At 49.8% G+C, this 281153-nt stretch overlaps 11 protein-coding genes across 17 annotated transcripts; 4 read left to right on the plus strand and 7 right to left on the minus strand.

The window, feature by feature from the left end:
* Positions 1-11241: 11241 nt before the first annotated feature.
* On the minus strand, positions 11242-13127 carry FOXA2 (forkhead box A2; the record flags this gene model as incomplete). The annotated part of the gene is made up of 2 exons (XM_084284139.1): positions 11242-12504; positions 13041-13127. 2 exons carry the CDS (start codon positions 13125-13127, stop codon positions 11242-11244), a joined length of 1350 nt encoding a protein of 449 aa, XP_084140265.1.
* Positions 13128-46857: 33730 nt separating this feature from the next.
* On the plus strand, positions 46858-49204 carry SSTR4 (somatostatin receptor 4). The gene is made up of 2 exons (XM_084284342.1): positions 46858-46982; positions 47341-49204. The coding sequence occupies exon 2, from the start codon at positions 47389-47391 to the stop codon at positions 48586-48588; it is 1200 nt and encodes a 399-aa protein (XP_084140468.1). The 5' UTR covers positions 46858-46982; positions 47341-47388; the 3' UTR covers positions 48589-49204.
* Positions 49205-50103: 899 nt separating this feature from the next.
* Positions 50104-53369, minus strand: THBD (thrombomodulin). The gene has a single exon (XM_084283904.1). The coding sequence runs from the start codon at positions 53234-53236 to the stop codon at positions 51575-51577; it is 1662 nt and encodes a 553-aa protein (XP_084140030.1). The 5' UTR covers positions 53237-53369; the 3' UTR covers positions 50104-51574.
* A 7730-nt stretch (positions 53370-61099) lies between these two features.
* On the minus strand, positions 61100-62672 carry CD93 (CD93 molecule; the record flags this gene model as incomplete). Its single annotated transcript, XM_084283796.1, has 1 exon — positions 61100-62672. The coding sequence occupies one exon, from the start codon at positions 62670-62672 to the stop codon at positions 61152-61154; it is 1521 nt and encodes a 506-aa protein (XP_084139922.1). The 3' UTR covers positions 61100-61151.
* Positions 62673-100388: 37716 nt separating this feature from the next.
* Positions 100389-107928, plus strand: LOC311207382 (uncharacterized protein; the record flags this gene model as incomplete). The annotated part of the gene is made up of 6 exons (XM_084283386.1): positions 100389-101692; positions 103236-104150; positions 105676-105770; positions 106266-106433; positions 106913-107070; positions 107821-107928. The coding sequence occupies 6 exons, from the start codon at positions 100389-100391 to the stop codon at positions 107926-107928; spliced, it is 2748 nt and encodes a 915-aa protein (XP_084139512.1).
* GZF1 (GDNF inducible zinc finger protein 1) lies at positions 107920-128802 on the plus strand. 2 transcript variants are annotated; one of them, XM_084285061.1, is made up of 7 exons: positions 107920-108117; positions 110015-111381; positions 112833-112927; positions 113811-113978; positions 115015-115172; positions 115696-115924; positions 128777-128802. In XM_084285061.1, coding segments are annotated over exons 2-7 (1998 nt in total). In that variant the 5' UTR covers positions 107920-108117; positions 110015-110035; the 3' UTR covers positions 128779-128802. The 2 variants fall into 2 exon arrangements, with proteins under 2 accessions (XP_084141187.1, XP_084141186.1); XM_084285060.1 differs by lacking the exon at positions 128777-128802 and having other exon boundaries at positions 115696-116304.
* NAPB (NSF attachment protein beta) lies at positions 126001-135739 on the minus strand. Its single transcript, XM_084285066.1, has 11 exons — positions 135626-135739; positions 132913-132992; positions 132103-132219; positions 130708-130754; positions 130478-130555; positions 129603-129658; positions 129018-129102; positions 127961-128065; positions 127278-127346; positions 126841-126891; positions 126001-126315 (listed from the first exon to the last, which is right to left on the minus strand). The coding sequence occupies exons 1-11, from the start codon at positions 135721-135723 to the stop codon at positions 126211-126213; spliced, it is 891 nt and encodes a 296-aa protein (XP_084141192.1). The 5' UTR covers positions 135724-135739; the 3' UTR covers positions 126001-126210.
* Positions 135740-149656: 13917 nt separating this feature from the next.
* On the minus strand, positions 149657-180908 carry ZC3H6 (zinc finger CCCH-type containing 6). Of its 2 annotated transcripts, XM_084283718.1 has the most exons (12): positions 180150-180908; positions 166940-167120; positions 165391-165516; positions 163553-163808; positions 161523-161641; positions 158536-158652; positions 156890-157003; positions 156184-156291; positions 155236-155489; positions 154072-154592; positions 153563-153802; positions 149657-152450 (listed from the first exon to the last, which is right to left on the minus strand). In XM_084283718.1, the coding sequence occupies exons 1-12, from the start codon at positions 180239-180241 to the stop codon at positions 150946-150948; spliced, it is 3633 nt and encodes a 1210-aa protein (XP_084139844.1). In that variant the 5' UTR covers positions 180242-180908; the 3' UTR covers positions 149657-150945. The 2 variants fall into 2 exon arrangements, with proteins under 2 accessions (XP_084139844.1, XP_084139845.1); XM_084283719.1 differs by lacking the exons at positions 163553-163808; positions 166940-167120; positions 180150-180908 and having other exon boundaries at positions 165391-165470.
* A 9328-nt stretch (positions 180909-190236) lies between these two features.
* On the minus strand, positions 190237-194906 carry FBLN7 (fibulin 7; the record flags this gene model as incomplete). Its single annotated transcript, XM_084283775.1, has 8 exons — positions 190237-190609; positions 190758-190896; positions 191322-191459; positions 191542-191679; positions 191811-191936; positions 192761-192931; positions 193143-193302; positions 194820-194906. 8 exons carry the CDS (start codon positions 194904-194906, stop codon positions 190237-190239), a joined length of 1332 nt encoding a protein of 443 aa, XP_084139901.1.
* A 1448-nt stretch (positions 194907-196354) lies between these two features.
* On the minus strand, positions 196355-219996 carry MERTK (MER proto-oncogene, tyrosine kinase). 2 transcript variants are annotated; one of them, XM_084283896.1, is made up of 19 exons: positions 219827-219996; positions 215833-216199; positions 215279-215379; positions 214898-215071; positions 212541-212627; positions 211550-211665; positions 208022-208205; positions 207560-207711; positions 204051-204201; positions 203679-203832; positions 202198-202283; positions 201762-201857; positions 201355-201435; positions 200640-200732; positions 200392-200510; positions 199523-199632; positions 199018-199177; positions 198489-198625; positions 196355-196913 (listed from the first exon to the last, which is right to left on the minus strand). In XM_084283896.1, the coding sequence occupies exons 1-19, from the start codon at positions 219885-219887 to the stop codon at positions 196430-196432; spliced, it is 2913 nt and encodes a 970-aa protein (XP_084140022.1). In that variant the 5' UTR covers positions 219888-219996; the 3' UTR covers positions 196355-196429. The 2 variants fall into 2 exon arrangements, with proteins under 2 accessions (XP_084140022.1, XP_084140021.1); XM_084283895.1 differs by having other exon boundaries at positions 204051-204204.
* Positions 219997-226662: 6666 nt separating this feature from the next.
* On the plus strand, positions 226663-262514 carry ANAPC1 (anaphase promoting complex subunit 1). Of its 4 annotated transcripts, none has more exons than XM_084284198.1 (47): positions 226663-227032; positions 227358-227519; positions 227699-227750; positions 227930-228039; positions 228433-228515; positions 230005-230078; positions 230345-230493; positions 230979-231199; positions 231822-232031; positions 232686-232781; positions 233249-233339; positions 233457-233522; positions 234439-234576; positions 235652-235792; positions 236151-236211; positions 236721-236908; positions 237638-237712; positions 238724-238989; positions 239343-239434; positions 240195-240343; positions 241986-242064; positions 242173-242209; positions 242311-242381; positions 242510-242688; positions 245524-245750; positions 246966-247084; positions 247635-247906; positions 248725-248959; positions 250155-250246; positions 250421-250555; positions 250729-250811; positions 250964-251042; positions 251649-251723; positions 252802-252878; positions 253174-253264; positions 253353-253406; positions 253712-253905; positions 254295-254381; positions 254899-255016; positions 255881-255958; positions 256400-256467; positions 258102-258240; positions 258778-258864; positions 259423-259518; positions 259915-260113; positions 261018-261152; positions 262186-262514. In XM_084284198.1, the coding sequence occupies exons 1-47, from the start codon at positions 226820-226822 to the stop codon at positions 262299-262301; spliced, it is 5859 nt and encodes a 1952-aa protein (XP_084140324.1). In that variant the 5' UTR covers positions 226663-226819; the 3' UTR covers positions 262302-262514. The 4 variants fall into 4 exon arrangements, with proteins under 4 accessions (XP_084140324.1, XP_084140326.1, XP_084140325.1 ...); XM_084284200.1 differs by having other exon boundaries at positions 240204-240343; XM_084284199.1 differs by having other exon boundaries at positions 230348-230493.
* Positions 262515-281153: the final 18639 nt, after the last annotated feature.

A 281153-nucleotide genomic window follows, 5' to 3' on the forward strand; every position in this document is an offset into this window, starting at 1 on the left:
CCATCTCCTGCAGCTGAAACAAGTGGGTCTGGCGCAGCCCCTGGCCCGCAGCTGTGTCTCCCATTGGGATGACTCCTAGGGCCACCACAGAGGCTCTGGAGGGTGGCAGAAGAGCAAGGGCTCGGCAGAGCCTGGACTGCAGGCTGCAAGCGGCAGAAAACATTTTTGTCCGACACCCCTTCACCCAGCTCATGGGTGTTATCCAATTTAAATGGCAAGGATTTAAAATGCCACCTGAGTTAAAAGGACCTGATTAAAACCGTAGCCTCATCATATTTCTTAAACATGCAGTTGCATTGCTGTATTTACATTAGTGTCAACTTTAATTTAAATCCTGCATAACTATATTTGCTCCCCTAAATTCATTCGCCAGGAGCACAGCACAAATTACTTTGCACTAACTGCACTTTCTCTTTGTCTATGGCCGAGTGTTTTGGAAATTAGCGCTGTAAGTGAGCGGTGGTGAGCATCGCTCAGCCTCTTTAGAGTCTCATTAACCAACCTGTCGGCACGGCGGGTGCCCAGCATCGGCATCAGTGTGTTCTTCCCTGCTGGTGGGCAGTGTTGCTGGCCATGCCCAGGTGAGAGCTGCTGGCACCACACTGCCCCTGCCCCTGGTGCCAGCTCCAGCCCAGCTGCCGGGGTAATTTCTCACCCTCTTGGTGGCAGGGGCCCAGCACTGGGCACCTCTCCAGTGGGGATGGATCTGGGGGCTCGATTTTGGATAGGTTTGGGCCTTTTGGGGTGAGCAGCCCCAGCCACAGTGTGGGCTTGCCAGGTGCAGGGCACCCTGGCACTGCAGGGACACGTGGGGTCAGCTCTGCAGGCAGTGCAGACAATAGGAGCCCTCCTGCCTTTCAACCCTTCCTCCTGACCACCCAGTAGGGAAGAAGGGGGAAAAGACACACACACACACACACACACACACACACAAAAAAAAAAAAAAAAAAAGTAGCCAGAGGTTGCTCAGATTCTTGTGACAGAAGCAGTGTTTAAACTTGGTGTTTCCTGCAGGTGTGCTCTTTGACTACAAATGTTTCATGTGATCTCAGCAAGGCAGGCATTTTCTTTAGTCCTCAGTGTTTTGCCTTTTCACCTCGTAAAACCCTTTCAAGCTAAACAGACCTTATTACAACAGCACTGTGCGCTGCCACCGGGCTCCCAGAGCCGGCAGCCTGGGCTGGGACAAAGAGCCAGCACCGCGAAGCCCCCAATGGGGATCAGCACCGGCTGGGGGAGGCTCCTGCCTGCCCTGCACCACTCTTTGGAGAGGCTTTGCCCCCCAGACACGCCAAGGGCCACCTGGCTGGGCAGCCCCGCACCCCCGTCCCCTCGCGGGAAGTCTGTCTGCCTCCTGCAGCCAGGACCGCTGGCCCCAGGCGCGTGCATGGCCAGCAGCCCCACGCCATGCTGCGGGTGGCAGGGCACCCGGCTGCCCCTTGGGGCTGCCCAGCAGGGAGATACTGTAAACGTGACAGCAGATTTGCGTGGATAAGTGGATGGCCTGGACTTAGCCGCAGCTCTGCAGCTGTGCTCTTATCTGGCAGGAGGAAGAGGATGAACAACAAAAGGGCCTAAGAAGCCCGGTTGATGCATGGGAAAGCCATTGGTTGAGCATTGTGGCTGCCCTTCTGCTGAGCAAATAGTTCAAACTGTTCATTCCCATCTTCTATTCTCTCTCCGGTACATTGTTTGTGTCCTTGCATTTCATTCTGCAAGGAAGATTGCTCTCTGGGCCTATAAGCAAACAGTCCAGAAAAGAGCCAACTATCCTCTCCTTTTCCCTTGAGAACTAGCATTTTTATTTCAGCTCCAAGCTGTCAAAGAGCTGGAGAGTTTATGTCAGTATCCTGAATTAATTGCTTTAAGCTGGAGCAGCCTATACGAGCCACCAAATGTCCAGAAGATGTTTATTAATAATGTTTCCTCCCGGTTTTGTTCCAAGCTGTGCTCTGCCATACAGTGCCCTCTATTCACCGCCTGAGCAGCACGCCAGGCTCCGGGTTAGGGTGGCTAAATGAAAGCTGCTTATAGGGAATTAATGTCCGCTTGTGAGGCATCGTCAGCCCCTCCACCGGGGCGGGCACGGCCGCTGTGGCGGAAATTTCGCATCGGCAAGTTTTGGCGACGGGAGCGGGAGGAGGAAGATGAATTGCTGGCGGGACTGAGAAGGAGCAAGCCCTTGTTTAAACACAAATATCTTTGGTAATTAGCAAAAGTGGCAAGGAAATTACTGATGGAAAAAAGCACGTGAAAGGTAAATGGTTTTGTGTTTAAACATGATATATTTTAAAGTGTTCCCCAGTGTGAAAGTCCCTGTTTAAGGGAATGAAGTAATAAACCAATTTATATACCAATAGAAAGTCAAGATCCTGAGTGCCTTTGTGTAAATTTTCCACTTGACTTTTCATTATCTACCTGAACAAAATCAATCTATATGTATGGGATCAACATGCAATATGAGAGATAAAAGACGAAATAAATGTGCTTTGCATATCCCGCAGATAAAAGCCACAGGGCTCCAGCCTCTGCCTCCCTTCCAGGCAGATGCATTTTATAAAATAAATCATTTCGCACAGGAAAAGAGAGCAAAGCAGAGTGTTGGTTCTTAAGTGTTTACTCCCTGGCTTGAAATATTGATCCTGTCAAACGAACAGTGGTTAATAAGTAACTCGGGAAAAATACGCGGCTGCTCTTCTCACCCCATGCCACCGCAGGGACCCGGCCCTGGGCCCTGGCCGCTGCTGGGCACAGGGCAGAGTCTGGCTGCACACCCCAGCTGCTCAGCCCCTGCCCTGGGTCGTGCTGCAGAGGGTGGGCTGCATGCAGGGGTCCTGCTCCCATCCCAGAACGGCACCCCAGGGAGATAAGACAAAAACACTTTGCTCGGGCAGCCCCGGGGCAAACAACAGTTGCTATGATAGCAGCAGCTAACTGCAGCCAGGGGCAAGCACATTGCCCTGCCATCGCTGTCTGGGCACCTTCTCCCTCTGCCTGCTCTTCTCCCTCCCCAGGGGAGGATTTGCTAGGGATGCAGCAACATTGCTTTTGGCCTCAGGGAGCCCAGCGACATGGGCAGCTGGGCAGGAGCTTCCTCTCTTCCTGAGGCAGGAACCCTCCTGTGCTTTCTCCTTCAGCAACAGGATATAGAAAAGGTTAAGAGGCACTTCAGCAGGTACGGCCCCCTCCTGGGCAGGGGAGATTCTTATTTCTGATGAAACACCAGCCCGGTGTCTGCAGCAGCAGAGCCTGTCACCCTGCTTGATGCATTTCTCCTCCCAGCAGCGTCCTGGTGTGCGAGGAGAGAGCTGCACAGTCCAGATCCAGACTTTCTCCTTCCCTTCCCCCCAAAAATCCAGGCAGGAGGGAAGTGATGAGGGGGGAGTGTGGCCAAGGACACAAGACAAAGAGAAAAACCAGGGTGCGCTGACAGCTTTCCCAGCCCAAGACTTTGTCAGGATGCTCCACACTGCTCCTGAGAAACACGCCCTGCCATCGGCTCAACATCTGCAGCCGGTTTATTAGTTTGCTAATGATGTCTCGGATTGGACCCAGGGGTGACAGAAAGTCCTGGCAACTCCTCTGATGTGAGCCTCGCCTTCTGCCCCCACCCTGCTGCCTGCCTGCCCTCAGGCCGCTGGCTTTGTCCCCCCCAGGCCGTTCATGCAGCAGCGAGGCATGTGCCACTCAGGGCAGCAGCGGAGGGAGGGATGCAGGGGGATGGAGCATGGCACCAGGGCTTGGTGCTGGGCATGAGGTGAGGGCAGGGGATGAATGCAGCAAAGGTGGGGCAATGCTCACGGGCCCTATAACTGCCTCCTGCTTTGTGTACCCCTCAAGGAGCTGCAGGACAACAGCTGTGCTGGGGCAAACCTCTTGCACTGAAAATGGGTTTGCATGTCCATCCCTTCCCGTGGGACACCCGTTACCTTTGTGGGGGGATAGAGATATCCGTGCCGTGGACAATCCATTACGTGGTGCAGAGGCAGCCTGGGGAACTCATGTTCACTCTTAGGACAGCACCAATGATCATCCCTCAAAAAGCTCCACAAATTAATTCATTCTTCAACTTTCTCAAGGTACAGTTACATTTTTTTTTTTTTCACTTCCTTGATTCCTAAAAGGATCCATGCTGGAAAAGCATCTTCCTAACTGTCCTCAAGGCAAAGATAGCTTCTCCCCATTCCCATTGGGAGCTGTTGAACCATAACACAGGTATCACGCACAAGGACAGACACAAAGAGGCAATCAGAGATGGGAATCTGTGGGTTTAATAGGAGATGCATACACAGTAGCAACACACTGTGAAGCCCAGAAGTTTGCCCCATCTACCCCCAAAACTGACTCCCTGTGCCATTATTAAAATAAACAAAGGAGAGGGAAGTTGAGGGTAAGTGCACGCACATAATGGAGCGCACCGAGTGGCTGCTTCGTCTGTCTGCAGAAGACAGCCCGGTGACATGCAGAGCATCTCGAGGTCCCCAACTCCTCCAGCATTGCCGCCATCAGTACCGGGATGGAAATGAAATCCCCGCGCTTGCACTCCTCGGTGCTGCGGAGCACTTGGCTAGCTGCTGTCCAGCCGCGGAGGGAGGAGGCTCGTTCTTTGTACTGCTTGTGTGACTGTGGGGTCGGAGACCTGCAGGGAGCCGGCCCGTCCCCAGCCGGGGGTGCGCACCTTGCTCCGGCCACGGAGTGTCGGCGCTGGCAGCGATCTGGCAGCAGCAAGGCTCTGGCTGCAGAAATCTGCGCTGCCTGCAGCAAATAAAAAGTACATCGAAGGCTTTCCTGCCACCCTGGTCTATAAGGAGCAGGGGCCACCTGGGGAAAAGCAGGAGGACTTAAGGCCCGGCCCCTGGCAGGAGGGGGCAGCGTGAGGGTCCCGGTCCGGCGCCCATCCCCGCGGCGGCGCGGCTCGGCCAGCTGCCCCGCGCCTGTCCCCTGCCTGCCCTCGAGGAAAGGAAAAAGAGAGGGAAAGGGGAAAAATGGGGTAAAAGGGGAAAAAATGAAAAAGGAGAAAAAGGGAAAAAAGGGGCGGGGGGGGGGGGGAAGAGAAAAGGCGGTAACGAAGGCAAAGAAGAGAGGAAAAAGAAAATGAGTGAGAGGGAAAAAAAGGAAAGTAAGGAAAGGAAATGGAAAAAAGGAGAGATAAAAGAAAATAAAATGAAAGAGAGGGAAAGAAACAAAAAGAAACGGGAAAATGGGAAAGAAAGAGAAAGAACGGAAAAGAAAATGAAAGGAGAGAAAGAGAAGGAAATTAAAGTAAAGCGCGAATAAGAAAGGGAAAGAAAGGAGCCGCCGGCGGACCGCAGGGCAGAGGCGCTGCCCCTCGGCTCGCAGCGAGCGCTGGCACCGGTCGGTCCCACGAGGGTGGCAGCCGAGGATGGCAGCTCCCTGCCCGCTCCCCCGCCCCGTGACACAGCCCCACGATCACGCGTGGGCAAACGACGAGCCGGGCTCGGGCGCTGCGGGACCTGTCTGCCCGGCCGTCCCCGACTCATTTGCGTTTTTAAAAACTTCTTTTTTTTATTGTTATTATTTTTCCTTTTCTTTTTTTTTACATTCAATTTCACGCTCGGCTGCACCTGCAAACATAGCGGCCCGGCGGGCTGCCCCCCCGGTCCCTCCGGCCGCTCCGGGAGCCACTTTCGTTTGCCCCGCCAGGGCCGCTGAACGAGCCTCTGTCCATCCGTCCGTCTGTCCGTCCTGCCAGCCTTCTCCACACCCCTCCCTCCCTTCGCCCCTCCACCTCTCCCCATCCCTTCGCCCAGAGCTCCCAAACCCGCGCCCCACGCTCGGTGCGGTGCCTCCCCTCCCCACGGGCGGAGCGGACCCGATGCGCACTCTTCTGCCCCGGCACTTCGGGGCGCCTTTTGTGCTCCGCTGGACTCTGTCTCCCCCCCCCTCCACTCCCCCAAACGCCCCGGCCTTTCCTCCCGGTCCCCTAGAGCAGGGGTTCCGCAGCGCCGTGCCCCTGAAGCCCCGGGGCCGGAAGGGCAGGACGCGGGGGTCTCTCCCCCACGGCGGGCAGAAACCTCCCCTCCGTGTTAGGGGCTGAGCCCCGGCTCCCCGGGGGGCCTGCGGCTTGCCACCCTCTGTCCCTCGCCCTCCCCGCGGCACAGCCGCCGCTGAGCCCACTGCCAGGCGCTCCAGCAGCAAATTAGGGCTGAGGTCGTGCGGCCCCCGGGGCAAGGAGCCCCCCGAATTGCAGCTGGGACAAAAATTACCGCTGCAGCACCCGGCCGTGTCTGCGCTCGGACTCGGCAAAACCACGGGCTGTTCCCTTGTCGTCGTCGTTGTTTTCGTCCCCCAGTAAAAATAAATAACTAACAAATTCATCGCGCCCTCCCCGGATCCCCTCCTCCCCCCGGCTCCGTTGGGAGAAGAGAGGAAAAATATTTCACTCGCCGCCGAGGGAGCCCGACCTGAAAAACGACCACAGCGAGAGAGCAAAAAATAAAACCAAAATGCTCTCCTCCTGACAGCCGCCAGCCCCAAAGCCCCGTTTTTAGCTCTATTGGCGGCGAAGCTGTCCCGTAAATAAGGAGCCGGTAGACTCTGCATCATCCTTTAACATTTACTCTTTTGAAGGTTAGTCAGGGCAGAGGTAACAAACTTTGAATGATTTTTCTCCTCCCCTTTTCCATCCTCTTCCCTACCTGGTTTTATGTGGTTTCTGGATTAATCTAGTGCGGAGCAGAAGCGGACTTTACCCGGCCGAAATATAGGATTAGGACTATTTCTAGAAGAAAGAGGGTAGTGTGAACTGCCTTTAGCCTGCAATAGTCTAAAGCAGAATTACAGCTTGTAAAATAGGTCTCCATCAGTTTCCCAGGAGACGAGTTAAGCCCTACTTGGGTGTTCCAGCTCTTTTTAGAACCAGCAATAATTAGACTCATCTCACCCCCGAGTTGTCCGTTTTTTTTAGGACGGTCAATAAACGCGTTTTGCATACAATCCTGCCGGCGGCTTTGGGACCACAGCCCGGTGTGCCCGCGCCGCTTCCCCGGCGGGAGGAGAAGTGCTGGAAGTTTGGGCAGCCGCCGTCGTCCTTCCCCGGGTGGAAGCGTGGCTGCCCTGCCCTAGCCTGGATGTGCCATCATCTTCTTTGTGCTTTGATGTCCGCTGTCTTTTGAGCCATCTCTGCATGTCATTAGGGGCCCGAACAATTAAAGAAGTGCCTTCCCCCGCCACCGCAGGGGAAGTCAGGAAAAATAAATGCCTTAGCCAGCGCGGCCGGCCGGCTGGGGGCTGCTTTTTGGCCTGGGGTCGCGGCTCTGGGCGGCCAAACTCGCCCGGCTTTCCCCGCCCGCGGGCACGGGGCGAGCCCAGCGCTCCGCCCGCTCGCCGCTCGGTTCGGCCCCGGTTCGGGCGGCGGCGGGATCCGCAGCCCCCCCGGAGCTCCCTCCCCGGCGCAGACTGTGCCCGGGGAAGTTCACCTCCGCTATTCCTCCTCCTACCGGGGCTCTCCGTCCCCCCGCCAACCGTGGCCGGCCGCCGCCCGGTCTCCCCGGGTAATGAGGATGATGATGGTGATAATAATAAAATCGGTGCGAGGGGAATGAAGCACGGGAGCGGGCTCTAACGCTGTGCCCCTGCCGAGGGGCTGTCAGCCGGGGAAACGCCAGACGGGGATGCTGGGGATGCTCGGGGGCAGCAACAGGCAAAAAAATAAAAATAAAAAAAATAATGAAATAATCAAATCAAAGCTACAAAAATAAAAAGTAGCCGAAGGCAGCGGCCGGAGAGTCAGTAGGCACCAGGGCGGGGGCGAGCCCCAGAGCCTGTATCGGGGCGCCGGGAGCTGCCGCGGGCCGGGTGTGCGGGGCTGTGCCGGGGCCCAGCCGGGCCCTTCCCACGCGCGGCGCCCTCACCGCGTGGGGACACGGTTAATGACAAGTAATTGGCAAGCGCGCGGTGCGGCATTACTAGCCTGCCGCGCTGCTATGAATTATTGAGAGCCTATTAGCCGCCGTGCAGCTGCGGGACACGGGAGCGCACACGCCGCGTACACACCGCTCCCGGCCCGGCACAAGGTCCCCTCCCCGAACCCCCGCGTGGGCAATGCCACCCGTGTCCGTGTCCGTGCCAGCGGGGCAGGCAGGGCAGGGCCGCCGGCCCCGCTTGAACGCCCGTTCCCCTTTCCCCCTGCGTCCACACCGAGGGACTGTGGGTGGGCAGGGAAGGGGGAGTCCCCCCGTGTTGGCCCACGCGGCTGAGGGCAGCCGGGCCGGGGTCGCTGCGGCACCGGCAGCGGTGCTTCCCCGTGCCACGGCCACGGGCGAAATGTCCGGCTGCGGGGAACAAAGGAGTGCCACGGGGCCGGGGAGGACAACGGAAAAACGAGCAAAAAAAAAAAAAAAAAAAAAAAAAAGAGGGGGGGCAAGAAAAAAAAAGAGAGAGAAAATACGAAGGCGCGCGGCCCGCGGGAGAGCGGCGAGGCGCTGGGAGCCTCGTCCGGAGCATCCCCGGCCCCCTCCATCCTCCCCCGACGGAGCCCCAGCGCCCCGGGCCCCCCGGCCCCGCCGAGCCCCCCCTCCCCGCCCCGGCCTTGCCCCGCTCCTGAGCTCAGGGCCGGGACCCCGCGAACCGACAGCGGCCCCGGCCCGGGCCCCGCTCGCCCGGCGGCCTCGGGCGGCGCAGGGAGGTACGGAAACGGAGCGGAGCCGGGGCGCAGGGGAAGGAGGAGAAGGAGAAAGAGCGGCGGCTGTCACCTACCTGCGCCCCGGCCGCAGGACGAGCCGCTGCGCCGCGCCCGGCTCTGCGGGAGCTGGAAGCATCCCTGCATTTATTTGAGCTGAAACTGTGCTACTGTTGACTTTAGCACAAAGCAAAGATTTCGCTGCCCGCTAGTTTAAAAATGAATATTTTACCAAGATATCGATCAGCTTTATAAAATTCAGTTAAGCACAATGGCTCAAAAGGAGAGGGGGGGAAGGAAAGGGACGCAATATAATATCTGTGTAAATTTGCTGAAGTATGACGTGGTGTTGAAAGTTTACCCTCATGGAATTTGGATCTAGATTTCCCCCCCCCCCCTTTTTTTTTTTTTTTTTTTTTTTTTGTTTACTGACTTTGTTTATTCACAGATCACGGTTGCTTAAACCGGCAGGAGCAGAATGCACTTGCAGGAAGACTGGGGGCGGGCGAGTCGTGCGGACTCGTGGGGGCGGGAAAGGGGGGAGAAAAAGAGCAAGGGTGTGTGAAGAAAAAGAAATAATGTATAGCCGGGCCCGTTTTTTTCCTTTTGCCTCCTCTCCCTCGAGCCTCCCATCCTTGCGTTTCAGCGTGCACCAGGCCGGAGGAAGGGAAATTTAAAAAGGAAAACCAAAAAAAAATAAAAAAGGATGAGAGTTTGAAAAACACCACCAAAAAAAAAAACCACCAAAACAAAACAAAAAAAAAAAGACACGACACCAAACCAAAGCAACCCAAAGCAAACCCAACGAAAGGGTGTGCTTCTGGGGCGGGCTGCGGGTGCCCGGTTCGGTGCCCGCTTTTGGGCCGGGCGGCAGCGGCAGCGCCGCGTCCCCAAAGCGGCGTCACCCCCGCGCCCGTGCTCCTTCCCCGCGGGAGCCTTTTATGTGCTAATGAAACACATTGCATGCCTGCTTCACAACGTGTGTGTCCTTCCCGTATAGAGACGGACAGATTTCTGGCTGGATCCCTGTTTTGTTTTGGGGAGGCTTTTTTTTTTTTTTTTTTTTTTTTTTTTACCCTTCCCCCCCCCCCCTTCATCCCCCCGACTCCTCGTCCCCTTTTCTCTTCCCGCGGACAATGCGGAATTTTAAGAAGGATTTGAATGTTATTTCGGAAAGCAACATCTATGAGCGCCGTAAACGCGTGGGAAAAACAACAAGTGGTTGGGAAAACGGGCAGGGAGCGGGGAAATAAAGGAAAACGGCCCCCGACGGGTGCCACCGGCCGAGGGTCCGGGCAGGCTCCGGGCGGCCGGGGGCGCTGGGGGATAACGGGGGGAGCTCCCCGCTGCACGGCCGCGCTCCCCGAAGCCGAGCCACCCCCTCCACGGCGGCGCTCCGCTCGTTCCGCCGCTTCCCCGCTTTCCGCCCCTGCAACCCCTTTCTCGCCCCGTCGCCCCGGTTACCATTACTTTGCCATTTCCCCCCCACACACCCCGCTGTCGGTTTTGCCCCCTGAGGGCGCACCGAGCGCCGGCCGGGTGCCCCCGGTGTCCCGTGCCATTAGTGTCCCGTGCCGTCCCGTGCCGTCCCGTGCCGTGCCGTGCCGTGACCCGCTGCTTTCCCCGCTTACCCCCTCGCCCCCCCCGGGCTGTCCCCGCGTCGGCCGAGCCCCTCCGAGCGCGCCGGGGAAGAGAGGAAGCGGGCGGCAGCGCCGCGCCGTCGGGGTCGCTCGGCCGGGCAGAGGGGGCCCTGTCGGGCCGCGGCTCCGTGGCGGCTTGGGGAGACCGGCGAGTCCCAGTGGAACAGAGATGCACGGGAAAAAAACCGCCAATAACACTTTAATATAGTTCTGTGAAAATCTGGCTAGTCGCTACCAGAATACACATTTATAAGCCATAAATAAAGCATACAGAAACGATAAATTAATCAGATCCAAGTAGTTTACTCTCCCGGTAACATCAAGCATTTGTTTCAATTACAATGATCTATCCTGACTTTTTTTTTAATGTTTTTCTTTTTTTTTTTTTTTCATTTTTTTTCCCTCCCCTTTTTCCCCCTTTTTACAACGTTACAAGACTTTTGGTCCTTGAATTCAAAACTAGCATGGGTTTCACACTGAAGGAGGGTTTCGTTTTGTTGTTTGTCTGTTTGATATTTTTTTTCCGTCACTTCCACACAAAAAAAAAAATAGATATATTTATACCTCCTTGCAACGACAACAACGAAAAAAAAAATAGCCCCAACAGAAACCCCCCTCTCCCCTCCCCGCACCCCCAACCCGCCCCTCCCCACTGAAACAAACCACCCCACAAGGCAAAACACGGGAATCGCAGCCCCCCAAGCACGGGTGGTTTTCGGCTGGGGGGGGAGGACCAGCGTGCCTGCCCTCAGCGCAGGCTGAGGTGCTTGCAAGACATGCCTGCTGTTTCCCGAATGGATGCAAACATCTGGAGCCAATGAAACAAAATAAAAATAGATAGATAGATATATGTATATGTACCGTGCTCAACAGCGTTCATAGTCCATCGCTCTGCTAGGGGACTGCGCGGGGGTGTGGGGTCTTTTCCCCCCTCGCCAGGGGAGCTTTCCCCTTGGCCCTTTAGGAGGAGTTCATGATGGGCCGGGAATACACACCTTGGTAGTAAGAAGTCTCTCCGGCTAAAGGGGAGGACTCTAAGCCATTTTTGTTCGTTACGGGCCCCATGGCCAGGCTGCCGGGCATGGGCGAGGCGTAGCCTGAGTAGTGCATCACCTGCTCATAGGCCTTGAGGTCCATTTTGTGGTGGTGGTGGTGGTGGTGGTGCGGGTGGTGGTGCTGCTGCTCGGAGGAGGACATCAGGTTGTTGATGGAGAAGGGGTGGTTGAAGGCGTAGTGGTGCTCGGGCTTGAGGTGGGCGTCGTGGGGCAGGCCGGCGTGCGGGGGGGCCAGGAGGTGCTGCGCTGGCGATGCCGCCGGCTCTCCAGGGCTCAGCCCCGCCGTGCCCTTCAGGTCAGCCAGGGCACGCTTGTGGTCCTGGCACGGTGAGGCGCTGGCAGGGGATTCAGCGCCAGCTGAGCCCTCGGAGCCACCTGAGGAGCTGCCTTCCCCCAGGGTCTGGCTCGGTGGCTGCCCGGGCCCCTTCTTGCCCCCGCCACCTGCCCCGCCACCTGCCCCACCGCTGTCCTTGGCAGCCAGCTGTTTCTCGCACTTGAAGCGCTTCTGGCGGCGCAGGTAGCAGCCGTTCTCAAACATGTTGCCCGAATCAGGGTGCAGAGTCCAGAAGGAGCCTTTGCCCGGCTTGTCCGGGGAGCGGGGCACCTTGAGGAAGCAGTCGTTGAAGGAGAGCGAGTGGCGGATGCTGTTCTGCCAGCGCTGCTGGTTCTGGCGGTAGAAGGGGAAGAGGTCCATGATCCACTGGTAGATCTCGCTCAGCGTCAGCATCTTGTTGGGCGATTGCTGGATGGCCATGGTGATGAGGGAGATGTAGGAGTAGGGTGGCTTGGCGTGAGTGTAGCTCCGCCGGTAGGTCTTGGGGTCCCGTGAGCGGTTGAGGTTGGACTGCCCATAGATGGGGCTCATGGAGTTCATGTTGGTGTAGGGGGCCAGAGCGTTCATGGAGCCTGCTTGGCCCCCCATTGGGCTCATGCTGGGGCTCAGGTGGGCACCCATCCCTGCCACGCCGGCTGAACCCATGCCAGGCATGGCCCCCGCACCTGGGGACATGCCGGTGAGTGAAGGGCTCATGCCCGTGTTGGCATAGGACATGTTCATGGAGGTGGCAGCCGTCATGTTGGCTGTGGTGCTCATGGCCGACATGGTCATGTACGTGTTCATGCTGTTCATGCCCAGCCCTGCGTTCATGTTGCTCACTGAGGAGTAGCTCTGTGGAGGCAAGCAAGAGAGAGGAGGGAGGTTTGGGGGGGGAACAGGAGGGGGTGGGTGCGCAGCCCCACCAGGGACGAGGGCAGCCCCCCAAACGGGGAGCAGTGCGGGGGCACCCCCACCCCAGCCCGGGTTGCTGCCTGCCAGGGAGCCTCTGCAGCCCTGGAGAGGGCTGGAAAGGGTTAAATCTTGGGAGGGTGGGCGTGAGGGGGGGCTGTTGAAATGAAAAACAAAAATACAGATATTAAAAAAGACGTGGCCACAGCGAGCCCGCCCGGTCCATGCTGGGGAGCTGGAGGGAGGGGAAGGGACATCCCTGCACGAAGTGAGAAAAATACCTGGGGGGGTAGGGGAGGGGGAGGAGGAAAAATCGCGAAACGCCACCCGGGCAGCCCCGCGCCCCACTCGGCCCCGGGGGGGCCGGCCCCGCCGCCCCCCGCCCTGCCCCAAATTTAGTGACAAAATTGGGGTGCCCCCGGGGGAGGGGGGCAGCCGGGCCGGGTCGGGGGGTGGCGGACCCTCGGCTCCTTCCTTACCTCGGGCTCCCCGTAGTAGTTGCTCCAGTCCGTGTGCTCATGGCCTTCCATTTTCACCGCTCCCAGCATACTGGAAGTGGAGTGCATGGCAGTTTAAAATTTAACAGCCACAACAAACGACGACAGAGAGCAACCCCCCCCCCCAAAAAAAAAAAAAAAAAAAAAAAAAAAGTCGCCAGCCCTCCCTGCCGCGCTCCCTCCGTCGGAGCCTCCGGAGGAGGAGGAAGAGGAGGGAGGGAGGAAGGGAGGGGGCACGGAGCGGCGCTGGGGCCGGGGGTATTTTCGCGGCTGCTCCTTGGGTGGGTTTTCGCAGCGCTTCTCGGCGAAGAGTCGCCCGGAGGCGACGGAGGAGCCGGAGGAGGAGGAGGAGGGAGGAGGGAGGAAGAAGAGGAGGAGGAGGAAGAGGAGGACAAGTGCTGCAGTGACGTGGGTGCTCGAGTGATATAGCACGGAGCGGCCGGGCGAGCCTCCAATCCCCAGGTCCTCGGCTGCCCATTTGAATAATCAGCTCACACCTAGGCGGGAGCGGCTCCTCCGCGGCCCCCCGCGCACCTTCCGCACCCCGGCGGCACCCCGGCACCGCTCCCAGCGCCCCCCGCCTCCCTTCCCCGGGGGGTGCGGGCCCTGCCGGAGCCGACCCCCCCTTCCCCAGGGGACCCGACGCCCCCCGCCCCTCGTCCCCGACGGGCGCCGCTCCCCCCACGCCCCGCAGCCCCGACCGGCGCGGGTTCCCCGGCCCCCCCCGGTGGGGGCAGCCGCCCCCCGGCCGCACGCACCTTCTCTCCCCGCGGCTGCTCGGCGGAGCGCGGGCTCAGGCCGCCACCCGCCCGGCCGCGCCCCGGCGCTGCCCCATCGGTCCGGGCTCCGGGAGCCGCCGCTCGGCTCCGGCTCCGGCTCGGCCGCGCGGCCCCTCCCGCGGCTCTGCCCGAGTTCCTACAGCAATTTCGTAACTAAAACAAACAGCGAGGGCGGCCGAGGGGGCGCGGCGGGCGGCGGAGTGCGATCGGAGCCGTCGGGGCCGCCGGGGACCTCGCCGCCGTCCCCGCGGCGCCGGTTGCAGGGTCCCGGTGGGCGCCGTCGGGGCGGCGCCGAAGCGCCCCGCAGCCCGGACGGACAGACGGACGGACCCCCGGACGCACGGGCGGAATCAGACCCCTCGGAAGCCCCCCGGCCCCTCCATCGCCGCGCTGCCGGGCGCGCTCGCTCCCGCCGGCGGAGGCTGCCTGAATGCGGCCGTCGGGGAGCGGCGGAGCGACTCCCTCCCTCCGTCCTGCCCTCCCTCCCTCTTTCTCTCCTGCCCTCCCTCCCAGCCAGAGGAAGCGGAGCGCTCCCCTCCACCGTCTGCTGGCCAAACGCCTCCCAGCCGCGGGGCGCTGCCTCCCCCGGCGGCATCCTGCGGCTGCCCCGCCGAGCGCGGCTCTGCCCGCCCCGAGGGCAGGGGGCTGCCGCCGCCTCCTTCCTGCCCCCGGGGATGTGGGCCCGCCGTGGGCTCGCTCTCACGTCCCCCAGCCATACCTACCTGCCTGCAAAGCAAAAAGGGCAGCGCCGACCTTTCCCTTTATTTATTTGTTTAGTTTTGCTCCCGGGATTAAAACCAAGCATCGACCGGTGGAAGCCGGCGCTAGTTTTTAAACATTAACACAGACCCAACAGGCACCGGGGGCACCTAAAGAGGGGCCCGGGGGACTTTTCCCCGTGCCCCGGCACCCTCCGGAGCCAGCTCCAAACGAAAACGGCCCCGGGAGGGCACCTTCCTATCGCGATAGCCGGGGCGATAGGGGCAGCCCGCCTCCTCCCGCCGCCTGCCCGCGTTCGGGGATCTGGGGGGCGGCTGAAAACGAAAGGTGCGACCCGATGGGGCTGCCCCCAGGGCGGGGACATGCGGGGACGCGCCAGGAAAAGGGGGCTTTGCCCCCAAAAGGGGGGCGAGCGGCGGGGCCCCCGCCGGGAAGGGCCCGTTCCGCTGTCCCGCGAGCTAAAAGCGGTGGCGGGGCGCCCCCTGTCGCCTTCTGTCCCCCATTCCGGAGGGCCGGGGGTGGGGGAACACCCCGCCTGCCCCCGGGGGTCCCCCCGACGGCAGCGGCTGCGAGGGGCCGGCGGTCCCGGCGCGACTCCGTGGTGGCATCCTCCCGCCTGCAACCTGCGGGCCGGCTCCGTGCTGTGCCTCAGCTCCCTCGACGTGTGGCCAGTGGGGCCCAAAAGCAGCCGCGTATCCCCTGGGTGTTGTTTGAAACAGCCGGATGATGCCACAGAGCTTTTTGTTCCTCTGGGGTCACGGGAGAAATCAGGAAATTTGGCCAGGTGGGTACTGGCCACGGCCAACTGCGTTGCTCCTGAGACCCTGTGCGCTGAGCTCCCCCCTTGCTGCTAATTTGGGGTGGTTCGGGGCATTCTGTGCTCAGCCTCGGCATCACTTTTTCCTGCTGGCCACCAAGCACAGGACGCATGGATGTGTTTTCCACAGTGAACACCATGGGAGGAGGAGCGCAGCTGTAAGGAGGGTGTCCCCGTGCCAACAAATGCAGCCCCCACTGGGCCTCAACCCCACACGGCAGCACGGATGTTAGCACTCTCTGAGCGAGTCTGGCACCTTGGAACTGAGGGTGGCAGGAGGCAGATGCACAGCCAGGGCTCTCGCTGCTGCTCATTACAAGGGGCAAGTTCCCCTTCTGGTCAGCAGGACTTGGAATGCTGCTTCCACGGTGGAGGAGGGTTTCTACCTCTGGTCACGCTCCTGTGCACGGGCTGGGAGCTGCGAGATGGACCTTCCACGGCCATTGGGGCCACATGGAACAGCTCCGAGGCAGCAGGGCGAGGCTGACCCCAGCAGTGGCCCCACGGGGCCCTGCAGCCTCCATCTCCCTTTGCCTCCTTTCACAAGGGCAGCCTCCCATGCCACTGTCCTGTGGCTGCCCATTAAAATTAATCTCTCTTAACAGAATAGGAAAAGAGGCAGTAAGGTGTATACTATTCCCTTATAAGAGACGTTTTTTAAAATACCTAAGAAGATAAAAATTGAAAAATTTAAGCAGTGTCTTATTTAAACATGTCTGCTTGGGTTCCCGAGAAACACATCGACCATTTAAAAAATGACTTATTCTCTTTAATATTTAAGTAATATTTATTTTACATTTAATTTTTAAATTAAATTTTTATTTGCATTAGAAGCCATGGCTGGAGGAGCCATTGCTCCCTATCTGGAGGCAGGAGGCCAGCCAAGCCTGGCCAGCAGCTGCCACATCCTCAGCCACCTCCATCTCGTGCTGGTCGCGGCGAGGCCAGCGGTGCCGAGCACATCTCCACTGCTTCTCCCGGCACAGCCATGTGGGCACTGGGTGGAGGCATTTTGCCAGCGGCATCACCTTGCCAGTCTGATCTGTGTGTTGGAAAATAAAAAATAAAAAAAAAATCAAAAAATAACCCCCCTTACCTTACTCTTGACAACAAACAGGGTAATTATCTCCCTTCTACTGATAATTATCATAATTAATCCAATATAATGAACTCTCCCAATTGCACCGCTGTTTCCCAATAAATGTGGTGGCTTTTTTTTTCTCTTTAATTGAGGAACTTGCTCTCCTGTGAGACAGAAACTGTCGCTGCCCTACAGAAGAGAGGCATTTTAATAATAATAAGAAGAAGGAGAGCACACCGCAGATTGCGGCGGAGACAAAAGCTGAGCAGGCGGCCACAATTATCGCCAGGATTTAACAAGGCCTGCCCTTGACAAGGCGGGTGGATGTGCTGAGGTGCACAAGGAAGCTGTGGGAGGCAGTGGGTAAGAGGGAAGGGGACAGGGGAGCTGCGGACGAGGAGTTGCATCTGCAGCTCCCACCCTCACTGGTTTATTCCCAGTTTTTCCCTAGGGGATCCCTGGGAGTTGCCTTCTGTAAGGCCAAGGGGGCCCTGCTGGGCTGGGAGCACCCCAGGCAGCTCTTGCCCCAGCAGGCAGACCAGACAACTGCTCCTCGTTGTCATCCACGTTTCCGCAGGGAGGAAACATGCTGGGGAGAGGCTGAGCCCCCTCGCCAAAGCCCTCTGGGCACTCCTGTGGCCAGGCTGGAAAGCAGGCAGAGCTCAGACAGCCCGCTCACAAGGTCAGCATTGTTTCTGTGCCGCGTGTCGGGATGCCACTGCTGGGGATGCTTGCAGGGTCCCTGAGATGTGCTGTAATTTCTGCTGGTCCTGCCAGGAACCAATATTCTTTGATCATTCAAGGACTCAGATGGGAACCATTTAAATAAGTGACATTCTGCGGTGGGGGAGATTTTCCTCTCTCCGCGGAGTTACCTACACAATAACACAGGCCGTCAGCTGCGGCACCGCTGGGGAATTACTACAATTACACTGTGCAATATTGACTTAACTATTTGAAGAACTCCACCGCCAAGTCTCTCCTAATTAGATTCAAGATTTAATGGGGCTTCTTAATTCATGAAAATATTTTCCAAGGCTTTAACAAGTCCAACAAAGGATGAGCCAGGAGTATGCAAAACTTTAGCAATGGTAATACCTTATCAAGAGCCCAAGGATAGACACCCAACATCTGTAATCCTGGGATGACATCCCCTGCTGCCAGGCTGTACAGGCACCGCAGAGTGCTGGCCATGTGCCTTCTCCCAAATTCCCCGTGGTCCTGACACGGCCCTGAAAGCAGTGGGAAAAATTTCTGGAAAAGCTTTTCCGTACAGCTCCTGTGGGAGGGTCTCTGTGCTCCTAGTGGGGCACCATCAGAACTAAAATCAGCCAAGCCAAGCCCACCTGCTCCCCACCTGAAGCCTTTGAGGGGTGCTTCACATGCACAGACTCCTGCACTCTTTTTTTCTGGGTTCCAAACAAAAAGCCATTTACAGGGAGCCTCCTCTTGAGTGCAGCTCTGCCATGCCTCATCACGTACCTGCAGCAGCCACTCCATACATGGCTGGCGTGGCTATTTTTGCCATGCTCAGTACCCCAGGTGCTATTTTAATGTTTCTCCCCACACCGTAATTATTCAACGTGCCACAGAAGGTACTGAATTGCTGCAATCAGTGGCCAGCACCGCAAGGTAAAATAAAACACTGGAAATGCCCAAAGAGTGTACCTGGGGGAAACAAAGCCACCTGGGTCCCTGGGGGATGGGGCACAGGAGAGCAGGATGGGCTCACTGGCATCACCGGGGTGCTCAGTGCCGAATGGCACCCGAGGATTCTTCTTGGGCAGGACGGGCAGGGGGATGTGGTGCCCATGCGCAGCCCGTCAGCAGGACGGTGCCTTCTGGAAAGGCTCTGGAACAAAATCAACATAATGCATCTGCTGGCTGTTTACCATGGCCCACGTGACAGTGCCCCCGTTGATTTTCTACACCGGCACATTTTGCTGGGTAAACAAGATGCGCAGGCATCTGGAGTGATGGCGGGGAGAAAGGGGTGGTGGTAAAAAGCCAAAGTTAACACGTTCAGCCCAGCATCTGGGGCCTCCCAGGGACAACCAGGGTGCCAGCAGCCCTTGTTTCAGAGAGCAGAGGAAGAAGAGGGTGCTGGGGAGGATGCTCGGTGATGCTGATTTTCATGCTCTGCAGAGCTGGGCAGAAATGAAGAGAAAAAGGGTGTCTTCACCCACGGGAAACCCCCACCAGGGCTGGTTTCATGAGCTGAGCCCCAGCCGGCGTGGGCAGCCCTGGGGAGGTTTTACCTGGCTGACCAAAGTGGTCAGGCCATGGCTTCTGGTAAGGGAAATATTTTTTTATGTTTAATTATCAGTTTCTGAAAACTGAAATGTCTTTGGTTTTACAAGAAGAAAACAGACAAATTGCATGTGGATACTCCTCCCAAAAGCCCCTGCTTCAAAACCTCCCTCTTATTTTTCAACAAAACCCCTTTCTGCTGGAGGCCAGCCAGCCCAGAGGCATCTGAAGGCACAGGAGGAGAAGACAGCAGCTTCCATCACTCAATGGGGACAACGCAGCCCCAGCCATGTCCCTACAGCCTTGGGGGTTACCTCCATCCATCAGATGGGGCTGGTTTGCTCCCCCCAGCAGCATTGCACCACAAGCCCAGAGGAGGCAGTGGTAGAGCAAGAGGATGCTTCCCAGCAGGACCAGGGTGGGAAATGGGGCAGCCAAGCCCATGTCCCCACAGAGCCTCAGAAGCACAAGCTCCTGCAGAGGCACAGATGTATCTGCACTTTCAGCAAAGCCCCAGATATTTCAAGGAACAGCGCAATCAACCTTACAGCTGTGGGTGCCCACCTGTGGGGCCAGGCGCATTGCAGTGGAGATGCGCTGTTCCAAAGCTGCTCAATGGTGCAGCCATCTCCAGACCTGAGCCAGGTCCCCTCCCCTGGCTGCAGATGTCCCTGCTGGTGGCACCAGAGACAGGCAGTGCCAGGATGGGTGATGCCAGACGCTCAGGCGCACACACTGCCTGATCCCTATGGGATTCCTTATCATGACGAGAGTCTGTTTGCCGAGGCGATCAAACCCCTCAGCAGGCTGAGAGCTTTGTGGAGGACTCTGATGGACATTTATAGCCCTCTGAGTCATTACCAGCCTTGTTTAAACCAGTTATACCTGGCCAAGACCTTTAAAATAGCTTCATTTATACTGAAAGACTGCGGGTATAAATAGCAGGGCGAACCGCTCGCTGAGCGCGATGGCTCCGCCGAGCACAGGGAGTGAGGTGGCACACATTGCCCAAGGCCCAGCTGCCCTTCCCCCCCGGCACTTCCCTGTCCCCCCCAGTGCTGGGGGAGCCCCCAGTGGGGGTGGCTGCTCCCAGGGCCCCATCCCCACGGGAACAGGAGCCGGCGGCTCGCGGGAACGAGGTGTCCCTGGCAGGGCCACCGGCAAAACAGCCAGAGCGGAGATTTCTGCTCCGAAAAACACAAACTGCCTGGGGCTGGAAGCCTGTCTGCGAGCCTGCGGTTTCATGACCACTAATAGCAGCCCTGTGCCCTGCAGGATCACCCCATAAATCTGGTTTGGGTCAGGCACGGTCACACAAGCGCGTTTCTGTTTAATTAGCAAGCATAGCACAAAGCTTGTCCTGGCATGAGGGGCTAGTGCCAGCCCAGGTCAGACCCTGCCCGATGTGGCACTGGTGCTGTGAGAGCCCTCAGCCAGCACAGTGGGGTTACAGGGGCTTGGTGGTCTCAGAGGGGCACCCTGCATGGGACAAGGAGTGACAGGAGGACCGGTCACGGGCATCCCTGCAGCTGCTGCCCCATGGATCCTGCCCCTGGCACTGCCAGGTGGAAAACTTTATCCCAGCCTGCCCTGTTGGAAGCTGGAAGAGCTCTGGCTGTAAGATTGGCTTAACTTTGGCCAAACAAATCTTTATCTGACTCAGTAATCCCTTCTTTTTTATTTTTTTCCTCTCCTCAAAAGAGAGAAAGAGCTGGAGAGCAGCGCTGGGCACCTGCTCGGGGTGGTGCTCTGCCTGGAAGCACCCGCCCTCCCCTGGGGACCTCTCCCCCTAAAAATAACGCCGCCTTTCCCTCCAGCACCATCGGCATCCCTGGGTGTCTGGGGGGAGCAAACCAGCAGCATCCCCACATGGGGCCAGTGCACGCCTCTTGCCCCCTGCGACGGCAGCACGTACGAGGTGGCGGGCTGCTAAATAAAGCCCGGCTCCAGCCGATGGAAAAGCTCCCCTCCGGCGGGCTGGAGGAGGCGGCTCTGGCTTTCTCCAAACATTTCTCCCACCTTGCTATGATCTTTTTTTTTCTTTTTTTTTTTTCTTTTTTTTTTTTCTCTCAGATGAAGCATTGCCCAGATCAACACATGCCCGAGGAGTGATTTTACACGGGTAGGACAGCACTTTCTGCTGGAAAAACTTCCAATCAGCTGCATTCACAAGCTGGGTTTATTTTTCACAGTTTTCTGAGTAGGTTTTGTTTCAGTGCCAGAGTAAAGAGCTGGAGGTACATATTTCAGCCCAACCTGCAACACCCTCGTCGTCACCGGATTTGAGCGAGGAGAGGGCTTTGACCTACATTTGTAGCCCAGCCTGTGGAGGGGCCAGGTGTCCCCCGAGCCCCTGGTATTTTCCCACTTTTTTTGCACAGGGTTTAATCCCCTGCATTATACAGGCTCTGCCTGAAAAAGCCAGCCTGGCCACAGGCTCTAGCCCAAGCATCCTCTGAGCGCTTTGCAGCCCCTGAAGCCCTCCAGCCAGGCGTGGGGCTGCTCCAGGCTGGAACAAAATTAACCAGAGCTTTTTAAAGCTCTCCCACCTTCGTCTCCGCTCTTCCTCTGGGTAGGTGTCCCGGCAGCGGCAGAACAAGACAGCTACAGAGGGCTGCTGGAAGCCGTCAGCGTGGAATACAGTGGGAGGCCTTTTTGCCTGGAAACTATTTCCTACCCACAGGCTGCGGCGGCAGAGAGCATTCCTGCGCGGGCTGCCTGGGGAGGCAGCGTGGCCGCGGCGGGGGCACCCGCTTTGACATCCCCAGGGCGTGCAGTGCCGAACAGAGATGCCGACAAAGCCCTTTTATGCTCCCAGGATTTGGGTTTGTTTTCTCTATGGGGAGACAAGGGCAGCTGGCGCGTGCCGGCAGCAGGCAGGGCAAAGCGTCGCCTCCCTGCGTGCCCTTGTTTCAAGGCGTGAGTGGGCTGAGCGCAGGGAAACAGAGAGGCTTGTTAAAAAAAGAAGACCCAATCCGTAGCTGTCGGGGAGCAAAAACAACCCATTAAAGTCAGGGCCGTGGCTGTAAATCAACAGAGCTGCTGCTATTTCCATCTGTCGAGTGCGGTGGGGAGAGGCACAGTGGAGTGGTGGCGGCGGTGCTGTCCCAGCCCCGGGACACCCCCATGCCTCCTGCCCGGGGACATGGCAGCATGTGGCAGGGCTGGGCAGGCCCCCAGGGAGCTGTGATGCCGCCTTGATCCTTGCGGGACCCATAATGCCAGGGCTGCTCCCAGCAAATGGCATCAGGTGGCCAGGTCCCCAAGGCTGTGCCTGAGCACCCCCAGGACCCCCCTGGGACAGATCTCAGAGCCTCTGCAGAGGGCACCATGCAGAGGTGCCAGGTTGGGTTTTTTCGCCAAAACCCAACTAAACATCCTGCAACTTTCCCACGTGAGAGAGATGTGATTGAAGACAGTTTGTTACCCTACCCCCTTTTTTTTTTTCCTTCCCATTAATAATCAAATGAGTCATTAGGCTGGAAAAAGGGCTTTCATGAAAAAAAGATGATTTTTCCTGATTTGGGCAAAATCAGGGGATTTTGCCAAAATATGGGGGGGATTTGGCGTTATTTCCCTCTGATACTTGCTGCACACCCAAGGCTGCAGGCCTGAGTGCAGGCTACCACATCATCCCTCTCATTGGGGTCAGCTTTGCTCAGGGGCTGTGCATGGCACGGCTGCTGCCTTCCCTGCCCTCGCTGGTCAAGGAGAGCCATTCGCCAGGCATCTGGGACCACCGGTCCTTGTCCCACCAGGACATCACCCCTGTGATTCAGTCAGAGCTCCCCATGGACCCCTCACAGCTCCATCCACTCTGTCAAGGAGGCAGGACCACCTCGCACCTCATCAGCCCCGGCTCTGTAAGCAGCGGTGCTGCTCACCCTTATCTCCCTGCAGATACGGATCTACAGGCGTGTTGGGTGCACATCCGTGTCCATCAGCACTTACTAAATGAAGTACATGGGTTACGGTTTCTATATCCAGCTTCATACTTTGTGTATGTTTGCATATGGTGAAGCAGTAGGAACATGTCTCCCAACATCACACGTTTATTTTAATACCCGAAGATGCCCCAGAGAGCAGCTCTTTAATCAGGGAAGAAAGGTCAGGCGGCACAGTGACGAGCAAGCGACAACAACCTAGGAAAAGACCAAAAAAAAAATAAAACAGACAAAAAGCAAAGAGAGAGGCTGGGATTTTCCCTGGCTCTTGCACCTGGCACCTCTCCTGCTGGGGTGCCCATACCGGGGGGGGGGAAAAAGGGAGCAAGCCCTTGCCCCCTACTGCCCATTTCCCCTCCAGCAGCGTCCAGCCCTGTCGCAAGCATTGCTGTCCGTCCCGATCGCCTCACTGCCACCCGGCACTCCGGCAGCCCCTCGCCACTAGGCTTTTTGAGACTTTCCCACAAAACTCTGCCTTCTCCCCTCGCTCTGCCCCCCACCAGCTGGAGGCAGCTTTTCTACCACCGCTGTGATCTGCGCTGGTTGCAAGTAAGCCACAGGAGCCAGGAGCAGAGCAGCAGTGGGCATAAGCCCCTCGCTGCCTCCCATCCGTGTTTGCTGGTGGCTTCCAGGCTGAAAAGCTGCTGGCAGCGCTCGCATTAGCACCTCATTAGCTTCCCGGGGGCTCCGGCAAGCACAGCCTGCCCGCCGAGGAAATGCCCCGGGCCTTGTGATGCAGGCCCCTGGGGCGGCAGTGGGAGGAGGACGCTTCCTGCCCCCGGCCGCAGCTGCCTCCTCTTCCTCCCGCGCCAGCATCTCGGGTGGGCAAACAGCACCTGGGCGGGCGAGGAGGCACGGATGTGTATTCAGGAAGCACCCGCGCACCCTGCTGCTCCCCGAGCCCCCCGGCATACACATGCTAATGGCACCCCTCGGCCAACGGGCGATTCATTATTCCTGTGAGCAGCACGCTCTTCTCCCCACGCTGAAGGCTTTCCCACTTGGGCTCAGAGCACCTGGTGGCCTTGGGAGGAAGGCTCCCCACCGCCGGTGGTAGGGGGCCAGGATTTATTCTCCGGTGGCAGCTCGCAGCCATGAACGACACTGTGAAAAACGGCGGCCACCAGTGTGTCCTTTGTTCGGGATGCTGCCAAAAGCACCCCCGCCACTGCGGAGGAGATAAAGCAGCGTGTCAGTGCCGCAGAGGTCAGGGCTGGAAATTTAGCATGCTGCTACCTTCTCTGCCCGCTCCTTGGGGCCAGCAAAGGCAAACAGATGCTGCCGGGAAGGTTCGGGAGCTGCACGCTTTCTGCGCAGGCAGAAGCATCAGCCAGGGCCCAGAGAGCAGAGGAAGGAGCCCGCAGCCCTCCCTGTGCACTGCTGCTGCCTGTTCCTCTCCTCCCTGCTGGGATTAAAGCCCTCTGTCCCCTCAAAACCCCATGACTCCCAGATATGTCACGGTCCCGAGCGAGCCGCAGTGGCCTTCGGACTTTGTAGAGGTCATACTGGTGACAAGATGCAGTTTACTTTGGTAAAGCCTAGGGAAAGGCAATGATTTTGGTCCAGGCTTCTGGTAGACACATGCATAAGGACAACCACATGCCAGAGAATGGGCCTGGACTCCTCTGCTTGCTTGCTTCCCCTCACTTCTACCAGCAGTGACCTCTGTGCTCTGGTGCCAGCCCCCTGAGCCTGGCATGTTTGGGAAGCCAGTCCTGCACGCTGGCAGAGACGGCGGTCAGTCTGCAGGGATTGCCTTCAAAGCACACCACAGGGCAGGTGAATCAGAGTGCTTGGGGAGCCCTCAGCACAGGGACGGACCTGCTGCCCTGGGCTGCAGGAGGGTCCCAGGAAACCAATGGATGTGTGCCCCAACAGGTATCAGGGCATGTGCCTCCCACACCAGGAAATGAGGCTTGTACATTTCACAGACACTATGGACCAGGCTTTGCCTTTGAGCCCCTGTTGACAGAAAAACATCTTGCATTTAGCACCCTGGCTTCAGAAGGGCCGGCTGGGGTCTGAGCATCCGTCTACACAGGGTGTCCTCAGTCCTTCTGGCCCGGTGCTCTCAATCCTCCCAGCCCAGGTCAGCACAGTCAGGCAGGAATCAGTGGGGTTGTGAAGAACTTACCTTAAAACTCCCACTAAATCCACCTGAGGTGAAATCCTACCCGTGGGCACTATGTGGTTATTCTATGGAGCTGAACAAGGCCCTGCCATGGGATGCACCCGTTGCTGGCCTCCAGCAGCAGCTCATCCCCTGCCCTCCTCTGTGCCGGCACCCCAGGGCTGAGCACATGCAAAGCGTTCCCGTGGGCATTTTCCCTCGCAGGGATGTGATTATTCTTACAGTTGCTCCACTGCAAAGGTGAAAAGGAGTGCTGTCTTTAAAAATAAATAGAGGTTGGCTCATAATCTGAACTTATCAAGAAGGAGAGATGGTAGTCTCAAAAAGGGGAAAATAAACAAATTTGGAAGCAAACTAACTGAGCAATCTTCTACTTATCTCCGAGTCACAAGTCCTGCTTTGCTGGTGCCAGATGATAACATCGCAGAGGCAATATAAGGCACCCAGCTCTCCGCACTGCTTTAGCTGAGTGATGCAATCAGGAACAATCCTGAACCCAGCTCCCAGCAGATAAAAAAGCTTTTCTTGTCCCTCAGACAGCTGAAATCAGCTACCACAGCCGTGTCTGCCTGATACTCCTCTGCGCTGGTGTTGCGACAGAGCCAGTTCCCCAAAGCCCAGTGCCCACCTGAAACAGCTCACGTCAAAAAGCTGGTGTGGGGCTGACCCCAGGGATGTGGGGACAGTGGGGACAGCGGGGACAGCAGGCAGAGCCAGGAGGCTGCAGAAATCAGTGCCTGCTCACACTGCACTGCTGCTCATGCCATGCCCGGCTGCTGCATGTGAAATGCGGGCATGTGAAATACACCTTACAGCCTCCCCAAAGGCCTTTTCACTTCCAAACTGGCCCCAAACACCACCTTGAGTTAGGCACCCAGGACAAGCAGTTACTTCAAAGAACATCACTTCTAGGCAGCTGTCCCCCAAGCAGATGGATCTCAGCATTAAGCGTGATGTGCTGTGAAGTGTACCCCGGCTCAGATGCGGACACTCGACCTGGTGTCTCTGGGGACAGACCACGTTTTCTCCAAGCTGCAATGAGAGGTCCTGATTGCCCATCAGTCACACCCTAGCGTCACCACCCAGGGGTTTATCAGAGACAGCCCTTCCTCATCATCATCATGGTCCCAAAATGCAACCAAGGCACTGCGATAGGGATGCTGCCATCAGCTCCGGCACGGGCGTGATCTGAGAGGCAGAAGGTATCCATGGCCTTGTTTGACTGAAATAATTTTATTTGAATACAATATGCTATTTCAACAATTTTAAGTTGCATGTGGTTACTTAAGATGGATTCAGTTTTAATTTAATCAGTTTAATGGGATTTTATGTTTTTAGATATAGCAGCTCCAAATTGTCTGATTAACTTTTCAGAATCAATACGCTTAACAGCAAAGCATACAATTACACAGGCAAATGATCTCTTCCATAGCTGGTGCGTGAGCGATCGCACAGCTTCATCTTGGACCATGGGGTTGGAGATCAGGCCCCTCAAAACTGCCTGTCCCAGCTCAGGCACCCAAGGAAGAGAGGCTGCAGTCAGCAGGGAAGCTGGAGCAAGGCTACCAGCTGCTCCACTTTGCTTCTCGCAGCATTTTTGAATTACAACAGCAATTAATGTCCAAAGAATCTTAGAAAAGCCAGGCTAGGCTTACATCCATGGTGGTGTCTCCCAAGGAGGTGACAGTGGCAAACAGACCCACTTTGCCCACCACCAGCACAGGAAACATCCCCAGGCCATCCCCAGTCCCGGGTGCAGGAGCTGGCCCCATCCAGCCCAGCTCCCCTCCGGTCATGTACTGCCACTGCCTCCGAATTTATTCCTCCAGCCTGACACATCCCCCTTCCTTTTGTCAAGTTGCATAATTTTTGAACTTACATACTTGAAAAATTCTTTTAGAAATGTCAAGGTGACTGGCGTATTAAAAATGAGCCAGAGCAAACAGGAATGACATTATTTTAATTCTTTCAGTGCCAGGTCATTTTCTCTGTAATAACATAGCTTAGATACCAGCCTCCTGCCCCTTGCATCATCCTCCCCCTTACTTGCTTGGTTGTTTTTATTTGTTCACCTCCTAGATAAAAGAGAGGGGGCAGAAGAAAAGCCACTGCTGTTGTGGAAACCCCTTTTGCTAGGATTTTCAAGAGATTTATTATCCAAATCCCACTAAAATTTTACAGGATTTGGCCAAATTCAAGCTCACTTGAATTCCCCAACCTAACACAGTAAAATCCTGTGTTTTCTTTTAGGATCTGAGTGTTTTTCTCCAGCAGGAGAGGAAATGGGAGAGGATTTGTGTCCTGAGCAAGGCAGCCGTGGTGGCAGGGCAGCTCCTGCAGCGCTCAGGGGCTGCCTGTGGATGTGCTGCACTGTTACTGCAGCTTGGTTGTTCCTACAGGCGGCCAGCAAACAGCCTGCCTGCTTTAGAAAAAGGCAGAGGCCCAGAGGACAAGTGATTGATGTGTGAAAAAAGACAGAATTTTGAAATGCCCTTCCCCAAAAATGAAGTTTCCAGGCTGGGCCGAATGTAATGACTATAAAATGGAGGTGAAGGCAGGTCCCGGCATCCCTGCTGGGCATGGGGATGCCGAGAAGCAAAGAGAAAAAGGGAGCAGCACTGGTAACATCCCCAGCAGGCAGTTGTTTGCTCAGGCCAACAGCAGCCCAGCCTTAAAGCCTCTTTTTGCTCTCCCAGCTGCCAGACCGCGCTCCGGCCTGCAGTCAGGAAAAAACATTTCCTCGGGTAGTTCAATCACATGGCTAATGCCCCAGGTAGTTATTTTCCGCCAGCTGTGCATACAAGCAGAAAAGTCCATGAGGTGGTGAGTGCTGAGCTCAATAAGCCGAGGCCAGGGTGGGTTTCAGAGTGTCCCCAGCACACAACCTGGGCAGGGAGCACTCAGGACTTGCCCTGTATCTCTCAGGTAAAGCCAGGGGATGCCAGCTGCAGCCAGGGTTAAAGCCAGCATTTGTAGCACTTTGTAAAAATCACCAATCAAACACTGCTGAGAATGTGGCCACGTTGAAAGCAGACCATGAGAAAGGGTGCTCACCAGCACTTGAGGGCTAAATCTGTGCTAACGCACAGAGGGCAATAAACACACTGCCGCCAAGAAAAAAATATTTATTTTTTTTTTCCAGTATTTGTCTGAGCAAACAGAAGCTATTTGCAAATGGTTTTGAGGTGGTAGCGGCCTTCCTCTGTGAGTGCCAGAGACTTGAGAAAGTAGAGGGGTGTTTCCTTGCCTGGCGGCTCCACACAGTGCAAACAGCGAGATGTGCCGCCACAGCATGCAGCAGGTGACGGGCTGCACCGGCTGTCAGCAGGGCTGGGAAAGGGGAGATTCACTAGGAAAGGGGAGATTCACTCATTCTGACACCGCATAAACAGCTAAACAGAAGCCCGGAGTAACGGGAGGGCAGCAGAGCAGTACCCTGTGCTCCTGGCAGCACCGTGCATGGCTGCGGGACCAGCTGGACCACAGCACCCCGCACCTCCAGCGAAGGCATAACACTGAAGCCTAGCTAGTGCTGCAGACCATCTGGGGATGCTTCTGGGTGCTGGAACTCATCCCTGTAGCTAGCAGCCACCATCCCTTGAGGGTTCAGGTGCTCCCTGGTGTCCCAGCTGTCTCCAGCCAGCGTGTGCGTGCTTGGGCAGAGACGCTCTGCGAAGGGAGCTGCTCCAGCTTTTCTATTTACGGGCTCTATTCATCCACCATTCGGTTTTGGCGGTGCCCTGCCATGAAGGTTGCCTGCTTCTCTGTCTTTGCAGCCAGGAAACCTCAGCCGGCTTTAGTAGACCATAGGAAATGGCAAAGCCTCAGGCTCTAGCTCTCCAAAATAAGGTGCAGCTAAATTAATATGGTGTGAGTGACTGGAGAAATGATGTCACATTAGCCTTATAGCAAGCAGCATCAGGGGATAAATGCATCTCTGTACTGGCTGTGTTCCTCTCTGCCCAGAATTGGCCAGATTGGAGGTAAATGCTTTAGTTTTCAGGCCTGGAGCCCACAGGTTGTTCCCTGCTGCCAGCATCCCCCTGCTGTTGCTGCATGGCACCACAGCGGCTCAGGGGCTGACCCCACAAGCGCAAAGGGGCACTGATGTACCTGTCTTGGCCTTGCTGAGAGCTGCAAATAATGCCTAGAAGACATGAAAGAGCTGGAATCTGAGCTCAAGTTGGCTCTTGACAGAGGTGATCAGCATGACCCTATCCAGGGTGCTCACTGAACCAGCACATAGCAGGTCCCAGAGCCCAGCCCTGGCCACAGCAGCAAGACAGGTAGCAGCATCAACACTGACAGCTGCTGAGTGGGAAGCAATTGCCCAGAGATGCTTGACCGTGTCCAGGATAGCTGATAAACAGCAAGGCTCAAGCTTTCCAAATACACAAGTAACAGTCATAATAACTAAGAATATCAGTAGCCTCAAAAGAGTGGTTCAAAAATTGTTTGTGTTTGGTCTTATTTACTTTCTGCTGGTGAAAGGTTTCACTAGTCAATCTTTAGAGTTGTTTTCTTTTTCCCCTGCAACCACAGAGAACCAAGCTCCCCCCCCCCTCCCCCCCCCAAGATAAATCCTCACACTAGCCATGGGCTTCAGGAAATGGCCCAAACATCTCCAGTGAGGAACTTAAGAAAAACATAAGATTTAGTGATTGCAAGCTCTCTTTGAGTTTAACCTGTTCTTAGTGCTTTCCTCCTTGCTATTTTTTCTCTCTATAAATAAAAGAATAAACTCCAATTCCCATAAAGAAGAAAAGCACCGTGGCTGTTGCATAATGGCATATGGACCAGATACTAAAGCCTCCGAACACTAATTTGGCCCTTGTATTTGTGTACAGCATGACTTGCTGCAATTTCCATCAGCAATTCAAGCTCATCTATTATCATGCTCGCATTTAATCTAGCGGGATTTAGACAAATTCCACTGTGCTATTTAAATATTAATTAAGATTTCTCAGCTAGTGCATTCTGCATACCCTCTCAAACAGCTTTCATCCCTCCAAATTTGGGAGACATTTTTTGAGCAGGTTCATGGTAAACAGGCAGTGGTGCCAGGCAGGCACAGGGCTAAGGCACAGCCTTGTTGCCTTTCTATCGCCCAGGCTCATCGAGAGCCAAACAGGGCTCTTGAAGATGAACTGAAGAGCCTGGCAAACCTAGCTGCCTGCCAGTTTCTCTTGATTTCAGGTTGTTAAATATACCTGTTGGCATGTGCTCTGCAAATCCACAGGATTCAAGGGGAATAACCATCCCCGCCTGCTCAATGCCAGCTTGTGCCCCCTCCCCGCTTCATCAGCTTAGTTTTTCTGTGCGCTTTATTCAGCAATTCATGACAAAATCAGAATATTTATGGCAATAAAGGCAAGGTTTGAGAATGCAGAAGGAATCAGATTGGAACTGAGCTGGAGAGGAGAGAAACTTGCCCTATCTCACCCCAAAGCAGCCAGCATTTCTCAGCAATGGAGACCAGTGCCACAAATCTAGGCCATTGCCCAGGTACACAAAAACTGTACTTTGCTCTGCTCAAACAAAAATAACTTATTAACAAGAAAGCGCAAGGGCCAAACCCTTCATGAAGCAGGCTTCAGGAAGGCAGAAATCAGAGGCAGACAGGACACCCCATGGGTGTTCATACCTGGGAGCCCCCCTGCAGCCCCACAGTGCCACATCTGGCCAGCCTGCTGGGGACATGGCAGTGTGGATGGGTCAGACAGGGCACCACAGGCCGACCCTGGCTCCTGAGATGTGTCCTGTGTACATTGGCCAGCACCCCAGAGCAACTCAGTGGCTGGATGTGTGCTGCATCCCCCCCACTGCAGTGCAGACCCCTCTGCAATAGCTGGCTGGGGTGGTCAGGGATGGACACAAGGAGTTTTGGGGACCCTCCCATGGCCCCGTGGCTGCTCCCAAGCCCCACGCACCCTGTGCTGGCAGCTGCCCCATCCCCAGGCGTGAGCGTTCGGAGGAGCACAAACAGCGGCATTGAGCAGGGCTCTGAAACGCAGCAGTGTCTGCCCAGCACCGAGGGGCTGCCAGCGCCCAGGCGCTCCTGGGACACCAGCCAGGGCAGGAATAAGTAACACCACTGTGATGCCCCAGACCGAGTAAATAAATACCTGCTCACTCCAGCTTGCCGCTCAAAATGCATCCAGCACCAGCCTGAGCTTTCCCAGATACAGGCCAAGGGATGCTCACATCACAGCCTCATTGCTTTCTGCAAATAGAGGTGATGCTGCACAGAAACAAAACCAGGTTTGGAGGACCCAGATGTTTTAGTGAAAAATCATCAGCTAAAAGTCCTGGGGAGCATCAGCAGAGCAGGGCAGGCAGCTCAATTCATCCCTCACCCTGTGCAGGACCCCAGGGGGAGGCACAGCATGTTGGAAGAAGTGGGATTCTCAGCATGGGTAGGAGCATGGCTGGCCTTCCACACCACCCACCCCCCTACTACCTCCCTTTCAAAACAACAAAAAAAAATAAATTAAAAAGTATTTTAAATTCTTTCATTTGCCAAAAATGGTTGCTTTCCTGAAAACAATTTTTCTTCCCACGAAGCACTTGAAAATGAAAACTTAAAAGAGGTGTGATAGTTCAAACAAGAGTTCTCTGGAAAACACAGCAGCCATAGCTACACTGGAAGAGACCCTCCCAAAGTACTGGGCCTTACCCAAGCTGGCCCAACATCACCAGTTGATAATATTCTGGACAGACAGAGCTTCCTAACGAGCAGCCCAGTTTTACCAAGTCCCTTGAGACAAGCCAACAGTCTCAAGATCTTGCGAGCTTCAGCCCTGCAGAACACCACAAGAAGGGAACGATGATGCTCTAAGTGCAGCCCCACATAGCTGAGATTAAAGATACAGAGGAAATCCTTTAAAAATATAAATAGGATTCCATCTAGTTGTCTTTCCCTGTTTTGCTTGCAAGGCAGAGTGGAGGAAGTTTGGGATTTAAAGCAGAACTAACAGGAGAGGGCAGCAAAGATTTATATATGTTACAAGCATGCAGGAAACAGAGAAGAACAAGCCCCAAGAGCCCCAACACCACAATTCCAAAACCAACACAGTGCAACAGGCTTAAAAATTCCTAACAATGACCAGGAAAAAGGGTCTGTCCTAGTACCAGACAACTGCATTTAGTGATTGAAAGTTGCCTGGGGCTTGCCAAAGCTGAACCTCCTGCCTTCTAGCAAAGATCAGGAGCCTGAGGTTTGATGAAGCAAAAACAGATTCAAATGGGGTTTTACAAATCCAAATCCCCTGCCTTTTGGCAAAGAAAATGATCCCGGTGTTTGCCAAAACTGGGGATGAGCCAGCTGGTGGTTGCCAAAGATGCAGCTCTTGCCTTTTGGCAAAGAAAATGAACCTGGGTTTCACTGAGGCTGAGGTAAAGACCTCTAGGTTTCACCAGAAGTTAACTGAAGCCTGGGTTTAACTGAAGATGAAACTCTTGCCTTTTGGCAAAGATTATGATCCTGGCCTTTGCTGAGTCCTGGGCCAAGCACCCCTTTGGCTTTGCCCAAGATGCTTTCTGGAAAAGAAAAAGATCCTGTGTTTTAATGAAACCAGGGCCAAGCCACCTGGGAATTACCATAACCAGGACCAAGCTGCCCAGGAATTGCCATTGATGCATCATCTACATTTTGGCAAAGAAACTGATATTGGGGTTTAACATAAGTCAAATTACAGAAACATGGGTTTTACCAAAGATAAATGTACTGCCTTCTGGGAAAAAAAAAAAAAAAAAAAAAAAAAAAAAAGACCAAACAGAGAAGCCCAGGTGTGGGCAGAGCCTCTTGGGCATTTGCTAAAGATGCATCCTGTAGCCAAGGAGAGGAGGTCCAGGTTTTACCATAGATTACTCTTTTGCCTTTCTTCAAAGAAAATGACACCACTGTGTTTCATCAAATTTAGGGCAGAGGCCAAAATTTTTGTTACATATCTTTCTTGTGCTTTTCAACAAAAAAAAATAGCACTGGGTTTTGTCAAAGCTGTGGCAGATGAGCATGGGGTTTGCCAAAGTTTTGCCATAGCTAAGACCAAGAGGCCTGCATTTTGCCCGAACTCATTCTTCTCCCATTCAACAAATAAAATGAGGCTGGGGTATGTCAAAGCCAGGGCTGTGACACATAGGGTTTGCAAAGTTTTGCTATAGACAAGGCCAAGAGGCTTCCATCTTGCCATGTATTATTTTTTTTCTGCTTTTCAGCAAAAAAAAACACACTGGTGTTGCCCAAAGCCAGGGCAGCAACACCCAGGGTTTGCAAAGTTTTGCTGTGCATGAGGACAAGAGGCCCACATCTTGCCGTAGATCTTTCTTTTTTTCGTCAAAGAAAAGGACGTCAGGGTTTGCCAAATCCAGGGCAAAGTCACCTAAGGTTTGCCAAAGCTTTGCAGTAATAGAGGCAAAGTGCCCTGCATTTTGATGTAGATCTTTCTTCTTCCGTTTAGAAAAGAAAAGGACAAGGTGGGTTGGCAAAGCCAGGACAGATGTACCCAGGGTTTGCCAAAGCACAGCTGTAGCTGAAGCCAAGAGGCCTGCATGTTGCTGTAGATTGTTCTTTTCATTTAAAAAAAAAAAAAAAAAAAAAAAAAAAGCACACTGGTGTTTGCCAAAGCCAGAGCAGAGTAGCACAGGGTTTGCGAAGTTTTGTCGTGGCCAAGGTCAAGAGGCCCGCGTCTTGCTGTAGATTGTTCTTCTTTTGTTCAAGAAGGAAAAGCACACTGGGGTTTGGCAAAGCCAGGGCAGAGATGCCCAGGGTTTTCCAAAGCTCTGCCATAGCTGAGGCCAAGAGGCCTGAATCTTGTGTAGATGGTTCTTTTTCTTTTCATCAAAGAAAAAAGGATGTCAGTGTTTGCCAAAGCCGCGGCAGAGACGCTCAGGGTTTGACAACACTTTGCAGTAGAGGCCAATTGGCACATGTTTTGCTGTAGCAAATGCCAAGAGCCTTGCATTTTGACATAGATATTTCTTCTTTTTAGCAAAGAAAAAGATGTTGGGGTTTGCTAAAGCCAGGGCAGAGGCACCCAGGTTTTGCCAAAGTTTTGCTGCAGCCAAAGCCAAGAGGCCTGCATCATGCTGCAGATAGTTCTTCTGTTTATCAAAGAAAATGACACTGGGGTTTGGCAAAGCCAGGGCAGAGTCACCCAGTGTTTGCCAAAGCTATTCCATAGTTTAGGCCAAGAGGCCTGAATCTTGCCATAGCCAAGGCCGAGAGGCCCGCATCTTCCCTAGATCATTCTTTTCCTGTTCAACTATGAAAATGAAGCCATTTTGGCCAAAGCCAGGGCAGATGTGCCCAGGGTTTGCCAAAACTCTGCTGTAGACAAGGCCAAGAGGCCCACGTTTTACCGCACATCTTTTTATCAAAGAAAAGCACACCAGGCTTTGGTAAAGCTGGGGTAGAGGCACCCAGGATTTGCCAAAGCTTTGCCGTTGCTGAGGCCAAGAGGCCCACATCTTGCCATAGCCAAGGGCCAAGAGGCCTACATCTTGCTGTAGATCATTCTTTTTGTCAAAGATAGGGACATAGCTATTTGCCAAATCTGGGGCAGAGTTGCCCAAGGTTTCCCAAAGCTTTGCCAAGTGGCCCGCGTTTTGCTGTAGCCAAGGCCAAGAGGCCCGCATTGTGACATAGATTGTTCTTCTTCTGTTTAGCAAGGAAAAGGAAAATGGGGTTTGCCAAAGGTGGGACAAAGGCACCCTGGGTTCACCAAGGCTCTGCCGTTTCCGAGGGCAAGGAGCCCACATTTTGACATAGCCAAAGCCAAGGGGCACGTGTTACCATGTAGATGGTTCTTCTTTTCACCAAAGAAAAGGCTGCCCAGGGGTTTGCCAAAGCCGGGGCACTCTACATGTGCCCCATGCAAGTGACAAGTCTCCACTGTCATCCCTTTTCTGAGACCAGCTGTGGTAGGATTCCAGGCAGTGATGTGCTAACCCTCATTTGTCGGGGGTACTCCTGCGGTGCATGTAGATCCCAGCCAGATTTGATTTAGAGCTGCACAAAGCACATGCAGCCCTCTGCTTTGCTCACCCTGCAGAGCACCCAGCAGGGAGCAGCACCCCACTGCCCAACCTCCCACAAGAGGACTAGCCCCTTCTGCAGCATTTATATGGGAATGCAGCAATCGGCCCAGATGCCTACCTGATGAGCCCCCATTTATCCATTAATTTAACTACTCAGCTGCTAATACAGAGACCTGCCTGCTCCCTATCTCTTAACCTTTCCCTCAGCATCCATAGGCTCTTCTGCTTCTCCTGCTACCTGGGGCCAATCCCTTGGCTGTGATTTTGGGGCAGAAGATAATTAGTTTGGGGGTACTGCCAGGATAAGGAATGAAAGCACATGTCCAGCATGCTGTCAGCACAATGGGAACAGCTCTTGCACAAGCTGAGCAGCCTCCTTCCTGCAGGAACCCATTCCCTGGACTGGGTGAGGAGGAGGAGGAGAGGACACGCTGGAGTTTGGGTAGCAGCGTTGTGAGTCCTGCTGCCAGCAGAGCTGGGAGGACGTGGCCGCACCAGGATGTTTCACTTATGAGCAATGTCTTACTAACTGCCAGGAACTGTTCTGATTCAGCTGAAATTGTTCAGGCTTTTTGATAACTCAAAATATTTGGGAGGGAGAGAGGGCTGCCTGGGTCCCAGCCAGTTCCTCTCCCTTTCCCCTGAGTGAGAGGAAGGTACTTCGATGTGTTTAGCAAAGCAAGCAATTTCTGAGTCATTGAACCCTGGCTTTGTTTTTTTTTTTTTTTTTTTTTTTTTCCCCAGTTTGGCTGGGGCTGAGTACATGCTGTCAGATGCCCTCAGTTCAAGCAGGGTTTTTTCTTCTTTTTTTTTGACACACAGTAACTCATGCTGCTTCCTGAGGTTCAAACCCTCTTCCTGCAAACATGTCTGTGGGGCTGGCTGGGAAGACGGCTGTTCTGGGGGACAGGATGGGACTCGTGTGGGGGGCACCCTGCATGGGCTGGGATTTTGCTGATAGAGGTGGGCAGGCATTACAAAGAAAGACACATTCGGTTCATTCTTGTGAGTTGAAGGGACGCTAACGTGCATTGAAACTGTCCATCTGAATTAGCAGTTCAGAATCAGGTCATGGAAATCTCTGCAGCATATTTATTTCCTTTTAATTCAGAACAAACTGAGTATGAAAAGAAAGAAACTTGATCTGCTGCTAAGGAAGATGTGGGAAGGACGAGGCGGATGTGTCTGACACTGGCAGAACTGGGGAAGCTCTAAGAAATACTTCTGCAAACAGTTTGCTCACTTAGAAATGTGTGTGTTGGCCAGCAGTAAGCGATGAGTGAAACTCAACTGTGCCTCTTGGATCTGTGCTGCAGTGCAAGCCAGGCTTGCACCTCAGCACTGTGCTGCAAGCGCAGAGCAGAGCTGCAGCCTGTGGCCAGGGGGAGGACGCAGCTCCTGGCCCCTTGCTGGGCATGAGGGGCATTGTGGACCTCAGCTGGGATGCTGAGCTGCTCAGATGCTGGGGTGCTGGGATGCTCCCTGGTGAAGCATTCTCCAGCAGGGTTCTGGAATAGTGAGGCACAAGGGGGAGATAATTGCAGAACATGCATTTAATAAGAGGTCTCAGTTGTCCCTGTGGCTCCTCATGAGCTCCTGCAAGTCTGGGATTAAGGATTTATTGCTTGAAATAAGAATTCCAGCACGTGACACTGACCTTGGCTGACTTGAGTGAGGAAATGCTCTCCTCATTTGCACTGGTTTTCATCCATCCCCATTGCACAGGGTCCAAAGCACAGGCACACATAGTTTGTGCACAGTGCATCACTTGTGCACAATGCATTGCTTGAGCACAACCGCATTGCTTGTGCGAAGCCCGCACATCCCCAGGCACAGTCTTTGCTGCCATTAGGGCTGCAGGCAAACCACAGTTATGTATTTCTGACACAATGTGCCCGATCTGCTGTTATTTTGTGTCACCAGATGGCACTGCTGCTGTCAGCTGAAAGAAATTCCCTGTGCCACAGTGCTGCTGGCACTCACTCAATGCTGGTAATTGCAATAGTTCGGACTACTGGGGTACAAGCTGGGGCCAACGTGCTGCAGCTCTGAGGAGTAAACCAGCCTCTTCAAATGCTGAAGACAGAGCATAGCTGAAAAATGTTGAAGCATATTTAGCTCACGTTGGATTTTCCCATGTTCTCATGCACATTTACCCTGCCAGTCCACCAGCAAGCCCTTGCCCCTTCACAAATCCGCAAAGTTAGGGGCAGGGGCGGTGGTGGGCAATGGGCACAGCAGCCCCTCACCATGCCACGTGGCCACAGACCAGCACCAATGGCAGGCCCAAACCCCATTTTCCACCGAAACGGCACTCACATCTCAGTGCCATTTCCTAAAGAGTTTGCGGGGCCATCTCCTTTGTGCAGGCCTGGCACCAGTGCAGGAAGATGCCAAAGGAGAAGGAGTGAGCCAGCATGCTGACACTTAGCCAGCTGAAATGTTCAGCGCTAATTAATAGCAGACCAACTGCAGGGAGACACAATTTTGTCCTATTTTTTTTTTTTTTTTTAGGGCCTAATAACTTCCAGCTGGAGATTTGTAAATGAACAGGCTCCTCACAAAACTCTGAAATGAATCACTTGACACCGGACCCCTTCGCTCAGCTGGGCTTTCAGCACTTGCTTCACAGCACATCTGTTGGATGCCTGCTGCAGAGGGAGCACATTGGGTATCACTGAGGTGCCAACGGACCCGACCCCACTGGCAGCTCCCACCCAACCCCACTGTGGTGGAGAAGGTGTTTGCACCATGCCGTACAGCTCGCCGGCCCCTCACCGAGCTATTGCAATTGCTGCAGCCTGAGTGTTCAGACTTCTGCCAACTGCGATGGCCCATGCGGCAGGGTGCTGACCCAGCAGGGTGTCCAAAGGGGCACTGCTGCTTCTCCCCTGTGTTTCTCATGTGAGCCGTGTGGGTGAGCCTGGCCAGCCCTGTCCCTGGACCCCCCCAGCCCTCTCCTTTCTGAAATGGCATTCAGGCGGGAGCACAGGGACCTGCCCTGTCAGCCCTCACCGCTCCCTGGCTTGCTTCATTGTTCCACTGAAGGCTCCTGGTCCTGGAATTTCCTTTAAAGGTGCAGAACAATATCAGGAAAATCAGGTTTTCTTTTTCTTTCTTTTTTTTTTTTTTTTTTTTTCCTAAAAAGCTAATGGAGGCCCACTCTGGTCCCTGGAATAAAATAACATCCTCTGCCAGCGGCTCCCTGCCCCTGCTCTGCGGCACAACACTGCCACTTGCTCTCTGCTCCCAGCACTGAGCACTGACCCGATCTCACCATGGCACCAGCAGCGCTGTGGGGCTTGCTCCATGGCACCCTGGCCATGCTGGGCAAGTTTTCAAGCCTTTTCCTCCTATTCCCCAATATTTGACATAAGGATGGACCCCAGCCAAGACAACTCTCGACTGCCAAACAGCGTGATCGGATGATCAGAGCCGAGCTGTCCCCACCACTAATGGTGATGCTCAGAGTTTTTGCTGCTTCTCCCATCACCTCCTGATCTCCAGCTGATTTGCAGCTGTTAAATTTTTGGTCACCTACATGACCAAGCATAACCCCTCAAAACCATTAGAGACTTTCAGCACCTGCTGTTGGCCCACATTTTAGTGTTTGTGGTTTAAATGACATGTTCCTGACTGCCACCCAGCTGTCCCTCTATCCCACACTTCTGCATGCCAGCGGTTTTGCTTGGCACCTCCAAGTAAAGGTGCTCAGCACCTCTGGCATCACCAGCAGTGGCTTTGCCTCCCCTCTGCAGCCTGAGGAGAAAACTAGTCTGGAGGCTGATGTCTCTGAAAGGACAGGGGCTGCAAGGGCTCTGCAAAACACTCCCAGCAGCACTACCTTGCTCCGCTTGAGCTAAAGTAAATATATATAAAGGGATGTCATAAATGCTGATGAGGATGCAAAGGAATGAGGATTTGTAGATATGGCAGGAAAGCTGTAATATAATGATGTTTTGAAGAACAAAAAAAGTCCAGAGTGATTTTCATGCTATTTAATACACCCACCCTTCGCTGAAACCAGAGATAATCTATGATAAAGATAAGTTTTCATAGCTTTTAACTATGACCCCTGGGGAATATCCATGAAAAATATACAATATGTGAAATTTGAAAACCTAATGAACTGCATTTTGGCTTGATGGCTTTGCAGTTGGAAGGAAGAGCACTGACATTTCAGAAAGAGCATCACTGCAACAGCCACAGCCACTGCCACTGGGGTGGGAGAAGGAAAACCAGAGAGCAGCCCAGGTTTGGTGCTCCGAGCAAACCTGGCCATGCAGCCAGCAGAACACCCAAGTGACTCTACCCCGAGCCCCTCCAAAATAAAAATTGCAATTTGTAAATGGGGAACATTGGGAGCAATGTCCCCTGGCAAAGGGGGCAGGCTGGGCTCCGAGGCAGGGACGTCTGCCAGAGTAAAGCCTTCTCTTCTGTGCTCAAGATAAACCTCCGACATGTGTCCACAGGCTGATTTCCGGAGATAACCCAGGAAAAAAAAAAAAAAAAGACATTATTTTCTTGCTGCAGAGAGTCAGGCCCTTCCAGCAGCAAGCTCAGCACGATGCTATCAGCGCCTCCCCAGCCCTCCGCCCACCACAAACAAAGGCAGGATGTGCCATCTGTCATCCCACAGCCCTGGGCTGGGGGACCCTCCTGGGTACTCCCCGCTCCTCACCACCCCGAGAGCAGTTCCGATAGCATCTCCCGGCCCCACAATCTGCCAGGGAGTTGCCAGCCCAGGGAGAGGCTCCTTGCGCTCGGAGGATGAAAGCGCCCTTTGATGCTGCCCAAACAATTCATCGAGGGCTGGGCTGGCTTCCCCACAAGTGTGTCCTGGTGGCAGTGGAACTCCAAGGGACATCCTAGCGCTGGGCGCTGCTGGCTCCTGCTCCCTTCCCTCCCCTTGCCCTTGTTTTCGGAGCCAGCCTGCAGCCAGACAGGGCTGCTGCATCCATGAACCCTGAGCTGAGGCTGCCAGCCAGTACTGGCAGGTGGTGCAGGTGGATGTAAAAACAAGTTATATACCATTATATATATTATATTTAATAGGTGTGTGAAGTGGCACAGTGCTGGTGCAGCAGCTGCAGGGGCAATAGCTCAGCTTTTGTTTCTGCTGTGCCCAAGCCAAGGTCACCAGCATATTACTGAGTGCTTTGCTTTGCAGTCTGTGCCCCGCTGCTGGTCACGGGAGTGGGTGCGTGTTTGCCCCAAAACAGTGAAAAATGCAAAACATTGGCTTTGGTCTGAATTGCAAAGGAGGGGGCAGGATAGAGGCCCAGCCAGAGGCACCGTGCACGGAGCGGAGCAGGAGCCACAGCCTTGCACACACAGCTCTCGCTGCTGGTAAAGTTCATTGCACCGCCCAAAGGTGTGGTGCTCTCTGCTGATCCTTGTTTTCAGAAACAAAGGATATGTGCACTCTGCCAGGAAATCCTAAACCCTGGAGAAATGGTTTACATCTCCATGAACTCTATTGTCACTTTTATGTTAAATGCATTTTTTTTTTTTACAAAGGTGATTTGTAGAAATAGCTGTGTGCCGTAGGAGAATGGAATAATGAGTGATAACGTCCTATCCTCTGGCAACAGAGCTTGGCAGAGGTTTTCAATGAGCATTTTTGGAGTGTGACAACCAAACAGCTTTCAGTACAGAGCCTGATGCAAACTTAATTTTTTCATTGCTTTTACTTCGTTAGAGGGAAGAGTGGGCAAAATAAAATAAATTAAAATCAAGGAAATGCATCACTGCAAGATTTCCCTAATAAACCACTCTGGTTTTCCCATTTCTGACAGCATCTGGTTCAGAAGTGCCAAAGCTGGAACCTCAGTCCTTGCTGTTTGCTTTTCTCCCTGAAAATGAGGCAATGGGAGACATCCAAATGCTGTACAGTGCTGCACGTGCCGAGCACCACTCCTGGTGGCTGCTTCCCCTTTCTGAGGTGGGAGGCAGCACTTGGCCACAGAGGATCCAGGTTCCGGGAGCAGCAAAATCCACATTCCTGCTTCTGCCACCCCAAAAGCCAACTCTAAATCCCAAAGGCCTTGGTAGGAGTTTAAAGAGAGAGAGTAATAAAGACGTACCTGGCTTTATGGAGTGCTCCTATCCAGGATTAACAACGTGCTTTTCGTTTAGCAAATTGCAAGGGGGAGCTTTCAGGGGAAAATGTGAAAATGATACTGCTTGCAATGCCAGGTTTCGAGTGCCTCAGCGGGGATGGGGCCTTCCCCCTGCCTTCAAAGGGAAGCAGATGGAGCTCCCAGCACAGCCGCCTTGAGACTGGGGAAAAAATGGGAGTTTTCTGCTGCTGCCCATTGCTTCATGCTCTGAGCCTCTCAACACGGCCATGCACACTCCTACATCTTTGAGCGGTCACCAGTGGAGGGCTTTAGGAGCCTCCACCTCTGAGCAGTCAGGAGGCTAGAGCTTATGTCTGAATGTCATAGTTTTCCGCTGGCTTTCTGCCAGCTCTTTTGGAAAACAATAATTGAATAAAACACAGATTTGCCCGGGGGAAAGGGTGGGATATGCAGTGCAATGGCTGCTCCCACAAGAAACTGGAAGCAGCAAAAAACAACCTCCCTATAATATGATTTAATATATTTTAAATCTCTTTTCCTTCTGTGCTTGACTATTCTGCTCCAGTAGTAATGACATTACCCGATTTTGTGATGTATTTATTTTTTATAATTGAAATTGTGGCTCTGTGCACGGATTGGTTTGCAAGAACACGGTTGGTGATGGCTCGTGCCTCCACAGGCATCATGTTAGAGCAATTCAGACAAAATCCTGTCTGGCCCACGCTGTAGCAAAACTATGTGCAGAAACCTGCCTTTGTGCTCCTTTGGGCACACTGGGCAGCCTTGGCCATCCCTCTCCCAAGGGATACTGCCCCACATTCCTGCTAACTTGTGAATTATTGTTATTATATTAATATAACTTTATGATACATGTGCAATATGGTGATCATTATATTATTATTACTTATGAAGCCAGCTGTTGCAGGCAGGGACAAAGCGACTCCCAGCCAAACCTCAGCAGCACCTCCCACCCATATTTACCCTTCAGCGAGTTTCCTCCTTCCCTGCAGCCCCACATGCCCCTGGCTCAGGGCGAGCTGTCCTTAGCTACTGCTTTGTCAGGGCAAGCCACCTGTGATGCCTCTTCCCTAGAACCAGCCCCGCCAAAGCCCCGTAGCCGTCTGCTCCACTCCAGCCCAGCTTCATCTGTCCCGTCTAGAGCCACACGGCTCAGTATGTTAAGGTTTTTGACTTCTGCCTAAATGAAACCAGAAAGAAATGTGTTTAAAGGCTTCAAAGTAAAGGAGCTTGGGTTTTATGCTCAAGCTAGAAAGGCTAAGAATTGAGAAAATGTGTGTTTGGCAATGTCACATATATTAATTCAGATCTTATTGCAGGGATTAGCCTATTTTTAGCAAAGAAAGCAGCTACTGGATGCTGACAAAGCAGCTGCAGTTTGCTGTTGGGATGCAGAGCCCTGGAGCTCGCAGCCCGCGGGCCAGAAGCCGCCTGCTGAGCTGCAGCAGGGCGCTGCACCCCCAGGGGGATTTGGGCAATGCAGGGCGCAGGCTGGACATGGGCAGAGGCTCCCCCAAGGCCCAGGCACCCAACAAGCACCCCTGGCTGCCCGTTAGCCACAGGAGAGTGGTCCAGAAACAAAACCAAGGGGCCTGGGGTTAAATGAGAAGCAAATGAATCTGCTGCTGGCAGGCCAGCTCCAGGCCCTGCTAGACAACATGAGTGCCATCTGGATGGCTCTGCTTCTGCAGAAGGAAAAGGCTCTGCATGCTCCACTCTCACCTCTGTGCTACAGTGAGAAGAGACGGAAGCATTGCTTCTAGTCTGTGGGGGAGCCCTGCATTCCCCCCAGGCTCGCAGTGCTGGGTGCTGCTGCAGACACCCTCCTGCTGCCAGCTGCCAACAGTTCCTGGCCTCAGCTCAAGCACCGTGCCGAGGGCTCTGCCGCGGAGGCAGAGGCACATGGAGAGTGGCAGTGAGGAGAGGGACCATAAGCCCAACCCAGGCGTACTTATGTGCTAAACAGGGATGTCCCTACATGCTGAAGGGATGACCCTACATGCTAAAAGGGATGCTCAACCCTAGGGCACCCAGAACCCTTCCACCTCCAGCCATTACCCAGCGGCTGGAAATGAAGCTGGAAAGAAAATCTGATTAGAAACCAGTCATAGGCTGGTAATAATGAGGTAATCAGCCACAGGGGCTGTTAACTGAAGGAAATGATACATGCCTTATCATGAGGAGCGTCTGCATTAACAGTGAGGCATGGAAATTGGCCTAATTTGAGGCAAGCACGTCAGCCGTGTGGATGTTCCTGCTGGGTGCAGCCGTGTGCTGTCACAGCGAGAGGCAGCACCTCCAGGCCTGCTGCAAGCTCTGCCAGCCGCGTGGCTGGGAACCCTCCCTGCAGCACAGGCAGCTACTCTAAAACACACGTGTCAGGCATTTTCAATTTGGAATATTTCACCTGTTCCACTTTGAAACCACATTTCCCTTTTTGTAGGAAAGATTACCAATAAATAAATAAATAAAACACAAAAACTTCCTAAAAGGAAAGGAAACAAGGCCTGTTCTAGCTAGCACTGCATTTCACTGGGTTCTCCCGTGGGCCAGAGAAGAACAAGACTTGTTCTCTTCAGGCCAGCCCGAAAGGATTACTTTGTTTTGCTTTATTTGTTTGCCTTGGCTGCTCCTCCGATGGATGGGTCTGGCCGAGCTCGCAGAGGTAGCCAGGCCCTGCAACAACAAGCTGCTGTTCTGTGGTGGTTTGAGATGCAGAGGGGTGCTGGGGCTGCAGGGCATCACAGGAGACCTGACCCTGGTTCTTCTGCACACCACAGGTGGCAAAGCGTCCCAGTGCCACTGCCAGTGGGGACAACAATGTACTGCTTGCTCCCTCCTCACCTGTGACAGCGGGCCAGGCGTTCAGGCCAGGCTTGGCTGTTTTTACCTCTTTTGGCTGTATTTCAAGGTGGATTTTTCATTGCAGCCACTAAAAAGAAGGCATAGACTGCCTTTTGTTGGGAGACCTGGCAGGGCACAAGGGAGGCTGGGCTTTACAAATGTTTAGCTAGCGGTGATTGTACACTGCCTTTGGAAGGGAAAACATGTGCAGCCAGCGCTTGCCCCCAGCATCAGGCATGCCCAGAAAAGTGCACGGCGTTGCTTTTACAGGGCTTTAAGTCAGTGGGTTGCAAACTCAGCTGGGTGAATGCTCAGCATCCAAAAAATCATCTCCATGTGCCAATTGGGGGTGTCTGCCTTTCCCACGCACTGTCAGCAATCTCCCCTTCATTTCCACGCTCCCTGGGCAGAGCTGCGTGCAGCCCAGCTGGGATCTGGCTTGGAGCTGGTGTCCCTACCACAGCTAGACATCGGATCTGTGTGCCCTGCTGGGACCCGGTGCCTCAGGGGATGTCACCACTGCCCCCATGGTGCTGATGGCTGCAGTGAAGCTCCTGGGGAGAGCACAGGCATTTGACAGCTTTTATTACTGCAGGCCACGGGTTTCAAGTTGGGGTTGGTTTTCTTTCCCTATCAAAATATCTCTTCATGCTACCTTGGGGGAAATGGGGTCCACTTTATTTTAAGAATTAACCATCCCTGCAGCAGTTTTGCTCTTCCCCACCCAAACCTTTTCCACAGAAGGACTGGTACCAGCAGCCTAATACGAGCAAAAGTCCCACTCGCCGCTAAGGAGCTTCCTCCGTTACAGTAAAGAGCATTTACAAGTTTCCTGTTCCTCCTGGGAGGTGGAGGGGCTCGATGCAACCCGCAGGCAGTTTCATTGTTTTATTACACACTTTCCGGTTGCCGTCTGCAACAGGAACCCCTGGAGCACCGTGTCCCCCCCAGGTCTCTGCGCGCAGCCAGGCAGACCCTGTGGGCACAGGGGACCCGCCACCACGCTCCCCCCTCTGGCACCCCTTGCTGCACAGTTTGCAGCTGTGGGCACCAGTCCCTGCTGTGCTTCTCCACCTCCGTGAAATTTAAGCCAGTATGTCCTCGCCAATTTTTTTGCCAGCTGCACAATTAAGTATGGTCGTATATTTAAGCACCAAGAAGAAACACACACCTGCGTTCCCATGCACGTAGAGCCTGTTCTCAGTAATATAATATAAGCATTTGTCAATATCCCTGTCCCTGTGGCCAAAATCCCTTCCACACACAAATGTGCTCGCTCACTCAGCTGACAGCTTTCTGCTCCATCCTGACTTCCCAGAATTTCCCACAGGAGGTTGCCCAATGCAGGGACCTGGGAGCACGAAATGCAGGCAAGTGAGAAAAAATTCTCTTGCTCCGGTGATGTCCCAGTGCAGGATGGAGTGACAGCGTGTGCGTGAGCTTTGTTCAGATAAGTTAGAAAGTCACAGGGACGCACATGTGTGCAGCAGGGCTCTATGCTGCTTTTGGGGGCTGCCTCCCTCCCCATCCTGCAGCTCAGCCCCCTGGGAGGACAGTCCCTGCGGGTGGTGGCCACAAGCAGCACTGATGCTTTGCCAGGTCCCAGTGGGAGCACTTTTATTAAAAAAAATAAATTGATTTTTGAAACATGGGATTAGAAATTAGGGAGCAATTGATTAAGAATGAATATGTAGGCAACACTCATTGCTTAATATGTGCTACATTTGCGATGTGTCTGTGCTGCGCTTAGGCCTCCAGATAACAGGAGCCCCTGGGACCCCAAGAACCAGATCGAACCAACCATATGGTTCAGACTGTGACCAAGGGCTCAGAGATAAGGAGGACCGTTCTTAAAAAAGGATGTCAAACATGCAAGGCCTCGAGATAACAGGGGCTCCTCAGATCTGGAGAACCAGACCAAAGCAACCTTATGGCCTAGATTGTGACCAGGGGCTCAGAGAGCATGCGCAAGGAGATGATGTGAAAAGTTCAGCCCTGATGAAGACATCTTACTTCATCCCCACAACCCTCAGCGCCCACCACCAGAAGGCACTGCGCAAGTGCAGAAGGGAGGAGTTTATGGAAATGACTTCTTGGAACTAATTTTAATACTAAGCAGGAACAGGTCATGAATATGTATAGGCACACTGGGAAACGTCATGCATATGTAAGTCTTTACTGCATATAACCAAAGCAAGTCGCCGTGTTAGGGGCACACGACTTTGGTGGGACTACCCCCCGTGCCGCCCAGCACTGCATAAACATACCTACTTTACAATCTTACTGATTGTGGGGTCAGCTTTCCGTGAGTCAATTTTTACCCAAAGCTGGGGAGAAAACATCTTGTGTGTTACATTGAGAGCTCAGCCTGGCTGGGACAGGCTTTGCAGCCCTCTGAGCCCCTTTTATACACGGCCCCCTTTCACCCTTTGCCCCATGAATTCCATCTAGGCTCTGATTTCAGACAAGGCTTTGGGTGCGTCACTGCTCTCTGCACCCTCCTCCACCAGCTCTTTGCCCGAGGCCGGGCTCTGGGGCAGGGACCTGCGCAGGAGCTGTGGCAGCCACCACCCAGGGATGCATGGCAAGATGCGGGATGTGCACCAGGATGAGGGATGCGTGGCAGGATGCGGGAGCGAGCGCGGGGGGCGCGCTGCCTCTCTCCCGTCGCCAGGGCAACCGGTCTCCATCGCCTCCCACCCGTGGGGGACCCCCGCAGCCCCCGCTCAGAGCTGGGGGCTCAAGGCCCTCCCTGCCGCGGTGCTGGACTGCAGCATCCCCGCCTCCGCAGCAGGCTTGGGACGGCGGCGGGTGGGAGCGCACTTCCCTCGGCCACGGTCAGAGCAAGAGGAACGCCGCGAACCTGAAAGGGAAGGGAGAAGGGTATGTCGGGTGCTTTGTTTTGGATTGGCAAGTGGAGAGCATCGATCAGAGATCGGCTTTTGTACAGATACGTATTTATTTATTCATATGGGAAAGCTTATTTACATGGCACAGGTGAGGCGGGCGAGTGAGACTCGCCTGCATTCAAAACTGGAGAGCGTGGTCTGTCTTTCACTTTAAAAGGTTTGGATCCTGCCGGTCATCTGATCCAGGTCAAGCAGGACTTTACCTTGCCAGCAGCCCCTGGAGCTCCTCACCAGCGTGGCTTGCAGCACCCGCCGCTGCCCCTCAGCAGCGGGCTGGGGGGGGGTCTTTCAATCCCTGGAGGATTGAGAGGTAAAATATCTCCAGATTGCTTTCACATTCTGCTTGCTTTCCCTTGGGGGGGGGGGGGGGGGGGGGTGAGCATAATGAAACCATTAGGATCCGTACAGGTTCCTTAAGGCAGAGGGTGGCATTGATTCCCAGGCGATGTTGCCAGGGTGCCCCATGCTGCACCCGTTCCCTCCCCACAGCCCCTGAGTGCACCAGGGGGCCCCTGACCCGGGATACAACACTGCTGGGAGGGGACAGACAGGCTGGGGGGGCACGGGGGCCCTCGGCCACAATCTGAGGGGTTGGCAGGGGAGTGAGCCCCACGTCCACCACACGCCACAGCTCCTGTTCCCTTCTCTGCCCTGCACCCTGCCTGCAGGCTGGCACCCATCCCGCCGGTGTCCCCCCCCCATGGGCAACCCCCAGCATGAATGTCGACGCTGAGCAGCTGCCCCTCTGGGCCACCTCCGAGATGCCCCCCAACACCAGCGCAGCCTCAACAGAGGCTGGCCAGCTGCAGGGGCCATCGGCATGGGGCGGCAGGGCGGGTGAGATTGCTGGCATGGTGGTGATCCAGTGCATCTACGCCCTGGTGTGCCTGCTGGGGCTGCTGGGCAACTCGCTGGTGATCTTCGTCATCCTGCGCTACGCCAAGATGAAGACAGCCACCAACATCTACCTGCTCAACCTGGCCATTGCTGATGAGCTCTTCATGCTCAGCATCCCCTTCGTGGCCACCTCAGCTGCCCTGCACCACTGGCCCTTCGGCCGGGCGCTGTGCCGCACTGTGCTGGGTGTAGACGGGCTCAACATGTTCACCAGCGTCTTCTGCCTGACGGTGCTCAGCCTGGACCGCTACATTGCCGTGGTGCACCCATTGCGGGCGGCCACCTACCGCCGCCCACGTGTGGCCAAGATCGTCAACGGGGGCGTGTGGCTCCTCTCCTTGCTGGTGGCCTCGCCCATCCCCATCTTTGCCGGCACGGCGACCACCCGTGACGGCCAGGCGGTGGCCTGCAACCTCCTGTGGCCAAGCCCGGCCTGGTCAGCCGCTTTCGTGGTCTACACCACCCTGCTGGGCTTCCTGCTGCCGGTGCTGGCCATGGGGCTGTGCTATCTGCTGATCGTGGGCAAGATGCGGGCTGTAGCACAGCGGGTGGGCTGGCAGCAGCGGCGGCGCTCTGAGGGCAAGCTGACACGCCTGGTGCTGATGGTGGTGGCCATGTTCGTGGTCTGCTGGATGCCCTTCTATGTGGTGCAGCTGGTGAACCTGCTGCTGCCTGGCCGCCTGGATGCCACGGTCAACAACGCCTCCCTCATCCTCAGCTACTCCAACAGCTGCGCCAACCCCATCCTCTATGGCTTCCTCTCCGAAAACTTCCGGCACTCCTTCCATGGCGTGCTGCGCCGCTGCCTCGACGCCAGCCTCTGCTGCTGCCACGCTGAGGCGGGGGCCGCCGAGGAGGAGGAGGAGGAGGAAGAGCCCCTTGACTACTGCGCCGTGCCCCGGGGTGACGACAAGGGCAAGGGCTGCATGTGCCCGTCGCTGCCCTGCCAGCAGGAGCCCGCACACCCTGAGCCCTGCTGCAAGCCTGGCACCCTCCTGGCCAAGACCACCACCTTCTAGGGTGCCCTGCACCCAGCCTCCATCATCCTGGCAAAGGGGATCCCAGATAGAGAGGGGGCAAACCCCTGCAGTGCTGCCCCCATGGCTGCGCACCTGGGTGGGAGGACACCGGAGGGCAGCTGGTGCTTGGCTTTGCTCCGCAGGGTTTGTGCCAGCAGTGGCACCGGTTCTGCAGCCCAGATGCCGTAACCTCCCCTGGAACACGTGTGGCTTCTCCATCCCTGCTGCACTGTGGCTCCCTGCCCCTGTGGGGATGCAGTGAGCAGGGGCCACTGGAAACGCTGCATCTGAACTCTGCAATGGGGGACAACACTTTGAGTTCTCCCACTGGTCTGGGGAGAAGATGTGGTCCTCTGTGAAACAGAGGAGAGATCCTGAGCTCCTCCCGTCCCCTGGCAGGCAGTGGGGAGAGCCATGGGGTGAGGATGTGCACAGCCAGGCCGCCTCTCCCTGGGGAAAAGCGGGGGCTGCTCTGCAGAACGACTTTGCTGATGACTTTGCTCCCACCCCTGCTTTTCAAGGCGCTGGACTGGGGCATCCCCCCAGTGCTCTGTGCTCTCCAGTCGTGCTGTGCAGCCCAACAAAATAAAAAGCCATAACGCTGGCCCGTCACACAGCTAACAGCCTCGGCTGAGTCATCATTGCCATCGCCCTTGCCACCAAGGAGCCTCCGCTGTGGCCCCTTGACACCAGGCGAGTAATTGGGCTAATTGCCAGGTCCTGCCTCGGGGCGGGGGGGGCCTGCGGGAGGGCAGAGTTAGGCATGAGCCCCTTGCCCAGGCTGCGGGGACACTTGCTGCCCATGGGGGACACAAGGCTGCTGTCACGGCAAGGATGCGCCCTGTCCCACAAGCCTGGGCTCACCACTGCCACACGGGACTAAGCTGGTGAACTGCTGCAGGGCTGCAATTCCTCATGGGGCAGAAAGTGGGCTCAAGGAGTGGAGGTCATGGCAAAAAAAGTCACCTGCCAAATTTAACAGCAGCTTCAGCAGAAGCTTTAGCAGGTGCCAAGGAGCCCTGAGCTTCCCTTCATCTATAAGGATAAACTTCAGGTCCCCTCCCTAAAAATTCCCCAGGAAAAGCACTTTGGCATTTTCCACAAGAAAGCCTGGGAGACCCAAGCCCTGCTTACTCCGTTTGCTGCAGACAAGCATCGCCCTCAAGGGCATCTTGAGCACATAGCCATAGGAACTAAAGACCAGTGCTGGAGCTGCACTTACCAGGCTGCACTGAGGTAGCATTAAATTAGCCATTTCCAGCTTGTTTGGTTTTAACTTTGTCCTTTTAACATTATTCTTGTTCTCCACTATTTATGGCTCATTCCTTCTATTTTAATCCTGCTGGTGAAACAACCAGGAGGGTGTGCTTTCAGCCCGAGTCTCTGCTAAGAGCCCACAGCTCCTTTTTTGCTTTGTTGGAGCCTGTGGCCCCTGGAAAGGCTACAAGACGTTGGCTGCCAGGCAGGGAAGGCTGGGGAAGGGGAGGAAGAACAGCTCGTTCCCAGGTTTCTATAAACCAGACGGTAAAAGCTTTATTGGTCTACACACAAAATCACAACGTGATTGTGCATTGCGTAGGGTACATTTCCAATAAATAAATATTTACACACGTGCTGGGTCTATAAAACAGCAGGGTCAACCATTTACATGAGGAAAGTGACAGTTCACGCAGCATGCAGCCGGTGTTTGTCTCAGTGGTGGAGCTCCATCCCCGGGGGGCACAGCCCCTCCAGCCCTGACCCCAAACTCCCAGCCCCAAAATGGGGCCCAAAGCCTTCAGCACCGGCTCCACTGCTCATCCCAGCATGACTCCCGGACCCGCACTGCCAGCCCCGGTGGCCCAGCCCCTGATCTCACCCCCCAGGAAAACCCCACAGAGCACTTTCCCTGGATCTTCCCCCAGCTCCATGCTGGATCCTGCTCCTGCGAATGCCAGTGGGAAGTTTTGCCACTGAACTTCGACATGAATTAGATTCATCCCTGGACTAAAGCTAAGGGAAAAAAAAAACAAAAAAAAAACAAAACAACAAAAAAAAAAAAACAGGAAAAAAGCTTGCGGATGGGAGGGGTGGGTTAAATTGCTCTGTAACAAGCAGTTTAATCCAGCAGCGGCAGAAAACGACGGAAGACATGGGGAGAACACAAGGCACGGTCTCAAAGGTGCTGAAAACAACCCTCCTTAGCACGGAAAAAATTACCCTGGCATTCTCAGTATCCCCTTTTAACCTCCGCACCCCCCAAAAGTCCCAAAATGGTCAAAAGGAAGAGAAACTAGCGTTCCTTCCCCTCCCCACGATGACACCCAGTAGGGTGGCTGCTGCCCCTTTTAACAGAAAAGTGCTCAGCTGCGCAGAGATACGTACGCAAAAAATGGGGAAGAGAAAAAGTGATAAAATTTCTGCCAATGATGGTGATGGGGGCACAGAGGGCAGGCAAAGTACTGACCAAAAGACCCGTGCTCCTTCTCCCATCGTTTATCTGTTTTAAAACACTAAACCAAATCCAGACAAAAGCTGGAGCATCCCAGCTCCTCTTCGCCCTGGGCAAGCCTTCATCCCCAGCCTGTGGCGCTCTCCGGCTGAGAAGAGGGAAAATTCAGGCGAGACGAACTCCCACAGCCCACGGTCCTCAAGGCAGCTGCTGGGCGCGTGCTCCCACACCGGGGCGAGGCAGATCGAGCTCAAATCAGGTCCATGCGGGGCTGGTCCTACCACAGAGCTCCCCTCTGGGGCCTCCCCGCCCGCGGGCTCGGAGAAGGGAGCAGAAATAGGAACTGCGCAGCGGTGTGCCCCAAGCCCTCCCCGCTCACTGAGGCACACGTTCACGAGAGCCAGCTGAAAAGCAGCATGTACTTTTTGGTGGTGGGGGTGATCACAGCTTCTCCTGAATTCTTCTTTATCATTACAAAACCGGGGAGGGAAGGGGAGCTGAAAATAAACTTTACCCAGTTCCAGTTCACCTCTCGCTCTGTCCCACCCGGTCTCCCTACAGTTTCTGGCCAGAGGCGGCACAGCCTGCAGTCACCTGCTGAAGTCCCATCTCCTTCTCGTGGGGGCTGCCACACTTGTAATCCATGGAGGCGGGCGGCCGGCAGCGCTTCTTGGCCAGGTGATACCCAACGGCCAGCAGGACCAGGGCCGCGCACAGGACGCCCACGGCGATGCCCACCAGGGCACCGGGGTGCAGGTGCTCCATTTTTGGTGGGCTGCGGCTGGGGCCGGGTGTCCAGAGCTCGAAGTCTCCTGAGGAGCCGTCTTCCAGTGGGGTTTTCTGGCAGTGGTTCCTGTCAACGAGCACATAGCCATCGAGGCAGTGGCAGGTGTAGCTGCCGGGCTGGTTGGTGCAGTTGTGGTCACAGAAGTCCATCTCGCACTCATCGATGTCTACACACATGACCGTGTCGTTGTCGGAGGCCTCCTCGAGCAGGAAGCCCTCGGGGCAGTAGCAGGAGTTCGAGCTGCACTCAGCCGGGCACTGGCTGTGGTCACAGTGCAGCACGCAGCGGGAGGGCTCCTGCGCGTGCACAGCGTAGCCAGGCATGCAGCTGCAGCGGTAGCCGCCGGGCACGTCCTCGCAGCGGTGCTCGCAGGGTGCCGCGTAGCAGCTGGAGACGGGCTGGCAGTGCTCCCCCACCATCTCATAGCCGTTGTGGCAGCGGCACTCGAAGCCACCCTCGGTGTTCAGGCAGGCCTGCTCGCATAGCCCCGGCGACTCGGTGCAGTCGTCCACATCCTCGCAGCTGCTGCCGTCGGGGGCCAGCCGATAGCCGGCCTCGCACATGCAGAGGAAGGTGTCGTCGTTGGGCACGCAGTGGTGCTGGCAGGGCGCCCCGGCGCAGGGCGAGGCGCAGCTGCGGCCGTCGGGGCCCAGCGCCTTGCCGGCGGGGCAGGAGCAGCTCGGCCGCCCCCCGGGCTCGGCGCAGCTCCCCTCGCAGCCGCCGCCGGCCAGGCGGCAGGACCAGGCGCCGTGCTCGGAGCGGCCCCAGCGCAGCCCCCCGCCGCCGGCCGCGGCCGCGCAGCGCAGCTCCAGCCCCAGCGCCGGGACCAGCGCCGTGCTGCCGGGGGGCAGCGCCAGGAATTCCCCGCCGCGGGCGCCGAAGGGCGTGCGGTAGGCGGCGGACAAGCCGTCGGCGGGCGGCAGGCGCGGGCAGCTGTCGGGGTAGTTGTACTCGCAGAGGAAGCCGTCGGCCGGCTCCTCGCAGCCGCGCTCCTCCCAGCGCAGCTCCCGGGACACGGTGGCGCAGCGGCGGCCGCAGCGGCGCCCCGACGGCCCCCAGTTGGCGTAGTCGGTGCGGCTGTCGCCCGTCACCCACTGGAAGCCGCGCAGCCGCTGCTCCGGCTGGGTGCAGGCGGTGGGCAGCCGAAGCCCCAGCCACAGCCGCCCGCTGCGGTTCTGCAGCAGCAGAGCGATGGCCTCCTCGGCCACGGTGGAGCGCACGGTCATCAGGTGCCCGCCGTGCCGCTCGCAGGCGGTGCTGGCGGCGGCGAAGGGCAGCGGCGCCCAGAAGACGGCGAAGCAGTCGTGCTCCAGGCACTGCGCCCCCGACGGGGCGGCCGCCGCCTCCGCCGGCTCCGGCTCCGCCGGCTCCGGCTCGCCCGGCGCCGGCTGCAGCCCGGCCAGCAGCAACAGCAGCGGGAGCCGCCGCATGGCGGCCGGCCGGCACGGCAAATCTCTGGCATGGCCCCGCCGCCGCCCGCCGCTTTATAGGCGCCCCGGCCCGCCCGGCCGCCCGCCGCAGGAAGGAAGCGCCTCCGGGGACGGGCCCCGCCGCCGCCGCCGCCGCCGCTGTTGCGCCCAGGGATTGCGGCGGGGGCGGCCCCGGCACTGAGTAAATCCCCGCCGCCCCCCGGCCCCGCCCGGCCCCCCCGCGCCGCAAGGCTCCGGGCAGGACCCGCCCGGGCGTTCCCGCGGGGTGGGGATGGGGATGGGGATGGGGATGGGGAGGGGGGGGGAAGGGGCGGTGTGCGCCCCCTCGGGGGGAGGGCGGCAGGGCTGGGTGCCGCAGGGATGGGCGGGGGAGGGAAGGAAAAGTGAAAAAAAAAAAAAAAAAAAAAAAAGAAGAAAAGAGAAGAAAAGAAACTACAAGAGAATAAAAAGAAAAAAAATAATAAGAAAAAGAAAAAAAAATAAGAAAAAAATAGGAAAAAAAAAGAAAAATAGAAAAAATATATACGTAAAGAGGAATGGAAAGGAAAGGGAAGAAAAGGGAAGGAGAACGGGAAGAGAAGGGAAGGGAAGGGAAGGGAAGGGAAGGGAAGGGAAGGGAAGGGAAGGGAAGGGAAGGGAAGGGAAGGGAAGGGAAGGGAAGGGAAGGGAAGGGAAGGGAAGGGAAGGGAAGGGAAGGGAAGGGAAGGGAAGGAAACAGAAAAGACGTCAAATAGTTTTTAAAAAGAAGAGAGCATAAGGAAAAGAGATCCAAGACGAAGAGAAGGAGAAGAAGGAGCACCACAGGGCAGCAGGAGCTGCCAAGGAGCCCCTGGCACAGCAAGGCCAAGCTGGGAGAGGGGCAGTGGGGGCTCAGCAGCGCCCAGGGAACAGAGTGAGGCCCTGTGACCCCCGCTCGCCTTCTAGCCCTGTGGGGATGGACATATAATCAGCATGGGGACAGAGAGCCAGACAGGTGGCAGGGAGTCAGCCAGGACCACGTCCGAGCAGTACAAGGAGAGCCACGGCTCCAGGCTCTGCAACGGCTTGTCCCCTTCCAGGTTCCTATCCTTGCAGGATCCACCTGTATGATCGGAACATATCCAAGAGCAAAATAAAACTGAAAAGCAAACATCTAAAGCTTCACCACTCAAGGAAAAGGGCATCCAGCCTTTTTTTTTTTTTTTTTTCTCCAGTTTAAATAGCGGTGTTTTTCCTGGAAGGCTCAGCCACAGCAGTCAGCTCTGGGGACCCATGCAGAGCCCCAGGGCCATGCTGCCTCACCCTGCTTCCCGCAGGGAGGTTACTTCATTTATTTCATTTATCATCACAGCTCGGCTCCCCAGACATCCTCTTTGCCCCCCAGGGGGCTGGTGGCAGCAACTCCAAGTGGGGAAAAAGGGATAGATGGGGGAAAGTTGTAATAGCTGTCATTAATAACTCTAATAACTGTAATGGGCTCTCTCCCTGTCCCAGGGCGACTCTCTTGCCCTGACTTTATGGGACAGTCCATTGCTTTGGAGCAGGACAAATCTATCTGTGGGACCTCAAAAAGGAGTTCTGTCCAGCACCTGCCACTCCCTGGGTGAAAATAAATCACTCCTCCGACAGCAGCTCTGCTGCTCCTCACCTCTGCAGAAGGAGCAAACCCCCCTTTCCCAGAGCTGTCCTGGAGGGAAATTGTCACTGACACTTGGTAATGCTGACTTTCCTTCACTTTAATAAGAGCTTTTCCCCTGTTTTCATTTTGTGTGTCCTTTTTTTTTTTTTTTTTTTTTTTTTTTCCACTTCTTGTGCCTAAACTCTCTTCTCCTTTCTTGTTCTGTTTGTTTTGTTTTCAGAAGCAACACAGCAAAATAATGGGGAAGGGTCAGAGAAAACAACGGAAAAAGCAAAAAGATAAAATGTAATCAGTGAAAAAAAAAAAATCTGTGTTGTTGTTTTTTAAGATATTATACGAACATAAGTGTCAATTCAAGCCCGCGTGATGAAGAGTGCTTTGAAGCGTTCCAGCAGGAGCTACAGCAGCGCCCAGGCAGTGCTCCCCCAAGCCATGGGCTGTGTGCCCGCGTCCCTTCCCACAGCCAGCCACAGGCCTGCTGGGAGCGGAGACACGTCCCCGGGGCAGGAGACTTGAGGGCAACCACGCTTTGATAACGCTTTTCTGTTCCAATGGTCGTTTCCCTCCAGTGCCTCCAACCACCACAGGCGTTTGCTCATGTGGCCCCGACAGGCTGAGTCACAGACAGAGAAATGCCTTTCCTGCTGACATCCCGCTTTTCCTTTATAAAAGTGGATTAATCATGAGGCTCTGCCATTTAAAGTTATTGCAAGACTATTGCTGGCTGCCCATTGTGATAACCTTTTGCATTACTGCAGCCTGAGTCATCTGAAATGTCACCGTCACCCCTCTGCCAGGGGGCTGCTGGCAGCGGGTATGTCCAGGGGGGCTGACCTGTGGTTACGGGGTATGTGATGTGGATCTTGTTGGCTTGCATGTTGGATTTGGGAAACACAGCTCCTTCTCCAGCTTTGCCAAGCAGATTTTGCGTGTCTTGCAGAGAGAGGTGCAGCACGGCGTCAGAGGTGCAAAGCCATAAATCTGACTGCAGAAATGAGAGGATATTATGACAATATTTTTACTTTTTACCCTGCTAGCCTGCCTCAACCGGGGGCTCAGCCTCAGAAACAAGGATTTCAAATTTTGGAAGAAAAAAAAAAAAAAAAAAAAAAAGTCTGAAATATTTTTTGCCCTGACAGGGCATGTGGCTGGCCCTGATTGCACCCAGCCTAGCCATCCCACAGCCGGCAGGGCACAGAGCCCTGTAATGGTGTTGGAGAAGGCAGTACAGGGGAGGTCACATCACGGGATGAGTGAAGGTGTTTGTTTGTTTTTAATAGGGAAAATAATAACTTTGCTTGTGTCTCTATTGCCTCTTGAAGCCATATTTTCAGTGCAGGTGCAGGGGGCACACTTGGGAATGCTGGATTTTTATCCTCCAGCAAGGCTTTAGGAAATCCTACCTCCTGGTTGCAGGGAGAGCCCTGAAGCTTGCCCTGTGCCTGCTTTCCAGGGGGACAGGGGCTGTGAAGAGCTGGGAAGCGCTCAGAGGGGTCAGATGAGGTCAGAAGCAGTGCCCCTTGCCTCCATGTGAGCTGTGTGTGCCCAGCTCCTGCTCCCCTGGGAGAGGATCAGCACTTCTTTCCTCTAGGCTAAGACCTGAGACTCCTGATTTTCTTTTATTTTAATGTCTCCCTGCCCTAAGCCAGTATTGGGGAATTAATTGGTGTATCTTCCTCAAATGATGGCTCCCAGGCAGCTCAATGTACAGAGGACAGAAGCTTTTAAGCTCCTCTCTGCTCAGCTGGACAAAGTTTGGGTCCCAGGACTGGGGAAATACTGAGAGTTTTGTTTATGTGACTACATGACACTCTGAACCTCTGCTGCGAGCTTTCTGTTGAACCTTGCTTCATCCCAAGTGCTTGCACAGCAGCTGGAGCCACCCAAGGAGCATGCTGGGTCTTTCTTCAGGAAACCCCCCTTGTTCCTCCCCCACATTGTCACCAGCAGCACTCAGATCTCCTTGGCAAGGAACCAGCCTTGCTTAGCGGCCTCAGAAGGACTTCAAGGAGCCAAATGCCAAGAAGTATTTACAAATATATATATATATAAATAATAAAATGAGGAAATGGGCAGACATTTAAAACATCTGTTTTTGCATAGTGTGACTCTGTGGGACTTGAAGCAAGGCACATAGTATTGTTGTAGATTATATTAACATTACTCAATACCTTTTCTCTGAATTCTTCTGGTGGAGGCTGTTTTCTTGCAGCACATTTCCTCATCAAATAGCAAAAAAAAAAAAGTACTGGGGGTGGCTGAATTACCACACTGTGCTCCTTTCCTTTGGCTTAGGTGCGAAGCCCTTGCAGGAGGAACCCTGTGTCCTCTGCTCCCATGCAACATGCACTGACCTCAGCTGCTCCTCAGCCATGCAAAATGAATCGCATTACTAGGACCATGCCTTATCCTCACGGGGCAATACCAGGGCAGCCAGAGCAAGGCTGGACATGCTTCTTTACGGAGTGTGGAGGCACTGAATATTCACCGCAACATGTAGTGTCCATTTCTTGTTTATTTTTAAATGCTATTTAAGGAAAATGCCAGTGACTGGTCAAGGGCCACATGAATGTCGCTGCAAGCATGGGTGATATTAGTGGTTTCCTGTGCTGTTGAGGCTTTTCCCTTGTCTTTTGAGTATTAACCTTTAGACTTCCAAGGCTGGCCTTTCCTTGGCAATGAAGAAGAGCAGACTGAAAGCAGCAGTCTTGCATGGGGGCAGAGATCATCCTGGGGCCTTGTTGGATGTGATGCAGATGGGCCCCGTTCAGGGCAGCAGTGCTGCTTGGGGCCCAGCCACCCCAAAGTGGAGGAGATACCCACAAAAGGCTGAGATCCCACTGGCGTGGCTGTGTGCCCGATGAGCGCCGACAGTGAGATGATTTGTTAGTGCTGCCCTGTGCTGTGAGAAATTAATTACATGTACCAAGTGATTAGGTTTTGATGATATATGTATCAAAAATTACTGAAGACACATTCTGTTCAGATTTTATTTGGTGTTTCATCAGCAAAGTAGCAGTGTTATTCAATATGTGAGATAACCTTTTTCTTTTAGTTGAAGGCAACTGTGTGGCTTTAGTGCTGTACCATTGCTGTACGGATGACAAAGTCAATACTGATAGGCAATTTTCATGAAAGACGAGGCACATCTTAATTCTGGACCATAAAAATATAACAATTAACACTTACAAACAATTTGATGCATTCAAAGCATTTTGGACATGTTGGCTGGCCAGTCCTGCCATCTTGACGGCAAGACAGGTCTTGCTGACCATTAAACGTCATCTATACAGATGGAATGATGATGCTGAACATCCCCTGTCTCCTGACTCTATGCTGGGGATACCAAACTGTCTGATCCCATTTCTATTTGCTTTAGCCCATGGTTTTCACCAGGCCCTGGATAACTCCCTGATGAGGACCAAAACATTTCTGCTGCTTTCACAGAGGAAAGCAGGTAGATGGGAGGTGTAATGGCACCTGGGGGAGGAAGCTACATCAGGAAATAATCTCACCTGAGAGAACCTGACCTAAACCTAGGCACAAATTAGTGTTTTCCCTCTGCTGGACCCACTACAACACTCCATTGGTAGCACAGTACACACATCAGAATACAAAAGTCTGTAGAAGGAATCAGGATTATAGGTTTTACTGAGGGGGTTTTGGAATAATTAACTCAGGTTTTTACCAGCTCTGAGTCTCTACTCATGCTTCCTCTTCCATTTTTCAGGGTGGAATCAGTGTGCTACCTACAACAATTAATGGATACTGTAATTGAAAAACATGGCAGGAAAAACTCCCAAGGCTATTAAGGTTTTGCAAACACCTCAGCTTTTGATCAAGCAAGCCAAGCAGTCCCTGAACTGTGGGGTGCATCGCTGTGACTGCCTCTTCCCCATGCAGACCCTGAGTCAGCATCACCCACCCGTGCAGGCTTAATTTTATGTATGTAGGTTGTCCCACTGATTTCAGTAGGATTATTCATTCATTTAATTTATTAATGTATTCCAAATGCTCTGCTGGCTTGTTGTCACAAGACATGGTATGAACTTTCTGCAGGACTTCCAAGAATGCTACCACTGCATTCACTACTTCTCCGAACCACTGTGCAGAGAAAAGGAAGCATGAACAGAACATTAAAAAACATTTCTATCAGCTAGGAGCTACATTTTCCTGTTTTTTATTTTACAATGGAGAAATGAAGAATTAAAAACAGCAGGAAAGGGGTTTCTTCCACACACAGAAGAACAGGATGCAGGTCGCTGCCCACAGCAAAATCCTTTGTATTCAGTTCCCATTTCTGTTGCAATTAAGCCTCAAGTACACAATAAAAACAGCAGAATCTTCAGGAAACTTGTGTACCCTTCAAATCACATGCTTATTCTTTAGCACTTTTTTGCCTTGTAGAGCTCTGGGTTGCTGCGGTACATAATGAAGCTAGCTAGCCCTGCTTGCCCTGGAAGATGTACTCCTGTTGAACTAAGGCAGCATTTTGCAGTGATGCCAGTGCTCACTTGAGACTGTTTTCAAACCCACAGGATTCCCTCTCCTCCAAGGGAGCAAGCCTACAGATTGATCTCTAGTAAAGCATGGAGCAAGCCAGGAAAAATCTTCCTGTCCTGTTTGGAGGCTGTACCATCGGTGTGCAGGCTGTGTGATGCCTTCCTCCTGCTCAGGTGAAAGGTGCTTGCTCGCATCAAGTCCCACCAAAACAAAGAGGACTGCTCCCCAAAGCACAGTGGTCAGGTCTTCGTGGTGCTGCAGCAGGTGCCTGCATATCCCTGTGAGCTGGTAGCGAGCCCAGCAGCTCCTTCTGCCCTTTCTGCTTCACAGGGAATGCAAACCCAAAGGGAGATGCACCTTCCCTCTGCTTTGCAGCACTGAAACAGACTGGGGAGCAGCTTTACCCTGAGAGAGCATTTGCTTTGAATGGAAGTTAGAAGCTTTATACAGTAGTTAGCAAACATACAATATCCAGTGCATTGTTTACGGGGAAAAGGATGGAAAAAACATTCAGGCTGGGCCCCACACAAGCTTAGCCCAAGCAATCAGGAAGGGATCCTGCCCAAAAAATATGATACAACAGGAAAAGTCTGGTCTTTTGTCTGGCTGAGTTTGAAGGAGAGCATTGTTTTGTGTACTTTGCAAGTGTGTTTGCTCAGAATAAACTGCAAATGGGAGAATGGTTCTTCCTAAATGTAGTTTCTCCTACCTTTTTTATCATATGCTCTCTGTCTTGGCCCCTTGTTCAAAAGGTCTGGTTCTGCAGCTTTCCTGCAAGCTCACACCTCCCAAGCTCAGCAAGGTGGTTAAGTTCCTAGCTTTAGGGGGGAGCTTTGGGAGGGAGCATCGCTATCTCACTCCTCCAAAAGCGGTGCACCCACACAGGCATGAGTATGGCTCTGGGAAGCAGTGTGGGGCTGAAGAGCTCCACTGCCCTTACAGTCCCTGCTCTGCTGGAGGAGGTTTCTGCTGCTGGAGTTCTAAAAAGGTTTATTCAATTACTTGATTACTTCTGTAATTACATTTTAGAAGGAAAAAAAAAAGAAAGGAAAAAAAAAAAACCATCAACAACAAAAACTAGCTGCTCGTGGCTGCAGTTACCGATTCTTGCTTTAGTAAAATGATTAAGAATTTGAAACCCATTTCAACGAGAACAAGGGGAAGATGGGGGTTGAACAGCAGATTCCTGCTGCAGTGTAAAGAAGGTAGTGGGGGGGGGGTACAGTAGCATTTTTTTTGGAATGACAAAAGATTGGAAGGGCAGCAGGGAAACTGCTGCTTTTGCACCCCTGCATTTTAAATATAAGCAGGGGAGACCAAATTACACGGGAAATTAATTGCTTTTCCTTTGGAAGCCAAATCAATATTTCACATTTGATATTTTTAAGCCCAGTTAGGTTTTGCAGAGCTAAAGAGCAACCTGGGCAGGTAATTGCAACCCCATCCCATCTAAACCTGTCTGTTCCCTATTAACCCTTTATGTCAAGGAGCAGAGGTTTATACATCAGCTAACATTCCAGACCTTTTGCCATAAGGAATGATTTTGGATGCCTTCATATCTGTGCATCTGCCTCTCAGACCTGCCTTTTCTGAGAGAGAATCAGGTCCTGCCTTACCTGAAGCCCCAAGACTAGCTTTCAGATGTGAAGGCATGCAAAATCATCTTGGACAGATAGCATCACCCCTCTCCTTCCCCACCCCTGCCCCTCCCCCCCAATTTTTTTCCCCTTTACAAAACACACTCCTTGCCACTTGTAGCTCCACATCCCTGCTCCCCCGGAGGCGCGGGTGCTGTTACCTGCGCTCGCCGCCTGCCCCACCGCGGCTCTCCGGCTGCTCGGGTACCCAGCAGTAGTTGTCCGCTGCATTTTTGGCTGGCCGCTTCTCCCGCTTGGCTGCCCTCTTCCTGCAGGCCAGCACGACCAGGGCAAAGGCCAGCAGCACCAGAATGGCCACCAGGCTGCCCAGGATGTAGTAGAGGAGCAGCTGGGGGCCGTCGGCGCCATGCTTGGGGCTGTGATCTGACCCCAGCGCCGTGGGGGCTGGCAGCATCATCCTGCTAGGAGTGGCAGAAGGGCTGCGAGTGCTTGTGGTCCACGGGGTGCCTGCTGTTTGGAGGATGCTGGTGGTCTCTGGGGTGCCCGCAGGCTCCTCTCTGGCAGTGGGGGTGGTGGGGCAGCCATGGCCATTCTCCTGTGGGAGGAAGCCGGGCAGGCAGAGGCACTCAAAGCTCCCAGGCAGGTTGCGGCAGAGCCCAAGGCAGGGGTTCTGCAGGCACTCGTCCACATCCAGGCAGGCATTGCCAGCACGCTGGTAGCCAGGTTGGCAGGCACAGATGAAGCTGCCGGCCGTGTTGTGGCACTCATGCTGGCAGGGCCCCTCCAGGCACTCATCCACATCCAGGCAGCGGCGGCCATCGGGTGCCAGGACGTAGCCGGTCTCACAGACGCACTCAAAGCCTCCAGGCCGGAGCTGGCAGGACCCCTGGCAGGGGTTGGAGTGGCAGGCATGCTCCAGCAGGCAGGAGGTCATGTCAGGGCCCAAGATGTAGCCGGGCCGGCAAGCGCATCGCAGGGGCTGCCCTAGCTCTTCCAGGCACAGCTGCTGGCAGCCCCCATTGTTGTGGGTGCAGCCGGCAGGGCAGAGGGGCCCGGGGGGGTGCCAGGCGAAGCCGCCCCCCTCCAGCGGCTCCTTGCAGATGGTGAAGGCGGGGCTGTTGTCCCCCTCGCACACCACCTCCGCTAGCGAGCCAAAGGGAGCTGCCGTCAGCCGGGGGCTGCGCACCGCGAAGGGCGTCACGTAGCTGATCTGGCCGGGGCCCCCTACCCACGGGGGCCCGCACATCCCCTGGAAGCTGAACTTGCAGAGGAAGGCAGGCACCGTGGTACGGCAGGAGCGGTCAACCCAGCCCAGGCGCCCGTCGGGGCCCGCAGGCCGCAGGATGACACAGCGGCTGCTGAGGCAGGTGATCTGGGGCTCGGCCAGCCAGGCTGAGTAGTTGCCGGGCTCCCCGCCGGCCACCCAGGTGAAGCCCCGCAGCAGCTCCTGGGACTGCATGCAGCGGCCGCGCTCCAGCCGCAGCCCAATCCAGGCCATGCTGGCCGCGCCGGCTGCCATCAGCTGCCCCAGCTGCTCGGCCTCAGCCGCGCTGCCCACTGAAGCCAGGTTACCCCCGTTGTTCCGGCAGTGCTCCTGGGCGCCATTCCAGCCCAGATTGTCCCGGTGCAGCGTGTAGCAGGCAGTGCCGGCGCAGAGCACCTCGACGTCCTCGCTCCTCACCACTGACAGCAGCAGCAGCAGCAGGGCTGCAGCCATCCTGCTGGTTGGACGGACAGGCAGACACTGCCTCACATCCCCTCAGCTCCCCGCGCTCACCCTGCTCGTATCCTGTGCTGCCGGGGCTCCTATTTATCACCGGAGGCCACTGCTTCCTGTAGTGTGGCTGCGCCACTCGCTGCTTGTTGGACACAGCTGGGATGTTTGCCTCCGTTTCTTCTCCTCCAGCGAGGCAGGCTGCTCGTTCCCATTTCAGATGTTTCGCTGCAAAGGGACTTTCTTTATTTTGGCCAGTGCTGCTTTTCTGTATGAGAAAGTAGCCTACATCATGCTTTTTTTGGTTTTGGAGGGCTTACTCTCCTCACTCACCCAGTAGATAATTTTTCTAATCCCTAATAGGGCCTTGTAGTTTTCAACCATGCATTTGCTGAAAGCGGGGAAAAAAAAAAAAAAAACAAGCCGTGGGATCCCTCGCTGTCTGCCTATGAAAGAGACTGAATATTTGGCGCAATGTCTCATGAGCAGACTAAATTTCCAACGTGCTTTTCCCCTCTTGGTGTGCTTTAAATAGCTGGACAAGCCCTGGATTAGGAGCTGGGTCATGAGAACATCCAGGCTGCCAGGAGGGAGCCAAGACGCTCGCTTGTGCTGAACCCACTCCCAAGCCGAGGAAGCACTGCAGTGGCCTCAGGCCCTGGGCGAGCATCTCTGCTGCCGCGCTCCACCTTAATAACTCCTCACTTGACCTCGAACCCAGTGCAGGGCAGAAAATCAGCTGTGTTTTGTTGGTGTCAGCAGCTCTGCAGAAGGCTGTCAATTACAGAACAAAGATGTTAGTGTAGTGTGCTGTAACATTTAAACAGACACATCACTTTATTATTTTTTTTATTTTTACTGCAAACTGTCCTTTTAAAGCTGATTCCTGCCTGCTGCATTTCAGCTAGAGCAGTGTCTGTGCCGAGGTCAAGATGGTGACAGCTTTAGAGGCAGTGGAGATGAGTAATGGCCCGTCCCGAAGACGAGATGCAGAATTGCCTCTCCAGACACAGGGCTCCTTTCATTTTCCCTTCAGTGTTTGGAGATCCCTGGATGAAGATGAACAGGCTGAGGAGGCTTGATGACAGCTGATAGAGGGTTCGTATGCATCAAGCAACATGGGACAGTTTATTTGCACAATCATCAAACGTATGGTACACGAGAGGGTGGAATAACAAAGGAGCAAAGCTCTAATGAGGAGCAGAGTGTCTTGGCACATGAAGAAGCTGCCACCAGAGGCAGGGAAAAGCAGCGTGTTAAGCAGAGGTGGAATAAGAAACACCTGCAATCAGGGAGTCCTCATGCCTGCCACCCCTCATGGGGCATTGGGGACACCCTCACAGGCCTTGGTCAGGGCTGAAGAGCAGTTGTCTCCAGGATGGCTGGTCTCCTTGACAGCCACCCACCTGTCTGCATACCCACACTCCTCTCTGAGAGCTTTCTTCTGTCAGCTGCTGATGCAGATCTTAACGTCTAGGCTTGCAACTCTGTCTCTTCCTTTTTTGCTTAGTGGGCATCTGTAATTACCATTATTTCTATGTTCTTTCCAGCACTGTTGTTATTTGTTAATTTTTTAATGTGCTGAGTTAGCAAAGTTACCCAGTAGTGAGATACAGCAATCAAACTGAGGAAAACCAAGAAAGCTCATTTTTCACTTCCCCCTTTCATACCTTAAATATGAAAATTTCCAAAAACCTAAAGACTACAGATTTCTGTTCTTGTTGCCCATGAACAACATTCCTGAAGGACACCTGGGTGCTGGAGTACTTGTGCTGGCTTTCAGGCCTTGAAGGTTGCCAAGACTTTCAGTCCAAAGGAGAGGTCTGCAGCTGGAGTCACCAAGATCTCATGACACCTACAGTTGGGCCAGCACTGGGGACGTTAACTGACTTCACCAAGCAAAGGGAAAAGTGTCATGTAGGTAAAGGAGGTGTCCCTCCCAACTCTTCTGGCCAAGTAAGATGCAGAGGAGAGGGGAAAGAGGAGCACACAGAGAAAAATTAGTTTGAATCTGGTGTTAATGTGGTTAGTGGCTTCCTGTTGGAGAAGAAGCAGCGTGCGGCAGGCCCTTATCTGCCCATTTTTCTCCTCACTTTGGCCAAGCCAGGTCCTGGAGTGCACGAGGAGGGAGATGTGAAAGAAGAGCCGCTCGGTGCTCTGAGCTAGGCTTCTCTGCCTCAAGCAGGTTGTTAGATAAAGTGTTAAAAACAGCGGGAATGAGGTGAGGAAGTGCAGGACAGACAGGACAGGACAGACTGACAGGAAAGGGTGGCAGGCCAAGAGGGAAGGAAATTCAACCCAGGCCCTTTGCCGCTTCCCAGCGATCCGATCTGCAGCACTTGCGAGCTATGGAGCCTTTTGGTTCAGCAGCCAAACCCCAGCACTGGCTTGGGTAGAGGGGGAGAAAATACTTTGATGCCATCTAGAATTGTTTTTATTCAGAATTTCCTACTGGAAGAAATGGGAGAAATTATTTTTCAAATTATACAAAATAACAGTGCTCAACACAAAAGCATTTCCTTTCTGTTGCATCAGAACATATCTTCACTTTCATGAAAACACGCCTAGTGTTTTCTCTCCCCAGCTGACACAGTCAGACTAACTGAGTGCTCAATCTACTATTTATTTTAGTCAACCCATACAACCCAGCAATTTTTGTCAAGATCCATGGCCAAAAAATGTCCAGTTGCCACTCCAGCTCCTCTGAACCCTTTCCAGCTGGGGTTATAGACCAAACCAGAAGTCCTTCGACATCCCATGAGGGCTGATGTTTCAGGGGTTATCCCAGCAGACTGATCAATTGCTGATGATGTTTTTGTTATGCTGGGCATGTGGTGCAATCAGGGATAAGATGTGGAAGTCAGGGTCCCTGTGTGATGGATGAGATCAAGTCTGTGGCGTCGGATCCTTTCCTTCAATTTGCAAGAATACAGGTAATAACTTTTTTTTTTTTTTTTTTCCCACTGGCTTTTTGTTTTTCAATAAATGTTTGACTGCTCCTGATAGAGCTGTTTACAGGCTGGTTGCAATTACATGAACAGGAAGCTCCCCCCTTCCACTCCCCAGCACTTTTAAGTGAGATCTTCATCTGCAAAGCTTATGTTAATATTTTTACCCACAGATTTGGCAGGAGAGTGGAACTGGTAACTTAAAAACACATTGTGCTTCTATTGAGTTTATTAAATGTGCCATATTTATTAAATTTTCTTCTCAGTTGGGCTGATGTTCCCATCTGAAAAGCAAGAAAAGACCTGGTTCTAAATTAAAAAGGGTTTGGTTTCTCAACCCCCTCAGCTGAACAAGTCTATAAACCCCCGTCTGGGCTACTAATCAAAACCAAATTATCTTTTTAAGAGCAGAAATCCTGCCCGACAGCATGCTGCACATAAAAATACATCAGCTCACTGGAGGATCTGCTTAAAAGATGTTTCTCAGAGGCCAAAGAAGGAAATGTATACCATCTGATTGACATCAGCACCAAGTGTTTATGCAAGCAACTCAAGGCTAGGACAAGGGACAATGGCCCTGGGGGCAGGGGGACACCTGCACCACTAGCAGCCTGAGAAGAATAGGAGGAACTGGGCTTCCTCTGGGGACACCCTCAAGGACATTGCTGCAGAGCAGTGCGCAGCAAACAGTGCCGGCCCCTGGGGAAGTGCATGCAGGTTTCGGGGGCTTGCAGCAATGCCTTATTGGATTAACGTGAAATGAGGATGTGAATATCCAAGTCAGATCTGTATCATCTACTTTTAAAGTAAGAAAATCTTACTGCCTGAAACACTTTCCAGCTGAACATTTTCCGGGGATGATGTTTAGTGACTGGTGATGGAGTCCCTTGCCAATAAGCAGGAATTAGCAATGCTGCAGCAAAAACAAAAACTACCAGGACAAAGAGATTGCTGTATTTGGTTTCTAGCTATCATCTGCATTACGTTAATAGTAACAATAGGTATGTTGGCTTGTGTGCCTGGCAGTCAGGTAAAAAAGCTTTTTGGTAAGTTTCTTGTGTAAGTGATGGGCTCCAAAAATAGTGTCTTCTGATTGTTCCTATGGCTGACTGGCTGGCTTGGTCTGTCCAGATGTACGTCATCTTTCTGCTGAAATTTTAGCATCTCTCAGGGGGAAAAAATAGCAGCAGCTCCCTCCCGTCCTGCCTCGCAAAAGGCTGGGCTGTTTGTTACAGATAGATGATTTCCCTGGTTTCCTTCCCTTCCTATTTTTGAATGTGAGATAGAGGGTCAGCTTTGCACTTGATTTGGAAGGTCACTTCTCAGTTACGTGGGGGGAACCCAGACTCTCAAAACGTGACTTCTTACAGCTGCGCATTAGGAAGCCACGAGGTGTTCCTCTGTTGCTTGTTCAGCAACCCAAACCCAAACCCAGCTGTTTCTGAACCAAGACCACCCAGTTGCAGGAGGCAGGTGAGCACTACGAGGCATGGGGGGGTTCCCAGCTCCGTACCACTCTGCCCTGTGTGCCAGGCACCTCGCCCCCAGGCTGCCCTCCCCATGCCAGCTCCTGCTGGGACACCAGCACCGGGAGCCAGCATGCATGGCACGATGCTTTGGCCAAACCCACAGAGACCCTGGAGTTATTTAAAAATGCCTGGAAGGAAGTAGTGAAGCAAACAACGTTGAATACAAGGGGGGAACAACAATATGAAGAAAAAACACTTCCAAAACCTGGAGCATAATGGGATGACAGATCAGTGACTCCCTCCAGAAAGGCTTTGCAAACAGCCGCGAGCACCAGTGCTGCTAGCAGGAAACATCCACACCGCCAGGCCAGGAGCAAACAAGGCATCACCCTGGCAGAAGGCTGCCTCGTCCTCACACCCCTCATCACAAGCCCTAGAGGAAGTCACCCAGCACTGGTTTGGGGGAGGAGAGTGTGGTCGCAGTGGGGGTTGGTGCCAGCATGTACCCGCCGTTGCAGTACTTGTTTTCACAGGAAACCTGTACCCTCTGAAGTTATCAACTATTTACACACCCGTTATGGTATTGCACACACAAGCACATGCCTATTTATATACACATTTATAAACATTATTTTACATATTTTTATCAGCAAGTGTATTAGGATTCCCTTCGTGGTGCGGGAGGTTACCCTAATCACACTGGGAATATCCCTTCGTGCTCTGCAGAGCCTCCCAGGATTTATGCGTGGGCCTTCGCACAGAGGAAGAAAAGTGCTCCCTGTGAATAAGCCTAACAAAGTTTATAAGAAAAAACAATGCAAAGATCTCGCATTCTTTGGTGGTAATCATTCAGAATTATGTTTCTAAGCCCTTCTTTTAGTGTTGTTAGCTTGTTTAGTGACTGTAGCAAAGAAATGGCTTCAGCATGAGAGGAAAGGATGCGCTTCCACCTTGCTTTCAGTCATCAAGCCAGCCAGGAAGGCTTGGGAAGTGGTAACACTGTGGGTGTTCCCCGTTGTGCCAGCAGAGATGCTGCAAACAGTGGATGCTGATGGCAAGAGGAGCAGGCTGAGCAGGCAGCTGGCACCAGGCACGAGCTGCAGCCCCTTTGTCCTGAAGTGCAGCTGCTGCCCACACCCAGGGACATCGAAGGGACCATATCTGGCTGTGCAAACACAATGGTTGCAGGGATCAGCACGCTTCTGGGCTGCGAGGGTTGCAGAAAAGTTGCTATCAGCAGCCCACATGAAAGACAGCCCCACGAGGCGAGCACTTCTGGATCCCACAAATCTCTCAGTGCCTCCACCTGCCCCCCTGGCTGGAAAGAAACAGTGTGTGGTGCGAAGCTGGGCATTGTGCTGTGCACTCCTATTTATTTGTCCTCCGTTTGCCTTTGTGCTACAGACAATGCCTTCCATCAGAGCTCCAACACTGAGACAGAGAGTATTCATGTCACTGTATGGACACTTGAAACCTAACCAGGGGGTTCAGCAGAAAAGCAGTTTGGCAGCATTTCAGCCAATGGAGAGCGTGGGGCCAGCTCCTGCGTCCTGCAAGTGCAGTGGGTTTTTCAGTCTCTGCTAGCTTGGGAACAGAGTTGTTCATGGCCAAAGGCAGGAGGTAGCCATGGAGTAAGGGACAAGGTGGCCACCTTCCACCTGTGCCACCCTTGTGGAAAGGAAGAGCTGCAGCACATGCTGCCTTCACGGGTGGGTTTTTGTGTCCAGGAACATGTTCTTCCCCTTTTCCAGAGGAAAGCATTTGCAAAGTTCACTGTAGAAAGTGGCCGCTTTTGCCAGAGCAAATTGAAATCATGTTGAAGGTGACACTGACTTTGAAATGTTGCTGCAATTATGCAAGCTGGCTCAGACACACTGCTATGTCATAATAATGAAGATCTGTTGTTTATGCACAAGAGCAAGGCATCAGGGAGCCTCTTCCCTGGCTGAGCATTGCCGTGCCAAAGAGCAAACGGCTCCTCTGCCTGTGGCACCTCCAGGACCCTGTCCTCATGCCACAGTCTTCCCAAAAAGTACCTCACAATGCCAAGGACAATGAAAGTCCCAGCACCTCTCTTTGTTGTTTTTTTCTGCTTTTTTGGGTCAAGCAACAATGAAAACCTCCTAAGTGGTGATCTGTCCAAAGGTGCCAGGCCTCACAACACTCTCCTCTCTCCTATATTTTAATGACATGGGTTACAGATCTAAATTCTGCCTTCTGCAAAACTGCCCAAAACATGAATCCCACACCCAGATAACACCCACACCACGTAAGCACTTGTACAAATAGTCTTACTTCATTCAGCTGCAGCTCTAACAAACCTTTGGAGATTCAGACAAAAAAAAAAAAAAAAAAAAAAAAAAAGTGCTGTGCTGTTGATTTATGAGACAGAGGGTGTTTGGGTTACAGCTATGAGCATGTTGGTGGTCTTAGGGAAAAGAGAGGGGGGGTTGATTTGGAGAGAGGGTGGGAGGATGCTCAGACCTCGTAGTTCCCTGCTGCAGCACGGTGGCCAACGTGCTGCTGCACCTTCCTCTCTGGCTTTCTTCTCTCTGAACCCCGCTGCCATCACCATTTAGGTACTGTGCTTGTTCAGGTAAGGTGTGCGCTGTGTGAGCTGCAGATGAGTCTGCTGATTTTATCATTTGCCTTCCGAAGTGGTGAGTTTTGTGGGTTTTGCCTCTTGTGGCTGACTTGTGGCTTACCACCAGCTGGTGATACCTGCACGGAGTGACTGGGCATGCCCTTCTCTTCTGAGAACAGGGGAAATCACATCCCTTTTGCTAACAGCTCAAGAAACCCCCAGCCTTTTCAAGCAGAAAATCACTGAGCTCTCTGCATTGCTGCTTTGAGTGCTGTGTACTTGGGACTACCATCAGACAGTGGTGACCTCATATGACAATGTCCCATGCGTGTGCTCCGCGCCCAGAAAGGCAGAGGATCACAAAGTGCCATCAGGTCCTTCAACACCCCGCTGCCGATCTCTGCTTTGCCCTGCTGAAGTTTGTTCGCAAGGGCTTTGTGCCCGTGTAGCACATTGGGGTGGCAGAGAGGGGGGCACGGCGGGGGAACACGGCCGAAGCAGGGTCAGGGTGCGTGCATTTGTACTCCTCCCGCTGGCAGCTGGAGCCAGGAGAGCTGTGTGCTGCCTCCCTGTGAGTAAGAGTGCAAGGAAGATGGGAGTGGGAGGAAAATTAAAACACATGTGGAGAGGACACGATGGGAGGAAGAGGCAGTGTGGATCCAAACTCATAAACTGTCCCCTTTTCACTTGTTTTTATTGCGTTCATTTGTTTTTCTGGGTATGTTTCCTATGTAAACTGTGTATCTGTCTTTATTTGGGGCTGGGGAATTGCTCTGAAATGTCATTCTCGTGGAGTTTGTTCCCCAGTTGAGCAGGCCATTCAGGGGGCAAATTGCTCCTATGGGTTTCTTAAGCTCCATCCCCTCTGCCGCGTGTCGGAGTGACCCCAGTGGCCATGGAAAACCTATACATATATTCTTGGCAGCAAGCAAGGATGTTTTGCTGTGGGATGAACAAGGAAAAAAATCCCTCAGAAATATATGTAATCTACACAGTGTTTTTCTGAAGAAAAGGGTTAAATTCAGTAGAAGGCTCCCTGTTTACAGCCAGGGGGTGAATGTCCTCGCCCCACACCACCAGCAGGAGGGTTGAGCTAAATGCTTGGAGAGCTTTTGAACTAAAAGTTCCCATCACGGAACCATTGCAGCATGCTGCCGAGCCTCCGCAGGAGCACAGCTGGTGTGTGGTGGGGGGAAAAGGATGCTTGCAGCCCCTACAAAGCTGCAGCCACCAAAAAAAAAAAAAAAAAAAAAAGAAAAAGGGGCTTTTGGATGTAAAATATCTGTGGAATCATGTTCATGGCACCCCAGTAGCTCTGGTGTAGCACCTCAGGGGTCTGGAAACAGATGAAAAATGTGATAGCTTGACCGACGGATGCCAGATGAAATCTAAGAGCACAGGGTCCAAAAGTGCTGTTGACCTGACCTGGCAGCAAAGCAGTGTGAGCCAAGCCTCTTACTGCTCCGTGTTTAAAAAGGCACCGAGATGCTGGGGGGATGCCTTGGCGCTAGCTCATCAAGCAGAGGTTAGCTCTCCACATCTGCTCGCAATGCGCGCTTAGTGCTCGCACGCTCCCCTCCATGTGTTTGTGATTAACAGAGGAGAACGAAAACATCTCCCTGCTCCAAGGCAGCGCTGGGGAGGAAGACCTGGCACGGCAGGATGCGTGCTGGGAGGAGGGCAGCACACACCGGTCCTACTGCGGCACCCTTTGGGTTCAGCGTCACATCTATCCCCTCATTTCAATGCCTGCTGTAATGCAGTGGGCTGGAATCACTCCTCGCCATCATTTTATTGGCAGAACATCAGGATGTTTGTGCGCAAACACAGACGGCATGCTGTAACCCGTGGGGGGACCGCGGGACTGTGCCAGCGCTGCTGGGTGCCGAGCCCTGGGCACTCCAAACAGCGAAGGCCAGACTGCCCTCAGCTGCCCTGCAGCCAGCCCAAAGCACTGATGGGCCCATGGCAAGTTCCTTTTTAGGCCCACAGTGTAAAATGCAGATAGCTGGGGGGCAAAGTCATGGTGCAGCACGTGGCCATACCTGCAGCAGGTTTAGGTATCCCATCCACATCCTCTGCGGGCCAGAGCTCGCTATACCTGCTGACCCCAGGGTGTTTCACCGCCCCACGATACATCACAGCAAGTCCCACTGATCCAGAGCCTACAGCCTGGGTAATGTTGGGGAATGGATGTGGGCAACGGGCCAGAACCGGCTGCATCCATCAGTCTGCAGGCATCATCCATCTGATGCCTGTGACTGCAGCGGTGTCCTCGGGGAGATGGCTCCCTGAGAAAATACATGGGCTTCCTCAGTGGAGCAGGGCAGGGCGTAGACACAGAGGCCCATAGTGCTAATCCTGACCTCTTTGCCCAGAAAAAAATAAAATAAAATAAAATAAAATAAAATAAAATAAAATAAAATAATTAAAAAATCAATTAACTCTTTGGCAGTGGGGGGTCCACTGGGAAAGAGAAAAACAAAACAAAACAAAACAAAATAAAACAAAAAAACACACATACAATGAATGCAGAAATGTTTCTATCCTGTTTTTACGCAGCATCATGCAGCTGTTTTTTGGAAAGTTTAATCTGCACGGTGTTCAGAAGTCGTCCCACCAGCGAGACCACCCGTGAGCCCCGTGGCTGCGCTGCTGCTGGAAAGCACGGACATCATTAGAGGAGATGGGTGTAATTGTTCTCTCTGGACGGACATTCACCATCTGAAGGCTTCTGCTGGTACTCCATTTAATTTAGCATCAGTGGGGCAATTGAAGAAGGGTGTAAAGTTCCGGCCGCTCTGTTGGTACCGTGCTCTGCAGCGCAATGGAGCTGCACATCTGCATCTCCCCACGCCCCATACTCTGCAGATAAATGTTTTCTCCTAATTCCCATTTAGTGCGTTGATCTATCACAGCCCGCCATCTCCCTCTCACCCTTCTCCTTGCCCCAGTATGCTACCTCTCTGCAGCACGCATCCCCTGAGGGGCTGCGAGCAGTTGCTGTCATTGAGCATCTTCCTCCTCTTCATCATCATCATCCCCCTGCACCACAGACCTGATCCGTGCCCTTGGGATGCCTTGTGGTGCAGCAAGCCAGGCAGCAGAGGTGAGAAGCAGTGGGGCCACAGCAGGCAGAGCATGGGGCCCCCAGCCCCACCCCAGTGCTGCTCGGAGAGCTTTTGGTGGGGCTGCTTCCTCCCCTCTGGCCTGACAGACCTTCTTTTGCTGCTCTCCCTTCGGCTGCAGCTGCTGGTGTCGTGCCGGAGGAGAGTTTTTTCCTCTCACAGCATGTGTGGCCTGGTGACACCTAGCTGCTTGCTCTCTGCCTGCACTCCCCAAGCCCTCAGCCCACTGAGCAGCTCCAAAGCTGAGCTCATCAGGGCTTGATGAGCTTCAGGCTCCCTCAGCTGAGGCTATTTTACCCAGTTGCTCCTGGCACACATTTCTCCAGGGAAAATGTAGGAAAAAGGCCATGAGGACATTTTCTGTGTCATGCTTTGCTCTGTACCCTGCACATAGTCAGTGCTGCTCCCTGAGGGGTGACTTCATGTCCAGGAACATATTAATCACCCTGTGGGGTCACTGCTGACATCTCTTATGTGAGTTTGTTTCTTGTAGCCTTGGAACCAACCTTTCCTGCCCAGGATGTCCTGTGGGCTTTAAGTGGAGGTGCAATTTTAAAAAATATTCTTATTTGGGGTCACTCTCCCAAAGAGTGTGCTGTGTGGGGAAAAGCCCAGGGGAAATGGGGCTCTAGATGTGCATCTTGATGGGGTCCTAGCTGTACAGAGATGCCAGCGTCACGTTTGCATCACACTTCAGCATGTTTGTGCAGCCTGTTGGCGAGGCTCCGGTCAGAGCACTTACATAATGCTTGCCTGCAATTTAACTGTGAAAAGATGTGACAATTACCTCTTCCTAGACACAGCTTTGATATCACTATAGCTGCAGCAGCGTGACATTTACTTTTTTTTTTTTTTTTCAAAAACCTCGTGGTTTAAAAATCAGGCAGCCCGGGGGCGAGCTGGGGGAGGCTGGTGGGTGGCAGCCGCTCACCCGGTGTGCTGCGCTGAGCCCCGGCCCTTCCCTCTCCTCCCGGCAGATACGCCACTTCCTCGGCTCTCCGTCAGCACTGGGGGAGGAAAAAGGAGGAGGGGAAAAAAAAAAAAAAAAAAAAAAAAAACCAGAAGGAAAAAAACGTAATTTGGAGTGACAAGAGCAGGAGCTTGGGGACAGGGAGGTGCTGGGGTGGCTTCTTGGAACAGGCTGTGTCCATTCCCTGCCTTGCTGTCCCTTTGTCACACCATCCGAAGCGGCCCGTACGGGGAGCTCTGTCGTTTGGCACTTTCACCCTTTTATTGGGAAACCCTTGTGAAATCCCAGTGTAACTGTACGGCAGAGGCAGCTTATGTTTTTTTGGTAAAGTGAATACTTATCTGGATGAAAGGAAATGAGTGGTGCGTTCCCACCCGAGTATCACATCACTTCGGAGCATTGGCACTGTGTGCCTCCCTTCCTCCCTTTTATTGCTTTTGGAGGAGAAGGAGGAGGAGGAGGGGGATGGGGATCTGCCTTCGCCTGGCAGCCCAGGTCTCTGGGCTGTTCTTCCCTCAGTCTCACAAACAAGCAGCCACAGGACCCCTTAGGGTCCCTGGTAACCTCAGGCCAACCAATAAATCCTGTCATGCAACAACAGTGACAATAGGTGGAAAGAAAAAAGGAAAAAAAAAAAAGTAATGGGGTGTGGGAGGTGCTTTGAGGAGAGCAGGAGGATGAAGTCAGGTGCTGTCCCTTGGGGCTTGTGAGCAGACGATGCTGCAGGGCAAAGGCTGTATCGTGGAGGACAGACCAAAACCTTCCTTTTAATGTCAAGGGGAGGTTAGCACTGCTATTTCCAAGTCTCATAATAACCCTGCTGTTCACCTGCCTCGCTGGATGGGCTGGTGCTGCTGCGGGGACCTGCCTCTGCTCCTGCCCCCAGTAGCGGTGTGGCTGAGGTGGCTGTGGCAAGGATGTGCCAAACAACGGCCAGGCACTGGGCAGCTGTGACGATATGGCCAGAGGGAACTGCAACCTGCCTTTCCAGGTAGGCATTGCCTACACGAAGGAAAATCATGTCCTTTCATCTGCTCCAGTCACTACTGGCCTTGCCACACAAAATGGTAAAAGATAATTGCACGTTCCAAGGGCACGGGAAATTTTTGCTCAGTTTTTCCCAGAGTGGTGTGCTTGTTCTTTGTGGGAAACTGGCTGTGAGGGCGAAAAATGTGTGAGAAAACATCTTTAGTATGCTTTAATGCCTTTTTTCTTTAGTTGGTGTAGCTTGAGATTGTCCCCCATCAATAGTAGGTGCCAGAAGGCTCACCTCGGGGTGCTTGGTGAGGGCCTGCAGCCGTGCAGTGGCACCAAGTGATGCTGTGTGACTGCGGTGATGTTGCAGCATTTCATGTTGTGCTTTGAAATCAGGTGAACCTTTGCTTACAAAATATTGAATGCCCATGTGCTTGCTCTCATCTTGGATCCAGGCGGAGGGAGAAATGGTTTCACGGATGTTTTTCTCTGAATTTTTTGCTCCTTTGAAACTTGAAAACTTAACCAAAACTCACAGCCACAAAGCTGAGGTTTTCCTGAGTAAACCAACCCTCCTTCCAAGGAACTTATCCTCAGTTCTGTGAGAAAAAGTCCTGTACAAGCACGGGAGGAGGAAAACAAAGCAGGGCACACCTGGGCAGCTCAGTGCTGCAGCCTCACAAGCGCTGTACGTGAGCTCACCGAACTTCCCCACATAGCAGGCACAGCGTGGGGCCTTCACTTTTCTCCAGTCCAGTGCAGGTTTTAGCACTCCTACTGTGCTGGGGAAGGACATCACCAACCGCCCAGGACAATGCATCCTGCAAACATTCACCCAGTTCTTCATCGACTTGTTCTTCACCAGCAGGTGAAGGTGCTCAGCCCAGCTCCAAAACCTTGGAGACCTTTTCAGCTGCTGACCTGCCTTCTGCAATGGACTGGGAGGAAAAACGTCCCCCATGAGCACTGCAGGGCGCTGGTGCACATCCATCCCACAGGTCTGCACGCGGGGAGTGAATGGCTCAGCTGGGCCCCGGTGCCACAGCCAGCAAACACCCCATTTCTTCCCTTCTTTCCCTTTTTTTGGTGGGCTGCAGGCAGCCAGACAGCGCTCAGTCTGTTACCAGCGCCCCGTGCAGCACCGGGACACCGAAGTGCCACGGGAAGGGCTGGGCTTTGGAAGCCAAAAGCAGGCTGCAGAAGGGCTGCCGGAGGGCAGCTGCAGAGGAGCAAAGCCCTGTTCCTGCCGGGGACAGGAGCGGCTCCTCCAGGTGCAGCGCAGATGAGGCAATGCAGCTTTTGTTACCTTTAATTGCTCGAGTTGCTGCCTGCAGCGTGAGAATGGCCAGAGGCAATTGCACCATTTCAGGCGATAGGTGAGGGCTTGTTCCCCTCGGTGCTCATGGTTCAGAAGGTCTCTTTCCCACGGGTAACCGGTCCTCATTAGGTGGGAACGTCAGGATGTTGGGAGCTCTGAGCTAGGGCTGTGCTTGGGCTCCTCCTGGCTGCAGGGGGGCACCCACACGGTGCCCTCTCCTTTTGGTGCCAGCAGAGCAATCCTAAAGGAAGTGCCATCGTCTCTTGCACCTGCAGGTCCAGCCTCCATCACTCATGTCCCAGCCCTGGGGACAGCACAAGTCAGAAAAGTCAGCAGGACCTTGGGGGTGAGGCCTTCGGGGTCAACTTTACTTTAGGAATCCCTCGTTTACACCCAGGACATCCATACACTGCACAAGTGAAGGTGTCTCTGAATTTCTGTGGCTTCCTTTCTGGAGCAGAGCCACAGGAGTGGTGGGGTTTGTATTAAATACGAATTTCCTCCTCTTATGGAATGTTTACTCTCAGCGCACAATTTCCTGCCTGCTTTTGCTCAGCCTCCTGTGCGGGTTTGTATGTCTGTGGTCTTTCCCCAAATTTCCTGGCTAAGGTTTGCTGCCTGGGAGCGCTGAGCAGGCAGTGGATCAGGGGAGAGAGGGGGGATGAAGGTGGCCAAAACCAGCTTAAATTGGGCTTGGGGTGACACCCTGTGTGTCCCTCCAGCTGCCAGCTCTGAGCATGTGTTGGAGACGGGCTGGGGGCCCCGAGGAACAGGCAGGGTCGGGAGCGGAGCTGAGGGCTGGGTGGTGGCTGCCCGGCAGGAAGCGGAGGTGGAAATCCTCCAAGGGGACACGTCCCTCCCGCCCGGCCCCACGCCTGGGTGCCCCCGATGGGTTGTGCTCATCCTCCTGCCCTGCACAACAGCAAGGTATCGCCCTGCAGCCTTCCCCGAGCACTCTAACAGAGAGGCCTCAAGCTGCGGCTCTGTCTGAAAACGCACGTGGACCTGAAATATTTGCAAGGCAGCTCGACCCCAGGTTTGGCCAGATGCTGACCCAGCCAGCGGATCTGCTTGCAGAGGAAAGGGGTTTTGTGCTTCTTTGCAAAGCCAGGAAGAGCTCCTGGGGTTGTGCTTCGCTGCTGAGAGTCCCTGTGCAAGCTTCTGCGCCCACTCCTTGTGTGGCTCTCAAGAGAAGGAGCTGGCAGGAGCCAGCTGCTGGGCACTGCTGAAGCTTCATTTCTGGTATCATCAAAGCTGGCTGTGCCCAGCATAAACAAGCGGGTTATCTTTAGCTAACATTATTCCATGGAAGCCTCATAACCTAACCTTATATAAACAGAAAGTCAAGGCAGCCAAATGTTGAGCACTGTCCATGCGACATGGCCCCTTCTTTTGGCCGGGTTTCCTTGCACGTAGCTCAGCGGGGTGGTAGCAAGAAGTGGCCAGCGCTTCATCCCCATGAGCCTGGATGCCGGGCTCAAGTTTTGATCCCATGTCCGGCAAATGCACCAGAATAACTGTTCGTACCCCCCAGTAATGAGCCCTTCACCTGCTGTGTGAAGCATTTTGCTTGCTCAGAGCCTGGGGCAGTGCCACAGGAGCTATGGGCAGAGAGCAAACTGCAAAGGATTTGCGAAGTGGGAAATATCCACTCGCGCCCATGCCAAAATACACGTGTGTGTATGTGTGGAGATATACCCATGTGTATATATATATACATACATACACATATATAGGTGTATTTTTTCATGTCTCAGTCCCTGGAGTTACGTGATGCTTCAGATTTTATTTTGTGAAAAAGCTTCTAGTCCCGTTGCACAGAAATCCCTGGAGATCTGCCCAACCCTTGCACTTAAACTAAAGCAAATAAAACAGTGCTGTTGTTGTTTTGTTTGTTGTTTTTAAATAAAAAGCTACCTGCAGGCACAGGTGGGGGCTGGGCCCACTTGAGATGCAGCAGCCCTTTGGCTGGGGTCCCTGTGCCCCTGGTGGCAGAGCCTTGAGGCTGGCAGAGGGACAACACATGCAGTCCCACCGAGACCCTTGCAGGCTCCTGGAGCCTCTGGGGGACACTTTGGGAGCCCCTGTGGCTGTTCCGTGCCCTTCCAGAGCATGCGGGGCAATCACTGCTTGTCCCTCACTTGGTGTACGTGTGCATATTCAAGTGCATGCATGGATGTGCATATAAATGTATGCGGAACTGCACTCAGATAGGTACATGTGCGGACACAGATAATGCATGCGCACAGGGTCGGCGAAGGAGTTTGCCCAGCACCTCCCTGCCAAGACAATAACGTGGCTTTGTCCAGAACGTGTCTCCACCTCGATCTGAAGAACCCAAGAGAACAGGAGGAAGCGGCTTAACGACCCAGAAAAAGGAAACCAAGATTTCAAACAAAGGGAAAAGTTTATTAAGGCGTTACCAAAGCCAGACTGTCCTGGAAATGATGTTCAGCATTGTTCGGCAGCCGCCCATGGCTGAATTCAAAGGCGTGCCGTGTTGTGCCTTAAAAAAAGCACACGTGCAGGCAACGCTCACGTTTGCAGGGCACTTTCTCTGCTCCAGCATCAGTTTTGGCCCTGCAGGACTTGTCCTGGGAAATATGCTCAGAGGAGAGCATGGTGGTCCCTGGCAGGACGTGGCACAGAAAAACCTCAACGCAGACATTCATGGAGAGGAACAGATCCCACCTGAAGGTCGCTGTGGCAGCAGGGTCCCTCCCCCCTCCCAGCTGCATCATTCTGGTTCCCAAAGCCCCCTTCCTCCTCCCCAGCTCCGCAGCCTTGTGTTTGTGGCATTAATTACCGAATAGTAAAGCAATTAGTAATTAGCCATGCCTCTGCTGCTGTAGCATGTAATGGTTCAATCTCAGAGCAGAATGACATGTGAATTGACAGCATTTGGGGATCGTGTCCTTAAACTCGTCTTTGTTTAGGGGGGCTGTCTGTTGAAACCCTGCAGAGCTTTTGGGGATGTTACGCTGTCTTTCCCATTCGGTGGGGGCACAAAACCCATTTTCCCAGCAAAGCGGTGCCTGCTGGGGCCATGCAGGAAACTGAAGCGCCCCACGCCACAATGCATTATTTCCTGCAGGGAGGCACCCCGCAATACAGGAAAGCATCAGCAGTTTTCTGCAGCCATCGCGCCCTTGGGGCAGCCTCAGACAGCTCTGCTGCCACATCCAGTGCGTGCCTCCACATCACCCCACAGTGCTGGGGCCAGGGGCTGCCTGAGCCCAAGCATGGCCTGTGTATGAACATAGAATAAATAAAAATAAAGAGCAAACACAAATGCCCTCTCTGGAAAGCAACCAGGACTCGGAGGAGGAGGATGCTGGCATGGAAAACCCGTCTCGCTCCTCTCATCACCGTGGGAAAGGTGCCCAGTGCACCAGCTCTCCTCCTAGCCATCACCACAGCTCCAAAACCTCCCTGCTGAGCATCAGTCTGAGACCAAGAACAATCAAAACACAGGCATTCTTCCAGCAAAATCTGCCATAAATCTATTTATGTAGTGATGCAACCTTATGCTAAGAGCAGTGACTCAGAAGGCGGCACAGCACGGAACCTGTGGAGCCCATCTCCACCACATCTGGCTTTCCGTGCCTCGTCACCGTATTATGTGAGCTGGGTTTGTCCCCACGCGCTGCTCTGGGGCTGTGCTGTTCTGAAAATCTGGTTCCAAAAATTGGTTTGGTTCCTTTGGCAGAGATCCTCAGGGCTGTTGTGGCTGCCAGTTAAATATGGGGATTTTTATTGTGTGGTTTCTGGTTATCTTGGGGGGAAATAGACTGTCCTCGGTGCGTGCGTTCTCACAGTATGTGGCTGTTGGAAATGCCAGTCCTCAGGGCCTGGGTTATGGGGAAAGGAAACGCAGAAAAAAAAGTTTCAGCTCCATCAGTTTGGGTTTGATTTTCTTCTTGCAGGCACCCACTGCTGGGCTTGCTGGCACTGGGGAGCAGCCCCGGGGCTGCAAGGGGCGCACGCTACCCTGGTGATGAAGGTGCCTGCTCTGGAGTTGTGCCGAGGGATGCCGCCACCCCTTGGCAGCGTTTAATTTTTTCCTGCACTTTGGTGATTTGCCAACAGGTGAGAAACACAAGTGCGCGCCTCACCAGGGCGGCGGCTGGTGTGGGATTGCATCGCCACCATTCACACACAAAGTCCTTGCACCATTTTGCTGCACGGCCTCCCATGAAATAATCTCTGCAGATAAGCATCTGGATCCTGCCATTGTTATCCGAAAAGGAGCAGCGGGAGGAGAAAGGTGGGGAGTGAAAGATGGTCCCCCCCCCAGCAGCCAGGGCAGCGAGGGGCCACGGGACAGCCCAGGCGCAGATTTTGCAGATTTGTTTGTCTTTCGGGGGGAGAAAAATTCCAGCTCCGCTCTCAGCAATCGCACAAGTTTTCTCGCTGCTGGATAATATTGCTTTTCCCTTCCATTGTACTTGCACAAAGCAAAACCTCCAGCTGCAAGTTATCTTTTTTCAGTGAGCAGGCAGCCCTGCTCAGTCATGAAACCACAGCCTCTATGTGCTCGAGAGCTTGAGGGGAGCAGAAAGGGGAACAGGGCTTGTGCAGGATGCGAGGATTTGCCATTAGCTTCATGAGGAGTGCCAGCCAGGAGACCCAACCACACCAAACGGTTGCTGGTGTTGATAACAATCCTGGTGTAAATCATTGGGTTACTGCAAAATAAAATGATCATGCTAGAAGTTGTTTGAGAAGAAAACCTCCCCTGCACCCTGCTTCGCTCCTCCATGGTGCTTCTTGTGCTCCTGCTCCTCCGAAGCCAATAGTGGCAGGAGCTTTACTGCTGAGTGAGCTACAATCAGCACAGCCAGATAGACATTCTTCTACAAAACAAGGAAAAAATTTTGCAGACTTTTTTTCCAAGCCTGTAGTGATTTTTCCCTGAGCATGACCAGTGATTTTGCCGCTTGAAGCACAGGAGTGGTGATTCTCACAGCCCGCTTTCACCATGACTGCAAGCCCCCAGCCCTGGCTGGGCTGCTCACCAGCGGGTGTGAAGGGAAAGCTCGCGGCACATCCCACAGCCCGTCCCCACAGCCACCTGCGTGCCCTGGCCTCATCCAAGCCCAGCTGGAGGCAAGTGCAGCCTTTCCACTGACCTCACTCCCCAAATATTCCCTCCCCCTGTTTTTGCAGGAAGGAAAGGAGTGCAGAATTAAGGACTGGATACACAGAAGGACTGAAGGAAAAATTCATGCCCTGGGCTGTCACAAAATGCACGGAGCCTGCACCCAAAGGTTTGGCGGTGGCTGTGGGATGCCCTATGACCACCTGCCCCATGCTTCACATCCTCTTTGCCCCCTGAGGCTGCCCTTTGCACTGAGGGAAAGGGCTTCCAAGACTGGAGTTCCCCTTCACCCATCCCAACCCAGCTGTTTCATCTCCGGTAAACATCTCCTGGGTGGTTTGTTGTCATTTTCAGCAAATTACTGTGAAATGCTGGAAAAGCTCATTGGGAGGCTCCGCTCTCATGTGTGGGGGAGCAGCAGGGCTGCATCACGGCAGCCAGCACAAACCTGAACCCTCAGCTTGCTCCTGCAGAGCTGTGCCCGTGCAGGTGGGAAGCAGCTCGTGCCACACGCAGCATGAGCCCTGCATGGGGCAGCGCAGAGAATAAAGAGAACAGGATTCCGATCATGCAACCAAAGAGCTGCTTATTGCAGTTCTGCATTGGTGGGACATAAAACATCAGACTATAAGTGGCACGGGTGGCAATGCACCCCCCCATGGTGCAGCTGCTTTTTGCAGGAGTGCACGGTGCTGGCACCAACCTCCTCTTCCTGCACGAGCAGTCTGCATGCATCATCCCGGCATCTGCTCCAGTGGCAGTACTTCGCTGCCAGCACCAGCACGCATCCTCCAGGGATGTCCAGCACCACATGGCAGCCCAAGCCCTGCCCGAGCCTTTCTCTGCTGGCACAAAGCTCCTCGGCGGCTGCTCAAATGCAGCGGAGAAGGGAGGAAGAGAAATGCCGGTGGGTTTGCTGTGGCGAGCACACCGTGGCCTCAGCCAAGCCAAGAGGCTGCAACTTGTTGTGTGTAGAGCTCATCTAGAGGGGAACTGGGGAGATCTGGAGAAACTCTTTCCAAAAAAAAAAAAAAAAAATTCAAGCTAGACTCGGCACTGCAATGAGGCCATAAAAAAGCTATGTGTGGGCACAGGGCCATGGTATTTCTCAGTGTTTCCCTGCTTTCCTCTAAACATCCATGGTGCTTTTGCCCTCTCAGCCTGTTTGTCAGCTCCTGCCATGTGTGCTGTCACTTCTAACTACTGGCTTAAGTTTTACTCGTGCACAGTACCCGGGGCTGAAAGCAGACACTGGTTTGTGTTACCAGGAGGTAATGGTGAGGTGATGTTTGGGGAGGAACCTGCGAACGGGACTGCAATGTTACCAAGAGGAGAACTAAAATGTTTCTCCTGTGATGTTCCTTCCAGATCGCTCTGAGGTTTACAACAGGCAGGTTTTCTGGCAGCAAACCCATTTCTCAGGGCCTAAACCTTCCCCGCAGTCTGTGCCAGCTACAGGCACTCCCTGGCGAGGTGGGAGAAGAGGAGCTGCACACGGGTCCTGCTGCTCACGGGCAAGAACGGTGCCGAACCCAACAGGGCTGGCGCCGGGGCTGGCTGGGAGTGCTGGATGTAGTGCGAGACGGGTGAGCTGCCTGTGGCTCAGCCTCCCGAAAGAACGCCCTGCTGATCGATCGCACGTGTGCTCGCTTAAACCTCTGGCTCTTCTCCCGGCTCATGAGGCTTGGCCAAAGGCTGATGGACTATGCGGCTTCCTACTCAGTATAAATCATCCTACACATTTATTGCGGCCGTAAACCCATCAGAGAGGAACACTAGCGCTGTTTCCAGTGCCAGTTGCAATCAACTGTGCCATTGTTTCCTGCGTGCAGTACATACGACCGCAGAGGTGCGAGCAGCCCGTGAGCCCTCGGGGGAGGTGGAAATGGCTGTGCTGGCACAGACCCCCTTATGCCGCTGCTCCTCTGCCCCCAGCCCCACACGAGGGCAGAGTGGGTGCTGACCCAGCTGCCTGGGAATTTCTCCGTCGGCGCAGAGCCTTTGCAGCAGGGTGCTGGCTGAGCGTGCCGCCAGCGAGCAGCCTCCGCGGAGACGGCAAGGCCTCCGCTCCCGTGAGAACATGCTCCCCGGGAGCCACTGACATCACGCCAGAAAATGCATGTTGTGGTCCCTGCTCCATTGCTATGGAAACCAAGTGCAGGGCCCGGGTCTGACATCAGCAGCGGGGTCAGCATGTGCAGCCCGCCTGCCTTCACGGCACCTCGCCTGCCTTCCCCGGCACCTTGCCTCGTCCCTCACGGTGCTGCTCATCCGCAGGGCGGCCAACGGAGCCGTGCTGCATGGGGCCTTGTGCTGGGAGCTGCCCGCACAATGGGGCTCAGAGATAAAGGCGGGCGGGGACCCAAATCCCGGGCTGGAGGAAGGGACACCCTGTCCCGGCCCTCCCGGTCCAGGTGGGAAACCCATCGGGGTGACTCAGTGGGGTGGTTCTCGGGCACCTCTGGGCCTTGGGGAGGGGTTGCCTCGCAGGATGCAGCAGGTGAGGGGATGGCACAGGGCTTATTCTGGGATGCCTGAGCCACGCCACCGGCATTCCCAAGGCTGCTGAGCTGCTTTGGCTGTCCCTGCATGTCCCCTGCCCCCTGGACAGAGGCACCCGCTGCATCTCGAGCCGATCCCACGGGTGCTTAATGTTCCCACTGCTCCAGTCCTTTTGCCAGCACAAGTCCCAGCTTCCAAAGCTCATGTGAGAAAAATGAAGTTATTTTTGGCTATGCGTGAAAATGGCTTTAAGCTGGCAAACCAGACGGAAAAAAAAAACATGAAATTAGGATGCACTCCAGGACTCCTTAAAGGCTATCGCGGTGGCAAATATCTCTCGGGGGAGTGCTGGGGGAGTGCATCAGCCCCTGGCGCTGGGTGGAGGAGCTGGGTCAGGTCCCCAGCACCCCTCTGCCCGGTAGCTGTGCAGAGTGCTGCCCTGGGAAGTGCTGGGAACATTTCATAAGCAAGTGCAAGGAAATGTCGTGAGCTGGTTGGTATTTTCTTACTGCAGGGCTTGGCTCTTTCCAAGGGTGCGAGGCCATCTGGGAGGCTTCTGGCAAGGAAACCTCCGTGACACATGATGGCCGGCATTTAGGGACCTCTAGATGTGCGTGCAGGTGCTATTTGTGGAGCTGTGCTCACACAGACCTGGACAACAGCTTCGCCCTAACCCCTGCCCTCGAGTGTCCGATTCCTCCGGGATGATTTAAATGTCAAGGTTCGCGTCCGTGGCATCTTGGGGCTGGAGGAGGGAAGATGAGACTTGCTGCTCATGTGGTCATGGACAGCAACCCCTCAGCATGTTCCCCTGGGGAGGCAGGGAAGAATTTGGGCCAGAAGAGGGAAAATGAAAACTCAGGGGAAGACAAAGCCAAAAATCACCCATCTATGCACCCAGCCAGGATGGGCTTCCCAGAAACAAAAGGCTGAGGTGCAGGGAGATGAAATGATTCTACCAAGGCTACGAAGCCTTTAACAGAGCAGGGCCAACACCTGGCACGCTCCCAGGGCAGCTCCTCTGCTCCCAAAGGTCTCTGCCCGTGGCACTGCGGTGACATTTTGGGGCAGGAGAGCTGCAGGGGGAGCGTTATGGCCAGGCAGGGGGATTGCTGCTGGCAGCAAGCAGCTAAAGCCCTCAGCCAGCCAGCCCTGTGGGGCAACAAGCAAATGCATAAAGCATCCATGGGGAAGGTCTGCTCAGAACCACCAGGAGGGGTTGAACCACCAGGATGGATTGAAGACAAGGAAATTGAGCCCTGGATTGTGTTTCACGTTGCTGAAGAGGTGAGGGGCAGCAGTGGGCACCAACCATTGTTCAGTCCCCGTGCTACAGGACTGGTGCCAGGGGAACTCTTTGCCCTCAGCTGGAAACCCACTTTTGCCCAATTTCCCAGGAATGAAAGGCATTCTTTACTGCCATCTGCAGACATAACGCCTGCATAAATTAAAGGCTCCGACAGCGACAATGCCTGAGATTTCCGGGTGGTTTTCCATCACCATGGATTCTCCTTCACGTTAGCAGGCTGCAGTGCACTTCTCCAATTGCCTACAAAGCCTGCCGCTCTGCTCTCCAAGATTTTTCTCTAAAACCACAGCACTTGGAAGTAAATCAAACCCAGGAGAGATGATGCCGAGGGCCGGGATGTTTGCATGTGTTTGCTGAGCCGAAGCCAAGGGGTGCAGTCGTGCTGGGGAAGCACGGGGGGGCTGCAGCTTGTTGTCATCACTGGCACCATCATTGTTTTCTTACAAAAGCAATAACAGGGAAATGAAGCAATGTTGGTGCTAGAGGGCAATGCGCATTGACAAAAAGGAACAAAATACCCCCAAAAGAAAACCGAACCAGAAGCCTCAGCAGGATATAAGCCAGTTTAGCCCCACCAGCACTGTGACTTACCGGTGTTTTTCTTGAACCAGTGGAAAAGGCAGGCATTCCTGAGCAGTGGCTGCAGCAGGGCCAGGGTGCACGTAAAGCCCTTTGTGGACTTGGAGGTACTGCTGCTCTGTGCTGTGTGAAATACCAGGCCGCAGACAGATGGACATGGGTGATGTACCAAAGGGTCCTCGTCACGAGGGAATTCTGGCTCTCTGTGCATTTTGAGTTTTTGCCTGAAAACCTGCACCGTCCGTGCTGTCTCCTGTGCGTTGCAGCACTGCTCACCCCCCTCGTGGGATGTGGTGTCCGTGGGCTTGTGACATGGGCTTGTTACCCAGCCAGCATGATCTACGTCAAATTTACTTCTCTGTGCATTGCTCTGCAGGGTCAAGAAAGGAACACACACACTTACAACGTTATATAAAATAATAAAGTACCAATGAAAAAGCCCTTCGGTGGGTGATGTGCTGGGATTCTCATTAAAGTGAAGTAAAACTCTGTAAACTCAAATGCCCCTTAGGGAATGTTTTACTTTCTCCACACTGGCACTTCTACAGCTCTTGAATTTGCACATTTCTGGTGTTCTGCAATCCTCTGATATCCCAAAGTAAGAGCAGATGCTTTTAACAAGCTCATGGCCCGAGCAGAAGTCACCACTGCTGTACCCAGAGGTGTGTGGCTTCTCGGTTGCCCTCCCACTGTTTAGGAACACTTTGTTATCCTCTTATAATGGTTGCTGGGGAAACACATTCTTAAAAAAATAAAGGGAAAAAACACAAATCAGGCTGTCTGGTGACACTTCTACCTGTATCGCTTGCCCATATGATGAGCAGCAAGAACTGAATAGCTGGCTCTGAGACAGCACCACACAGTTACTGGAAACGAGCACAGACCTGGCAAGTTGTGACCTCGGAAACACCCTCACAGCCCTTCTCCTGTTCCCTTAGCAGGAGCTAATGAAACGTGAATTAATTTTGACTTAATTTTGAATGGACATGGATTAATTTTGACTTTCACTATCTACAAAGCAAGCCATGAGAAGCAAGCAAAAACAGATGCAAAAAGCAGGCTTCAGTTCAGGCTGTCGTTCTGCCTGCTCAGCCCATCAGCTGCTGCGCAGACTACGCTTCATTTCACTGACCCCTTGTTAATCTTCTTATACAGATCAGCCCTCCCTTTTCCTAATTATGCATGCACGCAGGCCGTAACAATATGTCCCTGTCTCACCATGCTGCCCCCACGTGCACACAAGCGTTTTTCCTTCCCCACGTTATCGCTGTCCGCTTTCCCTATTCCAGATGCCCCATCCCATGTCTCCTTTTTTCTCCCCCATGCATGAAAGCCCCTGGGCAACGCTTCTGAGCCCCGTGGGTCCCTGAATGCACCTTTGCACCCAGGCCTGGAGCCTCCCAAGGCATCAGTGGTGCTGGGCACAGGGCAGGGCACCACAGCCCCAGCCCCAGAACAGAGCGATGCTCCCGGCCGTTTCCTTTGCTCCTCTTTGCTGTGATTCTCTCAGCTAAATAAGTCCTTGTTTCCCAGAGCCTTCAGGACTGGGAGAGGGCAAGGGGGGGACTCAATGGAAAAGAAGAACTCCTTGGTGGGATTCCAAAAATAACGAGTTAGTTAGCTGCCAGTGCAAAACCTCCCTCCTCCGTTTCTGTGTTTAATGACCATGCTGGGAACAAATACAGATGGATGAAAAGGGATTAATTGTGCTTTTAACGAGCTCAGACATTCCCTTTGCAGAGACTGCTGCAGACCGTGCAGAGATCACGATGTCCCCTCGGTGGCTACCAGCCCCCTTCTCAGGTGGTGTGGCCATCCTCTGGGATCCAGCAGCAGGGAGCTCCGGACGATGGGATGGCAGGTAAAGGCGGATGAGAAAACTGCCTCATGCTCCTTCTGCACCCTGGAAACCCGACTCAGGTGTCCGCGTCAGTGAGCTATTGCAGCCAGACCAGCCGTGTCTGACGCCTCCCTTTATGTTGGTCTGCTATCTCATAACCCAAAGGGAAGCATAAAGCCGGTGTTATTTAAGTAGTCTAAAGATGTTCTCATGTCTCTTGTTCTTTTTTTTTTTTTTTTTTTTTTCTGATAGCTGGTAGATAATTTGGAGAGTTCTTGATAGTATCAGAGGAGATCTTGCAAAATGCAGAACTTCTGTTAGACTTGGAAGATAACTTGATAAATTGTAGGAAACAGAAAGAGAGGCTAGGAAGGTGCTGCTGTTTGGTAGCTGCTGCCAAGTGTTCCTGCATCCTTCCCTGTGCTGCCGCTGTAATTTGCTGGAAAATCATCTCTCTAAAGTGCGAAACAAGGTGAGAGCCTGTTTATATGGAACTTTGCACCTGGGAAGAGCATTCCCCAAGCCTGACAGCAAATGCTGCTGATCTGCAGTTGCCACTGCCATATGAGAGATAGTTTATCTGATCCAGCCATGTCTCACATCACTAAAAACTGAGGGGCAAGCGCATGTGGAGGTGATGCTGGGTTACAAATACATGTATGGAGCTGATCCCTTAAGCCAAAGCTGCAGGGGCTCTCATCACCCTCTGTGGCTGCTGTCACCTATTCCCACTGGCCCAGCAGCTGAAAAGCCCTGCCTGCAGCTTTCCTTCTCTGCCCTAGCACCTCTTTCTCCCATTGTGCCCCCCCAGCGTTCCCTCTTCCTTTCCTTCCCGCAGTGTTTTTGCTTGTTTATCCGTATTTCAAAGTATGCGTATCAACTTTCTTGGATGAAATCCCAGAGCTCCACATGCGGCTCCTTGTGCTGACGTTAACCCAGATTTCTGGCCAGAGGAAAGATCCCGCTGCAGGAAGAAGCTGGTGCTGCGGGACCCCGGCGGCTACAAGCAGGGATTGTCCGGCCGTCCGGCAGACACCCTCCACGGGAGACTGGCCACTGGCTTCAGGGGAGCTGCTGGAAACCTGGAGCAGCCCTCGGGTGACAGAGATCACACCTGGCGCGCACTGGCACGTCCTCAAGCCGGTGCTTTGTTCTCAGGCTGCAAGACGCCCTGCAGATGTGTTTTCAGGTATCTGCACCTTTCGGAGCCCATCCTCACCTCATTACGGGATTCAGTGTTCAGTCGAACATAAAGTCACACATATGTGCTCTGACCAACAATCCCCCAGCTCTATCAAGGTGTTTCTCATGATGGTTTGTCCCCCAGAGCTACGGCAGTGATAGGAGACAGGCAGCACCCGTACTGGAAAACCAGCCGGTGGTGCAGGCAGGAGCGCACCCGCTGGGCTAGGGCCGGGAAGGCTCCCCAGGTGTGCAGCTGGGGCACGGCCTTCGCAGAGCATGCAGGCAGTGACTAATCGCCGCGTCTCCAAAAATATTTTGCCAGGTGTTTGTTTCTCCAGGCAGCTGCATTTGCATGTTTACTCATCGCACAAAGCCTCCGCACCCGATCTGGTGATCGAAAGGGTATTTTCTCAGCCCGGGCAGGGAGCAAACGATTGCTGCTGGAGGTATGAGCAACATGATAAAAAACAACAGGATATCACCATGAAGCTAGGAAATGTTTATATCAAAAAAAAAAAAAAAAAAAGTAGCACAGGCTACCTCAGACGTTTACAAGTCAAGGGGCTCAGCTATGATGATGCAGTGGGGGCAGCCCCTTCCCCTGGTCTGCTCTTCTGGTCGTGTTTTCCCACCTGAATTACAGTCAGTAGCACAATTTCTGGCGAACTGCATCAGTGCAGAATGGGAATTTCGATGCCAGATGCAGCCTGCAGGCACTGGGGGTGCCTTGCTGCTTGCCTGGCCTTCACAGCAGCATTTTTGCACTGATTTCAGTGATTCAGGTTTTTTGTTGTTGCTGTTTTTTTCTTTAAAATTCCCATCAGTCGACAGCTGGGATCAGGTGGAGTTTGTCTGGCACCAACTTCTTCAAATCGGCAGCTATTTTAACAGATGTCTTGGTCAAAATAAAGGATAACATGAGCAGCGCAAGGCTGGGACTGTAAATCTGGTGAGAAATTGCAGTTTTGCTGGCGTTAAGAATAACTTTGATTTTCTGCTTTATTTCTTTTGGCTGGGGGCAAGGTGCTAATATTAATTTACTCTAAAATCTGTTTGACTTTATGTAGGAGAGAAAAGGGAGAAAAAAAATATATTTTTTCCCCTCTGCTGATTACATTTTTTTTGTTAATATTTAAGAGCCTGTAACTAAACAGGAGGCAGCTTGTTTCCAAGAGGGGAAAACACTAGCATCCTGCAGCTATCAGCAGTGTCTGTTGGCCAGAGACTAAACATCATCCACCTGCTTTCTAGACTCTTGACAGAGACACAGGATCTTTATATCCTTTCACCAAGCCCCAGACTCAGCAAACTATTTAAATATAGGCTTGACTGGAAACAGGAAGAGTTATGGAGTTAAAAAAAAAAAGGCTTGCACACAGAGGGAGAACTTGGCTGAGGTCTCCAGAGCTACATCAGACCTTCAGTGTTTGCTCAAGCAGGATAGGAAATCACAGGCTCGCAAAGGCAATTGCTGGTGTCGCTGCCTGTAGTTTATTATGGGTTAAAATATTTTGCTTCTCTCAAAGGTACAGGGAGAAGCAGAAGGTTACAATGTGCCAGCGGCTTAAATATGTGTAATAAACAAGGGCACCTAACAGATGAGCTGTGCGGGGGATTTATTTGGTAACACAGCGAACCATCCAGGGACTCACCTCCTACATCTTGTTTTCCATCCGCCTAGCACGCCACTTGTCAGGAGCGTGGTGTCAGCTTTGTAGTGAATTAACCCAAAAGCAGCCCCTCCAGCGCCGTGGGAATATATCGTGTCACAAGCGCCTGAGCACAGGGGTGAGCCAGAAAGAAAAAGTAGATGGAAAAAGCGCCGCTCTCCATAATTCAGACTTCTTGAGCCAGGAGGGGCTGTCAGGCCATCTCGTCTGCTCTCCCATCTATCACCGCCCATGCAGCAGTACCCCAGCCCTGAATGCAGCTCCCGTGGCTTCCTCGAGCCGCCCTGGTGGAAGGGCGCTAGGGATCGGCTGGAGGTGCAGGAGCCCCTGTCTCCTTTGCCGTGCTCCAGCCTCCCTGGCAAAACTAACCACGGCTCGCCGAGAACCACAGCTTGCTTCTCTTTAGGACTGCAGTATCTCCTTGAGGAAAAAAAATAATGCAGATGAATTTTTATCAATTCGTGTGCTTATCAAGTGGCACCAATCTTGGATTTTTTTTTTTTTTTTTTTTGCTAGAATGTACATAACTCCAGCTCCTCGCAATTTAACATATAAGCAGTGTGAGGGAGAATATATGGTATCTTTGATTTGTAGCAAAATCACATGCCAGAACGTATTATGCAGAACTGTGTTCGAGGTTAACCAGTATCTACCACTAACATACAGACCCAGAGTCTGCTGTTTGTTTCTCATTAAGATTTTGTCTGGAATTTGCATTTTTAGACTGTGCTGAAAGCTCTGTCTCTGTTTTGGGGACAGCACTAAGGTTTGCAGAGTGGTGGCTTGGCTCCCATTCAGGAGAGCTTCAGTTTCATCAGCTCCAAACTTGGGAAAAATTCATTTTGAAGCCCTCTTCTCCTCAAAGGCTCTAGCAGACACGTGGTTGGATTCCTCCTGATGTCACAGTCAGTTGAATAGACGGGGGATCAATCTGTCCCCCAAGCAAGCTACTCAAATTGACCTTTTTTTGTTCTTCCCAGTATATTCTCACCCTTGACTCCTTCACCATTGAATTCGTTTTTTTCCTCTCCCCATGGCAAAGGGGCAGCCCAGGACTGACTGTGCTCCTGCACAGACCTCGCCCCTTCAGGACACCCTTCAGGGACGTGCTCCAGCCCCACTCCCTGCCTGCAAATCCAGCAGCACTATCAGTGCACCCGAGAGTGTGCACTGATCGTGCACCTGAGCCCCAGCAGAGACGCAGGGCTAGCTTCAAAGGGCCTGTGCACAGCGGTCATTTCATCTTCTGTGCCAGGAGGCTGGGATTATGTCAGTGAGCGACCGGTTGTGGACTTCTGGACCCTGGGAACGATGAGCAGGGCTGCAGGGCTGTTTCTGAAGGCTGCAGCATCCTCTGGCGGAGCTGCAAGGAAAGGATTGTTGCCCAGGGGAGAGGCGCGATGAGGTTTTGTCTCGCATTGCCGGGACAGTTTAGGGCCTCTTGAAATGTGCCCCAGTGTCACTGATCTGCAACGTGACCTTTGGAAGAGTTTTAAGAACAAGTCTTCTGTGGGGGCCTTCATTCACGCCCCAGATTTTAGGAATGGCTTCTCGTGGCCAGTCGCTGTGTCTGACTTCGCGCTGTGTCAGCGTCCGGAGCCCGGCTCCCTCCACGTGCTTGCCCTTTGGTGCAGGAGGCTCCCTGTGGGCTTTGGAGAGGAAGAGGCAGCCCAGCAATTAGCCTGGCACTGGGGGGACTGCACTGCCACTCCTTCCTTCGCTTGGAGATGACCTCGGGCAAGTGTCTGCAAACCTCCTGGTGCCCGAGGGTCAGGACCGGTGTTCACAGGGGAGTAACCTGGCTCCAAACATCTCCCTTCTTCCTGCTCTTAGTCACCACAGTCAAAGCCCACGTCATTCACTCCCAGGCAAAGGAGGTAGATAAAATCTGGGTTCCCAGGCTGTGATTCTTTCCTGGACATTGCAGTGTTTAGGCTTAAAAGGACAAAATGGATGTCTGTGTCCTGCTTTATTGCAGCAGCCCTGTGTCGAGATCTCTCATCCCACACAGGGCACTTGAGTTCAGTGTTTTCCTCAGGCCGAGAGGATCCAGAAGCCTCTCTCCCACCTCCCAGCTGCTTCATCCCTCCTGTTGAAACACTGCATAGAATGGTTTGTGATTCAGAGAGGGTGAGTAAGTCACCTGTCCTCTCTCTCTCTCCCCAGCAATTAGGATGCTCAACAGGAATGAGGGAGATGGGGCTTGATCTTCTGCTCTAAGAAGCCATGGGGAAACATGCATGAGCAACCCCAAAGTGCAGCAGAGCACCCAGGACATGTGAAGGGTCAAGGCCCTCTCCTCCGACCTCAGAAACAAACCACTGGCAGCATGAAATCCAGCCTGCCCTGCTCCCCGGGGGTCTCCAGCGTGTGAAAGCAGCCTTCAGAGAATTCCTCCAAAGTGGGCCCACAAAGATTGACACACAGTACAACCCTGTGCAACGGCGCTGCCAACTTTTTGTAGTAATTCACTCAATCCTTGCGAAAGCAAGGCTAAATTGGACAGGAGTCTGTACTTCATCTTCTCTCCCAACTCCTCTGGGTGAGAACTGTTGAGCAGACCAGGTTTCAGATAAAGTAAAAGCAAACACCATTCCCTTGTGCTAAGATACAGGAATATTATCCTGACATTTTAGCATGGATCACTCATATTGCTGCTCATTCTTTCCGCTCCGAGAGCTGTATCTTGACAATAGAAACATTCTCCCAGTACAAACAAAATAATCAGTGCTGAAAACCAAATTCGTGGTGGAAGCACGCACTCCTCAGTGGGAAATATCTGTCAGGCGAGATTTACCTCTTGGCCTATATGAGCCTGAGCAAGTTGAATTTCCGTTAGTTATTTTTATTCTAAATATTTTTATTCTTTCTTTCCTACGGTAGTCTTGTTTCCACATAACTGTGTGAATATTTTCTAATATCTGGCCAGTAGCCTGATAATTATAGGATCCAGGTTCAAATTTGTGTGATAGAAGTACAGAAAAGAAAGGTAAACAGCATGATAAGTTCCAGTGATGTTGGCATCTTGGTGAGATTTTTAATTGAGGAATTTATTTTATGTTACCTCGAGGAATTACAATCAGCATCCAACATTCTTAAAAGACATTAAAATGTAAAGATTAAAATAAATAAATAAATAAATAAATAAATAAATAAATAAGGTTTCCAGGAGGACTTTATCTGTGATTTGTCTTGGAGAAAAGATTTGTGTGTTTTAGTACTTGGCAGCCCACTGAGTGACTTGTCATGTCCATCAGCTGTTTAAAATCACTTCACGTGATAAAGGACAGCTTGCTGTGCTAGCGCCTGTCTAGATGACCATAACACTGAGTTATGGATGAAAAACAGTGGCTTGCCCTGCAGGAGCAGTGGTTGTGTGAGATGCAAGCCTCTCTTTGTACTTCTGCTAAGCCCAGATTTACTCCACCAAAGCTTAAGCACTTAAGTTAGATCCACAGCCGTTATAAACTCTAATCACTGGAAATAATCAGCAGCTATCCATACTGGGAGGTGTGGAAGGGCTGGATCTCATTGGCAGAGCAAGCTGGGCTGTGAGATGAGTGAAGGCATTTACTGATTCCAAGGAACAGCATGAGGAACCATTGGCAATGCGAGCACTTTAACCAGATCCTACTTGAGTTCTGGGTGAAAACAGAGACCCTTAGGGCCCAGAGCCACTTGACAAAGATACCTTTTTCTGGCCTTCTCCAGAGGTAACTCATGACAGGGCTGTGTCTTCTGCAACGGAGCAAGAGATGCATTGACAGGGCCTCCAGGCAGGACTACCTGCCTGTCAGTGGCCGGACAGCTCCAGATAGGTCAGTGCCCTTTGGACGGTCATGGGCAATTTCAAATCCAGTCACAAAACACATTCGCTGAGGTGCTGCTTTTCAGTTTCGGGTGGTTTCTCTGTTTAATGGTTTTAGCACTAATAGCCTTCAATGGCAGATGCAGTCTTTGGGATGTGTTTGGACAAGAACAGTGAAACAGTTCATTTTGAAAACGTGAAAACAAATTGTTTTTGATTCAATTGCATTTTTTTTCCGTGTTGTGGAAAGAATTGAACAAAAGCTATGTAAATTAATGTATTTTTTTCAACCAGCCCTTGGTAGTGAAGATATATATGAATCACTGGAAAAACAAAGTCCCCACAGAAACTGTTCGTTTCACTGTTGTCCAGCCTGGCGATGTAGACGGACAGTAAAGTACCAAACGCAAGCAAACGAAGTCCTGGCAGCCAGCTTGAAACCATTTTCAGAACTGGGGCCCTGAAACCTGATCTTCTGGAAGATTTCAACAAAGCTGGCTTGCTTTCTCACGGGAACAAAATGCTTTCACACAACTTGCATGAACGCGCTGCCCTGAGATTTTAGATTTTCTTTTTGAGTGTCAGAAAACATTTTAAAGCCACTTAATTCCTCATTTCCCTGTTGTCTACCCATATTAGGAGAAATCTCCCATCTCTTGTCTTCCCTGAGCAAGATGGTACCAGGGCCACCTGTGAATCTCTCTTATATGAGGAAAACCAGAACAGAAGTAAAGGAGACATTGGTGGGTTTAGGAGTTAGGAGAATACAATAACTCAGTAACCTTTTAGAAAAGAATTTACTAACTTTTAGAAAAGGGGGAACTGAGAGAGGGAGTTAGGGGCAAGTAGAGAGAGAGTGCTGACAGCATGAAATTAGGATGGTGCAAATTAATTAAAGCAAGAAGCTTTGGGCCCCTTTACCAAGGTCAGTCTCCTAATAAGAGTGTGAGCCCATCTTAAGAAACTGGTAGAAATTGGTCCTGCAGATGGACAAGAGCCAGGGAGCAACTGAGTGCGCAAAGACAAGAGGTCAAGGAGCGGTGACGAGGAAGAGTCATCAATCTTCATCCCCACGACCCCTGACGACTGCCATCAGAATACACTGCGCAAGTGCAGATGGGAGAAATTGGAACTAATTTTAATACGAAGCGGGGACAGGTTATGATTATGTATAGGCATAGTGTGAAACTTCATGCATATGTAACTCTTTACTGCATAAAACCAAGGCAAGTTGCCGCGTCAGGTGAGCATGACTTTGGCAGGACTACCCCCCATGCTGCCCAGCACTGCATAAACATACCTACTTTACAATCTTACTGATTGTGGAGTCCGTTTTCCACAAGTCAGTTTCCTGAAAAAACAGCCCAGAAATAAGTAAGCTCTGGTCCTCAAAATCCTACTTTTGCCTGAGGTACTTTCTGCAGAATAAATCTGTAGGCTGGTCTGTATAAATATGTACAAGCAGGGGGTGCCTCTTACTCTGATAGCCCTGATTGTGGGGCTGCTTGTGGGGTGAGACTCGGCACATTCTTGTGCAGAAATACTTTAACAGCAGAAGCAGTCCAATGAATGGCTAAAACTGACCCTGCCTGCCATTCTGAGGAATCTGGCGCATCATGCTCGGGAGGCACACAGAGCATGTAACACTCAGTGTTGAACTGAGCGGTGAGAGGCCTCCCTGATGACCCTGGCTAAAGACCAATAAAGCCCCTCTCTAATTAGTGCGGCTGGGGTGCTGCTGCAGGCAGGCACCTCTGGGGATGGGACGTGCAGCAGGGCAGGTCTCAGCAGGCAGGTGAGCCTGGGGCACGTTGTCCCTGTTCCCTGCCCATCAGGTGGTTTGTTGCTGCCTGGTTGTGTTGGGTTGTGTTTTTGCTTGTTTGTTATTCAGCGGCTGGCTGCGGACACGCTGTCCTTGCCCAGCACGGCTCTTCCTCCCAGACACGACAGGGAAAGCGCAAAAGACCCTCGCCCAAGATGGCGGCCGGCTCCTCACATGCTGCTCCCTCACTCAACATGGCGGCAAAGCCGGCAGGCCGAGATGACGAAGCCAACCACGGCCATGTTGATTTCGGGCAGGCGGGCCGTACCATCACGCCGAGGCGGCGGGGGGGGCAAGGTGGTTCCTCCCGGGGGCGGTGCGCGGCCGGCTGCAGCGCGGCTGCCGCTACCCAGGCGGGGGGCCAAGGAGCGGGGCCCCGGCGGCAGGGTAAGGGCGGCGGGGAGCCCCGCCGGGGCCTGGGGGGGGGGGGGCGGCGGGGGCGCGGCCCCCCCCCCCCGGGGCCCGCCGTGAGGGTGTCCGGGGGCCCCGGGAGCCGCCGCCCCTGCGGGGGGGGCTGGGCCGCGGTGCCTCGTGAGGCGTCATGGCGGCGGGGCCTGCCGCGGGGGCGGCGGGGGGGTTCGGACGTTGTGAGGAGATTCTGAGGAGAATCGGGGCCGGGACGGATCCTGTTCTGTGGGATTCTGTTCTGTGACCTGTCATGTTGTTGTTTTTTCCCCCAGATACATGGGCATCCTTCGCTGCCTTCCTTTCGGCAGGGCTGTGCCATGTCACAGCAGTTAAGGCTCTGTCCCACTGAATGTTTCTACTTAAGCGTGAACGGTGAAAGTCAAGAAACAGCCCTGTCATAGAAGTACTTACTGTCCCTCTTACAAACACACGTTTCCTGTTTCATTTACTGTGTTAATTACCTTTAGTTAGAGCAGTGCTATTGAGTGTGTCATTGTGTCATACAAAAGTGGTGTGGCACAGAACAAATGTAAATCCTTCCTTGGGATTGGAGGCTGCTCTTGGGCTTTATTTTTGAGCACAGCTGGATTTATTCCAGTGGTTTTGAATAGAATACCGGACTTGAATAGCCATGGCTTTTGCAGTGGTTCATTCAGGCTAATTATGTTTTCTGGAAATGTTGCATACTTACAAACTCTTTAAAGTGTTTCTTTTTTTATTATTATTATTATCAGGCAAAAAGTTGAAAGAAGTTACAAACAAACTCTGAAGTTTCAATCTGTGGGGAAAAAAAAAAAAAAAAAAAGTTGTTGCCATTTAAAATCTTCTCTCTGAAGTCAGCGCCTCAGGCCAGCAGTGTGCTGCCTTGTTGCAGAAGTAGCTTCAGGGTGCAGCAGGATGGTATTTTGTAGGGCTGTCAGCCTCCTGCCAGCTCTTTCCTGCCTCGGTGATTGGGGTGCCTCTGACAGTGGGGTGTGAGCCCTGCGCCCCTCAAGCGGAGCTCGGAGAGGGTTTTTTGGGGTGTGAGAAAACAGGAGGCAGCTGTAGGGTAACAGAGAGCGCTCCCCGTGCAGCGCTGCTGCTTCTGCCCTGCTGACGATCCCACGTCACCACCTGGGGTCTTGTTCTGCTGCGCCGTGGGACTGGGGTGGTGCATTTCCAGTCCAGCAGGGAGAAGTGCTGGTTGTTTCCAGTTTGGGGCCGGCTCAAGCAGGAGACGGTGAAGCTCCAGGAACGCTTGCTTGATAGATGCAGTCAGGAGACAGGATTGTGCAGACCAGGGTGTCTTGTTCACGTAAATGGAGCGACAGAATGAAGCCTGATACTAATAATGGTGCTGGTGTCATCTCTTCTGTTCAGTTACTGGTTGTAATTTCAAGCTGATGTTAACTCGTAATCCTTAGAGTAAAATGTGTGCTTCTCTGTGATTCAGTAAGGGAATGATTTATTACATCTGTTATCCTTGTTTTTGCTGCCCTTGTTTTGGCGGGAGGGGGAATTGCTCACAAATCTTCTCTTGTCATTAAGTTTTAATGAAGTGTAAAAAGTAAGGAGGAAACTGCTTTCCTAATCCACTGGAAAAGCAGCTGCTCCCATACGCCTCAAAGGAACGCAAAATACTTAGAAACCTTCTACTGACTGAACTTTTGAGGAAGAACAAACAAACAAAAAAAAACCAACCCTTAGATGCTGTTCTGATACCGCTGGAACCTTGTGTGCCAATCTTAACCTCATGAAACGAAAACAGGAAAACCAGCTAGTCAGCAGGACGTCGGAAATGTCAAGTTAAATGTTCTCTCCGAGCAGTAACAAAAAGTAGTCACATCTTTTTCTGGGAGGAAAAAAAAAAAAAAAAAAAAAAAAAAAAAAAAAAAAAAACCTGGTGAGAACTGATCGATCTGTAGTGGTTTTCATTAGAAAGCCGTTTCGGCGTTGATTTAATCTAGAACCAGCTGAGCTAAAGAGATCGTGCTGGAACATACCTCTGCTTGGCTCAGTGTCAGATATCAGTGTTAGCTGGGTTCACATCAGTGTGTACTGAGAACTTATCACAGACAGGGATCTGAAAAAGGAGTAGGAGAAAATGCTCATTGATTGCCTTAAGCGCTACTGATCAGTGAGCTGCTCAGCTCTGGGGTCAGCTCTCAGACGGGAGGAAGGATATCGCGTTGGAAAACATGAAGAAGGGCAAGCCAGGCACAGATGGAGTGGCAGCTTTGGTGAATTTGTGGTCTGGGTGTAGGTATTAGCCTGTGGTCTGTGTTTGTTCCCCCAGCCTGCAAGTGTGCCATGGGAGCCACTGATACACGGAACGCCAGCACAGAGCTGGTGAATGCGGGTATGGGAGAGCTGGTGGGTTTGGAAGGAGCCTGCTTGGTCTGCAGGGACTGGGTGGTCACCTAGAGGCTGGGATCTGCTGGCCCCTGCTGTTGCTACGGGGTAGATGCAAAGTAGTAGGTAGGGCTTACAGCAGGTTGCAAAATTTCAGCCAAAATGAGGTGCAAAACAACAGCGCTGCGCATTTACTGACAAGGTTCTTTGCTGCCCAGAAATCCTAAGGCAGAGACTGTGATAATTATTGGACACTTGCAGGATCTGGATCTGAGCAGACCCTTTCTGACAGAATGTAGTTGGTGTTGTTTTGCACATCTCCCCATTTTCAGCTCCTGTGGTCTATTTCAGCACCTGCTTTATTTGTCTTCACTCTTTCTTTTAGCTACTTTTCCGAAGTCTTTTTCCTTTAATAACATTTTTGTTTTCTTTTTTTCTGAGTAAACATCTTTGAGGAGCAGGGGAGACAGAAGGTTGCACACTAGTGAGATGAGAAAGCTGGGATCCCGAGCAGACCCCTGCTTTGAGTGAGGCTTTTCACAGGAGCTCACAGAGGAGAGCGCTCAGGATCAAACCCCAGCTGAGTACAAATGTTGAGGTTTTGCATAACTCAGGTGTGCAGGCACTTAAGGTTGAGTAGAAATCACGCCCGTTTCCCCATGAACGTGGCAGTGCACGTTCCTGTGACACTTAGAGGGGTCTTTAGAAAAACAGTTTAAACCTTTAAATGCAGTTCTTAAAGCGTTATTTGGGATGTCACTAGCTATGAATTACTTACTCCTGGCAGATTAGAAGATGATTATCCTCCGTGGTGCTTGCTGCAGCAGCTTGTAATAGGAAGAGCTTCTCAAGGCTCCCTCTTAAGCCTGCTATTCAAACCTATTCACTCTAGGCTACGTATTGTGTTCAGCTTCCTGGTGCTGTGCGTTGAAGATGCATTTGTCTTCTTAATCAGGCACTTTATATCTGCCAGGAATGTATTTAATATAATGTCAAACATAATTCAGATGAGAAGTGAAAGCAAGCACAGCGAGCCAAGCCCAAGCAGAGCCTTTAAGCAATAGCAGGCTACTTGGTCTATTTATTTTGGCCTAGTGTTCCTCCCTGGGTTGCGGATCTGTTGCAAACATGTGCTAAATAACAGGCATTCAGAAATTGCTGCGTCAGGAATATCAGCTTGCAGTATCAGATCGGAACAGCCTGTGTTAGGGGAGCATCTAAAGACCACGGGAAGGGTGTGCTGGCATCATTGTCCATTGTGAGATTTATTGCTCCAGAGTTATCGGTGTCACACGTGTGGGAGTTGAGACAGGAAAGCCATGGAGCTCTCAGACGTGCATTTTTGTAAGGACATGCAGCCTCTGCCCCTGAGCTGCTGGGAAAGTGCCAATTGTTCTTTGACAAATTGTCAGAATGTGAAAAAAAAAACAAAAAACCTTCTGACCCTTCTGTTTGGCGACTGAGAAGGGGCAAGCAGTTTTGAAATATTTTTCAAATAAAGTGATACTACCTTGTCCCAAAAATATTTATATAAATTGTTTCTAGATATGTAACTTGTCCCTGTCAATTACCTGCATTTTTGAAGTGTGTTTGCTGATGACATTTACATTAACAGAACTAATCTTGAGGTCTTGCTACGTCTTTTATATGGGGAATTGGGACACAGCTCCACACAGAGCTTTGTATATAAGTGACTGTTTTATAGGAGTGAAAAGAAAACTCATGGAAGAAGGAGAGCAAATATTCAAACATTTATCTGTTTTTCTGGCAGGATGGAGAAGAAGAAAATTCTGATGAAATCCAAGGTTGCTGCTCCTAACCTCCTGAGGGCCCTGCATTCCCTGTACCGGTCGGGTCACCTCTGCGATGTGACAATTCACACGCAGCATCTGGGAACTCAGGAGGAGTTTCTGGTTCACAAAGCTGTCTTGGCAGCTTCCAGCAATTATTTCAAAGGACTTTTCCTGCGTGATGAGATGCTGGACACCAAGAATTGCACGGTGACTCTACAAGACATTTGCATGGAAGAGTTCACCTCTTTTCTGGAGTTTGTGTACACCGCAGAAGTAGAGATTGAAGTGGAAAAACTGCATCGAATGAAGGTAATAGCCGAAAGACTTGAGTGCAAGGATTTGCTTGACGTTTGTGAAGAAGTGAGAGCAGAGGGCAAGAAGGGCTTAGATTTGAGCCTCCATCTGCAAGGTTGGCCATGCGAAAATGGTGGAGCACAGTGGCCTCACATCCAGCAGGAAGAGGACCGCGGAGGGAGCAGCTCTTCGCAAGTGATGGCAGTACCCATACAGGGGAAACTCTGGGACAGGCCAAAACATAAAAAGCTGCTGGCTGGTTACGAGCTCGTTGAAGGCCAACCAGCAAGTCTGGAGCAGCAGGGCACTGCCTTTCCAGAACCAAAATCCAGGGCAGCAAAGCCACCAAAATGTAACAAGACAGACGCCAGAAGCAGCCTCAGCACGGGTGTCACTAGTCCCGAACACAACAGTCATTCTCCTGCAACTCAAACCAAGTCAAAGGAAGCCTGCGTAGTGATTAGCAGTACGCTGCCCGAGCAGTGGGAAGATGAGAACGGTTTAACTTCCAAATCTAGCAGTAAAACAGAACGTAGGAAATCACCGCGGCGCGTGGCGAAAGTCTTGCCACAGATGGCATGTGAGAAGTGCAACGCATCGTTCTGCGTTACCGAGCAGTACCGGTCACACATGGAGCTCCAGCACGGCGTGCATCTGGCTGTCAAGCACAGCTGCAGCGTGTGCCAGCAGCTCTTCTCCAGCCACCAAAACCTCAGGCAGCATCACCTCACCATTCACGGTGAGGAGCGGGGCTTTTCCTGCCTCTTATGTGCCGAGAGGTTTAAGCGCCAGAAGGACATCAGCGACCATGTCCGGAGGGTACACAAGAAGAAGCAGGAGCCGCAGGCGTGCCCGTACTGCGACAAGGTCATCAGCTCCAAGTGTGGCCTGACGGTCCACATACGAACACACACAGGGGAGAAGCCGTACAAATGCGAGCGCTGCCCTGCCAGCTTTGCTCAGAGGTCTGCTTACAACACCCACGTCAGGTACAGTGTTCAGGGAGCGTGTGCATGTGCCTGTGTGTGCAGAGGAAAACGCATGCTGTTTCTGGGCAGCAGGATGAAAGCATTGCTGCTGAATGCTTCACTTCCAGAATTCCTTGGAGCTGATCAGAAGGGTGTTGAAATCGGCATAGATTTTTGGGGGGTTACTTCACCGGGCTCTCAGTCTGCGTTACGGGATTGAGGTTTCCGAACTGGGAATTCAGGCAAGCGCTTCCTGTTGAATCAAAGACATCTTGTGCAACTGGATCTCCCAAGTGATTTTGGAAGCCTCAAAGTTCAGTTTTTAAATAGGAATCTGGAAAGGACCAGCACCCGTTTAAAATGCACAAAAAATGTCTTTCCTCTTTCTCTAATGCCAGTGCTTTCTTGATTCTTAATATCTAATTCTCCAGCAATAGATTTCTTAATATCTAATTCTTATCTAAAAAATGGTAATACTAGTAATTCACTCCAGGATGGATTCCAAAATAAAGATTAAGGAAGCTAAATTATTTGAAAATACCATCGGATCAATCAAAAATCTGGTGAAATGGAGAAAGTGGGGATAAAAGAAGTTACAAGACCGGGTAACTCCTGGTGTCATAAAGTGTTAGAAGTTGTTCCATATTGTTCTTCTGCACTTCTGCTCTGTGCTTCCCAGAGTAAATCCAAGTTGGGACTGTGCTTTACATTTTGGATTATCTGTAGTGCTGAAGGTAACACAGGTTGTGTGCCATAGGCCCTGAGTCAAATGATTTTAAACCTGTACCTGTTAGCCTTTCAAGCGTAGGCTCGGCCTTCCATTGAGGGCACGCTTTAACTCATGCCAAATCCTGGTTTCAGGTAAGCGAGCCATAAGGACTGCTCTTCTCCGAGGCAAGAGAGCTGCTAGTATCTGGTCTTGTTATTTAATAATCAAAGGTCCACCAAGAGTACCTCAAACTGTATTTGATTTTTTTAAAAAAGCACGTGTTTATTCCATGTTTGGAGACTAAATTCATAGGGGGTGTAAGAGGCTCTCCAGCACATCCATGTACTGTAAGGCTCTGTCTGCTGTCCTGACGTGATTTCTGGCAGATTCATGCCTGACCTGCTTTGAGAACCTTGGCAGTTCATGGTCCATGTCCTGACTAGTGGTGAGTAGAGTTAATTGCCTTGACTGGTGGCTTATGAGGGGCTCTGTTCTGGTTTTCCATGTGGGTGGTTACTCTAGATTTCCCTTGTTTTCAGTCGTCAATGTCTTATGCTGCCCACCATGGTCTTGGAGGAAAATTTACAGTCCATCCTTGGTTGCTGGTCAGATGACAACTAAGTGTACGTGAGAGACTCCAACTTTGATGAACTCTGAGACATTTTGGTTTTGTTTAATTGCAAGATCCAACTCCTTGCAAAACTTCCCTGTGCGGCTCTCCCGCCGTGCTGTTAATTCTCAGAATGATGTGAGGAGAGGTTAAAAGGAAACAACCCTTCCTTCAAGACAAACATGCCTGAATTGAAACTATTAAACCTATTGAAGTTGTGCCCTGTTGTTTGTTTGTTTCAACAGAAAAATCCATGAATCTGGGCAAGAGAGGAAACTTTTGCCGGTCTGCTGGATGGTAGCTCCACCTGCATGCAGACCAAGTGCAGCGGGCGGCAGCGAAGACCCTGAGAGGGGGACGTGGAATGGGGCCTCAGAGGCTGAACTACAGAAGTGTGCTGAGCTCAGAGGGGCTGCAAGCCATGAGGAGGAACCTGCTCCTAAGGCAGACGGTAGCAATGAGCAAGAACAGAAGCAGAAGTATAAGGAAGCTGGAGCCAGAAGGGAAAAACTGAATGAAGAAGGGGATGAAGCTGCAGGTGAAATGAGTGTGAAGGGAGAGGAGGGGGTAGGTTATGAAGCAGGGTATTCAGAAGCTGAAGATGGTAATGAGGATGCCTGTACTGAGGGCGATGGGGGTGAAGAATGCTCTAATGAGAAGGATGCTGAAGAATGTGAATCAGACAAAGACTTCAAAATGAAGAAGGTAAATAAAAATGGGGTGAATAAGAAATCTGCCTATGTAATAACATGTGATAAGTGTAATGAGCAGTTCGTTTCCCGGAAAAAATATGTGGATCACTGCAGAGATGTCCATCAGTGCTTGCCCGGCAAAGTCTATCAGTGTGATGTCTGCAGCAAGTCGTTTGCTAGCTACAACAGCTGGAAGGAGCATCGAGCTTGTGTGCACAGTGAAGAAAGGCAGTTTGCCTGCACCCTTTGCAATGCCGCTTTTAAAAGGAAGAGAGATGTGAGGACGCATCATGTGCGGAAGCATGAGGGCAGAGTCAAACGCCCTCTCTGCTCCGTCTGTGGGAAGATCCTCAGCTCCCGGACAGCGCTTGTGTTTCATATGCGGACACACACAGGAGAAAAGCCCTACGAATGTGGCGTTTGTCATGCAAAGTTTGCTCAGCCATCACAGCTTAAGATCCATACCAGGTCAGCCTCCAGTCCTGCTTCTCCCATTACTGCATGCCCAGCGCACTTCTTTTTCCTCCTCTGTCTCCCAGTTCTGAGTCATTCTCCCTCCGTGTCCTTATGACAGGAGTGCAGGGATAGGATGTGATCTGTAATCTGTGATTAATTGTTTTATGTTAAGGCTTTGTCTGCATCTGGTCATTGCATCAGTTTTGGCAGGGATTTTGAAACAGATGCTCTATCCGAACTTGTCAGCAAAAGCCAGTCACTTGAAACAGGTTTCAAAATCAGACGATGGCCCTCACTGATGAGAAGTGAGCTGAAAAATGAGCCAAGGACTTGGAGACCCGAAAGGAGAGCCCTGCTTTTTCTGTGTCAGTGAGCCTTTTGGTATGGGATTTAATTTCTTCTGTGTGATACAAGAGCTGGACTTCTCATCTGGGCTCCCTCTGTAGTCAGCGTAACTAGATCGGGTGAATTGCTCCCTGGTGGGGTCCGTGCTAGATGTTTTCTCTCCCGGGAGGGCATGAATCATCCCATGGAATTTCCCATCTTTTTCCAGAGAGCCTAGCGGGTAGCTCGGAACAGGAGGTGAACTGTGGGAGGGCTAAACTGGGTGAGAGAAATCCCATCCTTTGAGACTGGGCCCGTGTGGTGGGGATGGTAACGTTTTTCTGTCTCCTAAGCATTCTTACAACGATCTAAAAATTGTGAAGTGTGCTGATTGCAGAGTGATAAACTGCGGGGCTGTGTCAGCTGAAAGGCAGCGGGGCTGTGCTGTCACAGGGTAAGACGAGGCCTAAAATTGGGACAAATTGCAACAAAACAGTGACTCACGGGATTTGTGTTGGGTAACTGCCTGTCTCATATCTGCAGCATTCTGCCCAACAACTCAAAATCAGGCGTGATTTTGCAAATCGTGCTGCGTGGGCTGCAGTAAGGAAGGTCAGCACAACGTTAAGATGATAAGTCAGGACCTCTGGCTCAGACGTTCTTTGGTATGAGCTGGTTTAAAATCAGGCATCAAGCAAGGAAAAACTTGCTTGACTTTTGCGCCTTTTGACTTGAACTGGGCAGGATATTCCATTTGGAAGCTTGCAAGCCAGAGGCACAGGGCTGTGAGGGATTACGGAGGGCGAGAACGCCACCCGCAGAGTCTGGAGAGAGCTGCTGCTGGCAGCGTGCTGGGGACGCTTGGGATGCGTTCAGATGGTAGCATGGCAGCAGCCTGTTGTCTTCCCCGTTGTCTCCTTTCCAGTACTTACACTGCAAACTGCAACCTGTGAGAGGAAGGTGGATTTTTCAAGGGCCTTAGAGTGAGGACAAAGGTAAATCCTTAAACGAGAGAGCTTTACATAGCACCAGTACTGGTAAATGTTCTCTCTCCTGACTGAGCAGAATGTGTTTTTTCCCAGTGACCTTCATCTGACGAAACGAAGCGTGCATCCTGTACTGTGTAGAGCATAACTTCAAGCAGCAAGGGTGTCTTAAAAACACCCTGTGGGAGCCATTTTATTAACAGGCGTTTGTGTTTCGCTTCATTTAGGTCCCATACAGGGGAAAAGCCATACATTTGTGAAGACTGCGGGGCTTGCTTTGCTGATAAAGGGAAACTCACTGGCCACAAAAGGACACATACAGGTGAGCATTAAAGACTTGTGTTCCTTCCATTGCCTCCTGCTGCTGCCTGAAAAGAGAGAGTAGGGATTTGAAGGTGCATGATTTTTTGTTCACTAGCTCAGAGAAGAAACTTCCAAGTACTGGGAAGTACAGGGGTTGAAAGGCATATGAAAACTAACTTTGAGGTAGAGAATTGGAAGTGGCGGGGTGGGGCTGGAGCCTTGTGCGCTGAAAGCGTAGTTAAGGGTAGAGTGAGGGAGGGAGCATGGTCCCAAGGGACTTCCTACGCAGAGGGCCAAGGACAGCATCAAAGGATAAACAAAGCCACGAGGAACTCAAATAAACAAAAGCTTAAAATTGTGAAATAAGTAATTCTGGGGAGAAAAATATTTGAATGAGTAAAAAGCATCAGGAAGTTAAACATGCAGAAGGGAACCTTCTGCAGCTCTGAGCCAGGAGGGAGTTTTGGGTGCAGACTGCTGCGAGAATTCAGAGTGCCTTTTCCCTTGTTCTCAGGAGAGCGCCTCTTCAAATGCGACGTGTGCGGAAAGCACTTTGCCACCAATGAATACCTAAAATGCCATAAACGATGCCACATGGGTGTGAAGCCATACAAGTGTGAGGTCTGTGGGAAGACGTTCGGCTTGCGAGCCTCGCTGGCTCAGCACAGCAACGTCCATGCAGGTAACGAAACTGTCGGGGCTGGGAAAATGAATGGCACAGAATTTCGAGTCTGAAGTACTTCACAGTTGGGATGGTGACTTTTTTATTCCAGAAACACTGTTACAAGCTCCTTGAGTTAGGCAGTGAGGAGAAGCAGGACTCCTCACGATCCTGACTTGTTAAAAAGTGCAAGGTGCTGCCATATTGAATGGTGCTTGCACAGCAGACAGACAACTTGGTGCTGCTGGAGAATGTGACTGTAGTTGCTGCATTCCCCTTGCAAGAGCTGTGCTTAGGCTTTGCATCGCAGCCAGGGAAGGCTTAGAAACATTTATCACGTGGCCTTAGAAGCCAGGAGAAACATAGCTGGGGCCCTAGGTGCGCAGCTTTATCCCAGCATTCATCTTTTCAGCCTTCTGTATGCTTTTTTTTTTGTGCTGAAATCCAGACCAGAAGAGCCAGCCTTCCAGGTCTCTGACTGCAGTTCCCTTGTTTTTCAGAGACCCGCCCGTACTTCTGTGAGCAGTGTGGGAAAACCTTCACCCAGCAGGGCGCCCTGCGGCGCCACCAGCGCATCCACACTGGGGAGAAGCCGTACAAGTGCCGGGCATGCGAGAGAGCCTTCACGGACATGTCCACGCTGCGCAGACACGTGGCGGTATGTGCGCCCTGCCTGCCTGCGCTCAGGCTGTGCTGGTGCTGATCGGAAATGTTAGAAATGATATCAGAGGCTTGCATAGTATCCCATAACAGTCAGTAGTTGTTATCAGTTCTGAAACCCCCAGACATCAAAGACTTCATACAAACACAAACAGCTTTCTTACTGACACCTCATGAGTAATTAAAACATTCCTCACCAGCCATTCACAGGGACAGTCACACCTGTAGCAGTGTTAAGTTAATCTCGAAGAAGCCAAAAAAAAAAAAAGGGCTGTAACTGTTAGAAATAGAAGTCCGGAATAACAAAGGCAAACAGGTTCATAAATTTGAGGAGTATTTTCTGAAGACTTGATAAATTGACTAGAATGAGGGGGAGACTGGGACACACTGCATCTGTGGTTCACGAATTAAATTGCCAGTGCAGGGCCCAGAGGCAGACAGGACTGTTCTTTATGGACACGAATTGTTAAAACATTCCTCACAGAAAGAAAAAGAAATCGGGGGACGAGGGCTGGGGGCTGGATCGCGGGGGGTTCTGGGGAGCTGCTTTGTTCGGGATGGCGACGGGCGGCCTGCAAGCAGGAGCAGATCACAGCCGCGGCCATAACCGTGACCATAACCGTGACCATACCCATAGCCATAGCCATAGCCATAGCCATAGCCATAGCCATAGCCATAGCCATAGCCACGGCCGTGGCCACAGCCCGGCCCGCTGAGCCGCCTCCTTTCTCCCCCCCTCCCCCCGCAGGTGCACGGCGGCGCGGCCCCGTGGCGCAGTTTCCTGGCGGGCCCGCCGGCGCGCCGCGCGCACAACTGGGCGCGCATCCGCCCGCTGCACGAGCCCGCCCGCGCCTGACGACGGAGCGCGAGCGAGCGCGCGCCGGGCGCCGCCCGCGTTGCCTAGCGACGCCCGGCCCCGCCGCCTCCGACGCGACTTCCGCCGCCGCCGCCGCCGCGCTTCCGGCCGCCGCCCGCGCCTGAGGAGCGGCCCGGGACCGACTGGGACGGAGCGGAGCGGAGCGGAGCGGCACCGCCCCGCACACAGGTGAGGTGGGGCCCGGGGGGCTGGGGCTGGGGCTGGGGCTGGGGCTGGGGGGGCGGCCCCCGGGGGTGGCGGTAACGGGCACACGGCGGCGTGAGGCGCCGGCTAACGGCTCCCCGGACCAACGGCCCCCCAGCGCGGCCAGGAGCTGGCTCCTCGCAGAGGGAGAAGTTTGGGCCTTGATTTCGCCCTCCCTGCAGGGCAGCGCTGTGTCTGCACGTGATGGTAGGTGGGAAGACGATAGACGCTTCGTGAATAGTTAAAATAATCGTGTTAGGGGGGGAAAAAAAAAAAAAAGAAAAAAAAAAAGGTGAAGTTCCACCACCGCTGGTTATTTCAGGTAAGGCATGCAATGCATGCTGATGTGTCACATAACCAGGAGAAGGAAAGGCATGGATAGGTACAGAGAGGGGAAATTAACTTTAAAAACGTTCTTTTCTGATTGTTAACACGTCATCCTTTCAGCCAGGAGGCACATTACATCATTCATTTAAAAAAAAGTCAGTCAAAACTGAAGCATAGCGTTGGGTTGTAAAAGTGGGCGACATTCTGAGATGTTCACCGTGCTCTGAGCTGGTGGAGCAGAAGAGTGCCTTCTCTGTCATCATCGTCTCCTGTTGAGGTCTAGTAAGCCTAATGCGGTAACAGATTTTTTTAGGTATTTGTTATAATAGTGTCAGCGTAACTATTTCAAAACTTTAATATTAAACTTACAGAGCTAAAGACTCACAGGTTAGGAAATAAGGAGGCTGTGGTTCTCAGGATTATCTTTTCCTGTAGAATCCAGGATGGAGGTTTGGGCACCTGAGGTGGATTGTGTGTGCTCTTCTCCGAATACTGCTCTCCTGTCTCTTTATCACATAGTAGAGCTTCATTACAGTTAATATAAATTGTGCTCCACTTGAAAACTTGGTTCTGTTGTTCTGAGCAAGATTTCTAGTGTCTCATGTATAAAACACGGCAAATCTACTGTACCTGAGATTGGACAGGGAAAAGAAACTTTCCTGTTGGGAAGTGGAAAGAATTTTTTCAGATACAAAATGCGGGCATCCATAGTTAGACAGTGAAAGGCAGTGTATTGCCCGGCCAGGCTTTGCTGGCTTTGCAAACACTGTTTGTTTCTGTGAAACAGAAAAAAACACTTCAGTTCCCTTGAGAACTTTGGAGCAACTTAAAACGTTGGCTGGAAAAAAAGTACCAACCAAGTGGTTTTGGAAATGGTGAAGCCCTGGTAGGACTGCAAATGGGCATTCAGAAAGTGGGGGCTGTAAGTCTGAGTGAGGGATTGCTTCACAAAAGACACCACTTTGGGAAGGTTTGGGGTTCCTTGGGTTTACAGTCTGACAATATATTTATGCGGTTTCCTTTGCCTGAGTCAGGCAGGATTTCAGGAGTTTATCCAAATCTTGTTTAAAAGTCTTACCGGAAAAGGCTGTTTAAGGAAGTATTTAATTAGGATTGCAGGTCACTTAAACTCACCTTTCTCCTACTGCCTGATTAGGAGGGACAACAGTTTCTTAGTTATGCATGTCTTAATGAAAACATTCCTTTTGATTTTTCTCTGTTTGCTTTGTCCCTGTTGTGCTTTCTAATACTATCTGGTGTTTCAGGTAAAGTTACAGTTGAGATTTAAAATCAAATTAACTTCCGAGAAATCTGTGTGTGACTGGCAGAGTGTTCTTAGGCATTACCGCTCAGGGGGGTGCTTTGGGAGTCCTGCCAGTGCTTCCAGACAGACTTCTGACCATGCTCCTTTGACAGCCCGGTTGCTTATGCTCGGGCACCTGAGGTGCTTGAATCTGTCATGAAACGCGCTCAGAAGTCTGGACGGGACTTGTGGCTGCTCAGGTCTCTGGGTTTGGTCAGCTTCCTGCTAATTAACATGCAGTGTTGTTAACAGCCTTTTGCAGGGAGCAGCAAGATGGAAAGCAACGCGGTTCTCCTGGAGTCCAAGTCGTCGCCCATCAACCTGCTGAATGAGATGCATCAGCTGCGCCTCCTGGGCCACCTCTGTGACGTGACAGTCAGCGTGGAGTACCAGGGCGTCAGGGCAGAGTTTGTGGCTCACAAGGCTGTGCTGGCAGCAACCAGTAAGTTCTTCAAGGAAGTGTTCCTTAACGAGAAGAGCGTGGACGGCCCGAGAACCAATGTCTTCTTGAATGAGGTGCAGGTTGCTGACTTTGCCTCGTTTCTGGAGTTTGTCTACACTGCTAAGGTAGAGGTGGAAGAGGACAGAGTGCAGCGGATGCTCGAGATAGCCGAAAAGCTGAAGTGTTTGGACCTCTCAGAAACCTGCTTCCAACTGAAGAAGCAGATGCTTGAGTCAGTGCTTTTGGAGCTGCAAAACTTCTCTGAATCACAGAACTCGGAGGAAGAGAGTACAGCCCAGCTGAGTGTTTCACAGGAGTCCAAAGCAGCTGCTGTGGCAGAAGCTGGCCGGGCCGACCATCCTCTGGATCCTCCAGATTCCCCAACAGACAGGCCCAGAAATGGAGTGCTCCCTGAGGTGCCGGCTGCCAAATCCAAAGAGAAAATGGACAAAAAGAAGGAAATGATGAAGCCCCCATACGCCAAAATCAGGAGGGCGAGCGGGAGGCTGGCTGGGAGGAAAGTATTTGTGGAAATTCCAAAGAAGAAGTACACGAGGAGGCTGAGGGAGCAGCAGAAGAATGCCGAGGGTGCTGCAGAAGAGGACAGCTACCCACAGGACCCGGAGGTGTGTGACAGGGAGAGGGAAGAGGAGCAGGCGCAGAACGCCATCAAACCCGAAAGTGAAGAATGCGATGGCAACTTCGAATCGGAGGAAAGCCTGAACAAATCCGAAGAGGATAAGAAGAAACGAGGCAGTAACTTCAAGTGCAGCACGTGTGAGAAGGAATTCCTGTACGAGAAGAGCTTCCTCAAGCACATCAAACACAGCCACGGCATCGCAGCCGAAATTATTTATCGGTGTGACACCTGCAGTCAGACCTTTGCCAACCGGTGCAACCTAAAAAGCCATCAGCGCCATGTCCACAGCAGCGAGCGCCACTTCCCTTGTGAGCTCTGCGGTAAGAAGTTCAAGAGGAAGAAGGACGTCAAGAGGCACATTCTCCAGGTTCATGAGGGTGGTGGGGAGCGTCATCAGTGCCAGCAGTGTGGAAAGGGGTTGAGCTCCAAAACTGCCTTGAGGCTCCATGAAAGGACGCATACAGGCGACAAGCCTTATGGGTGCACAGAGTGTGAGGCTAAATTTTCTCAGCCTTCAGCACTTAAAACACACATGAGGTATGAACAGACTTACCTGGCCTTGCTAGATTCTGGGGGGAGAAGCAGAATCCCCTGGATCACACCTTGAACCTTCCAGTGAAGTGGGAATGTGAAACGTGACTGACTGGAAAGCTTCAGTTTTTCCTTTTTCATGGCTTTTCTCCTGCTTTTCAGGTTAAGGGAGTTGCTGTCATTCTCTTTCAGCCAAGTAGACGTGCACGGGCTGAGGCCTGCTGTTGTGCAGCTAAGTTTTCTTGTGGGAGTGCACCTATCGAGGGACGCTTCCCATGAGGAAAGCAACACTGTGCTGAATCATTTGTGTGCTCAGGGCTATAATTATTTCAGCTATGTTGATGCCTCTTTATACTCAGTAGCAAAATGTTATGCAGTAAGTACCAAAATACTGTATTACGTGGAAGAACACCAGAGTTGGGTGCTAAGCCTAGAAAACAACTGAAATTGGACTGGGAAGAGGCCAGTGTGGCGCTGCGTGCAGGCACCCAGAGCAGAACCGGCGGGGTCAGGTGTAGCACAAACACGCGGTCTCAGGAGCTCCTGGGAGAGGCTTTTTAGCGAGGCGTTGCTTCTGTGTTTCTAAGGGCTGTGCCCTGCTTTTAGCAGTGTCCCAAGGCTGGCGCAGCTGGGTGGGATTTCGTGCTCATCACGTGTCCTTCTCCAGCCACTGGTCATGGTTTTGTGCTGCTTGCAGCCAGGTGGTTGGCACAGCTGAGCTCCTCCTCCAGCGAGTGCTGCTGTGAGCATTCAGTAAGCCTGCTGAGCGCAGGAAGCTGCGGGCTGCCCTAATGCGCGTGTTGTGACAGTCCGTAGGGAGAGTTCTTCATCTTCTCATAGAAACGTTTACATCTAGGGCTGAGGTCCTGCAGCAGTATTCAAAGGATCCCTGATTTTCACCAGGGGGTGAAAATCTAAGCTAGAGGGACCTGGAGACTGGCACAGGCGACAGTTCTGTGCACTGCTCCTCCTGTACTCAGCTTCCCGGGGGTCAGGAAGGAGGCATGCCGTGCTGCTCCTTCCAGCTGTGGCCATTCACTCACCTCCTGATGACGGCCCTGCGGGAGCAGCAATCCCATGCTGCATGGAGCAGTGTACCCGTACTGCCAGTGGCACAGATCTGCTCTTCAGGTCACAAGATGATGACATCTTTCTTGCGGTCTCTCAGTTTGAATGTAGGCTTTTCTAAACCTTACTTAATTTCTAACCTTAACAATTTGCTTTTACTTAAAATAAATAAATAAATAAATCTGGATCTGGGCCTTGCTTACGCAGCCCAGTGCCATCAAAGCAGCCCTGCAGGAAGCACAGAACTGGGCCTGGCCAGAGGTATTTCCAAGGGACAGTAAAGCCTTGTGCAGGCACACAGCAATTCTTCACAAAGTAAAGACAGCTTGTGCTGTGCTGCAAAGGAGAGAAATAGACATTGGTCTTTTAACGTGGCTTTCTCGTTTCAGAATCCATACTGGTGAAAAACCTTTTGTCTGTGATGAGTGTGGTGCCAGGTTCACTCAGAATCACATGCTAATATATCACAAACGATGCCACACAGGTAAGGCTTTCTTCGACAGTGTGCTGTGTATTGGAGGCAGCCTGCTGTGAAACCAGGAGGTCTGATTTTTATTCCAGAGTCGCATGCCCTTCTGGTTTTGATGCAAAACTAGACTTCCTCGTCCCTAGACACAGTTTTTCTGAGAAACGTTCTTACAAGTAGATGAGCAGACAGTGGAAAGAGTAAAAGCAGCTTATTAAAGAGAAAGGAAACTCCCTGCTGCCTGGGATCTGGCACCTAAGTGTGGACTGGGACCGCTTTGGGTGTTCATCAATATCCAAAGATCTAGCATCCATGACAGGTCTGGTTGGATTCTTAAGAAAAAAAGGATTTCCCTGTAAGCCTTGGAAGAGTTGCCCAAGGGATGTAAAACTTGTCTTGGCACTTGCTGGTCTGCTAAGCAATCTTGTTAAAAGCGTGTGTCCTTCTCTTGGGTAGCTTTTGAAGCCTAAATTGGTGTTTGGAATTGATGCTGTGTCCCGCTGGTGAGCTGTATGTGACATGTGTGCATCTCTAATTGAATCCTCTTAAAACTAGTCTGCTTTCTGCTGGTTAACTAGTAACTGAACACGGCTGGCAGAAAACACTACATGACAAAGAAATGTATTTACAAGAATGCTTTTCCAGAAGTGAATAGCTGCTTACAGGTGGGGGCCTTTGATCTAGAGAGGCGTGGTTCCCCTTGCACTTGGCATGCTTTGTGCAGGCTTCTTGGAAGAAATCTCTGAGCTTTGTGTGAAGATCACTGCTGTCGCAGTGGGTGCAGATGCTTTGTGAGGTTGGCACGTGGTTTATTTGTGTCCAGGAGCTTTCAGTTCTTGCATGCGATGTACCATTCGCAAATGCTACCTTGGTTTAACTCTCCTCCTCGCCCTTGGTGCAGGAGAAAGGCCTTTTATGTGCGAAACGTGTGGGAAGAGCTTTGCCTCCAAGGAGTACTTGAAGCACCATAACAGAATCCATACTGGATCCAAACCGTTTAAATGTGAAGTCTGCTTCAGAACATTTGCACAGAGGAACTCGCTTTACCAGCATATCAAGGTTCACACAGGTAGGAGGTGCTCTTTATTTTTGTTTGAAACAAACCACCACGGTGTAAAGACTTAGATCTCCCAGCTGCACAACTCACATGAGGGATTTCTCAGTTAGGATTTCCCACTACTTGAATTCCTACCCAGCAAGGACTCGAGTAAGGGCAAGGTTTGATTCTTGATGTAGAATCAAGAATCTTGATGTTTCTTTCACTCACTTTGCTTCTGCTAGTACCTCCTTGTGCTTTTTCCTGACTCTTAGGGCCAATCTCTAAAATATTCATCCCTGCTTGGGGAATCAGAAATGCTTTTTTCTTGTCTGCCTTCTCAAACTCCCCATCACTGAGCAATAACACAGGTTGCAACTGTTTGTGTTATTTTGATTGTGTAGTAAGTCCTGTGCTTTCTTACCCAGCCCCACCCTATAGGCAGCATCCCTGCCCGTGTTCTCCATGCTAACAAAATTCTTGTTTGGCTGCTGTGCCTTGCTCTTTCCTTATTTTGTGGCGTAACTGTAGGGGGAGCAGGGGGCATTACCGGTAAATAATTAATGCTGACAGGAACATCATCTTGTTCTGGAACGGCATCCCTTTTTTCTGTGACACCACTTGCCTCTGTTTCAAAGGTTTTTGGAATCGTTTTTCCCTTAGCCAGGAAAGTAGGAAACAGGAGCCTCTGTAACCCTGTGGTTGTTTCAAAAAGCATTTAATACAGCAAGTGTAATGAGACAGTTCAAGACATATTTGGAGTAAACCTGCTGGTTATGAGAAGCTCTAATATTGATGCTCGCACAAATTGCCTTGTAAATGGGCAGAATTTCATTCTGGGACAGGATGTTTAGTTGCTAGTGGAATAGATAGGTCAGAAGTTGTGGTGGTTTCTGTGGCTGCACAGATCTGTGTGTCAAAGCCAAACCTCCTGTGAGAATCCTGGAGGCACCTCGGTGTTTCCCAAAGGTGCTCTCGGTAGCGCTGATGGAGGCAGGGGCTACATGAGGTTACCGGGGAGCAGCACCACCATCCCTGTGTCACTCCCACTGCTGTGCTCCGCTTCCAGGCGAGCGGCCCTACTGCTGTGACCAGTGCGGGAAGCAGTTCACCCAGCTCAACGCGCTGCAGCGGCACCACCGCATACACACCGGGGAGAAGCCCTTCATGTGCAACGCGTGCGGGCGAACCTTCACGGACAAGTCCACCCTCCGGCGGCACACATCGGTAAGGCTCTGCCCTTCCCCTGCCTTCTGCCCTCGAGCCTTCTTTCACAAGCACTCTGATGGGTCTGTATTTTGCCAGACCTCTGCTCTGCCAGGCCTGGAGGGGATTCCTGAAAGTTTTTGTTGGTTTTAGCACATCATCCTCTCTGACAGGGCATTAAAAATAACCCAGTAGTTGCAGTCTGCAGGGAAGCCATTCTCGATCCACTAGGGCATGGCCCATGTAGGTCACACCCATAGCCTGTTCGGTGGCAGATTTGGTCTGTGTCCTCTGAGCGTGTTCCCCATGCAGCTGGGAAGTGACAGGAGAACTCATTTTCTGGGCCAGGCTTTTTGTTGGGCCAGTTCAATGCTTTACAAAATCAGACGAACTCACCAGGGACAGGGATTAGAACCTTGATGTACACTGCCCTAGCCTGGGGACAGTTCTGGGGTATGGAAAGGGAGACCTTTTCTACCAGAGCTGGGTTCAGGCTTTTGCCTGCCTCTCATCATGTGTTCAACCTTCTGCTGTTTGTTTTCAGATACACGATAAAAACACACCGTGGAAGTCCTTCCTCGTCATTGTTGAAGGAGCATCTAAGAACGATGAAGGTCACAAAACAGAGCTCCCAGATGAAGACTACAACATGTCACCTAAAATGCCAGAGAAGCTGCTGTCTTTCTCAGAAAATGGCCACTATCAGAGCTTGGCTGCTGTCCCAGGGAGCGTGACTGCACTGCATGACAGTGGCTCTGCACCAGGTACAGACTGTAAGTCAGACGGGACTCCCGGCCCCCAGGAAGCCCTTGTAGCTACCACCCTAAGTGAGCTGACAGTAATGCATACGCAGACAGACTCTATTCAGCCACAGCTTCATGCTCTGGTGAATATAGAATAAGTTGGTGTGTTGGGTCTGTCTGAGCTGGAGTCACCTTTTCCCTGCAGCAGCCCACACAGTGCTGTACTCTGCACTCGTAGCTGGAACAGCACTGATATCACTCCAGTGTTGTGTCTATTGCTGCATAGTGCTGGCACAGCATCAGGACTCCTTCCAAGCCCCCAAGCGCCAGCAGACTGGGGGTGGGCAAGTGATGGGGAGGGGACATTGCTGGGGCAGCTGACCTAAAGCAGCCAAAGGGATATTCCGTAACACCTGATGTCACACTCAGCAATAAAAGGGGGGGCTCTCGTGGGGGAGGGGGCTGTTCCTCCTGAACAACCACTACACGTTTGAGGCCCTGCTTCCCAGGACGTGGCCGAACACCGCTCGTTGATGGGAAGTAGAGAATAATTTTTTTTCCTCTCTCTCTGTGCTTCCGTGCGGACTGATTGCTTCTTTTGTTTCTGTTTTTCCTCCCCATTCCCTTTCCCTTTAATTAAACCTTTCTCATCTCAAACCTTGAGTTCTCTGTGTTGTATTTTCTCCCCCTTCCTCTTTGAGGAGAGGGGGAGTGAGAGCGGTTGTGGTGGAGCTTGGCTGCCCACCTGAGTAAAACCACCACAGTCCTCGAATCCCCTCATATGCTGTTAATATTTCCTTTTCAGTTGGGGTGTAATTGGCTTCTGATCCTTGATAGCCCCGGCTCCAGAACCCCAGAGGTCGACCTCGAGTTTCTCCTGGGGTCTTCTGCCAGAGGCTCCAGGTGAGCCCATGCTCCCCAGCTGCAGTGTACGGTATGTTTTGCACAGCTGGTCCAGTACAGACAGGCCCAAGGGCTACTGCACGAGCTATTTCTTGTTTGAGTTGTTCAAAGGCCTGTTGTTGCTTGGGGCCCCACTCGAAAGAGTTCCTTGATATAGAGGACTCGATATAGAGGAAAGAGTCACTCGATATAGAGGACTCACAAGCTGACTATAGCCTGGCACATGCATTCTCCAAAATCCCACAAGACCTAGGAAAGCTTGTGTTTGTTTTTTGCTAGTTGGCGGAGACAGAACTGTTATTTTGTTGATCACATCCGTCGGAATATGGCGACGTCCATCCTGCCATTTTACTCCCAAGAACTAGATTTCCTGTGCAGGCCCCTTGACCTTATTCTGTTTAATGGCAAAGCCAGCTTTCAGGAGAATTTGAATTATTTTCTTCCCTTTCCCAAAAACTTCTTCTGCTGTGTTACCCCATACAATGATATCATCGATGTACTGCAGGTGTTCAGGAGCGTTCCCCTGTTCCAGTGTCATCTGGATCAGTCCATGGCAAATGGTAGGGCTGTGTTTCCACCCCTGGGGCAGTCGATTCCAAGTATACTGAATGCCCCTCCAAGTGAAAGCAAATTGTGGCCTGCATGCTGCTGCTAGAGGGATAGAGAAAAATGCATTAGCAATATTGATTGTAGCATACCACTTGGCTGCCTTTAACTCTAGTTCGTACTGGAGTTCCAGCATGTCTGGCACTGCTGCACTTAGTGGTGGTGTGACTTCATTCAGGCCCCGATAGTCCACTGTTAGCCTCCACTCACCATTGGACTTTCACACTGGCCATATAGGACAGTTAAAAGGTGAATGAGTCTTGCTGATCACTCCTTGGCTCTCCAGTCGGTGAACCAACTCATGGATAGGAATCAGGGAGTCTCGGTTGGTGCGATATTGCCGCCGGTGCACAGTTGTAGTCGCAATTGGCACTTGCTGTTCTTCAATCCTCAGCAATCCTACAGCAGAAGGGTCTTGTGAGAGACCAGGCAGGGTAGACAGCTGCTTCATCTTCTCTGTGCTCAAGGCAGCTATGCCAAAAGCCCACCAGTACCCTTTTGGATCCTTGAAGTACCCTTTCCTGAGGTAGTCTATGCCAAGGATGCACGGAGCCTCTGGGCCAGTCACGATGGGGTGCTTTTGCCACTCATTCCCAGTTAGACTCACTTCAGCTTCCAATATGGTTAGCTCTTGGGATCCCCCTGTCACTCTGGAGATAGAGATGGGTTCTGCCCCTTGGTGGCCTGACAACATTAGGGTACACTGTGCGCCTGTGTCCACTAAAGCTTTATATTTTTGCGGTTCCGGTGTGCCAGGCCATCAAATCCACACAGTCCAGTAGATCTGGTTGTCCCTCTCCTCTACCTGGCCAGAGGCAGGGCCCCACTAGTCCTGGTCGGAGTATCTATCAATTAATTCTTCCAAATGTGAAGCAGAAGTCTCTTCGTCAGGGTCAGGAGTAATACTATCCCTTCTACTGCCTCTGGGGGACTGTCCAACAGAAACTGGGGCAGCAATCCTCCTAGGGGCCCTCTTTGTTGCTGCTGTATCTTTCCGTAGCTCACGTACCCGAGCAGCTAGGGCCGAGGTCAGTTCACCGTCCAACTTCCTCATATCTTCCCTGTGGTCACGTAAATAAAACCACAAGGTACCTCGCGGTGTGCATCCCGGATTCTCCCTTGTTTGAGCCGGGGACTGCTGGCGCTTGATGGCCGAAAGACTTTTCCGTCTAGGTGAGGATGAAGCTATGTGTTCATCTAACCGTTGGGACAGTCTCTCCACAGCTGAAATGCAGCCCCGTACCGGGGCAGAGAGATTCTCTTTATATTTATGAAGTTGACGGGACACGTTGTCCACAGTTGGCCCCATCCCCTCCTCCCAACCCATGACTGCCAGTGTGCTGGCATGTGTTTGGGGTGCAGCCTGTACAAATTTCCGCCACATGGACGCTGTGCATTGGACTTCATCAGGGTCTTTAGGTGCCTGGGCGTTGTGTAAATCACTATAAAGCATCTCCAGCACAGCTAATTCCCGCAGCTGCTGGAGGCCCTTATCCATAGTGGTCCATTTGTTTACTTGGTAGACAATATCCTCTTTGTGGGGATACCTTTCTTTCACAGCTGTTAGGATTCGCCTCCAGAGGCTGGTAACTTGTGCCTCTCTTCCAATTACTCTATCAATGAGCCTTTCTCTAGAAAGGGATCCCAGCTGCTTGGCTTCATTGCCTTCTAGCTGTTGGGTATTGGCCCCACTACCCCAGCATCGAAGCAGCCAAGTGAGGATGTGCTCACCTGGATGACGACTGAAGTCTTTTCGTATTTCTCGCAGTTCACTCAAGGATAGAGACCGAGTAGTTTCTGATTCATCTATGATGTTGCCGTGATGACGCTGCTTTAGAGCTGCCTGCATTTTCCTCTTCTCCCTCATCCGTAGGAGGAGCTTCTTCCCTTACTAAACGACCTGATCTCCGTTTCCACTATTTTGTCTTTACTACAGGGGCGACTGATACCATAGATGGTCGGTCCTCTGGGGTGGTCACAGTGTGTGCTGTCTCATCATCAAATTCAGGAACCTCCCTATCCCCTTGAGGGTGCTGGGCAATGTTAATTGACATCTGATAGGCGTAAGCCAGACCCCAGCAGAGTGCAGCCAGCTGGTGGAGTTCTCTAGTATTGCCAGGGTCAGGGCATACGTCTTTCAAACATTCTACCAGTTTTCTTGGATTTTGTACTTGTTCAGGGGTGAAATTTAGAACCATTGGAGGAGAAAACCGTGATAGGTACCTGCCCAAATCCCCCCACACACATTGCCACCCACAACTTTGTCTGGGGACAGGTCCTTGGATAATATTCTTAATAAATTGCTTTACCTTGGGGAAGAAGACGAACACTAGACCTAGTAATAGGAGGATAATATCTGACCAAGGGTATCCAAGATACTGAAGGGCTGCTGTAATTAGCCCACAGGGAGAAAAGTAGAAGGCACCACACCCGATATTATTCACTGATTGACTGCTAGAGGCAAAAAAGAAGGCGCTGTAATTCTTAATATTTTCAATAAGATAATCTCCATGAGACCAGGAGGATAACAATGCCGGGCCTGAATACCAAACAAAACTGAAGGCCAGTATGTTACAGCACAACATGATAAAAAAAACAAGCACAGACTTCAACACTCTCCGATCGGATGTAAAGGAAAAAAGAAAACAGAGAGTGGGCTACATACATATCCACACAGAAAAGTAGTACCAGAAAACCGAGCATTATGACTACCAATATGTTAGTTGTAAATACGTCAATCCATGCTATTGTTATCTCAACCCTCGAGCCCCACGTTGGGCGCCAAAAAGGACTGTGGTGGTTTTACTCAGGTGGGCAGCCGAGCTCCACCACAACCGCTCTCTCACTCCCCCTCTCCTCAAAGAGGAAGGGGGAGAAAATACAACACAGAGAACTCAAGGTTTGAGATGAGAAAGGTTTAATTAAAGGGAAAGGGAATGGGGAGGAAAAACAGAAACAAAAGAAACAATCAGTCCGCGCGGAAGCACAGAGAGAGAGGAAAAAAAATTATTCTCTACTTCCCATCAACGAGCGGTGTTCGGCCACGTCCTGGGAAGCAGGGCCTCAAACGCGTAGTGGTTGTACTGCCAGCACTACACAGCAATAGACACAACACTGGAGTGATATCAGTGCTGTTCCAGCTACGAGTGCAGAGTACAGCACTGTGCGGGCTGCTGCAGGGAAAAGGTGACTCCAGCTCAGACAGACCCAACGCAGTTGGTGTTACGGATCCAGTTCAAGCTGCACGCTTTGTACAGTCCTTTGACTTTGCCAATAACCTGCTGAGGAAGCTAGGAGAAGCTACAAAAAGGAAGCAGGACTAAACATGAACGGCATATGCTGGAATACCAGAATTTCCTTTAAAAAAATTATTCACTTCAATGCGTACGGCTCCATCCCCTGAAGGTAGGGTAGAGTAACACCAAATCCAGTTTGGTTTCAACTGGATTAGGTTTGTTGGTGAAGGTACCTATGTTCAGATAGGCTGTAAGGAAGGTGGAAGTTTGAGTTGCAGCTGGTTTGATCACACCTGTACAATCAAGAGAAATGATGTGGTGTTTCTCAGCCTGGTAGCTAAGCGATGCAAACTGCCTTTTCCCTAGTGGAAATAATGATATAAATTAAGTTTTGCTAAATTGCATTTCAGGAAATGTTGGTTTCTCTTTGCTTTCTCCAAAGAGCTAAGCAGTAAGCCAGCTCACTCCTTGGGACTCTGAGTGGGAGCAAGCTTTGGAAAGATGTGGAGTTCCAGAAGTCACGATTCTCTAGTTGCAAAATAGGCAAGTGGAAGCCCAGTGCTTTGTCATACAGGTGGTGGTATTATTTTTACTTTACAGTGAGACTCAGTGAAGTTTGACACTTGTATTCAGCCAGTCTTCATCTTCCAGCTGCTCCAGCTTACATAAAACTTGGCTATTAAGAGAACAAATTCTCTGTTGTAAAAGCATTTATAAAAATGGTACTTGATCTCTACTGGAAAAGCGAGCGTAACAAAACCCCTTGTAGAAAGGCAGCTTACTGGCTTCTTCCTGTTGAGCTGTACCTAAGCTCTTTGCTGCTGGTCCAGTTACGTCAGCAATGCTCTTTTCTCCACCATCACTTAAGCATCGCTGTTGTGCAGAACTGCAGACCTCCTTGTAAATTAAGTGAAATTCTGGTGGGAAAAGTTAATTACTGTTTGCTGACAAGTTGCTACAGCTAATTCCACTAGTACAAGTCTCCTGAGGTAAATTCAGTTGCAAATGGGAGGGAGCTAGTGTTCCTATGACAAATGGCATTAACACATGCAAATAAGTGAACTATGTTCAAGGCAGTTAGGCCTTGATTTTCCAGGTTCCAAATACCGTGTTTGTAAGATTATGTGGGAATCTGAAGGGCAGTTTTAGGCTGATATTTGTTTAACTTGTCCAAAGATAGCTATTAAGGGGCAGACATTAAAAACATAGATGATAAATGAAGTTGCAGCTCAAAGGGCTTTTCCTAATCACTAAAATTCAGCAGCAATTTCTAGAGCCGTGACAAGGTGCCTAATAAGGAACATGACACAGTGAGCACAGGGGCTGAGGGTTACAAATATGCTTTCTGTTCAACCCACATGCTTAAAACCTCTGCTTCCCCTAGTCTGCTCCGACATCTGCTGTGTTTGTATTCCTCCACCACCACCAGTCACTATGAGAATCGTGCTTCAGTTTGGGCATGTCTTACCAAGACAGCGAGATCTTTCCTTCAGTATCTCCTCCCCTTCCCCAGGGAGTTCAGCCCTGGGCTCGCTCCCATCATGTCCAATAGCTGGGAAAAACAGAGAGTTTCTGTCCAGGGTAAGCATGTTCTGTGTTTCCAGATGCATGGATGTCTGTGCTAACACAGAAGCTGAACGGAAATTAAAGTTAATTTGTCTGAGCTCAGATTAACCTCACTGGAGTACTCTAGAAGGGGGGGCTATTTTCCAGGTGCAGGGATGGAAATTTGGAAAAAGGTGGCACTGACAAAGAAGCATTTCACTGGGATGATTCTGGTTTTTGGAAGAAGCTGTGAATCAAAGGCAATTTGCTGGTTTGGTTAACTCTTCCAACTCAGAACCAGATTCCCAGTGCCCCCCATGTTAAAAATCTGGAGCTCTCCTAATTCATTTTTCTGGTTTGCTATCCTGTTTCTCTTTATTTTAATATCAGTATAGTATTTCCACAGATGCTTTCTCATCTGAAGCTGTGAGAAAAACTTTCTGAAAGATTACATTAGTGTAAAGGTAAGCACAATCAAGCCTTATTAGGGCTCATTTTAAGGCTTAGGGGTTGGCAAAGCAATAAAGATATCCAAACTGTGGCAGAGAGCTATTTTTGAACCCTAAAGGGATGTCTGATGTGTTTCCATAGAATCCTAACTTAATCTATAGAAAGGGATTTCTTTTTTAAGATAATGTTTCCAAGAGGTTATATTTGAAATATTTATTCAAGCACGACGTCCTATTGAAGCTCAGTATTCCCAGTGACCAATGTAAAAGTTTGTAGATATATTTAAAGTCTGAACATTAGTCTCTGTAGCCAGGGAAGCTTTTGTACTCCATGAATGTACGGAAGTGAGTTACTCGTATGAATTGTTCTTATTAAAATGTTGAAATCTTAACACTGACCTTCCGCTGACTTGGTTGCTATATAAAATGTTTCTGCACCTCGCGTGCAATGCGTAGATCTCTGTCGCTGGAAGCATCGTGCGGCCACCTGCACTGCCACCGCTGGGGTCAGCCAGAACCTGGCTCTGCTGCAGGCACTGGGTGCTGCTCTTCTTCCTCCAGCACGAGATGCCCCATGCTTCCGAGCAGCACCTGAGGGGCTCCACCTTACCTCACCGTGCCCCGGGCTGCGTGTCCTGGACCTTAACTTGAGCTAAGCCTTAGGATAGGATCCTGAAAAAATAGTGTGACACTTTGGGACATTGCCTATTTGCTGCAAGTGATGTACAACAAGTGACTAAGGGGTGTGACAAGCTCACACACTTGCCTGTGAGCATCCACCTTTATCATCAAACAAAACAAAGAGCAGCACTGCACACGTTGGCTTTCATCATCACACCCTACCGTGTTACCGCAGGCTGTAGCTTTGTAGCTTGCCTTCTGCATTTTCCAGTAAAGGACATTTGTTGCTATTTCTGTTCATGATTTTCACTTTATTAATGTACAGATTCACACAAAACATTATATTCTTGCTAAGGCCATTTCATTAATAAGTGTTCTTAGTAGAGAGTTGTGTACCGGGGGGGAATACAGCAGGTTGGCAGATCGTCATTTTAAAACTGTCACAATTTACCACTGCTATGCTGGAGGACATGCTGTAGCCTACTTATACAGAAGTAACAATTGTGTTCTAATATTTACTCCAGAGCACAGTAACAGACCACATAACCCCATGGGTACAGTCTTCTGGTCCACCAGCAACATAAGCATCTTACCACAGCTGTGCACAACACTGACAATTGGAAAAATGAACAAAAAAAAAGGCATAAAATGCTTGCCTTGGTTCAGCGTGACATTAACAAAAGTGAAACCTCACAACCACAGCGTGCCCTCACTGGGGCTCCCACAGTGTTGGATCCAAGTCAAGACAAATCTCGCTATACAAGGGGTTTTTGCTTACCAAGGAAAGAAGCAAATTGAACAAGAAGGGTTCCAATCCTGTCCTACTACATGTAAGTTCAGCAGCAGTTACAGCTTTGGGTCCTCTTGTACAAAATGAGACCATATATGCAAATAATCCAACTTCTGCTATAAGATTATCTACCTACCACGCTAGCTGTGTCCTAAGCCAAGTGTTTTGTGGCACAAACATGTGAAGAACTGGTAAAGCCATGGGACATGCTGGGAAAATAACACTTAGTTCTTCCTTCTGATGAGCTAAGCATCTCAGGTGAAGACAGACCAGGACCACAAGCTAAATGGAATTCAAAATATTTCTCTGCCAAGTCTGTGGAATAGATGTACACAGACCAACTTGTTTCAAATTGTAGAGAGAGTTTTGGTGCAAGCAGAGGTTAGTTGTGTAAAAATGCATCTGAGAAATGAGCAAACTGAAGCTGCGTGGAAGACTGAGCATCTTCCCAACTCTTCAATGCACTCACCTTGCCAGTTTTGCAGAGTTCATGGGTCTTGTCTTCACTTTCTGATGCACAGAACAGTCTATGAAAAAATTAGTGACTGGTGAGATCAGTCAGGGAAAAAAAAAGAAGGCATTACCAGGAGAATTTTTGGTTTTCTTTTGCATAAGCAAGCAGTAGATAACAGTACCACTTCAATCACACTAAAAGTCTTTTAGGTCAACAGGTCAGTCAAAGGTTGTACTCCAATAAGTTTCCAGATACAAAACAAATTGAAGAGAAGTGTGAAAGCCAGCATGCTGGCTGCCGCAGTGCAAGCAGCCAACTGTTTTATTGGGACAAAAAAGGAGCAGAGTCCCAGCAGTGCCCACCAAAGCTGTGCATGGGGCTACCACATCGGTCCTGTGCTGGCCGTGGAGGAGGGCCCACTTAAACAGCATTTGTGCCAAACTAAGCAGCCCTTTTTTACTCTTAGCGCAGCAGCAGTGCAACTGAAACACACTTCATCACAGAGAAATACTAAGTGACAACTCCCACTGACAAATTGCATAGGATCACAAGTCCCTCAACATACACGCCTGAAGTAGGTAGCTTCACCACCACTAGTTAAACAAAGCATTGCACAGAAGAGCCTTGGTTGCAGACATTTTAAAACATGTTTCTAAAATTACTACAAGAATTTTTAGTGTCTCCATCTTTTCAAAGCACACTCAATTCCTTGGTCACCCACACAACGAAGACAAGATTCCTGTTTAATACCAAGTCTCCTTCAACACCTTTGCACGTCACAGCAACAACGCAGCACAGCCAACACCAAAAGGGTCAGAAACTAAGGGGTACTGCCTGGCACACACAGAAGACTGGTAGCAGCGACAGCAGGAGGAGTTCATGTAGATGAGAAATTAGAAAAATATATTATTACTTGGGTCTAGTCATCTTGGGGTAGGAGGGATGGGGTGCACCACAAAATAAATAAGTGGAAAAATAGATCCAAGAAAATATAGAAGAGCCTTACATTTCATATTTAGATCTTAGATACAAAATACACAATTAACTAGCTCTACTCCTGACAACTCTTCAGAGGGCTGACACCAATCTAAGCAGTCCTGTCCTCGACGTGTAATGCATTTAGCACTAGGTTGTTACGTATGCTGTATTTATACATGCACACATGTATCTGTATAGGATGTATACACACACATGCATATCGTACCTAAGAGTCACAAAGCCTTTCACTAGCACCATTAAAAAAGCTCAATCATTGAAAAAAAACAAGATCCAAAGGTATCTGGCAGAGGTCCATTTAAAAATAGGAAACAGTAACAACACAGCAACAGAACTGAAGCTATTATTTGTACTGTACGGGCATGGATGAAATATTTACATGCTCAACTCAGTGGTACTGAACCTTAAGACAGAACAGCAGGGGGAAAAACTAGTTCAAGTGCAAACTTTGGGCTCATCAGCTAACCAAAACCAAAGATTTCTGCCAGCAGTGTTTCTTTCACCCTAGAAAGATCTGCCAGCGATACCCAGAGCAACCTCTCTCATCTACCCATGTTATCACAACAAAGAGCAGGATACTAAAGAAACATATAACTCATTTGTCATATAAGCAACAAAATTAAGCTAGATTGTTTTATCACGTATCCCATAGTGGTCCTTGGCTGTAACACAAGAACAGATTACTTAGGCTGCATGCCACAAATACCACGAACAATTCACTTCAGGTCCCCATCCCCTTCTCCTTGAATTGACTTTTTGATGCGAAGCAACATGGTTGTAAGCCACTGATCCAACCGCGATATTGAATCAAATTCTTTCACCTATTAAAGAAAAAAGGAACAGCTGAAGGTAACATGTTAGAAAGCGCATATGCTATACTGCTGCAACAGGCGCATTCTGCATTTCTCAAAGCATGTTCTTTTAAACCTTTTACTCTTCCCAAGGTAAAAAAAATAAATATAATACACAAAGAACTATAAGCCATTGTCGGGCACAGGAAGGGGTTGGCACAAACCCCATGAATAAGTGGCGGTATCTTTATTAAAATGATTTGTTTCTCGCTCCGAGTTAAAGTACTACGTTTGGGACTTGCTAGAGCACATGCTGGAAGCAGCTCTGCTAATTTCTACCTCCTCCTCCTGGACATTTCGTGGCAGGACAGGGAAGCCTGCCTGCTGTTTTGCCCCCCTGGACTCTCAGCTTCAAGCAAGGTCACTGTGCTCAGAGCTCAGGCCTCCAGTTACCAAACACGTAACACAGCACACCAAAACCAAGACAAAAGGGAAGGCCACATCACAAAGCCTCAGAAACAGCCAGCCACACAACACCCAAACACGAGTACTTACAGCCTCGGTGTATGCCTCACAGTTTTGCTCCTCATGGGCTTCCAGCAGTTTCTAGGAAAACACCATAGGAAACTTAGAAAATGCTACTGCATGCTCCGTGCAGCTGGTGCATGAGCTGCTCCTTGAACCCAGGAAAGGGGACTGCAGGACACTGCCTCCCCAGCCCCATATGTCCAGCAGCAGCACCTTTGTAACCTGTTAAAATGCCAACCCAGATTTTTTTTTTTTTTTTTTTTTTTTTTAAGTTAACTAGTATATCATATTTCTACTGTTGCTACTCCCACAAGTTTGGTATAAATCCCATGCAAAGCGAGCCTGATGTCCTCTAAAATGTTTCAGTAAAAGACCAAAGACACGGCAAGGTGAAAAAGCACAAAGTAAAGGGCAGTATGCATTTCCAAACACGAGAGTGTTATTTTAACGTTGGCTTTACTTACTTTCAGTAGCTTGCATTCCCGTGAATCTGTGAACGCTGGGAACATTTCTTCATATTTCTCAAGAGCAAGCTGAAAGAGAGAAGCACACCCGTAAGCTCTTTTCACACACAGTTCCTTGCTTTTTATTTCCATTTTCACCTTCTAGTCCTAAAACCACAGAGAGAGCTCGAGAAAGTATTCACAGCACATCCAAGCATGCAGGGAAATGAAGAGGCAAGCTCAGAATCTGGCCTCAATCTGACCAGAGGCGGCTTTGGTTTGAGATATCACTCAGGTATGAACAAAGCAGGGACACAGACAGACTGAAAGCAGAGCAGAAATAAGGAAAACTCCCTGCATGCAACACAGCAGCTTTCTGAGCCGGGTGCTTACAAGGAGAATCTGCAACATGTGCCCCTATTTACCTCTGCACCTCCCAATCCAGAAGCGCTGGGGCTCACCCTTAATTCTGCCCACACTGGTGTTTTTTGGTGTTTTGGCCATTTGACCCCAGCAAACACCAGGTGAGAGCATCAGCTACATGCTGGCCATCGCCCTCACCCTGCTCTGTGCAGTTGTTCCCTGCTGCTCTTCCAGAACAGAACAAGTGCACGGGAATTGATGCTGCAGCCTGGGCAAGAGGCACGCAGACCCCTGCACCTGCAAAACCACGGCCTGAGAGGCAACGGCCCGAGCCCACTGACCTTGGCGTTCAGCTCGTCCACAATGAAGTGGCACAGAGCGGCCTTGAAGAAATACTCCTTCGCGCTGTACTTGAGCAAAGGGTTATCCATCGTGTTTGTTCCGACCTATGTGTAAAAAGACATTATTAGAGTCAGGAAAGAAAACTGCATCGTTAAGAACTGAATTAAAAACATGACAGCTGATTAAAATTAGACAGCACCCCACAGCTGTCTGCAAAACGTCAGTGGCTGCAGAAAGCTTTTGGGCAGCCAGCCAGAGTTCAAGTGCCCCAAAGAGCAGTTTGAGACCCACAGGCAGCCCAGGGCTGACTGCCTGCGCTTCCCTGGCTCGGGGTTCCACCCTGGGACCTCGGGGCTGCCCGTCTGAGGCAGAACGGGGAAAGCAAAGTCTGCTCCGTGAAAGCCTGCTCCACTGTTAGCCCCCCAGAAACACAAAAGCACCACTGCCGGTATTCCCAGGTCAATATTGGACACAAAAGTGCAGCAACCAAGTTGGTGGATTTGGGGGGGAAATTCTGTGACAAAACATATTTCTGAATGCCATCAGAAGTGTACTTATAGACTTCCTCCCCCCTGGCCTTTCTCTAGAAAAAGATGGATTCAGGAGGTGAAAAAAGAAAAGAAAAAAAAAAAAAAAGCTAGATCAACTCATAAAAGCCAAGGAGCAATCTGTGTCAACACAGCACAATCAGCTCCGAAATAAGCAAGAGCAGAAGCTTCCAGGTCACAGTAATATTGTAAGACTGATGCACTGATCGGCTTTTCATTTTCAAGTAACTTTTTGCTCTGCGCTTTCTCCAATTTCTCTCTCACCAGGATCTGTGGCATCATTTAAACAAGAAAGCCTTCCAGCCCTTGAGCAAACCTGAAGTGCCCCAGGTGTGGAAGAGTCCCTAACAATTTAGCTGTGAGCAACAGGCACAGTTCTGTTTTATAGTGCAGAGCTCTGAGATTTCTGTGACTGGAGCAAGGCAGGACCCCTCCAGCCCCAGCCTGGGGGCCAGGAGCCGCAGACACGGAGAGCCATGAGGCCGCCCCTCGGACAACGCGCGCTCACCTGCTCGTAGATTTCTATCGCCTTCTGGTACTGCTCCAGCTGCGCGGCATAGGCTGCGACCTTCAGCAGACACTTGTTGGCAGAACTGCAATCAATACCATCACCTGCTAAGTGCTCTCCTGTGGGAGAGCGTCCGTGCCCTGCTATCTCCCAGCACTCTGTTACTTAGCATATAGAACAGCGGGACCCAGAAGCTGCAAATTAGGAGATTTTTTTTTTTATGGCTGAAATTAATGCAGGAAAAGGATGAACACCTTCTGTTCAGCATGGGCCACATTTCAGACACTGTTCAACCCCTCCATGCTTTCTGTGCACCCAAAATGGGCATCCCAAGCCAGACAAGTCTTATCCTGGGGTTGAGAACACAGAAATTCTTTAGAAACAGCTGGCATGAAGCAGGCATGGGCACCCCAAGGTATCAAAGCTGCAAAGCTTCAAATATTTACGTAGAATTTGGGCATCTTATCAAAGGACATTTTAGAAGGGCCTGTTGGGTGAGGCATGTAAGCAAGTGTGCAATCTAGGACAAATCCCCATTTCTGACCCCTCCCGGCTCCAAGTGACCATTTCACAAAGACCACTTACCTGTTGGACTCCTCTCCTTTGTAATAGTCCGCAGCCTGCTCGTAGTGTGCGATCGCCTGGGGACAGAAATGTTACGCTTGAATACCACTTCTAAATTAAAGTTTGGGGTTAGATCAGTGTACAGTGACCACATTCATAAAAGCTTTTCCACTCTGCAGATGAAAGGAGCAAGATGACAGCACGCTGCAGCACTTCTGGTGAAGCGAGGCACCCACCAAACTCAAAACATGAGGCTGCCCTTGAAAATTGGACTGCATACTTCTTAATGGCTCCAAGCCCCGCAGCACGTTTAATAAAGGTGACACAGCTGTTGAGGTATTGACTACAGGCTGTTGAGGTATTGACTCCAGGCATTTAAAACCACAGTGCAGCAAGGCTGCTGCCGGTTTTGCCACGATATGGTAAATATTTTAGCAGAACTGTCCTCACGCAGCAGTGCTCACTTGAAGTGGTGCTGCACATGGACAGTGAATGCTGGAATCATTAAGATAGGTGGATAGGACCCAGTGAAGTGGAGCTGAAGAGGCAAATGATTTTCTAGAACACAGAACCTAGAGACTGTAAATTTTTGTCCTGCAAACTTCAAGCAGAGAAAGATTTGCAGCTGGTCAAGCTGCCGGATGCTTGATGTGATCCTGATCACATCACATCCTGATCCAGGTGCGGGCTTCCTGCTGTAGGATCTCCGTTACGGGAACTAACTTCAGCTAACTTCAAACTGTGGGTGACCTGCACGCACCCAGAGAAGCCTCTTGTCTGACAGGAGATGAGTTTTGGCAGCCGTGCTGGCCCCGGCGCTGCTCTGGCCGGGCAGGGAAATGCAGCCTCGCCTGCAGCACCTGCACAGCAGTGCCGGCACGCCTTGCCATCCTCACCTTCTCAATGTCTACCAGCTCGGCCTCGTAGATCTCCGCGATGGTGATGTGATGCTTGGCAGCAATGGTGAACCGCCCCTGGGGAAGAGAAAAGGTGCGCGTGAGAGGGGGGCTCCCTCGGTGCCCCGCACACACGCCATCACAGAACGACCGTGCCACGGCGAGCTGCGCCTCTTTCAACCACACACACAGCACCCACCCACCCGCAAGCAGCCAGCGCAGCTTCTTACCATGTCGGTGTAGATATCAATAGCTGCATTTAAGCAGTTGATGGCCTCTGCAGCATGAGTGTTCAGGAAAAACAACACAAAGTCAGCCAACCTGTCAGAGCCCCCACTTCAACACCTCCCCCCTCCAAAGCCAGCTCTCAGGAACATTTCTCTTCACGGGATCACAGCACAGCTTCTTAAATCAATACCTGCTTACACGTGTACGTGTGTGCATGTGGAATGACTGACATAGCATTCACCAGGGATTGAGCACGTTATGCTCCTCACCTTTCTGCAAACCCCATCCCAATTCACCCACCCCAAACACCCAGCAGAAGCCCTGACAGCGAGTGCTAACTGGTGATTAGGATGGGCAAAATACAAACAACTTGCAGCCCTCAATCACCAGGCTGCATCCCTAAACACAGCAAAACTCACGACACCAGGCTTTTAAACACACAGGGGCTGCTATTTTCTAGGATTTTTTTTTCTGTTTTTTGTTTTGGTTTGTTTTTTTTTTCCTCCCACACTTACAGAACAGTGACATCAGCCCTGAGTGGTTTCTTCAGAGCTCTGCAACAGCTCTCTGGCATGGGAAAGCACCGGTAACGCTCCTGGGCTGCTTTGTCTGCGCACACTCAGCCACGATACCAGGCTCCCAGAAAACCACAACCCTGCTCTTCACAGCCAGACTGAAGCAAGACAGACCATTTATCCTTTTATCCCAACCCCAGCAGAGGTCCATCTGTTTCCCTCCTGCCTCCCCTCTGCCACGTGGTGGCACCCAAAGTGGTGCTGGGACCTCCAGCACCTCCCACTGCCACCCAGAACCGAGACCCTCCTTGGACAGGTGAATGTTTCTCCAAAACCAAGCTAAAGCAGGAAGCAAACTGCACCAGCGCGTCCCTCATCACGCTTCTGCCTGGGGTCTCTCCAAAGCTTATCAAGGACAGCATCAGAGACAGCGAGAGAGCAGCTGGAGGAGAGGACAGCTCAGCACGTGCTGGTCCAGGCAGCAGATCGAGGGGATGCTGACTAGGTCCCATCATCCAAAATAGTCCCCAAACTCCTGCTTCATTATGCAGTGCCATCTCCTTGCATCGGAGAGGCGCAGAGCATCCCTTCCCCAGGCTCTCATATCCCTTTTTCCCCTGAGGATGTCTCCTGACTTCTCTCCTTACCACGACTGCCATCCCAGCTGCAGAGCCAAGTTCTGCAAGTAACATTAAATTTTAGTAATTATCTTTCCTGACTGCTTTTAAGAAGGAGAGGCCCAGGCGATATTAAGGCTTGACAGCAGCCTGCACTGAGGATCTGCAGGCACACAGACCAGCTGACTACGAAAGCCTCGGCGCACTAGATCCTACGCAACTAAGAAGATTTGCACACAACAATCCCGGATTTTGTCCCTCTTACCTTGTGGGTCTGCTTTTTTGTAGGCGTTCCCAGCGTCCACAAAACTGGTGGCCGAATCGTGCTTGCTCTGCAGCTGCATGTGCAGTTTGGCCGCCTGACAGAAGGCATTTCCTGCAGCTGGGACAGATCACACAACAACCCGCTGCACCCCTGTGCTCCTGCGGAGCGAGCAGAACTGCAGCAAAATGACAAAACCTGTCGCTCCCCAAGGACCCGGCAAGTTTTGGAGGTGCAACCACCCAAAAGGTATTTTCAGCCTGCTTCGGCACAGCAATGCTCTGGTTCACGCCAGCCTCCTCCCATGAAATCAGCATCCAGTCCCACAACGAGAGGAGCGAGCCCAGGAGTGAGCCTTTAGCAGGCTTCCCTGCAGGCTACCAGCTTTGGTTTGGCAATGATAAACTACACCCAGATGGGTAATTGAACATAAACTTCCAGGTCACCCCTCTTTGCCCACCCTCCCAGTATTTTAAATCACTGGGCAGAGCTCAGAAATCACATTGCCACAGCGATAATCCCCACAAAGACAGCCTGGGACGCACAGCTGCGCCACGAGAATTTGCAGGAAAACGCTCGGGCAGGCGTGGGTCACCTCGCCATGAACCCAACCCCCCCCAACATCTCCACATTTCAGCCGGGGCCGAAATGTTTCCCCTGCATCCCTTTCGCAGCCAGGACAGACACCCCGAGCAGGCCCTCCCGGCCGCAACGAGCAGGGTGAGGTGTTACACCACGGAGTTTCTGGCTCCCTCTGCCAGGGGCAGCTGGGCCCGCAGGCAGGCTGCGATGAGCGGCGTGGGCTGTACTCACCGCTCCAGTTTTTGGCAATCTTGAACATGTTTGCAGCCCTGGTGTACATCTCGCAGGCTTCTTCGACACGGGTGTTGCCCCTGGAAGAGAGTAGAGCCCATCACTGCGTGCTGGAGTGAAACACGGCCCTGAAACAGGGCCGTGAGCTCAAACAGGGCTCGCTGGGGTGACCCGGCCCGCCGGGCATTACGCTGCTGCTGGCTGCCCAGCTGTGCCACGCTCGGGGCTTGCCTCCACCTTCTCCTGCAACACTGAGAGGTGTTTTGGGGCAGGGAGAGGCAACGCTTCACGCCAGCACCCGGGCACAGGAGCAGTTCCAGCCCTCCCTGCTCCTGCTGCAGCACGGGTGCCACAAGGGGAGGCAGATCATCTTCACGGTGTTAAGCAGGGACAGAAAAGCCAACAGGAGCCCAGTCCTGAAACAGCACCTTATGGTTTTTGCAGGCTCCTGAAGGATTTGGAGCCTTGAATTCAATCTGCTCTTTGACTCATCTGTGAGTGGAGCCAGCTCCAAGTGGAGCCGGCTCATACGAGCCTCATGAGACACAGCAGGTGAGAACACTTGCAGAAACACAGCCTTGCACGTGACAAACCAGGCGTTATTTAGGTAACCTACAGCAAACCAACAATTAAAAACTTCCTGTCTGCCCGACTGCCTGCGGAACAAGCGGGCGTTCGTCGGAGCTGAGCACGAGAAGCTGAGGGGGCTCACACCAGCACAGCCGCCCGCTTCCAACCTCGCTCTGCCCAGGAGCACTCGGAACAACCGATGGGTTTTAGCACCGTAACCAAGCCTCCTGACCAGGACAATTAACGAGAATTCAGTTCATCCCCAGAGGGAGCTTTTGTTAATTAAAGGCAGGTTTCTTCATAGGCTTACTGTCGCACGCTTGCTGCCGCCTTCTTTTCACACGGAGTCCTCCTGACACCCTGGCCGAGCCAGCCTAGCTGGCGGGAAGCCAGGGAGAAAAGCCCTGGTTTTGCCTCTTTTTCCTCCTCCTCCTCCTGACAGACAACCACATTTCATTCCTAAGCACGGCCAGCTTCTTAGGCCCACTTTTCCTGCCCTTGCAAGAGGCATTTTGCACAAATTGAAGCCAAAAGAGGCACAAGGTAAAGGGAAACCCCCACAAAACATCCAAAATGGGCCGCTTTCTGGTCTCAGAACAAAGGAAAAAGGAATTAAACCCAAACTGAAATGCAGGCAGTGGCCAACATGCAGAACAACCCCAAGCAACCATGACTGCTGGGACAGAAGAGCCCAAGCAGAACCTCTCACATTTTAAATGCAAAGCCTAAAGGAGAAACCCAGGTGAATCCAGCTGCACCATGAGACAACACCGCGCTGCCCTGCCAACAAGCTCCAAGGGCAGCGACTCCCTCCCTGCAGCACAGACACAAGGGGGCAACGCCAGGAGAGTGTTTGCCCATTTTTCTTCCGTCCAAAGCATGTTTAGGAATCACTCGAGTCTATTTTTAGCCAAAGAAAATTAGAAATTTGTCTCTCGAATCTGCTGGCTCACGCCGAGGGTTTTAGGGCAGCCAGGATTACGCCAGGAGCCTGCCCCGCCTGCTGCATCTGCCTCAGGGCAGCGAGGAATTTATTTGCACAACTTCTGCTTTTGGGCTGGGGGCACTCCATTTTTCCAGGCTGTGGTTTAAAAACATCAAAGCCTCCATGGTAGCATCACCAGAAATGCTCCTTTCTTTAAGTAACTATTTTTAAAATGGCACGCGGAATAAAGCTGGAGGGAGACAGAGCTACTAGCTTTTCAAAGCCCTTCCAGACACAGCACTCTCGCCCCCACAAATACCTGCTCTAAAAGAAAAGCAAGGCTGGGTGCAGCAAAAAAGGAAGCTTTGCAATTTTCCCCCGTCTTTTTGTGCCGGTATCATCCCTGAGCAAAGTTCAAGCCAAGTCCTGCTTTCAAGACAAAGTCTCCAAATTGCGATTTCAGCACTCATTTCCTTGAAAACATGAAATCCTCGGGCGATTCCCCACACCGGAGCTCCTCTAGACTGAGGGATGCCTTTGGCACCCCTCAAACCCCCCTGCACCGTGCCCTTTGGGGGTCCCTCGAGCTGCAGCCCCTCTCTCGGTTGGATTGCTGCAGTAACACCGCTCCTAAAAGCCCCCGGTGAGCGCTGCAGCTTCTAGGGCCGAGGGCTCTGCCCCTCACTGTCGCACAGGGACGGGGAATTATTCAGCAAAATATGGCTCTGGGCTGCGGAACAGCCAAGCTGCCGGCGCAGGGGGCTCCAGCTCGTTGGAGTTGGGCACAAGGCCGGGGATGTCAACCCCAGCAGGGGATGTGCTGCCAGCCCCGCTCACGCCTGCTCGGCAGCAGCGCTGCAGCAGCGATGCTGCAAAGGAGCTCGCCTCTCTTTCCGGGGGGCACCCCTCGGGCTGCCCATGGCGCGGGGATGGTTTCTGGGGAGAAGCGGTCCTTTTCCTGGGCAAATCCTGGGGAGGGCCTGGGCCCTTAGGGCCAACCTTAGGGCCGCCAGCTCGCCCCCCCCGCTATGGGGGGTATTCGCGTCCCTGCTTTGCACCCCTGGCTTTGCACGCATATCCTCCCCCCCCCTTTTTTTTTTTCATCCCACCCGTTTGCACGCCGTGCACCCCCCTCGCTCTTTGCACGCACCCCGCCATCCTTTTTGCACAAGCTCGGCCTGCGAGCCCCCCGGATAACGCCGCCCCCCCCCCGCTCACCCGAAGAGCCCCCGCAGGAAGGAGTGCGAGCCCTTCACCCGCTTCTCGGCCTCGGCCATCAGCTGCACGGCCTCCCGCTCCTTGCCCGTGCTGTCCATCGCGGCGCAGCTCACGGCCAGGCCAGGCCCGGCACCGTCTCCTCCTCCTCCTCCTCCTCCTCCTCTTCCTCCTCCTCCGGAGGCGCGGCCCCGGCGGGCGCGTGCACGGGGCAGCGCAGGGTGCGCGCTGCACGCCGCAGGGTGCTGCAGGGCATGCACGCTGCACAGGGGGTGCGCGGCACCGTGCAGGATGCACGCTGCGTGGGGCACCTGCTGCAGCGTGCAGGGTGCGCGTTGCACCGTGCACAATGCCCCTGATGCACGTTGCACCTTGCACAATGCACACGGTGCACGTTGCACCTTGCACAATGCACACGGTGCACGTTGCACCTTGCACAATGCCCCTGATGCACGTTGCACGGGACGCCTGTTGCAGGACGCGCGCGCTGCACCCCGTGCACACCGCATGTTGCATGCTGCATGCCCCCACCCCACAGCAGCTCTTGCAGCAGGGACACGATGCCCACCCCACACACAAGGAAACGGGCAGGTTGCAGGGATTTTGCCTCCTGCATTTCATTGCAACGTGCGCTTGGTGCGTTACAGTGGCACAGTGGGGACATGCGGAAACTCTTAAAACTGCTTCTAAAAAAGCATCCCGACACCTGTCTTAGCAGCTGCAATCCATCACCTTTTGCACTTCTGCAACAAGGGGGAACTGTGCAGGGAGTTAAAAACAATCAGAATAGTTAAAAGAGTTAATACAAGACAACCAGAATAGTTAAAAGTTAATACAATCAGAATAGTTAAAAGGGTATTTGAAAGGGATTTCACTCTTGCATATAGCTCTGGGAAAGAACTAAGGAAAACAACGTTCTGGAAAAAGGCAGTGCTCTGCTATAGAGCAGGTAAAGCTGCACAACAAGAGGGTGGTGATGGGCTGCTCAGGGCAGCTGGACCCTGCCGGAGCACCCTGCACCCCAGCACTTCTGGGCCAGACCCAAACAGGCCCTCCTGTGCCCCACTGTGGCCAAGGGGTTGGTGAGCTCGCAGAGGGGGCAGCAGGCATCACCCCACAGGCACCATTTATAAGGGTGGTTTAATTCACAGCCTGCTTAAAGCATGCCTACGTGTTAGGAAAACTCAGCCACCGCTGGGATGAAGTGCTCACAAGACAGAGAAACCCAGGCCCATCACTATCTTAGCTGGATGTTCGTTAACAGCGCACACTGCTGATGGCTGCATCTTCACCAGGATCAGCCCTTATCACTCCGCAGTCAGAGCACTTACCCCCTCCCACGTTTGCTGCACACTCGGAGTGTGCCAGAAAGAAGCTGATTCATCCCAACCTGAACCTCAGTTTTTTGTTTGTTTGTTTTTGTTTTGTTTGTTTGTTTTTTAGATTTGACTCTGCTTTTTTACGTTCCTCTCTTAGTTTCCACAGGATCACTGAAGCTTTAACACAGGAGGTAAAGCTGAAGGTTAGGCTCTGGGCAGAAAGGTCTTTTCCTGGGGCCACTCTTCATCAAGCGAAGGGATACAGAAAAACCCAGAAGCATAGGCAGGAAGCGTGCCCATTTTCTGTCTCACACACATTTGTGTCCCACCCCCAAACTACAGCTGAGTCCCTCCTGATTCGGTTCAGCACCAGTGCCCTCACCACATGGCTGCCCGTGGCAGGACTGGGCGGCTCTGTCAGTCCACACGGCAGCTGCTCCACCACGGCCCCCAGGCTGATTTGGGAGGGAGAATTCTCTCCCGGGGTCCATCTGCTCCAGGTGTTTTAGTGGGCTGAGACAGCACTAATTCGTGACACGAAGCTACTGAAACCTAACTCAGGCCCATCCACTCATTCTGCAAAGGCGACCAAACAGCTGCCGAGTGGCAAATTCATCCAGGCTCAGTCTGGGAGCAAGAACCAACACCGTCCTTCCAGCTCCCAGCCTCACCGAGGTCCCCTGTTAATCCCACTCCCTCTTCCCCATGACAGAAAGCGGCTGGTGCTGCCATGGGTCAGCAACTCACCTCAGGTCCCGGCAGGGTTCATGATTTGGGCTCGACTTTGCTACCCCAAGGCACGGCGTGCTGCTCTTCTGCCGCCGAGCCGCGCTGCTGCTCTGAGCCCTGGCACAGGGCTCGTGCTGGGAACACGCTGCACTGGCACCCACGTCACTGTGTGCTGGATCCCAGGGCTGCTGCTGAAACGCGCCCTGTGAAGTTGTGCCAGGCTGTGTGCACACACAGACACATGGTTACAGCACTTAAAAAGGTGAAATCTGAACAATACCTGCCTCGGGGCAGACCCACTCCATCCACAGCGGCCCTGCAGCCAGCTGCTTGGTGCAGCGCTGGCTCCTGCCATCCTCACCCCACCTTCCCTTGCCCAGTGCCAGGAACAGCGCAGGGCTGGGAGCACCGCCTGCCACTCCACAGCGGGAATCCCCACGGGGAGCCTGGCTCTGTGCCTCCGGACTACAGCTCCCGGCGAGCCCCACGCCAGCCTCCCCACCAGGCGCTGTGCCGTCACTGCTTCTCCATGGAAACACTCGGATCATGTTGCCTCCTCGCCTTGTCCCCTCCTTGCCCAAAATACAGCCCCGTGTGCTGTTAAAGGTGACATCACGGTGCTTCTGCAAAGCCAGAAGATCATGGTGTTGACTCCCCGGTTAAAAATACACCCCGTTTTGATTGGCAGCTCCAAAACAGGGCTGCAACCCCCCAAACCTGCCATCTGGAGGAGGCTTTCGCTGTACTGACAGCATGTGTTTCTTCTCCACCTGTTTTTCAAAGCGCCTGCAGCAGGAATTAATTAATATATAATTAATTCGCTTATGTGGGTCTGTATCCCTGCCCCTAGAGCTATTTGCATGTGCACAATGCAACGCTGATGGCATCCTTCAGAGCTGGCTGGGAAGGGGCCAGCGCGGACGCACGCTCCTGGTGCCCCCCAGCCCCGGGAGAACGTCACCGCCACCCGCAGGGTCTCCGCGTGGCCTCTCCGGCAGGTTTGTGCTGTGCTCCACTCCCCACAGCCCCTGAGGTGCTTCCTCCAGCGGGGGCACCCGAATTTCTGCGCCTTGCCAGGATCCTGGTGCGGGGGAGCGAGCTGGGCAGGCCTCCCCCAGCACGAAGGGGTCCGCCTCATGGCACGTTCTAAGGTTTGCTGCGGGATGCTCACCGTGCTGGCTGACGGTGTGATTGCACAGCGAATACAGGAGGTGCCGTTAATTATTTCTATTGAAAGAGAAATACTGAATAATTAATAGATCCGTATTGAACAATTAACAGAATGGGGGGGGGCCATGCTGGGAAAGCTGGGGCAGAAGTTCCCAGCTGGGGTAAATGCAGGCTGCTGACCTCATTGCAAGACTGGGAGAAATTAGATCCAGTAGCGTTTCCAATATCCCCTTGGGATCCAAAGCCAGAACTGCCAGACAAAACCGAGGTCGTTATTAAAAGTGATCACTGTTACACACCACAAAGAATCTGAACAATCCCAGGTGTTGTTTCCCTTCTCTGGGCAGGACACAATGGAGCCTTTTTGTCTCTATGACCTTGGGATACTAACAGAAAACAAAGCTATTCAAAAGATCCTTTGCCCCATGGCTGCACAGCTCTGTCATCTAATCCTCACCCTGGAATGGGAAGATGGGATGCATCAGGCCTTTCCCAATTTAGAGGAGAATGCAGAAAAATTAGCCAAAGCCACTGAAGAACTCGCTTCTGTTGCAAAAAGGTAATTTTGCTGGGTGTCTCCCAGGCAGATTTGGGGGCTGGGAATGGGGAGAAAGGGACAGCAAAGAAACTGTGAGTTGGGGGCATGCACAGGGCACAGCGCCTGGCTCTCCTGCGCTCTCTGCCTGCATCCTGCTGGAGAGAGGGGAGGTGGGAGGAAGGGATGAGGAGGAAGGGATGGTGGGCAGAGGAAACACGGTGCGGGCACTACTCACGGGACAGACGAGCTGAGCCCCGTGGCTTCTCCTCCAGGTTGGCTGAGGAGGCCAGCGATGAGATGTACAAGGAGGAGATGCGTCCTGCAGCCGAGTCCCTCGTCCTGGCGGGGAGACACGTGCTGCTGGCGGCCCGCGAGCTCTGCGCACACCCGGACATCCCTAGCCACAGGGAGGGGCTGGCTGCGTCTGCAAAGAGGGTCCTCACACAGGCCGGGAAGGTAGCACGTGATGGGGACGGTGCTGAGGCGAGCAGTGGGGGAGGCTGGGCTAGGAGATAGCAGTGGGAAGGCTGCAGGAGGAATGCGATCTCCCCTGCACAGGGCAGGGGCTGGGGAAGCTCTAGTTGGAGCCGTGGGTGTTTCCTCACCTTTTGCTCTCACTAGGGGAGGTCTGCTGCACAAAACACCTCTGCTCTTCCCACTCTGACCATGTTTTCTGCTGTGCTGGTTAGATCCTTCAGATTGAAGACGCTGCCGGGGTGAGGAGGATAGTTCAGGCTGCCAACCGGCTTTTGGAGTGCCTGAGCATGCTGCGGGATGCAGGGAACGTGCCAGCACTGCTGGCTGCTTTCCAGAACTTTTCTGAGGCCTTCCTTCTGCTGAACAGTCTGACAGCAAAGCACCTCGAGGAACTCAGAGATTCTCCTCGAAGGACCAGCTTGGTCCAAGCTTTGCAGCTCCTTCACAAATGCATTCCTTTGCTCCACGCAGCCAAGCACAGCCAGCTTAAATGCTCCTGGGATCAGCAAGTCAGCCTCTCCAAGGACTACTCCTTCCAGCTGATGGAGAGGACCATCAAAGAGCTTGTTTCCCTGCTTGTCGACAACCCAGGCAGCAAGGAGCTACAGGACAGAAATGGGATCTTCTCCCAGCATGTGTGCAGGCTGCTGGCTCTCCTCTCTCACCCAGACCCAGCGTACCTGTCTGACAGTGCTCACGTGGAGGCAGTTATTTTCTATTGCATGCTTCTAGCAGACATGTCCAGGCCAGATCTCAAGCAGGATCTGATAAAACACTGCTGGGTTCTCCTGCAGCTGAGGAAAAGTATCTGCTGTCACGTAAGCAAACCAGATGGACAGACAAGGCCAAGCTGGGGAAAAAGCAGCCTGGAGGAGAAATGTCACACCATGAGAGAGGAGGTGGAGACTCTTGACCAGGCAGTGCTTACAGCTACCCTGCACCAAATCCTCGACACCTTCTTTGAGGCTAAAGAGCCCCTGAGGCAGTTAGTCGAAGAAGCCTGTAGCCTTGCAGGTGCAGGGTGTTTTCCAGCAGTGCAAGGACTTTTTAAAAAGCTTCAGCCCCTCACCGCCACCTTCTTCACACACGCCCAGCAGATGCTCAGAGTGGCAGATTTTGTTCTGGCCAGGTGCACCAAAACACAAACTGCTAGAGAAATCCAAGACGGGGTAGAGTATTTAAAGAGACTCCTTGCCAGTCTCCCTCCACTGCTCACAGAAATGAGCAGAAATGCAGCCCCGAGGAGCGGTGCTGAGCAGCTACAGTCCCTGTACCATGCATGGGCTGGAGCGACAGAAAGCCTCTTGCGGTGTTTTGAGGAGACAGTCGGCATGTATGAATTTCTTAAGCTATCCATCCAGGAGATGGCCAAGCTCAGGGAATGGTGTGAAGAGGCCCTAGATAGTCAGGACCCCGACAGGCTCTCCTGGCATGCAGCTAACCTCACCCGCTGGGCTCGCTGGGTCGCTGAAGCTGCTGGCAGGTACGTGGATAGTGCCACAGACCCCATTTTCAGGAACGGCTTGCTGGTTCGGGTTGAACAGCTGGCCAGCTCCATTCTTGAGCTGAAAGCAGCTGCAGCCTTTTGTCCAGAGAGCCTCTCCTGCCTCCAAACTAGGGATGTCTTTTCAAAGGCACTGAGCTGTCTGATGGATACTGCTTGCCGCGTCCAAGACGGGCTGGATGGCTCCAACCACCCAGACATCCTCAGCCCTCTCCGGGAACGAGTACGGAGCACTGGTGTTATGAGGGAGCTGGAGCTCAGCCCATCGTGTGCTGGGCTAAAAACCACCGCTGCTGAAGCTACATTTCAGGAAGATGCCCGAAGGCGCCCACCTTCACAAGCAGGTAACTTACACCCTGATGTTGCTCCAAGGAAAGGAGATACGCTCCCTGTCATTGCAGCACTCCTAGCAGCAACGACAGCATGCGATACGGCAGCTGTGGATGCAGCTTGCTCTGCCTTGCGTGAGCTCTCCACCTGCTGCATCGAGGCAGCAAAGGAGGCGCTGCCTGTGGCTGAGTCTCCCCTGGCGGAGACGCTGGGGCAGTACCCGAAGATTGTCTCACTGACGCCGTGTGTTATTAGCTTGGCCAGGGAAACAGCCCCAGGGCAGCTCCGTCATCCAGGCAAACTTCTCCAAATGGCACTCTCACTCTCCGAAAGGATCCGTGAGACCCAAGAGTGCCTAGCAGCTGTGGCAGGCTCTTGGTACAGCCTGTCCCAACAAGTACTCGGCTTTATCTTGTCTGCTGACTTCATGAGCGGCAAACAGGCTTTGGACGAGACCATGATGGGCTTAGCAGGGGCAGTTCAGTTAGCAGGGGACATTGCCAGCAGGTGTGGTAGTAAGCAAAATCCCGTTTTCCCTGCAGTCTGGGAGAACTTTCTACAGGTCCAGGCCAAATTTTCACATGCTCAGATGAGCACCAAAGCGTTACTTGGGAAAGCAATGTCCTTTGAGGGCTCCGGCAGGTTGGGAGAGGCCAGCCTGGAGCTGCACTGCGTCCAGTGGGCTGTCAGCACGCGTGTTCTCCTGGGTGCTATGGATCAGTTCATAGGCAGGGACGTTCTGTTCCTGAGGGAGCTGAGAAGTGCCATGAAGAACAAGATTTGTTCTCAGAGCCTCTTGGCTGCTGTGTCTGAGAACTCCCTCAGGCTGCAGGAGGCTGCCTGGCTCTCTTACTTGTCCTGCCCTGAAGACTGTGGTCGCAGTGAAATCCTAGCCCTCAAGGAGGAGATAAAGGTGCTAGTGGAAGCACTGCTGGATGCCTCCAACACCCTCTTGGTCTCCCCGCTGTCTACTGCCAGCTTGTACACTCGCTTTGAGCTCCTGCAGACAGACTTGGCCCTCAGGGTCAAGGCGCTGCTGCTCCACCTGGAGGAGGCCAACACCGAACACCTACGGATCATCCGAGATGTCCTTAGCCCAGCCCTGTCTCCCCTCTCCGAGGAAGAAAGGGAGAAGAGCAAACAGGCTTTTGAACAGAAGGCAAATCAGCTAATGGCCAACATTCAGTGGGTCAGAACTACCCTCCACGATGTCCTGGAGACCACCGCTCAACTGCAGTCGCAGGCAGACCTGCTCTCCGTCGCAGACCACCTCCTGATCCTGACGTCTGATGCGGTGAGCAGCGCCAGCCAGCTCTTCCAAAGCCACCGGGACCGAGGGCATCTCCACCTCGACAGCATTGTCTGGTACTGGTCAGCACAAGCACACTACCTTGTCACGCGGCTTCAGGCTGTCCAGGGCATTGGTGGGCACGTCCTGGAGCTCATGAGACAATGCTTGCAGAGGGCAGGGAACTGCTGCTCTCCGAGACAGCACAGCAGCGTAGCCAAGCTCTCTGCAGCCCAAGAGCTGGGTGCTGTGAGCCACACAACATCAGCAGAAACTCACCTGACTGGGGGTGCACGCGCAAACAGAATGGCCAGAGAGGCACATGAAACGGTACAGGAATTTTTCCCCTATCGAGTCTTAGTGCAGCATAATTGTCAGGGCTGTCAGTCAGCCCAGTTACCCTCACTGGGGAGTACTGGGGTAATTGAGGTGGGCAGGGACCTCCTGGGAGTCAGCAGTCCAGCCCCCTGCACTGAGCAAGGCCAACGTCCGAGTTAATCAAGCTGCTGGGTACCCCATACCGCTGAGCCCTGGGTATCCGGCCCGACAGAGAGCCTGGCATGAATAAACCCATCTCCAACACCCTGTTTCCGAGGAACTGGTGGCTGTACTGTCCTTCCTTTCCCTAAAATACTGCCCGTCTCTGCTCAGCTTCTCACCTCCCCACAGGCTTTCCTTGGGAGTACTAGCCACTCTGTTCCCACCACAACTGCTGCCAGTTGCAAGAAGCTGGCAAAAGCCTCAGCAGCATGACCCAAATCACTCTGCAAAGCAGGTTAGAGTGCTCATTTCTCTACCACAAACACTGTCAGCTTGCAGGACAGCTCTCGCTTGTTTGGAAATAGCTCCAGGAGATGATGGCATGGGGCATTTGGACTTAATAGTCCCACTGTGGGTGAAGGCAGGGGAGAAAGGGGCTGGGTGGGAGGGCGCAGCAGGCTCAGTGAGGTGGCAGGCAGCTGTGCTGCCTCCTTTACTCACCCAAAACTGCGTCGGAAACATGCAGGCAGAGACTTCTCAGCATCGATGCATCTGCACGCTCCAGACTTGAAATCTGTTCAGTTCTTGTCTCGACAGCAGCAGAGCGGTGCTCTCAGCATCTCCCTTGCCAGCAGCCCTAGGAGGCATGAGGGAGAAGACAGTGACACGCTGCGGAGTGGCCCCAGAAGGATGTCCCAGGTCACCAAGGACATGGCAACAAGGATGCTTCACATGACTCAGTTTCTGAGGAAGCAGGGCCCCATCACGGTATGAAGTGTTTCACCCCCCCTGCCCCAGCACTTTAATAGGCATAAAGAAAAGATTTTTTCCTCAAGAGTGTGGTCAAACCCCGTGACAAAGCTGCCCAGTGCCTGCTGAAACACCAGCATTATCCCACCCTTCTAAGAGTGGCACTGGGTGCCTCCAAGAATTACACTGGGAAGTGAACAAAGTACTGGGAATTACTTTCCTGAAAGGAGATGCAAGTCCTGTGTCGAGTCCTTTCCTCATTTCAGAGCACACCTGGCCTTTCCACGTGCTCCTGTCTTACAAGAAAGGGGTCTGTTTTCTCCTTCTCTCCCGCACCACATTTCTGTTTTGTTTTAGAGCAAGGAGCAGCTCGTCGCCTGTGCCAGGCACATGGCCTCTGACGGGCAGGTGTTTGTCAGATTTGGCCGCCTCGTTGCGAAGAACTGCCCAGACAAGAGCTGCTCCTCGGAGCTGCTGTGCGCTGCAGAGCAGACCCACACCATCAGCAGCCAGCTCGGCATTGTGGCCAGGTGGGTTGCTGCAGACAGGGACAGCCACCCCCAAGGCTGGTAGCCCCTCCTCAAAGGGATGTGCATGGCGGTCTCCAGAGGTCCTCGTCGGACCCAGGGGTAGCCCTTAAAGCTCAGCTACAACCGACAGCGCTCCCTCTCCTCCTTTGGTTGCCGTAAGCAGCCCTTTGCTCCCCCATCTTGTCTGCCTCTCTTTCCCCTGCACTCCAAAGCTGGAAACCTGCCACAAATAGTGCAGGGGACACCTCTCTGGGCTTTGGAGTACCTGGCCACGCAGGAGAAGCCCGCTGTCTGATTCTTCTCCAGTAGTAAAATACTTTAAAATTTCTTTCAGGGTAAAAGCAGTCACTGCAGAGAGCAGGTCTGCTTCGGAGCTGCTCGTGAGCAACGCGCAGAACCTCCTTCAGGCCATTTTGCACGTTCTGAGGGCAGCCGAGGCAGCATGCATCAAAGTAAGTTAATGCTGATGACACCAAATAGGTTTCACAAGGTAAGCCCATGACACGGGGAGCTCCTACAGCCACGTCAGGTTACAGGGAGGTGGCAACTGGCTGCTGTGGGACCTCTGTCAACTCCAGCTAGGGGCAAAGATTGTTACTGTGATGTTTCTGTTTCACGCCTTTGTGCCTTGTTTCCAAAGCCTCCCATGCCTCTTTCCAGGCATCGAATCTGCGCTGTCACTGCTACCAAGCTGGTCCACTTCCCATTTCATTTTTGGACAGGAGAGCAGCAGCATCTCACTGGAGGCCTTTATCTGGAAATATTCCGTGTCAGCCTTAGCCTTTCTGTTGTCTCAAGATGAGCTTTGATCAGAAGTCCCAAGAGCTCGCCTTGCAGCTGCCAACAGCGGCTGACTGATCCAATTGTAAATAGTTTGTGAGAGCAGACTTTATCTGAAAGCACTTAGAAAACAAGTACAAATACAACAACACTCTGCACTGATGCAGTTTTTCTTTGTGGCTTAACCTCCTGTATAATCCTACAACTTTTGCTGAGCCCCAGCATGTCATTTTGAGAGGCAGTTTTGATTGGAATTTTATTGGATGGAGAATCAGCAGGCACTGAAAAGCTCCTCCTGTGCTCACCTGCCCATACTGGTAGAAGCATACTAGGTACATCCATTTTTCACTCTGCTGATGCCAGCCTGAGCTAAGCAGCCATTCTTTTATCTTGATTGTCTAGATTACAAAGTCCTTCATGACCCAGCTTTTTCTCTTTAGAAATGCATGGATCTACTTACCAATACGCTAACTAGATGGCATTTTTTCCCACTGTCTGTAAGCAGGTTTTTAAGCATTTTAAGTACTTTTTCAAGCATTAACTGTTAGAAATGCCACATTGATTGCACGCACATCATTACATTCAGACTTGTATATCGTACAAGACATTTTAAACCAGTTCATGCACAACAAGATGTTAAAGCATTCAAACATTTTGTCTCCTACTAGGGCTTGCACCAGCCCCCACCTGACTCTGAAGAAGGGGAAGTAGCTGCTTTTTGCATTCAGTGGAGAAAAAACCTGTTGCGGCATAGAGCCGAGGAGTGTTTAAACTCAGAGAGGGACGAACTAGGCCTCCGCAAGACTCAGGCAAGGGCTGAGCCTACCCTCACAGCTACGGTACAAGAACAACCACCCCTGACCAAGAACAACCCCAAGAGCCTGAAACCTGTTCAAGGCCATGCACTTACGGGCAGTCACCCCTAAAAGCAGGAAGGGACGTGTGCTGCGGATGAGCTGTATCGCCGGCTGGCCTTGGCAGAAAGAGCACAGCCAGTGCTGGACTCGCCCAGCTCCCGGCTCTTCTGCTAGCGCTGTGCTCATAGGACTGAAAGCACAAGGCCTGACGAGGCTTTTGTGTGCTGGCTGCTCTGCCTACGGCAAACCCCACCCTGCAGACACTGCATCCTTTTGGCAACTGTATGGCAAGAGGAATAAAACGATGCCACACGCTGCTGTTATTTCCTAAGAGGCCTCTCCTCCAGCTGGTGTTTGAAGCTGGGTAACACAATGTGCTACTGAGCCACAGAGGACAAGGGAGCTGGGGAAGAGCCATCAGAGGAGCTTTATGCAGGGACAGGGAAACCAGAGGGTTTCCTGTTGAGGAGAACGTCAGCATTCACAGATCTTTGTTATGTGGCATGTGAGCCATTCTAAAACCGTAAACCAGTGGCCACCAACAGGCCACCCGGGAATCCCATTCTTTATATTCACATACTGCTTACTCCCTGCGGGCGTGAGATGGCTGGGGCTCTTACCTAGTCAGTCAGGCTTTTGGGGCCAGGGCCAGGGGGAACGTTATGGAAGGAAAACATCATTGGATGAGGTACCTTTATTACATTTCGTTCAGTAACTGCCAGTCTGCTGTGTTTTCCAGCACCTGAGATGAACAGAAGGATGTAGGAACATACCTGTAGCAGCACCGGCAAATCTGGCTGGTAGGAAGGATCGAGGGGTTCTCTAAATGCCTGTTTTGCTCATCCCCTGCACAAGAAAGCTTCACAGCTGGGAGGCCTTTTGCAGCACCCTGATCTTTAGCACACTATCGAATTCCTCTTCAACTAGCACTGTTGTGTAATTCTACCAGACACCATCCTATCAAGGGCAGCTGAAAGGGATTTTCAACAACCATCACCTTTTCTTCTAGGGGTAACAATCCTAAGTGCTGCACAGAAGTGCAGCCTGAGATACACGATCCTGCAAAAGAGTCACTGCACAGTGGGGAACTCACAGGCAAAACACAGATTCAGAAGGTAACGAGAACAAAGGTACTACAAAACCTGGAGGAAAGAAGAACTGAACGAGAAGGAAGACTAAGGGATAGGGTCACTGACTTCTGAAATTCAAAACAAGCGTGTAATTAAATATTCTACACTTTGCAAGAATAAAATGACTTGATTATTGTTATGAAGGATTCATATCAAAGTCTTTTCATCATAGTAGAAAAACAGCCTACCAAGGGAGGGTAAAAATCTCCTTACGGGTCCTGTTATCATGGGGCAGCAAACACCAGCTGCCAATCTAAGAACACGCAGCCAATCTGAAATGCAGAGAACAGACAAGATGAAAGAATCATTTCACTCCTTCACATCCGCAGGGCCAGCAGGAGCATTTTGTCACTCCTGCTGCCCCTGACTCAGCACATCCTACAGCCTGCGGAGAAATTAGACTTTTCTCCAAGATCCCTTTCAGCCCTAGAACTCTAGGGCACGCTGCTGCAGCCAAAACATTCAGTGCTGATGATCACCGACCTTGCAACTAGGAGCTTCTGGAGGATCCAGGATCAACGATACCGGCTGCTCCCGCTGCTGCTCTCCACTTCACAGCCTCAGACAGCAGTTGCAAGTGTCCAAGGGAGATGCCACTCTGGCAGCATGCTGTGTTTGTGGAAGCGATGGAAGCAAGCCTCCCCTGCGAAAGACACAGTCAGTTCACACAGCAGACCAGACTCGACTTGCTTAGTGGCTGCCGCTCATTCCAGCCAACCTCAGTGGGGCAGGACTGTCCCCACACACTTTCCTGCCCCTTCTGCTGGGCTCAGTCACCCCCCAGCACCTTCCCTTTCACTTGTCAGGTAGGGCAGCACTGGCATCGCAGCAATGAATCTCCTCCGCATCTCACGAGAGTAGCAGCAGGCACACCAGATCAGCCTTGGATTCAGGGAAGAAACCTGCAAGGAATAAACCAGTGAGCACGGGTGGGCAGGAGAGCTGAGCAGCAGCCCACGGACGCTTGTGCTGCCCAGTGGGAACTGCTGGCCAGGCATGGCTGGAGCAAGGAAGGAAGGGGTTACACAGGGAGACGACAGGCTGCAGGGACAAGCTAGCTCCTTTCAGATCACATTTCCTTCTTACCTTGTACCCCTTCTTGCCCAAAATAAAGATCTGCATTGTATTAAAGGCACTGAGATGGCAGTGGATCTCTAAGGTTAGAAACTAGCACACCACAGCCCCCTGTCAGAACACATTCCGTTTTCATCTGCAGCTCCAAAATGGATCCGCCACCCAAGGTCCTTCAATTATTTCAACTGGTATCATTTTGTCTTTGGTCTTAGGCTTTCCTTTACCCCTTCTTTTCCCAATACATTCAAAAGGAAAGAGAAACAGACAAACAAACAACAAGCAAACAAAACAACAATAACAAAAGTGAGTTCAGTTTAGTGACGATATCCCCACTGCCCTGCGGAAGCTGTAACTTGAGGTTACAGCCACCCATCCTGCAAGCATGGACTAATTACCTTCCACATCTGAACGTGAAACCACACATTTGGCTTCAACATGGACTTACTCCTTTTTCTCTTTATTCCCCTAATCAATCCATGTGCTCTTTCCAAACTATTCCTACTTTTCCCTGCTGTTCAATGCTGGCTCATTTTTTTACTGAAATTCTTCAACAACCAAACTTGTCATCAGATGAAGAAGCAATAAGTAATTAAGTAGGACTAGTGGATTACTCCAAAATAACGTTGACATTTTGTGTCTAGTTCTCCATTATCCAGTTCTCAATTAGTGCAAGTGCTATTTAAAATACCATTTAATTAATACCGTTTATACTCTGAAAAATTGGGAAGGCAAATTGAAACCATGATTGCCTGCAGCAACGTCTCCCCTGCCACGTTTTGCACACAGAAACCAACAGCTTCCCTGAGCTCATCCAAGCTCTGCTCAGCAATGCAGGAGACAGCTCCCGTTCCTGCCTGCATCGCTGTGTGTCTCAAAGGCTCAAAAAAACAAAACCACAGAAGTTGTGATAACCATCACGCTGTCCCGGTCACAAGTGTTCCCTGGGCCAACAAAGAAGAAGAAAGAGGAAAAGGTCCACCGAGGAAGAGACTTAACACAAAGAACCATTCCACGTGGGCGGGAACTAGGTGGCAATTGAGCAGAACGCAAATTTTTATTTTCAGTGTAGCTAGCTAGGTATAACTACATTTCCGCTAGATAAAAAACAAACCAAAAGGTAAAACAAGAGAGGCTTTGAGGACAGTTGTGCTCTGGGCATGCAACATCTTCAGAAATTAAAGAACATGCTCGACATTTCCCATAGCGACGATGATCTTTGTAGTAAGGGAACAATGACGACACGAGTGTGATCCTGGCACCACACAGCAAGCTAACTCACTGCGACTCAGCGCAAGGTCTGCTTCAAACCCCACTGCCATCTGACTGGCAAGTGGCCAAGCGGCTGAGCTACAGGCAACTTTAATCACCTTCATCCTTCAGACACCCCCTCTGCTGTTACTCCAGCCATCAGCTAGCTGCCATCACATCAACATCACAGTCATTACCAGACTTTAGCTGTACCCTTTTTAATTTTTTGTTAAAAATGTCATAAAGACACAATGAATACAAGTACTGCAGTTACATCAATACAAAAAAAGCAATACAAATTAAGCAGCTGAATACAAAAATACATTGAAATACATGAACACCACAATGTAACTTATATCACTAATCAGAATTGTGTATGCGTGAAAAAATTAAATAAAAACCTTTTTTGTATTAGACAACTTAGGTATTCTCCACTTTTAACAGTAACTTTCTTCTAGTTATGTACTTCACAATTTCTTCTATATACAGCATAGAATAAAATACTTTTAAAAGATATGACATTTTTACTCCTCAATATGTGATATAGGTCTCTTTTACACTAAGAATATTGACTGCATGAATAAAAACCAATGTCTTACATCAACTGATCTGAAAAGGAGGATCAACATTTTCCTTTTAAATCATTTATGCATACTTCCGTTAGTAAGTTTGGCTTGATGCGTCAGACAATCCTTGTCAAACAGTGTCTCTCACAGTAATGTACATAATATTGCTTGTATCTATACAATCATACAAATGTGGCAATCATATCTAAATGTTGTTTAGGAAAGAGACAGCTCACACATATACAGGTCTTCAGACTTTCTTAATGACTTATTTACAATGAAAGTGCTTTTATCAGCTCTAACACGATACAGGTTTGTTTTTTTCTACATGTCAATTATTAGTCTCCCTGAAATTGGAAAAAGTATTATATAGAAAATACCACAGCTTTGCAAACACTATAGCATACTGTATAACTGCATGTGGTTCTGAGATTAGCAGCTGAAAAGTGTTGATAATTATAATTTAAAAATAAATAAAGCAAAGAGGTAAACCAGTTACAAAACAGCAGAAAACTGCAATATTCACAACAGTAAAAAGACTTAAAATCAATTGCTAACAAAATGGTGAAGCAGTTGGATCGAAAGTCTTGAAAACATCTTTTAGCGACTTATCATCTGATTCCCCATTCGGATCGTTATCCTGTGTCTGAGTTACCTGTCCAGGCTGTCTAACCTGCCTTGGATCGTTGTACTGCGGTCTGATTAATCCTGATAAAGCTTGGATAGGAAGATTATGCACCGCAGGTGCAGCGCTGGAGTGTTTAGCCTGAGATTTACTGGTGCTATTTGCTTTATCTGAAGTGGCTTCTCCTGATCCTTCCGTATTTTTTTCCACGTTCAAGGCAGGCTTCGGCAGTGACGCATCTTCCGAGAGACTGGGTTCGTTTTTGCCAGAATTTTTCAAAATACTTTTTTTCTGGTTCTCCCCGTTCTCTCCTGAAGTAGCTGGAGCTGTGTCCAACGATGATGAGCTGTGGTCTCTCGGATCATACAAGCTAATACCGCTCAGTATCGAGCCCGGAGTTCCCAGCCTGACACCACTTGACGACAACTTGGGCGCGTAGGGAGGCAGAGCATCGGGGTCAGGCTTAGCAGTCGCAGCTTCCGAGGTCTGCGAGGAACTGGCAGCAGATCTGGCAAGGCGGGGGTCAAATTTGGAAGGGTGCGAATCTTTTGCAACTCCATGATGTGAATCTGCACTAGACAGTCTGTGGAGCCTGGGATCAACGTTTTTTTGTAAGCGTGGGTCTCCTAATTTGCTTGAGCTACTGGTGTGCGAATCCGCAGACTGATCCAGATAGCTGCTCCTGCCCGCTAAGTTGTTCTTTGCTTTCGCAGCTAGTCTTGGGTCAGCTGGCATTGCATTTGGATGGGGATCGTTTTTCAGATTCCGCAGTTTATTAAGTCTCTGGTCAGCAATGAGTGGAGGAAGAGGTAAATTAATTGAGGAGACAGGGTCGGGCTTAGGCAAAGGTACTGGGAGCAAGTCTTCGGGTGCCCATACAATATGCTTAGCAAAGTTTGGTTTCATCAGGGTAACGTCCATTTTAATGTGGCTGAACTGCCTAAGCTGCGATCGGGGATCCCTCAGTGTTACACCAGGCAAAGGTTCCAATGGTATGAGAAAAGCTCGTTCTCTCAGTTCTCTTTCTGAGTCCTCTTCATCATCATCCATCCCTTTTTGCTTGACTTTTACACCGGTGTGAGGGTGGTGTAAGTCTAGCTTTGCTCCCCCAAGAGATGAGCTGGCATGCCCGCCCTCATTAACCTTGTGCATCCTGGGGTCTCGTGCAAGCCGGGGGTCCAAGGCTGCAGATTCTGAAGGCTTTCTGGGGGTCGACCTTGGTGAGGCCCTAAGTCTTGGGTCTGCAGCCTGAGGCCCTGCACCTTTGTCTTTTGCCAGCCTCGGATCAGTAGGAATACCAAGCATGTGCTGCTCTGTGGAATGCTGTTGCCGATTCCTGAAGTTTTCACTTTGCTTCTTCAAGGTTTTTAGTATCGATTTAACACTGCTCCCCTCTTCTTCTTCACTACTGGAGTACCAGTTGACATTGTCATCTGAGAAAAGAGGATTCAAGTAAATGATCACTGGGGAATAAAACAGTGGATTTACTCATATAAAGGGGTAACTTCTCAGTAAAATAATGGAACTGAGTAATAATACTAAGGCCTGACATCAAGTCCTCACTCACTGTATTACGACCACCATATGACACACACAAAAAAAAAAAACAACAACAAATTAAATAAGGAACTGAAACAAAAATAAATGTAGTTAGCTGAGGTACTCCCAAACTCTGCTGCATTCTCTCCACATCTCTCTCTCTTGATATTAATTTGGGAAAATAACCTACTTCCAAACAATTATTTCTACTAGTACTGGTAAAAGACAACATTTTAAAACTGAGTCTGGATGAAAGTGACCTTGCGTTGAAGAATATGTGAAGTATAACAACACCTTTCAGTTGTCTTAAAAACAGATATGTTACAAACGTGGAATTTGCTGCTTCATTACACAGGTAACAGAAGTACTTCCAGAAGCCACAGAAAAGGGAGCAGCAGCAAGCAGGCCAAGGGACAAACACACTCTGTGCTGCTCAAGCTGATCTGCAGGTTTACTGTTCTCTACTGGCTATAGCTTACAGAAACACTCAAATTAAACACTGCAAATTTCAGATATTGCAGAGGGGAAAAAAACTGCTCTAGAGAAATAGAATATGCAAAAAAGATCAAGAGACACAACTGAATAAACAGAATCTAAGAGGCTCTTGCAGTATTGGAGTTAGAAATAATAACCCTGTTTCAATCAGGGGTTTTAAGAAGCAATTGAGTTATCAGCAAGAGAACCTTTTAAAAGTGCAGACTACATCAAAAATTATCCACAGATCTACGGTTGGACTAGATGATCTCAGACATCTTTTCCAACCTAAATGATTCTATGATTCTATCTTTCTACTTCGAACTGAAATGCAGAAACTAAACCTATACTAAAATCCTAGAATAAGCTGGAAAGAAAAGCAAGTACCTTGAGCTGAAAATACCGAGCTGGTACTTGTGCACTCACAGTAATTATGAATGGCAATATGATGAAAAATTCAAATCAACGGATTTGTTCCAGGATAATATATGGTCAGTAAGTAAATTCTGGACATTAACAAAATTAACTTTACCTTCATCTTTGCTCATTGCCCTCTGACCCTGGCTGCTGACAGAGTCTCCATCTCTTTGATGCTTTTGACTAAGTCTTACATAAAGGGCTTTCTGCATTGCTGGAAGAAAATCTGGTACATTAATGGATGGTTTATGGCCCATATGACTACTCATGCAGTCTGACTCGCTTCCACCTTGATGAGACTCTTGAGCCATAAGGTGAGCTTGGTGGTCTGTAAATTCTCCATGCCACGTTCCATCTGCAGTAAAAAAAAAATAAACAGTCAGCAGCTATCCCATACAAGCTTTTAGAGCAAAGGCAGTAAGACACAAAACACAATCTAGCAAAACTAGCACAACATATTACACAAACGGAAATCATCATCTGAAAATGTGCATATGGTGAAGGCATCACAACAGGTGTGGTTTTCTCTCCAATATTCTTTCAGCTGCTCAGTTTCCAAGCCATGTTTTAACACTGTACAACTACAAACCACGATATGAAACAACAATTATTAAATGTCCTTACCACCAGAGTTATTAGCTGGCTGGAAGTTATGTACAGCTTGATGAGAATAATAATTGTCGTAGAAATCAGCTGGGTTCTGAATAGGCTCGTAATTCATATTCGGCTGCCGCTCACCAGGCATCTGCTGGTACTGTGGCCCTGGAGGACAATGATTATCTCTCGGCATATTCACCATATGTCCTTGAACTCCTGGGCCACTGTAAGATCCACCAAGACCTGGTGGTGTCAGAGGTGGACCACCTTGCTGTCCTTGCATAGGCATGCCAGACTGGTTCTGTGGTCCTAGAAAGCCTGGTGGAACACCCTGCATAGGAGGACTTTGCGGCATTCCTGGGCCTTGAGGCCCTCCACATGGATGATGTCCAGGAGAACCTGGGTGCATTGGCGGTCCATTATGTCCTTGCGACATGCCAGGTCCTGGCCCTGGACTTGAACCTGGATTATACATATGCTGAGAATGGGGGTCATTTCCCTGAAACGGTGGTCTTGGTGGCGATGAGCTGTTATAAAAGGTTGGTGGCCTATAGGCAAAAGAAAATTAATAAATCACTTGCAAAAATTTTTCACTTACAAACAGCCTACTAGCTATCTCTTCCCCATCTTCACTCCTACAGATTCCTGTTTCATATATATTTGTTTTCAAGTTGGATAAAAATCTGAAAGAAAAATAATTTTCAAAACAAATAACTGCGTATGTTACAAATAGCTCATAACACATTACTGAGCTTGTCTACAAGTAGAACTTTTTTTTTTTTTTTTTTTAATGAACACATCCAAAACTGAACATTTGATGCAACTACGAGTTTTAGACATGTCACAGCCAACAATCTCCATCGGGAGGTTCCATTGTCTTTGGTATGGAAAGATCCAACCATAAAAAGACTTTAGAAGGAAAATGAACTTTGCTCAGCCTGCAAATGGAGATAGACAAGACAGGCACAGAGCCAAAACAAGAGCCAAAGGAGTGGCTTTCTGGAAGGTCAAGGCTCAGTAAGTAATCCTTTTAAGGAAAGCATTAAATGAATAAATAATTGATAGCCACTATTTGACGGATCATTAATTTAACAGTACACTCAGAGGCATATACTGACATAAACTAAGAGAGTATTTTATGCATTTATGTAGCCATGTTCTAGGAATTCTACAGAAAAATCTAAAACCTACTTTTTTCCAATTTTGTGTGCTAAATCCACAGTAGGCTTCACAACAATTTCAAAGAGAGATGGTATTTTCTTATATTCTCCTGAAGGATCTTGATAATTCTCTATATCAGACTCAGAAAACGGATATTGCTCTGGTGGGGTTGGCAGAAGCCCAACACCTGGTGGTGGCTTAGGGAGAGGAACTATGCCACGCTTTCTGAGTTCCTCCAGTTCTTTCTCATCTTCATTTTGTGGTTCCTCTTCATTATTCAAAACCTAGAATGAAGCAATATAGCAAAGAGTCCATTATTTTTACAGTATATGCAATTCAATTTAGTCTTGCATTTTCCATTTAAATGTAATTACCTGCTGCAGTACTAGTATATATTGGCATCAAACTCAGGAAAATTAGAAAGCTATTATTATTTGTTCCATAGGACACCAATTTACATCCAGAAAGAAAATGACAGAAATGGAATTCTAAATTCTAAAATTCATAATGCTTTTAGTGTTAAACCTACATCACCTTTCTTTTAAGACCTGTTGTATAGTAACTGGGGGGAGATGTGAATATACTACTTAACACAAAGGTCAGAATTTCATGAATCATTCAGAGGAGGCAACTCATTCCTTTCTCCACCCTGAGTTCAGAAGTCAGATGATATCTAACATCAAGACAACCAAAGCTACACTTCTTGTTATGGAGTGCACGGAGACTTGCACGGAAAGGGAGTCTAAAAGTCCATGGGCAGAATTACTAGCTGTGAAAATAAGTGAGTCAGATATGACTGAAAAATAATGGGTGGCAAAGGGAATTTGATGTATGGAACCAAGTCACAGACCTGCAGTGCTAAAGAGCAACAGGAAATAATAGCATTGTTAGAGTTTAGCACCCAAGCGCCGTGGAAATTTCGAGCAGCACCCTCCATTCTTTTTGGGGAAACTCACTTTCAGACTACAAATTGCTCACCTTATCCAACAACTCTTTTGTTTCCGCAGTCAAAGGAGCATGAGAAAATTTGCACTTATCTCCTTGATAGCATTTTGCTCCTGTATGGTAAAACTTGCAAGGGAATTCATGTAAGCAAAATGTTAAGGATTCCTAACAAAGGCTGATTGTTAGTCTGCACTGTTTGGCAAGTTTATTAAATTCAGTTATCAGCTATCCTTCAATTTTTCCCAAATCCTTTTATCTTTTCACAGCAGTATCTTAACAGTTTTGAAAGCTAATAACCAACTTACCTCTTAGTTTCACTTACCATTCTACTAATAATTACGTTACTGTAGCTTGAACATTATTTCTGACTAGATACTAAAACTGTGATTAAAAAGATCAGTGTCTCATTTCCAAATACAAAAAAAAAAAAAAAAAAAAGAACAAATCAGGGTTTAAAAAGTACATGGATATCAGGATTTTAAAAGTGTAAGGACAAAAGCATGTAACTTCATGCTTTTTATCTTCTAAGACATTAAACATCTTCCTAAGCTAAACAAAACCAGTAATTTCATACATATTTTCTCCTCCTACTGGAGTAGAATAATTATCTTCCTCTAGTAAATCCATATATACTTTTGTATAGTCTCTTAAGAAAAGACATAGACACCCTCTGAACTCATTTACATGAATTAGGAGTAAATATCAACAGTCAGTTTGATTCAAGTATTTTTTTAAGGATATTGTGCAAGTAAATGCAGTTCTCTCCTTTGGTGCAGTAACCCTGTATGTAAAACTTGCAGATTTCCTTTTTCTTTTCTATCTCTGCATCATGATCAAATTTACACTGCTCTCCCTATAAATAAGAAAAGAGGAGAAATACATTATCAATCTGAAATGCTGATTAATTCCATTTTACATTTAAAGAAAAGCATCCTCCTTAGCTGAATTTAAACTTTTTATCATTACTAACACAGCATTATAATGTAAGTACGTTCCTATTAATGGGGAGGGGAGGGGGGGGGGGGGGTTAGACATGGAAAAAGAATTCCTGAATCTAAGTTCAAAAGAATATATGCAATGGTTAAAGAAAACAAGCTGGTCTTATGGCACCAGTTCTCTTCTCTGTTTCTGTTTATCAATTAACATTAAAAAGACATTTAAACAAATATTTAAATAGTTTACTGTTTGTTTTTTTTTTCCCATACAAACTATTGTGCACTTAATCAGAAAATCTGATTCTCTTTTAACATCATGTGGTAGAACCAAAATAAGTCCAACGAAGTATTAAACTATTCCATGTAGGAAAAATGGAGTCCAATCAACATCAAGTTGTCAACCACATCATGTTATACATCAGGATTTGGTTGCTGGAGAAGTTATTTTTTTACTTCTTTGTGATTATTCTCAGGAAAAATACACTAAATGCTCTTTCAACTACTGGTTTTAAAACTGAAGGTGGCAGCAAATCCTCATCTTACTGGAGCATAACATACTAAAATACATAAAGCCAGCAAAAAATGCATTCCTTTCAATTTGCCCCCTTGGTTTAGGCAGAAAAGCACACTAATTTTCACCCTCACTTTCACCATCTGAAAAAGAAACAGAGAATGTTCTATCATGAAACACACAGAAGAACTGAATATAAATGGCGCACTCACTTATTTGAGAAGGATGGAGTTTTTCTTAAATGTATTTTCTAACTGACTGAACTATTCTGACATCAGAGGATTCAACTTCACAGCAGCATTAGCTTCAAAATGAAGCAACAGCAATTTTTTAATGCAATAACAGACTGTCTTGCTAGGGTTTTTGCTTGCCAGCTGACTGCTCTGAATAGTATTCTCTTCTTTCTGTTGCCTTCCACTTGCTGGCTGAAGGAAGATGACTTCAGTTCTTTGGTAGGGGAACTATTACTACAACCCCACTTTTTACTTTAGAGAGAGAAATAATTCAGCATAATTAAGCAATTCCTTCAATGTTTCAAAATTCTAGTACCATAAAACAGATAAATGATCTAATACTTTCAGGAATCATTGCCTATCTACAGATTCCACACCTAAGATTCGTTACAGATTTGCACGGCACATTGTCAGTCTAAGTTTATAATACTATCACAGAGGTTTTTACTGTAAACACGCTAGTTAGCAAACACAACCATTTTTAATAGAATTGGTTATAATCGTAGAAGTGTAACAGAGGGAATATTTTCCCACAAAATTTTCTGTTGGCATTTATCTATAAATATGTCAAACATAAGAAGTAAAAACTCTGAGTTTCAACCCATTAAGTTTTTCTTATACCAGCTAAGTAAAACAAAACAAAACAAAAATCTTCTCCCTTTCCTCACACCAAAGAAGTATACCGACAGACACCACGCATATTTACCTTGATACATCTCCCTTCAAGGAAATATTTACAAATTTGTTTGCCTTTGTGTTCCACTGTATGCTGATTTATGAATTCCTGACTCATGTTAACCCATTTCTTCACTGGTTTGCCATCCTGTAAGGAAAATGAACATCCTGTTGATGCTTACTTATTAAGTCCAGCTGCAACAGTGTTAGAGCATATTTAGTGCAGTAGTTACCCCTAAATGTGATTAACTACACCATGATTAAGTTCTTAATATTATACTCATAGATCAAAATAAAGGTAAACACACACACTTGTACATAAGAAAACTTGCACATTAGAAAACCTAGCTGCTTTAATGCTACATTTGCTATAGATGCAATCAAATCAGAAACTTCTCACACTACAACAGATGTTCTGTCCATTCAGTGAACTTATTTACCTCTTACACTTCATTTGGAAATGCTCAAAGGCAGGGCTGGCTCACAGGCACGCAGCAAGCCAGCTCCCACCTCCCTAACTGAGGGCACCTCTGAACATGGGCTTTGGTAACTACCCCTGCGACGTGCCACCCCTGCAAGCCTTAACGTAAAATAACATTCAGTTACAGAAGAGCCCAAACACAGCATTTCCTAGTTTTTCCTTGAACTATGCAGTGCTAGCAGCTTGTTGGCCACCAGGAGTCAGCCTTTAATCCTCATCAGTCAGCTCGGTAAGCACATTGATTAATGCCTGGCATTTTCAAAGACAACACCCTGTTCCAGCACCAGGTACCCCGGCCAGAATGCCTCCCCCAGGGTCCACCTTTTTCTGCTGTTCTCTACCCAAACTGCACTGCCCTTTGTGACAGAGCTGCTGCTTCCCCATGTGATGAGAGGGGAGAGTTGAGGCACGTGGCTGGGAATGGCGATTCACCAGTGCTTCTGGGAAGAGAGCAGCAGAGGGCACTGAGCAGCAGCACTGGTGGTGCAGGAGCTCTTGCTGCTGAGAAAATCCTGAACCATCAACCACCTCATCTTTGCATTTCCTTCATAAATATACTGTAATCAAACCTTATCACCCCATGTTACCACCACGCGTGGTGTTCAGTTCAAACAAATTCCTGTTTTTACTATTTTAATAAATTTGTACATGAATATAGGAGTAATGCCTGTAGCAGAGTCGGAAGCTGAACAATCATCCAGATATCTAGGCTACCACCTCAGCTATAAAGCTATATTTAATCTAACCTCCCCCTCTACCTGCTTCTCACATGATTTTTATGCCTTATTTGCAATGGTAGGTGGTCGCCTACTGATCTGCCAATAGAGGGAAATTAAGCTTTTCCAATTTCTGATTTCCACAGGAATGAGCAGGGCTCTGACTGCTGAGTAGGAACTTCTGAAATGGAATGGATGTGGTTCCTCACAGCAATCAAACTGAAAACATGAGCATCAGCACATCTTGTGTCTGCACTCAGTTTGCTTGGCAAATTAAGCAATGTCACAAAACATTAAAACGAAGAACAATTAGCGGATTTTGTTGACATTGAGAAGCAACGTCTTGAACATTGCTTCGGGCTAGGAACACCACTCCTGGGTCAGTGGAGATCCCATCTCTACTTGGAACACATTAAATCCAGAGAAATCTCAGCTGCCCATAACAAAGACGTTCTGAAACCAGTACTTGATCCTATTCAAGATTAATTCAAATACCAAACAAAAACAATGCCCTGAGCCTTTCTGAGAGCACTGAAAGTCAGTTACCATCCCACACCTCAAAGCACTTGAAACAACAGCTCAAGGAAGGTTGAAATGCTCCAGTTGTGTCACTGAGAGTCCCGGGGGTGCAGCTGCATGGCAGAAGAATCTCATCAGTCACCCCACCACACAACTCGGCATCTGCGTGGCAGAACTCATAACTTCGCTGCAGCCAGGAGCCCAGCTTTTTGTTTTCTGTCTCCTAGCCCTGCTGGGGCCTGCCTGCAGCTGCCTCCTCGTCTCCACCCTTCCCCACAGCTTGGAGACAGAGCTGGATGACAGGGCATGTTCGGCAGCACCAGTAAGGAGGAGTCCTATGAACAAGCATCATCCTCACAGATCCAACAGCTGCCCTTCTCCCTACCACATACAGGGCAGGGAAAGGAAAATCTGATCTGGACCACCCAGGAGCCCACGAGAGCTGGGCCATCTGCAGAGCACAAAGATAAATTACCATGGCTGAACCACGCATTACTGCGTCAGCAAGAAGCCAGCCACGTGTATTCTTCAGTGCAGGAGGGAGGAGAGCCGCAGATATTTTAGGGAGAAAGATAAACTACCACTGCCTCAGAATCTGATCTCAATGCGCTGTATACATTTAAATGTGAGTTTGCTTAAACGATGTTTTTCAGCCATGGATGGGTTTGATCTTTTAATCAGCAATTCTGTTTCGTTTTGGTTTGGTTTGTTTGTTTGTTTGTTTGTTTTTTCATTTAGATAGTTGAAGAGTGGTGTGACAAATTTATTAATACCATGGCAATATCAAACACCAAGTTTTCTCTAATTCCTATAACAATAATTGGTAATTCCTGTAATAAATAATTACTAAGCCAAAACCAAGGTCATATACATTTCCATTTCCACCACCATAGCTCTGGAAAGAAGCAGAATCCTTCATGATTCAGAAGAAAATTAGCAAAACATGTGAAGCCATCCAGTTTCTCCACTGAAAAAACTGAGGTGGATTGGTAGTAGCAAAATGTCATCTTTTAGAAACAGTTAACATGGAAGCTCATAAGCTATTCAAAATCAAAGCTCATAAACCACTTCTGTTATTTTTTTTTTATTTCCAAGAAAAACAAGAAAATGATCTATTAGTTTAAGTTATCAACTGTACTTTGTACATCAAGTGCAGTAAAATTCTTTTAAGGGGAAACTGACTTTTCTAGAGACAAGAACAAAAAGCAAAAAACCATGTACTTTTAAATAGTCTTCCGTTAAAACAAGATGTCCAGTCATTTGAAACAACTGCATTAGAAAGTCAACTTTAATTCCACATACCTCATGGAAGCCATCAGATCCTTTATTGCCTCTACCCCTTCCACGATCTTTACGCTTCAATTTCTTCTGCATTCCACGCCCTCGACCAACATTGTAATTATTACCTCTTTGAGAAATACCTGAAAAACAGCAATGACCTTTTTAAATGACCTCAGAAAGTACAGACAGTTACCTAGTGACAACAAATGCAGACAAATATAAAGCTAAATATCTTTTTGCAGTCTGAATTCCCAAATACTGTCTTGAATCATGACTTGGCAAGTAGAACTACACCAACCAGTTATAGTTCTATGCAACTGCCTCCTCTTTGAAAAGCTCTTCAAAATCAGTAGCAGACTGATAAACTGAATATAAAATTAATCTCATTCAAAGCAGCTTCTCACAATTAGAAGTGCAGACATGTGACTAACTAGCCCAAACACTTAAAATATGTGTGTGCTATGTGGACACTTTCTGAACACAGAACTAACCGGTACAATTGGCACCCAGGCGCACACACATGCATCACAACATCCCAGAAACTAGAGATCATAACCTAAGGAATATAACAGAACAACTCTGAATGCAATAATATTTAATGGCAACTGTTTAGAAGCCTCAAGGCCGTACTTTTATAGCTATCAGCATGCCAGTAGGCATGGCCTCAACTAAAAGCATGGAGACGGGGTATCCATCTGCTTTCTCATTAACTTAAAACCAAATAAAAACAAAGCTCTGCAGACATCATCACATCTGCTTCAGGTGGTAGCCACCCCACAACAGCAAGGCTGATTCCAGATGACTTGCAGACAGCTCTTGAAGCAGCATTACCAAGCAGCACATGAAGGAACACTTTTGTCTCAGCTAAGTAGATTCTAACAATCTTTTGCCAATTTATTTTGTTCTGAACCAAAACAGAACACAAAAGATCACCCCAGTAGTAAATGAAAGAAAGCTTACTAGCTTTGTGTAACACCGCATTTTCTTGAGAACTATTCCGATGGTTATGTCATACAATATCCTACTCAAATTTTGTTTGTCAGACAAACCTTTAGCCACAGTTAAAGGGAGACAATTTTGCAAACTGACTGAATCAACAGTTTCTGAAATATGAACTTTGATGCCAACCTTGTATCTCAATAGAAAAAGCAAAGAGAATAAGTGAAGTATTTCTAGATGGCAGATCAGGATACCTCTGAAACCAGTATGCACCGTCTCCTGTGTCTAACCTTCCACACCCTAACAGGTAGCAATATAAGAAGATGGGGGAAGTCAGAAGTCCCTTCATAATACAGAAACCAGAGATGTAAGCTAGCTTAACGAGTTGCACTGCCATGTTAAGGAAATGATCAGACACCAAATGAAAGGTGCAAACAAGACTGCTTACGTAACTAAGTTTATGTAACTAGGGCATGAACAAAGGCCAGCAGGACTCTTTCAGAATACTTTTTCATCAAAATTTGTATCAGTCCAGCTTTGAATGAAATAAAAGTTGTGAAAAGAAAAATAAAAGGATCTTAGCATACTTACAGGGCAAGCTGATCAATGTATTCAGGCACCTATCAAAACTTCTAGGTACTTTATATAATTTTATATACATATATACACACACATACACACAAACAGGGCCTAAACTGGATATTGGAATTCACCTAATACATACTCCTTCCCCTCCCCTGCATCAAGTTCCATTTCAGACTTTCATGAAATGCCCCAGAAAAACACTTTATGACACAGCCCTATGATTCCTTAGTCAGTTACATAATCAAGAGCTTTTTTTTTTTTTTTTGGTAAGGTTTTATTTATTTTTTTACTACACAGACAATACCCAATATTCGATCTTTTCCTCGATAAATGCAACAGTGCAACCCTATGATGTTCTTCCTTCCCAATAAACAGCATACCATTGCTGATGAGAAGCTGCTACCTCACAGGAAAGCCACTGCTTGCAGCTCTCCTCATTCAGCTCTCAACACAAACATCCTGAAATGGTGCATGATATAACTGCTACTGCCATCCATTACTACAGCTAACAATTCAAATTATCTTACCTTTCTGGATCCCTTTCATCCCCTGTTTTTTCACTGGTTCTTTCGGAAATGGAGGTCCTAAATCACTACTGGAGGTCTCTTTAGCTTGCCTGTATTGTTTAAGCTGATCGGCAAAATCTTCATCTTTTTCTTCCTCGTTATAATTACCAAAGTTTTCATCACTGTAATGACTATAGTCATCATACTCCTTACTTTTTACACTTTTTTTATGTTGCATTTTCTGTGAACTCATGTAATTTCCTGATACGTGTCCATGCTGTATGAAAGGGATTGTATTGTTTAGAAGCAACTCAATATTTCAAACACCACCCCTCCAAACTGCTCTACAAAACCAATTGTTTTTACTCTTATTGTCATGCTGTCTACAGATCTGCATAAACAAGCATTAATAATAAACAACAGAAATCAGTTATTCAGTAGAAATTAATACATTTGACTCTGAGTGCATCAAAATAGGGAAAAAAAAGCTTTTTTGTTTTTGTTTTAAACAAAAGAACAGCATCAGGATTTATTCTCCAGAAAGCTTCTCAGAGAGGCTGACAAAGAATTTTAATGTATGCAGTCCTAAGCATTTCTAAGTACTACTTCTAATCTGTAAAGACGTTCTTCTAAAAACAAACAGCGTGAGTAAAAAATAAAATACTGATTAGAACATGTTCGAATCACATACAAATATATTCAGATCCTTCACAGTTGAGCTTAGATCACATATATAAGAATGCATAGTGGCATTCCTATGTTTAGATATTTACTTTATATTACAATAGGCAATATAATATGCAAACAATTTTAAATACAAGACTTTCACACTTAGTTGGGAGACTTTGTGCTGATACTGCGTGTCAACAAGATTCTTTAATGCTTGTTTTGCTGGAATTTGAGAAGTTACTGGACATTTGTCAAGAAGCAAAGCTGATTAACTTGTGGAGTCTGCAACTGAGCTGCTTCTTGGAACTCAGGCTACTTTGGTGTACAGTGTTCAACAGTTTGAAGAGTATCCATTCAGGGAAAGTCAGCAGGACTGAAACAAGAATCCTATGTTTACATTAATAACAGAGTTCTCTCTTAGTAACAGCAGGCAGAATTAAAATTTAACTTGTTATATCCAATATCTGAAAGGTTAATTAGAACTATGATTAAAATAAAATCTTTCCCTCATGATCTCCATATCCTGATAATCTTGGACACAGATGATGCAATCTGCCCTGTCTCTGACAGTCAGGATGAAATATTTCTTTTGACCCCTCCTAAGCCAGCACTGTCCCTTCTCCAGTTTCTGCAGACAAGATCTTCAGTTCGCTAATAAATCAGGCTGGCTTAGAGCTTTCTGGAATGGTTTCAGGCTAAAAGGAAAGTCTCCTCTCCTCCAAAGTAATACGGTTCCAACAAGCCTCTAACTACTCTATCTCACCTTTAGAGAATAGCATTCTATTTCACCCAGTGGTCTCAGAAGGGCTATTGAGCTGCACAGACTGAGAAAAGCCAGGACAAATTGAGCTATCAGAAAGCAGCAGCAATTCTAGATATTTAAAGGTGACTTTTCAAGAGCTGTTTCCTTAGTACCGTCTAAATCCGAGGTAGGCAACAGTAAAGATATCTTAATAATCACCTGATAGAAGAAAAATAGCATAAACCTTGTTTACAACACCTACACTCATGCTACAGATAACACTTTACATTTGGAAATCTACCCACAGGAGATGAGAACTATACGTACTTCCTGAAATCTGTGAGAACAGGCTCTTTGATCAAGTCAGCCTTCGAAAAACAAAACATTTACATTTTTAAAATTGCACCCAAATAAATACACGGGAAATCAAGTTTAAAAAAAATACTACCTGACTGAATGAAGAATCATAATCTCTGTATGAAGAACTGCTACTCTTTTTATGTGATCTTTCTGTACGTTCAATATCAGAGTCATGGCTGTAGTCTGAACTGTCATCACTGGAAGGGGAGTTATGCTGGAGAAAAAAAAAAAAAGGAAACAGAAGAAAATAATTCTCTAAAATGCTGTTACATAATTTACTATGTAACTGGTTTGCTGCATGTGAACTTAAACGGACCCCTAGCCCAAAATATGGCAGTTATTTTCTTAACTCTAACAAACATCCGCCTCTAGGTGAGACCAAAGAAAGCACAGTGTGACGACCCACTCTCTTTATCAGAGAAAGAGATTTGATCCAATAAGGCTTTCGAATGAAAACCTTGAGGGTTATGTGGTTACTCTAGGTTCTATCAGTTTCCCTTGGGTTTCTCTCTCTGAGACCTTCTTCTTTGCAACATAGCAGAGATGCTGCTGGAAGGCTACAAAATCTGGGAGACATCTAGAAACTTGCCTATGACTACAGAATAGATTGGCATCCCGTCAGTTTCTGCTGGGAGAAAACTCAACATTATTCCATTACAAGAGCATTTAGAAGTATTGGTTTGTAGAAGATTTAGAGGGGAAACTAGCTGCAAACAAATCAATTGTAATTCTTCTGCTCCCCTTCTCAAAACCATACCAGAACACTATAGTTCTGTGATTTGTAGAAAATGGCAATCAAGTTTAATTTTTTAGGAGAAAGTTTTGTGAATCTCTTGCATCTACTTAAGAGTCAACTAAAATAGGTTCTATGCATTATCTTAAGGTTAAGTGTACTGAAGAATTCACTCAACTGGCACGAAATCTTTTCTTTCCATAAGTATGCTAAGAAAACGAACAAATGAAATTGAGAAATTTACAGTATGCTTGTTATTGTAAAGAAGTTCTCACTCCCTGTGCTGCCACGACCTTTGTTAGTGGCCAGTGCTTATGTTATATTGCTGCTTAAGATATAAACAATTTCAGAAGTGGTTTAACACTTTGGTCTTTTATGTCAGAACTGCCACAACCACTGACAATGTCAAAGTGCAAAAGGCTCCCAAATGTGTTTTGTAAACTGCAATTAAGAGAAATGTTGAAATAAATAAACATCCAATGAAAATGTGTATCACAAATAATATAGTTAAACCCCCAATCTGATTATGCATTTCTTTTAAAGACAAGCTGACGAAAACCAAGTTTATGAAATGCACTTAGTCAAAGCTAACAAGTAAGTTTCTACGCTATCATTTGAAATGTGCTACGGCTGGATTACTTAATGATTTATGACCTCTTACTCCACACAAACTATCACTGAAATACATGAATATGCACTGCCACATGTCAAGGTCTACTTAAATTCTTTAATACTGAAATGCATTGATAAGATAGGAAACTCAAAAAATGCACTTAAGTCCAAAAACTGCCTAAATAGTAATAATACCGTTTTTAGACTTCTCTCGTTTCCTGGATTCTCGTCTAAATCCGGAAACCTGGAACTAAAACAAGCACTTTCAATACTCTGGTTTGCATTTTCTAACCTTATGCTTATCCCGTCTTCTCCTTTTTGACTTTTTCTTTTCTTTTTCTTTTTTGCGTTTCTTCCGTGATTTTCTATGTCCTTTCTCATTTTTCTGTTTATCATCACCTTTTGAACCATGTTCTTTCACATCTTCATAAGCTGCATCATCTATTTCACCATCTTCAAGCTCCCCATCTTCTCTGTAGGAGGAAAAAATATCAATACAATAAAATTACATAATATTATCTCCCTTGTCTGTCCAACAGCACAATAAAAACAAAGCCACACAATATTTCTTTCCACCAGTTACATTTTCATACACAAGCATATACATATTATAGTACACTTAACACCCCAAAAACTACTAGGATTTTCTTGTGAAGAAAAATTGAATAAAAGTCATTATACGCACTTGAATTGCACTGCAAAATAATAATAATAATAATAATAATAATAATAATAATAATAATAATAATAATAATAATAATAATAATAATAATAATAATAAAACTATGGTGTGTTTTTTGCTTTGACTTCTCAGAACAAACGCCTTCCCTTCTTCCATAATTTCCTCCAACACAGCTAAAACACAGCTTCAATACCCACAACACCAAAACCCACTGCCGCACTTAAACCCATTTCAAACTGAAAACATAGTTTGACCATTTCTAGAAATACTTAACTACAATGCTATTACTTCTCTTTCTGTTGCTGTACTTGCAGAACAGATTTAGTCAAATTTAAAGGCAATTAAAACTCTGTGAAAACCATACAGGTAGGAGTAGTAGGAAGAAAATCAAGCAGTTGGGCACTGCAGGATAAACAATGCACCATCCTGTGCACACCTTTCCTTCAACACACTGTTTCCTGGAACTTCAGATGCGTCTGTGCTAACTAGTGTGCAATGGCCAATGGCCTGAGCAGTTCCAAAAAGGAAATTACTTTGGTGGTTAAACTGAATCTTTAAAATAAATTAATGGTAGTGGATGAAAAGAAGGGAGCAGTTAACATTTGAAGTCCATTTGCTGGAATCTAAACACAGATTACGCTATTTTTCTAAGACGCCTTTGGTTTTGTTTGCTTGTTTTTCCAAATTTCTAGCACTGACTTTTGCAGGGGTTCTTTTCACACAACACAGCAATAACTGATACAATAAGCATTGTAGATGGAACCGTTAACTTGCGCAGATGAACATGACAGTGTCAAAAGTCTTTAAATTGGAATTAACACCAAAGGATGATTCAAAACCCAACAAACATATAAGTATTAACACAAAACGCGTCACTTCAAGTGCTTGCTGACTAGAAAGGTTAGTGCTCATCTTTACCTGTACAGGGGGAAAAGAGTCTATCTATAGATATATAAAAGAAATACATCCAACAAAACACCAGCTAACCTCTGCCCAATCCCTGTTTCTAGCCTATTTTGTGAGACGGCTGAAGCAATCCCAATCCCCTTTCTGTTATTTGCTGGGTTTTGGTTGTGGAAGAACACACTACTTTCAAACTTACTGGCTCTATAGAACTCTTTCTACATTACTTTCCACTGCGTCAGGAATTCAGACTCTGTAGACATCACAGAACCTGACACAAACACAACGCTGTATTTTTGCATGGAGACTACCTGAAAATGGTGTGAAGCCCTGTGGTGCCTGCAACCACCACCCTGCGAACGTACCAGATTCAGCAGGTACTTAACAGAAAAGCTGCTGGGGGGGGCAACAAGGGGAGAAGCCCACAGATACTACGGAACCATATACAAGTTCAAAATAGGAAATTGAGGTTTTCGTCACAAATCTCTACCCTGTAACAGTCAGAATGCTCATTTACTAGTGAACAGACATCATAAATCTTGAAGTGGGCACTGCCAACAACAGCTGGCAAAACCAGCTGTGAAATCAACACTGTGAAAAAGGTAGTTAAATAAATCTATGTATTGTTTTTGCTTTTTTCTAACTTGTATTTCTTACTATGGAGGATCACTTGGTGGTCCTAGAACTACTCTTGCATATACTGTTCTTTGCTACCGGTGGGCAACTTCTGCTCCTCTCTGCCAACAGACAATCACTGCCGTATGCTTTGATTCGAGACTACTGTTCTCTCATCTTTATACAAAACAGTAAAAAAAAAAAACAAAAAAAACCCTTAGTATGACATTTAATGACATTTAGACAAACAATGTAGTATATTTAATATCAACCAAATTACTTACAAAATGATGAAATACTAAGAAAACCCTAAGATTAATGGAAATTGTCTGGGAAGGAATTTGTTATTTGGAATGCAAATATCTGCTGATCTAGACACTATTTGAGGAAAATAGTACAGAGTAAAATACAGTTTTTAATGAAGACAGAAAAAAATAAGACAAAACAATCTTCCACTTGATGGGGAGAGTGTTAAAACGGTAATATTCCTTGCGTACTGCTAGTCTGGAAGAGTCAAAGGCTTTATCCCGTATGAAACAGGAATGCAACAATGTCTGTTAATAAAGCTTTGAAGTTTTTGCCTAGTCAATGACGCTGAGTTCCTTGCAGAATATTTTCTGATGTCCCTGGAAATGCAGGAGTAGTGGGAGGCAGGGAAGACAAGTGAACCCAGAGTCATATTACACTGGTTGTGATCTACGCCTCTCTACATTTCAAACAACTAAGAAACTGGGCATCAGAGGCTTTCAAAGCCTTCTGTACCTAAGGAACAACGTAGCCAGCCCTCCCCATCTCTGATCTGCTCACATCTCTGTTATGCAGCAGCTCAGAGCACTTACATTAGAATCACATACACACTTTTTTTTTTTTCCTAAAGCACAGAGTTGAAGTAGAAAACTGTTCTACATATGTGTCCACATTCTGGACTGAGGCACTGCTGCACGTTTAAAAGGAGCAACTGCAAAATCAGCTCTTTATTGTGATGCATTCTGACTGACTTGCTACCATAAACACATACTGAAAATGCATTACAGGATTTAAAAAAAAAATAAAAAAATCATTCATCACGATTGCACTGGGATGTCTCTCAGTACAACAGCCAACAAAAACTACTAGAATTATTAGCTTAACAGCTTCGTAAACTGAAGATTGAAGATTTCATACCAAGGCTTAATCTTTGTTAAGGACAAGGTTGTCTATAAGCAGTAACAAAAGACCCTAAAGTGCAGAGAGAGGCACAGTGCTCCAACCTTTCGGTGTGCACCTGCTGAGGATAACTTCTGGTCTCCGAATGGAAACTGGACTTGACAACAAAAAAATTAAAGCTGTTGAAATTTGGTCTCTCAGAGTAGCAAGAAGTGACAAAGCATTAAAAAGACCTCAGACACAGCAGACCGGTAAGCCTGGCAAAGCTGTAACTTGTCAGGCCCTGTGGCATTCGCATAAAGATCTGCCTTCCTGAAACAGAAGGAACTTAAAGTCAAGATGTGAACACAGCTATCATTGGAAAAAGATGACATTGACTTTACGTGCCGTGCCTTGCTGCTGTGAAAGGGAAGATGGGCACAGGCCTCGTTGCTCTCACTTGCAAACAGAGCTAGACGAAAGAGGCAAATGATTTGACATACAAACCAAAAGACGCCTAAATTAAACCCATTTTGCTTGCAGTCTGCCTGGGGTAGCTACCTAACAGGATTTATGGTCCACCACGTCTGATGCTCCGTGCTCTAGAATGATCTTGAGGGACCGTGACTGAAACAACGTGCTTCTGCTCGACAGTTGTTCCTGGTGTAAAAGAAAGCAGCAGCAGAAATTAAATGAAAGCAGGGCCCAGAGATATTTCTGGTAACCTCAGGCCAATAGTGCTTTAAAATCACTTTGTATCTATTAAGAAAAAATAAATTAGCAGTGGTAGTTATACGTATAAACATGTATGTACCAGTCACTGCTGACCTAGAAACATGCAGGCCTGGCCACTCTGAAACCAGAGTGGCAGTACTCCAGCACACTGATCCTGAAGGCAACAGAAAGTCTTCCAGCAAGGCCCAGGAAGGAAATTATGACTTGTTGTTGGTCCAGTAGTATGACTTGTAGTTGGTTCAGCTCTTTTGAGCTGAAGTCTCAGGTTCAGATTCCTCTCTTTTAGGAATGAAATCGGCATCTGGTCTTTCCATCTGCCTCATTCCATTCACCCCCTTGCATAAATGGGTGGATCAATAAATAAATAGATTAAAAAAATGAAAATAGACAGTGGTTACAAACCTAGAAGCAAGCCATAGTACTGATTTTGTAAGCTGAGTAAATGGATGCGCTAGGGAAAAGAAATAGGAAAAGGAACAAAGAAAACACATGCAGGTACTGGCTCACACAACCCCATAAAGGCCCTGGAAAAAAGGAAGGCAATCTACTGGGGGTGGCTCTCTGCCCACCCCTACCTCCCAGCTCCCGGGGTCCTGCAGCCAACGCTGTGCTCTCCCAGCACCTGGGGCCAGCCCACTGCACCGCACCAAGGCCAGGGAGGATACAATACAGCAGAATATCTATCCCAAGCACAAAACAAATCCTGGTTTCAAACACCACAGGCTCCGTTATCTCAGGCATTCCCTGACAAGTTCCCAAGTACATCGTTTAATAACCCATGAAAGCATTTATTAGTCAGGTATCTCCTGGAGAGATGTGACAAAGCATGCATAACTGAAATGCAAATATTTATGAAACACCTGCCACTATTAGGAAAAACAAACAAAAACCAGTCTTTCCTATTTTGACGAAGCGAGCTAAACCCGCTTGTTCAAGGACATCTACTCAATTAAAACATCCTCTTCGGTGAAACAGCCACTGAAAATGCTCTCTGGGAAATAAGGCACTTGCCAGTTACCAGTTCCTCTGGGAACTGCCATCATACATTTACACTTCAGGGATGCGTGCACGACTCATCTTTCTAGGAAAAACAACTGTGCAGAATCTCAGGAATACCATCCTTTGGATTGGATTTCAGAGGTATGGTTTACAGAAGTTGCTCTCTACTCCCCAAATGCCTGAATTATCTCCACAAAATCCTAGAATTTTCCAAGGACTGAACTGCAAGAATGTTAAAAAAATAAAATAAAATCACTGGATAAATATAATTTGAAAAGATACTGGCCTAAAACATATTTCCAGGAAATGATTTAATTCTTCTTCAGAGAAAGCTTGAAGGAAGCTATAGGGCAGAAACTACCTTCAGCTCAGGCTTCCTTTTTCACTGAAAATCCAAACTGAAACTGGACGCTAGGAAGTGAGTGCAGAACCTCCCCCTTCCAGAAGTTCCCTTCCTACATTTGTTCCACGGCCTTGGCTGTAGCAAATAGCTTATGAAGGGCTTTCAGTGATGTGAAGCAAGACTACCTCCTTTTCCACTATTGAGTAATAAAAGTCAACAAACAGATGTCATCTGGAAAATACATAGCCAGTAGATGATTTTCTAGGAAATGGGTCCTAGCTTTATGCGGTTTTCCCTTTGGCAGATAACTACAGTCACACCACTGATGTAACAAGAGTCGCTATCAACTTCTGGTTCATACCGTACAGTGCTTGCTTACAGAATATTCTGGATTTACACAACATCTTAGAATGCTTTTGTTATTGCTGGAGACATCTGACATAAAACCCAAATTTTCTTCATGTAGAAAAGCAAGGAACTGTCACCTTATCTTCTTTTTTTTTTTTTTTTCAAGATTTAATTTCTCTTTCAACTACCCAACCCTACGGAGCAATACAGCAGAGAAAGATCCTTCACTGAAATAATGCCAACAGCTTGTGGGGGGACCAGTTCAGGATGCGCTTCCTACACAATGCATACCTTAGGAGTCACAAAGACAGCCTCTGCGCTGAGGGAATACACGCTGGCATTTTATTTGTTTTTTTTACACTTCTGCCATGTGTTAGTTCCCTGGATTCTATACTTGTATTTGCGAAGGCTGAGCTAAACCTGACACATCTTCTGTCTCTTCATTTGATATTCTTCTAGACTCCCTAGGGAAAGAAGAAAATCAGAGCAAAGAAGGATTTTGCAGGGAAGGGGCAATGACTGTCGCTATCAGAGTCACACTTAGCTAGACTCCACAGATACTGCTCCAACCCGAACAGGCAGTGCTGTATGTGTTTTTCACAATGCAGCCATACATTAAAAACAGCGGGATTCCCAGGCTGTTTGATACTGCCCCTACACACATTCGGAAGCTGCAAGACAAAGCATTAATGAAAAGCAACAGGTAACACAGATCCTCCTCATCAGTTCCCACAAAGGACACCTGGAATACAGGATCCAACTTGTAAGGGCAGAAAAACTACACCATTCTCCTAGTGACAGTGTACCGCCTTAAAAGGGGACACCAAGTATTTTTGTGTTCCTTATGCTGTGAACCCCTCCGAGCACCGCAGCCCGACTTGCGGAGAAGGCACAGTGCCAAACGGTGCTGCAATTTCCTCCTAAGCCACGGGACAGCAAAGGCAATCTTGCTGTCCAAAACACAGGCGGTGCAAAGCTACCATCACCCAAACACCACGAGCTAAACAAAGGCTGGCTGAAGGCAGCACGCTGGCACCGATCCTGTCCTATGAGCCCTCCACAACAGAAGCTGGTTCGCCTCCAAAGGCCAGGGAAAGAACCAAACTTGCTGATGGATCACGCCCTCTTCCACGATCCCCAGACACTTGGAAGTTGATGGATATGTGGAATAAACCTAAACAGCATTTCCACTGCCCCAAGTGTATTTCTAGCACATCTCCAAAATGTATTAGACAAGCACAGAAGCCAAGTAATTTTTAGAGGAGAAAATCTCTAAAATCTCTGGTAAAATCTCTGGTAAAATCTCTGAAAGGCCAGTTAGACAATTCTGTGGTTATGGAAAACAGAAATCCACACGTACAGTAACTCACCACCACTCCGGTACTTCCAGTGTAACACCTAACATTCAGACTTGGCTTTAACTTACCTTTCTGACCCTTACCCCCCTCAGTTTTACAAACAGCATCCTCTGTTTTCAAAGATTTATGACCTGGGCTCCTGAAGCCCAAGATACACAAAAGTAGCTGCATCTTCTCAGTATGCTAACGGTCGGAGCCCTGAAGTATTCTGAGGAAACTGGAAGTTGTTTTTCCCCTGTAGGGACTGTTTTTTCAATCCTCCCAATGCGATTACTTGGCATACATGCAAATACAGTAGGTGCCACGTGAGAATCTAAAGAATACTCCTGCATGCTTTAAGAACTTCCAGGAACAACATCGTACAGCCAAAATGGGAAACTTTATCATCAAACATTATTTTCTGTTCAGTTCATTTTTGGTAGGTTCGATTCACAGCTGAGGAAAGGTCTCCTTTAGAAATTTAGTTTTGTTTTACAATGTGATGCCCTTGACTTTGCTTATTAGAATAAGCCTTAAAGAGAACATTAATAACCAAGAACGTCCAAAAGCATTACCAACACTGGAAAAAGCAAATAGAACAAAACAGTGTAAGTTGCAAACCTCTCCCTTTTACTTCCTGTACACAGAGAATTGCTGTAGAGAAAGGGCCCAGTAACAAGACTGCAAACATTACCAATGATCAAAACTCTAGCACATTAAGCAAGAAATTATTTTTAAGCAGCTACTAATTTCTGGTGACACCTGAATTTTACTGTCCAAATAAATGTATGTACACACAAGTCTATTTCTTCCTAAAATGAGTGCATTGTTAAACCTTCACCTCTTCTTCCTCCAATTAGTTCTAAAAGAGATAGGGTATCATAAAACACCCAGGATGTCCCAAATCTCATCTTCTCACATAGCAACAGCACATTAACAGCCCTCAGTTCCCAGGAGCTGCTAACAGCATCATGCACCTATGCTGCTGACCTCTGCAGTAAGGCCGTATGATGCAAGAGAGAGAAAACACGAGTGGTTTTGGTGCTGCTCAGGAGCCATTCAGTGAAATGACGCCCCCCTCAGCGAGGTGACTGCACAGCCCTGCAGCTCACATCCATGTGCTTGCTCTCTGCTGCTGCTGCCACGCGATCAACCTGCAGCGCCCTCATAGCTAACACGGTGCTGCTAGAAAATCCTCACGAGCACAAGAACTCAGCTGCATCCCACGGCACAACAGTTACACGTCTCAAGTAAGACATCAGAGGTCTAAAATTCATTACCTGAATTTGCCCCAGTGATCTGCTACACTAGGTTTTTCTGACTGAGTAAGGGAAGAACTACAAAGAGCAGAAGCTGTTCCTGCCGTCAGGCAGCCAGTGTCCAGTGGCAACTGATGCTGGCCTTTTCCACAGCGTTACGCTGGTTACAGCCAGCAGCCTGCAGGTGTCCTTCAGGTCTGACCCCTCTGCAAACGCACAGCTACTTGAATCTACAGCCAGGAAGTGAAATTGTTATTGGGAAAAGTTACAGAGCGGCTTGCTTGGGTTTTTAATCTTTTATCCCTAGGCTGGCGTTGACAGATAGCGTGTTCCCACACAATGGGGGAGACGCAGGAGGCAGAAGACAAAAGCCAGGTTGCTGCGGTGGCAGTGGCGGTGCCAGTGGAGGCCAAGCAGCCCGCCAGGAGGCCCGCGTTCTCCCACCTCCAGCTGCAGGCGCTTCTCGCCGCACAAGAAGTGACAGAGATTCACACAGACTACCTCCTCCACCCCAGGAGGACGAGGACTGACAGCCACACAAGTCAGACGCATTTCTGCCACTCCTGCAGTGTTTGCTGGACAGTAAGTAAGCCTTGTTTGCCCATCGGGCATATTTGGGAGTGGTTTTCTCTTCGTTTCCTATTTTCCTAATGTCAAAGCCAGTTCTGAAAGCATGTTCAGAACCAATAAATCACTACAAGGCTGCACTCAGGGATCACAAACAACTTCAAGTTAGCATGAATGCATTCTTTGGTGATTAACTATTACTAAAAAAAAAGTCTCCGAATCCAGCTACAAGTAAGCATTTTCAAATCAAACTATGCACACGTCCACAGAGGGCATTTATGAACGGGCAGAATAAAAGACACGCAAGTGGTCCACTGTGACATTAAATCCGGATGGGAGCCTTGCAGCCAGGTGGGCTGGACGGTACGGTGATGGATTGTACAAGAGCTTGAGCCCTTCAGCTCCACAAACGCCACCCAATCTGTGCTGCTGCGATGCTTCAGGGAGCTGATGATCCACAAGGACGAAGACAAGACACCAGCCAAGCAGCCTGCAAAACAGTGCTGGCTGAGCAGCAACAGAGGAAGCGTGTAACTCAGGTGTACAACACGGACTTGAATTTACTGTTACCCATCCCGTCTGCAGCCAGCCACTTGCATTTTCCCTCTGCCTCCCACGGACTGACTTCCCAGAGCAGTTCTCCATTAGGGTGACCCAGCCCAGCCTGTCGTATCAGCAGTTTGAAATCGTGTTAACCAAGGACAGGAGTGGAGAACTGGATCACTGAAAGGGAACAGGGAATGCCTAAGGGCGCTGGAAGAAGAAACTGGGAAAATAAAATAAATACAAAGGAGCAACTGGGTGAAGTCTCTGTTCACCTGGTTTGTCTGGACATTCCCAGGGTACATGTAGCTGGCGAAGGAGGGCTCTGAAGGGCAGCACACAGCTAGAAGCAGGCAAGCTCCTAATCAAGCACTTTGGCCACTTTCTAAAACTTAAATTGGTTTATCTTGAACAAGAAAGCGACCATCAACTGAATTTCAAAACATAAAAATGATATTCAATGGATAACAAAGAAGTGTGCAATGGGGGTTTGCATAGTTCTTGGAAAAAGAACCTAAAATATAGAAAAGCGTGACTTTGCAGTGGCATTGCCAAAAATCAGGACAATTTTCTCAAGAAAACTTTGAACAGGACATTTGGGTGTCCATCAGAGAGCTGTCTTAGATGCAGAATTTACTTTGTTGCGCCACAAACAAGTAAAAAGGGGCCTGAGACTTACATGTTAAATGCAGCTCCCAAGACCAGGCTGGCTATGGAGGCATTGCTTGCACCTCCGTGACCTGCGAGTTAGCATCTCCCTGCTCACATCTCACTGCTCAGCCCTACCATTAGGTCACTGCTATTTTTAAAGCAGTTAGTACTGTAGGAAAACTCTGCGTATGGAGATTAAATGACAGCAAAGCAGAAATGGCAAACAGAAAGAACCAATACCAACAGGACGTTTTATATCTAATTACATACATAGAGACAAAAAAGCCACCCTCCAACTCACAGCAGAAGATACCTTCTAGCATTTCTGGCAATTGTAAACCTGGCACTGGTTTCAAACACAGAACTATTTGTAGCAACCAAGTCCTTGTATTGTCTGTAACAGCTCAATATTAGTCAGAAAATCAAAGCCTGCAGGAACACTGAACTCTTGGGTTTGCAGCAAGCCTTTGGTCTTATCTGAGGCACAAAGGCATTCAAGCGGGAGCCCCACCGGCCGCATGCAGGACGGGACAATGCCTACAAAGCAAGAGCTCAGGAACAGCAAGCGGGCGTGCCAGTACCCGCAGACTATCACGCCGAGCAGGCCGTGCTGATGGCCGGAAGAATGCACGCATTGCACGCACGGCAGTTTCTACACCAGGGCTCCTTGCTTAAAGCTGCGCTCCTTTTTGCCACAGTCTCGCCTTGCTGATGGCAAGCCGGAGCCGAGTTCGTGTGTGTCCCAAGGGGACTTGGTTCCTGTGAGTTTATTTGCTGTTGCTGAGTTTGCCTGCACCCTGCCTCCGAGTTCTTTCTTACTCGTGAAAAATTACCTACATAACAAGCAATCCATAATGAAACGTAGCCTGACAGGACAAAGAGACAAGATAGCTGCTACCTGGGCATACACAAAGTCTCAAACACACCAGGAGAGGGCACGTCCCCACAACGAGTTAACTAAAACTATTTCAAGAATGAAAACCCTTCCTTACGTAACCAGCTGCCCCATCTATAAAACAGGACAAAGACCCTGGATCAGAACAGCACTTCCATCTTACAATGCCCTGAGTGCAGCCAGGCAAGGTTTTTCACTGTTTCCTACTGCTCACAGCACCAACCAACTTCCTCACAGCCCTACAGCTCGGTTCAAAACCAAACTCCTAAATGTTCAGAGAAATGCTATTAATTCACGCTGCACACATTGATCTGAGCTGTTACGTGATCTCACCACCTTCCTATTACGGTCTGCATCTGTAGTAAACTGGTCTGGCTGAGCTACCAATGCAGCAAAAAACCTGAATGCAAGATAAAACATAATGAAACTAGACATACGACTTTCAAAACACCAAACTAGCACTAGAGCAAAACTCCAGCTCACATTAGCTTAAAAAACGAGCGTATCAGGCTCTTGCATCTTTTCTACAGAACTGACCCAGAACATTATACCTCGCTCTCAACTTACTACACAGGAGACTTGACCAACCAATTCAGCACTACAAGCACGCTCCCACTGACAGCTGTCCTGTAACTCCCAGCCAACCCTGTCTTCTGGGGCAGGGAAAGACCCTGGTTCTGTCTGGGCCTCACAAGTAAGCAGCTCCTGGGGAAATTGTGTAAATTTCAGCTAGATAAATATTACATTTTGACAGGATTACATGTACATATCTAATACAATACCAGTACTTATATTTAGGGCCTTTTTTTTTTTTTTTGATAACGCTCTAGTTGTATTAAGAGTCTGGTTTACTATACGCATCTCAGGTCAAAGGACAGAAGTTTTCCAGAAGTCTTGCTGATAAAAAGTATTACTTAACAGGTATTTGTTTTTGTTATTCTTCTGCTCTTCTGAAACTAAAGCATTATAAAGCCATGTTTATAAACAAACGTATTAGAAGTACATCAGGCTACTAAGTAGCACTTATTTATTCTATTTCATAATTTACCAGTGTAAGGACAAGTGCACTGGTGAGAACAGCTGGTAAGAGGAACTCTGTTTGTCAACATCACATGAGGAACTCTAACCTAGAAAAAATATGCTTCCAGCAGAAGAGCAGATGAAGCTTTTTTGTGCTTGTCCTCAATGAGAACTTTAAAACACAAAGCATCTTAAAACCCTGAAACAGCATCTGCAGTAAAAAGTCACAGACCTAGGAATGCCTACACCCTAACACATCTCTGCTGCTACTGCTGAAACGACATAACAAGGATATGCTGGATCTTCAGCCATCACAGTGTATCACTCTTTTGCTTTTCACATATCACTTTTGGAACACACAGTGAGACACAGCTTACGCTATTTCAAAATTAAACACAGGAAGCTGGGAGCAGGAATCAGGAGCTCTGAGGTCTGCCCTGAACCAGTCGCTAAATCCCAGTATGATTTTTGGACCAGTTGGTCAATTTGTACGGCCCTCTGTTTCCCCTTTTATAACGCAGAATTTATGACTCTTCCTCCAGCGAGGGAACTGTTACATTCGCTCACAGACCCTCAGGTGTTTTTCAGTCCTCTGAAACAACTACCAAGCATGGTTGTGGAGCTGTGTGGAGCGGACAGAACTGAAAGGCGGCTGTCACAAACCGTCATTTTAACTCCTGCACTCGTGTTACAAATGCTGTGAGTAGATGTACACTGAAGGACTGGTAGCTGTCACCCTGAAACAGTATTTTTGGAACTAGTTAGGAAGGCCAGAGCTGCCTGGAGAAAGGATTTGAATTTCCAGCAGCTGCAGGAAAGAGAGGGAGGGAGGGAGGAACAGAGGTCCTTTCACCAGGAACAGGACTCTGGCTTTCTGCGCATGGGGACTGAGAGATGGCAAAGATAACGTCAGTCAGACCTTAATCTGCATAAAAAAAAAGATCCAGTTAAACGTGTAAGGTGTAATCTGGCAAGAAAATGACGTTAAACATGGACCTGGTGAGATTCTTTATAAACAAAAACAATGTGGAAAAAAAAAAGAAGAAAAAAAAGAAGAAAAAAAAGCAACTCAGAACACCCTTTCCTACCTGACTAGCAGCACCAGGGCAAGAGAGAAAAAGAACAATGGTGACATTCAACAGACACCCGCTGGAAAGTGCAATTTATGGAAAGAAATGGAAAACGGCCCCCCTTCCCAGGCAGAATAAATAAATGAAGATGTATAAAAGGCATGCATTCGAGAAAATAAAACCCTGCTAACAATGCCCCTGCAGCCCCGTGAGCCCCCCGGCCCCCCGCCCCCCTCACCCCAGCCTCGCAGCCTGGAGGTGACCTGTCCCGCAAACCTACCGCCACCGTTAACCCCCTCGGCACGTTAACCCCCGGCATCATCAGCATCATCATCATCATCATCACCACCATCACCCCACTACTATCACCATTATGAGAAGCGGAGAGAGAGAGAAGAATGTTACTCGACCTTTCGTCCCCTGCATGTTGCCTGTCAGAGTCGGGCATGTTTGGGTCAAGAACTGGGTTTGGGGGTTTGGAGAACAGGCTTTCAAAGGCCATGGTGCTGGCCGTGGTGTGGTGAGGAGGAGGAGGGAGGTGGAGGAAGGCAGGACACTGCCGCTGCCCGTGGTGCCGAGGGAGGAGGCGGCGGCGGCGGCGCGCACGGCCGCTCTGGGGGCGGCTCGGCGAGGAGGAGGAGGAGGAGGGCCGGTCCCCCAGTGAGGAGAGACGATGAAGGTCGCACTCACGGTTACCTAGTGGGACACTAACGGGCACTCAGCGCAGGGCGAGGCCGCCCAGGCTGCGCCCGGCCGCCCCGCGCGGGCGGGAGGAGGCGGAGGCGGCGGCGGCGGCGGCTCGGAGGAGCCGGCGGCGGCTCGGAGGAGCAGGCCCGGGGCACAGGAGAAGGAGAGGACACACACACGGGGCGGGGAGGTGCTGGTGGCCGGAGATGGCTGCCCTACTGCTTCCTTACAAACATGGCGCCCGCTCGAGGCACTCTCACAAAATGGCGGCAGCGGCGGCGGCGGCGGCGGCAGCAGCAGCGACCCCGGCGGCGGCGGCGGCGACGGCGGCGGCAGCGGCGGCCCCGGCGCCGCCCCCAGCTCGCTCGGCAACCCCGGCCCGCGGGCCCGCCGCCACCACCGCGTCCTCCGCGCCCGTCGGGGCCGAGACGGCGTCGCCCGGCGCTGGCCGCCGCCGCCGCCCGCGGCACGCTCCGGATCCGGCTCCGGCTCGGCTCCGGCTGCGCCTCAGCCCCGGGCCCCTCCTCCGCCGCCGCGCGTCACCGCGCCGCACGCGGCGCCCATTGGCGGCGGCGCGCCGCTCGTCACGCGCCCGTGACGTCGGGACCCGCCCCCCCCCCCTTCCCTCCCTTCCCCTCCCCTCCCCTCCCCGCCCGGCCGCCGCCGCCGCCCTGCGCGGGCGACGTGTGCGCGCGCCTGCCAGCAGGGGGGCGGGGCCCCGCCGCGCGGCGGGCGGGCTGGCGTCACGTGCGCGCCCCACCGCCCGCCATGGCGGCCCCGCGCCCTCTCGCGAGAGCTGCGGGGCCCCGCCGCCGCCTCAGGGGCGAGGCGGTCTGAGGGGCTGCCCCGGGCCTGGGTTTCTTTTTTTTTTCTTTTTTTCTTTTTTTCTTCTTCTTTTTTTTTGTTTTGTTTTAAGCACCTGGGAGCGGCTGGCTGCAGGCCTCCCGCCGTGCCGCAGCTTGTAGGAGTCCCGGCCTTCTGCTGTCCCCTTCTCCCGAGTTTTTAAAGAGAGAAAAACGCTTCTAGAAGTTAAAAAAAAAAAATAAAAATCATATATGTATTAAAAAAAAAACCGCACGAACAAAAAAAAAAAAAAACAAACAACTGTGGGTACCGAGCACCTACCAGCATATCCCAACAGAGTCAAAAATAATAATAATAAAAGTAAAGACTCCCCTTTCTCTCCCCCAGCCATCCTAGCGATGGCCCGAAGCAGCCCCAAGCCCCACGGGATGGAGGCACAGCCTCAGCCCTCTGAGGGCCATGGGTTTCCCCAGAGAAATCCTCCCTGGGCACGGGCCTGCTGCTCACCTCGCAGGTCTGAGGTGTCCTCGCAGCATCACAGCCGCTCGGACACTTTGTAAAGCAGCACTACCAAGCAGCACCGCCAAGCAGCACCTCATTTAGCCCTCATTTCCACCCCTGTTCTCTAGAAAGCATGGCTATGTGTTTCGATAAACTGCATTATACTGTTAAAACAGCCCCTGCCTTCCTCTCCTCCGAGCAGCCTGCGCACAGAGGTTGCGGCTGGCTCCTGTACCAGAATTAAAGGATCATTATTTGAAAGAGCTATTAATCTGCTCAGCCTATGTACCAAGCTGAGCTTCCAGGCAACCAGCTTCACCGGCTCCAGTATTTCAAAATAAATAAATAAATAAATAAATAAATAAATATTGCTCTTTCCCCCTTCCCCCCCCCCCCCCCCCCCCCCCAAATCTGGTTCAAGTTTGACTCCTTTCAGCCAGACCAAGGCACTTTGGAGTTGTTTAGTCCCAAATCCCTAGGGCAACCAAACTGGGGGTGGGGGGGGGGGGGTCCTTTCCACTCAGTGAAACCACAGAAGACCAACGTATCTTATCATCTCAAGGATGTACTTACTGGAGAACACCTTCAAGCCATCATAAGGATTAATATCTAGACATGACATAGGCAATAGCCCTAATTTTCAGGCTACATGGGAAATTCAGGCCTTTTGGTGACCGTGTTGGCAGTTCCTCTCTAACAAAACTGTGGAGACTGCCATCCACAGCTGAGCTGCACCAGATCGCAAAAATGAGAGACCCAACCATGATGACCAACAGCTTCAGAAACAGCCTTATTCTCTGATACAACAGAAAAAGGAGAAAAGAAAAAAAAGCCCTATGTCATCCTCCTAGCCTCCCACTACACTTCTCGAAATAAGAGTATTTAAAATCAGCATGACCGGGGCCTATAGAAGTATGCATGTTAATTCAGACTGATAATAAAATTGTTACTTAGAGAAGAAATTATTGGCCAGCACAGGATTAAAATCTCTACTGAAAAGGCAATCCAGATGCTTTTATCATCACCTCAGTGATTTTGTGTGTGTGTTAAAAGGGAGGACATTCAACACTCATTCAGAAATCCATAATAAAGCCATGGAGCAGGACGCTGAAGAGCTGCACTGAAATCAATAATGCAACAAAAGACAAATGGAAGCCTTGTGCTTTATCTCATGCGATGGTTGGGGCAGGTCCCACCTCTCTTCAGCAGCACTTGCTGGCTCACACAGCTCAGATGGCCACAATCCAATGTTCCCCATGCTCTTATTACTCTGTAGTCTATCAACGTGGATGGTAACTCTCCTCAGCGTCTCTTTCCGTGCATGTTGCTTTGCATTTTCAATGAATTTCATCCTCTTCTGCCGTACTGTGTCTCTAAGTTATGTACCTTAACCTTAGGATAGTCTTGTCCAACTCAAATAAATAGCATCAGCTGCAAATGTTGTCACTTCACTGCTCATCGTTTCTTCCATAAACTTATTCCTACATATCTATTTACAACAACACTGGCACCAACACAGAGACATCCCACCTGCCAGACCACTGCATGCTGAGAGCTGGCCGTTCATCCCTGCCCTGGTTCTGCTGACTCTCGGCAGTTCATAGTCCCTGAGAGAGCCTTGTTTGTTGTTCTCTAACAATTTTAATGTTATTTCTTTTAACATTGTCTTTTGAGGGACTTTGTCAAAACTTGCTGGAATAAAACCAAGTAAGTTACATCAACTTATTTTCCTTTACAGGCTAGTCTCCTTGGCTTACAGGGCTTTTCAGGACATATGACTCTCTTTTTCCAGTGCCAGCAATCCTAACACAAAAATAAAAGATGAGAACACCCACGTTGGTCCCCATTTGGGAGGGGTGATCCTCCAGTTGCTCTGCTCTGACATAGAACGTTTTTCCCCTTACAAACAAAAGGGTGTCTTTTCCCATTTCCTATGCCTGATCACCTACAGTGCCTTACCACCGAGGCTCGTTACAAAGTCCAGCAGAAGACATAGTTGAGCGCACAGAAAAGTTAATGAAGCCTGCCTTCTGCACTGCTGGCCGAGCTTGCTGAAGTGCATTCTGCAAACAAAGCGCTTCCCATAGCAGAAGCATTCCCATTATCCCATTAGAGTTTCACTTGTGCAATGGCTTGACTCACGCTGCAGCTTTCCGTTTGGCACTGCAGAGAATTCCTCTCCCTGTCTGTTGTGCTTCCAGCAGCCTGAGGTGGCTCCTTACCTCCAGGGCATCCTCCTGCCCCTGCCCTCCAGAAGGGCTCTTCTGCAAGTAGCTACAGGCAATGCTGTTCCCCACCGAGTCACGTCTGGAGAGCAGAAATGCCCAGAGAAGCCAGCTCCTCTTGATCCCCCAGATATTGCAGCTGGGACAGTTCCTGTCCCTGCAGTTTCCCATTTCCCATCTCTGGTTCTTTTGCCATCGGGCAGCCTGGCTGTGCTCCAGGCTGTGGAGGAGCCATCTCCCCACAGCCACACCTCCGTGCCACGGCAGCCAGGCACCAGGACCTTAGGATCCCTGCTGCTGCAGTGCTGCATGCCAGGCTAGTTCCCAGCTAGGCAAGCAGAGCTGGAGATCACGGCCAGGTTCAACCAAGCATCCAGGCCAACACACACATTCATGGAGAGGAGGCAGGTCCTAGGTCAAACCAGCAAAGCAATCTGAGCTGGAGACCAGTGCTGCCACAGCACAACTCAGGCAGGGACTGAAATGGGGCTCCAGGAAGCATGGGCAGAGGCATGGGTGGTGGCTCCAGGTGGGGCTGCTCAGGGCCATTAAGCCTAATTAGTGTCCTTGGTATGTGAGCATCCCCATGTGCTGTTTGTCAGCACCATCTCCCCAGGCAATAGAGAAAGAAGAGAACTTAAGATTTAAAATAATAGTCTGGGTCCCACTTTTCTTGCAGCACACACAGGTCTTCTCCAGCGTGGGGCACGTGGAGCCCTCTCCGTGCAGCCCCAGAATGATCCTGGCACTTATTGGTGTCAGGACCCCTTTGGGACTGTAGCACTGGGTCTGCTCCCTGCTCGGGTGGACAACTCCTCTTTCACCTTGTGGGTTGGCACAAGAGCTGTGTGTGCTCCTCAGGCATACCCACAAAATTAATTTTAAATGGGCAGAAAAATGTGTCAGCACAAGCAGGGTAAAACTGTTTATTTAAATATCCTTACGTGTGTGTTTGCGTTGTCAAGGAAAAAGGTATGCCTGTGAGAAGTTCCTGAATGGCTCTTTTTTTCAGCCTTTTCAAAGTATAACTAAATTTGGCAATATCAGCTAAACAAATTCCCCAGTACGCTCTCTCAGATATCACAGATATACTGGGATCTGGGGTATGGTGTGTAGGGCTTAGCAACATACCTAGCAACCATAACAAATAAAAATGTCATGGTTCAGCTCCTCATTAAGGCCCGTAACAGGATTAATAAGTGGTGTGGAATGTGTGCTCGTGCTTTCACTTTAGCGAGGATTCAAAGCGTGATATAAATCTGTGGGGTGGGAGGAGATGGCACAGCACTAATGTATGTGCTGCGCGCCAGCATGGCCTTCTTGGAGCTGCTGGCCTGGCGCTGCTGCAATAAAATTCAGATCTTAAAAATAGCTTTGCTGGTGTTCTCTTCTGTGTTTAGCAAGAGAATTGTCACTGCTGCTTGTAGGGATCTGTCTCATTCGGCTGAGGGTCTGTTTGGTGGGTGAGTGATGGTACCTGCGGTACATACAAGGCTTGGCCAATTCACTAGGTTGCCCAAAATTGTGCAGAAAGCTTCAAGACCCCGTTCCTGGGCTCTCCGATGTTGGGATGTCCTGTGTGACCACATAGGCTCGCGGGTGAGCAGGAGGGATGCCTGCAGGGGCTCCAGTGCCCCGTTCTCATGTACCTCAAGGAAAGAAATACCCCCAGTCCTTCCCCGGTGGGATATGCCAACCATGCCTACTTTAGCTGTTGGAAAGTCCGGATGGTCCTTAGCTGAGCGCATGCCCCACGTGCTCTGCATTTTCATGGGCTGCCAAGTGGGAAACAGTTGAAATGAGGTGTTGTTTCCTCCTCCATCACAGCCCTTTGGGATGGGCTGGGATGTGCTCGGGCAGGCAGTGCCGGCTCCGCTTTGTTCCTTTGGCTTTGCTCTGGGCTGGATAGAAGAGTCACTGAGCAGGGCAGGTGGTCAGGAGCGTCTGGTCCTCTCTTCAGGCCCCACGAGCAGGCACAGAGCACAGCAAGGTGACTCCCATTCCCTCCCGGAGTGGGACCAGGTCGGTGCGGGTCACTTGGTAGAATATTCATGAGGTCCCAGGCCACAGCCACAGTTAAGTCTTAATGACTTCTCTTGGAGCAGTTTCTCATTTTGGTTCCCCTCTCCTTTTATGTGCTTTGTGGGCCTTGTAGACATTCCAGGCATTTCTCTATGTATTTAGATTTGGGGATTATTGCCTTCCAGGCAATGCTGGGGACTTAGTGCTGGACTTCAACTATCTAAGCTGTTTCTCGGCCCCACTTGCCAAGAGCACTAAAGTATGTCTGCCACACATGAGGGCTCTTCACCCTCTGTTAATTACACCTACACTTCTTCCCTGATTCTTTGCTGCTTCTCACCCCGTCAGGAGCACACCACATGGCCCTGCATGGCTCTGTGCATCCCACCTCCACCTCCATGCGAGGCCTTCAGCTGCTCCACACCTAAGGGGGCATCCAAGGTTTGTCCTGGGCTCGACTCATGCCCACGAGCCCCAAGAGGAATCCCTGTGTCTTGTGGAGCCCGTGATTCGCTCCTGAGTCACCGCACGCCTTCCTTTCCCTGCTGCTACTGGGCCTCTGCCAGCACTCTGCTCTGCTTGCAGGCTCCCCCACGGCCAGAGCCTTTGCAGGGCAGGGATTTTGACCTGCGGTGGTTGGGATGCAGGTGGTCCGTGGTCCCCAGCAGGTGTGGGTTCGGGCTGCTAGACATCAGGCACAGTGGCTGTGCCGGGGTGTCCCCTTTTGACACCACCACACTGATGGTGGAGCCACCTCCTCCTGCTTTTCCACAGCACCGGCTTGGGGGCCCTGTGCTGGAGGGGGACAGAGGTTCACCCTGCCACCAGACACTCCACATTGCTACTGTGTCCCCAGCCACCCTCCTCGGTGGCTTTGGGGCTCTCCCAGGGCATGCAGAGCACGTCTGGAGCCAGCTGCATGGGGACCACTTGCTTTCAGTGCCTGTAAGGGGAGCATAGGCAAACCTAGCTATTTCTTGGGCTCTGAAATGTTATTATCCCAACGCGAAGTTGTATTTACTGGGACCAGAAGAGCTTCTCGCTGCACATTCCAGGCTGCAAGATGCTGCAGTCACTTCTCTGGGAAGGGGAAAAATCTCCTGCAGTCAGCTCAAATGCTGGCCAGAGGCTTCCAGCCCAGCCCAGGCACTGCGGAGCCAACCTTAAACATTTCTGGGGCTGAATGAGAGATGGTGCAGCCAGCTAAGGCTGAGAGATATCTGAGCTTCCCAGCTCTGATCCTGGCCCTCAGGACAGGTCAGGAGCACCTGGAAGGACGGGCACTGCTTCGTGAGCCCTGGTGGCAGAGATGCCCCTCCGCATCTCTGTGCCAGTCCTCAGTGTCCCGTCCCATCTCGGAGAGGGGAAACCAGTTCACCCTGGCCTCGGGAACTGGGAAAATGCTGTCAGTTAAGGATTACGCTGCAAGGAAAGCCAACCTGAAGGTCCAAACACCCATCTCCAGCCCCATGAGCCAGCTAAAGCATCAGATGGAAACTATTCAGAAAGTCATCCTCTCCTGCTTCTCGGGCAGCAAGCACACTTTTGCAGCGGTGCGTATCATCCATCCCACCCGGCTGCGAGCAGGATTCGGGCTCTGCCATGCAGGGAAAAGCCCTGCATAAAAGAAGAAAAGCCAAAAACATACAGCTCCTCCTGGCAGCCCCGAACCCAGCCAGGCCCAGGCACTGTGGGAAGCGCATCCCCAGGCACAGGGGTTTCGGCACCGTCCCTAAATGCAGCAGTGGGGCACTGCAGAAGCATCCCACAGCAGGCTGTGCAGCTGCAGCAGGCCAGACCCTGCTCCAGCAAACCACAGGCTCTGAGCTGCCCCATCCGTCATCTTCTTGCTCACAACTGTGTTTTCTTTCCCCAAAGCTGCCCACCTTCAGCTTTTCCAAAAATATAAAAAAATGAAAAGCCCCCTCTCATCTCAGCCCAGCTCCTTTACTGGAACCCCAAAGTTTCTTCTCTGAGCTGGTAAGAAACTGGTAGCTTTTTCTTGCAATGGGTAGGATTCGGGGTTTTGCAAAGAGTTTTCACTCTTCTCAAGGCCTCTCAATCCAGCAGTCCCTTTTCAAGGGACATTTCCCCTGGTTCACACAGGGCATGGAGCAGTGCAGGTGTCTTGTGCTGGGATATGAGATGGGGGAAGGAAAGAGGCCAGCTCCCCACACAGGGAAAGCTCCTTGTAAAGGATCAAAGGGTGCCTCAAAATGGTTTATTTGCCTAACAGCCATGCTGCTCAGCCTCTTTCCCCTTGTCAGGTGGACATCCCCTTTCTCCCAGGAGCAGGATTTCTTCAAATCTGGGCTGAGTTCAAGGGAAATCAGAAAGCTGCTTTTTGAAGGACTACCAGGTGTCATCACAGAGCACTCCGCTTTCCTCTAGGAAGGTGTTTTCGTCCTGCTGGAACAAACCCTGCTTCCACATAGTCCTGCTTGGGGTGCTTTGGCCAGGCAGTGCCTGCTGTCCCCAGCCGCTTTAGGGACTGCCCATGCCACCAGCTGCAAGACCCCCATGCTGGTACATCCCAGCACCTCCTGCCTGCCCTCTCAAGCAGCATAAAGCAGAAAAAAGGAAAATAACCAGGGCAGGTTAGTGCCACATAAAGCCAGGACCCATCCCCAGATGGCTTGGGATGAGCATCCCCCCTAGGCACGCTGGCCACACGCACATCGGGTATTTCATTCCACTCTGCACCTGCTCAGAGGCTATATCATCCTTTAATTGTATTAAAACCAGCATAATGAAGAAACATGCATAATGTTGGTGTGCTTTACATGCGGAAGCGCTGCACTGAGGAATGGGGCAAGGTGGGAGAGCGCAGTGGTGCCTCCCCACGGCTTGTACAGCTGCGTCAGGACAGGAGCGGCCACCGCACCCGAGCTATTCCTGCAGCTGCACTGACGGTGGAGGCAGGGGGGTGTTACACAGTGAAATATTCACACCTCGACCTCCTGCAACATGAGCACCACATGCAGCCGAAGCAGTCACTGTCCCTGTGTCACATTCATGCAGGCTTACCCAGGGCTTCCACGTGGTTGCGGATGGATGCAGGTGCGTGAGCACATGTGCCAGGGGTTTAAGGAGCTGCTGCCCACCAGCTGAAGCATGGGACAGCCCTTAGGTCCTTCCACCCATCCCTCCCCTCTGCTCCTCACACAATATGATGCCGAGGGCTCACTCATCCCTCTGGGGCTCATCCTCTGCCTGCTGGCGACGTCCCTCATGCAGACGAGAGCCAGCTGGGTGGTGGCAGAGGAGATGGTACCGCAGGGACAGCGTGCTGGCAGGCCAGCATGGCACAGGGGAGGTGGCAAGAAGCACTTGCAGCTTCCCCCCAACTACTTCAAAAAAGCACCAGGTGAGGTCCTCCCTGCGCCCCTCTGGTGAGCTGAAGGTAACCGACCCCAGCTGGTACCCGGGGGTGCAGGAGGCAGGGAGCAGGAACTGTAGGGCAGCACCTTTTCCCTCGAGCTGTGGGACACGATGCAGGCACCCATGCAGTGGCTTCAGTTTTAGACAGTCTCAACCTCACTGCTTCGGAAACAGGCTGTGAGCAGAGGCTGGGGAGAACTTGCGGCTTCTCAACGCATGCCGAGAGCTACGAGCAGTGATGTGCATTGCACCACACGAGGTTCCTGTGCTGCCCTAGGGCTCGCTGGGCACAGCCTCTGCCGCCCTGAGCAGCACCAAGTGCTTGAGCTCTGCCCTGCGAGCCCCGACTGGGATTTTCCCAGCTGTGGGGGAAGCCCAGCACTGAAACACCGGGAGCAGCCCCTGCCCTGCAGGCTGGGGGGCTTGGCATCAGCGGGGAGTGTTCAGGTGAGCAAGCCCAGGCCAGCACAGAGGGCTGACAGCACCAGCTTAGCTTCTTTCCTACAAAAAGGAATTAAAAAGGGAGTAAGGAACTTGGTTTCTGTCCACTGCCTTGCACCACGTATGTGTAGAGGCTATGGGCCGTCCTGCTGGAGCCTCGGGTGAAGATGATGCTCAGCTCTCGCAGCCCAGCTAGCAGATAGCCCATGCACCCAACTTCTTTTGCACCTCATTTGCTGTTTTTTTCCACATAGGCGAGTGTAAAAGCCACCTGGAGGCTTGTGATGCAGAGGGGAGGACAGCTGGCTGCGGGGCTTCAGCACAGGCCACCACCTGCAGCGCTCCAGGTGGGGGATGCTGAGGAGGGATCGTCACTGTGGGTCTGGCCATGTGCACATGAGACCACCCAAACCCCGCAGCCGCCCCCCAGCCCCCCCTAAAACTCGTAGGCAGAGACAAAGACGGTGATCTTGGAGAGGTGCTTGGCCTGGAAGGTGCGGTCCAGGTACTCGGACATGTCCACATCCACCTGGATGGTCTGGGGGCCCTTCAGGCTCTGCACCAGGATGAGCTCCCCGGTCTGCCGGTCCGAGCGCTGCATCACGAAGTGGCCCCGGTTGTTGCCGCCCACGATGCCGAAGCGGAGGCTGTCGGGTCCCGGCCGGCCGGGCGCAGCCGCCGTAGCCATGCGGAAGAGCGGGGTGGGGGTCAGCAGGTTGGAGGGCAGGGGCAGGTAGTGGAAGGAGATGGTCTTGGGCGCCTGGTGGCACGACCTGCTGTCCATCGGGCAGGGGTTGCGCTCGCACTGGCTGTGGAGGTGACGGAGAAGGAGGTTTTGAGGGAGCCCAAGTGGACACGGAGGTCAGTGTCCCCCTCCCTGCCCAAGGAGGGAGGTGGCGTTGGACCAGCTTGGTGGCTACAGAGTTATTTAGGGGACAGGGCCCCCGCCACACTTACAAGGGCGATGTTTTCACATAGGTGACGTTGCCGCCGGGCTGCGGGCACTCAGGGCGGACGCACTGGAAGCCCCCTCCTGTGTTGATGCACGTCGTCCCCTGCGTGCAGTTGTCCTGTGACAGGGCGCACTCATCGATGTCTGCAAAACAGACAGCAGGTCACCCTCCCACGGGTGCACCTAAACATCCTCCTCGCAAGGCTCATTTTGGCAGAAAACAGGTGAGCAATTTGAAACGGATCAGGCATCGCCACTTGTAGGCTCGTTTTTAGGTTGCATCTCCTCTTGGGACCACCCCGTTCATGTGGGGCAGCTCCGTGACTCGGCGATGCTCTCCCTGCTCTCTGCCAGCGAGGCGCAGCCCCAGAGCATCGCGCACCACTTGTATGTGCTGCAACCACCTCCCTGCCCTCCTCTCCATGCCCAGCAGGGAAACCACCTCTCCGTACAAACCCACGGAGATTTTTGCGAGCCAAGACGCTTACAAGCAAGACAGGGGAAAAGAAAGGGGTTGGAAAAGGAAGTAAAGATGGCATTTTTCCGTGTGGAGAAGCAGGGGGCCTCACCTTCGCAGCTCTTGCCATCGGCCAGGAGGCTGTACCCTCCGGGGCAGGCGCAGCGGTAGGAGCCGGGGAGGTTGACGCAGGCGTGGGCGCAGAGCCGCGGGGCCCCCTCGGCCTGGTACACCTCGCACTCGTCGACGTCTGCGGGGACACGAGGCGCCCCTGCTCAGCCGCAGCCTGCCTGGGTGGCAGCGGCCCCACCGGCGGCCCCGCCACCGCTTACCCTGGCAGAGGCTGGCGGCGGCCGTGCCACTCATGTGGAAGCCGGGCTCGCAGCGGCACTGCTGGGTCCGCTCCACCTGGGCGCAGCGCGGCTTGCGGCTGAAGGCAGGGTCAGCCGTGGCGCTCAGGGGTGGGGGCACTGGGGGGCACCACGGGGCGATGGTGAGCACGGAGCGTCCCTGCTCGGCTCCCATCCCCGAGGCTGTTCGTGCCACCCGATGCCCCATGGGCTAGCCCGGGGTGCCAGCCCCGAATCTCGGAGCCACCCACCCGTCTGTGTGCGGTGCTGGCAGGCGGCCCCACTCCATGCCGGCGGGCAGAGGCAGCGCTGCTGGCTTGGCCCCTCCACACACGTCCCGCCGTTCTGGCAGGGGCTGCTGGAGCACACGCTGATCTCTGCCATGCAAAAAAACACACATTTCATTTCTTTCTTTTTTCTTTTTTTTTTCTTTTTTCTTTTTTCTTCTTTTCAGGCACATTTAGCCACCCCATGGCACATTCACCGAGCCCAGATGCCAGCTGTTTGCAACGCGGTGGTGCTGCCCCAGGGCAATGGCTTTGCTGCAATGGAGGGAGCCTTCAGATGCTCTTTTTGCCCCCCATCTCTGCTGCTGGGCTCCTTTTCTCCTGCTTTTCTCAATGAGAAGAGCCAAACCACTGCCGTGCAGGCTGCAGTGGCCAGGGACAGCTGCGATACCACCCCTTTGGTGGACTCCAATAGTCCCTCTTGCATCAGGAAGCCAGGATTGTCCCCACTCTTGCAGCTGGACCCAGCAAGCCCAAGCAGATGAACACAAAGCAGCCCCACAAGCACTGCTGCCCCATAGCCCTGCTCAGGGAACAGAACCTGCAAACAAAACGTGTCTTGTTGCTGCTTGCAGTGAAGGATGCCATGACCAGAAACCCCATTTGGGAGGCTTTGCCACCCCTTCCCATCCCCTCGGCAAGCCTGGGACCAGAGGCTCTTCCCACAGCTGCATAGAGCTGGGATCGGGACCTGGAGCACTGAAATGCATGAGGGGCGACAAGAAGGGCTGTAGGTGGTGATGCAGCTTCACTCTGCCTTGCTGGTTTGGAGAACCCTTAAGCAAGACCAAACCACGCTTCTCCACACCACCCTGGCCTCACCAGCCAGCCCGCCTGGTACCAATTTTACCCTAGGAAACGCTTCCAGTGGCGGTGACCCCATCCAGCCCCCGGCGAGGGCACCGCAGCAGTACCTGTGCAGCGCGGCTCCTGCCCGCTCCAGCTGCCGTTGGCCTGGCACGTCCGTGTGCTGGAGCCCAGCAGCTCGAAGCCGGGGTTGCAGGCGAAGTGCACCTCGTGCTCCACCAGGTACTTCGTGCCGAACTTGCGTCCGCCAGCGGGGGCTTGCAGGGCGGGACAGAACACTGCGGGAGCTGCGGGGAAGGGATCAGGAACGGGGGAGCCACAAGTTGCTCCCCCTGCAGCCGCAGGTTTCTCATGCCTTCCCAGCCCACCCGCGCCTTGTGGCTCCATCCGCAGAGATGCCCACACCACTGCCCGTGCTTTGGCCCTCGGCATCCCAAGCCAAGGCTTGGAGCGGAGCCCTCCGAGGCCCCCGCCCGCCGCAGGACTCACCGGCTGGTGGCTCCGGGGCAGCCTTGCTCAGGGTGGCGTGCAGGGCGCTCAGCCGGCTCCTCATCAGGCGCAGGCCCTCGGTGAAGCGCGTCTCCTGCCCCTTCAGCAGCTGCTGCATCTGCCGCACGGCGGCCAGGAGCTGCTGCCTGCCCAGGCAGCTCTGCAGGCGCAGCGGCTGCTCAGTGGGGCGCATGGCGCCCCGCGGCCCCAGCCCCAGCCCCACCGCCCATGTGGCTCCCCACGGTCCCATTCTGTGGTTTGTGACCACACTGGGGAGTTTTGCACGCGGTGTAGGAAATCCCTAGCCTGGGCACAGTGTCCTACATCTAAGAGGGCAGCACGGCGCTCCCAGCCAGGCTGTAATCGTTTCGTTAGCCCTGGGAGAGACGCTGTAAGTCATGTTTAGTCCTGCTGGAGCGAGAACCGTGTCCCACTTCCATATTACAAAATAATAGGAAAACAGATGTCTTGCGAGTTCTTCTGGGGCCAGAAACACTTGTGGGACTTCTGCCTGCAAGCTAATGGTTACCGAGGGACTGACTCATGCAGGCGACGGGCATCGTTATTATAGGTTTCCTGTGGAATTGACTGCAAACCGAAGGAAAAGAGCAAGAGCTGAGCAAAGCAAAGTCAGTTCTGGAGCTCAGAGACTTACAGAGCATGCAGGGTGGGGGATGAACACTCCCTGGGGAGCCCACAGCCCCTTTTTTGCTGATGGGGAAAGGGCCAGGGTCTGTGCAGCACGAGGCCAGGGGCAAGCAGAGCTGGTGGAGGGAGGGAGGGAGGGAGGGAGGGAAGGAGGGGGGGGGATTTGTGGCTCCCCAGCCACAACACATTGGAAGGAGTTTTCTGCCTCTGCAAACAGCGACCAAGAAGGTGCAGAGGAAAAAGAGAAGCCAGCCTGAAGTGGCAGACTCAGACTGCTCCGCAACCATCCCCTGCGCGTGCTCGGTGCCTTTTGGGGTCATGGGGGATAAGCTGGGTCCTGCCTGCAGCTCTGGGGTGCACCACACAGGAGGAGGGAGGAAAAAGCAAATAGATGCCTGGCATTCAGCTCGCTTTAATAAACAGCTCTTTGTTAGGGCTGGTTTTAGCTTCAAGAGCCAGCAGAGCTCCCTGCGGGACACTGAACCGTAACAAACCCCCACTGCCCTGTAAAAATAGTGGTATTTTTTGCTCCCAGTGTACTTGGTCGTGATCTCAGGTGTGGGGAAAATAAAATAAAATGATTTAAAAAATAAATACACAAGCTCTGTTTAAGCCTTGCCAGACACTGACAGCCTCCTTGCTCACACCTCCCTCCCGCAGCTGTGGGTGCAGGGAAACCTCTCCTCCCGCCGGGCTCCGGGAGAGGGGAGCAGAGCGGCACCGGGACGCGCTCCCCGATCGCTCACCTGCCGGCTCGGGAGCCGGGGCGAGGTGCTCACAAGTTGCCTGAAGCTGGGAAGGAGGCTTTTAAGGGCTGGGAACATACAATGCATTTGCACGCTTTAAGCTTCCTGCTTCAGGCGAGAGGAAAAAGAGGAAAGAGACCCCCCAACACCCCCAGGAGGCACCCCCAGGACCCTGTGGCACTCCCATCCCATGGGAGGCAGAAGGATAGAGCCACACAGGGAGACGCCTGCGGACAGCCCCGGCCCCACGCGAGAACGAGCTCCCACGCCCAGCACTGCTCACCTGGGACGCCCGCGCTGCCGGCCGCGCCGCCAGGCACAGCAGCAGCAGCGGCAGCAGCGGGAGGCTGCGGCGAAGCCCCCAAGTCATGGTCCTGCAGGTCGAGCAGGGCTCTGGGCGGCGAGGAAAGGCTGCGAGCTCCCTCCGCCCGGCACCTCTGCCTCCTGGCTGGGATGAGTTATCCCTCCCACGCCAGCCCCGCGCACCGCGGCCGGGGAAGCCGAGCCCTGGCGAGCGGCACAGGCGGATGCCAGGCGCTCCCTGCACCCCGGCTCCAGCCACAGTCACCCCAAATGCTGCCTGGGGGAGCTGGCTGAGTGCCCCCCTTCTGCCTGCCAGACACCCCCCAGCAGCGCCAGGCCTGCTTTCTAAGGGGGGGGCTGTCTGTGGTTAGTCACACTTGCTGTCACCTTATCGTGCTGGCTGCCTTGACTTGGACGAAACTCCGTTGCCGTGCCCCCTCTTTGGTGAAGCCCATGTTGTCAGCCCCAGGTATCCCCGCGCAACGCAGATCTTTGTGGCCAGATCCACCTGGCGCGATCCTCTTCTGCAGCACCCCTTTTTTTTTTTTTTTGCAGAAAGGCCATTCCTGCAGCTGCTGGGGCAAGCGAGCACTGTGCAGCCCCTCGCCCACCAGCCCCAGGCTGCAGCCCCTTCCCCAAGCCCATGTCCCCCGCTGTGTCCCCTGTCCCAGCCCGGCACACCACCACTCACAGCAGTATTTAATAAATGCTGCACTACGCGGGGTCCCTGCACCATCTGCTGGGCATGGCACAGAAATGAGAGCTGGGGCTGGAAGGCTCAGGGCTCAGGGCAGGGCTGAGGAGGCTCTTAGGGCAGATTTTTTTTTGAGGGGGGGTCTCCCCTCCCTGCAGCAGGGTGCTCATGCTAATGAGCCCGTGCTATGGGGAGAGAAGAAATCCCCCCCCCCCCCAAACAGAGGAGGGCATCACAAGGCTACTCCATCCCTCCTGGGCCTCCACATTACAGCCTCTCATCTCCCCGTCCTGGTGGAGGAGTGATGGTTTTCTTGGCGCTCAGACGGGCAGGATGCTCGGCGACTGGCACAGGTGGCAGGGCCACCCCTGCAGCCTGCCACTGGCCCCACCGGGATGCACCAGGGACAAACCAAAACCTGTGGTCTGTAAGAGGGGATTTTGAAGCACCTGGAGCACCTGCTTGGCATCCACTTTGCAATTTTCAGTGGAGATGTCCCGCAGCATGAAAGCCCCCCAGAGGACTGTATGCCAGCGCTGACCACCCACAGGGCTGCCTGTTGAAAAAGCCCTGGAAAATGCTGAGAAAAGTTAAAAAAAAAAAAAAAAAAGAGAGAGAGAGAGAGAGAAGAAGAAGAGGAAGAAAATAAAAGGAAAGAAAAAGCCACCTGAGGCCAGCTGCATGGCTGCATCGCCTTTTTGGTGCCAGCCCAGCCTCTCGATACATAAAAAATAGTTATGGCATTTAATTACCAAATAAGCACAAACCCCCTGTGACTTCAGCCCAAGAAGGGCCGGGCTCCCCCGTGAAAATAACGCAAGAAGAAATAAGACTGTTTATTAAAATATAATCTCTCTGTCCTTCTTTCTGAGCCCTGCTCTGTGCAGGAGTCCTGTTCACAGCAGCACTGCGGAGTCCTCGGAGCTATCAGCACACCGTGGCTCGGGCACAAGGGAGCTGCCAACGGGCAAGGTGCTGGCCTGGGTCCACGCCGAGCCCTCGGGGGCCGCCCCGTGGGGCAGCAGTGGGACGTAGGCATCCTCCGTGGGGCTGCCCAGCTGCTCCTCGCCCTCGAGGACGTACCTTGACCCCCATTGTTCGCTGCCGTGGACGTCCACGGCCACCAGGGCTGCCTGCGCTTGGGAGCAGCAGGGCTCGGCAATGTCCCCGGGGTCCAAGTCAGAGTCCGCCTGGGGGAACCCCGAATCCTGGGTGGAGTCCGGGCTGTCCTTCGGCAGGCTGGTGTTGATGTAGATGACTTCCCCGGGCCCCTGCAGGGCGGGCAGGCTTTCCAGCAGCTTCTCCAGGTGGACTTTCAGCTGTGAGAACGTCGGCCGGTCAGCAGGGTCGGCTCTCCAGCATGCAGACATGATTTCATACCTGGAAATGCGGAGAGGGATGCGGCTATCGCAGGGCTACCACTTGGCATCCATCCGCTATCCATCCATCCACATATCGCAACCACTTGGCTATGGGATGTACGTGAGCTAACTCTCCCCGACAGCTGGAAACTGAGTAAGTGCTGAGCCACTTTGCACTAAAGCAAAGCAAAAGCAGCTCCCCCACTTGGTGCAGCTGCCCGATGCAGGGCCGCATCGGCCCAAGCAGCTGCTACCAGCTGCTGCAGTCTCTCTCACTGCCTGACGCATGGAGGCACAGCCCTGTGATCAGCCCAGTGCCACAGGGAACCGTGGTTTGTTGTGGGCCATGGCAGGCATGAAATGCACCAAGCAGGATGCAGCTTGAGCCTCTGACAAGTGCACTCCATACGGGGCTGTGGGCTTGTGGCTGCTGCCTCAAAAGCGGGGGGGTTAGGGCTCGCTGTGCAGCTCCTTGCAGCTTTGCTAGCTTACAGGTTTGTATTTGCAGCTCTTAGCCAGGGGGGGGTTCAAACATTACAGCTGAAAATCTTGGGGACCAAAGGCCACGCGGGCAGCTTCAGACAAGAACCCTCACCTGGCTGCTCAGGAGTGCCAGGTTTTGAGGTTTCCAATGGCCATGTTTTCCCTCCCCAGATTCATACATTTTAGGCACTGTAAGGCCCTGAGTAACTTCAGGGCATTTTGTGGGGCACAGATCTGCATCCCCTAGGCAAGACCTTGCAGCCAAAACATACTATCCTTAAAAAAAAAATAGTAATAAGAAGTCTGACTCCTTCCTTCACCACAAACTGCAGAGGGCACTGCTGCCATCTCTGCAGGAGCTGGCGAGGTGACCTCTGGCACTTCCCACCCACCCCATGCAAACAGCCCAGCTCATCAGCCTTCTGTGTGAGGCCCACAAACCCATTGCCTTCTTTTGGGGTATTTGTTAGGGTTTGCCCTGGGGTTAAGATGCTTTTCCATTCCTGAGTCATACCCTGCTCTGCTCTGGAATCTGGCTCTTATTAGACACGTCAAAAGTCAGGAGATTAGGAAAATATCAAAGGTTCTGAGCTTTTGGTTTATGTCATAATTTCATTTAAAATTTGACCCACACCATTATTCTGGCCAGCCTTCTTCTAAGAGGAAACCTGTGTGTGTGTTCTTGCACACTCCCTGCCTGTCAATCCCACAAGGAAGGAAAGGTTAAATCCTCATCATTTCAACTTAAATTCAGTCTTTAATAACTTGTGTTTCTGGGGACTGTCAGAGAATTGAGGGGGTGAGCTGGGAGGTGATTCCTGGCAACAAAAAGCAGGTTTGCTGCAGGTGGGAACCCAGGCAAGCAGAACAGTCTCCAGTTGTGCTGTCAGATACAGCTTTGTGGGCTCTCAGCCAAATTCAGGGCTGAGTCACAAATGCACAAGTAATTGTTATGCCTTTAAAGGACGTCAGCAACTGAGAACCACGGAGCACGAGGAGCAACACCCCACAGAAACAAAATCAGCCAAGGATGAGCAGTGCACAGGTAGTTTGCAGCTAGACAAGGTAAACAGGCCATGCTGCAGCCCTGACACAGAAGCGTAATACTCACAGCTCATCTAAGCAGTCCTCGGGCTTTTTCAGCCGCTGTCCATGGAAGAGATACTCATAGATCTCATGGTTCTGGACTCCTGGGTACGGAGTCATCCCTCGGGTCGCTATCTCCCACATGGTAACGCCAAATGCCCACTGCGAGAACAAAGGGAAAGCGTGCTAAAAGGACATTTCCAGGAGGAATGAATGAGTCTTTTCATGGGGAAAGGTCACTTCCTTTCATCCACTGGACTCTCGCACAATGCTAATGGTTGTATCTTCAGTCCTGCCTTCCCCAAAATTGGAAATAATAAGCAATGCCATAGAACAGGCGAGTGACCCACTCAGGAAACTTATTCCAGGATGCTGGACAGGCAATGAAAGGTCAGCACAGCTTGTTACTGACAGCCTCCCGCTCCCCTGGCTTTTGCACTTGCAAGGTACAAGAACAACCACAACAAAGTGCCGCAAGCATGGAAGACTCAACCCACGGATCAGTCTCCAGCTCTTGACTCCTGCTTTCTGGCCGCCCAGCCGTGGGTACCTACCACGTCACTCTTGGTGGTGTAGACGCGGTCTGCCAGAGACTCTATTGCAATCCACTTCACTGGCATTTTTGCTATTCGGCCCTGACGGTAATAATCGCCGCTGTAAATCTTCTTGGACAAGCCAAAGTCTGCCACGCACACCGTCATGTCGTCCCGTAGCCTGCCAGGTGGAAACAGGGTCAGAAAGGCCTGGAGAGGCACAGTTTGCATTACTGACAGACATGTGGAGGCTGATGCACATGCCTTCTGCAGGCTGGCCCTTGAAACACATTGTATGCGACTGCCTCTCGCTTCTACAGATCAAAGAACGACAAGAAAGAAAAGCTTGATGCACCAAATTCTGAACTAGAAACCTGAGATTGATCTCCTTGCCTGTGCCTCTCCAAACCAAGGGAGGTTTTGCTTAAGGAAACCCAAGCTGCACGCTCATTCGTAGTGCTACAAAGCCACAGGGCTTCCACTGATACTCACCCTGCCAGGCCAAAACAGAAGAAAGCAGACTCACATGCAGTTCCGAGCTGCCAAATCCCTGTGGAGAAACTGCCGACTGCTCAGGTACTCCATCCCCAGGGCAATATCCACCATGAATTTCAGCAGCATCTGCAGGGGCACGAACTGGGAAGGGAGGATGTGGGTTAGGTGGCCCGAGTGCTTTGGGAAGCACGTATGGTCTGACCTGAAATGCCTCCACTGGCCACAAGAGCCCATCCTGGCAAACCATATATCTCTGTGGTTTGTTGTAGCAGTGTAGTTTGCCCTTCACACCTTTGCTTCCTCCTTTCACATCTCTTGAATGCAACTAGATAGTTTCCTTGTTGCCGATCCCACTAGCTGCCTTAACATCATGTATTTCTGACTAGAAAGCAGCTCTGCAGAAAAGGACCCTGGGGTCCTGGTGTGAAGCAAGCTGACCACGACTCAGCCATGAACCTTTGCGCTGATGAAGGCCAACCTCGTACCCAGCTGCATTAGCCAGAGTTCAGCCAGCAGGTCAGGAGAAGATATTCTTCCCCTTTATTTGGCACTGGTGAGGCCACATCTGGATACCAGTTGGGGCTCCTCAGAATGAAAAGATACGGACGTGTTGGAGCAAGTCCAGAGGAGACATCTAAGGTGGGACTGGATAAGATGGTGGACAAGGAGAAGCTGGGATAGTTGGGCTTGTTCAGCCTGGAGAGGGAAGGCAAAAATCCCACAGGCTTTTCTGGAGCCATATCCCACCACCACACCTGACAAGGCAGGGAGCATGACTACAACCAAGTCCTCTCGATGTTCTCCAAAAGCTAAGACAGGTTTTGCCTCCTGTTCCCAAGAGAGGCACAGTCACCCCTCGCTCCTGCAGGCACAGGGCCTTCTGCTCCCTGCACTCATTACCTGTGGGGCCATCTCCAGCCGGGACCGCAGCAGGAAGCTGTGCAGGTCACCATATTTCATGAACGGGAGGATCACCATGGGCTTGGGGACCTGCAGGGAGCTCAGCTCGATGCACACACCTGGAAAACACAGACAGTTTGCACAGCCCCATGGGCAGAGGCACCACGGTGTCCTACAGACATGTGGGACCTGAGCTCCCCAGCCCCGCTCCCCAGCCCAGCTGGAGGGCGGGCAGTGGCAGCCCGTACCTAGCAGCTTGATGACGTTGGGATGGTCAAAGTCCTTCATGCACGCTGCTTCGCTGAGGAACTCTTCGATCTCTCTTTGGGAAAAGTTATCCACTGGGAAGCGGAGAAAAGGGAGGAACTGTAAAACCCTGAGAGCTTTAACGCTTTAATCACTGCTGCCACATCCCTTCACAGCACAGTGCCTGCGGGGGTGAGGGTGAAGGGACAGTATGACAGAGACAGGCTGGGAAGACCTCACATCAGAGGCTCACACCAGCATCGGGTTATTCAGCACATGCAAGCAGGGAACAGCCCTGTGCCATTTGTGCAGAAGCACCAGGCCCAGGGTGGATGGAGACTGCAGCATGAGAGCATGAGGAAAGGTTAGATTTGTTTGGGGATCCCAAAAAGCCAGGGATCTCTTATCTGGATGGAGACAGGTACTGTCACCTCCCAGTTCTCCAAGGCAAACTTGGAAGTAAGATGAGCGTCACTTCCCAGCAAGGCTTTGGGTGGAAATCAGCAAAGATCACAGCCTTGGTCATTGTTTGGAAAAGGGTCTGAGACAACCCACACCCTGTACCCCGCATCCCACCATGCTTTCCCTTCTGCTGCCCAGCTTCCACCCAACTGCCCCAGTTCAGTCTCTCTCCATCTGGCACTAGGAGCTGTGGTCAGAGTGCCAGCACCCGCTTGGATGAACTACACCAAGGTCTGCAAGGCTGGGGCAACTTACTCTTCATGGTCTTGACAGCCACCTTCTGTGGGGTGCCTTCAGGCTGGCTGAGACGTCCCTCCATCACTGACCCGAACTCCCCTGCACCGTTAGAAAGAAGCAAGCACTTTATCCACATCCTGAAGCCCCACCAGTTGGGACATCCCTATCTCCTCAAAAATCGGAAATGCTCTAAGATGGAGACCTTGTCCCTGAAAGGCTGAGGGGGCAGACTTGCTTCTCATCAGTGGCAGAACAAGGACAGGAATGCAGGAGTCCGAATTCCCAGCCTGACATGTGGTTATCTTGACCCACCATCTCCTCCACATCCCCTGGGTCCAGGCGATGGCACGAGCAGCAGCAGCAGCCCCTGCCCCATCAGTCTGGGCGTGTGTCCATCCCCAGCCCCCAGCAGAACCATCACTCACCTTCTCCTAGGACCTTCCCCAGGCTGAGAGCATTTCTGTCAATGACAACGTCCTGCAGCTTCTGCTGGAGCTCGCTGCTGACACCCAGGCTGCCCACTGTGAGAGGGTGGAAAAGGAGCTCAGGTCATCTCCCACACACACCTCAGCCACGAGCTAACCATTTACAACATCGCGGTGTTGCGTGGTACAAACAGAGGGACATGGCCAAGGGCTGGGATTTTGTAGCTTTGTAGCAAAGGAGCTTCCCCTGACACCCGTAGGCCATCCAGCTAGAGACAGAGCATCAACGTTTCACAGAGCACCAGGTGAGAGTGGCCAGCTTGGCAGACGTGAAAAAACAGAATAATCAAGCCCCTAGCTGGATGCACACATTCACTGCTGGCTTGCCCTGCTGCTGCCCCTCACCTCCTCGTGGAGGGATAAAGAGAATGCTCACATGTTAGTTCGACAGCTCTCCGGCAGTAGGACTTCTTCGCCGTGTAACTCACCACCAGCTCTGAGTCATTTCTGCTGAAGGCATTCCTGGTGGGACAGAAAGAGAGTGTGCTAGGCCACTTCAGCTGGTTTTCCTCTGTTCAAGGAACTGCAGCTGCAGGCATGGGTGACCACAGAGCTACCCATAATATCAGCAGCAAAGGAGGAAATGTACATTTGCTCTAATCTTTTTCATTTCCCTCTCACTGGATCAGTGCCATTGCCTACAACATCCGATCAAAACAGCCACTTGATAAACATGGCTGATCTACAAAGGACTGAGTCACAGAGGTATTTTGGGGAGGAAATGGGATACTCATTTCCTAGTCAGACAGCAGTCTGGGCTGGTAGGAGTATGGTGCCCAGACCCACTGCTTCCTAAAGCGATCCCTCCTCTTGTGTGATACGTGTCAATGCTCCAGCTCCGCATTAGCACGTGGCCACCACAACCCTTTAACCAAAAAGAAACTATGGGAGCTGTACAGCACCGCCCTGAAATGATGGTAGGCGGTTGGGAGGAGCCATGCAACCTCTCTAGAGCAGGGCCATGCAGAGATTCAGCTCTGGGAAACAAGAACACAAAAGGCTCCACAGAGCTAGCAGTGCAAGGACAGAGAGGTTCCCATAATGTTACACCAGTTAGAAAAGAGATTCTTACACGCAGCCATTTTCCAGACTGGGATTGGGGTGATGCTGTGGGAGACTGAAGCAGATGTGGTTCCCTAAGCAGCTCAACAAACTCCCTTGCTGAAATGATGCTCTTCCAAAGGAGCTAATTTTATCATATTTCTGTTTGGCAGCAGACACCCAAGTGGCAGCAATTGTAAGAAAAGCTGCTAACACCACCACAATTATTTAACACAAATAATACGACAGGGCAATTAAATGCCACTTAGAAAGTCACGAGGGTGGGTGAGTAGCACTGGCTTATTGTTGTAGATAACAGTCCTTTGTCCACATTACCAAAAACGTCACAGTGCAGTCCAGCGGCAGGCTGTCTGCTCAGGGACGCTGGTGTTGCACTTAGCCTTTGGACCAAGATATGTTTAGTGTGTGATGAGGCAGGAGGGGTTTCTCTAGGTCACAGGACACAGGATATTATACAACTTCGTTCTCTTACCACTGTGTCAAAATGCCAAGGCCAACCCCTACACCAAGCTGCACAAGTTCACTTCCCTTTAAAAATAGGAATAGCAAGCGAAAGGTGAACTGCTAGACTGAGGAAGGGAGGGGAAATACTGTTGTTGCAGTAAAAATACACTCAGGGGTCCCTCACCCCTGGCATAAAACATGCCACTTGGGGGAACAACGCCAGTGCTGGAAGCAGAAGCCTTCTGGATCCAGTGGGGGCTGCTCGCAAAGCTCCCCTGCCGGGCCCTGCCCCGTGTGCCTGGGACCAGCCCAGCTCGGAGCACCACCGCCACTGCTCTCCCTTCTGCTTACCCATACTTGGTCTCCATGCATCTTTTCTGAATGACCACAGACAAGCAGAGGATCAGCCCGACAGCAATTGTCCCGCAGATGAAGCCCAGGGCTATGATAAAGGAGTCTGCGTTCCCAGAGGCTGGAGTCGAAGAGGGAGCTGAGGTTATTAACCCTAAGGAAACATCCCATTAACAGAGCTGCTGAAGGAGTCAGACTGCAGAGATCATTTCCAAAGGCCCAGTAAAACCCCAGGGGTTACACAGGAGAGCAGGGTGCAAGGACTGGAGTGGCACATGGGGAGCTCTCCTGGCTACCAAAGCATGCCCAAGGCTCCCATGCCATCCTCCACCCACACCCGGGCCACACATGCAGAGAGGGGCGTCCCCTTACCGCTGTCAGGGATGAAGACCTCCACTGGGCTGCTGAAGGGCCCCACTCCCCCCTTGGTGACGGCCGCCACCCGTACGGAGCACGTAGCATTGGTGGCCACCACGGGCAGGAGGGCCATGCTGCTGTTCTGCTGGGCTTCGGAGGAGATGTTCTGCTGGAGGAGAGAGGAGACAAGCCTGGGCTGGGGCAGACGGCAGCCCATCCCCACCAGCTGGGCATGGCAGGAGTGAAACCCAGCGATTTACTGAGAATTGTCCCCTCATTAAAAGTCCTGCATTGCTTTGCTTCTAAAAGCCCAGAGGAAATGGAGCGGAAACAGCAAGTTATTTATGGAGAATAATAGCCCTGAAAGGACCGGATGAGATCTGGCAAGGAGCTGTGTAGTGTTTCCCGCCTCAGCCTTGTGCCTCTGTTGCTCTTTGCTTGTCAACAGCAACGGGACCAGCAGCCCAAGCCAGAAAAAGGCACGAAAGCCATCTTGCAAGGGAGGAGGAAAGGCATTGCATGCTCTGGGGTCTGAAACACCTCTCTGCCAGAGCCTTCTCCCTTCAACACGTTGTCAACTCAGTTCCCTGCTTCTAAATGCCAACCTGCATTCCTACAGTGCAAGGAATGACACCTTCCCCATGCCTGTTATGCAGCACGGGGGGTCTGACACAGGAGGGGACAGCGTGGGCTCTGCTGGTCAGTGCCGAGAGCCTCCACGCTGGCAGAGCTTGTGTTTGCCAGCGGCAGTGACACAACGCCGCCACTCCTTCGCATGCACCTCTCCACTGGCTCCTGGCTTCGGCATTAAAGCACCCTGCTGCAAGGAGTAGCTCTTAGGGCAGGTATTTTCCGACTGTGGGTTTGCACCAAGCTAAGAGGATTTCCAGCTCTAGCAGCATCTTTCCTCGCACGGTAACATCACAGAAGTTGGCGCATTTCATGACACAGGCTTTTTTCCTTGATAAAGACCCAAGCGATCCCCATCCCTGCAAATTCCCTGTTGTTTCCCAATCTCGTGACTCAGCCAAGTGGCTGAGAAAGTGCCTGCTTCTACTCCTCGCAAACCAACAGCTGCCACACAACCGCCCTGTGATGTGCAAAGCACCTGGCGGGCTGCTGCGTGCCGCTGAGCCTGGCTCCGAGCTGTGCCCAACCTCACGCTGCCCGGCAAAAACAGCGGCAGAGGTGGGCAAGGAGGAGGAAATCAGTACTGCCCAGAGGGAATCAGTTCCTGTTCCCAGTCATAAAGAAGCCACAGAAACGGATGTGAAACGTGTACAAGCACCAGGCAGAGCTCCACAGGCTCTAGCAGAAGGCACTGCCCTGAGGAACACGCACGGTCAGACCAGGACTGGACTGATGCACGCTCCCACACTCCTCTTTTCCAACCACTTGCTTTAACAGCATCCTTCGGTGGAAATCCACACAAGATCATTTCCCTGCCACCAGTCCAAAAAGCCGCAGAGATCCCTTAATATCTCACGCAGCCCTGCTGTGTCATCTGAGGACAGCGTCGCGCAGATATCAAACAGACTGTGGAGAACATGAGCACATTTTCAATGCAGACAGCAATTCCGGCAGGACAGAACTGCCAAATTTAATGATTTTTATGAGTCTTGTGGTGGTTGAGGAATCTCTTCACATCCCAGCTCCTTGAAGCATGGGTCAAACAGGAATTGCTGGTTTAAGAATAAAATAAGAGTTTTTGAGGTTTTTAATACCGTTTTTAAACTAGTTGTGGAGCAAAGGAGGCCTGCAGGTGGCCCTGCTGACACAGAAATACAGAATCCCACCGCATTGATTGTGCCAGGATTTTTTAATGATCATTATTTGGGGGAAGTCTGACCTGAGAAGGGCAGGTATTATTGCTGCGCTTGTGTACAAAAAAAGTACAGGAGGACAAAAGAAGTAGGGAGTATCTGGCATTTAATATCTAGCCTGTCCAGAGTGGAAATGCAGGGGATTTATTTCTGGAAAATAAGAGCTTTGCCATTTGACAGCAAGCACATTGCTCTTGTATTTCACTTTGTTTGTCCATCGGCTCCAGCAGACGGACCACAGCAGCTCGGGAGCCAACCCAGAGGTGCTCTGGAGAGAGGATGTGGGACCACTGCCATTGCCGTGCCTCTCAATTCTGAAACAGCCCTTACAAAAACAAGTGCTGACCCCTGCTTTTGTCTGTCTGCCTCCAGATGCTTGTACAGGCTTTTTTGCCTTCCAGAAAGCCTATAAGCTGATGAAACAAATCAGCAACGAGCACAACTGCACCCTTTGGTCTGCAAAGCCAAGGTTATCTAGAAAATACCTCCCTTGCAGAGCTACCTCCCTTCAGAACTTACTCCACACCAGAGGGGATTTTCAAGCCTCCTGTAAGCCAGCATGAATGAGAACACCGATTAACCAGGGACATAGGCAGAAATTTCACCGCTTAAGCATTTGAATTGGAAACGTTATCTAAAAAAAAAAAAAAAAAAAAAAAAGGCTCCCAGAGCTTAAAGGGCAAGTCTTGTTTTTTACTTACTGCTTGGAGATGACAAATGTGTCAGCATTTTTTTTCCATGCCAGTCACAAGACCATAATATTGTTTCCCTGACTTCATTCGGTCTGGATCTATACATGCTCTTTTTCAGAAACATAAAAGGAGAACAGAAAATGCAGCATCTTACAAAAAAAGAGCGTGAGTCACTCTTTCCACGCAGGCTTTAGGTCTTCAGTGCCTCTCTGTGCTTTCAGCCTGGGACAGAGGGAGACCAAACCACAGTGCAGAGGCGATGGCTGGATGCTTCCATGCAATTATCCACAGGCTCCCTAGCCACAAGCAGAGCCTGGATGGGATGCTGTCTCCCATCTCCAGTGTTGCTTTGCCCAAAAGATTTGCTGCTAAGCAAAACCCTTTGCTTCTAAGATGCCCCAAAGCCTGTGAAAGGCAAGCAAGGCCGTGCCAAATAACTTCACATACTTATGGACGGGCAACCTGCCCCAAAATTTTCCTCAAGCTAAAAAACTCTGTGCCTTTTTGCACTGAGTTTGCAGAAGAGTTAATGCATGGAATAAATCCCATCTGAGTAAGGAATGATTTGAAATTCAGGGAGCAAACTCTCCCAAACACCTTACAATTGACTTCGTTGCTAAAAGCACCAAGAGATGCTGCCAACATCCCTACTGCCGCTCCAAAGATCATACCAAAGGTTTTTGTCACCAAGAGCATCTCCCTTCTATTTTAAAGCAGATTCTGACTGGCACCAAGGAGCCAAGGTGGACAAGCCCCATCTCCTTTAGGCAGACCTGCTTCTTCCCAATATTAAAGACACAGGACATCACCATGAGTTACACACCCCATTAGCATGCACCAGAGAGACCACTTGTATATAAGAAGCCCAGGTGAAAGTGCAAGACAACAGACAAATGGGCTCAGAAAGAACACACAGAAGCACCAAGAGCAAATGAGACAACCTTGCTTGATGCCTGCTGGGATTTTTTCTGTGCTTCAAAGCTTCATCCCTATTCCCCTGGTGACTTACCAACCCCTTGGAGTCCTGCCAGCTGTGCCAGATGCGATAGCCCTGCAGTTCTCCATGTATCCTCTCCAGGGGTGGCTTCACCCATCGGATCTCCAGGAGCGAGCTGGATTCATTGAAAGAAACTGTAACATTCAGTGGAGGGGTTGTAGGAGCTGCAGAAATCAAAGAGAAAGAAGGTGAGAGGGCCAGGTGGATGTGCACAGCCCCTGGGGACACAGTAGGCAGACTGAAAATAAGCTCAACTAGGTAGCATGCAGTATTTCCAATAGCTTTTAATATTTCCAGCAGGTGATTGATCACCCATGGGTAAACTTCCTTTCTCCAGTCAAGGGAGTCAGGATGCCCCAACCCGTAAGCAACCATCACTCTGAACCAGCACCTCCTCCAGATGGTCCTGCACAAAGCACAGTAGCACGCCTCAGGCAGGGAAACCCTTCTCAGTGCTAGCGACTCACTTCCTACCTCCTTCCGTGGTACTGGCAGTTATCCAGGGGCTAAATGCTGACCAGCCAACTTCATTCTTGCAGGAAACACTAATGTTATAGTCTGCCATGGGCCACAGCTGCTGGATGTGATACACATGGGGAGGCACCGAGGTGTTGAAGAGCAGAAGTGAGACATTGCTTCGTGGAACAGCTTCCTTGACCTTAATTGAAAAATCAGTCCAGAAACAAGGATTAGTCAGCAACAACCTGCAGGGTGAGACACACAGCGGGATTTTACATCTGTAAACAGGATCTAGAGCCCTGCTTCTCTCTCTCGCTCTCTCTTCCATCAAAACAACACCAAGGCCTCATTCTTGGATGCTGTCTCATCTCCACCGAGTGGAAAGCTGACAGCAGGCCATTCACAGAACCCAGGACTAGGTCTGAAACACATGTGGGAAAGAAAGACCTGCAGCAGGGCCATGGCAGAGATGTGTGAAGCTGTAGACAGGGGAGGAAGGGATGATTTGCTATTTCTTGTGACTGGAAGCAAAAGGAGCACCCTATAAAATTACCAGGCAGCAAATCTCAAACAAACAAAAGAAAGTCCTTTTTCATGCAGCACATCATTATAGCACAGAACTTACCGTCATCAGATGTTGTGGGAGCCAAGAGAATAAACTGCCTCAGAGGAGCATTAGACAAATTGATGAGACACTGGGCTGCCAAGGGTATTAAGGATGAAGGTCTAGATGCAACATGTGGCTCAGGAAGGCTCTAAAGGTTCTCTCCCTTTGGGGACCTCACTTTATTAGCACAGACTTCCCTCTCATGAAACCCTCTGGAAGAACTAATTGCAGACCTCATTAAACTCCATCATTACATGTAACAGAGTGGATGAACTCAATACATTAAAAACAAGTCATGATTTTTGGAACTGTTTTTCGCAACATATCAGGGCTGAAGAGACTCGCTGAGGGGCTGGCACGAGTGCCATGTCACTGCCCACAGGGCCCATGCAGCTCTCTGGAAAGCATCTCATTTTGTGCTGGGACCTGTGTGCAGTGCAGCCGGCAGTGCCGCAGACCATAACGGGGCTGATCCGACCCCAGACATGAGGCTGGGACACCAAGCTCCAGCTCCGATGAGGCGTGAGAGCCACCCGCTTGCTCAACGCCACCTCTTCTGTTTTGCTTTCTACACGCATCAGCAAAGTTCTGGGAACACAGCAAGCACCACGACAGCAGCTTGGGCTGGGAGAGTGGACAAAAAGAGGAAAGAGCAGGAACAACACAAGCGAGGCTAGCTCAGAAGACAACCCAAGGCAGGATGTGTTTCAGCATGAACCAGGAATGGAAAGTCGTACACTCCTTCCAGAAGTCTCCATGCATACTTTGGGGATGGCAAGAGACCTGCCTTTGGGCTTGAGGAACAACGCCAGGTAGCTCAGTGTGTGCAAGACGGTCTCAGCATCGACAGTGGATGCATTTTCCAGCAAAAATGAAACAGCTTCAGCTTCATAAAGCTCAGAAGGCCCCCAGGCTGTCATTAAATTGATTTGATGGAGGTGAGCTGCCATCAGATAAACTTGCAAGCAGCTGCTGAGAACACCCCTGAGACTGGCTGTTCTGAGCACCAAACCCAGATCCACTATCTCAATCCTATACCTGTGTTCTGGAGAGAACCTACCAGATTAAAGCGTTTTTAAAAAATCACGCTTCTTATAAACTTAACTTGAACTTGCCGGGTGTGATACCAACAGCTTCCATTTTAAGCACCAGCATGCTCAAAAATGAGTTACATGGTCAGCAGGCCACACCACTCAACCTAGGGGATTATCAAAGGGGACAGGAGCAAAAAGGCTTAGTCACAACTGTGTTTTTGCCAGATATCATGTCTTGTTTTCCAATTTGAAAGGCTATTTCCTAATGACAGACCATGAACATTAAGTCATAGGAAATTCCTTGGCTCTCCACCCCGCTTCCTGAGCTCCATTAGGAACGCAGCAGTGGACACGGTGCTAATATTAGCTCGAGTACCTTTCCCCTCTGTAACTCCTTTCACTTTTACCTGCCTTCAAACATCCTCTCTCTCCTGGGAGGTCAGAGAAGCTGTCACACAAAAATGGTGGAGATGGCTGAAACAGTCTGTCCTCCAGCTCTTTCCCCCACAGTGCCTTTCGCCCAGGCATGGGCGCTAGCAGAGCTCTGAGTTGCAGGAGGATATCTGAGGGTTACAGGAGGGCATCAGCCCTGCCTAGGGCTGGAGCTCCGCTGTCACCGCTGCCACCCAGACTTCAGGGCGTTTTCTCTTCCTACCAGTAAGAGTTCACACGGTATATTTCAACCACACAACTTTTTATGTCCTGAAAGGGATAAGACCTTTGAGGTAAGAACATAGGGTTTGCTCTGACATGGAAGTTAATGAATACAGAGGGTTTGTAAATGCCAAAATTTTGGCTGTCACAATACACTGAATTCACTCTTTGTAGGGTCTCTCCTAGCAGACCACTCCTCATCCCAGAGTAGACTGTATGTTATCTGAACCAGAATACAGAATAACCATTATAAAAAGCACATCCAGAAGAAAGCAAGCAATGGTCTTGGACCATGAAACCCAGCAATGTCAAAGAGAGGGAGCAGGCAGAAATTGTTTGCAGGGTTTCATGAATGCTATAAAGATGGCTTTCTCTGACTTGTCCAGGAGTCAGACATCCCCTCAGCTCCTTCCCAGGACTCACAAGGTGTCAGGAGTGGAGAGCTGAGAGAAGTCTCCATCTCTGAGACCCATCAGGAAGGCCACCTGTGTGGGAAGCATTGATCAGGAGGTAAAAGTAGGGACAAGTATGTGCTAGCAGCAATTCAAGATGCACTAATTCTCCCAAAGAGCTACTCAGAGCATCTCTGGGCATCTCTCCATGAAGAGACATGACAACCTGGCTGTCTTGACTGAGAGATATAAAACCTCAATTTAGAGGTTCCTGTTTCCCTCTTCAATCATCTTTTCTATCTATTTCAAGTGAGATGAACTTCTGCCCTAATGACTCACAATTTGAGAACCAGTATTTGCATCCTGTTCCCTTTGTCCACCAAAACAGCTGTCTGGGTGATGGCACCCAGCATGGTACCTTCCTCCTTCGTCTTCTCTGCAGGACCCCTTTCACCAACCTTCCTCCCTTCTTCCACAACAGGCAGAGCAAAGCTGCACTTTGCGAGCAGCCCACACCAGGCCTGCAGCTGGTCTGCAGCAGCTCCTGTAAAGCCTCCTGTGCCCCACAGCAGTGCTCCAGCTGCCCCAAATCCCAGCACCTGGGGACTCTGCTCGCTCCTTAGCTCTGACTTCTTGGCTTCATGCAACCACAAACTCCCTGGCTTCCTGGACTGCAGGGCACCGGTGAGACAACATGACAGCTTCCCCTTTCTAGCCCACTGTGAAAGTCCTGATCAGTTTGCCCAAACTGATGCCCTGGTCAAATCTGTGTGGTTCATGCCAAACAACACTGATTTCCACCTGCCTTTGGGCATCTGCATGAGGAAGGTTGCGGAGGCAAGAGCCACACACTTACCCGGACACTGCAGCTGCTCAAGGCAGAGAATGCATCGAAGCCTGGCACCCAGGAGATCATGATACCATGGGCCATTCTATTGAGGACATGAACGCTGGTGGGTGCAGATGGCATTCCTGCAAGGAAAATCCGAGTTCAGTCAGCTCTTAAACCTGCCCACCCTTAAGCTGGAGAACTACAGGATGTTCAGCCCACCCTGGTTAGTAGGGACACGCAGTGCTGGGGAGGTTAGGCAAGCATTGGAGGGCACATGGCCGCAGGAAGGCTTGTGCGAAAGCACAACCACCCGCACGCCTGGTACAAGCCCTGTTGGTTCATGCCCTTGCACAGAAGTGGCACGTCAGGCTTCCCCAGGCAGCTCCTGGGGCTCAGTTCAACTGTGCAAGAAATCCAGGAACTGCTCTGGGCACCCCTACAGCCGCGGCCGAATCCTGAACCAGCATACCATGGATATTTTAGACCACTGGGCAGGGAAGCAGAAGTCATTTGTTTTGACCATATTCTATGTTTGTGTGCTGAAAGAGCACTCTGGGTTGCTTAGAGGCAATGACATATTTTGGGGAACACCTTCCTTGCATTGCTGGAGTGGGTCCCATCAAGAATGTCGAGAATTTCCATCATTTCCTATGGAAAATTGTGAGCACCGCCCTGGTTGTGAAGGAAGGAAAAGAGTGATACAGCCCTTCCGAAACCTACCCTGGGTTTGACAGTTCTGCTTTCAAATGTGCTTTTAGGTGCTTCCTCCCATGGCTGCAGTACTGGGACTAGGCTTAGTCCAAATGACGAAGCAGCACTGGATGACCCTGCTACTACGTGCATCCTGCTTGATTTTAAATACAGTTTTCAAAGAGGGAAAAATAAATATGGAAAACCTAACAATACCACCTTCAGTTTCTGTAGAATGACTGCTAGGAAGGGTGGAGATCAGGACAGCTCCTGCTTGTAGAGATCTGTACTCAACAGGTAACGCTAGAGCCTTGTTCCCACTTACCTTTCACATTGACCTGCCCTGGGTTTGAAGCAGTCAGCCCTTTACTGTTGTGAGCCTCACAACTGAACAGTGCTGTTTCATTGAGACCTGCAGGGGAAAAAATGAGGACCTGTTGACTGCACCTTCACAAAATGTCCAAATCACACCAATTCACCACCTGCTGCTCACAGAAGACCATTGCAGCTTCCTCTGTCTTACTGTTGCTTGTTTGTTTGTTTGTTTGTTTGTTTTTGTTGTTTTTTTTTGTTTTTGTTTTTGTTTTGTTTTTTGTTTTTTTGTTTTCTTTTTCCCGCACCACAAAAGACCCCTTCTTTCCCATCTCTCTTTTTTAACACTCCCTACTGCGGCCCTTCTGCACTGGCAGCTGGCTGGCCGAGGGTGACCCGCACTGGTGCAGCTTGCCCACCTTCCTCACCACAAGCGTGTGCATGCAGTCAGTGCGAGCTGCGCACACAGGACAGGACTGTACATTTCGACGGCACCGTTGCACAACCTCCTGAGTAAGCACTTGTTTTGTGTTCAAAAAGGGAAAGGCAGAAAGCAGAAGAGCCCACCACCACAGTTTGAATCAGATGACCTATTGCTTTTCAAAGATTGCTCAAATCTCCCAGCTGGTAGTGGAAAAAGACCGCTTTTGGGGGCCGCTGGAAATACCCGAATGCAGACTGCTGCTGGTTTCCCCTGGGGCGTTAGCACAGCCTGTGCAAGATGACCCCAGCAAGCAACAGTGGCTCTGGATTTTTGTCTCATGCAAAGGATGTTACTGCAGGCAAAAGGCTGTCCCTCGTGGCAGGTGGTGGCACAGGTGCCAGGGAGCACATCACCTACTGCCTTCCCAAAGAGAGGTTCAAGTTGTGCACAGCATTCCCAGAAGTTTTAATTCAGCTTGGCAGCCTGCAGAGATCTACTTTAAAGTGCACAGTACAGTTATCTGACTCGGCAGTTCATTCACCTGAGTGTACAGCAGTTCGCTGGGAGGTCAGCTGCAAAGAGGGGAGAGAGTGGCTGTCCCTGGATGGAAATGGGGACAGGGAACAGTGTACCAGCCTGTTCCACTGTATTAACATGTCCTGCTGATGTCTGGGTAATGTCCAAGCCTTGCTTTTACAGCCTTTTCCTCTCCAGTGTAACGAAAACAGATTTCTGTAGTTGTACAACTCAAATAAACCCAACTAACCCGGGTCCACAGAGTAATCAAGGAGCTTTGGACACCAAATCTAGTAGAGCCAGGACACAATCCTGTACCAAAAGCCTGGTAATCGATATTTTAAAACCATCCTTACCAGGGAGGAATTTAGTGAAATGCCTTTCCACCACTGCAGCATGAGGGGCTCGCTGTGGTGCCCTGGACTTGTCAAGCATCTACTCACACCTGAAGCAGTCCCCTTCTGTGTGAGAGCTTCTGGACACAGAGGGATTTGTCCAAATAACCCAATCCAGCATGTGCCAACCGGATGCAAGAACATCCAAGAGGAATGAGTCACTTCTTCCGGCTTTCACTGCCTTTTAAAGCATGCTTCTGGATGCCAAGACAAGTCAGTTATAGTCTAGTGGCCTCCTGCGTGTGAGCAAAATCAAGAAGCCCTTCCTCTCTTTTGCCTCTGCAGCAAAACCACTCTGGGTTTTATGTTACATGCAGGACTTTTCTCCCTATGCTCCACCAGGCTGGCAGGGAGATGTGATGCAGGGACAAACTCCAGGTCTTCCAGAGACATTAAAAGGGGATGACCAGTAAAACAGCCTGTGCAAGCAGCAGTGTGCTGGTTGATGTGGCCACAGGCTACAAGAAAAATCTGCTTCTTGCTTTGGAAAGAGAATTTGAGTGCCCTGCCTCTTCCAAGGAAAAAAATCTCCAGCAGCAGCCAGAAGGGGTGGCATGAGAGCATGCTCCTTGTTAACTGCAGGGCTCTAAACAAAATTCAAGGATGTAGGTCCCCAAAGAGATGCCTAAGAGCCAAGCTGTGTGGGCAGCAAAGCTACCCAGTGCCCACAGAAATGCTCTCCGAGGTCACTACACATACTTTTTACCACACGCTTCCCTGCTATTACTCTGACTGACAAATCGTGCATCTGCTCCCCCTGGAACAGGTCCCCTCGTGTGCCATCACAGCCCCACAGCATTGACTCAGTGCTTGGTGACACGATTGCAGCCTTCCAGCCCAGCACCAGCAACACACAGTGCCAAACAAAAACGAGGCAGGGTGGCAGCACATGGGAACACCTCCCCTGCCTACCAGGAGCTGTGAGGCCAAGGTGATGGGCTGTAAGACTGCACGAGACATGCTTCTGCCCTTCCATCCCTCACAGCCACACAGAGGCATCCCAGTTTGCCATGGCAGGGACACTGCTGGGCTCACCTGGCACCATCAGGACTGAAGGGGAGATGTGGGGCTTCTTGTTAACCTGAACATTGTTGCGGAACCAGTAGATCTCCACAGGCTCTGGCGGGCCCACAGCTTGGCACGTGAGGTTGAAGGGACTGTTCTTGGTGACATTCAGCTTCTCAGGCTGCCGAATGAAGTGTGGGAGCCCTGCACAGACACAAGAGATTCAGCAAGCTCAGCAGCACAGCTCCAACAACAACCCCACACTGTCCCACCTGGGGCTGCCTCTTCCCATGCAGGACCCCCCATTTCTGGCGGGCAGATGGCAGCTCTCAGCTCCCGGGAGCTGCCTCTCAGCCAGGGCTCAGGGCTCTCACACCTCCAGCACTTCTGGCCCTTCTGCCTCCAGCTCACCTTCCAGCTGCACCGAGATGGGGTCTGACACAATCTCCATGCCAGAGACGTTGAGCTTGCAGACGTAGGACCCGTTATCTGAGCGCTGAGCAGCACGGATGCTACGAGAGAGAAGGGAGAGGTTCTGAGGGCTCTGAGGGGCAGACCTGCCTTGCACACCGCTCCCACTGAGGACACAGAGAGGCTAGATGTGCGTTTAAATCAGTACCAACTACCCCACAGCACACACCTAACACATGTTGGGGTTGCAAAGCCTGGCTTAGGGGGCTAAGGAGAGCCTGAATGAAGATTAACTCTGCTGCTGGCTGCTCTGCTGGCACAGCCTTTAATACAGATGGGTTGTCATGGGCAGGATGGGCAGACCTCTCTCAGCAAGGTGTCACAGTCTGCCCTGGGTACTCAGTGACAGCAAATCCAGCCCTCCCACACCCAAACACCGTCACCCGTTCCCAGTTCCAGTCCCAAGCCCCTGATAGCTGTGGGGCACCCCACCTCTTCTCAAGAGCCACGCTGACGTCCCTCCTCCCCATCTGCAGGAGGATGGCTCCGGTTACCTGAAGGTGGAGGTCATGGCCACCTCATCCTCGTCGGAGATCTCGAAGTGGCTGGTGGCGATGCGGTCCAGTATGTGCAGTTCCCTCCCGTCCTTCCACAAGGAAATGCCAGGGGCGTCCGGCCGGAGCAGCAACTGAGGTACTTTGATGGAGCAATTAAAGGTGACATCCTTGTGCTCATTAATCACGATGTGTCCCACCGTGGGGTTAAATTTAATCTGTCCCAGGGAGCTGGCTGAAGGCTCCTCCCAGGCCTGCTTTGTGCCCTGGTGGGGCTGGTGACTGACAAGGCTTCGCTTGGGGCGGTGGGACTCTGCCAACGGGGCTGCCGCCGGGAGTGACAGATACGGCCTTTGGCCAGCATCATCTGCAAGAGACCTCAGTTTTGTTACCACCATCCAGTAACCCTTCTAAAAACGCCCCCACCTCCAAAACCCTGCCAAGAGTCACTGCTTCCATTAATAATTAAAGGTAGTTCATTTACAGATGCTTCAAACATTCACCATCTCCAAGGGAGCTCTTCTAGAAGCTCCAGGGAGGAAACAGAGCTGGGGGCTGTTCCAAGACTGAACACATACAAGCAACACCTCCAAAAACACCTTTAAGCAAACCAGAGAGACCCAAGCTAAAGAAAGTGCTGGGCTCCTTCTCTTTTAGGAGGGGAGAGGCAGGAGCCGTTTGTGCTGAATTGCACCCTCGGGACTGGAACATAAAAGGAACCCTGGGCAGGAGGAATCTGGGACTCAGATTCAGAAAACCCCCTTCAGGGGCCTCATCTCAGGCATTTCCAGCTGGGAAAGAGTCCCCGCAGGGGATTTGTTTGATTTTAGGCTCTCTGCTCCCTTCCCAGCACAGGGTGAGCTCGGCCACAGGGGGACAGAGCCTGGTGGACCGGGTGACACGTGGGGCAAACGCAGTGCTCTGGGCAATCCTGCTGTGACCGCCCTGTGCATCCACAGCTGCCCCTGACCAGGGAGGCTTCTGTGAGTCAGTCACGAATGCCGCTGCTGAGAACTGCCCTAGCTGAGCTGCTTTGGTAAGGAAAATAACTGCAGGCCGACAACGACATGCCTTCAGATGGTGTGTAGGAGCTGGCTGCTGTTTAGCGTTGTTCTCCCACAGACTACCATCTTCCAGACATTTTTCCCAAGAGAAGGCTATTTACCAGATCTTTCTGTGGGCTTCTCCTCCCCACCTACAAATCCCTTAACACACAAAGTCCTTGAACTGCATTCTCCTCCTTCCTCCTCATGCAACCCACACCAGTCACAACCAAGAGCAGCCCCATGGAAAGCAATTCCCCCAAAACAAAAATGTATGTTTACAAGAGAGAAGATCTAGAGAATATACCACAAGAAGGTGCTTTTACAACACTCCTTCTGAGCTTTTTGGGGAATTTACAGGCATTCAGAAATCCCAAGTGGACTGGTAAATCTTCCTTGCTGCTTTCAGCAAGGAAGGGCATTGTGCCAGACAGGAATTCCATCTCAATTAATTTGCCTCTTCAAAAAAAAAACAAAACCCTCACAATTTAAAAAATAACATTGCAGGTAGAAAGTACGATCATTTTATTTAACCTGAGTTCAGCTGAGTTTGTTTTGAGGCAGGTCTCAGTCCTGAAACATCAGACAGCTCCAGGTTTTTAAAGATACGTCATTACTATTGTGAGTAATGGAGCATGAGCCCAGTGTACTTTACTCAGAGCCAAGAAACACAACCTAATTTTGAGGCTGGATATATTCCTTCGCTAAACTGCTCACTATTTTTAACCCTCAAGAAATAGTACTTCTAGCTAGAAACTTGAGAAGAGTTTTAAAGTTTGCCTGGTCGTACAGGGAAAGAGAAAGCCTCTCCCTGGTTAACACACAAAACAATGGGTTTCCCTTTCAGGAAAAAAAAAAAAAAAGACCCTAAGCTTTCCAAACATGCTTCCTAATCTCCACCATCGCAACACAAACAAAGTCCATGTGACTGCAGCTAAAGGCAGCCTACAGAAATTTACTCACAGCATGCAGGTGACCGGCTTTTCGAGGGGCAGATAGCCCCACAAACATTTTCCAAGAGCAAACAAACAAGCGAGCAACCCACAAAACCCTCCCTGTCTCCTGGCAGAGGTTAGCCAGGCCAGAGGCATTTGCTTCCCAACACAATCCAAGCAAGCAGAATTTCAGATTGCTGAATGAAGGTAAAGCAGGCGCCAAATCGAACCAGTAGCATTCGCGCTGCGTTGCAGGGCTTTGTTGTGCTCCCCGGGGCCAGTTTCTGGCCATCACCAGCTCTCCCCGCATTAAGGACAAACTTCAAAAAGCTGAGGGGATCTTAGCCTCAATTTTGGTACTGATTAAATGGAAAGAGGTATTTGCTGGCCCAGGAATTAAATACTTTCCACTTTGACTCATGCTGGCAACAGGAATTCATCAAACCAAGGGCTCCCTTTTGAGCACCCCCCTTCCCCAGCTGTTTGGGGTGTGGATATCTTTGCAGTGTCCTCCAAGGGATTTGTCCTGCCTGACGGGGCACCTCTCACCCATGTCCAGAGTGATTTGCTCAGGCTGGCCCTAAAAGACAAAGTCCAGGGGCTGGAGGCAGGCATGCGTGGGTGCCCACCATGCTGGAGCAACTCCATCACTTCCCACAGCATGGCCCGAGGGAAAAGCTGGCATGGAAAAAAAATCCACTTGCAGGCATGATGCTGCTCGCTAGACATACCTGGATTGGAAGCAAAACTAAGTGCTAGCAACACCATAGTACACTGCACAGACCAAACCTAGCGCCGGAATAACCAAGCCTGATGACCAAGCAGGTGTCAGGGGAATAATGATGCTCAGCATCCAGCCAGCAGGTCTCACGTGCCTTCTCTGCTACTAGCCTACGTGCCTTCTCTGCTACTACGTGCCTACTAGTTACTAGTTACTAGGAGAAGGGTGTTTTAACAATAAAGCCTGTCTGTCTTAGATGCAAGATACTTTATTACAGAAGACAACAATAAACAGGGAGTCTCACACCCCGTGAGTGAATCAAAAAGTTGTCCTTCTGTGGTCCCAGTACAGAAGGTATTAGAAAACACGCAGGTCTGCCAAAAAGCATTGTACATCTGTAGCCCTGGATTTCCCATTACTGGAAATAGTTCACCTGATGACAACAGCTTTCTGGTCAGGCACTTGTTGAAGTGAATCGTCACATTCAGACAGTGCCTGACCTGAGGAGGGATGCAGAGTGTCTGCAGAGTGCCTGCGGGGTCTCCTACCTCCAACCCACCCCCTGAGGCTGTCAGGAATGAATTTCCCCTGGGGACACACCTGACTGCCAAAGAGATTCTGGGGCTCACACATCTTTTGTATTCATACAGCCCAGGATTTCTGCTTAAACCCAAAAACAGCAGGGAGTTCCCCGAACTGCAGACGTCCACAGCTCCAGCCAAGCCTGTTAACTCTCCCCTGCCCAAAGCACACTCTGGCATTACTGCTGCTCCTGCCGGGAGCCACGTCTTCACACCGATCCATGACCATCCAGCAACCCTCAGGGTGGGCTACAGACCCCCAACAGCTCCAGCTGCAGCGAAGCGTGGGGCAGCCCTGCTGATGGACGCTTTGCTTGTAAGCCCCCAAACTACCTCCAGTTGTTTGCCTTGCTTTTTCCAGGTAACCAAGCACCGCGAGGAGCGTGCCGGTGCCACGAACCACGATGCTCCGCAGTGATTTTTGGCACCATCACCCCGCAACCTGCCCACGGCCACCGGGACAGACCCCAGCCCCACCGAGGCACCCAGGGCCCAGCACAGCGGGGGGCAAACCCGGTTCTCTCCGCACGCATCCCCCAGAAAGAGTCGGCTGCTCGCTGCCCCCCCCCCCCCGCGGAGGGGCTGACAGTGCTGTGCTCGCAGCGACGCCCCCGCCGGGCCGCCCGAAGCCCCCCGTCCCCATCCCCAGCGCCGGGGGGGTGCAGCCGCAGCCCCGCAGCCCCGCAGCCCCCCCACCGGGCCCCCCAGACTCACCGGCCCCGCAGCGCAGCGCCCAGAGCAGCGCCCAGAGCAGCGCCCGGCGCCCGCCACCCATCCCGGCACGGCCACCGGCACCGTGCTGCGCCCTGCCCGGCTCGGCACGGCTCGGCACGGCTCCGCTCGGCTTGGCACAGCCCGGCCCGGCTCGGCACGGCTCCGCTCGGCTTGGCACAGCCCGGCCCGGCCCGGCTCGGCACGGCTCGGCACGGCTTGGCACAGCCCGGCCCGGCCCGGCTCGGCACGGCTTGGCACGGCTCGGCACGCCTCCCGCGTCGAGCACGGGGCGGGGACAGCAGCGGGACGGGGTGTCCCGCAGCGGGACGCAGGCTGCGGCTCTCAGGCATCGGGGTTGGTTTTGGGGTGGTCCTGCGTGGAGCCGGGAGCGGGACGCGATGATCCCCGTGGGGCCAAGATGCTGGGCGCAGTCGCTGCTGCTCACGGCGTGAGCTTGTCCTCCCGTTGTCCGTGGAGGGACAACTTTGTGCTTGGGGACTGGCTGGGTCTGCAGGGAGGTACTAGGGCTGCGCAGGCATGTTCTGGGGAGCAGCTCCTGTCTTCCCACCCTCCTCGTCCTGCAGAGCCCCACGGCAGCAGAGCGGGACATCGCTGCGGGGGGAAAGGCACGGAGCTGGGCTGCAGGGAGGGGAGAGCACAGGGCGCTGAGCGCAGCGCGGTGCCTGCCACCCGCCCGGTATTTTCTTGGACCAGAACAGCAGGGCAAGAGGGGACAGAGAATGAAAGGGACATTTAAAAATAAAATAATAAAATAAAATAAAATAAAATAAAATAAAATAAAATAAAATAAAATAAAATAAAATAAAATAAAATAACAGAAAAAAAAAAAAAAGCCAAATGAAACCTATACATGACACAAACCATTTAGTGATTTAGTGTAAGGAGCAAAGCAGAACATGACTCCTGATGGCACTGGGAGGAAATGAGGAGTTTCTGTGCCTTCAGAAGAGCCTCCTGTTCCTTTGGGGGATGTGATGGGTCAGGAGCAGGGGGTGACAAGATGACACACAGGTAGTCGAACATGAAATTAATTTCTCATCTGGCCTGTGTAATTTCCTCATGTGGCCATCCTGACCTGCACACTGGCCATGCTTGAGGTGGTTGAGACCAAGCTACGCTGAGGCCATCAGTATTTCATCCACCACGAACCCGAAGGGGCTGGGACCTGGGGAACGGGCAACCAGCCTGACTTTGGTGTATGTCACTGCTGAAACCCTTCTGCTCCCTGCCCATAACATTTGTTGAAACTACAACACAAGTGTAACTTTTCTTCCTGGCAACCTACTGTAGTCTTCTCAAAGCCTTGCAGGAGAATAAAGTTGCAAAAAGAGATGTGATTTTTTTTTCAGTTACCACTAGGCAAGCATCAGTGCACCATGGAAACAGAGGTGTGGCAAGAAGACAGCTCTGTGTTGAAGATGCTCATTTCTCTTAGTGAGTAACTCATAATGAGAGCTGGGAAGGGCAGTGCTTTTCTCAGGCTGTTAGAGAAAAAAAGAAACACGTGAAATCCAGTCTGATTTTTTTTCCAATTGGGAAGAAAAAATGTCTCAAATTCAGTGAAAAAAAAAATAATAAATCAATTCCAGACTCCTTTGACTTGCAAAGCTACTTATTCACTGCACATTCCCAGGCCCTAGTGACAAAGACTGAGCTTCCCCCTCGCTGCCTCTTTCACTCCAGTCCAGCTTCTGACATCTTGAAGTGATCAGCAGCTACGGAAGGGCGCATGTCGCTGGAGGCCCAGGTTAAAGGGGAGAAGGAAAACATCCTAAAGCCGCTGCAAGAAGGCTCAGCATCTTCAGCAGTGCCTTCTGTGCAGCTCCAGCAGTGCTGCTTTTCCCCAGATTTTGAGTGCATTTACCAGGCACCCAGCATTGCTCAAGGACTTAGAGGAGACGAGGGAATGTGGAAGCACAGTCTGAGCCTGTCATTTGGGGTCAGCCTTTGCCGCACGTGTGCACTTTCCTCTGGCTCTGTTCCCTGTTGCTGCTGGCTCTGCAATTTTTGGGAACAAAGCACTGGAAGGGCCTCTGGCCTTTGTGGGCTGCAGAGTGAAAAGGACCCCTTGCATTGAGACGGCAGTATATAATACTAACCAGGGGGAGGAAGCAGGAACGATTTCTACAAAAATGAAGGGAAAAAAAAAATAAAAACACGGGCACATAAAGAGGATTTGATCAGCTCTTTAAAATCCCCTAATTTGGGTCATTCCATTACAGTAGCTTGGTTTCTGTTCAGTGCTGGTGTAAATTAGTCTCCAGCTCAGTAGGGTTTGTTGCAGTTCATTTGGGCACAGCATGACATGAAGAAGAGGCTGGTGTGTGGAGAGGGAGGAAAAATCAGGGAGAGGAGAAGCCAGAGGAGGAACTTTCACACCCTGGTCATGACAGAAAAGGTCTGCAAGCTGCTAGCATGAGCAGTGCTTCTCAGGAGAAGCACAGCCTGGCCTCTTTGGCTACTCTCAGGTCAGTGACAAGAAGCTTCCAATGTATTGCCATGCTCAGTCTCTTCCACAGTACCAGTCTTCAGCCTCTGCCACAGCAAATGCGGCAAGATGACTTCTTCCCAAGAGGAGCTTGGCTTTCAGGTCCTGACATCCCCATCTAGCTCTACACGCAAATAAATTCATGTATTTACTTATTGAGTGCTAAGTGTCAGCAAGGTTTTCATTTCCTTGCCTACATTTCAATGGCAAATTCACCTTTTTTCAGGGGGCTGCATGCAAACAGGCTGTTTTCAGTCCCAAAGAACACGTTTGGCCAGACTCACAAGCTCTCCCCAAACAGCATCTCCTGCTGCCTGGGCATCAACCAGGGCTTGACCCTGAATACCTCCCAAAAATCAACTGACATCAAGAGGACTGAAATGATGGAAGAATCTTTAATTGATGGAAGACAGATCTTAGGTGAAGGAAACAAAGGCTGCCTGTCTTGTCTGCCTGAGTGCGGGGATCGTGAACCAGCCAAACCTGCTGTGCTTGCAGCTCTGTAGCTCAGCACAGGCCATGCTGGAGGGAGCACCCAGCTCTCCCCAGCCCGAAGGAGGAGGGCAGAGCGAGTGCCTGGGGCACCACACAGGTATCAGCAGCTCCTGAATCACACTTTCAGCTGTGGGTTTCCAACACAAAGGTAGTCCTACCTACCCATCATTCAGGCCCTGCCACTGAGCAGGGGCCAGGGCACTCTGAGCCCACATTTTCCTGTGTATGCACACACATGCATGCAGAGTCCTGTTGGTGAGCACAGAGATACCTATCTGTATCGTCACAGGCTTCTCCCACCTTTACAAGAAGTTATAATCCCCTTCTGATAGCATCAGCAGCTCTGCAGGTATTCTCGGCTTTCTCTTTGCAGCATCTCAGAGAGCTCTTCCGGTACCCTCAAAAAGTTGTGTCACCACGCTTGACCCTTCAGCTTTTTGTGTTTTATTTTTTTTCCAGTTTTCCTTCAGAGCAGTGACATTGTTTCTTTGCAAGACTATTTGAAGACTTGGGAGTCAATGTAATATATAGGAAATGAGCTTGTTTAGCAGAAATGACACTCAGGAATTGGGCTGCAGGATGTTATCTGCTGAGATTCCCCCCCCCCCCCCCTTTGCCATTTCTGTATTTTCATTTTGTTAAATCTCGTTTCCTATATTTCTGCTTTCTCTTCACGCATATTTTTCTTCCTATTTGCAAGCTCTCCTGATTTTTTAAATATCAAACTCTGTTTTCAGACCAAGACAGATGTCCCATTTGAGTTAAATGTTACATCCCCGCCATCGGATACAGCCCTCAAACAATTTGCAAAGAAAAGTGAGCCTGTTGTGGTGCTACTAAAATACCTTTTTTCTTATGAGGTTTTCTTTGGGCACACTGCACACTCTGTCTTTCACTTGGCACATTCTGTCCCTTGGCTCAGCTGTTTCTTCCTAGGACAATTCTCATGGTCTGTAGGTTATTTTGCAAAAGCAGAAAGCTGTCTCCCAAGGCTGGACAGTAGCTAGAACTTCCTTACTCCTGAGCCCTGGACATTTTTTGTTGCCCACAAAATTGCTGTTTGCATTTCACCATCTTATTTGTGTAAATACTTCAGTTTGTCTTCATATGGAAATTTGGTCCCTGGCTCTGTAGATCCAGGCTACCATTTCTTTCAGTTGTCTTCCTGACAGAAACTGCAATAAGTACTCTGCACCTCGGCGAGTTCTTACTTCTCCAAAGTCCAGCTTTCCCCGGCCATTTGCTTCCCATTTCTTAGAAAATGATAATGCTTATTGTCATGGCTTGATTCCCCCAAACCACATGTTGAACCATCATTTCAAACAAGTTTTTGATGCTTCTATTGTTTCTCCCTCTTTTGATTTCCCATATGAAACTGATATCTTTAAAATAAATCATCCGTTTCAGAATGCACTAGCTTTCCAGTTCTCACCAGGGTGCTTCATACATCTCTTGTTCTTTGATGATTGTCTGTCAACACCTATGAGCACACCTACGAAAAAGTTACTGTACCCCCATCAATCTTCCTCCCACTTCCTTTTGTGTTTCCACAGGTTCTAAGAAAAAAAAATAAAAATCTGGTGTGCTACTTATATGTGAACAGAGAAAGTATGCCACTGCAGCAGTGGTGATATGCTGAAAGCTAGTAATTGACTGTGAGCTGTAGCTAGCAACACCCTCTTGTTTAGGTGAGCAATTATAAAGGTGAGAGGTGAAGAAAGCTCACAGCACAGTGTACAAATGCTTGAAAATACCACAAGATAAGCTTGCTCACTGCAGACACATCCACAGAGTACAGATGGCTGTGTGTGCCAGAGCGCCCACAAGATGGGTGCTGCTGACTTCATCAGGAAGGCTTGTTTTAAAGGGAATAAAAATAAGCTGATTGTCCCTCCAGATTCTGGAAGCTGAGTACCTCCCAGAGCAGTATTTCTGCATGTTTTGCTGTGACACCATAACCGAGGGAAAACAGTAGATGCTGGAAGCCAAGCAGCTAGTTACACATGGATGACATTTAATTATTCATAAATGCACGCCAGCTCATCATTCCTTTAGCAAAATCTGGCTGGTCTCATCAGAAAAACCAGTCTAATTCCCTGACACCTAGTGCTGATAGTCAGAGATGCAGCTACAAGAGTTTTAGCACCCTCAGCCTTTGGGAGCGTTGCAGGCTGTCTGCAGTGGGCGATTCAACCTTTCAGTACTTGAGACAAGAGAACAGCCACCTCAGGCGCCCACCACCAGTGTCAGGAGCTGGGGTAAACTGGTGGAGCCCAGGTTTACAACAAGTTATGCTAATCCCTATCACGCAAGTATCTGAAATGTTGTCAAGAGTAATTGTACAACACACCAATAAATGACTGCAGTGTAACAGAGCACTAGTAGGCCCTGCCAGTCCTAGTTAATAGTTTAAGGTATATTGCATTTTCTAAGTGCCCTGTCTACCTTCAGAAAGTGGCTTCCCATAAAGTTGCAGAATCCACAGGGCAGGGCTGTCAAAATGAAACTGACATGAAATGCACAGACTGAGTGCTCTCCATTTCATCACACTTCGTAGGAAAAGGTCTGAAAGCACCATTGAGGGGAGAGAAGAAAATAGAAGAACACCCTAACTAGCATATGTTGGGCAGAGTGAAAGTTATTTCAGGCATCTGTTCCACCCGTGTGTAGGGGCATTTACCATGGAGCATGCCCCTGGAGAGCTTGCAGAAGTGGAGAAGAAGCAAAGCAAGTCGGTTCTAAGGGGTGATCCAGCTCCAGCTTTGAGACAGGCCCCTTGGGATGTGGCACAGAGACAGGCACGCAGGGGGCTGAGGTGGCAGGGGAAAGACCCAAATCCTTCTGTCCAGCTGTGAGTGCGGAGCGCTCACAGACTATGGCACTAACTTTCCTACCTGAATAATTCTGTGTAGGAACACAGGATATAATCATAGAATACCCTGAGTTGGAAGGGACTCGGATCAAGTCCAACTCCACAGGACCAACCAAAACATCAAAAATAGTAATAATAATAAAAAAGACAAAAATCAGTATGTATATATTCCATTGTATGCTTGCGTCCTTGAGTGCTAGGAGTAGACCTGCTCACTTGCAAATTAAAGTGGTGATTTCTCTAAAACTGCCAGCCTCGATGAGCTGGTGTGAGGAGAACCCACAAAAACGAGGGTAAGCGATGCAATAACCCACAGCAGTACCACACTTCTCCCTGAAGGAACCCAGGCTCGAGATCGGCCTTGCCTCCTACGAGGAGCGGCTGAGGGAGCTGGGCTTGTTCAGCCTGGAGAAGAGGAGGCTCAGGGGCGACCTTATCGCTCTCTACAGGTACCTTAAAGGAGGCTGTAGCGAGGTGGGGGTTGGCCTGTTCTCCCACGCGTCTGGTGACATAACGAGGGGGAATGGGCTTAAGTTGCACCAGGGAGGTTTAGGTTGGGTGTTAGGAGGAACTTCTTTACCAAAAGGGTTGTTAGGCATTGGAACGGGCTGCCCAGGGAAGTGGTTGAGTCACCATCCCTGGAGGTCTTTAAAAGACGTTTAGATGTAGAGCTTAGGGATATGGTTTAGTGGGGACTGTTAGTGTTAGGTCAGAGGTTGGACTCGATGATCTTGAGGTCTCTTCCAACCTAGAAATTTTGTGATTCAACCCACGCTGTGATTCAACACGGATCGGGGTGCCTGTAACCCCCAGAGGGCGCTTTGAACGGGATCCCCTCGGCCTGGGCTCACCGCCACCCCTCAGCGGGCGTCGATCAACCCCTTCCCCGCCCTTCCCGCCCGCCCGCCATTTTGCGTCCCGCCGGCCCCCGCGCGCGCGGCGCGGAGCAGGGCGGGAGCCGCAAGATGGCCGCGCCCGTGTGAGAGCCGCCGCCGGCGCCTCCCCCGCCTCTCCCCGCCGCCCGTGCCCGAGCGCGGCGCAGCGCAGCGCAGCTCCGCCGGCGGGGCCCCGGGGCCTCAGCTGCGCGGCCCGGAAATAATGAGGATATCGGGCCCCCATGTCGGACCACTGTGACGAGAGGGCGACGATGATCGCGGCCGGCGACCTGCAGGAGTTCGCCCCCCGGGGCCGCGAGCACTGCCGGCGCCACCCCAGCGCCCTCACCCTGCAGCTGCGGCGGCTGCAGCCCGCCTCCGAGCTCTGCTCCTCCGACGGGGCGGCCGGCCTGGTGGGGTCCCTCCGCGAGGTCACCATCCACGAGCGGCAGCGGGTACGGCTGCTAACGGGCGGCATTTGCCCTCAGATTAGTAAATGACGAGGTTAAATCGCCCCCCGGGGGGTCCCCGCCGCTCCGCCTGCTGCCCCCGGTGCTGTTAACAGCAGGGGTGGTCCGCGGGAAGGCGCCTGAAGTGCAAAGCAAATCCCTCTTGTCCCCCCGTGCTTTCCAAAAAACCCCGCTTCCTCGGGACGTCGCCCACATCAAGCTGACAGAGTGATCACTGGGAAACTGCCACCCGTTGGGATCCCTTGTTAGCCTGTCACCCTGCGATGCCTTGTAACTTTTCCTAAAAATTATTATTATTATTTTTTTTTAGGAAAGTTGGCAGTTGAGGAAGGGTGCCAGCGATGTTGGGGAAGAAGTGGACTACGACGAAGAGTTGTACGTGGCCAGCAATATGGTCATCTGGAGCAAAGGAAGTAAAAACCAAGCGTCTACCGTTTATAAAGCTTTCACTGTTGACAGCCCTGTCCTACAGGTACGAAAACATGGAAAAACGGTGACTGAATGAACGTACGTTAGCTAAATACCTGCTGGCCACCTTGAATAGTACTTCAGCGTTTTGAGGTGGAATTGTGTTAGTAAATACATACAGATGAGATTCAATAGTAACATCAGGTTGTTCTTCAGACATAACTCCGCTGTATTTGGTTTTAGGCCTTGTGGTGTGACTTTACCATAGCCCCGGAAAAATCTGAAAAAGCTGATGGTGAGTTTTATGCTTATTGTAACACCAAACAAATACTTTGAGTTCAGTTCTCAGCATGAGATGTTACTCATCAGGAACTGCTGTATGAAGACTGCTACCCTGCCCCTTGAGTTTACGCTTTGTGTGTAGTGAATGTCTAAGGAAAGAGAGAATGTTAATGTTTTTTGTTTGTTCTGCAGTTTCGGGCACTGATGAAATAGTAGAGAAATGCATCTGCATATTGCAGAACTCATGTATAAACGTGCATAGCATAGAGGGAAAGGATTACATTGCTGCTTTACCCTTTCAGGTAAGTGCTTCACCTTTTTTTTTTCATAAATGGGCTTGTCATCTGTTTGCACACTGTACCGTGGTGGGGAGGCGTGCGTAAAGCACTGCTGTTGGTGGCTGCCTGAAATCTTCGTTCTGGTGGGTGAACGTGGCAAAGCTGATGAGTGTGGTGGTGGTGTTAGGGCGTTGGAATACTTCTGGAAGTGTGGTGGTGTAACCAGTTGTAAGAAGTGGGATAGTACGGGAGCGCCAGCTTGGTAGTCAGAGAACCTGTGCTTACTGACGTTACCCTTGTCTCAAGAAAAGGCCTAAGCATCTCAGTTTGCTATAATGAGATATCCAAACTTGAAACATAATTGATGCAGTAAATACTTGATACCTTTGTCATGACTATATCTGTAATTCGTTATAGGTTGCAAATGTCTGGCCAACAAAATTTGGTTTGTTATTTGAGCGTAGTAGTTCTTCACATGAAGTACCTCCGAGTCCACCCAGGTATGTGATGAGTGGATTTTGATTGTTTTGCTACAGACTGTTTGTTAATTTAATACTGGAATATAAGAGTTGAAGAGCAATAATGAAAGGATCTGTGTGTTCATCACAGGGACAGGTGAAATGAGAACTCATGGGAAGGGGCTGTATGTCGAGTCATAACCTCCTCTGATACTGTGTTGTCTTTACTTGGGAGTGGTGATCCTGAGAACAGGATTTGGGAAGCAAGTAGAGTATTACTAACCTAATTTTATTAAGGTTTGTCCTGGGAATTGGTTTCAGTCTGTGATAGCCAATGGGGAGATTCACTGGGAGAATTGTCACTGAGATTTTTTTTCTCAGCTGCAACATGCTTTGAATGTGTGGAGCATCCAGCCCTGTATTTGTAGACCATGTGCTTGGTAGCTTGACGTATAGCTGAAGAGAAGAGTAAGGAGTTGGTAGGCTTGAATGTATCTGCAGCTTGTATATATTTACAGCCTGAATGTGCCTGCTTGCTCTCTCTTGGTCTTTATGTATACATTCCAGGTACTTGTGATTGTCTCGTTCTTGTTAAAATTGGGGCTAGAAATAGAGGTCTGGAAAAGACTCAAGAGAGAAGAATCTGGAAAAGAAAATGTTTCCATGAGCTAACTGCAATGGATGTTCTGTTTTAATTTTGATATAAGCTTAAATGTTAGCTCAGATAAAGAGCCCACTTAATGTGCTGCTGTGGTGTGCTCTCACCACCCTGCCAGTGGGGACAGTGAAATGTCTTTATCCATTTACAAATGGAGTTAGGCAGTGAGTTAGGGGATTTGTTCCACTGAATCTGAACCCTTGATAAGGTGTTAGGTCTTCCAGCCTACTACTGCATGTTTTGTGTCTAGTGGCTGGCCTTGGCCAGCCATCTGCACTGGACCCCTTTGGGATTACTGGATTACTACAGGATGAAGATGTCCCTGTCGCAGGCTTTTCTGCTCTCTGGTACTTTGCAAAAATCACGGTTGATCCTACGTAATCTGGCCTTCAATGAAAAGTTTTACTGCCATCACAGACGGTTGGCACTATTGCTGCTCTGTGGTGGATACAGATTACCTGATGGCTGTCTGCTGGTCTGGAACCTGGGTGGGGAGTTGTGGAACTCAGACTCAGCTGGAGTTTGGGTAAAGAGTTTTCTCCTCCTTGTAACTCCCCTGGTACCAGCTCTGTTCAGTCAAGCCAACTAAAGTTTGTCGTGTGGCCACCAGGTGGGGTCATTCTCAAGTGCTCTGAGAAAATGTAAAAACCTAGACATCGTTTTTGGTAGACCAGCCTTTGTCTGACTCTGCTCAATTAACCAGAAAAGCTTACATTAATGGGATATACGTCTCTGCTGTTAGCTTTCGGGCTCAGATTTGTTAAGGTCTGAAGAGTTGTTTTGGGATTGCAGCATGTGCACTGGTTGCATGAGAGAGCAATTATGCTTGTTAGCATTTGTTTTTTGAACATGATTTGTTTCATTTCTTTCTAGAGAACCTTTGCCCACCATGTTCAGCATGCTACATCCATTAGATGAGATAACACCTCTTGTCTGTAAATCTGGAGGTAAGTTTAGATCATTAAGCATTTGATGTCAAATGCTTAATGTATCACTCAAGCGTTTTCTGTATTACAAAATTGGCAAATAATCACTCATTCAAGAATTCAGGATTGGGTTGTTTTAGCTGCTTCATGAACAGGGAAACTGTTCAAGAAAGAAGCCCAGACTGCAGGGAAAAAATAAAAGAGTATGAAAAATGCTAACCTTGTAAATGATAACACTGCTGTGGAAATAATGTTTTCATCTTAACTGAAGTTAACTACTTCTTTAGCAGGTGTGTTTGGCTCTGCTAGAGTGCAGTATGTTGCTGATTACACCATGAGGATCGTGTTCCTCAGTGCTGAACCTTCCATTGTGATGACCTATGATACCATACAGAGTTTACATACTGTTTGGGCTCTTCGTAGGGTAAAGCCAGAGGTACAGTTTTATTACTGACTAAATACTGTTCCAAAATTTGTGTGTGTGTTTACATGCCATTATGGCCGTGCCGGTTAGAAATGGCTGATTATTTATTTATGCCAAAAAATGGGGTGACATTAAAAAAAAAAAAAAAAATCTTTCATGTTTTTGACTGTACCGCAGTCATGGAGATCACACCATAGCGATGGCAATGTACTATACTGTGCTTATCATGATGTTCCTTCCATTGTACCAGAAGGTTTGGACTGTGCTCAAACTGTTGTTTTCCATAAGAAAAGTGACAGCTTACTGCCTGAAAACCATGGGAGTGGTTATGGTGACTGGAAGGGAGAAAGCATGGTTGGAAGGAATAATTTTTAGGCTAAGTACCTACATAGGCATATGTTTTTAACATCTAACTGATTAGATAAGCTGTTTGAGTGTCATCCTGGCTGTTACTGCCCATGTGTGATTTGAACATAGAGAGCTCTTTTCTCTCCCAGGAGCAGAACACGGTGCTGAAGTTCTCGGAGCAGATGGGCACACCACAGCATGTGGCCACCAGCAGCTCTTTGACTGCTCATCTCAGGAGCCTTTCAAAAGGAGACTCGCCTGTGGCCTCACCTTTCCAAAACTACTCATCTATCCACAGCCAGAGCAGATCAGTGTCATCACCCAGCATGCAGTCCCGCTCGCCGTCCATCTCCAACATGGCTGCTTTGAGGTGGGTGCTGAACATAACGTGTAAACAGATGATACCAAAGGAATTTGAGTGACAGAACAGGCAGCACATCTGGTATTGTTGTCTCTCTGCCCTTACAAGTCTGTCTGCCTAAGGTGTACGTGCCTTCTCTGTTACACCATCTGAAAGCCCCCTTGGAATGCTCTTGTGACGTTTATGTGCTATTACCTTTGTAGCACAGGAGGGTAATTGGTGTGCGGGAGACAAAGAGACTATTCTGTCATCACACAGCAAGTCTGGTGGAGTTAAAAGACCTGGAGACAGTTTCCGAGTCCCAGAAGTGTTTTCAGTTTCTAAAGAAAGCCATGTTTAGAGGGAACGGGTTGAGATATATTTTTACATACTGGACCACACACAGTAAAATGTTGGTTTTCTTACTTCTGAAGTTTCATTTATTGGATTTTGACAGAGATGACTGGAAGTGAATGGAGAATTGTTTTCATACGACAATGTATTGCTAAAGGAAGCCAATACTGCGCTATCTGCTGTTTCAGGAGGATTTTGTTTTTAAAGTCTCAATGCATGAGCTTCCTGGCTTAACGGGGATTCTCTATCTGGTTTTGTAAATTCACTTTTCAGTAGTGTTTTATGTCTTTGCTTGCAGCCGCTCTCATTCCCCTGCCCTGGGAGTACATTCGTTCTCAGGAGTTCAGAGGTTCAACTTTTCCAGCAATACTCAGTCACCGAGGAGGCACAGTATTATACATTCTCCGAACAGCACTTCCAGTGATTCCTTTCTTATAACAGAAACCGAACCAATCGTTCCTGAGCTATGTATAGATCATCTGTGGACAGAAACCATCACAAACATGAGGTTAAGTGCTTTTGCTGGAATGTGAGATTTCCAGTGGGGGCTGGGGAAGGGAAGTAAAATGACAGCTTATTTTCCATGTGTGCTTTTTTCCAAATAGCACCGATTTTAAAAAGGTGCATGAACCTGCACTTCCTAATTTTTCAGAAAAGTGATGCTCACTAAGTGCCTAGATCTCTTGAACAGAGAGTTGGGCACTTGGAATGGTTTTCTTTCTTGTGTTACTCGTAGTTCTCTGAACTGGGTAGCGCTTTCATGAGATCTCTCAAGCAAAGCAGGTTCAAATCTGACCATTGATTTAGGTGTCCAGTTTTGTTTGTTTTTGTTGTTGTTTTGTAAAACTCTTTAGGGGGAATATCTCTTGCCCTGTTACCATCAAAAAGGACAAAACACACCATAAAACTTAAGATTGAATGGGAGAGCAAAGCCAAATATCATGTGCTCCGCATGCCAAAAAGTAGGGAACGTGAAGACTGGAGTGCTAGAAAATTAATTTATAGTGGAAGGACTAAAACTGAGACTAGCACATTCTTAGCAACTTGATGCACTGCTAATTGAAGTCCAATGAGTCCCTACAGTCTGTGGCCATTGTGTTTTCTTAATTAATTTTTTTATAGTAAACCTAACACTGTGCTGATCATTGTGTCTCATTTGCAGAGAGAAGAATTCCCAAGCATCAAAAGTGTTTATTACTACTGACCTTTGTGGGCAGAAGTTCTTGTGCTTTTTAGTGGAATCCCAGCTCCAGCTGCGGTGAGCATTCCTGTCTTGGGGACAGGTGAAAAAAGGGGAACACTCTAAAAATTACTAGCCAGATATGGGTTTTAATGTACTTACTCCTTCAACTAGTGGAAACTGTTACGACAAAACGAAGTATATCACTGTCTCTCATATGGCTTGTTTTTAACCAGATTGGCATATATTGTTCGGGCTATTTAAAGGAAACTGAAATTGCAAGAGTACGTTTGCTGTACTTTGAGTGGTATTCTTATTTATCCTCAACTTTACCCAGTAGAATTACATTGGGGATTTCAATTAGAGTAGGAGAGTAAAAGTAAAATGATAGCAGGGCAAAACAAGCAAAGGAAGGAGGAAGTAACCAAGTATACCGCAGTATAGTTAACTGTACCATGTAACACAACTTTAATTTTTTGTCTTCTTTCTGTAACAGCAGATAGGACAGTCCTTTTACGTTTCCTGTTGTTTTCTCAAATCTCTAGGTGTGTAAAGTTTCAAGAGAGCAACGATAAGTCACAGCTGATCTTTGGCTCTGTTACCAATATTCAAGCAAAGGATGCAGCTCCAGTGGAGGTATGTATCTTTGTATAAACTGTTAGCTGTTCAGTGTCCTGCTTTGTCATTTGTGTCATCCAGTTGTAATATTTTACTTAAATACAAGAAGCTGAATGTGGTGTTTGATTCTTGCAGGGCATTGATACACTGCTGGTTCTGGAAGGCAGTGGCAATCTAGTGCTTTATTCCGGAGTGGTTCGGGTAAGTAACGGTGTTTTCTGTTCCCAAACAAATGTTTGAATCTTTCGTTACAAACTAGGCTGCGAAGAGGAATCTTGGCCTTACATGATACCATTTTAAGCTAGTGCAGACTGCCTCTGATTTGAGACTTGATTGAGAAGGTGCCTGTGCTTATGTACCAAGTGTAGTTTCTGTGCAGTGCTGGGAAGATGGTTCTGAAGAATGACTGGCTCCTTGTGGTACAACTAAATAACCTCTTAAGCATTTTTTTATTTTTTATTTACAATAGTAAAATGCAAAAGTAATGCAATTCTTTCAAACAAAGAGAATGTCAAGAATATGGAAAACAAGATTTTTTCCTAAACTAAAACTTCTGAAACTCCTATGTAGGATGCTGGACAGTTTTAGATGTCAAATCATTCTGCTTTACAGAAGCAGAATGATTTGACATCTAAAACTGTTGTTGTTAGGATGTTAGGGTTGTTGTTAGGATGGATGCAATTCATTCAAAATAATTAAAACATTTTTTTAATTGTATAGAGATGCACTGTGCTCTTTCAATGTATGCAGAGGATTTGGACACAGGGGTCTGCACATAAAGATGTGTGTGTGTGTAGTAAGTATACTGAGGAAAAAAACACTCTGAAAGTATAGCTTTCCTAATTAAACTGCTTAAAACATTTGGTGGAAATAGAACTGTAAGCAGTAGTGTACAATACTGACCATATATGGTATTTTTTTCAGTGTATCGTGATCTGAAGAAAGGCTTAAAACTGATGACAGCTTTTTAATTTTCAGAGGCTTTAGGTCAAATACACATCCAGTTTTCCTAAAACTTTTCCTTTAAGATGTTAAAATCTGAAAACATCCATATATCTAAGAAAGCTCATGGAAGCATAGGCATGAAATTTATTTTCCTATATATTGTTCATAAAAGGTGGGAAAGGTTTTTATTCCTGGACTGCCTGCTCCATCCCTGACAATGTCCAACCAAATGCCTCGGCCGAGCACTCCATTGGATAGTGTCAGCACTCCATCCAAGCCTTTGAATAAACATCTGGGGCCCTTAGAAGAGGTAAGAAGAAACAAAATCCTGCCTTGAAAAGGTTTTAGATGTAACAGCTTTGGCATAATTTATCAAGTAACTGGATACCTTTTTTTGCTAGAATGTATTCTGTGAATATAAATAGCATATGCATTCCATTACTTGTACCCAGACAGATTTATTGAAAATGTAGTGGGAATGGTATTTTGTGCTGATATCTTCTATTTGGGAGTGGTCTTTATTCAAAATTGAGTAGTTCTACATAAAAGCTTCCTTGTGAACATTTTAGCATGTAAAAACAAACTTTACAATCCCTGAGACGTATCTGTTTCTAAATTACAAGGCATCTGAAGGCAGACACATCAGTTTTCTTTTAGAGGGGCTTCCAGTCCCTTCTCATTGCTTAATAGTGCAGAATTGAGGCTTGGACATGGCTGGGAACACAAGTATTTTGCCAGAAAAGGTCTGTGTTACTTTGAACCTTGTGTAGCTGTCATTAAAGACTCATTACGGCTCTACTTCTCTTATTTCTCCGTGGTTCATCAAGACCACTCTCTTTCTTTCCACCCTAGTTTTCAGCTTCCTTCTCCACAGACTCCATCCGTAGTTTCTTCATCTACCACACTTCCTATTCCTCTGCCTGGTTTAATTTGGATGCATTGATACATTAAGATAAATGAATGTAGAGTGATGGCTGAGGGCAGAGCTGGGTATGTGACACAAATCTTGTAAGCCATGTTCAACATGCGGGACTAGCTGACAGAGTAAACTGAAAAGGCAATTTAAGTACTTGTTTATTTAATGCTTGGCAATTAAAAGTTTGGCATTTTTCCTTCAAATGATTGATTGATTTTGAGGTATCTTTTGGAACTAATTTGTTTATTTTTCTTCTGTAAGCCACTGAATACACAGTGATCTATTTTGTGCTGCCCTGTTTGTTCACCTATTTATGATTTTTGTAAAATTTCTGATGGAAAGGATGGAAAGACGCTCACAGTTGTTTTCAAAATACATATTAATACTTCAAAAATGGTCATTTTAGCTGTCCTTTGTTCGGTTGCTCTTGTTTTAACAATTCTATGCAATCACTTTTACCACTTTTCAGAGTGTGCTTTTGTCACCAGTTCCAGAGCTAAGGGATTCTTCCAAACTTCATGACTCGACTTATGTGGAGGACTGCACATTTCAGCAGCTTGGAACTTTCATTCATTCTCTACGAGACCCTGTCCACAACAGAGTAACTTTAGTAGGTGTTCTGTAATTTGAGTCAACACTTAGCAAAGCAAAATGAGGGGTAAGCTTACTTCTACTGTATAGTAAGACATTGCTAGCAGCTCCTGACCAATAGCAAGGTTATATATTACTCTACAGAATACCCTAGAAGGCACAGAAGTTTATCAGTTCCTTCAAGTGAGTCAGGTCAAGATTAATTTCAAGTGTCTCATGTAGCTATCATATGAGGTCACAAATCTTAAATGTAACAAATACCCAAGAGTTAGGAATATGCTTAATATATAAATGAGTTCTGAGCTGATGAAAAAGGACCCTAGCTTTATCTAAAGATACATCTTGTAATTCAACTCTTACATTTATTTTTTTTTCAGGAACTTAGCAATAACACAATGGTTCGGATTACAATTCCTGAAATTGCCACTTCGGAACTAGGTACAAGTCAGAATCTGTCACATGAAATATGTTGCATAATTTTTGAGGGTTCTTTTTTGAAGTAGTTTATGCATAGCTTAGACTACAGTGATTCAGTACCATGTATTCCAATCACCGTTAGCTTACCTTGTAGAGCTGCTGCTATTTATTTAGTTATGTTCTGTTACTTCTAGTGTTTCACCTGCCACTTCCTGTGTTCTTTAAGTTGCTTTATTCTCTACTGTTTATGTTCTTGCTTGAGGCTGAGATGTCAGTTCAGACACAAGTTGGTTTCATTAATAAGCAAAAAGACATTTCCCCCCCTGCTTTGTGTGGTGAATTAGAGAGGCTGTGTTTAACCTGAACTGAAGGAACAGAAGGTTGTGTGGTGTGGCTTTTATTGAAACAGTTTCCGGAAAGTTAAAAGGAGGTCCAAGAACTGTAGAGATTTTTAGCACTGACTGGATGAGTAGTATCAGGAAGTAAGATGGAAAACTGGCCTAACTTTTGCTTTTTTTCTGTCCCAACAGTGAAAAGATGTCTGCAAGGGGTCAAAGCTATCCTGCCCAAGGAAATAGCTGTACAGATGCTTGTCAAGTGGTACAATGCTTATAATGCTCCAGGAGGACCAAATTATCATTCAGAATGGAATTTATTTGTAACTTGTCTCATGAATATGATGGGTTATAACACAGAGAGACTGGCCTGGACGCGTAATGTAAGCAAGCGTGTATGTTTGTTTTCCTAGCTTAGGTTACTACTACTGGTAATTCTTCAAGGTTTGAAATGGTTAGAGAGACACTGAAGTAAAAAGTAGATTGTATCTTGTTTTAAACGATGAATCAGTTCTATATTTCTAAATTTCAGGTATACGTTTTAGTCTGGTGAAAATAAATTATGAAGATTTTACTCCATTTCATAACTAACACTGATGCACTAAACATTTGTTTCAAGTAACCCATATTAAATCTATTTTGTTTAGAAGCACAGATCACAATTCCTGTTTCCTGTTTCTTAAAGAAGATTCTCCCTGCAATTTCCCAGCAGTTGGCAGCATTTAAAGTTCTATTTTTCTAGCTGTTTCACTGAATTTATTTGGAATTTTCTGTGAGTTTTCTGCTAGCAAGTACATTTGCAGCACTCACAGGAGGTGGAGGGGGGGGAAAGCAGGGATATGTATATTGCTGAAATTAAAGGAATTACAGTATACCCATGTTGCTAGCGTTGGCTCATCCCTACCTTTTCATCTGTCCTAGTAAATACCAGGTGTTAGGCAGTCAAACTGTGAAGTTCATGCACCATACACTAGACTAACTAGCTGTGTAAAAAAATCTAATTGCACTATGTGTTTTATGTGAAAACAAAGTATCAATACAATTGGTGATTTAGCTATGCAACCTTGGACGTTTTAATATTGAGCTACTTTTGGTCTTCTCATTTCTTACAGCTTGACTTTGAAGGATCGCTTTCACCAGTTATTGCTCCAAAGAAGGCTAGGCCGTCAGAAACAGGGTCAGATGAAGTAAGAAATGGTTCTCTTTTACAAATAAAAGCTGCAGGGGTGAGGGGGTTGAGGTTTTTTTGTTTTGTTTTTTAAAGGCAAACAGGGGAACTCCTGAGTAGTGCATTTCATCTGAGTTCACCCAAGATTACAAGCCTTTGGGGGAAGAAAAGTTATTTTGCCCTGTGCTGTGGCTGTATCGTGTGACCTTGCTTGTCAGGGTCCCAGTTTCAGAGAAGTTGGACTCAGTAATGAATGTAATATGAATTACAAAGCAACCCCGGGCAGTCTCCTGACAATGTCAATTGTCTCCTAGATTCTTTATGCCTTTAAAATAAAGTTGGCTTACTCTCCTGTCCACTCAGCACCTTTAGCAAGCTAGGGGCATCAAATTACATACTTCACTGAATGCACCGATTCTCATTGAATTCAGTAGAGTGTTGAAGATTGATTCACTGAGTTTTGCCTAGGCAGGAATAGGAAGTTTTCTTACGCAGGCAGTGGATGAGACTTACTAGCATTCCACTATAAGAGGCTTATAAGCTACGGTGATTCAGTCATGCCATTAGTTTTTTGTGTGTTGACAGTTCAGTGAGCCCATGGGGCTACAGGCTGCAGTCTGCCTGAAACAAAAGGTAAGATCTAATGCCTGATGTACTATGATAGGGGAGGTGCAAAGAAGACTGGGAGCACTGGGTGAATGGCATAAATACTCAGGAAGATGTGTCATGAACAGAATTATTGGTGCAAAAAGGCACTTTAAATCAGCTTTTTGTTTTTATGTTCTCTTACGTATAAGGCTTTGTTTCTTTAATGTATTAGAGGTGGAAAAAAACAAACAAGGATGTAACTTAGCACTTGAATCTTGCTGCTGCATAGCTTGCAGGGTTTGTGTGGCACATTCACCATAGAACAATTACATTTGTATTGGTTTAGGGGAAAACCTTCTTCTGCAATGGTGCTTTGGAGTTCACTTGCTGGAAGTTTTTGTTCTCTGAACCTCTGCCTCTTTCTCCTGTTTGTTTGATCTAGGACTGGGAATACCTCTTGAGCTCTGATTACCATAGGAATTTTGAGTCTCATCCTGTAGCCAAAGCCTTGAGATTGGACCCTCTGGAAGTTTCAGCTCCAAAGGATGACTTTTTACAGAGCCTTAGCCTGGATTCCTCAACCCTCCTTTTTACCCATATTCCTGCTATTTTCTTTGTTCTTCACCTGATCTATGAGGAGCTCAAACTGAATAGTCTAATGGGAGAAGGAATTCGTTCACTTGTTGTTCTTCTGGTTCAGCTGGCCAGGTATGCCAAACTGACAAATCACAGATATTGTATATTGTTCATTGTCTCTCGATGATGGCTGTATATGTTTTATTTATTTATTTTAAAAGAGGAATTGGATGGACTTCTCATATTTTTGAAGAAAATGAATAAATAATGGTTAAAGATATTTCCAGTAGCAAATCTCTTGTATAGTTCTTGCTACTTGCCATCATCAGCATGATTCACAAATCTTAGTTCTTGGTAGTTGGGTTTTATCCCTGTGGTACAAGAAAGGGAGAGTGAGGAAGTATGCTCAACAGATTTTGTAGGTCAGTTTTTTGTTTGTTTTTTTGTTGTTCCTTCTAATGTGGTTCACATCTCTTTCATTTCAGGGACTTAAAACTTGAAGCTTATATAGATTATTACTACAGAGACTATCCGGCCCTTGTAAAAAGCTCCAGACAGACTTGCATAATTGATCAAGGTGAGTTTGAAATTAGAACAATATAGCCACAAACTGGTGCATTCAGTCTGGTGCCTCCATGAGATGCTTCACAGAACAAAGACCTGGGAGGGAATGATGTTTTTATTCTAGAAAACTCCTAGCTCAGGCTTGCTGAGAAATGCTAGCAGAGAGCTGTAGAAAAGCCTGGTAGTGAGATGTGCCTCCACTGTGAAAAGTGTCTGTAGGCTGGCAGACTCGCAGTTTATAGTTCATAAAAACTTAATCAGAGCTAAAAGCACAGTCAGAAAAGCTAAAATAAGGACATATATTGTTTTTGCATTTGTTTAGTGTGCTACCAGCTGAAATTTGCTAGTCACGTAAGACAAACTACTGTTTTTCCCTGACCTAAATATAATCTCATAATATTGGTCAGGCTTTGCTGCTCATATTTGTGGACAGGGAAGGCAAAGAAGTTACAGCTAAGTTGTTCTCTCACTTAAGCAATTTAATGTTGTTGAATTACAAGACTGTTCCCTTGAGGCTTTTGAAAGTTACATTCCTTTTCACTGTGGGCTGAGATTTTTTTTTCTTGAAAGACAGAAAGGTGTCTTGTGCTTTTTTTTACTGTCTAGCTATAAACTTCCATCTAACAGGAGGCAGATATGATCTGTAGTGTTTTGGTGAAATGCTGTGTTTCTCTAGTTGTACAAAAGAAGTACTGTAGGGCTTGCTTTGGGAATAGTGTAGAATTCTGTGCATTTGCCACGAACTCAGTGTCATTACTATTCATATGATTAAGTCCAAACAGGTTTCATGCACCATCCCTCATTTTTTTCTGCTGAGCCTCCAAGTATCTTTCAGTGGCTGAGTTCCTGTCTGAAGGGAGAAGGAGTGCAGCCTTATCCTTACTTACCAGGAATCTGTGAAAGGAGCAAACTGGTAGTAGTGGTATGTACTTTGGCAAAGAGGATGTGTTTTCTTCTGTCAGCATAGCAGCACTGTGGCCACAGTTTGCCCCAGCTGCTTAATTTTATGTGAGTGAAGTGCCATTAATGGGAAGTCAAATAACGAAGGGTTTAATCATACCACGTGAAGCAATTAGAGCCTACTGGAGCAGTATTGAGCCTGTGATAAATAACTCTGCTGAGGAGCGTGACTGTAGCTGTATTGTTTGGACACCTGAGCATCTCTGAGGGATGCTGCACTGTACTATGTAGACCTCATCTGTCTGCAGGAGATTCTGTTAGTATCCCTGCAAGATAACTGTGTCAGCCTCTCTCTAGGGGGATTAACAAGCTTTTAGTGGAGAGAATTCCCTGCAAGTCCCATCTTCTCTTTTATCACTTTAATACTGAAGGGTGTGGATGGGTTTTAGCAGGTGGGAGGAGGTGTCTCAGACTGGGAAGAAGAGTTCATGAGTGCAGGGTGCGTGGCCTGTGCTTCACTGCTTACGTTTTTTTGTGGTTTGCAGTAGTGGCATGTGCAAGGTAATAATGTAACTCAGTTAACTGTATTTTGTAAGTGAGAATTTCCCGGCTTTTCTCTTGGGCATGTATCAACATAAATATTTAGCTGCATGAGTAGTTATTAGTGCTGATGTTATCTTCTAGACAGCCTTGACAGCTTATTCACTAAGTGTTTATGGAGAAAACCTGTCAATGCAGGATTTGGAGCAACGATGTTGAGCCTGAGGTGGCTGAAGAGAAAAACAGAGTGGTGAGGCTGTGATCCAAGTGTCCAGGATTAGTTGCAGTCTCAAATTTGAGCTTCCAGGATTCAGCCTGTCCTCTGCTTCAAAGTGTGCAGGGTGGAAGCAGCAACACTAAGACTCTTTAAAGTGCTGATGCTTTCACTTAAAATTTGCCCCTGCCCTCGAACTCAGGGGAACAATAGAGCCTTTTCCTCAGCCTAGCACCCATGTCTGTCCAACTCCATCTTTCTTTCTACTTCTGCCTGACTTGCCTATGCAGAGGTCAGAGCTGGCATGTCGGTAATGCAGCTTGTCAGAAGATCTTTGAGGATATAATCATAACAGATTTTTACTTGGATGTGATTTTGCCTTTGGCAAGCCAGCTTGTCTTGCTCTATCAAAAAGTAAACGGTGACAGGTCACTTTGATTTTGCTGATTAAATAGCTGAAGTGCACCCTGCTTTAAAAGGGGAGCAACTTTTCGCTCAGAGCCTCCACACAGTACCCAATACTCGAGAGGTGGGGGAAACTGAAAGTGAAGAGTGGTGTTCGTAGAAAATGTGTGTATTTTCCAAGAGAAAATAAATGAAGTGTGAAAAAGATGGGAAAGACAGTTAGGAATATAGTTTCCTGTTTTGAATATCTTTTTCTTTTTACCTTAGAAACAACTATTAGGGAGAATTCAGTTAATTGTTTCGAGGTTTATGTTTCCAAACTTGAATCTAGAAATCTAAAGCATAGAAGTTTCTTTGTTATTTCAACCTTTTACTTCATGATGTTTTCATAATAAACCCATCTCACTGTTTAAGATTAAAGTTAACTTCTGCTTGTTTTGATAGGCAGTATAGCAATAACTGCAAACTAAGTGGCTCTGTATTATGGTGTCTTTTTCCTATCCAGAGCGTGGCTTTGTACATACTTGGTGATGAGAGCGCTGTATCTAATGAAGCCTCCCATTATTTGTACAAGATTACATCAGGTAAAGATGCTTTGATGCCATCACAATATCTCCTAGTGTCTTGTGTTTGTTACATGCTGTCCTTTTTGCTTGGAGAACATGGGAGTAATATGGCTTTGTCTTTCCTAGGACAACGAAAACAGCAAATAGAACAGGATGACAGTCGGTATGGTTTTTAATGTTATTTTAAACTCTGAATTTTTGTCTTTCTGCTGAATTTTTGACTAGTTTTTATTGGCTAATCCCTTATTTTCCATTATTTTACAGATGTAGTTTCAGACACAGCACATCTGTTTCTAGCCTGGCTGAGAAGTTAGTTATTTGGATGACAAATGTTGGTAAGAGCGGCTTTTTTCATTGTGTGACATGGTAACAGTTGTAAATAAGTCTCACGATTGCATAGGTACAAAAACCATTTTGTTTAGTTTTGGTAAAACAATTTCTTTTTATTCTCACTAATTTTAAGGTTTCACCTTAAGAGATCTGGAGTCTCTGCCGTTTGGTGTAGCTCTTCCTATTAGAGATGCCATATATTATTGTCGGGAGCAGCCTGCCTCGGACTGGCCAGAAGCAGTTTGTCTCTTGATTGGGCGCCAGGATCTGTCCAAACAGGCGTGTGAAGGGAACTTGCAAAAGGGCAAATCTGTGAGTATGGGCATAAATGGATTTCGTGGTACCGGATATTGGGCAGAGCACTCTGTTCAAAAACTTCTCCACCATCTGCTGATGCTTGGGGATGTAGGTTATGGTATGTGGAAGGTGCAGCAATCAAAATTGAGGGCAGTGCAGGGTTTACACGTATACAAGGGTTTCAGTATAAAAAACAGCATCCGGCACAGGAAGAGTACATGCATAGCTGTGGTAACTGTCAATAAAACTGATTTTGAACTTAATTTAAGCATAGTGCTCAAAAGTTTTGCCTACGGAGCAATTTAGAATCATAGAATATCCTGAGCTGGAAGGGACCCACAAGGATCGTCAAGTCTAACTCCTAATTTGATTGCTTCTTGTCTTCCTCCTTTCCAAAATGGCTGCACCTTTTAAAAGCTGTTAGAGAGGTTTTGGCCCTACATCCAGAGACCCTGCCATCAGAACAACGGTGGTGCAGGGAGAATGAAATGTGTATTTGTCAGTCTGGCTCCTTCTTGAGTTGGCATAGGTGGGGTCTCCCTTTTTGCTGGGTGAACTGGATTGCTTTCTGAAATACACTTCTCATATTTCTTCTTTTTTTCTTCTTTTTTTTTTTTTTTTTTTTTTCCTTAAAAAGGGCTTAGTTACTTGTATCCTGAAGTAAATTTAAAAAAGTGTGCCTTTGGTTGTTTTTCTTTTAAACATTTTCTTCTGATGGTGGGAATCAGTAGCATCTTTTGGAGTTGTAACTCACTTAAGTGTTTGCTGTTGAGGACAGTGTGGAATCCAAAACTCTGCTTGAAAAAAGGCTAGTGCCATGCATAAAAGCACTTAATAGTAGTAAAGAGATTATCCGTAGTCTTTTCAGAAGTCAGGTAAAGGGACTTACCTTCTTAAGTACATCTTGGTCAAGATAATTTTTGCTGTCTTAGCTTAGGAAGTGATATTAAAATTACTTTTTTTTTTAACAGGGAATTTTGGACTAAGTGCATATCAGAAAAGTTAAAAGCTTTTACTCATGTAGAAGAAAAGTAAACAAGCTATATGTTCAAATCTGATGTGGCAGAGTTCGTTAAAAATTCATTTTATTTTCTGCTAGTGAACTTTTGCCCAGCTATAACAGTGCTGAATCTTAAAATGATGATAAATCTGATTTTATCACTTACTTTATAACAATGCCTCGAATATGTGTTACCTTAAAAGGATAAAGTGATCTTCAAACACCAAATTGTTTGTCATTTCTCAGGAGGGCAGGGTGGAGTTTCCTGTTTCAAAACGGACGCTGGCTATATGGGTGGTGCAGTTATGTATTGAGATTTAGTGCATATTTATCAGAAGAAATTGGTTTTCATTCATCAGCTGTTAGTCTACTTGCAGTCCTGGTGTCATGTGTTACAGTGAGCCTTTGGAAGACCCCATGGTTGATCTAGTCTATGTGATTCTCTGTCTTTAGCTTGCTGAAATTCTGAGGTATAGAACGGGAAAAACAACCAATTCAGAGAAATATTTTGCATTTTGTTTTTAGATTTATGGTATCAATATTTGTGTCGATACTTGCCTTGTTACTTTAAGCGAATCTTTTATCCATGGAAGATAGAAATGATAGAAAAGAGAGGCTGACTAACCTTAGGGTTGACATTCAAATTGTTTTGTCAGGAAACTACATTCTGCAGGAAAGCTTAGTTCTGCAGAACATGGTGAAGATAAAAAAAAAAAAAAAGAATTGTGCTTTATGCAGAGTGACAGACTTGTTTGGAGCAACTGTAGGTCAAGCAGACTGTGGGCATACACTGTTGCATCCTGACGTACTCTATCCCTGCTGTTCTTGGTGGTGGTCTTGTGCACTGCTTGTGTGATATGAATAAACTGGTGGGAACAGAGGCATGAATGAGGATTTTTAAAATCTTGCAGAGAAAAAGGGGTTTTCCATGACGCTTTGAAGCGATGAAATGCTTCAGTATTTTGTAGTCATACAGCCCTGCTTTGCAAATTCAGAAAACATTCTGGTACTGCAGTGAAAACTAGGTTGACTGACAGCAGCAAACATTTGGAATTCACTGCCATGCAAAATTTTTATTTTATTAAGTAGCTTGCTTTTCCCAGAGTTATTGGGATGGGAGGATAGGGAAATCCAAATTAGAGACCTAATTCATGAAGACATCAGTGATTATACATGTAACAGTAAAGCATGTGCCTGAACAGAATAGTCAGAACAACAGCCAGGTTAATGGTCAGTAGGTAGTGGAACTTTAAAAAGGACGTTGTTACCAAGGACTACATTTGTGCCTTTCGGAGCTTAGCTTCTGTTTTAATATACATTGAAACACTCATCCATGTTTCTATTTTTCACTACTGAACTTGAAGAAAAAAAAAATCTTGTTTTCTCAGTCGTCATAGATAACTGTGTAGGCAGGGAGGGGAAAGCCCTTTACAACTACTGCTCTGAAACAAGAAATATTTTTGAAAGTAAGAGAACACAATTTCCTAAGTCACCTCTTCAAGCTTCCACTTTCTGGTTCTTTGCTCGCCAGCCTTTGCTAAAGCTTTGACATATTTGAGATGTCATTGCTTTCTGACATGATAGTTATTTATCCCATTTAAGTGTGCAAAAATAGCCAATTACAATGTTCAGAAGTCCTTGGGGCCTTCTAAATAAGTGTAAAGAGCGTATGAACAGTGTCATTCATGACTGCGCAAATACCAGTCCGTTCTATTTATAACACCCATCTCGGTGCAGCTAATTTTGCTGAGTGCATTCAGGTTGTTATTCTAGTATTTGATGGCTTTCTGCTGGTTAGCAATATACATATGCACTGCTGAAAATGACTTTTTTTTTTCTTTCCCTTGCAGTCTGTGGGCCCAGTGCTGTCCTCTGATATTCCCTCTGGAGCCGAATCAGAAGAAGATGAGGATGGCATGAATGATATGAATGAGGAAGTCATGTCCCTAATATGGAGTGAGGATTTGAGAGTGCAGGAAGTACGCAGACTCCTTCAGAGTGCCCGTCCTGTACGTGTCAACGTAGTGCAGATGCCAGAATCTAGTGACCATGAATACATAGAAGAAAAAGAAAACCGGTAAAGAATTCTGTCTGTTTCTAGCAGGTTTTCACTCAGGTGAAAAATGGTGAATATTTTTGGTGGCTTAAAGTTAAGTATGTCTAATCAAATGGTGCAGTGTATTTTAGTCTGAATTGAGCATTGAAGTAGGCAGGCATGAGTGAGGGACATACAGAAGAGGGTTGTATTTTATAATCCAGGACTTTGAAGTTCATTGTGCACCAAAACTGTGCTGTATTGATTTGGATGGCTCTTGAGATTGGAGCAGCATATAGGAAAAGATTGTTAGTTCGAACCCCAGACAGCATGTTGAGATCAGATGGGGTTTGAAAGCAGACTGTGGTGTTTTCTCCACCTATAAAGTAGTAAATATAAGCACAGGACCAATTCTGTAGATAACCTGCATCTGTAGAAAACAGCCCCTATGTAAAACTGGAAAGCCCTTTGTTTGGAGCTAATCTTAGGTCTAATCAAGACTTTAGTTGGGGGACCTAATTAATTCTACAGAAAGCAAGTTTACTGCTTCATCCTTCTCTTGAAATTTCCTTTTGGAGCTAAGTCACCTCACAATGAATCCCGTTCTGGTTCTTCATTCACTTATTTTGGGGGTCTTAGAAGATTCTCTTTATAAAACAAAACAAGGCGACAACAACAAAAGACAAACTTCAGAATATCATTAACATGCAAAACACTCCACAGAAGTAGAAAACTAAAGGAATGCATCGAGTTATTCTCTGACTTAACAAGCTGAGTAATCTAACAAGTCTAGAAAGTGTTTCCAGAGTAAGTCATAGAAAATTGTGGTCAGTATTCCTGGAAGTACATTATTAATTCTGTACACAGGTTATTACTAGATGTGATCACTAGTCATAGCAAGATCGCATATGGCAATTAACTTTGTTTTGCTTTCTCCTTTCACCTCGTTTCTGATGATGGCTGCTAACTTGTAGCATGGACTTGTTTAGCTAGCACCTAGCTTTAATGGAAAAAACAGAGGCAAATTTCAAAATCATGGCAGCTAAAGTTTATCTTTTAGATTAACCTCGTAGGGATCAGAGATTTTGCTTCCATAGTATAACCTGAAAAAATGGAGAAAACTTGCTGTCTTGTAGACAGAAAAAAAAAAAAAGTCTGTCCAGTGCCTGGTGTCTGTAGGTTCATGTTATATCATGTATTTGGAGTATTTTTATGTACTAAGCAATTGGCTCAGTTTTGCTTTGATCTCCCCAACAGGCTGCTACAGCTGTGCCAGCGAACGATGGCACTGCCTGTTGGACGAGGAATGTTCACTTTGTTCTCATATCACCCTGTTCCAACGGAGCAGTTGCCCATCCCTAAGCTGAATCTAACTGGTACGTTGCTCAGCCTTTTCTTCTGAAGAAATTCAGTATTTAACAGAATGTGAGGGAATGTCTGTCAGTTGCTACCCCGTTGTTTTTTTGAACCTCTTGTAATTTTATAGCACCTTCTGTGCTTTTCCACAAAAAGTTTCATAGCAGAAATGAACTTTGTGAAGAAGTAGCCCTTTTTGTTTTGAATCTGCCACTTCTTTAGTATCTGCTTCTGGAATTGTCAAGAGCAATGTAATTTTCTAATACAGACCTTAAATCAGGTACATTCTGACAAGTGAAGAGAGGGGAAATAAATTGCCCAAGGATGTGCAGCTGTTTAGTGCTGGGGTCATACAGGATGAAGATACTGCAAAGTCCTCATTGCTGGTTTATCTAGTATACCGTGCTTCATCATCTGACATGCCCGAAGATATTCAAGGCTGTCTTCGGATCAGAAGTATTACTTCTCAAGCTGTCAGTGTTTTTCACTTGGCACCCTGCTGAAGTTGAGAGCTGTTTCTGAAGGGATTTGGATTCACCTAATTGCTTTTAATGATTGTGTTATGTGCAGGCCGTGCTCCTCCTAGGAACACTACTGTAGATCTGAACAGTGGGAACATCGACGTGCCTCCTAACATGGCTTGCTGGGCTAGCTTTCACAATGGGGTGGCTGCTGGGCTGAAGATAGCACCTGCTTCACAGATAGACTCCGCTTGGATTGTCTATAACAAGCCCAAAATTGCTGAACTAGCAAATGAATATGCAGGCTTCCTCATGGCTCTGGGTCTCAATGGACATCTCACAAAACTTGCCACACTCAATATACATGACTATTTAACAAAGGTAAGTTATTCTTTCATAAACAACAGAGAAATATCTGAACCTATTGATTTCTTTAAGCAAACAAACAAAGGAGTCAGCAAATTTCTTTGAAACACTGAGATGGAAGTTTCCTGGCGTGGGTGAGTATTCAAATTGCTTTGTTAATGTTAGCAGTATGGGACTTCATTTCTGATTAAAGGTTTTTCAGTAGTTTTGTCACTAAATATTTCCACATTGTGATGATGTACAGCTTATTGGGTAGGTGAATGGTCTGAATTTCCTCTGCTCAGTCTGTATCAAAAAGTTCTTGTTAATCTTTGTGCATGAGCTAGAGTTAGGGATCTGAGATTTTACATATATTAAAAGGCTGAAAATCATACGTGCTCTTGAAATCTCACCTTAAATTGTTAGAAGTTGTATCTATTTCCTTTAAAGCTTAAACAAGAATAAATGTTACATATGGTTGGTGGTTGGGAGGAATTGATAATGGACTATGAGGGAGATATGGTCCTCTTAAAGCAAAACCCTCAGGTTTTGCTTTTTAAAACAACCCAAATGTTGTGGGGATTTTTTTTGGAAACTAAATACCTGCATTATAGCCATGCCTAGCAGTTCATTGTGTAAGAATTTCAGTTTGGATTGTAATAAGATCTTAGAGCTGGGAAATACCCTTACACCCATAGCAGATAGCGTTCATTATTCCTGAAGAGTTGGTTCAGAAAGTTCAGCAGCTGTGTATATTGAAGAATGTAAGACTTGTATTAGATACTGAGACAAGTGTCTTTCCTTTTCTGAACATGCCTGCTTTCTTTGGTTGCTGATAATTGTTTTCTTTCTAGGGCCACGAGATGACAAGTATTGGACTGTTGCTTGGTGTTTCTGCTGCCAAGCTGGGCACAATGGACATGGCTATTACACGGCTTCTGAGTATTCACATACCTGCCCTGCTACCACCGACTTCAACGGAGCTGGATGTCCCCCACAATGTGCAGGTGGCTGCTGTGATAGGAATAGGCCTTGTCTATCAGGGCACTGCTCACAGGCACACAGCTGAAGTTCTGCTGGCTGAAATAGGTGGGTGCTAACGCTGGAAAAAAACAAGATGAGGGCTGGGAGAGTCGCAACACATGCGTGATTTCCATGATGCATTGTGGACCTGAAAGCATTAACATATTTTTTCTTTTAATTATACTTTTGCCACAGCAGTAGGCACTTCCCATTTCCCAAACTCCATTTTTTTCTTTCAAAGGAAAAGAAGCTACTGTGAATTGTGTGTTGGTACAGCAGAGAGCACTCACTGAATTCAGTAGAAGAAATCTAACAGTACTAGTTCTGGATCTATATGCTTATTCTATATGGAAGTTTTGTCTGAATAGAACTGATTTGGAGCTTCTGGGGGCTGCCAGTTATTTGGTAGAAGGACTTCTGTAACTATGTATTCCTTCCAATCCCGATGCCATAGATTTCTGCAAAAGTCCTGACCCTCTATAGCACTTGAGCAGACCTATTGTGCACTGTTCATCCAACAAATCTGGTGCTTCCCATGTTTCTCAGGTCTGCTATGAAGTAACTGTCACTGTAGAAACCAGATTAAGTCACTGGGTGGGAAAAACCACTTACCTCTTGTAAGGACAGTCTTTTTGACTCGCTAGGTTGGTGAAAGTACAGTTGTCATTTCATAAATTCTCCTGTTCCTAGTTTTGTTGTTTAAGGCTTTCCAAACAGCATTCTTTGAGAACTGATTCAGTAAAGTTCTGACCTGAATTATGTCATCATTCTGTGCATAGTTTTTCTGATTTTATTTCTAACAGTTATGTTCTTGTTCATGTTTATGTGTAACTTTAGTTAAGAGACTGTGTGGTTTACTAAATAGAGAATTGGATAAATTTTAAGGGTGAGATTATATCTGTTATGTTTTTGGTAATCTGATACGTGCAGTCTTTTCTAGCAACAGCTTTTGAACTGTGCTGACGACATTTGGATAGGTTCAGAGATCTTCAAAGTATATGTATTTGTAACATGGCATTTTCACAGTCTTTGAACTCCAACCATATCCTCTAGCAATACATACTGCTTCTGGAGAGGTTTGCCATTTGGTGATGGATGGGTTAAGTGGCAATTGTTTGTAATTCCACGGAGAACTTCCCTGATTTTCTTGAAGGGATAGACTTTTTTTTCTAATTTTTGTTAGAAGTGTAATGCTTAATAAGACAATGTTTACTTAGCTGGAATTTTAAAAGATGAATTTTATTGTTTTGTTTTTCTCCAGGACGTCCGCCTGGACCTGAAATGGAGTACTGCACAGACAGAGAGTCCTATTCACTTGCATCTGGGCTAGCCTTAGGCATGGTTTGCCTGGGGGTAAGTGCCTCCTTTTCATTTCAACTGCAATTAGTAAAAGAATCATTATATATTGGGACAGGGGTAATGAGAATTGTTTCATCGTTGACCTGCAACTGGCTCTGGCTGAATGGATTTTTTTACCTCATATAGGAAGGCACTTGCATATTATGTCTTCTCTTCTTCACTCCTTAGCACGGCAGTAATTTGATAGGCATGTCCGACCTCAATGTGCCCGAGCAGCTTTACCAGTACATGGTTGGGGGCCACAGGCGGTTCCAAGCAGGAATGCACAGAGAGAAGCACAAGTCTCCCAGTTATCAAATTAAGGTATGTGTTGCTGATTTGCGCTCATCTAAACAGAAAACATTGGTAGCTTAGAAGTCTACAAATGTCTATGTCTCAGTGAACCAAGTGACTTGGAATGCTTATTCGCATCACCTGCAGGCTGTTTGTTGCCTTCCTAATCAACTAGTCTGAAAGTATGCATTATGTTTTCACAGGAGGGAGACACGATAAATGTGGACGTTACTTGTCCTGGTGCCACACTAGCACTTGCAATGATCTACCTAAAGACTAATAACAGGTATTAACCTTGGAATTACTCAAACATTTTGCAGTAACTTGTGACAGGAGTTTAAAGGGCCATAATGTTGGCTTTGCTTTGTGTGGCTCACTCAGTTTTGTGCATTGCTGAAATATGATCCGGAAACCCTGTTCCTTTACTGTGCTCTGCAGATCCATTGCTGATTGGCTTCAAGCACCAGATACGATGTATTTGCTGGACTTTGTAAAACCAGAGTTCCTTTTATTGAGGGTGAGATTTTATTTTCTTGCATTTCTCAGTCTGCTGATACTAAAAATGTTTCTTATTTTAATGTCTTTAATTTTTAAATCCAACCCACATGCCTGTCATGCGGAACCCTTTATATAAATAGTGAGTCTCTTACTTGTCAGCCAGTTACACCTTCAAACAATCTCTGCTTGTAGTAAGACAGCTCACTTCTCGTTCTGTGCTAATGAGACAGAATTTAATGAGAAATACTTGAAGGATAAGTTTTATGCATGGTGTTAAATGAAACATTTAATAAATCTTTTTGTAGCTTTTCCGAAAGTAATTTCACAGATAGAAAAAACAAGTCAGGCTTCAGCATCTGCTATAAGTACATAATGTGCTTTTATTTCATTTTGCCAGCTAAAGAAACAGAACTTGCAAGGATTTATTTTGTGGTTCTTTTGTCTACAAGCAGAATTTTTATCTTCTAAAATAAAAGCTGTTTTGTTGTTTCTGATAAAAAGGCTGAGAAACAGTAAAGGAGCTGCTAATAGGTAGCTGGATTGTCTGTATTTCTGGATGCATTTAGTACATTAAAAATAATATTCATGTATTTGTATTATGTTTTGGCTTTATCACTTTTTTTAGACCTTGGCTCGATGCCTGATTTTGTGGGATGACATCTTGCCCAATTCCAAGTGGGTTAACAGCAACGTGCCTCAAGTAGGTATTTACACTTAAAGTGTTTACTTCCCAATTCTTCATCTTGCTGAATTGTTCTACATGTGTACATTGCTTTAGTAACATGAGCTGCACAATAAAATGAATGTTAATGTGCAGTATTTCCTTCATATAAGAAGCTTAATTTGGTTTAAGAGAGAGTGGGCTGGGCTAACAGTCCACACATTATTCTCTTATCAAACTAAGGCCAGATAAAGCTTCATAGGCCACTGAACAAAGGCAAAAAGGTTGAATGTAATAAACACAAATTGGAATATGGGAATTTCCGATTATATGTAAGGAAAAAAAGCCTTCACAGTGGGGGTGGTCAGACATAAGAAGAGAAGCCTGGGATCTCCATCTTTGAGGTTATTCAAAGCTAAATACATAAGGCCCCAACCAAACCTGATCTAGCTTTGAAAGGCCTTCCTTTGAGCAGTGGCTTTGGACCAAAGACTAACAGAGTTCCCATCCTGTGAGGTGTTTCAGGTGTTATTTGGCCAAAGAGTATAATGGAGACGCATTTTAAATTCGATACCAACATGACAGAGATGATAGTTACATTGGATTCCTGAACCACTATAGGAGACTCCCGTCTCATCATGGCAGAGGGGATGCGGCTCTTCAAAAAAAGGGGCCGTACTCCATATTGACTGGACAAGAAGCCAGTTGCAAAATTTTTCAATAGGGAGCTCAGCTATATTCCAAGATAGGTTGCATGGAGTTTTTAAGAGCAAATTAGATAATATCTATCAGAAATACAGGATGCAGATGGACTCCCTGGCCTCTCAAGGTCTCATCCTGTGATGAGCAATATCACAGTTCTGACACAACCTTGCCATTGCTTTAGAAATATCTAAGGAACCAGATAAACAAGCATTAAAAGGTGTCCGTTCTGGATCAGCAGTCCAATGGAGCAATAGCATGTGGAAGAAAAGCTGGAAGATTTGCTGGTTCAGAAAAACTAGCGTTTATATTCCTTTGAAATAAACCTGTTTTGTATCACGTATGAACCCTCAATGCCTAGAGTGTTTAGAGAGGTTCCTCTGAATTGTTTTTTCTCTTTTATGCTTTTTTATAGATCATAAGAGAGAACAGCATATCTCTTCATGCAACAGAGCTGCCTTCATCTGAAGACCTGAGTTTAGAAACACTGGCGTAAGTAACATGTAAAAGATCAGTTGCAGATAGAGGAGGATTGTACAAAGCCAAATTCTACTTCTGATAAAACACAGCTGAACTTTTTATAGAGATACCAGTATCAAAGAAATCTCTCCCTTGATATTTGGGGAATTTTATTCTCTGTTTTCTGTAATGCAGGGGTCTTTGTTTTTTTTCTCCTTTTCTCCCTCTCTTCTTTTCTCCCTCTCATTATAAAATAAGTTTGTGATGCGTACTCAGATTAAGAAAAAAGAGAAACATTTAGTCATTTCCTGTTTATGTTGCTTATTAGGCAAGCTCATGTCTACATCATTGCTGGTGCATGTTTGTCACTGGGATTTCGATTTGCTGGTTCAGAAAATCTGGCAGCATTTAACTGCTTGGTAAGAGCGTTTTTTTCTTCCCGTCAACCCATAGAGCTGTAGCTTATCCTTTGTATCTCTATTTAGTAAGCATTTCTTTTCTTTCCAGTACAAATATGCAACAGATTTCCTGAAATGTTTGTCAGCACCAACAGCTTCTATAGTAAGTTCTTTCAAATTTTCTATCAATTAAAAGAAGGCTTTGTTGCATAACATACTTTGATTGCATTCGGCTGAAGCCTTAATGCAAACAAAAACATCCCTTTTGCTTCTCTGTATTACAGGCTATTTATAGAATGTGGCAGGGATATGAATCATTATTGTTAAGGACTTTGCTGGTTCTCTGCTCTCCTTCTTTCTGTGGAGTGTGGTTTTCGAACTCTGGGGTAGAAAGCAGCATATTAGATGGACCAGAAGTGTGCGTTTGACCACAGAAATGTAATAATGCCTTCCTTATTCTACATGAAGACAGGTCACTATAATCTTGAAACATGCCTGAGTGTCTTGCTGCTCTCTCTTGCAATGGTGATGGCTGGCTCTGGAAACTTGAAAGTCCTTCAGCTTTGCCGTTTCATGCACAAGAAGACGGGTGGAGAGATGAACTATGGATTCCACTTGGCTCACCACATGGCTTTGGGGCTTCTCTTTCTGGGAGGAGGAAGGTAACTTGCCATTTCCAAAGGCAGTTCTTGATTCTGCAAGAACTTCTGTAAGAATATACCTTTCTTGAGGAAGCTGGAGCAATGTGCAATTTAGTATTTTATTGTTTTGCTTTAAACAATATGCCCATTCGTAAAGAATTTTCTATTTCAAATTAAACTCTTGTCTTCTAGATACTGCATTACTTAAATGCCATAGGAATGCTTTTGGCTTGTGTTTATTTCCTACTGCTACATGTTTATTTTGCCTGCTATGGGAACACATTTGTGAATTCCTTGCGTGTCTGCACTTTGCTACTGTCCTTCCCTCTTGCAGGAGACGAAAATATTTTGAACACCTGTGGTATTGGCCAGTGTTTGTTAGGACTAAAACTAATAATGTTTTTCAACAGATATTCACTGAGCACTTCAAATTCTTCAATTGCTGCTCTCCTTTGCGCTCTGTACCCTCACTTTCCTGTTCACAGCACAGACAATCGGTAAGGGTTTGCTATGGTTTATATTTCCTTAATTTTCAAGCAAAATCATCTCCTTACAATAGACGTTATACAGGGAGAAATCCTCTAGAATTATTTAGTCTGTAAATAAATTTTTGGAGGTTTAAAATAAAAATTGAAAAAAGAGAGGTAAGTGAAGATGTAAGACAATGGTAGTGATTGTTGATGAGTGAGGAAATGCAGGCAGGTTTCCTGAGGCCTCTACCCAATGTTACTATGACTTGGCTTTTCTAGTTTGCTCAGCAGAAAAAATAATAAATCACACAAAATCTGTTCATTTATGATGCCTAATAAGTAATAGTTAAGATTCATGAAATCCCATCCCGTTAGCTGAAGCATACCATGTTAAAGAATTTTTTTAAACCTACTCAATTACTTCAAATTTCGCTTTAGTTCATTCAACAGCTGTATGGGGTTATTGAGCTGTGTGTGGTTTAGTATTTGGGGATTATTCCATGCCTGTACTGTACAGCGTTGAGTTGCCTATTCCCACGCACAGGTATCATCTTCAGGCTTTGCGTCACTTGTACGTGCTGGCGGCAGAACCAAGGCTCTTAACACCTGTTGATGTGGACTCAAACACTCCTTGTTATGCACTGATAGAGGTTACATACAAGGTAAGGAGTGAAGGCGTTTGAGAAGGTGTGGGAGACAACCGAAAACTGATACACCAAAGCTGTGCTATTTTCATTGTTGTGGCCAGCAGTCTTGGGTTTGTTTTCAAGTTGTGGTGGAGATGAGCCTGATTCTTTAGGCAAATAATTGAAGGGCTGTGTTCAGCCCACTCACGCATTACATGTGCTTTGAAGACATCTTGGGAGCAGAATACAGGACAAGTAAAAGGCACCACAAAGTCTTCAAACAGTCAAGTGTATAATAACTGACCCAGGGACACAGTTCTCATCTTTATAAAGAGGAAGGACTTTCAAAGGCACAGAGGTGTTTGGAGCCATCTGTGTTTTTAAAAGCCCACTTCTGATTCTGCTGACGCTAGCAGCTTGGTGTCTCTCCTTGGTGCTTGCATGATAAGTCTCCTGGGGAGGAATCTTTTCTGCATGGTTTATTTTGTACAGATTAATGAGAGATGTGTGGTGCTTGTGAAAGACATAAAGGGTTGCTGGGATTTCAGCGGAGAGGAACTGCAGCGCAGATCCCCTGTGGGGCAGACAGAGATGCTGAGGTTCTGCTTCTTGCTGTAGGATACCCCTATTCATAGTATAGTTTATTTCTCAAACCTTTGAATTTCAATTGATGTGTGACTGATTTGCATGGTGTTATGTATTGATCCACCCGTGGGAAATATATCTTTAATTTAGGCTTAGGTTTTGTGACATAAAAGGCAATGCTAAGACATGTATTTACTCAGAGCTCAGCAACAGAAACTGACTGACCTCTGCAACAGAGTTGTTGTGAAACCTGCATTTTCTTTCTTTTCATGCAAAAATCTTTACTAATACGTGAATCCTGGTGGCATTTTGAAGGGCACGCAGTGGTATGCAGAAGCCACTGAGGAGCTGATGGCACCCACGCTTCTTCCAGAGCTTCACTTACTGAAGCAGGTAAAGAAAGTCTCTGTTTAATGAGGAATTTAATCACCTGGTTTTTGTGCTGCACACTGTTTCTGCAGGAACACTTTGAGGCTTTTCTTTGATTTCCTGTCCAACCATAGCCAGACTCTGGGCAAAGCTGTCCTATAGCAGTGGCTCAGAAGACAATTATGTTGCTATGGAGGGCGTGTGCTGTCTTGTGCCTCATGCTTCTCTTCAGTCTTGACCATCACATTTTCAAGATCTGTTGTAGCAGGGAGTTCCCTGTGCTGGGAGGTCTCACTGTAGGAGAGACAAAGCTAGGTCCTCTTACTTCTGTGTTTTCAGGGTGGGTAGCACGATAAAAGGACATTTCCACTTGTAAGGGCAGAGAAGGAACTATAGGCTTATGTAGAAAACCCTTACTTTTATGATTCTGGTTATACCTAGTAATAAAAATGCTTGCGTTGACAGATCAGAGTGAAGGGACCACGGTACTGGGAATTGCTAATAGATTTAAGCAAGGGAACGAATCATCTAAAGTAAGTATTATTTATAATGCTTAACTGAATAATGGATTTGTAGTAATTAAAAAAAAAATACAAAACTCCCATACTTGTAACACCTACGGTTTGGAAAGAAGTCTGGTTTTGATCGGTTCACTGTTGTTCATTTGACAGTACAAGTGAAGAAAGAAACTGCGTAGTTGGTTTCACCTGTTGATGTGAATAATTCATGCAAAAACAGGGCAGGGGAAAACCTGATAGTAAAAACCGCAGATATTGGTAGCAGGATTGAGCAGTACCAGAAACCATCTTAATCTCATAGTTTTAGTTTAGTTTTGAGTTGATGTGATGTCATGTTTCCCAGACTGTTGATACAGTAATTAGCTAGCAGTTACCGCTTTGTGAAATACTATTTTTCTGATGTTACGTGAAGTATACAAAGCGCTGCTTACTGCATGTTAACTCTCCATTGGGCAACTGTGAAAAACAGAAATTTTACCGGAATACAGTATCTGTGAGTAAAATCATTCTCATGTTTGTGTTTTTAGCAGCCTTCAGTGTAACTTGTCGCTGTGAGTAGTACAGAAGAAGCCAGCTGCATCTTTCATCAGCAGCATGGTTGTTCTAGTTACATTAACTGCCACCATTCAGATTAAATTAGGCACTACAATGCAGCGGCTGTTGGTCCGTGCCTTTAAAGATAACAAACAGAACTGATGCAGAGTGCAGAGTCCTCCAGATCAGCGGGCACATACTGACTCATCTACTGCACCAGAGCTGGCAGAAGTCAGCTTTGTCCGTCTGGGTTGAACACTTGTGTGTCCAAAACGAGCCTGCCTCTACTGCCCTAGCAGAAAGCAGTGTGGGTGACAGGAACTTGCTGATTTTCGGAGTATCTACTCTCTGGGTCTCCAGATGCTTTGAATCTGTCAGCTGTCCTCTCATGTCACCACACTGGTAGTATTGTCATGTCCTGAGCCCTTTAAAATGGTAGGGATCTGACTAGCAGTGTTTTGGAGGCAAATGCATGTGTGAGAAATCTTTTTTTCATATCTTATTACATGTGAGTTGCTGCTGTGTTGTTATGCTAAGCAGTTAGTTTCAATACAGATAATTCAGTTATTTTAGGGATGCCAGTGCCTACAGTTAATGGTGCAACTGATAGGCTAAATCAGGTGAACACGCAGCTGCTTTGCAATAGTGTAACTTTGAACTGCTGCGCGCTTCTATTTGTAGGCTTGGTCAGGAATGTGAGTGGGGGGGGATTTTTGTGTGGTTGTTGTTTTTTTCACATTGAGGAAGGACTTCTTCACTGTCACAGCATGCCCTTAAAGCCTTTCAGGCATGCCAACTTGCATGGTTTTCCTTGGTGCTGAAAATTTATCCTTTAAGAGTCCAACAAGAAGCAGCAATGGCTTCAGGAAATTATATTCCTTCTATCAGTGGGCTCACCTGTTTTTCTTCACCATTGCCTGCCACCACATCACAATTTAATAGCAGCCCTCCCCTGAAGATACCAAAATTTCTGTGTATACACAAGTTTAAATAATCAGGGCAAAGTATGAATGGGGATATTATCATATTTGGGCTGTTGGAGTTCATATTTCTTTTGCAGGTCTGCCTCATTATGTACATCTGTCAGTTTACAGTAAACCCCCTTGTTATTTCAGATCGATTCTTTCAAAGGGTGGCATCTTATATGTGAAGCTGAGAGCTGGGCAACTCTCGTACAAGGAGGACCCAATGGGCTGGCGTAGTCTCTTAGCACAGACTGTTACCCACCGAAACTCTGAAGCTCGAGCATTCAAGGTATGGCTTCCAAATTAGTTCTCTGGCTGGTGCAGGGCAACACTGAGACCTCTACTAACACAGACAGCGTGGCACATACAGCTGAAAGCTGGTAAAACTTTGTTAAAAACAGGTCTAGCAGTAAAGTGATATCACCTCAGAGGTGTGTTCTGAGGACAGGCTGGCAGGGAAATGGGAATGCCACCTCTGGAAAGGCTGAGGAAAGCACAGCCAGGTCATGCTGTGTTACTTATTTCCAGCAGAGAGCTCTGCCGCCAGGTTACGAGTACTTAAGTTATTTGCTTTGCTTGAGGGAGAGGAAGTCTAGTGTCTTTCACAGGGCATGGGATGAGCTTAGGCCAAGAGCAACCATGCAAATGTATTTTTGTCATGGACAGACAGAAGCGTTGGACAGATTTTGGCTATGATATGCCTTACATAGGTTGCAGTTTTTTCACCTGAATGCTGGGGAAGGAAAGGATGGGTATAAATTGCTATTTCATTTGTGTGATAAACCAAAAAGTTCAATTTAAGAGTATGTTTTGATCTATTTTTTAGCCAGAAGCAATTTCAGCTTTCACTTCTGATCCTGCTTTGTTTTCGTTCGCTGATTATTTTTGCAAACCAACTGTGAACATGGGCCAGGTATGATGTCTAGATGTGGACTAGCACAGTTTCTCATTTTCATGAACAAAAGGTGGGAAAAATCTGTGTTTAAATGAGAAGAACAGAAATTAGTCCTTCAGGTAGTGGGGATGGGGAATATTCTAAGGGATGTTTTGCAGTTCAAAGATGCAGAACAGTGTTAATCTTGTAGGTGTTGTTATTTTTCCATTGGTTAGGTTCATGAAGTTACAAAATAAGAGTTGTATTGCATTCATTGCAGAATGTGTTTAACAAATACCCAGAGCCCTGTTTGCTGTCCTGCAGCATTTAGGTGGAGTCACTCCAGAAGGGTTAGGGGTTTGCACTGTATTTCTCTGCACAAAATGGCTTAAGGGATGGAGTAAAATACCACTGTGTTATGCCTAGTTTTAATAAGCATGAGAATGAAAGCAAGCTGTGTCGCATTGTTAGCTATCATTAATTTATGGAATGCTAGTGCATGGGTTAACTTTAATGGAAGGAAATGCAAGTAATGTAAGAACCTGAAATAAATTGTACCTAGCATATGCACTTTGTAAAACATGTGTCTTTTATCAGAAACAGGAAATCCTGGATCTTTTCTCTTCAATTCTTTATGAGTGTGTTACCCAAGAAAATCCAGAGATGCTGCCCACATACATAGCAATAGATCAGGTGGAGTAAATACTATTTATTTATTTATTTATTTATTTATTTATTTATTTATTTATTTATTTATTTAAACTATGCTTAGGCATAAGAGTATTGTTTGTTGCGTGCATTTTTACAGAGAACCGAAAGGAAGAACAGGGCATATGTTAATGAGCTTACACGGAGACAGCAGCAATTTTAAAAGCAAACTGGAAAATAGTCTAAGGTTGCGAAAACTATAAGTAATTCTTGTGTAAACAAGAAACATTAGCTGGCAGCTCTTCTAAGTAGGTGCTCAGAAGGGGAGCCCCTGGAGTTGAGGGGTGTTTAGGATTTCTTTTCTTTGTGTTTATGACAGCAACATTTCTTTCCTCCTCCAGTTCCTATTCTCACAGTCACTTTGTATTTCCTCTCTACTAGGCTGTGAGGAGATTAGAAAGAAGAGAAATGTCTGAGACATTTGAGCTGTGGCAGATAAAGCTGGTGTTAGAATTTTTCAGTTCCAGAAGTCACCAGGAGAGGATGAGAAGGAATCCAAACCGAGGACTGTTCATGAACTCTGAATTTCTGCCTGTGATGAAGTGCACTATTGATAACACTCTGGATCAGTGGCTTCAAGGTATAGAGCAGATGACTTTAATCCTACAGCTGCGGTCACAATTCAGCATTCTTGTCTTACTGATCTGTATTCCCAAAGCCCCACGTTGACTTTTGCATCAAAAGTACTGAAAAATTATTATAACTGAAGTGCCAATGGATGTTAGCATAAAGCAACTTCTTTGCCTTGTATTTTAGCCTTAGGAAGATGTATCACGTACCTGAGACAAAAGTTTTGTTTTCAGAATTGAGGGGAAGACTTCAGTAACAGTTTACAGAAAGAGATCTAAAGTCATGCTCATGTACTGCTGCTTTGTATCTGTCTCTTTCCTATCTTGCCTACCAATGTATTGCTTAGGCTTTCTTTAACTTGCTACTGGAAGTCAGTCAGGGAAATACTGGATTGTTTTAATCTGTTTGCCTCACAGATGGCTAGATAGAATTGTTAATATAAGCTTCAGTTACTGCCCTCAAAACCATTGTTCCTTAATTCTCATAAATATTGCCACAAAAAAAAAAAAAAAGCATAAAAGCTTGAAGTGTTCACTGGCTGCTTAGTGATACTGCAATTTGAAAAAAAAAAAATCTAGTGATGTTACGAATTATGCATGATGGCTATATTGCACGGAAGGTTTAATTACTGTTGGAGTCTATTGTGCTATGCAGGGAAAATGCTTTCCTAGTATTTCATTGGGAGAGTTTTCTGGGAGCAAGAGTGAGGGATGACCACAGCACATAGGGGGTGTAGGATAAAAGCTGGCCATGGCAGAAGGAAAGAGGTTTACAGACAAACTCTTAGCCCACCTTCTGTGGGGAGGTGGAGATTCTTTCAGCAGGCTCCTCCTGATGAAATACTGTTGTCAGTCTTTTCTGTTACCACCCTCACATGCTCCCTAAATTTCATCAGCATGTCTTATGTGTTATAGCTGGAGGGGACGTCTCCCTGCATTCCTACTTAAGCGGGCAGCCTACAGATGAATCTCAGCTGAGCATGCTGGCTTGCTTCCTCATTTACCACTCTGTCCCAACACCAGGACAGCTGGCAGCTGGAGGCTTGGAAGGTAAGGCCAGAGTGTGAGACAGCACTCTGAACTTATGTAGACACACGCTTTTGGGTTTGGTCTTGTATTCTGAATGGAGTACATTCTGTAAGTTAGGTGACAGTGGGCGTTTCCTTTGAAAGCTGCTACGTTGATTTTTACTCTTGGTTAATTGCCTTGAATGTGAAAATAGGCGGTAGAGTCTTTATGCAGGAGTGGAGGAGCCAGAACTAGCCAATATGAAGAAGTCTTGGCTTTCGTCTGGCCTACAGGAAACAATATCCTCACAGGCAGAACCAGATAAGACAGCCTGTGGCAGGGGAAAGCATTTCTCTTGTTAGGCTAGCCATGTCCTGAATGTCCTTAAATCCCTTTCCTCTAAGTACCTTGTTATAGCGATTACTTTTTCTTCCAGGTTTCCAATGGTAATCTATTTTGGGATGCAGAGAACTCCTGGGCCCTTTCTTAGGCAGCTTTTCTTTTGCCCTCCATCAGTCCAACCTGGGGAAATACCAGTCCGCCTCCGCTTGCCTCAGGAGTGACTTGGTTTCTCAGGTTGCAAAAGAAATGCAGCTGGGCTTTGATTTGGGGAACTCTGTGGCTTGCTCAGGGGTGTGAAATGAATGTCACTACCTCAGTGGTGAAAGGAATCTGTTGCTGAAAGCCACGGCCCCTGGCCCAGGAGTCCTGTGCAGGCCATGGCAAACTGAACATCCAGGCTAAGGCATCTCCTCTTGAATTTTTTCTGGTCAAGTGACTGGGTATCTGTTCAGGTCAAAAGGCCTTCATGGAAATCCTGTTTTTTTTGTGTCCTCTCTACCTGTTATAAACCTCTGTTTTGGGAGTTCCTGGCCGTATTAATCAAATTCAGCATTTCTTAAAATTCTGTTATAAAAACTTACATTTTGACTCGCTTTGCAACAAAATTAGTAGCACATCTCCAGAAATACACCGTGAACCCTGGCTGACTCTTCTTACTGTCTTGTTAGTTCCTTTACTGGGCAAGTGTTACACCAGTATGCGATAATTTTCTTTCGTTCTATGATCTTTTTAGGAAGCACAAACTTCTCTGAGCTGCTTTTGAAGTTCAAGCAGTTGAACATGCCGGTTCGTGCGTTACTAAGGCTCGCTCCTCTGTTGCTTAGAAATCCGCAGTCCATGGTGCTGTAATTATACTGGCCTGGAAGTCTGCAGCATTCATTTTACACGAGCTTACTGAATGACAGCCAGTGTGTTGTTCCATGCTATTCAAAAACATACAGGTAAAATGTACTTAATTTTGTAACTTCATAAACAACTCGAACTTCAAACTTGTCCCCAGCTGTGGTGACTGACGGGGAGTTATTTATAAATTGCTACATGAGTAAAAAGAATTGTGTAAAAGTGAACTAATAATAAATTTACTTTTGTAACTAAAGATTATTTTCAGATGCGTCTTTTGTGGTGAATTCTGAAAAGACCTTGGCTGAGAACCATATAATTTCCTTACTTTTTTCATAGTTTCTTTGTTTGTGATGTATCTTAATCCACTTCCATGAGGTACAGTAGATTTTAGAAGACAGGCAGCCCAGAAGACGCCAAACTTGCTTTTCCTCTTGGGTCTCAGGCTGGTAAGGAAAGGAAGCCACTTGCCACACCGCTCACATTTTGCCAAGTATGCTTTTCAAGAAATGGCATGATCTTTCAGTCTTTCTTTTTATTTTTTTTGTCTCGTAAATGCTGCTGTACATCTCTTTCGTAAGCACTCCATGAGTCTAAATTGTTTTGCTCCCACTCTTTAAGTGATATACTCAATATTGCACTGTTTACATCTTTTCTTTTTCTTTTCTAATCTTTGTTCTGTAATTAGTCAGTTGCTGCTGAGAAAACACCTGCCCTCACTATGTTACGTTATGTCTGGGCAAGAACTGAAACTTGTTACAGACAATTTAAATAATTGGGCATTCGTTTGTGTTTCCTTCATCTCTGCTATGATGCCTTATGTATTTCCCCAGAGCACTGAACTTGGAGCACAGCTGGGTCTATATTTGTTCTGGGCAGACAAGTCACTTAATTTTTCATAAAACAGGTGGAGTTACTCCAATAAAAGCAGCCAGAGGTTGAATGATTACTACTAGAAAAGCAGCCAGAGCCAAGCTGTTGGACTTGCTTATTCTGAAATTTCAAATTTGATCTTTTTCTGTGGGACTTACGCTCATCTCGATCCCCTTTTGTTCCAAACCCTCGAGTAGGGGAGCCAGAGGGCCTTAGGGAGGGGAGAAATGGATGAAGACAACTAGGAGTGATCATGAAGAAAGCATGAAATAGAAAGAAATCTACAACCTTTCTCAATGTTATTAAAAACAACATTTGACTATTAAACAAGGGTTTCAGTGGCTTTAAGATGGCCTGAAGCAAGGACCTGCATACCAGCCAGGTCGAGCTGATGCCAAATCCCAACCCCTCCCCTTCTTAAAGTTGTTCAGAAGTTGATCTGATTTCCTTGGGCACCCACTGTAGGAAAGTCGGAGTTGTGTTCCAGGGGAGGTTAACCACCATGACGGACAAAGCACAAAACTCAAACGCAGCTGCCCTGGAGCTGCAGCTCAGGCGCAAGCCCCCTTCCCTAACATATCTGTGGGCTGCACAGCTCCTCGTGCTGGCAGGAGGAAGCAAGCGGCTGGATTTTCTCCACTGCACCACATGGCCCAGGGCTGCCTGATTCTCCTGGTCCCATTGCTGGCTCCGGCCCCTAGCTCCAGAGGTCAGAGCAGGGTTGCAGAAGAGGATGAGCCTGACACAGCGCATTCACGGGTGGAGCAGCAAGGGCAAGAGGAAACCAGATGTGTCCTGAGGGAAGTTCCTGCCCGGAGTGCGCAGGGAGGTGGCGCAGTCCTGGAGGCAAGGACGTGCAGCTGAGATGTGGGAGAGGAGAGGGGAGCACCTCACAGCACCTTGCTGACAGCTGGAAACCAGAGGCAGCGGGGTTTAGTTTGCTGAAAAAGAAAAACAAAACCCACCTACTCTAAAGGCACCTCCTTTGTTGTGTGAGTGACATAAACCATTAAGAAAGAAGTGTGGAAAGCCCCGCTTCTCTCGCTTGACATCAAGCCACACAGTCCTGCCCGCTGGAGTCCTGTGTTGGTGGCTGCCACCTGGGTGCGTGTGCTCCCCGACTTGGCCTGACCTGCTGCCTTCCCCAGGACTGCAGCTCAGGCCAGGCCCTGGGGTGCAGAAAGAGCCCGTGTCCCTGGAGCCTGAGGTGCCTCAGATGTCCTCAGGGTGCTTTTTGAAGCCGTCAGCCAGAGCACATTGCTCGAGCTAACTCACTGTGGGAGATGGAGTTCTGGGACCTTCTTGGTTTTGGTTCTGCCCTTTGTGCTCCTGCAGAGTGTCCACCAACAGGAGGCTTACACAGGGCATCAACACCTGATGCTTGCCCGGTGGCGAGGTGCAGAGCTGTGACTGGCAGTGAGGAAAGCTGTGGCAGATACCCTTACTGCTGCCTGTAACACGTACCTGGGGGTGCACAGGCCCCTGGTTGCAGCTTGGGGAAGTTTTTCTTCCTCCTAAATTGCAGAAATGTGACGCATCAAACACTCACTTCCCAAAGCAAATAAACCCGTGCTTTCCCCAGCTCCCCGCCCGTGGCTTTATGAGGACAAACATTGTGTTAGCCTCCCGAAGCCCACACCACAAATAAATAAAAGAATCGCACGGGATTAGCTGCTGCTTCATTTGCCCTGTGCATGCTGGGGGTGGAAAGAGCATACAGCAAAAACGCTGGACTTCAAGAAACAAACCCAAAGGGGTGGCGTGCTGGTGCCCATCTCTCTGCTGTGTGATGGGTGAGGTTTTGGGCACGGCGCCCGCAGCCCGTGTCCCCCTCTTGGTCACGGTGGCACCAGAGACCAGTGAGGGCAGATGCCGCTCCAGCTGGCCAGGCACCGAAACCAAAAAGCAAAGGTGGTTTGGAGCCAGCCTGCGTGGGGAGAGGTGAGGATGCTCGCGGGTCCCCCTGTGCTAGCAGCCCATCCCGGGGGCTGCCTGCAGCTGCTGAGCCTCGGGAAGGAAGGCGAGCGCGTGGGTGTGCGTGTGTGTGCGAGCCTCTCTCGAGCTGCATGAAGCCGAGAGGCTTCCTGTTTCCTTTTTAAGGTTTAACAGAATTTGAAAGCAGCCACCGCCGCGACCTGGACCAATGATCTGGGCAGAGCGGCGGGGGAGTTTCGGCTCGGCGTCTCTGGCGCCCGTTACGAATGCCAGCCTCGCTCCCGGCCCACGTGGAGCCTGCGCTCGCTCCCGGTGCCTGCTCCGCTGCCCGGCCAGGGTAAGGTGCTGCTTGCTGCTGGGGACAGATCTTTGCGAGCCGTGTAAAATGCTGAGCGTGGTTCCTTTCTCTGCCGGTCATCTCAATTGCAATTTCATGCATGTTACCTGCTGCAATTTAAATTGCAAAAGTACATATACGTGTTTTTTGCAATGTCCGTGGTCCTCGCACCGCTGTTTGCTGCTTGGGCTGGGCTCTGCTCTCGGCTCAGGGTGCGTTATATGAATTTTGTGTTTAAATTGCAAGCAGTCTGCTTGTGGGTGCTGTGGAGATGCAGGTGGGGGAGCGGGGTTCGGAGGGGGATGGCAGGGAGCTGGGTTTGGAGGAGCTGGGAGTCCCTCCCTGTACAGCTGGGGCCACACGGGGTGTCCGGGGCTCTTCCCCTGTCTCCTTCCCGCATCTGGCACAGCCAGGGACCGCAGCCGGGCTGCCTCGAGCCGTGGGCTGACACCCACAGGGCTTGGTCACCATTCTGGGGGGGTTTCACACAGCGTTCACCACCTCTTTGCATACTTCCCCCCGGGCTTTGAGTAAGGACCAGGGGACAGCACTCAGGGCCTCTCCCTTTTCTTCCTTTTCTTCCTTTTCTCATATTTGAATTCCTGGCGCTAAGGGAGAGGTGAGCACACGGTGACCCCAGCCCCAGCGGGCCCCTCAGCATCACCCAGCGCCCATCACGTGGCAGCCCCCGCACCCTCCCGGCCCCAAAACCACAGCTTTTCCCTTGGCTTTCCCAAATCTCCTGCAGCCTCCCATTGCCCTGTGGGGACCACTGGCTCCCCACTGCCGTGTGGCCGCTGAACTGCGGCGCCTTTTCAAAACCCGGCCGGCCCAATCGGCGCTTTCTTCCCCCCAAAGTTCCCTTTTTCGTGTGGCGCGCCCGCTGCCCCGCCGGTTTTTTGGCAACAGTGACCTCTGTCGGCACCACCACCCGGCCCCGCTGCCACCATGCAGTCACCCACGTCTCCACCCTGGCCCCCGGCCTCGCTCCCCCATGGTTTCTGAAGCAGAAATGGGGAGAATCACTCGAATAGTGGAGAAAATGGTAGCGGGGAGCGATCCCGGCTTGCGTCGGGTGAGCGAGCGTCGCCGCGCGCCCAAATCGGCCCCGGTGTGTAATTGCCTCTTGCAGCCAGGGCAGGGATTTCGGTAAACATGCGTGCTGGGGAGCAGCTGCCAGCGATGATTAGAACCGGAGAAAAGTTACCGAAAGGTCTCCCGAGGACAGTCCAAAAACTGAAAACCTGGCGGGGATTTAATTTGTGAACAGCGCAGCTCAGCCTCCGTGACTCATGTAAATAGCGATGTTACAACCACTGACTAATCCTGATAGCACTTTCTGTGAATGTTTAATCTCCATTCAAGTTTCAGATGAGTATTTTTTACAATTAAAAAAAAAATACATATACAGGTGATTTTACGGGAAAGAGGTGAAGGAAAGGTTTGGGCTCTGCAGGGCACCAGCTTGGGGCCAGTTTTGGCCGTGCTCAGCCCATGGAAGCAGCCCCCCTGCCTCCCTGCACTCTGCTCTCACATCTGTGAGGTGGCAGCGGCCATCCCCAGCCCTGCACACCCAGGCATGGGCTTTGGGCAGCCTGGAAGGTGCTGGAAGCAGGAGGGAGAGCGCGAATATCACCATCTGATCCGGCATGCGCGCAGCGCGGCACGGCAAGGTGCTGGGGATGTGGCCAAGTAGCCAGCATCAGCCCCACTCGTGCTCCCTCCAGCTGTTAAATCCTGCACACACACTCCTGCAGTGGGGCTGGCCGGGGCAAGTCGTGCTGTGCCGTGCTGTGCCGTGCCATCCCGTGCCATGCCAGAGGTCCAGGCACCACTCAGCAGTCAGGGACCGTCCGCAGGTGGCGGCGAGTTTTGGAGGAATGTCACGGCGCAGCGGGCCGGGGGAGTGACTCAGAGGTGCTTTAGGTCTCTGTGGTTTTTCTTTCATGGTTTTGCTGTGACTTAGCGACTTGTTTTTCGCTCCGCGGGAAGGCAGGTGCTGGCATGCTGGGCGGGCGCTCACCGGACCCAGGCTTCGGAGGGCTGGGAAGGGTTTTGGACACAAGACTCTCACCAGCATGTTGTCCATCCCACGGGATCCTGTCCAGCTGCAGGTTTCTGAACAAGGAGGGGTTGATCCACTTGGTGCTGCAGTCTCTACTTGGGCAGACAAACACCCCAGCGGTGCCAAAAACCCCGACCCAAGGTGGCGATGCCACTTGCTGGGATGCTCCTGCAGCCCTTCCACCCAGCAGGGGCTGCCAGGGAGACGGGGCTGGGGGGCTCCTGCTGCCAGAAGCACCCACCAGCTTTACTTTTTCTTTGTTTGTTTTCTTCCCCAGATCTTCTTCCCTGGGTTTTGTTTTTATTTTTTTTCTTCTGCCGAGCCTGCACACAGCAGGGCGTTCTCCCACCTCCCGCTGCACCCGGGGCACACCGCCAGCGCTCCCCGGCTGCAAACTTTCCACCAGGTTCTTTTTTTATTTTATTTTCTCTTTGGAAGGAAAATTGGATTTTTGACAGCGACAAAAAAAAAAATATTTACCGAAAAAAACCCAACTGCCTAATTTTTGCAGCAAATGGTCTTTTCATAAAGCTCACCGCGAAGCATGCGCCTGCACGCTGGAGGGGCTTGGGGGTTTCTGACTAATGGCTGTTGAAGCTCTGCCAAAAAACATCTTTTTCCACAGAGCTGATGATGACAACAAGGACTTTTTCTGGTTTTGTTGCAATATTTAGGGGGAAGGAGGCAGGAGAGCAGGACAAGCATTCTCCAGCCTGCAATGCATCCACACGTGCCACCCCCTCCTGCTCCCCGGGCCTGTCAGTGTTGCCATTTCACCCCTAAAACTGAAATTTCACCTTTTTGTGATAACCCAAAGTCAAAATGGCCCAAAATTATGATGTGGAGGGAGGCAGGTGGTGGGGGGAGGCTCTGCCCCACCTGGGCTGGAATGCAGGAGCAATGCTCGCAGGGTGACTTCTGCCCCCAGGTCAGATGCTTCCCACCTGCTGGGTGCGCTGACCTCCCAGCCCTGCTTCTTGGGGCGATGTCCGGGTGTTGCAGAGCACGGCACGAGCAGGGCAGTGGGGGCAGAAGGCACCGTGCTTGGATGCCTCCTGCCTCAGCAGGTCCCGGGTTCACTTTGGGGCTCTCCATCCCTTGAGCTGCAGCCAAGCTGGCCAAGAAACGGCACGGCGCTTCCAGCGCAAGGCTCCCCCGGCCGCATATTGAAACCATTAGGAGGGAGGGATCTGGTTCCGCTCCCTCTCCCTTTCCTCCCTCTCTCTGTGATGCAGCGGGCGCTGAGCATGGAGCCACTTGGGCAGCAAGTGCACGTTCCCACAGCCCCTCACAGCTGGCGAAAACCAACCCCCTCCACCCCCAGCAAGAGCGGCTCCTTGGGCTGATATCTGAGAGCAAACGCAAGCGTGTCCAAAAACATCAAGCCCTACCCAATCAACCCTGTTCTCTGCGCATCGCCACCGAGGCCAGGAGCATCTCGGCTGCAGCTCCGCTCAGGGAAGGGCTGCTGTCTGGTGCCAGCCCCCAGTTTGGAAGCAGGGTGGCTCTGAGCAGGGCTGGGGTTCGCTGATTCAGACAGCCCCTGCTCTGCAACCCCTCCGCCACCGCGTGACTAATTCCTGGACTCGCTCTGAATCAGAGAGTAAAAACATGCCGGTAAGGCATTTTCGGGTCGGTTTATTTTCTTGAAACAAATAAGACCCGTACCCCTCGCCGTGCCCAAATTATGCAAAACAGGCATCAGCGGCAAGAAATGGGGCAGGCATGGGGGCGACACGTAACGGCAGCTAGGGGCGGCCCGCTTTTGGGGAGAAGCCCCTGGGAGCAGGGTGTGCGAGGGCAGCGGAGCTCTGCTGCAGCCACCACGTGCCCGTGGCTGTGCTGGGTTTCCCTGCCCCGTGGCTTCCGCGCCGTGCTGGAGGTAGCACGTGTTTGGGATATGTTTTTTTTTTTCTTTCTTTCTTTTCCCTTCTCTTGCTTTTTAAAGAAATTCATTTATCCCCACAAAGCCTGATGTCAGCAACTTTTACTCCCCTCCGCGCCTGACATTTAATAGGTCTTGTTTTGAATGGCAGAAAATACGGCTTAGTAGTTAAATAAGGCAGGAGAGGAAGAGAGGGAACGGCATCGCCAAGAGCAGTAAGATCAGCCAAACCGCAGCGAGCGCAGGGCTGCTCCTCCCGCCCCTGCTGGGAGCTGCCTGCGATCGGGAGCCTCACTGCGGGGCCGCCGGCACTGCTGCCCTGGGGACTCTCTCTCTGGCCCTGCCATTTGCTCGCCCTGCTTCCACCCAGGGGTTTTGCTGCAAACCCTTGGAAACAAGACCTTTCCCAGGGCTTATCCGAGCCCCGCGTGGTCTCTGCCTTCAACCCGCATGGGAGCTTTCCCACTAGATTTGAAAACCAGAAGGCATTCACCCTATTCCCATCCCCATTTCTGCCTTTCGGTCCCAGAAGGGCAGTCCCAGCCTGCATTTTCCATAGCAAAGGACCTTTCTGATGAGAAAAAGCCCCAGTGTTTCCCAGTGGGTGTAGCTGGCTGCCAGGGCGATGACCAGGGGCCGTGGGAAAGCCTCCCCGTCCCTCTCCTCCCTATAAACCCCGCACGCTCCCAGACCCATCTGCGGCCAGGAGCTGCAGCGAGGGAGCCCAGCAGGACACGGTGCGGGAGCTTCGGAAAGGTGCGAGAGATCTGTGCAGGGCCGGGCACGGGGTGGGCACCGCATCGAAATTACCCCCCAGGGACACTGGTGCCCAGGTGCAGTGAGCGGGGGCTTCTCCGCTGGCTCTGGAGCGCTGCCGGAGCACTCGGGAGGATGCCAAGGCTCAGCTCTGCTCTGCATCCCCCTTATTTCCTCAGGGGGCTCAGTGCCTCTCCTTGATATTTAAGCATGAACGCTGTTTGGGCAGAAATTGTGCAGGTTTTGACTGCGAGAAGAAGCTGAGAGCTCCAGCCCTTGTCACCCATCCCTGCTGCAGCACCGCCGCCCTGCGCGCCGCATCCCGCAGCCAAAGGGCAAGCCGGCTGGGGCAGCTTTCATTTCACCCAGCTGCAATCCGCTTTATGAACGCAAAAGCGTGCTCACGAGCATGGGGGGAAGGCAGACATCCAGGCTAACGAAAATCCTTTCCCTCTGCAGGTGGCTGCAGGCCCCTGCTGGAACAGAAGGCACCTGGGAGAAGGCACCAAGGAGCGCAGCAGGGATGCCGGTGGGGATGCCGGAGGTGCAGCGGGTGAGTCAGTGCCGGCAGCCCCGGCCCGGGCACAGTGGGCTTCTGCCCCTGGTTCCATATCTGGGGCAGGGAGGGAAGCCAGCAGCGTCATGCAGGGCCGGCCCGTGCAGGGCAGGGTGCGGGGACTCGAGATGGGAAATGAAGCCCAGCTCCTTACCTCCCGCGGTGGCACCGGAGGGGCCAGGCAGCGTGGCAGCAGCTCGTCTCTTCTGCGGGAAATATGAGTATTTTTGAGCCTGTGCACTTACAGTAAATGAAACTGGGTCTGTAGTATCAGGGCCACGTGATGAGCACTTTTGGTAACTTGGCTCCTGCTCGAGCAAGAGGAGAGGAAAACCCCAGGGAGCGGCGGGGCAGAGGCAGGAGGTGCTGTGCCTCTCCAGGCAGGCACAGATGAGTCAGCGAGCTCGGCTCCACAGGTTGTGGTTGTGGTCCTGGCCATGGCCATGGTCATCCCTCGGTGCTGGCCCCACCGTGATGCTCTCCCTTCTGCTTCCTCTGAGACCTGTGCTGCTGCTGCTCTGGGCGCTGTGTAGATTTTGGGGCTGAAAGTGCTGTTTTGCGATGAGCTCAGCTTCTTCCTATGCCCCTAATCCCCCCATGTCCCTGCAGCTGAGCCAGCCCCGTGTCCAGCCACAGAGGGCAAGCGAGGATTTTGAGTGCGGCACTTGCTAATCACAGCATCCCTGAGCGAACCACAAAAGCCACTTTGAGCCTGAGCGAGCGGTTGCATTGTGCTGACAAAAGGGGCGAGGGCAGCGCAGAGCCACTGGCTGCTCCTCACTGTGGTTGTCAATGGGATGGTGGGGAAGGGAAAGGAAGGGAAGGGAAAAGGGAAGGTGCAGCTCAGGCTGGGAGCCCCTAGCTAGGTTTCCCACACCTGAGCCACGCCATAGCCCTGGGGCCATCCTGCAGGTTGGCAATGCTGTGCACCCTCCAAAATGAGGATTTCTTGGGAATTTTAGCCTGCAGGGAAGTAAAATAAATCCTCTGCGTTAGACCAAAGCTGGGTATTTTGGAAATCAACTTCCTGCTGCCCTGGGGCTGTGGCGGGGCATCAGAGAGTGACAGGGATGAGGACGTGTGCCTGGACCAGAGGTGGAAAAAACAGGAACTGCTTCTTCATGAGAATTTAAAGTGAAATCAGTTTAAAGAACTGAGACAGGCCAAAGGGTCGCAGTGAGGCAGGGCTGCTGGCAGCTCGTGCAATTTCTCATCACCCAGCACCGGTTACAGGCAGAGGCTTCACTGACATCCATCTGTCCTTCTGCAGTTTTTTGGGTGAAAGGGAAGTGGATTTGGGCCAGAACTGGAGCTCCGATTGTCACTGCTTCAGGCAGACTCCCTGCCCCGCCACCTCCCCAAACAAGCACACGGGTGCAACTGTGCAGCCGGGCAAGCAATGCCCACATGGAAGAAGCAGGGGAAGGAAAGCTCAATGCTGGTTTTTTTGCCCCGGGCGCAGCCCAGTACCTCCTGCACCAGCCGACTCTCCACTGCTGCTCCCTGGGCGTTATCCTGAACGTTTTTGGCTGTCGTCATCAAGGGCTCAGCCGGGAGGAGGCCGCTCGCCTCTGGCTTTGAGATTTGTGCTGAGCTGAGGCAACGCGAGCCAGGCTCGGTGCTGTCAGATTGCCCGGGAGATAGGGAAGCTGGAGGAGGAATCGCAACTCTTTTGTAACCCAGGGCACAGAAGCACACGGGCGCCCCTTCGACACGACACGGGGCTTTGCCCCAAGGCATTGCCCCTGCTCCGCCTGCAGGCTAGCAGCACCCCGGGGCCCTTCAGCTTGGGGGATTTTATTTTAGAGCTTTAAATTTGCCATTTGGGACAAAATCCCGGAAGGAAGCCGGCTCCTGAGGTGCGTGCGCAGTGGGGAGGGAGCGCTCCCGAGCCTTACAACGAGGCGGGACTTGTCCCTGGCTGCTGTTGCAATTGCTAAATATTTTTTCCCACCTGTGACAGCAGATCTCATAGCTATATTTTCAAAACTCGAGTTCATCAACCACAATGACAGATTTTACAGTCTGGCATGTAGGAACTTCAGTAATTTCACTCCCGTGTGGAGTATTTGTTTTTCAATGTTATAAAACTCCCATTTGCGGTAAGGAGCTCCCCCGCTGCTACCGGGCTCTCCTACTGCGGGGCTTGGAAATCGGGTGCCTGCTGCTGGAAACATCAGCCCCCCGAGCCACCCTGTCCCGTCTGGAGAGGGGATGGATACAATTAAACTAAAGTGCTGAGCTTCTGGCCACAGAGAGGTGCTCGCCACAGGGGAGCACGATTTCTGTTTGCAGTCTGGGACTTCTCAGCGATTTCTGGCAGAGCGCAGAGCGCGCGGTTCTCCTTCTGCCTCGCGTGCTGACCACAGCCTTAGGCAGCGAGAAGAAATGTACTTTCACACGCCGCCGGGTCGCCCGCCCCGCATGACAAGGAATTCCCAAAGCATGACAGTGAGTTAATGGCACGGCGCTGCAAAACCCCAATATCGCTTCTGTTACTTTCGTTATCACTCGCGAAATGAAGTGGCGCACAGCAGCGATGCGCAGTGATTCAGCAGAGCCCTGCCAGCGCCCGCTGCTCATCCTCCTGCCCCGTCCTCCAGGCAGGAGAGGGCATGGGGGGGCTCAAAACCCCCTGGTTTGGCTTCTCCCGTGGGCCTTTTTTTGCCCTTTTGTGAACTTAGGTTGTAGAAGCTGCTTGATGTGGTGTGCTGAAGTGAATTATTGCCTTGGCTTTCTGATATTTGTATTTGCTGATACATTTATTTTCTGATATATATCATGTCCAATACATACATTTTCTGATACATACATTTTCTGATACATACATTTTCTGATACATATACTTTGTGATATATCGATTATTAACTAGTGAAGGAATGCTGTGGACACCTCTCTGGATGCATTGTTCTGGTAGCCCTCACTTGTACCAGGCTGTCAGATTTTCTTTCTTTTTTTTTTTTTTAAATTCCACAGAGCAGGCCTGTTTTTGCCTGACCAGGAATCTTCAAATAAGGGGCAGAATTTTGTGTGCATGAAAGAAACGTGCACCAGCAGCGTCGGTGTGAGCCTCTCTCACCCACTCCTGCTTGGGGCTGTGCTCAGCCTCTTGGTGGAGGTTTTTTCCATCTGTTTGCAGGATGGTTGGTGACTCAAAGTTCAGTCAACTTGCTTTTCACATGTGGCTGGGCACTGGGGGAGCGATGCTCATAGTGTTTTCTTGCTGCTCTCAGCAAGGTCTCCAGGTCCGTAATGGCTTCAGGCACCTGGGCATTACCCTCCCAACCCACGAGGACGGACGAGGAGTCTGCAGGGTGGGTCAAGGCTCGTGTGGTCGCACCCAGACACCCGTGCCTTGCTCGGGGCATCAGCCGCACAAGGACCTGGGAGCAGGTTTTGCTGTTTGCCCTGGGATGCCAAGCTGCTGCTTTGGAAGCCCACTGAGAGCAGGGGGTGCTCAGGCTCGCCATGGCCGTCTCTGTTTCCATGTCTCCTCACCAGTGCTTCTCCAGCCCATGCCACTTCGCCGCTCCAGCCGCCTGCGAGCTTTCAGTGTTTTCACAGAATACTTTGCTTTCGTGTTTAAGAGGCTGGAGCGACTCCAAAGCAAACATTGCTAACCCAGAGATAAACAATCCGTGTTGTATAAAAGGCAGCAACCTTTTTCTTCCCCGAACTGCAGCGCTCAGCCCGGGTGAGCTGTGCTTTCCACCAGCAGCCCAGCAAAGCCTGAGAAGCAGTGGCATCAGCGCAGTGCCAACTGCAGAGCGGCCCTCAGCCACATGCACATCCGTCCCTTGGAGCTACAAGCAAATATTTCTTCCACCAACCTCTCCACCCCATCAGCTTTTTTGTTAGCAAAGTCAACATCACAGCTCAGGATTCCTTGATCCAAGACCATCGGCCAGTGTCCCAAAATCTGTGCTCCTCTCAGGCCCTGTGCCTGTGCCAAAAAGCCCCTGTGACCTCCTGGGGCTGCACAGAAAGTTGTTTTCTTTCTGGGTGCCCAGAATAAAAGCACTATATTAACCAATGGTGCCCAAAGGCTCAGCATTTGTCCTTGTGTCATTGGCCAGGGGATGATTTGCAGATGATAACGTGAGCATGGGAAGTTTGCTCGGCACAAGCTCGTTGCCTGCAGCTGTGCTTGCACACAGCGGCAGTGCCCCCTTCCAAGAGGCTGCGGTGACCCAGCATGGTGGCCAAAATGGGGCTGAAGACATCGCTGGTGGAGCCATGGACAGCTTGCCACGATAATTTTTTGCTAGCAGCATTGCTACTATGAAATAATAATAATAAACCATAGAAATGGGCAATGAGCACTGTTCTCTCTGGCAGGAGTGGTGTGTAGCTTCCAACATACGAGGCAGCAGCAGAAGTGCTTAGAGTGGGCTATATGGAAGGAGCTGGAGCAGGGCAGGGGCGTCCCACAGGGGGGCAATGACTCTGCATGCTGGCCCCCTGCCCCTTGCCTGGCCCCTGCCTGTGAGGCTCTGCTGCAAAATGGAGAAGCCGGGGAGCCCTCGGCACAGCCCCACTCCCGGCACCGGCCCCAGCGCAGCACCGAGCTGCTCTATAATGGGATGTGGTTTGACCCCAAGTGGGAGGGTTTAGCCTTATATACCATTTATTTGCATACCCTTGTCTGAAATGAGTGTTTCAGGACAGTTTACTGGGGCTCGGTATCCCAAACACCCACCAGAACAAAACCTGCCGCCGGGCCGTTTCAGACAGGGTGGCGAGGCGGTGTCTGGCTGTGTTATCACCGCGCACATCTCGCTGGCTCAGATGCAGACGTGCCGTGCCCTCCAACGCAGAGGCGTTCACAGGGCTCTCGCCGCAGGGCCGCCCCCTCCCTGGCCCCCACACTTTGGGTGCAGCACCGTGGGGTTCGCCGGTGTTGCCTGCATCCCAGCCAGCACCGAGAGCGTGCCAGGGGAAGCGGGAGCACGGCTGCAGGCGAGGATGCACACGATGCCGAGCGCAGGGACACCGCTGTTCCTCCGCAAGGTTTTCAGCTGATTTTGTGTTTCCTAAAAGAGTTTTGTAAATTGTTTATCAGCCTGGTGATAGGTGCTCTGTATGCATAAATATACATGTGTATATTTTTATAGGTATTTACATGAAATGAGGACGTGCACGTGCCATCAGTGGAGCGCACGTAACGCTGGGCAGCAAGGCAAGGCTGACGCGTGCCGCCAGCACAGGGGCTAATCCCTGCCATAAACTTGTGCTCTGAAAGCATGTTTTTTTTCACTGTCTGTGTACTCGAGATCTCAAACGATTTCAGAATGACTCAGAAACAAGGGAACAGGCTTTGCTGAAAGAAAGCACTGGGCTGGAAACGCTGCTGCTGGGGTGGATGGGGCAGGGAGCTGGCTCCTCCTGAAAACAGCACGGAGGTGGTGAACACCAAGGCAGGGGTGACTTTCGCAACCCCATGGACAGAATAGGCTCCAGTTTGCCTTTCTGTCTGCATTTTGTTGTCTGTGCCTGGCTTTTTTGGGGGGATGGAATTTAAGGAGAGCAGCACAGACACCTTATCTGGGGCAGCGCATGCCCTGCAGGTAATTTCTCACCCCAGTGATGGTCCCTGCTTGCCAAAAAGCTGTGCCTGCAGGGAGGTGGGGAGGGCAGCCAAAAGCCACCCCAGGTCTGGGGCTGCCATGCTGGCTGAGCCTCTCCAATTGTCAGAGACCTCGCAAACAGCCTCCCTGCCTCTTCTCAGTACGGCCAAAGGTGTTTAAAATATATATATTTTTATGTAAATACACGTCGTAAAACCACAAGATGTTTCTCAGTTTTGTTTTCAGCTGGCTTTGATGATACGATTGGCATCTCAGCCGTGCGGCGATGCTCAGGGCGCGTGGCCACCGCACGTACCGGGGGGAATATTTCACAAAACGCCCCGCGCCACCCCACAGAGCTGGGGACGTTATTTCCTATGCAGTTGGTGGCTGGGATTTCCCACTCACCCCCGCAGGCTGCTCCCTTGCTGGGGGCACAGAAAACTACACTTTTTCTGCTCTCCAATCTCCAATTCCACCCAAGGCATCGCAGCAGTGAATAGCCCCAAAAATGTTGTTGCAGTGCCTGTTTGTTAATTTTTTTCAGCTTAATTGTTGTAGAGGCAGTTACTAAACCCCTGTGGAAGTCCCAGTGTGATTTTCCTGGCAGGTTTCATTTTCAAGGCAGATGCTTATGACTCTTGCCAGGCTTGCAGGTAGGAGAGCAGCAACAGCCCGATTCCTCTCCACCCAGGCACAGCCACCACGTTGTGCAAATTACCAAAGAGCCAAATGAGCTCAATCCCAAGCCCGGGCTCTTTCGTTTTTCCCCATTCTCCTTTTGCCCTGCCGCCCGCGTAGCAGTCAAACAGCAGCAGAGCCATTCGCCCACTGCTGCCCAGAAATGCTGTAAATTACTGTCTGAAATAGTCCAAAATTCTGGTTTCCTCAAATGTGGTCAGCTGTGCAGTAAAAGCTTTTTGTGTAGCCCACTTTCAGGGGAGTCTTGGTGTTTCACTCTTTCCACATGAGTCAAACTAAAATGATTTTGCAAACCTCCCCAGGTTCGTGCCCTCCCTTGCTGAGCGGCAAATATTAGTGCGGCTGATGGGCTGCTCGACCGTGCGGCAAAGAAATGGATGAGTCAAAATACACCGTTATCGAACCCTGCCCGTTTTAGCTGCGTTTCGGCTCCCTTCTTTATACAATCACGTGTGGAGCACTTTGCTCTAACAGCAGGCTGCTCTTTGGCTCTGGCAGGGGGATGAAAATAGCGGGGTGGAAATCAGCCTGCAGCTCGGCATCCAGCCCTCGGCACCCAGGTGCTGCTGCCAGTGCCGTGCTGCCGTGCTGCGTGGAGCAGCCGCCGGCACCAGCCCTGCTCCAGGCCAGGGCCAGAGGGGCAAAACACGGGGAGGGTCCCTTGCCATGCGTCTGGTCATCCCTTACGGGCGATAAATAGAGGAAGAATCGCTCTCAAACGCAGCGTGCTGCGCTTTGTCACAGGAAGTGCAGACAGTGCCGGGAGACCCGTGGCAGGCTTATTTTCTCTAAATTTTGGCGCACAAAAGCCCTCAGGAAGGTGCCCACCGGGGGCCCTGGTACAACCTGGGGGTGCCGGGGGTGCAAAGATGCTGATGGGGCTTCGGGGGGCTGTGGGCTCAGGGTGGGCACGGCGGCGGCGGCAGGGTCCCCCCGGGGGCCCCCCCGGGGGTGCAGGCGTGCACCGTGCCCCGCGGCCGAGGGGCCGAAATTGTGTCCATCGCCCCGAGGCCAGCTGCTGCCGCTGCTGCCAGCCCTTTCGGGGAAACCGTTGTGGGCTTGTGCAACGGCGAGGCAGCAGCAGCGGCAGCAGGGCCAGGAAGGGGAGCGGGGTTTCGCGATGTGTCATGCCCCCGGCCCGCTGCGGGCGGCTTCGTGGAAAAACCCAGGAGATCAGCAGCCGTTTGGGGGACGGGGACAGCTGGGAATCCGGCCCCTCACTTCCCTCCCCAGCGGCCGTGCTTGGCGTGGCCACACGCCCTTCCCACCTGGGGAAAAGGCGTTCGTTGTGCCACGACCCCAAAATGGCAGCACCGAGCCCCCACTTGGCACCAGCCCACGGTGGCCTGGGTGGGTGCCAGGCCTCGAGCCCCGCGCAGCGCGCTCGGCTGCTGAAACCCGGCCCTCACTGGCGAGACTTTCATTTTATTTTTAAATACCTTGATTCTGCGGTATTAATTTGCTTTTTGGTTTCGATATTAATATCAAATACGCGCCAGGTCGGCAGCGTTTGTTTTCGGTGGTAAATAAGCGCTCAAGTGATTTAATCCACGTGGCATGGCACGGTGAGGGCCTGGGGGGCTCAGCGCAGCCTCGCAGATGGACAGCGGCACCCAAACACCCTCCCGAGTCTCCGCGAGACCCCATCGGCCACATGGGATAGGGCTGCCTCACGTTTTGGGGGGAAAATGCCAGAAATGGGCACTGTGCCAGACATGCCCATGCCATGCCGGCCAGAGGGGCCGATGTGCAGGGCTGGAGCTGCCCATGGGCCACTGGCCCTCTACAGAGGGGGAATTCAGCCAAAAGATGATTTGGGGGTTAAATCTGCCCTTTTTCTCGTTGCGCTGTGGCTGGCCTCGCACTGTATTTGCCACTGTACTGTAGCTGAAAGGTTGCAAACAGTTTTGGGAACAAGATGTCTGCCTAAAGCATGACAGAATTGGCCACAAATTGCAGATGAGACTGATAACAAAAGCCAACAACATAAAATATGTAGAAAAACAACACGTTAAAGGCTACAAGACCACTGAAGGGCTTTTTTGTGTGTTCTTTAACCAGGTCTCTAGCGATGGAAGTAAAAACACATGAAAAGATAAAAAGAAAAAAAAAAAAACTTTTTTTTCTTTCTTTCTTTCTTTTTTTTTTTCTTTCAGAAAACAATCAGCTTCTCCCTCTTTAAAACCTTGCAAACGAAGTGGCCACATGGCACGGACAGGGCAGCAGTGCCAGGGGCTGTGAGCCTCTTCCCTGTGGCCTTGGGCTCTGCCACTGATTTTGGAGGAGCCTGCAGCCAGCAGTGTCAGTTTTTCATGATATTTTTTCAGCAAACCTCTGCATTGGGCTGTTTTTGGGTGCAATGGTGGTTTTTTGGGGGGCAGCTGCGAGGCCGTTTTCTCTCCACATAAGCCTGAATCTATCACCAACATTTTCATAGCAAACGTAATCCTTTCGGCCCCGTAGAACAAGGGGAAAAAACAAAACCTCGGCTGGCTCAGTGCTGAGATGCAGGAGGGTTTTTCGCATGAAACACGGTGCGTTGTCTCACAGCAAAGGGAAAAACAGGCTGCAGCTACCTGCTGGAGGGGAGTTTCCTTTGTTTTAATAAATCAGGCTGAGCTCAGAAATTAGGATGAGGTTTTTGTTTTTGTTCTACTTATTTAATCTTTGTTTTTATAAATAAATACAAATAACTCAAACTGAAACTTGATGGCTTTGGTGATAATAAAAGAGCAGCCCTGGGGAAATTTTCTTCATTAACATGTTCTTTCACAGCCCACACTCGGGTTTCGGTAGGAAAACTGCTTAACCTTTTCAGCAGCAGCAGCAAACGCCTTTTGAAGTCCAAACACACTGAAACACCAGGTTCACGACTCAAAGCTGGCTGTGCATTGCCAGGGTTTGGCTCTGTTTTGGGTTTGTGAGGAGAGCAGAAATCCTGCCGCCTCTCCCCAGCACTCCACACACCTGCAGCTCCCACATCCCTGGAGCAGAATATTAGCCTTTTTGCCATTTTCTGTAAGAAAACAGGGCTGAGGGAAACCAAATCTGCTGTCCGCATGCAGCCCCACATTGTGTTGCCTGATTTCTGTGTCTGTCTCCATTTCCCTGCTGTCCCTGCCTGTTGATATGCATGTGGTTGGGATGCAGGCAAGCAGAGCATCACCCTGGGGCCAGGTTTGTGTTTTGTTCTTACAGAACCTGCTTAGAGCATGCAGGAGCGTGGTGCCAGCACGGAGCTGGTGTCTCCACCCCATGTTTGATTTTGGGGAGCTGACTGTATGCCTGGCACCCTTGCCTCTTGCCTTGCTTGCAAGCAGCAGCCCCTGCTTTGGGTGCAGCCAGCCCCATGCTGGGAGCAGAATCCTTGTCCCCAGCCACCTTCCCCCTTTTCCCATGCCACCTCTTTGCCCTGAGCAGGAGAGAGCATCAAAACCACAGTTGCTGGTTTTTTAATGTCTTTTTTTTTTTTTTTTTAATTGGGGTGGGGGGGCAGATCTGTGCTCTACTAGCTCCCTTACACCATACTAGTTTTTAGTATTTGCAGCTCACTTCCTGTATGAGGTTAGTTTGTTTATCATAAAAGCCTATTTTTAAACCCATTTCTGCCAATAAGTAATTTGAATGCTGATGCTCACTCGTAGCGTTCCCTGGCCAGCCAAGGGCTTGGCAACTGCTTCAAGCCCCAGGCATACAGTGGTGGCACTCAGTGGCTTTTCTTGGGAGATGCGCCCAAGGAGATGTCCCAAGTGCACCCATTAGAGCCATCAGCCCAGTTCATGTGGTCAGGAGGGGGCTTTATCCCCAGATTGTTCTTTAAAGCTAGTTTTAGAGAGATCAGGGCAGCGGATCTCTCCCCATCACCTGTGAGGCACCATCAGCCATGGCACCACCCAAATCACACGGACAAGAGTAGACCCAGCCGTAATAATGGTATGTGCTGAGATTAGAAACCCACTTTTCATTTGGAAGGATGTGTGGAAACGCATCCCTCCACTTGCATTTTTGCAGCCCTCTCCTTGCCGAGATGCTGAGACGCCTCCTCATGACCCAGAGCTGGGCCAGGCATCCCACGGGAACTGGGAGGACGTGTGCTGCCAGTTTCTGGTTTATGAAAAAAAAAAAAAAAAAAAAAAAAGCAAAAACTCCATACTTTTTTTTCACCTTCCTCCAGACTGAACCCAG

The sequence above is a fragment of the Netta rufina genome (assembly GCF_964035555.1).
Source record: "Netta rufina genome assembly, chromosome: 3".
Taxonomy (NCBI): Eukaryota; Metazoa; Chordata; class Aves; order Anseriformes; family Anatidae; genus Netta; species Netta rufina.

What these genes read in the sequence shown, in the direction of transcription:
- SSTR4 (XM_084284342.1), top strand. Translation starts at nt 47,389, where the DNA reads ATGAATGTCGACGCTGAGCAGCTGCCCCTCTGGGCCACCTCCGAGATG.
- THBD (XM_084283904.1), bottom strand. Translation starts at nt 53,236, where the DNA reads ATGCGGCGGCTCCCGCTGCTGTTGCTGCTGGCCGGGCTGCAGCCGGCG.
- GZF1 (XM_084285060.1), top strand. Translation starts at nt 110,036, where the DNA reads ATGGAAAGCAACGCGGTTCTCCTGGAGTCCAAGTCGTCGCCCATCAAC. An exon ending in GCACTTAAAACACACATGAG is followed by an intron (nt 111,382 to 112,832) that starts GTATGAACAGAC and finishes TTCTCGTTTCAG; the next exon opens with AATCCATACTGGTGAAAAAC. An exon ending in CCCTCCGGCGGCACACATCG is followed by an intron (nt 115,173 to 115,695) that starts GTAAGGCTCTGC and finishes GTTTGTTTTCAG; the next exon opens with ATACACGATAAAAACACACC.
- NAPB (XM_084285066.1), bottom strand. Translation starts at nt 135,723, where the DNA reads ATGGACAGCACGGGCAAGGAGCGGGAGGCCGTGCAGCTGATGGCCGAG. An exon ending in TTGATATCTACACCGACATG is followed by an intron (nt 130,556 to 130,707) that starts GTAAGAAGCTGC and finishes TCTCTTCCCCAG; the next exon opens with GGGCGGTTCACCATTGCTGC. An exon ending in GTGAGGCATACACCGAGGCT is followed by an intron (nt 126,316 to 126,840) that starts GTAAGTACTCGT and finishes TTTCTTTAATAG; the next exon opens with GTGAAAGAATTTGATTCAAT.
- ZC3H6 (XM_084283718.1), bottom strand. Translation starts at nt 180,241, where the DNA reads ATGGCCTTTGAAAGCCTGTTCTCCAAACCCCCAAACCCAGTTCTTGAC. An exon ending in GATCTGATGGCTTCCATGAG is followed by an intron (nt 158,653 to 161,522) that starts GTATGTGGAATT and finishes TTTTCCTTACAG; the next exon opens with GATGGCAAACCAGTGAAGAA. An exon ending in GCCAGCTAATAACTCTGGTG is followed by an intron (nt 153,803 to 154,071) that starts GTAAGGACATTT and finishes TTTTTACTGCAG; the next exon opens with ATGGAACGTGGCATGGAGAA.
- MERTK (XM_084283895.1), bottom strand. Translation starts at nt 219,887, where the DNA reads ATGGGTGGCGGGCGCCGGGCGCTGCTCTGGGCGCTGCTCTGGGCGCTG. An exon ending in GGCAGGACTCCAAGGGGTTG is followed by an intron (nt 204,205 to 207,559) that starts GTAAGTCACCAG and finishes TCTCTCCTCCAG; the next exon opens with CAGAACATCTCCTCCGAAGC. An exon ending in TTGGCAGCTCGGAACTGCAT is followed by an intron (nt 199,178 to 199,522) that starts GTGAGTCTGCTT and finishes TCCACCTGGCAG; the next exon opens with GCTACGGGACGACATGACGG.
- ANAPC1 (XM_084284198.1), top strand. Translation starts at nt 226,820, where the DNA reads ATGTCGGACCACTGTGACGAGAGGGCGACGATGATCGCGGCCGGCGAC. An exon ending in CCATCCACGAGCGGCAGCGG is followed by an intron (nt 227,033 to 227,357) that starts GTACGGCTGCTA and finishes ATTTTTTTTTAG; the next exon opens with GAAAGTTGGCAGTTGAGGAA. An exon ending in AGCTTCACTTACTGAAGCAG is followed by an intron (nt 255,959 to 256,399) that starts GTAAAGAAAGTC and finishes TTGCGTTGACAG; the next exon opens with ATCAGAGTGAAGGGACCACG.